Source organism: Crinia signifera, chromosome 3 (genome assembly GCF_055691185.1).
Source record: "Crinia signifera chromosome 3, ASM5569118v1, whole genome shotgun sequence".
NCBI classification, from domain to species: Eukaryota; Metazoa; Chordata; class Amphibia; order Anura; family Myobatrachidae; genus Crinia; species Crinia signifera.
In genome coordinates, this window is record NC_139219.1 from 41,297,206 (window position 1) to 41,585,563 (window position 288,358).

Consider the following 288,358-nt stretch of genomic DNA (forward strand, 5'->3'; position numbering starts at 1 on the left):
ATATTGTTAGGCTGCATTTAGGGTTAAGCTTAGGTCTTAAATGCATTACATTTCGACGTCCATATCAACTCTATGAATATTTATATTTTGTACCACTCCAGGTGAAATTTAGTTGGACATTGTGGCATGTTTTTTTACATTGCATACATTTCAATTTTAGAGGCTCAGACAAACAAATTTTTCCCTATGTCCTAGATGCATTTCTGAGTAGGTACAGATGTTGGATGGATAAACACCAGTATTCTTCAACATACAATTTGGACACTACAAATGGAAAGAATTTTGTTCATCCAAGTTTCTTTGCTTCTAGCAGGTCACTGTTTTGTCTTTTAAAACCACATCATGATAAATTCTTTTGTCTGGGTTATTTTTTGTTTTATTTTTACGTTGAGTGAATGAGGTGTAGAAGAAGTGAGTGTCATGAATGTTTTTATGTGTTTTTGACTGCGTTGTTATATTGTTGGATATAAGAAGACTTCTGAGTCAAACGTTTTGAAGCCAAGTGAGAAAAAAGTAAAAACTGTTTAGTACTACAATATAACAGAAAATAACAAAATCACCCACAACATAGCAATGGCAGATACATAAAGGGGCCGATTCTGGATCACAGGCAGTGATCCGAATTTGGCCCCTGCCGCATTGATCAGGGTATCAGAGAGCGGTAAACTGTATGGGGGAATACAATTAGGTGGGAGTTTGGTCCTTTGAGCCATATTAACAATGAACTCACATTGCTAATACATTAGCAATTCAATTTGAAACTAGCATTTCTTTATCAGAGTAAATTTGATCGCTTTTGTTGAAAAGTTAGACTATATTTTTTTTATGGTAAAAATTACAGGTTTTGATTTAGAACCCCTTGGAGACCCACCGCTTCCCCATCACCGCCAAGACTAATTAGGCAGTTGTATGTTTTTAATTAGAATAATTGGGCTAATAGTTACATGTCATTATCGTGGCTTAAATAAGGGCTTTAGATTACATTAAAGTAAGCTTTTTTGTTAGTTTATGCACCCCAAAGTATTTAGTGAAAAATAATTGCTTTTTAGACAGAAAACAAAAATATTGTAGGTGGCCTGAAATTGTCCCCAAATTACATTGTCTTAGTTCTGCTTATTATGTATTCTTCATTTATTCCAAAAATGTTTGCATTTTAAAATTCTTCACTTTTTTTTTTTTTTTTTTAAATGCCCAAATTATTAGCCATTTAATATCTTTTAATAGAATCCAGTAAATTTCTTATGGCCACTACCAGCCTTCTTTATGCTCCTGCTAATATATTTGTTGGTTTCTAGAAATGTCTCCCCACTTTTCAGACAAAATTTGCACAACCTCGCTGATAGTAGTGTGAATTGTTATTTCTAATCGAATTGCTCGTATCTCGGGTTTGTGCATGATGGTGAAGTGTTAGAGTTTAACAATGCGAGTTTGCCTTTTGTAAATGTGCACCTAATTGAATTCCCCTCTATGTAAGATGTTCAAATATATTTGTTGAAATGTCACAAAGCACATAGTTTCCTTGGTGCATTACAGCATGACATTCTACTGTTACTTGACCAATATGTCTTTAAAATCTTATACTTACAAGACTGCGGAATATATGTGCCAGTGGCATAACTACAATTTGTACGCCCCCCACCTAAAACTTCATCCCCCCTTGCCACTCACCGCTGTATCTGCCACTGCCCCCTGGTCCATTGCTGCTCCCTCCATTCCTGACCTGCCAGGGCCAGCAGATCCTCCTGTCTGCGGTCCCGGCGCTCCTTCTGTTAGAATGTCACTTGCAAAATGGCCACCGCCTTACAGTAGATCGTTATTTAGGATGCAAGAGGAGGTCACCGCCTCCTCTAGCATCCTTAATAACCATCTGCTGTGAGGGGGTGGCCATTTTGCAAGTGACATTCTAACAGGAGGAGTGCCGGGACTGCAGACATGAAGCACTGCTGGTCCCGGCGGGCTGGCATCAACTGATTCATCGGCGGCTGCGGCTGTAACAATATCTTCTGAAGACCTTGTGGTGCCCAAATCTGCCTAGCACCTCCAAGCCACCACGGGGTCTGCGGCGCTATAGTAACGCTAGTGTTGTGTGCACTATATAAGAACCTGTTAATAAGTAAATAAAACAATAAATAAATATTATGTGACAAAAGGCTTACTGTATGTTGGACTAAATGTACTAGACCTATTGATGTGAAAATATACTGGCGTGGACATTACATAATGGAGGCACAGTCCTCCAAAAAGTGTATTCAAAGCATGAGGTAGGCCTAAGATCTATAAATAAGAATATTTGGTATACCAAATTCTACTTTAAGTGGTGAAAAAGATATTATGTGATCCTAAACTTTTATTACCATTTTATCTTTCCACATTTTGGCCACATTTTGACCCCACAGCTGTGACCACTGTTTAGGATGGCCATGACGAACCCTATGCTGCCTCTGTTGGCCCCTGATAGTTGGCTGGCACCTGCTATAATCGCACGTTTGGAGAGGCAAATTACTCCCAACTCCTGTGCAACCAGGTCTTATGCAGGGACAAGGTACCAGTGATCTTCAAAGGCAATAGGTCAAAAGGTGAAACTGACTAACATGGGCCTGACTGGGAAAAACACTAACTAACAGCTCCAGGGAAATGAGTAAACAAAACATATAAGTATATATAACAATAACTCTTGGAAAGCTCACAGAAACTGACATAAACATAATGAGCCACAGCGGTAGCTCATGACAGTACCCCCCCTTGAAGTGGGGTCAACAGACCCCAATATCCAGATATCCAAAACAAGGATACATAAGAACCTGCAATATTGGTTGAAAGAAAACAGAAGCAAAAAACAGACAAATCAGACACAAGCTGTGACTCCAGCTTGTAACACCAGGCTCTTTGAGATGGTCCTGGTTCTAGAATTACAGGTGAAAAATGATAAGGGGTCCCCCTGTATTTCCAAAACTAGCACCAGGCTTTTGTATGGGTCTTGGTTATAAAAATATGGGACAAAAATAGTAGGGGTCCCCCAGATATTTGCAACCAGCATCAGGCGCCAAAGCCGTTCGAGCGGCTCAACTGTTACGGCAGAGCTTAGTAAATTTCCCTCAACTTGTTTGGTTCCATGATGGCTATTAAATTCTGGTGAACGCACACACCTATTTCTATGGATAATTAAGACATCACAATTTAGCATCCAAAAAAACCCAAACAAACAATAAAATAACACACAAAAAAAAACAGGTATAATTGAGACATAAAGTTTTGTATATTTGTTCATTACAAACAGAACATAACCATCTGTAAGTCAGTATACTGTAACTTCACCTCACTGATGCGAGTGTCATTTCTTTAACTTAAATCTTTCGAAGATGCATCTGACTGTGACATATATCATCATTAAGGAAATGGAAGATGACAGGTGTTGTGAAACTCAAATAGCTCTGTGGATTTATAGAAAATACATACATACATACTGTACATACATCCTCGCATACAAGTAGATCCTGTAGGTCATCTAATCTGTTAAAATAATAAACATTGTTATATATGAATTCAAATGTGCGTAAGTATGCATATAGGTATACAGAAATTATGGATTGTCTACATCAAATGTTCAGTAAAATAAATGACTCTTGAAATGATTATGCTTAGGTTAGCAAAGTACATAAGCAAGTTACATGAACATGGTTATTAACTATTAGCTGCCTGCACAATCAACTGGATCTAACCATTGTATATAGAACGTGCCTTCAGAGACTAACATTTGGTGTTTATTTTTTTATGCTTCCTTACAGCTGTTTTTCTTCATTTTCTTTTTCCTTCAGATTCAGATAAAAAAAATATTATAAATTAAGAAATATATATATATATATATAGAAAGAAAAAAGGAGGCCCACTATAGTGTAGTATTTAAAGTTTAAAAGTAGAAACTTTACTGAAGCGATTAAAAACTCACACAAGTACAGGTGTTATAAGATATATAACACATAAGCGCATATTACAGGTATATCACCGCAAGACAGCTCTCAAACAATTTCGCGCTGCACTCTCAGCCTGGATCCCGGACCAGCCGCGTCACTGCGTTGCCGCGTCACGACCTCCGTCCTCCAGCTCCGCCCAAACGCGTTTCGTCCTACGGGACTTCGTCAGTGGGTGTCCCGTAGGACGAAACGCGTTTGGGCGGAGCTGGAGGACGGAGGTCGTGACGCGGCAACGCAGTGACGCGGCTGGTCCGGGATCCAGGCTGAGAGTGCAGCGCGAAATTGTTTGAGAGCTGTCTTGCGGTGATATACCTGTAATATGCGCTTATGTGTTATATATCTTATAACACCTGTACTTGTGTGAGTTTTTAATCGCTTCAGTAAAGTTTCTACTTTTAAACTTTAAATACTACACTATGGTGCACCTCCTTTTTTCTTTCTATGCATTTTACAGATTGGGCTGAGTTGGAAGGGCCCTAATAGGAGTGCAGCACGGCCTGATTTTATATATATCCTGGACATTCTCCTGCAGACATCAGCGCTTGAAGGATAAACTGGTTTTTGGATATATATATATATAGCAACTAGATCCGGGTTTTTAAGACCAGAGAGGGCACTCACCACCACAGCAGGTAAAAATGCTATTTATTCATAGAAAATCACATCACATAGTCGACGTTTCAACCCCGGAGGGCCTTTTTCAAGACAGGTACAAAGTTTTCCAATGTGTTACCACCGGCAGCCAGACACATACTGAGGCTGCCAGAGTGTCCATATATACCATAAGCCAATCACAATTAATCATCAATTATACGTTTAGAGGGTTCCCAGGTTACATAGTTACATAGTAGGTAAGGCTGAAAAAAGACTTGCGTCCATCTAGTTCAACCTGGTATAGATATCCATTGCTGATTTGGTAGGTTCTGGTATTTTACAGACAAATTATATTTCTTATTTGTACCCATGGATGTTTTTCTCCAGTAAATGTTTGTCCAACTTTGCCTTGAACGCATTTAATGAGCCAGCCGTTACCACCTCTCTGGGAAGAGAGTTCCAGAGTTTGACTGTTCTGACCGTAAAGAAATTCTTTCTACTAGCTGAATGAAATCTTTTTTCTTCTAATCTATACTCATGCCCTCGCGTCCTAGATTCCTTTCTAGTAGAAAATAGGGTGTGTGACAGTTCCTTATATTGGCCCTTGATATACTTGTACATGTTGAGCATGTCCCCCCTTAAACGTCTCTTTTCTAATGTAAATAGTCCCAAATTGCTTAATCTCTCCCCGTAGCTTAAATTCTCCATTCCCCTAATAAGCTTTGTTGGACGCCTTTGGACTTTTTCTAATTCTATGATGTCCTTTTTATAGTGTGGGGCCCAGAACTGTACTCCGTACTCTAGGTGAGGTCTCACCAATGCTTTATATAGTGGCATAATTACCCTTGAGTCCCTAGTTTCCATTCCCCTCTTAATACATGCCAGAATTTTGTTGGCCTTTTTTGTAGCTACATTCAGGGGCGGATTGGGAATTAAAACCAGCCCGGGAAATATCTTGAAGCAGCCCTAATGGGGGGGGGCCCGCTAGCATTATGGGGGTGTGGCCTATTTCAACAAGGCCACGCCCCATTTTCGCCGCTGTGGGGGCATGGCTAGTTGCTCTCCGAGCTGCTGGCTATGTCCCCAGCCCCTCAGGCTGCAGAATAGGCGCATGGGAAGGGGAACGCAGGGTGGCGTAGAATGCTGGGAGGGGAGATACAGGGTGGCTGAGGACGAAGGGAGGGAGGATGTACGCAGGTTGGCATAGGACGCAGATTGTGAGGGGGCACGGTAGGAGGGGGAAAGCAGAGTGACAGAGGATGCAGGGAGGGGAGTCGCAAAGTGGTGGAGGATGCAGGAAGGGGAGACGCAGAGTAGCATTGGTTGCATGGTGGCAGAGGATACAGGGAGGGGGGACGCAGGGTGGCGTAGGATGTAGGGTGACAGAGGGGAGACACAGAGTGGCATAGGATGTGGGTTTGCGGAGGATTCAGGTAGGGAGGGGGAAGCAGGGTGGCGTATATGTATAAATCTATGTGTGTGTGTGTGTGTGTGTGTGTGTGTGTGTGTGTGTGTATGTATGTATGTATGTATGTATGTATGTATGTATATGTATATATATATGTATATATATATATGTATATATATATATATATATATATATATATATATACATACATACATACATACATACATACATACATACACACACTACTTCTCTGAGGCCAAGCATTATTATTTCTCCCATTGTCATGTTTAATTACCCTCCTCCTGGCCACCCTGACTGTCACCTGCTGTTTATGTTGTGCAGCTTTTGCTGGCCTGGCTGTCTGCTCCTGCCGCCACCACCGCCCATCGGATCCAGCCCAGCGGCGCAAAACAGTCCTGCGCGCTGCTGCTTCTGGGGTCAGTGGCAAATGCAGGATTTTTAAACGGGGGTTTCCAAATAATTGGTTGCGGACCAATGGAAAAAAAAATATTGAGCAGAATAAACGTCCAATATATACTTTGTTGTGTAACGATAAATAATATAAATAACATTTGGGCATATACTTATACAAGTAATGCCCACAGTAGTAACGACGCTTATACACATAACACCTGCAGTAGTAACGATACTTATACACATAATGCCCGCTGTAGTAACGACACTAAGTGTTTGCCAAAGCCCCCCAAATAAGTGGGTCCCGGGGACCCTTCACTTCTAAAAATTGGGGTCCTACCTGACCTTTTTTGGGTCCCAACGGAATAAAACCTTCTCTCCCCTTCTCCCCAGCATGGCACATGTGGGTCAGGGTGGGGGGGGGGGGGGGAGGTATCAATTGGCCCACTTGCTTAAAGATACAGATATACAGTACTAGCAACTATATAAATCCAAACATTGGGACAGTGCGTGCCGAAGGGACGCGCCAAAAATTTAAGGCATGTTTTTTTGGGGGAAGTGGTGTGGCCACATATTAGTACCAATTCACATTACACCACACACCGTAATGCCCAGTACACATTACAGCACACACCGTAATACCCAGTACACATTACAGCACACACCGTAATACCCAGTACACTTTACAGCACATACCGTTATGCCCAGTACACATTACAGCACACACCGTAATACCCAGTACACATTATAGCACACACTGTAATACCCAGTACACATTACAGCACACACCGTTATGCCCAGTACACATTACAGCACACACCGTAATGCCCAGTACACATTACAGCACACACCGTAATACCCAGTACACATTACAGCACACACCGTTATGCCCAGTACACATTATAGCACACACCGATATGCCCAGTATATATTATAGCACACACCGTAATGCCCAGTACACATTACAGCACACACCGTTATGCCCAGTACACATTACAGCACACACCGTAATACCCAGTACACATTACAGCACACCGATATGCCCAGTATATATTATAGCACACACTGTAATGCCCAGTACACATTACAGCACACACCGTTATGCCCAGTACACATAACAGCACACACCACCTTATAGCACACACCGTTATGTACACATCATGTAATAATGTACACATTATAGCACACACCACATTATAGCACACACCGTAATGCTCAGTACACATTATAGCACACACCACATTATAGCACACACCGTAATGCTCAGTACACATTATAGCACACACCACATTATAGCACACACCGATATGCCCAGTACACATTATAGCACACACCACATTATAGCACACACCGATATGCCCAGTACACATTACAGCACACACCGATATGCCCAGTACACATTATAGCACACACCGATATGCCCAGTACACATTATAGCACACACCATTATGCCCAGTACACATTATAGCGCACACTGTAATGCCCAGTACACATTATAGCACACACCGTAATGCCCAGTACACATTATAGCACACACCGTAATGCCCCGTACACATTATAGCACACGCCGTAATGCCCCGTACACATTATAGCACACGCCGTAATGCCCAATACACATTCTAGCACACACCGTTATGCCCAGCACACATTATAGCACACACCGTAATGCCCAGTACACATTATAGCACACACCACATTATAGCACACACCGTAATGCTCAGAACACATTATAGCACACACCGATATGCCCAGTATATATTATAGCACACACCGTAATGCCCAGTACAAATTATAGCACACACCACATTATAGCACACACCGATATGCCCAGTACACATTACAGCACACACCGATATGCCCAGTACACATTATAGCACACACCGATATGCCCAGTATATATTATAGCACACACCGTAATGCCCAGTACACATTACAGCACACACCGTAATACCCAGTACACATTACAGCACACACCGATATGCCCAGTATATATTATAGCACACACCATAATGCCCAGTACACATTATAGCACACACCCTAATGCCCAGTACACATTACAGCACACACCGTAATGCCCAGTACACATTATAGCACACACCATAATACGCAGTACACATTATAGCACACACCGATATGCCCAGTATATATTATAGCACACACCGATATGACCAGTATATATTATAGCACACACCGATATGCCCAGTATATCGCATCCCGTCCCCCGCCCTCAGCAGCAGAATCGACTTACACAGTGGGGGAGGCAGAAGGATGCACAGAGCCACAGACACGGTGACAGTGAACCTGCTCTCAAAACAAAAGGCAGGGCGCGCGGCTTTAGTGATTGGCTGCCGGGCGGCCACTGTGCAATGAGTGGGTCCCGGCGGCTGCTGCAGTGATTAGCTTACAGCGGCTCACAGGCGCAGCTAAGCGCGTCCTCGGGGACCCCTTCAGTTTGAAAAACGGAGTCCCCGGTGACCGGTTTATGGTAAAATATGCGCTATAGCGCGTATTTGCGAACCCTGACACTTATACACATAACGCCAGCAGTAGTAACGATACTTATACACATAATGCCCACAGTAGTAACGATACTTATACACATAATGCCCGCAGTAGTAATGACGCCTAAACATGTAACGCCCACAGTGTGGCTGGGTGGTGGGTGAAGGAACTTGTGCGGCAGGAGGGTTGAGTGGGTGGCCGGGTGAGTAAGGTGCTGTGTAGGTGACTGAGTGCATCATCGCCGCAGCCATGCCCCGGGTCAGCTGTACCCTTTGACCTTCCCTGTCGCCGGGCCTGAGTACATCCCCCACCCCCATAGGCAGACATGTCACGTAATCAGATCCCACTCCAGCACAGCCCCCCACAAATAGGCAGACTTGTCACATATTCACATGCCCCAGGCCCTCCAGCACCCCCCCCCCCCCCCCATAGGCAGACAAGTCACATACCCCTCCAGCACAGCCCCTATACACAGACATGTCACATGTACATCCCTCCAGCGCAGCACAGCTCATTCTCTCCCCCCACCCCATAGGCAGACATTTTAGACATATTCAGAATTCGAATAAGTCTGACATGTCTGCCTATGGGGGAAGGGGGGGTCTGAATGTCACATGTCTGCCTATGGGGGGAAGCTGAGCTGAGCTGGAGGGGGATCTAACTTACACAGTGAGTCTGTCTGCCCTAATGCAGACAGCAGACAGTCATAGACCCCCTTCCCCCTCATGTACAGGCATGTCACATATACAAATAATCCCCTCCAGCACAGTCTACACTGTAAAACTGGCACATGCTGTTCCCCATGTCCCTCACACACACACAGTGGCAGGACTCAGAGTGAGTCTCTCTCTCACCCCTTCCCCTCCCTCCTCCCCCAATTCCCTAAAAAGGTTTCCAACCAGTGTCCCTAGAGCCCACAGTGTGACTCACTCACATATTTCTGAAGGCTGCAGCCCGGCCGCACAGCGTTGTTGCTCCTCGTCTCTCAGGCTGACGTCATCAGTCTGAGAGGTCAGTCTGAGAGGTGCTCCCCCTGGCTTCCAGCGGCTGTATCTGCAGCTCATTGCAGCCGCAGCAGCAGCAGGGAGGAGGGAGGGAACGGACGTACACACGCAGCCATCTTCATTTAGGGCGCAGTGCCGCGGCCATCCAGCACAGAAACGCCGCGGCAGCCCCAGTTAGGTAGCATAGGCAGCCATTCTGCCAGAAAAGTTGCCGGCCCACCGGGAAACGGCCCGGTTTCCCGGTGGGCCAATCCGCCCCTGGCTACATTACAATGGGCACTACATCCTAGATTGCTGTCTATTTGGACTCCTAGATCCTTTTCAAGTATGGAATTACCCAGTTCCTCTCCGCTAAGGTTGTAACTTGCACACTGGTTGTGTCTCCCAAGGTGCATAACCTTACATTTATCTACATTGAACCTCATCTTCCATTTTTTTGCCCACTCATCTAGAATTGCAAGATCATTTTGAAGCATGGTGACATCTTCTGGTGATTTGATGACTTTGCTAAGTTTTGTATCGTCCGCAAAGATGGATACATTGCTGAGTAACCCTATCCCAATATCGTTAATAAAAATGTTAAACAAAATGGGCCCCAAAACCGAACCCTGGGGCACTCCACTTAGTACCGGTATCATATCTGATACGGCACCATTCACAACCACTCTTTGTTCTCTATTACATAGCCAATTCCCTACCCATCTGCAGATATTTTCACCCAATCCTAGGTTCTCCATTTTATTAATCAATCTCTTGTGTGGGACAATATCAAATGCTTTAGCGAAATCTAGGAAAATCACATCTACAGCATTTCCATTATCGAGGTTTTTGCTAACCTCTTCATAGAACCCTAGTAGATTAGTTTGGCATGAACGATTTTTCACGAACCCATGTTGGTTAGTACTGAGTAGACGGTGATGATCTAAATATTCCTGGATACCATCCCTTAAAAATCCTTCAAATAGTTTACCCACAATTGATGTTAAACTAACGGGTCTGTAATTAGCGGGATCTTCCTTTTTTCCTTTTTTGAATATTGGCACTACCTCTGCTATTCTCCAATCTTTTGGTACTATACCTGACGATAGTGACTTGCTAAAGATATAATGTAGGGGGGTAGCTAGTTCATCCCTTAATTCCATTAATACCCTCGGATGAATCCCATCTGGCCCTGGTGACTTATTTGTTTTGAGTTTGCTTAGCCTCAGTATTATTTCCTTCGGCGTGAAATCCACAATGAGATCTGGCTTATTTGTCCCGTTTGTGGTAAATGTTCGTTCCACAGTCTGCTCTCCCTTAGTAAATACTGATGAGAAGAACTCATTTAACAGTTTTGCTTTTCCCTTGTCCTCAGTAACACTTTTTCCACTAGTATCAGTTAGTGGGCCTATGTTTTCCTTAATTAAACGTTTACTATTTATGTATTTAAAAAACTTCTTTGGGTTGGTTTTGCTTTCAGTGGCTATGCACTCTTCATATAATATTTTAGCTGCTTTGATTACCCCTTTACAAGTTTTGTTTGATTCTTTGTATTTTGCGAACGCCTCCTCATTCAAGTTATTTTTATAGAATTTAAAGGCTCTGGTTTTATTGTTGATAGCTGACCTTACTTCTTTGTCCAACCATGGTGTTTTTTTTTTGTTGAATTTACCTTTAGTTACTTTAGGAATGTATTTAATAGTTAGTGAATCAAGCACCTTTTTTAGAGTATCCCACATTTCCTCTGCATTTTTTCCCTCCATAACCGTTTCCCACCCAATTCCTGTTAGGGCTTCCCTGAATAATTCAAAGTTCGCTTTTCTGAAGTTTAGTATTTTTGCAGATCCTTTTTGATGTAATTTACTGAAGTTGATTTCCAGTGAAACCATATTGTGATCACTATTCCCTAATTGTTCAATTACTTTTGTATTTGAAACTAAGTCTGTGTTATTTGTTAATACTAAGTCCAAGAGCGCCTCATCACGAGTTGGAGTTTCTACCGTTTGTGTAATAAACTGGTCTTTAAGTAAGCTTAAGAACCCATTGCTTCTTGCTGATTTACCTGTTTCGTTTTCCCAATCAATGTCGGGTAAATTAAAATCCCCCATAATTAATACCTGACCCTGATTTGATGCTTGTTTGATTTGGTTTAAAAGAAGAGACTCTTCCCTTTCATTTATATTTGGTGGTCTATAGCATACCCCTATTATAAATTTGTTTTTTGGTTTCTTATTATTGTCGGTTATCTCTGCCCACACTGTCTCCGAGTTGTCGTCTTCCAGGTCTGTGCTCATATTTTTCTCACATGATGTTAAGTTATTATTTACATATAGGCACACACCCCCGCCCCTTCTATTTTCCCTGTCTTTCCTGTAGAGTGTATATCCCTCCATGTTTAATGCCCAGTCATGCGACTCATTACACCATGTTTCTGTAATACCAATGATGTCGTAGTCATCCCTACTGATCACCGTTTCAAGTTCCCCGATTTTACTCACTAAGCTTCTTGCATTAGCCAGTAAGCATTTTAATTTATGTTTATTTTTAGATATGGCTCTAATATTGTGATTAGTTTCACCCCAGGACCCATTTGAATTCTTTACTAGCTTCCTCTTTCCCCTCTCCCCTTCAATAGACTCTCTACAGGCACAACCCACCTAGTTACCATACCAATACAGCAGAGAATCCCCGGAACCTCCCAGCTCAACCCTATCTAGCCTGTTGGAGACACATATACACATACAAAACATAATACAAAGACAACACATACCAACGCTTGCACTACATAAATATATAAATATATAATTAATCCAGATACTTGCAGTCTCGGACGCCGCCAGCGTGGTGATTCACAGCCTGACATCATGGCGATCTGGGTAATGTGTACCTCTGGATTAATTATATATTTATTTATTTATTTATTTATATATTTATTTATTTATATATTTATGTAGTGCAAGCGCTGGTATGTGAGAGGGGTGGCATGCGTCGGGGGTCCGTGCGGGCGGCGGGGGTTGCGAATAAGAAGCCTATAGGCTTCTATGGGGTATCGCCAGCTTCTGATAACAGGGTTTTTACCGCCTTTTTGCGTTAGAGCATCCCGCCCATATTCTAAATCAAATTGCAGATACAAAAGATTATGGAGATTGCAGTTATCTAACATGTAACCGGAGAGTATTGTTTGCTTAAGCACATCGACTAGCAGTGTCCCTTGAAACTATTGTATGATGTTTGCTTTAACAGTCAGAAAGGCCTCAAATCCTAGGTTTCTCTATTGTTGTGCCTGATTCTAGTCTGTTCGGTCTCTAGCGCATATGCGCATGTGCAGGGCTGCAGTACGGACACCTTTGGCGACTTGCACAGTCGCCAAAGGTGTCCGTACTGTTCTCGGACCAGACGGCGCAAATATAGGTCAGTCAAGACCATTGAATGATTTTGCCCCGTACGCTCCCTTGCGGCGGGGATGTTCAGACAGTGGCGGGGGATTTTGGGCATTCGCTTACCCGGCGGGAGGCATTAGTTGGCTTGCTATGCAGCAAATTTGCGCTGCTTAACGAGGCGACCAGAATCAGGACCGTTAAGTGGTTTCTTCAGAATTAAAGGTGAATGAAAACTCTTGCCTGCAATCTGTATTTAACTGACTTTGTAAAAAAAAAAAAAAAATTATATTAATCTTTGACACAGTTGGTATATTAATACAATAATACAGTAACAAATTAAATATGTTTAACATTTATTTGAATTGACTTGTCAAAAAAATATTCAATAATGTATTCCAGAACTTAGACAGTAGGATATTGCCCTAGTTGGATCGTATGGATCGTATGTATGCAATCCTTTTCAATGCAAATGTAGGAAGAGGTATATAACACCTCCTTCCTGCATTTGCGATGTCTAAAACTGCATCTACAACTGCAGCCTGAGTCTGACCCTACTCAGGATTGCAGTCACAGGGCCAAGTAAAACTGCATTGCAGAAGCAGTACTTGGTCACAACCGGGAAACAGGTTTGAGCAAGTACTGCTTCTCCACCCCAGTCCCTTCCAGTGAATGCCTCTGCCTTTCAATCAAACAGTGGCATTCAGATTACAGCGATGCCATCGCAGGACCCCTTGTGCACAAGCTCAGAACAGGTCCTGCATGCTCGCAGTTTCCCGATTAGAAGAAAAGTGCAGGTTGGATCGCATACACATTCCAACCTGAATGAGGGTCTATGTTCATCATATTTTTGTATTATAAGCAATACAACTATGGTAAATAAAATGTATATACTGTAAATGGGTGTGGTATGGCGGTCCGACAATCGGGATACCGACGGTCAATATTCCGACATCGGATTCCTGACTGCCGGTGCTCCGAAAGGGGGCGAGCGCAAAGAAGCCCCTTGCGGACTCGTTGTGCTCGCCACGCTGTGGGCTCAGTGGCTCACTACGCTCGCCACAGGTTCTATTCTCTCTCTATGGGGGTCGTGGACCCCCACAAAGGAGAATAGCCCCTGTTAGTCAGGATCCCGCATTTAAACAGTCGGGATTCCGATGTCGGAGTACTGACCATCGAAATCCCGACTGTCGGGCAGTCATCCGGTGTCCATTGTAAATATATATACAATTTTAGACAACTTATTTTATTGAATTTGAAACTCATTGGGAAGCACTGGCATATCAATAACCTCCGCTGCCCACACATTGGCGTTGGGGTCATTCTCACCAGGACTGACGGACATTTCAAATGTGGCACCATTCAGAGCTTGCAGACTAGCAGCTGCTGTTAGCGATTGGCTGATGGGCTGCAAGCTCTGAATGGTGCCACATTTGAAATGTCCATCAGTCCTGGTGAGAATGACCCCAACGCCAATGTGTGGGCAGCACTCTGCGCTCTCCACTCTCCTCCCCGTCATAGCGGCAGCAGCAACAGTAGTGGTGGATCCCGGGCTGGACTGGATGAGGAGCAGTACTGGATCAGAGACAGTGCAACGAAAATTTAATTGGAATTGGCATTAGAATCCTTGATATTCATTAAAATGTGAATGAATCAGTTGGCAAAAGATAAATATCAACTAAAAGATAAAATTTGAATCAATTAAGCACAAAAAATAACTATACAATAATCAGCTAAAATGTAAAACAATCTAATTTGTTAATGTTGAGCATGTAATACCATTCATCTGTTACATTTTTCATCTTTAAAAATGATCACAAATGTATTTTAATAACAGTATTAATATACCCTTACACCAGTCAGTATTCTCAAGATAACTAGAGTTGTGCATAAGCCCAATAATTATGCCTGTTGTAAGGATAGGGCTTTTGCAAGGATGCATTGAGTTGATGATGGTTACAGTATGAAATCAAGCATATGTCAATCAAGCATACTGTATGTCCAGTAGCAGACATTCAAACAGACAAATGCATGAATGTTGTTCTATTCACCAATTGCAGAAGCAATTATGTCTGACTTGCATTTAATTTCAGTTGCTGTGGGATGTTGGTTTCCGTAGGCGCTGTCTCTGTAGGTGCTGTTTCTGGAGTAATTGTTTTTGCCATTGCTGGTTTAAAGCTGCTACAATGATACTAGCCTATCCTGAACTGGGATGCAGTCACTTTCCCAGCGGTTGGGAATCCCGACCGCCAGAATCCTGACCGCCGAAATCCCGGCATTTTGTCCCTCTGTGGGTAGAGGGAGAATAAATTAGTGTGCCCGATGCATTGTGAGCGCAGCGAGCCTGCAGGTGGGGGGGGGGGGGTGATCCACGTCCCCCCCCCTTGTCGGGATTCCGGCGGTCGGGATTCCCGCGTTGGGATTTTGACCGCCGGGATTTTGACCGCCGGGATTCCGACCACCGGAATTCCATACCAATTCCACTGAACTAACCTTGCTATTTATTACTCACCCACTCTTATCCCCTTGTATGTTTGCTTTCACTTCCGCTGCTAACCTGCATTCTTTCTATTGTTACACCTGCTTCAACTGATACTTAAAAAGCCTGCCATATATCAGACCAACTTTGCTCCTACCTTCCAACTGCCCAAATTGTCTGTTCAAGTTGCTGCCCACACATCTAACCAACTGTTTTTCATCCAACCAACCAAATCTTCATCAGAAAGCCAAGTTCTGTCCATCTTGTGATGTAGCTTTAGGGTTATGCTGCTAATTGGTATTCGCCGATATCGAATTGGTCGTGGCGGCTGTCAAAACTTTCTGTGTACACACCATTATGGTAAGTCTGCAGGTAGGGAGGACTAGGGTGTACTGGGAGAGTCAGTCTTTTAACCGACAGCATCCTGTCCGCCCAATCATGCACAAGGATACCCTAATTACAATTACCTCAACCACACGAAAACTATTTTAGAAATTACTAATATTAATAGTAATGTGTCCAATTAAGCCTATGTATTATGTATATATATTCATTATTTTATTAAGGGGCAAATATAACGTAAATTGCATGACTGAACCTTGGGGTCAACAAAAGTGACCAAGATTGTTGTACAGTAATTTGACCTGGAGTAGTCGCTACACCAGGTGCTTCTTAGAAACATAAAAATAACTATAAAAATGAACTATAAAATATAGTTCACAGAATGATAGATAAATATAGTTCATAGAATGATAGATAAATTAGAACTTGTAAAATCCTGTTCCCAAGCTGCAGTTTCTTTCCTGCCATAAATAACAGATGATTGCCCAATTCTAAACCTTGGACCTGGCTGATAGTGATTGGATTTCCCCTTACAAAGATTTCTTTTAGAACACACAAGTTTATTTCTGCACCATAAACATGTTCAAACTCAAGATCTAGTGTTTACACATACGGATATCAAGTATGTCATCTGCTCTATTAAATGTTTGTATCTTGCGCAATTGCTGTATGCCTGCCCTGAGACGTGGAGCGAGGAGAAAATGCAAACAGCAAAATAGCTTTCTTTCTTTGTTCATGAATTCGACCCCCATCTACGTGTGTTATTATACATACATGCCTGTTACATATTTATATAAGACCAGTCCCATTTCTAAATGTTATCTCGGTTCTGTATGTACAATATATACCTTTGCTTGTTCAGGTGCTGGGAACTCTTTAGAATGAAAGAATTCATTCAGTTCCCTGTGTTTAGTTTTAAATGCTGAAAGTACAGGATTTACTGTGAGATTAAGTTAGACAAATAAAAAACAGGGTTCTTTTCGGAATCCATCACTTGTAAGATTAGTATAATGGGATTTTGATTCTTCATTCCCCCTTTTTTGACCCTGTAACAACATTATTTATTTTTACTTCGAGTGTCAATGCATGTTCAATATTTCGAAGGATCCAAATTCAAATAGTACAATCTTGGTAAAAATAACAGGCCGAAAAGTATTGCCTTGCCTTGATGTTAATGTTGAATTCATTATTTCCCCCCATGTTTGGTTTGGTGTGACACAACCATGTTAAGTGTATTATTGTACAGAGGAGACATCCCCAGTCTTTACCTCTGGCTGCAGTCATCGCTAGTCGAGACTAGTGTGCCCGCGGCCTCAGTGCACTGTGCACGCTCCACAATTCATAGGGTTGCATGGGTGCATATGGTTTCATAAGCAGGTCATATGTAGGGTACACACCAGAATGATTTGGCCTCAATTCCCTCAATTTCAATCCAATTCAAACCGATTCTATGTTGATTGTTGATTGTAGGTTTTGTATGTTTAGATCCGATTCAGATCTGATTCCGATACCTGCTGCCGGTAGGATCTGTAAATATCCATGCAACTGGATACAGATCCAGATCAGATTGGGATTGGATCGGATGCAGATCGTGTGCTCCAACAGATCGTGTGACCATCGTACGATCTGCTCATATTCTGCTAATGATCAGAATCATTCTGGTGTGTACCAGGCAATAGGCTTCCGGGATTCATTGCAATTGTGACTAGTACGCCTGTTTAGGGGATAGATAAGGGGAGACATATCTATAGGCTATTGTTGGTACAATTGTTATATAGTGCTAACTATTATGCTGTGTTATCAGGGCTGGCAACAGAAATCTTGGGGCCCGGAACACTGATATCTCGGGCCCCCCCCCAAACCCTGCATGCAGATTTTTATTACGTTGCATATTGAATGTATTATTTGTATTATTAGACATAAACAGATAATTAATATTTACACTGTAATATAATAGGGATGGGGAGATTGGAGGGCACAGCATTGTGTGTCGTTTGGTTTGGTGCGTTGCATGATGTCAATAAACTCATTAGAACGGGCAGTCAGGTGATTAGTCAGCCATGCTTACAGCCCCTGAGTCCCTCAAAGCCTTGGGGCCCCTCAACTGGTCGGGGCCCGGTACGAGTGTCCCCTTTGATCCCCCCTGTCGCCTGCCCTGTGTGTTATAGCATGAAGCATCTTTTCTATATAATAAGTTGAAGAGTCTGTGTTGCGTGTGTGTGTGTGTGTGCGTGTCCGTCGCATTGCGGACACACCGTGGCACTCAGAGACACCAAATTTGGCAACAAGATACCTCTGGACCCGGTGGTGTGCACCTCGAAGCCGTTTTGGGGAAATTTCACTTAGAATTTTAAAAAACACCAAGTTTTAATTTTCCTTCATTGATGATCTGGGGAAAAGATCGACGATCTGGGAAACCGTGGTCGAAGGAACAACTCCACACCTGATTTCATTGCTGTCTTTGAGTATGACAGACACATTCTAACATTATGGTGAAGGCTTTAAACAATTAGGAAATAATTGAGGATATACATAGACCACACATAACACACACACACGTACACATTGTACACACACACACAGTACACCACATACGCACACATAGCACACAACACACACATTTATACGTAGAGCACCTCACACACTTAAGCTGTGTACACACGGGGGAGATAGGGGCTGAAATCGCTGGAAACACACCGCATGCAGTACAATACAAATCCATACACACTACAACACACACCTAAAAACAGTACAACAAACACACAACTCCTGGCTTCAATCAATTCTATGGAGACGGACCACGATAAAATGGCCGCCCAATAAAGCAGACAGTTCTCTGAAACTGTTTGCGGTATGGGGGCGGCCATTTTATCGTGGTCCGTCTGCATAGAATTATTAATTGAAGCCAGGAGGGGAGCCGGGACGCGCAGACAGGTAAGCCTGCGGCGATGGGAGGGGGGGGGGTGGCACCGGCGGCCGGGGTGGGGAGGGGGGGAGGCGCCCCCCATTAACGGCGGGGGTGGGAAGGCCGGCGGGGTGGGGGGGAGGCGCCCCCCCATTAACGGCGGGGGGGCGCCCCAATCCAAGCTACGCCACTGAGAACACACACACTTAAACATTGCCAGGATATGCACAGCACACTACACACACATATATACGTAGCGCACCTCACAAACTTACACATTCGGCAGATATACACACAACACAACACACACACACATAACACACAACTCACAGTACAACACACACCAACATTCACTACAACACACACCCAAAAACAGTACAATACACAGAACACACACTTAAACATTGCACAGATACACACACATAACATACCTCTAACAGCACAACACACACCCACATTCACCACACACACCCAAATAACAGTACAACACACACAAAACACACATTTAAACTTTGCACAGATACACAAAGACACAACACACACATACTGTATATACATAGCACACCTCACACACTTATGCATTGGACAGATACATACAATATAACACAAAACCACATACATTACAACACACACACAAAAACAGTACAACACACACAAACACACAGAACACATAAAAAATAATTTGCCGTTTGGTACTTGTTTCCTAGCACGGCCACAATCGCATTGATCTTGTGCCCTTAATAGTGGTATGCGATGGCCCCCGACGCGATGGACCCGATTTCCCATTGAAATGCATTGGAAAGTTAAAAAATCGCGTCGGTCGCGTCGCATGCGGCTAAATAAGCATTAAATGGTCCCGACGCGATGCCCCCGATTTCCCATAGGGAACAATGTTAAATGGCTCAATTTACCCAAATCAACAGGGAACAATGTTAAATGGTGCAGAAACCCCCCCAAACACCCCTGAACAGTGAAATGGCCCCCCAAAATTAGTTAACGCCACCCCACGATCAACGTGAACCCGAAGCGTGGCGAGCGCAGCGAGCCCACGAGGGGCGGCGGTACGCGTCCTCCGACCTTTTCATACCCCCACTATCCACGTCGGCGTGGAGTTGAGAATAGAATAGTGTGGCAAGCGCAGCGAGCCACCGAGCCCGAAGCGTGGCGAGCGTCGCCACGGACACCTGTGAAGCCCGCGAGGGGACGCGTATAACTGTGAAGGTATCCGCGTCCCCTCGCGGGGCTCGCTGCGCTCGCCACGCTTCGGGCTCGGTGGCTCGCTGCGCTCGCCACACTATTCTATTCTCAACTCCACGCCGACGTGGATAGTGGGGGTATGAAAAGGTCGGAGGACGCGTACCGCCGCCCCTCGCGGGCTCGCTGCGCTCGCCATGCTTCGGGCTCGGTGGCTCGCTGCGCTCGCCACACTATTCTATTCTCAACTCCACGCCGACGTGGATAGTGGGGGTATGAAAAGGTCGGAGGGCGCGTACCGCCGCCCCTCGCGAGCTCGCTGCGCTCGCCACGCTTCGGGTTCACGTTGATCGTGGGGTGGCGTTAACTAATTTTGGGGAGCCATTTCACTGTTCTGGGGTGTTTTGGGGGGTTTCTGGACCATTTAACATTGTTCCCTGTTCATTTGGGTAAATTGAGCCATTTAACATTGTTCCCCATGGGAAATCGGGGGCATCGCGTCGGGACCATCGCATGCGATTTTTTAGCACGCATGCGATGCGACCGATGAGATTTTTTACCTGCGATGCCCCCGATTAGAATCGGTGTGGCCGTGCTAGGAAACAAGTACCTGCCGTTTATTTAACAGTCTGTACCGGCAAATAAAAACTGTACCTAATGTACCATTTCTACTTTGTTCCCTATATCCGTCTCTCCAGTCCTCCAGTTGCACTGAGAAATCTTTGTCCTGGCCAATGCACCCATTGATCAATACAAAGTGGGTACACTGCACTCACCCTGTTAGTCAGTTGGATATCAGGCACTGCTCTGCCTTAAGGGTTTCCCAGACTCTTTTGGTTCATAGATAATGTTTGGTCGATGGGCATGAGCGCTGCATGCATTTGTTTGAATGTTATGAGTGTAAGAAGTTGAAGAATAAGACTGAGATGAAGATTTGTCATGTTATAGTGTACAATTGACTCAATAAATCGTGAAAAAAATATGTGTACATAGAAGTACAATCAAGAAATGAAAGTAGGATTAAAAAATAAATTAAGATTCAAACTGATAATTGTTTGGATGGCGGTGGGTTGCGAAATAAATCTATAGGTGGAGGGGTATGGATATTGTGGGCATATTTAGTGTCTGGTATACCTACAGGGGGTACCCAGATGATGAGAAATTTTCACTACAGTGTCACCGTAGGGGGATTTCCAATTGGGGTTCAGGTGGTCTTTTAGGGACCCCTTTACAATTCCGTTTGTCTCTTCTCCTGGAGCCTATGGTCTCCATCAGTGATTGACTATCATTAAGGGAGACTGTAAGCTCAAGGAGAAGAGACCTACAGGATTGTAAAGGGTCCCTAAAAGACCACCTGGACCCCAATTGGGAATCCCCCTATGGTGACAATGTGACCGTGACACTGTAGTGAAAATCCCATCAATTGAGGGCCCCATGTAGGTGTAACAAACACCAATTATGCCCACAATATCCATACCCCCACCTATAGATTTGTTTCACAACCCACCCCATCCAAACAATTATCAGTTTGAATCAGAACTTATTTTTTAATCCTACTTTCATTTCTTGATTGTACTTCTATGTACACTTACATTTTTTTCACGATTTATTGAGTCAATTGTACACTTTGTAACATGGCAATTCTTTTTCTCAGTCTTATTCTTCAACTTCTTACACTCAAACCTTATCAATGCACCCATTGATGATTGTGATGGCTGGATCAGTGGATTGGCTCGGCGGGTGTAGGGAAGAATTTGGCCCATTGCACCCATTCCCAGTGGGGCATTACAGTGGTGCGGGTAGCGTGCGTCGCGTCATGACATCATGTGGCCAGGCCCGTGGACCTGCTCCCACACTCAGGGGCTGCCCCACTGTTTGGTAGAGATGCCCGGTGCATGTGCTTTACAGATCCCCAGACCTCAGAGACTGCTGCAGGTTCGGTGAGGGGAGTGGCAGTGGCAGGGAGCAGTGAATTTTTAATTAATTATGGCGGGGTAAGTAATGCCCACCCCGGTCCCTTTGCACTCAGCGCCTGTAATTACACACCCTAGAAACTGTACAATTTGAAAGTATAGAAATGGAGGTGTGGCCACGTCCCTTTCTGATTTTGTACCGATTTCTGACCCTCAGATGTTGGAGGATATGTCGTACAGTAGGTGCTAAATCTCAGAAGTGGATGTGGAATTCATCAACACATACAAGTTATCAACTCAGGAGCGTTGTGTTTCAAACAACAACACCACATCTGATTTCATTGCCGTCATTGAGTATCAATGCAAACACATTCTAACATTATGGGGGAATCTATAACAAATTACAATCTTAAGTCTTTGGCACAGCATATTGTAAGACGACATTTTTCAGCAATTTTGGAAATAAAGAAACCCCAAGGGTTTCCCGGGCAACGCCGGGCGGGTCAGCTAGTATATAATAAGTTGAAGAATGTGTGTGCGTGTCCGTTGCATTGCGGACACACCGTGGCACTCAGAGCCCCCACATTTGGCAAAAAGGTACCTCTATACTCGGTGGTATGCACCTCGAAGCCGTTTTTGGGAAATTTCACTTAAAAATTTAAAAAACACCAAGTTTTAATTTGCCTTCATTGATGATCTGGGGAAAATATTGACGATCTGGGAAACCGTTGTCGAAGGAATAACTCCACACCTGATTTCATTGCTGTCATTGAGTATGAATGACACATTCTAACATTATGGTGAAGGCTTTAAACAATTAGGAATAATTGAGGATATACATAGACCACACATCATTGTACACGCACACAAACACAGTACACCACATATGCGCACATAGCACACAAGACACACATATATACGTAGCGGACCTCACACACTTACACATTGGACAGATACACACAACAAAACACACACATAACACACCACATGCAGTACAACACAAACCCATATACATTACAACACCACCCAAATACAGTACAACAAACACACATACTTAAACATTGCCAGGATACGCACAGCACACTACACACACATATATATGTAGCGCACCTCACATTCGGCAGATACTGTACACATAACCCAACACACACACATAACACACCACTCACAGTACAACACACACCCACATTCACTACAACACGCACCCAAAAACAGTACAATACACAGAACACACAAACAAACATTGAACAGATACACACAGCACATTACACACACACACACACACACATTTATACGTAGCACACCTTACACACTTACACATTGGGCAGATCACACAACACACACATAACATACCTGTAACAGCACAACACACACCCACATTCACCACACACACACAAAAAACAGTACAACAAACAAAACACACACATAAGCTGTGTACACATGGGGGCGATAGGGGCTGAAATCGCTGGAAATATGGTAGCTGGCGACCATATTGCCAGTGATGGGAGTATGCCCCGGCGATAAATCGCCGGGTGCGCGCTCCCGTTTTCAGCCCCATTCTACTCGCAAGCTCCTGCGACCAGCTGATTACCTCTGCGACTCCCCCGGCAGAGGTTCCTTTTCATCAGCGACCATCTCCTCTCATCTGCTGCTAGATATCGCATCTGTGGCTGACTACCCACCCTAGCAAGACAATAGATGTCACATTCACTTTAGAGTGTGTTACTCCTTTAAGAACGTTGAAGACCTGATAAAGCAGTGACATCCGGAACAATGATTACACCTTCTGTGACTGGTACCATTTTTTAAAGAAGTCCAAGTGAGTTCCGTAGTTTTACCTGTCTATACAGTGTACACATACATAAATACATACACACATGCATACATATATTTATATAAGGTGGTGGGACACACACACACACACACACACACCAATATTTGTCTTGCCTCCAGGCAACTTGGGCAAACTTAAGCCACTGCCTCCAGACGTCATGCCCTCTTTCCCCTGTAATGCCAGCCCCATATTTAAATTATCCACCATTACTAGTGTCCCAGACGATGCTAGCTATATCATTCAGCGTTCATATAATTTGTAATATCGTCTAGTGTGTATGCACAATATCGTTCATCCAGTATACTAGAAATCTTAAGAATCGTTTGATGATATTGTTCATCTTCATATTGTCTAGTGTGTATGGGGCTGTAGATCCATTTTAAACTGCATTAAGGAGAGCTTTCAATAGGAGTAATAACACACATTTTAGAATCTCCAGTGCTGATCCTCTGAAAATGGGACAGTGTCGACTTTACTACAGTAGATATACTCAATACTTTCCATCATTTAGTGGGGCTGATGTATTAAGCCTGGTGAAGAGTTAAACTGGAGATTAAGTGGAAGAACACACCAGCCAATCAGCAGCGTTTGAAAATGGCAGTTGGGAGTTGATTGGCTGGTGTGTTATCTCCTTCCGCTTTATCTCCAGTTTAACGCTTCGCCAGACTTAATACATCTGCCCCAATGTCTCTGACTTTATTAAACCTGTTATTTACAGTTAGTGGAACTCACTAAAGATGACCAGGGCCGGATTATAATGGGGGCACAAGGAGTCAGTACCCCTGGCCCCCCTCTAGCTAGGGGCCCCCTGTGGTGGTTGTTTTTTTTTTTTTTTTTTGTAGCTAAAGGTTTTGTGCATGGGAGTGGGGTAGTGCTGCAGCTTCACCCATCTGCCAATGTGACAATGATTAATGGTGCTGAGCATCGGGAGCCAAGTGTGCAGTGCATTACTGGGAGTTGATTAAGTCCCATGACACTTTGCACCAGAGGGCATAGGCTGCGACGTTTGTGCTGAGCTCTGATTGGTGGAGCTCATTACATGCTTCTCAGGCCCATGGAGAACAGCAGCAGCCTAGATATGGGAGGGAGCACTGGGACTGTGAGGTCTCCTACAGAGTAAGGTGCAGAGGGACAAACATAGGCTTTTCATGTGGTAAGGATGTATGTATGTGTATGTGTACGTGTGCGTGTGTATGTATATATATATATATATATATATATATATATATATATATATATATATATATATAGAGTAGGGTTTCAGAGGGCGCTAATGTACCACATCAATTTCAATAAAAAATGGTATTTATTACAACCACATTTAAAATTTAACATAAAAAACACCTACTTGGGTGTAATGATTACACATAAACATAAAATATACAACTCTGGTGAGAAATTACAAATCGCAATTGAATCGATGGCACTGGTGGTATAGTCATTTCAGAATGGAAGTCCCAACACGTTTCGTCATGTTCATAACTTCATCAGGGGCAGTGGAACAATTGAAACAACTTTTTTTTTCTGAAATAGGTATCGAGTATCCAGAGTGAATTTCTAAAAATTAGCCAGAAAGATGATTGTTCAATACACACGATTGTTCAATAGAAGCCAATGGGCTTTATTTTCTCCAGTAATATGCGATACTAGGCTCAAATGTAAAAAGGCCCGCACAATAATGGAGTTCTATGGAGATGTGCACACAGCATGAATCCACCACAGTGAATATACAGAATATACAGTATATATCCCCTGCAGTTACCCATTGACCAAGTTTATACTGCCTTTACTCTGTGTATTGACAGTGTAATATTCCCCCATGCAGTTTGCGGCCAGTAATGACAAGAGCAAGGGGGCCCCCCTGTCTAAAGTGCCCCGGGCCCCCCGAAGGCTTAATCTGGCACGGAAGATGACAGCAGGCTTCACTAATAAATATAGCTCCATAGTGTGAGAACCATTGACCTAACTAGTTTACAGAATTCCTATTAATATTCTGAACTTTGGCTATAACTGCACTGAGTGTGCTTGATCAAGAATATCTGCAGGACCTGGCACTAAGCCATAGCACACACACATACTTTTATTTCTAACCATCGTTGAGTATTTCAATGTGTTGCACACTATTCCTGTAAACAAGTCTAATAGGCCAGGAGGCAAAATTCAGTTCTTACTTCAGTGTTATGAAATATTTTAGCCAACTGGAAAAGGTTTACCTGCAGTAATAACATGGACATGATAATGTAAAAGATCAGTATCATTCATCATACCATAATTGACACAGAAAGTTACTGTAGTTAATATCAGATTTTTGGAACAATACTCAATATACAATTAAAACATTATGTCAGGCACAAAGATGTTTGCCTTTAGCGAGTGCAAATGAAAAAATTCTCAGAATTTTGTTTAGGATATAAGCTGTGCTATTTCACTTCCGTTATATGGTAAATCCATACTTGCCTACTTTTGAAAACTAGTTTCAGGGAGATTATAGTTGGTAATAGAATTTTGCACAGCTTCCCATTGACGGGGCGTGTCATGCTCCTCCCAAAGGGTGTGTCTAGTTCCATATATGGAGAGATTGTGAAAAAAGATTGTGAACGTGACACCTAGAAGCGTGGGTGCGTACTGCTACATCTGTGAGGAATCTTGTAAAATGACTTATATCCAAATGTAGATGAGCCCCCGAGCAGTTATTAAGAGATACTATACTTGGTAAAATGCTGGAAAATGGTGCAGATGACTCAATTTAACTGTATATATCTCTCATTCCTTTTTTCACCAAACATTTAACAGTGTCATGTGTGCTAGGTGAAATGAGGGAGATTGCTAGACTAGTGAGGGAGATTGCTGTTATTTCAGGGAGTCTCCTGCAGAATGCAGAAGCATAGGTAACTATGGGTGAATCCTCATTAGAACTTATTTACAAAAGCAATGCATATGTATATAGCTTCCCTTCTGGACTTTTAACTTGGTGGGACTGCTATGCTATTACTGATGCCTGTCCTTGTGTTACCTCCTATATCCCTATAGATTATAAGCTTGCAGTAGGGCTCTCCTACCTCCAAGTCTGTCTGTTGTTACCCAGTTTGTTTTATCACTGTCTACTATTGTAAAGCGCAATGGAATCTGCTGCACTATATAAGAAATTGTAAATAAATAAATAAATACATACTATACTCTGTATTTAACTAACAAACAATGTTTATCCTAATAGAGCTTTTTGTTTACTGATATGTTAACCTTTTTTAAGGTGTGTACACACAGGGGCAATATTGGCTGAAATCGCTGGCAATATGGTCGCTGAGCAACCATATTGCCATTGATTTGGAGTGCTGCTGGCGATAAATCGCCAGCTGTGCGCTCCCGTGTGCACTCACTAATGGTCGCTGGTCGCAGGAACATGCCCCTAAAATTGGGACGCCGCTAAATCCAGCAAACAGTTTTGGACAGATAATACCAGATTATAAGAAGACAATCATTTGTAACTTGTGAAGTGAGATATTCCACTTCCCACACGAGACATTATCATTTAACTTTATTTCGCACCCAACCCCCCCCCCCCCCCTTTTTGTTTGTATCATTCCCCCACACTACTTGTTTGCATTGATTTAATATATATATATATATATATTTTGATTATTTTGTATTTTCCCCAACTGACACGTGGTAGAGTGCACACAAAACCATAATATCAGCTGGAGAGCATAAGTGTACAAGGAAATATTTGCCACTGTACACACCAGAAATACCAGTAAAGAAAACGTTCAATTATTAAGGAGTCATGTGCGTACTGTGACTTCAGTTTTGTGACATCACAAAAATGAGGCAGAGTGCAGCACTATAAACCATTATACTATAACCAAAAAGAAATGGGTTCGACAGATGGATGGTTGCGCCTGGGGCTGCTGCTGTGTGTAAATTCTGTGGGTCACTACACTCCCACCAACAAAGTACAATACCAAAAAATGAAAAAACACTTCAGCGCTGTCCCTAAAGGTTATTTTAATTGGAACTTGCTAGAAGATTTCCCGGTTTGACTGATGTCTTTAGACACTGTCTGGACAGAATGGGGCCTTCTACTGACCTCAGTGGGGGTCCCTATATGCACATAAAGGTATCTTTATGTGGTTCCAAGGACAGTCTCGCTTCCACTCCTCCTCTGACCTCACGCTTTTTTCGTAAGCCCAATATGGATGTTACTGACCTGATGAAAAGGCCCTATTTTCATATAAGGGTATCTTTAGAGCAGGGTCATAATCCTCAGGTATATCACTCAACACATTGGATTCAATCCCCAATAACACATCAACACGTCTGATAGACAGACACCTCTATATGAGGCCCTATGTGCACAAAGCGGTTTCTTTGGTCTTTTCCAGGTAAGGATATTCTTCACAACCAATATACTCCGTAAATTTTTTTATTCCATATGGTATACAGATAAAAACAGATGATAAAAATGTGTTGAAAAACAAACACAAATAATGTGAGACCAAAATATTCACTCTCTCCCTGCATCCGGAACAGGTTGAGGTGAAGTTGCCAGATGGTAAATAGCAAAAAAAAGGTCTCACCATTAGATGTGTCCCCTCCTTCACCAACGCGTTTCGGGCTCAAGCTTCAGCCCAAGCTTCAGCAGCTAGCTGCAACGATTCAGTGTGCTGATACCGTGACAACTTTACCTCCCACATCGTTCCATGGTCGCAGACCATCAAAAGATGTGGAAGGTGTACACATGCTCTGAGCAACCTTACATATGCATGCACGTTCAGGGGGGAAGTGGGTGGGCAGCTGACATCCGGTGATGTCAGTTGTCTGCCCCCCCCCCCCCCCGCATGTCCGTCAAGGTATTATTAGCATGGAACATGCAAGGTTGGGTGCGTGCACCCGGTGAACATCCTGTTAGCCATGGCCGCACGCACCAAGCACATGCACGTGCGCGGAAATTCACTTGTGCAAACACAAAACATCGGTCGCATGCAAATGCAGGCGGCCTGCCAAACGTACATGAATAAGGTCCTTTAGTAGAAGCTAATATATATGCATTGAATGATGTGTTTGTGAATTGCTCTGCACTATTCTTTTTAATCAGCGGCGTAACTATAGCACCGCAGCCCCCGCCACCGCGGGGGCGCTGTGCATGTGGGGGCGCCGGGGGCTGCGGTGCTATAGTTACACCCCCCCCAATCCCCCGCAGACTTACCTATCTCGCTGGTCCCGGCGGCTCCGTTCTTCTGCTGAGGACCACCACAAAATGGCCGCCCCCATATAGCACACTGTTCTCTGAAACGGTCTGCTGTATGGGGGCGGCCATTTTGCGGTGGTCCTCAGCAGAAGAAGAACGGAGCCCCCAGGACCAGCGCGATAGGTAAGGCTGCAGGGGATTGAATGGGCGGCGGGGGATTGGGGGTGCTTGGCGGGGCGGCGGCGGGGTGGCGCCCCCCCCCCTAATGGCGGGGGGGCGCCCAAAACTTAGTTACGCCACTGTTTTTTATGCTTGTTTACTTTTGAACACACTTAAAAATAGATGTCTGTGGTCCTTCGCAGTTGCAAGTCGCTGGTCAGACTCACTGTCTCTCATGGTGTGGAGGATACTGCACGTTATTAGTACTGACAGTTCAGGATCGCATGCTGTAAGCACGGCAGATGCAGCACAGCTGTACAGCAGCTGGAACTGATACAATGTGATCTTATTTTCTACAGTGACTAAAACTATTTCCATACTTGGGAAAGATGTACAGTATCAAAATCTTCCAGAGAAATAAATCATATTAGTTTGTTCTAGAATGTACTGTAGCACACAACAGGCCTGTTATTGCAGAAAACTGTCTATTTAATTGATTAACTGAACTTTTTAATGACACCAGACAAGGGGGTAAATTTACTAATGCTTCTAAAAATTAAAAGAGTTGATGTTGCCTGCAGCAACCAATCAGGTTCTGTTCATAGTTTCTAGCATGCAATGGAGAAATGATAAACAGAATGTTATTGGTTGCTATGGCAACATCAACTCTTTTTTAGAAGCGTTAGTAAATTTATCACTAAAGGCCCATACGCACTGGGCGACATTGTGCTGAAAGCCACTCAGTTTACTCACCTTAGCTGCTTTCAGAGATGAGTGGTGAACGCTGATGCACACTCCCGCATTGTCGTTGGCCCGGCAGCTCATCTGCTGCTATTACCAGCATATGAATGGCGGAGTTGATGGCACTACATAGCGTCCTGCTATTGAAAGTTGTCCACCCAGGGGAAAATCGGCAAAACGATCGTCTCTCACCATATACACTGCGCAAAACGCCTATTGGCCCTTATTCTGGTCGTCTCACTCCCCTGCGTGTTCGCATGGGGGAGCGATGTTGATAGACTGCACATGCATATAAGCATTGATGCGCATGTGCAGCGGCTTGGTGCGATTGGAAACTGCTTGTTTGCCATCCCGATCACACCTAGCAGTGCGGGCGGAGGGTGTGGGGTGGTGGAGACAAGCTGCGCATATGAGAACACCCAGCATTTCATGGACGTTCCCATGAGAACACTGGGCTGCCCACGCACTTCACGTACAGAGTGCCCGCAGATGAAAGACACCAGGGGGTGGCATTTAATCCATATGCAAAACTGCTAATTTCGCAGCTTTGCGCATGGACCAGAATAAGGTCCTTTGTGTATGGACCTTCAGAGTAATGTGATGTCCTTTCAAGGTTAGGTAGCCTCCCACTGTGGTCCTCAAAGTGTATCAGATTGCCGTCACTGTTAGCCTATATGCTGGATGGTAGCCTCCCTCTGTGGTCCTCACAGTGTATCAGATTGTGCATGTCTGGCATGCCGAGCCCCACCTGCGATAAGAAATGCCAGGCTGCAACTAATGTAAAGTCAATGGCTCTGGGTGCAAATACACACATGCATTCCCGCACATCATGGGGTATGAGAAAAACCTGCACCTTGTCCGAGCCATGATGAGCATGGCTACAGCTATAGATGGGGCCAAAAGTAGGCAATGTGGATCATATTGCTCCTTCTTCCTTACGGCCCCGTGATGATAGTGACTACTCCCCACATTCACCAGGAAGTGTGTCCAGATGCAGGAGATCCACCTACTGCTCCAGGGGTCCATAGGACTACTCCAAAAAGTGGTAGTGTCATGGTTCTTTGGGTAGTAGATAAGTATGGTATTGTGGGACTGTATGCCAGCTTCTTTGCTCAATCATAGCATGCAGACATAGGGCCCGATTCAGTCCTGCCCTGTAAGCTGCATGTCTTGGCAGCCTAGCGAGCAGGTTAACGCCACCCGACGAATGCATGAGCCCCTCCCCAGCGTCCGAGTCCAAGTGCAGGATCGCACATGTGATGGGCACTCGCAGCAGCCGTGTGACCCAGGAGTCACTCAGCAGCTGCATGTATGGGGATGATTTCAGTGCACCTTCCCCGAACAAGCAGGGTAATGCTTGTGTTTGCTGGGGCCCACCCAGTGTTTCGATGGGCGCGCCCATGTTTTTGTAGGCACTCCCATGAAACGCCGGGGGTCCACCCTGGAATGCCTCCTGTCTATAACTCCAGTTTCCAAGGGAAAAGTTGACCAAAGTGCTCGCAATGCACATGCGCAGGGGCCAGCTGAATCGTCCCCAAAATGTGGACACTTGTTTCCCCCTATTTTGCAATAAGGCTCAGAGATCCGGGCAGAGGCTTTGAATTTCCACACATATTTATTTTCTAATTTAACCATTTGCTTACATCTGCGAGTATCAAAGCCTGCGCACACAGATCGTAGGGCCAGATCCGGGGATAGTTTGCCTAATCTCCAATGTTTTCACATCTGCTCACTTGCAGCATCTCCGTCTGTGATAGTCAAAGTGAACCCTAAGATGCAACATGTCACCATTTGGGGGTCTGGGAAGGGGGTGTGGTACCCTGCTCCAGGGGGTACCCTTTGTATGCCCCTATGCCCACAGGAGATCTCCAAATTGCAGCCAATGCTGCCAGAACAGGTCCTTTCCCCTGTCAGCAGGGCTGTGAGGGGTTAACAGACTCAGCTAGTGTCCCAGCTCCCCTGCACGTATTACAGGGGCACTGTCACAGGGGTAAAAAAGGTGTTCCAGAAAAAGTGGGCATGTCAGCCTAGGGTCAGATTTAGACTTTTCTTTTTTATTTGGGGGGGGGGGGGGGGGGGCTTGGGGTGGATTAAAATTTCATCCTGCCTCACAGCACAAGGAATACAAACAGCAGGGGATAGTGATTACAGCCTCACAGTGGCCCTTATTCTGATCGGTGCGGCCGGATCCGAATATGCGGCCAGCACCGTGCGTCCTAAACCCCGCCTTCCATACGGATGGCCAACTCCGTCCGTACGCGGTAAGAAGCTGTACGAACGGACCGCATGTGTATTTCTCATGAATACACCTTCTCCATCTCAGGGAACCTCCCCCATCATTCGATGGTCGCAGACCATCGAATGCAGGACCGAGTGGCCAGGCAGCTCCCGCAACCTCAGACCACACGGACATTTTTCCGTGCAAAAGCAGGGATCTGGGCGGGCAGCTGACATCCGGCGATGTCATATGTCCGCCCCCTGCACGTGCGTCACGACTGCATTACCATACGTACGCCCAGCGTTTGCATGGGAACGCCTATGAAACGCGGGGTGTAAACATATGGTAATGAGCCCAAACAGCCCTTCACACCCCTCTCCACCCCCTGTTCGTAGTGTACACATTTCATGCGGAATGTGGCCGTGCGTCCCGCTCGCACATGCGCAGAGACGCCTCTGCACATGCGCAGACACAAAACATCGGCGGCACGAACGCATGCGGATATTACCGCACCAACCAGAATAAGGGCCAGTGTTAGGGATTAGGGGTGATCGCCCCTATTGCCCCTTCCTGGATCTGCCCATGTGTCAGCCACATTTTCTGGTCGACCTTTTTCACGTGTTGACCTTTTATACTTGTCAATCTTTTCCAGTGTCTGCCTTTTACTTGTCAGCCTAACGGCCTATCGAACTTCTGACCGAGTCAATATTTTCAGATTTGACATAATGGGGTAAACCATATCTGTCTAAATAATTAGGGTTGACCTGTTGTTTCATACCCAGTAAATATACCCTTATCTGGTGGGAACAAAAATCTGGTAGTATTTGGGTGAGACTCAACCATTCCCTCCCATACACTGAAAAACAGACAACAGGGCCGGCGCTACCCACTCAGCAGCTCCTGCAAAGCAGGGAGGCGCCATGCTGAAAAGGCGCTGTCTCCCTCCCTGCTCTGCTAAAGCTGCCTCAGCCCTCACTGTCTCTGCCTCCTGCACGCCGCCCGCAGCGCCTGTCTGACAGCGGGCAAGCGGCAGTATAAAGAGCTGCTCCCTGCACTGTGAGTGCACACAGCCTGCACGCCGCTCACAGCGCCTGTCTGACAGCGGGCGGCAGTATGGATAGGCTGAGCAGCTCCCTGCACCGCGCACACACTGTCCTCCTCCTGCGACCTGCCCCCTCTTCCTCACGGACACTTGCGCTGAGGCATGTAGCGCTGTCTGTACCGCGCACACACTGTCCTCCTCCTGCGACCTGCCCCCTCTTCCTCACGGACACTTGCGCTGAGGCATGTAGCGCTGTCTGTGAATGCCTGGATGACATGTCGGGGGAAATTTACTAATATGAAAAACCGAGTATTTCGTATTAGTATTTTCCCTACGGCTGCATACGACTGTTTCAGTCGTATGCAAAGTCGTGTTCCGGAGGGTCATTTACAAAGCAGTCAGATACGACTGCTTTGTAACCCACCGATGTTGTAGGAATTTGTATTAGCGGCCGTATATACGGCTGCTAATACGAATTATTTGTAGCAGTCTGCACGGATCAGTCAGATCCGTGCAGGCTGCAAGGTGTAAAAAAAAATAAAAAAATAAAAAAAAATGGAAAAAAAAACGGCGTGGGGTCCCCCCCACAGCCAAAACCAGCACCAGGCTGACGGAGCCTGGAGCCGGTAATTAAAAATCAGGGAACCCGACAAATAGGGGTTCCCCGATTTTTAACAACCAGCCCCAGGCTCCAGGTCCGGGGCTGGTTCCCAAAATACGGGGGACAAAATGACTAGGGGTCCCCCGTATTTCAAGAACCAGTCCCAGGCACAACCAGCCAGCAGGGTAATGTCACAGCCGGGGGACACTTATAATATAAGGTCCCGCGGCCAAAACATTAACCCTACCGACCAGTCAGCCTGGCCAGGGGCCCTGGGGGAGTGGGGACCCCCCCAATGAAGGGGTCCCCCCCCTCCAGGACTTACCTGACCAGGCTGAAGCCTGGTACTGTCCCCGATGCCCCTGGGCGGTGGGCATCGGGCTGATTATGGTGTAAAAAAAAGACTAATCTATTGTTTTTTACTGTGGCACTACAAGTGCCAGCAAGCCTCCCCAGCAAGCTGGGACTTGGAGAACCACAAGTCCCAGCCTGCTGGGCATTAAAGGGCCCGCTGGCACTTGTAGTTCCACAGTTAAAAAAATAGTACACAAAACACACTGACACACTTTTAAAATAAAACTTTAATACATACAAAGCCCACACATACTAATACTTACCTATCTTCTTTCCGTAGGTAGCCCTGATGTCCTGGTCCTGTGTCGTCGTCTTCTGGTCCTGTGTCGTCTTCTGGCTCCATGTCGACCGTCGCTGTCGCCGTTGCCGTCCGGATCCGACGAAATCCATTTGGGAAGCTGTGGAAGGAAACCATACTCACCTGTCCCAGCGTGACGTAGTCCAGGTAAGTGTCTTGGCAAAAAAACAAACCGGGGGACTTGCATTAAAAGTCTCCCCCCGGCTGTGGCATTACCCTGCTGGCTGGTTTTGCCTGGGGCTGGTTCTTAAAATACAGGGGAACCCTAGTCATTTTGTCCCCTGTATTTTGGGAACCAGCCCCAGAGCAGGAGCCTGGGGCTGGTTGTTAAAAATCGGGGAACCCCTATTTGTCGGGTTCCCTGATTTTTAATTACCGGCCCCGGCTCCTTCAGCCTGGTGCTGGTTTCGGCTGTGGGGGGGACCCCACGCCGGTTTTTTTTTTTTATTTATTTAATTTTTCTATTTTTTTACACTGAAGCCTGCACGGATCTGACTGATCCGTGCAGGCTTAAAGCAAATAGAACAGGAAAATGGTGTTCTATTTTCCTGTCGTATTTGCATGCCTGTTTTACACCACTAAGCAGCCGTATTATCAGTACGGCTGCTTAGTAAATCAGAAACCACCATTCTTTTGAATGGTGATTTCTGTCGTATCCTATCGATGGTGTAGACATTCGTATTTGTAAATACAAATACGAATGTTCCATCTTTAGGACTACGAATTGTTGTATTTTTGGGATTGTAAATCCCGAAAATACAAATTTGTAAAAAAAAGGTGTATTTCTCCCTACGAATACACCTTTTTTCTACGAATCCATTTTGGTAAATGTCCCCCGTCATGTCCGGATCTGCCCCCTACCCATTGCTCCCCTTGCATCTCCTCCTTCTCTCCCCTCCTTTCCCCCTCAGTCATGAGACGGGTGTAATGGTGTCCTCAGCATCCTGCCTACGCAGATAGAAGAGTAGGGACTGCACAAGAGTTAAACAGCAAAAGAACAATGAGTCTTTTATTATACATGTTTACATTTTTTAATAATTGTAGATTTTATATTAATTTAGACACATTTTTTAAATAATGGCCTGGGTTATGTGCCTAGAGGGTGGCCATACACACTGCAATAGCAGCGTGCGATGCGATGTGCGCTCCTGCAGGCATCGCACATTACAAAAAGTATGTGCTGCACATACTTTTTGTACTGCTTTCGGATCGCATCGCACACACATTGCATGCATGCTGTGTGATGCGATCTAGCCCATAATGTATGCGATTCTCGCAGTGTGTATGGGCACCTTTAGTGCCTGCAACATTTTGCGGACACAGTACTGAGATGGTGTATGCATACATGTACATGCACCCGAGATCCTCCATAGGATCGCATGTTGCATACGCTCCCACAATCGGGCTGCAGCTTGTTGCAATGGCAATGTGAAAGGGCGCAAAATGTATGGTTTGCAGGAGGGCGCCGGACACCCTAGCACCGGCCCTGACAGACAATGGTCATTCAGGCAAATTGGTTAAATCTATTTGATTCACAGATTTCTAAGCAAAAATATTTTTTGTCCATTTTCCAGCTTTTGGGTGCAAATGTTTCATTGTCATTTGCTGGAATACATTTAGCCTAGTGGTTCCCAAACTTTTTGGGATCACAGTACCCCGGAGTATCAGGTTTATTTTACGGCACCCCTGGGCCAAAGGTTTCTCATTGAGAAAGTCAGAAAAAATTTAAGTTACCATATATACTTGAGTATAAGCCTACTTTTTCAGAACATTTTTTATGCTGAAAACCCCCCCTCCCCCCTCGGCTTATACTCGAGTGAGGGTCCCACTTGAGTCAATAAGTTTCCTCAGTTTTTTTGTTGTAAAATTAGGTGCCTCGGCTTATATTCGGGTCGGGTAATAAAATTGTGTCTATAGCTCATCCTTAGGACCAGTTATGTGGTAATGAACAGGATTCACTTCTGTTTGTCGACAATTTGCCCATTATATTGGCCATAAATAATTTTATCCACCCATCCAGGGCACCCCTGTAAGTCCCCCAAGGCAACCCAGGGTGCCACGGCACACACAGGGCCTTATTCTAGTTCACTCTTAGAGGCAAATTCCTTCTCAAATGGGCAGAACCATGTGCACTGCAGGTGGGGCAGATGCAACATGTGTAGAGAGAATTAGATATGGGTGACTTATTTTGTTTCTGTGCAGGGAAAATACTGACTGCTTTATTTTTACACTGCAATATAGATCTCACTTTGAAGTAAATTCCCACCCAAATCTAACTCTCTCTGCACATGTTACATCTACCCCCTACAGTGCACATGGTTTTGCGAGTGAACCAGAATAAGGCCCGAAGTTTTGGAACCACTGCCAAAGACAATTACCATTGTAAAATGGCGGCTGCAGTAAGAGTGCATTATTACAGTGATCTTTTGCAGTCAGTCTAAAACTATAAAGCAGATTCCCATTTTAAGACCCAATGTTAATACTGTAGCTGAGCCCCAACTTGTTCATACAGTAAACATTTTTCAATGATCCCTAAACCAGCTGTATCGTACTCTGTTGTGCTCCATTGACTGCAGATCCATGAGTACACATCCGTAGCGATCTTTGTGTTGCGTCATGTTTTTTAAGCCTCCGCTATGTTATTCCAAACGAATACCTTCTTCTTCTAGACAGGGTCACTCAGCACAGGAAATTGGTATTTAATATTAATGGGCCATCTTCAGTCAACACAGATTTATCAGAAGGGCTAACATTTCAGAGACGGAGAGTCTGCTTAACAATGCAGCCAGTTTGAATTTACAATTAGTAATCTGTTCTAATGTACTCATCTAGTTCTCCATGGTAATCTGTGACGTGATAATAGCTAAGGCATTTGTCCACGGATGGAGAAAAATTGTTGAAGAATCTGTACAAGCTGGGACAATAGATAAACATGTGTTTTTTTTAGCTTAATGAGATAAATTCCATTAATTGTGTCCTCTGCTTTTTGTACAGTGCACATCATGTACAAATAGCCTACATTAAGCTTAGTGGAAGAAATAAGGGAAAACAAACTCTGTTGCGGCTAAAAAATAATCTATGGCTTTTTAACCCTTTCAATGGCAGACGGCGATGAGGATCAAATTTAATGTTTTGTTTCATGTTTCAAAATCCTTCATATTTTTGTTCTTTCATTTATTGAACTGTCGAAATAATTTTTGGGTTCAGTGTTAAATTTTCAGATGGCACATGTTACTTTAGGTTTTAGGAATTCAGTGCCTGATGTATGTGATGCCTTCTCGAGGAAGCCGCCGAGCGTTATCAGGTGGAGAAACATGTAATTGAGCCAGAGGGGTCGAAAAGGATGCCAACTTTATGCTGGTTATTACACTGTGAGCCGTCTGTGTGGTGAAACTTCAGGACCCCCTGCTGAAGCAACCAGTTACATTATAGGAAGCGACTAGTAGCTGGGAGTGGTAAGAGCGGTGGCGTAACAACAAATTATTGGCTATTTTTTCAAAATGTGCAACTTTTTTGCAGATTAATACAGCCATGGTATGGCACTTGCTATGGGCACCCTGCCTCCACACTTCACCACTGAATTTAAAGTCCTAGTCTTCTGCCCAGTGAACACCTCGCATCTTCACCTGGCTAGCAGATGGTGGCTGACTTGACTCTTGCCAGTTTGCTGTCTTGATTGTGGCTTTCTCTGTCTTCTAATGTGTTCCTCTGGTGACCAGAACTCTTCTCCTTGAGGATCCTTGTGCTCAGTTACATATATGGTGACCATTTTCATATAAATAAAGTGCAAGATTAGAAAACCTGGAAAGCAAAATATAACTTTTCAGATGATGCCCTGTTACTACATTGATAACCTACCATATCCTACCATATCCTTACTAAGACCTTTAAAAGTAATGGACTTATATAGAACACTGTCAGGATAAATAATTAACTATTGGATAACTGATATAGGCCCTTATTCAGATCGGATCGCAGTACAAATTTGTTCACAGAATGGGCAAAACCCTGTTGCCCTGCAGGTGGGGCAGATGTAACGTGCAGAGAGAGTTACATTTGGGTGGGGTGTGTTGAAACTGAAATCTAAGTTGCAGTGTAAAAATAATGCAGCCAGTATTTTCCCTGCACAGAAACAGAAATAACTCACACAAATCTAACTCTCTCTATACATGTTACATCTGCCCCACCTGCAGTGCACACAGTTTTGCCGATTTTCAGAACACATTTGTACTGTGATCAGATCTGAATAAGGGCCATAATGTTGAGTTTACTACGCAAGACAAATAAAATGTGACCACATTGTATGTATGGAAGTAAAAAATTCTATGCATCAGTCTGAATTGTTGTACAGGGTGTATGAAGGACAGTTAGGATCAGCAGCGCAGTCTTACTCCAGCCTACTCTTGGTTCAAATTATAAGCTGACAAATAGGTGTGTTTACATTTACACCCTAATGTAAGATAATGTCTAGGACAGGCGCAAGCAACTTGTGGCTCTCCAGCTATTTTTGCTACAATTTTAGCATTCCCTAATAGCAAAACTGTGGCAAGGCTTGCTGGGACTTGTAGTTTCACAACAGTCGCCTACGCCTGGTCTAGGAGTTTATATTACGCACTCCCATGAATCACTCTATAAAGAAAGCTTCATGGTCATCATCTCCAATATTACATCAAACTTAATTTCTTGGAAATACCTAATAAGCTAGTGAATGGGCAGAATCATTGCAATAAAGTTGGTTATATTTCTTTATTAGATTGAAAATGGTTTAATCAGAGTCACATAGAGATGTGCCCACATATATATTTGCTGCAGTCACGCCAAACAGCCTCCGTTGGCACACCAGGTCAAGTGAGACTCTGCTAACGTTGAGGGTCTCTTATGACAATATATCACGAATCCAGCTCACTCCTCAGATACAGCTATCTGGGACAGCTGCTCCTGGCGACGAGCAATACACAATTTCTCAGACACCACAAAGGAATTTTCTCTCTCTGTATAAATGTTAATATTTCACTTGTATTTACTGTACACATAGATGTGTGGCATGGGTCCAGAGGTTCATTAAGAATCATGAAGAATATGCTAGATTAAATTTCTTTAATTATAAAAATATATTTCCAAGGGTTGTTTACAAAAACACTTAACAGTAAATCATACAAGTTATAAAAGCAAATTAGTTTAAGAAATAAGAAATAAAATAAAAGGAATAGCATTCCAAATTCAGGACTTACAAACAAGGTCTACTTTTCTGTGTTGGAAGAGATCAGAGTATAAACTTCCCTTTAGGTAGGGATGGCCATCGATGCAGTCGCCATCAATGGCAAAACTGCAACCAGCCATTGATAGTCATAAACTATGTGATGGATAACCATCGATAGTTTTAGCTATAAATGGTTATCCATTATATTTGACTGAATGGCCTGTGGTCCAATCAGAATGTGGGGGCGGAGCATCTGGGTGTCGGTGGGTGGAGCTATGCTCTGTGTCCCGTCTCCTTGGAAAAAAAAAGATACATCACTTCTCCTGTGCCATTGATGTAGGGAAACCATCTGGAATTCCCTCAGAAGACCTGCCAAAAATTATACATGCATTTATATCACAAAAGAGAAAGAAAACCTGTGAACGTGGGAGGGTCTTAAAGGGATCCTCTCCTATTCACAGATCCTGGCACTGGTTTAGAAAAGCAATAGGTGTAGCTTAATCAGTGGCTTGTAAGATACAAGAAATTTGATAAACTCTAGATTAACAGCTGCAGCAAATGTAAATGAGACTGCTGGGGTCTCACTTGGGGAATTACAAAAGTGGAGTTTACACTTGCGCTGCTGGATCTATAATGTTAGCCTGTGAACCGTACTGAACAAAAGGACACCTGGACACACTTGAAATAATTATAATAAAGTTTTATAAAAAAAAAAGTCATAAAATTTACATTTACACAAATAAGTATATTAAAAAGCAGATGCAATCCAAATATAGTTTATTCTATATTGGTTTTAAATAGCATAATATAATGAACTTATATGTAGCAGGTACCACACTCCAATGGGGTCACGAACTGGAGGTATTAGGAGTAGATTCCTCCAAAAGCAGAATAAGCACAAATATAGCAGCCAGTCTGTTAATAGCAGGGGTTGGGTTGTTAGGTGGTTGGGGTATGCGGGGAACACAAGCCAGAGCAGGTAATTATGAGCAGGAAAATATGAGCAGGAGACAAGCTGCGTGAAGCCTGTTAGCGCATACAACGCCAAGATGGAATAGTCAGGAAACGCACTTAATCCTTGGTAATATGCTCACCCTCCTAGTGATGGATGTTGGAGGGACCAGGGAGCCCGGTGGTAGAACGTCTCGACCCGGTACACGTGGTGGTGCTGCGTCCGCAGACGGGTGCTCTGGTGTAATGGGGCTCAACCCGGAGTAGGAGGTGGTGTGACGTCCGCAAATGGGGGCTTCCAATAAGCTGTGGCTGATGACTTTAGCCGTAGGAGGGAGTCCAGACAGCATTGGCTGAAGACGCTGTAGATAACTGCTTGCGGCTCGGCTCAGTTTGTAAATTTTATGACTGTTTTTTTATATGTATAAAACTTTATTATAATTATTTCAAGTGTGTCCAGGTGTCCTTTTGTTCAGTACGGCTCACAGGCTAACATTATAGATCCAGCAGCGCAAGTGTAAACTCCACTTATGCATTTATATCATCACGACTAGACTAGTGCAATGCTCTCTACCTGGGTCTCCCAGCAAAATAATTGCACCGCTTGCAGCTGGTACAAAATGCAGCCACCAGACTATTAACTAACTAGCCCCACTCCTGCAACATAATTCCCATTCTCTACTCCCTTCACTGGCTACCTGTAAAATGGCGAATCATTTTCAAGATTGGCTTAATCACGTTCAAGGCCCTACATGACCAGGGCCCAAGGTTCCTGCAGCAGCTTCTGATTCCTTACTGTCCTACTCGATCACTACGATCCGTTGAAGAAGGACTGCTAACAGTACCCAGAATTTCTCTAAATTCATCTGGGGGTCGAGCTTTCCACTTTGTTGCTCCAACTCTATGGAACTCTCTTCCTCGCACAGTGCGAAAAGCCCCCACTGTAGAATCCTTTACAAATAGACTAAAGACGTACCTATTTACTCAAGCATTTTACTGATATCTACTGTTAAGCTTGTTTTGTATTTTGAGCTGTAAAGACAATGGTGAAGCACTTTGAGTCCTATTGGGAGAAAAGTGCTATATTATTATTATTATTATTATTATTATTAATGCTACAACTACCCTGAAGATTTGGTCATGAGACATAGTGATTCACCGTCCTATAGCATCCTATCCTATGGAGCTGGATGAGGAATTGGTGAGGGATTATATTCTCCAATTAGCAAATTCTATATTTACTTTAAATTAAGTGATACTTGTCCTATGAAGCCTGGTTCAACACTGATGCCTATGGGTTGGCTGAGGAGAATAGTCTTGGGATAAGTTAAAAAGTAATAGAGCCAGACAACTTGATTCAGCCATCTCTAGCTATGAGATCTGCTCCACAGTCTTATGGGCTTCACACATGGGGATATGTGTGCTGAGCGATCTGAGCAATGCTAGATCGCTCAGATCACTTAGCAAGATCGCTAGCACACATCGCTGCACATCGATGTGTGCTGAGCGATCTGTCAGTGCCACTGGTAATCGCTATCACTATGGCCCCTACACAAGTAGCGATGTCGGGGCATTTTCTAAGCGATCTAGATTAACAAAGTCAGATCGCTTACATGTGTAGGCCCCATATCAGAAACTTTATGACCATAAAGAGTAGCGGTGGCTTTTACCTCCATGGGGGAGGGGGGCTGCCTCTGGCCACAGCCGCTGTGGGGGGGGGGGGGGCACTGCGATGCAGGCACCCCCCCTGTCGTCGCTGCTGCCTCTCCTCCCGGTCTCCGCAGAGTGAGAGTGCCCAGCGCATGTGCTATGATGACAGGCACCAGGACTGGCGCATGCGCAGTGCAAACATCTGTACTGCGCATGTGGCCAGCTCCTATGGGCTGCTTCGGCAACAGCCCATAGAAGGGAATCATGGTCCTGGCTCCTGTATAATACAAATAACAGGCACCGGGACCAGTGCGTGTGCAGTACCGATGTAGGTACTGTGCATGCATAATCGTGGAATTTGCTAGGCAGCCCACAGAGAGGCGTTCCGGAGGGAGGGAACACCTCCCAATGGGACTGCCTCGGTGATTGGCAGGTCGGACTTCCAATAGGAAGTCACTGCCAGTCACAGTGAAGCCAGTGCAGGCTCACAGACTGCATCTGGCTTCACTACAGTGGCGGATTTTACCTGGGGGGGGGGGGGCTGCAGCCCTGCAGCCCATAGGTAAAAAACCAAAACTGATGAAGAGCAGTGGCGTAACTACTGTAAGGGGAGCAAGCGGCAGCGGGGTCTGTTTGGGCTCCAGCACCCACTCAACGCACTGACATGCTGCTGCCTGCCACTGCCCACTGGCTGAGGAGGCAAGTCAGCCGCAGCGCGGGTGCGGCCATGGCAGAGACGACAAATCCCCCCCCACTGATTCATTTGACCATACACAGAGCTGGCTATTGGCTACTGTGTACAGGATGGGTGGGCGGATGGGCGTGCTGGGGCAGCCTTGGATGCATCGGAGCCAAGGGAAGCAGCAGTGTCTGCTGGTCTCTCTTCCTCTCTGGGGACTCCACAAACTTTTTGGCAGGGGGGAGCAAAATTTATTGTTACGCCACTGATAAAGAGCATGTTGTTACTCAAAAATAATTATATACACATGATAGTGCCTCCTTTCCGACGGTCCAACATAAGTAAAATACTACAGTACAGATCAGAAACAGAGTGAGGAAAGTGTTAAGTAGTTTAAGTTAAAAAAAAATCACCCATTTCATTTACATTTTTTCAGTAATGAAAGGTACATTTTAACAAAGATCTAACTTTCAGCAATGAACTGGGACTTTTTTTTTCCAACCTCACTTATAACATCTGTGTCTGTGTGCTCATAAGTCCATTTATCACAGCCACATCTGGTCCAGCCAGCAAATGTTCACCTGACGTCTGTGCACACATTTTCTCTGGCTAATCCATCAAATTCATATCATTCAGTGGAAACGATAAATGCAACTAATTCATCGCTGTGTTTTATTTGAAGAAAAGGCCCATAATTACACACATTACCATGCACATGTTTTCATTTGGGTATTTAAATATCTAAAATAGACTGCAGTGAGTATTTGGGCATAGATGCGTAAGGGTAGAGAACTCTGAATTATGATTTTATCTGTCAAAATCTAGAATGGAGACTATTTGTGGGTGATAAGTAAAATAACATTTACTAGGGAAGTTCTCCATGAATGTGTAATGACGGCGTAGGTGCTCATACAGCCTGACGGTAACTGCAGAACAAATAATCAGTCATGTAGTGATAAGAATATATACTGTTAAAGAAAAGGCACAAATCAAATGTTGCTCTAGAACTAATCTTTTTTTGGAACACTTAACCCCTTGAGTGGTATGCCCAGAAATGTACTGCCGCAGTGGGCTGTCTCGGAAAAAAAAACGGGCATACCACAAATATGAAATAGGTGCGCGCCAGTGGTGTCCAGGTGTGCAGCACTGGCGCAGAACCTCTAGAGCCCCCCTCCCCAATCACCCCCCCAACCCTCCATCACCTGTGCTCCGGCAATCACACACGGGAGCTCTTCTAACACCGCCCCCCCCGGCCTGCCGCCATACTTTTAGTAACAGTGCCTGGTAGGTGTGTCCTGCCCCAGCAAAACCTACCTCTAAAGGGGTTAAATCAGTGCATTAAGCATTTCAAGGGCCATCTTCCCTGGAATAAGCGATTATCAATGCCCGCAGGATGCGCTGTCCATAGCCAGGTATAGCAGATGGCAGAAATTGCAAAGGCTCTGATGCCAAGAAAGGGGAAGCTTGTTACAGTAGTAGTATGGGCCTAATTCAGGTTGGCTCACAAAAGCAAAATGTCTCTCTAATGGGCAAAACTATGTGCACTGCAGGTGGAGTGCACGCGAAATGTCAGATCACGTATGTCAGACCTAGACTGGACATGTGATATCAACAAGAGCTCAGCATCATTCAGCTGCCACGCGATATTATGGGCCTGATTCAGGTTGGATTAGTCCCCAGCGTATTCGAGCCGGGGACCGATGAGCATGCGTATAGGTGTATATACACATGTGCAGGGCTGCTGTATGAACGCCTTCGAAAGTTGCCAAGGTGCACAGAGGGGGGCGGCCAATGGGCTGTCGCATGGGGACGTGCAGCATTTCCTGGGCGTGCCCATTAAAACAGTGGGTGAGCCCAAAAAACGCTTGCCGTGCCCATGTGATAGCAGGCGTGACGAAGCTTGCACAAGGCGAGTGGCTAATATCACATGATGTCAGCACCTAGCCCGTGTTCGGCCATCTCCGGCCCAGGTAAAAGTCAGAATGACTTTTATCAGTAAGCGGGTGAAAAACCCTTCGATGCTCGGCGACCCTCGAAGGATTTTTCGCCAGCATGGCCACATCCGTCAGTAAACACATCCATTCACATGCAAATGCCCCCATTCGCTCGGCGCAGGGATCGGGCGTCCGCTCACCCAACGGGCGGTGTTTATCCACTCGGTAAGCAGCAAATATACACTGCTTACTGAGCCAACCTGTATTACCCTCTATGTTTTATAATTAGCCAAGATGAGCAGCATTCGCAATTAGTACTTTTAAATAGAGCCCTCATTATTATGTCTACTGGTAAATTACTACATAAGTGGCTGATGATTTATAAATGGAATCCCTAGTATTGTGTTAAACAGGATTCTTAGAAACTTTCATTAAAAACATTAAGCCGAGCCTGACTCTTATTGGGGAGGTAATTAGATCATTGAGAGTGAAAGAGGATGCAGCAGGAAGTGATGCCTCATGACACGCATTAGGTAAGTTACCATTTCCCTGACGGCAGTCTGGTGCTTGCCATGCGTAGTAAACACATTGGGGATTATTTACTCAGATGGAAATTCTATTTAAGATGGGATGTTGTCCAACCAATCAGAATCTACTTCTTATTTATTTTGCACATTCTAGAAGATAAAATAAAGAATCAAAATGGCTGCCCATAGCTATATTCCATCTGAAATATAACTCCCATCTTAGTAAATAAACCACATTGTGATTCACTCCTGAGGTTGTTGCTTCAGCCAGCATCATGTCATCTGCAGAATGTATTTGCAGCAGTAATGTTATTTCAAGCATTTTAACTGTCAGAGTTTTACCTTTCACCATGAAGCTTTGGACCATTATTTAAAATATTTAATGGTGCGTTTCTTTTGACACTCTGGGTGAGATTTAATAGGATAAGAGATTCAGAAAGTGAGAGATTTGCTAAGAAATCTCCATTTTTTTTAAAGCAGCAATCATCTACACTGCAAAATCAGTTTGATTACCAAATCTCTCACTTTCTGAATCTCTCATCGCATTAAATCTCACCCTCTGGGTGGGATGCATCAAAGGTAACAATGTAGTTAAACCTCCAAAAAATGAAGTTTTAAAATGTTTGGCCTTACTTCTCATATGCACCAAGCTACAGAATGTTATAAACTCTGGACTTTTGGGGTTAAACATCCATTCGCAGGCTGTGGGGGACCACCCACATCATTCTATGGTCGCCAACCTTAGATTATGTGGACATTTGGCATGCAGCAGGTGGGCAGCTGATCTCCGGTGATGTCAGCTGCCCGTCCCCGGCACCCATGTCATGGGCCGATTTCCATGTGAACGCCCAGCATGACTATCCGCCGCTGCCCCCATGCACCATCACCATTTTGAAGATGGCCTTGCCTAACATACTGTAAGGGCTTCTCCTCGCAATGTGCACTGGGAGGAAGCCAGTCAAATCATTCTAAGTTTCACCTGCGGTGTGTTTTATCAAACTCCACTCACCAGACTATAACAATAGGTGCTGCAGAGGGTGTGGTGGAAATGGACCCAGATAAAAGAAGAGTCCTGTGTTTCTACTCACATTTTGTCTTTGGACTGGTGCTGCCCAGTGGTGTACAATGTATACAAACAAAATTACAGAACCACTAGCGCTCCTTCCTGTACACAGGAAGGAGCGCTAGTGGTTCTGTAATTTTGTTTGTATACTCTGTATTTTCTGGTGGTGGTTGTCAAAAACACTATCAGTAACCCAGCTGCACACCTTTTGTATTTGCGCTTGGATCCACAAATCCACCCTTTTCTAGTCAGTGGTGTACAATAACAGTACAGGGTGATTAGACTGGTAAATGAAACAGGGGTCCACAAGATGAAAGGGGCCCAAAAGCTCTGGTGTATGGATAGGCCCAAAGCCACGGACTAGATTTCTGGACTCCCAAATCATTAACTGCCTCAACCAAGTAGACTGTGCTGCCTGATGGGCCCACCTGATAGCCACTTACCTATGGAGGCTCCTCTGTCATTATGGTCCACCTGTGGAGGTTGGTGTTCCCACTTGTACCTCTGCAGCTTATGGTTAGTGATGTGTCTGTCTCCAGCTTTCTGTAAAGCATCCCCCTTTTTCTGTTCCTTCCCTGTTTGACTCTATTGACACCAACACAGCTGCACATGTAGATCTACGGGTTAATAGAAATAAAAAAGGAGGCCCACCTTAAGAGTTTGGGGCTTCCCCGTCTCTGGTTATGCCACTCTTGCTGCCTTGTTCTGCTTCTGTCTCAACTTCCTTTTTTTTGTAGCATATGCCCACTCTTACCTTTGACAAATACATACCCTTCCTTTGACAAATACATACCCCCTCCATTATTTCCTTGTCTCACATATCCCAGTGTAAAAATGAAGAAGCCGGTATTTACCCTGCACAAAAAAAAAACTCACCTAACTGCAACTGTCACTGCACGTTACATTTTCCCCAAGTGCAGTGCACATGGTTTTGCCCTTTTTTGAGAACAAATTTGTCCTGCAATCACATCTGAATTAGGTCTGAAGTCTATGCAGAGCAATGGTGGCTTCCAATTCCAATGACACAGATGTTCCGCATGATGCAGCACAGTGTAATGATCCTTTCTCCACCAGACAGCTGCTGGAATGCTTGATGTAGTAGGGGCCACAAGTTAATGGGCTCTTCCTCCCACCCTAAGAATTATATGAGCTAGAGCTGTGGATCCCTACATTAAATAAAGTAAAATAATACTGTTCATAGCCTGATATAAACGCACTCCAAAAATGTAATTGCATGATGTTGTGTGGAAAAGACTGTTATGATTTGTGCAACAATCGATTGTGTTATGTTTAGTGATTCCAGTAGAAATTCTACTTGCTTGTGTTGCAAGTCATATATCTAAACATTTATATACAATTACCCATTGAGAGGGTTATTATGATGACCAAGAAAGCGTTACACAGAGAAGCTTATTTATTAGAAATCAACAATGAAATCTCAAGGAAAGAAATCAAATTCTGCCACAAAATATTAGATTTCCTCCATATTGCTCACATTTATTCTATAACTTTTCCCTATGGAAAATCAAAGCGCAGTTTTAGTATGTGGTTACGGACAAAGTATATGCAGAATTTCTGTCATCGTGTATTTTTTTTTCTTTATGTGATGTGAATTCATTAGTCAGAAAGGCGCACTGATGGAATCCAGCACCCAAACTCCATTTTGGCAACGTTAAGTAGATTTGATACGCTTGTAAACTTTGAATATATATTTTTGTTCTGAAAGCATATGGAATTTCCATTTGCAGCTAACACACAAGTCAGAAAGTTCTGATTTAAAATAATATAATCTAAAATTGTATTTTCAAAATGAATTACCATATTTGATTGATATGCGTTAACATATGCTGCACTCTGATTGAATGGGCGCATTCACCTCAGCGTGACGGGAATTGACAATGGGAGGAGGTCAATATAGACATTTAATGAAGAGCAGAAACTTATTTCTGAGCCAAGAGAATTGATGCCATACTTCTTCCTGCTTCATAGCGCAAACCTTAGCGAGAGAAAATTGGATTTTTCTTTTAATGAAATGAGAGGTTGTAACAAGAGCTATACAAAGCATCCTGGATTGATAAATCTCATCTGGTTCTCATAAAATGCTCTACTCCACTTTCACTTTATGTTTTGCATGCAGGCCTGTAAAAGGAATTTACTTGACATTAGAACCATGTTATCAGTTTTATTATTTTTGTACTGTTGCACAAGCATCGGAGTAATCCACTCCTGGCTTGGGTAAACAAAGAGTGTGGAACTCATTGAACCATTGAAGCATTGGTATCTTAAACTAGAGGTGGTAAACAAAATTGTAGTTGTACTGATGTACCTTTGAATAATTCTAAAGAAATTGGGGTACTCTTTACATAGAAGGGCGCCCACGATTTTGATCGTGGGCATCGTTAGTAAAAAATCGCGATGCGACCGACGCGATGCCCGCGATTTCCCATAGGGAACAATGTTAAATGTCCCAATTGACCCGATTTTCCTGTTCAATGTCTCAATTGACCCGATTTTTCCATAGGAAACAATGTTAAATGGCCCACAAAGGCCAAATAGGCACCCTGAAGTGTGAAATGGCCCCCACAATTGTTAACGCCACCCCACGATCAACGTGAACCCGAAGCGTGGCGAGCGCAGCGAGCCCGCGTGGGGCGGCGGTACGCATCCTACCACCTTTTGACGTTGACGTTGATCGTGGGGTGGCGTTAACAATTGTGGGGGCCATTTCACACTTCAGGGTGCCTATTTGGCCTCTGTGGCCCATTTAACATTGTTTCCTATGAAAAAATCGGGTCAATTGAGACATTGAACAGGAAAATCGGGTCAATTGAGACATTGAACAGGAAAATCGGGTCAATTGAGACATTTAACATTGCAGGCATCGCGTCGGTCGCATCGCACCCGATTTTTTAGAGCATGTGATGCCTGCGATGGCCGCGATGGGCGCCCTTCTAGGTAAAGAGTACCGAAATTGGTCCTGATTCCAGGGCTGTCTTGACAGCATTGTAGGCCCAGGGGCAAAGCAATGTATCTGAGGCCACTCCACACTCATTCATGGGGAAAAATATAAACAAAAATAAATCATTACATGCCCCTCCTGTGACATCATGCCAACTCTCCACTTGCTTCCTTACAGTGAATGGCAGTCAGCATTCTGATTGGTGGATAGCTCCATCCACCAATCAGCATGCTGACAGCCATTCACTGTTTGGCTGCAGTTGGGAGGCAAATAAAGGATGCTGAACTCTGATTGGTGGATAGCTACAGCCAACCACTTATCAGCATGCTGACAGCCATTCACTGTCTGGGTGCAGGCTGATAAGCAGATAATAGAGAATGCTGCCTGATTGCTGCCACTTTTTCGTTCCTCATCTGCCCCTGATAAGAAGACATAGTAGTTTACTACCATATGGGCTATGCGGGGTACACACCTGACTAACCTGCAGAATGACTTACTGACCCACCGACACACTTATCAATAATCTGCTTGTCACATCTGGTAAGACATCACAATTATGTGGGCATTTAAATGTACTCAACAGTCAGTTGTGATGTCATTGTTGGTGGTTCATGCTGGACACTACCACAATGTCAGTGGTAGTGGGTACACAGATGTGCACAATCTGTCAGTCCACCAGATCAGACAACATATCGCATATAGTGTACCCATCTTAATTGGTCGATCCAATTCCCTTCAAAAGGAGCAAGTTTCCATGGAGTGTATATTCTGGAAATGGCAGCTAAACTCACATCCCTTGGGGTCCGTCTTAAAGTCCAACTTGCAGATGAAAAAACTGTTTTTGTTGGCGGTAGCCTAAGTGCGGCACATTGGCACACGTACACCTGCAAAAACATTACTGTGGTAATTGGATTGAACTAAGAATCTGCAGATTGGTTTGAATAAAGTCCAAGATCTATTTTACTATCATGTAAGTGCACATCTGGGATTTAGGCTCTTACTGTTAGGTACATTATAGTGAACAAATACATTATAAAACAGTCATTCACAATCACACATAGGGACCATTTACATATGGATGAAGATAAAAACAGCAGGCATTTAGGAACAATAACAAATAATTTTTAGTCATTGTGTAGAATTTAAATGTATTTGTAATGTGTGACTTTAAATGTAAAAAAAGGATTTCCATCTCAGACAGGTCCTTGTAAAAATACACTTTAACGTTTTATACATCCGCCAATGTGTTGTTAACATTTTCGAATCTTGACAACTAGCAAATTGAACGCACCTGTGAATGCTGCTTTTCTGGGAACTATATCTACCTGTATACTGTTACACTAGACTAGAACTTATTTAAAGATCACTGAGTAGTGAGGCTTAGCTATAGAATAAGTACAAACATGTGGGGAATGGTATAGCTGTACATTACTATAGCTTTGTGAAATTCCCTGTGCAAAAATTGGAAACAACTCCTGTACGGTTTCAAAGAATAGTATAAGGAAGCATATGACAAGACAGGGCAGCACATGGCATAATGACACAGTCTAGCACAGTACTGTATGAATGTTGACAACAGAATGTAGACATTCTAGCTTTTAGTGGTTTCTGTATTAACATGGCATTATGCTGACATTGCAAATGTTGACAGTCAAAATGTTGACTATGGTATTTTATAGTCACTGTAAACCTATCCCTAATCCTAATCTATCTCTACCTCTAGTGGAAGACTAACCATAACCTCCAACTGTAGCCTAGAGCTACTGTACATATATACTCTCTTTTGCAATCACACTTGAGAGAGTAGGCTTGAAAAGTAATACAATGGAGAGTGATAAACCACCAGCCAATCAGCTCATAACTGTCTAGTTCAGGGCCGGTGCCACCACTAGGTAGCTTTAGGCATTTGCCTAGGGTGCCGGCCACTAGAGAACGGTACTAAGCTGCCGAGGAGAGCAGGAAGAAAGCTGCAGCTGCTGCCAAGTACGGTACCAACCCAGCAGGGAGCAGGTGAGTCAGTGAGCCTTACGCCCCCACACCCTTTTGGAGCCCGCCCCCCCCAGCTATTCAGCGGAAATCCCCATGCTGGACAGCCGCAGAGAGACAATCTGCGGGTAGCGCCGGCACCCACCCCCCCTGGAGCGTGGTAGTCCACAGGTAGTGCCTGCTGCATCCCCCCTCCCCCTGTGAGCCAGGAGATCGGTGCCCGCACCCCTCCCCCGTGGAGGGGGTTGGAGCAGGTGAGCAGAGGGGAGAGGGGGAGCAGAGGGGGGGGGGGGGGGGGGGCAGGCTTGCACCGGGCTCTGGTCTAGTTAAAGGCTGGGTTTGAAAAATAACAGCTAGGAGCTAATTGGCTGGTGCAGTAGTTTATCACTTTCCACTTTACCACTTTTAAAGGCTTAGTACATCTCGCCCAGTAGTTTTTCTTACAATAAAAATTCGGATTAAAAATTCACATGCAGAATCATACATACACACAAGCCTGTATTATACTTTAAGTAGACTAGGGGCCCATTAATTATTTTTCTGAGGCACTGCTACCTGCACCCTGGGGCTCCAATGGTGAAAGACTCTTTGCACTCTAGACCGTAGCACAGACTGCTATCACAGGCTGCTAAATAAACTTCAAAGAGTGAGATTGGATTCTAATACAGTGAATGGAAAAGAACCTTTATTCCAAACCATAGCACCACTAATTGCCTAACTGGACCCCTAACTCAGCTCCAATCACTAACCCCCATAAACCAAACCTACAAGGACAGACTAGATGGCCCAAATGGTTGTTATCTGCTGTCAAATTCTGAGTTTTCTATATCTTTAGGTTTCCCAGACATTGGACCATCTTGTCTGAGACCAGTTTTCTGGAGTTAAAACATGATATTTGGTGTGTACATACTCTTATACAGTAGCATACTGTAACTCCCAAAAACCTGATTTTAGCAGAACAGTCCCATTTCTCAGACACATCCCACCCGAGGTCCAGAGTTTGTGTAGTGTGTGTATGTGCGTGGGAATTTGGGTGTGTATAATATCTATTTACAGGATAGATGGGCTGGGAGCACATCCATTAGCTCCTGGAGAGCTGGGCATGCCCCCACAATGATGAAAAATGCCATGAGGTATGTTATAGTATCTCAATAAGAGGTCATGAATCTTATAATCGGTTAGATAATTGTATAGGTGTGTATCCAGTGTAACCTAAGAGCATAATGCAACATTCTGGCTGCCAGTATTCACAATGCCAACCTTATGTCAGAGTCATCATTATTAATATTGACATTCCGTACATGTTGCCATCTTCAGTGTCGACATTCATGCCACGTAGACATTATGGTGTCGGAATTTTGAATGTTGAAATTCTCATTGTCGATACGACAACATCTTTTGGGGGCTATCACACAAATATTTTTTTATAAATACACCCTCAGGGAGAGTCGGCTAATATGATCTGGACACTGATGAGTACTGATGCCACTGTAATGAATACATTTAGATGACCAGTATTGACCTGGAAGTCATGACTGACTCTGCAGCAAATTAATGACACGTGGCTGTTGGTCTATAACTGTGGGTCCAGTTCCCATAGGAAAACATGATGGAGGATAGCAAAAGACTATGGCAAGTGACTGCTATTGTATAAAGTAGCTTTCCTGATTCTATAGTCAATGCAAAATATATGGTACAGACGGCATCCGGATGATAAGTCAACAATCCCAATGTAAACAGTCCATAGGTCAACACCATACAGATGGGGCCGGGCTCTTCTTTGCTGGCAAATCGCCAGAACATCACCGCTGGTGATCCGCCAGCAGCCCGGCTCGCCATCTGACTGAGATATGCGTGCGTCTCGCACGCACGCGCGTCTCAATCACCGTCGGCGGGGCGACGGGAATCCTGTCCGTCTCCGCTTCAGGGAGAAGGACAGGGTTAGGGGGGTGCGGGCAGAAGGCGGGGACCCCGGGTCACCGCCGACAAGCCGACGGTGACCCGGGGGAAGCGCTGGAAGTGGGACGCACGCGCCTCTCGTGCGCGCGTGTCCCCTTCTCGCTATACAGATGGAGGCTGGCAGGGGATGGTGGCTGGCGTCTTCATCACCATCCCCTGCAAAGATGAGCCATGCCCCATCTGTATGGTCAACTTCTTCATGCTTTACCATCCATGTGGATTCCTATTGGGAATAATAAAGTGTGTTGAGCACCTTGCTCGAGCATGGCGACTGAAGCGAGCCATGCGATTGGGCACGGTACACTAATTTGGCATCCATGTTATGAAATCTACAAATTGACACCCAAAAAAAGGAAATACCCATGCCAACTTTTTCATGTGTCTACAATTTCCGTGAAGACCTTTTGCTTGTGACAACTTTGTGTGTACAGATGGAGCCCCTGACATCCTTGGCGGGGGCTCGCCAGACCCTCCCCGCTGGCGAGCGCCGGCGGCAGGGGCTTCACTGAACTGGGACGCGCGTGTGTCTCACGTGCACGTGCTTCCCAGTCTCTCGGCGGGGACGCTTCGTCTCCCTGCCCGTCTCCGCTTCAGGGCAGGGTTAGGGGGGCGCTCGGGGCGGCGAGGGTGATGGTCGGTGACGGGGACCAGAGGAAGGCTCCGTTTCCCAGGGGGCGCGCAAGCTTCTCGTGCGCGCACTCCCTGGCGGGGCTGGCGTTTTAAACGCCAGCCCTGCAAAGATGAAGCCAGCCCCATCTGTAAGTCAACCTTGGGCCTGTTGACCTTTTAGGGACCACCTAGACACTGTCAACCTATTCATTGTTGATCCTGTATACCACACGCAACATAGATGACCCCTAGAAGGCCACAGGATTTACAGTGGCTGAGCTTGAACATTTAATGTGTACCACATCTTATGAATAGAGAGACCCTCTCTACAGGCTGTGCCGCTGAAGGGTGTACGGCCATCTAGAAGCAAGCTGAGCCTACCGACCAGCCTTGCCACTTTGCACCCACGGCGACGCTTCCCCTCCTAGTGCCCTTATACTGTATGTCATTACATGTAGTCACTACAACATACACAGCAGGACTATATATCCCAAACGTCTGCCTGTTGTTCTAGCGTACAAACTGATTTAACCATGGAAGTCCCTGCATACCCTTCTAAAGCTGTGTCTTTGTTCTAGGACAGGCTACATGCATTTACCGCATCGGTCACGCTGTGCAAAACTTGTTTTGCATGAAATTGTACAAATAAAAAATAACTTGAGCAAACATGTAAACCTTAAGGCTATGACATCTATTTAACATTGGCTTCCTTTATTGAAGACAGCAGGGGGCGGTGGTGTTGCACAATTTGTTGGTTCTTGACTCCTAATGATCGTACAGTTCCAGAAAAACATGGCCTTGTAGCAAATTAGAACACAGAACTAAATAACAAATATCTAATTCAGGAAAAGAAAAACAATACAAATCACCTAAAGTATCTTAAGACAACTTGTGAATCGAGAAAAGATTCCAGGAAAAACATCTGCCAGAGCGTAAAGGCAGAAATCAGTGATAAAATGTATTTTTCTCAGTAGAGTGCTGTTTGCGGATATCAGAGATTGTCGTGCACATGTAGAGCTTCACACAGAAACAGATCTGATAATAAAAACACACCAAAAAATGTTAAAACTAAGCAAATAGAACTGGGGGGGGATTTAGCAAAGCTTGAAGGGCGGGATGTATCAACGCTTACCGTCGCGCTGACATCCCGTTTTCGCTTCCGCCGACTGTTCGTGTGATGTATTAATAAAGTTTCGTTTTCTTGTGCTTGAAGAAACTCCGCCGGCTTCAACTATCGCGGAGTTTCCGGCACGCAAGCTGATTCCATTGTAGTCTATTGCAGCTGAAGCGCTGTGTTATGTATTAACACTCGCAGCGCTCAGCTTTTCTTGGACATAATTCGCCTTGTATTGCTGGCGAACTGCAGTTGTGACAGTTCAATTATTAAAGTATAATGTAATTCCAGTGTTGTATTTACCTTATTAAAACAGGTTGTGCTGTGGGATGTATTTTACTTGTTGTATGGGAGGCAAGATTGTTTCTTTTTTGGAAGGTGTGAGGCACAGTGTGCCTCACACCTCACTGCCTCCTCTGATGATCTGTGCCTCACACCTTCCAAAAAAGAACCAATCTTGCCTCCCATACAACAAGTAAAATACATCCCACAGCACAACCTGTTTAAGGTAAATACAACACTGGAATTACATTATACTTTAATAATTGAACTGTCACAACTGCAGTTCACCAGCAATACAAAGCTGAGCGCTGCGAGCCGGGGAAAGACACTCGGGAAACCCAGCCAGCAGCAGGACGCATCTGCGCATGCGCACCAAAAAAAAAACCTACAAAATCATTACGACGGAGGTCTGCATTACCGCGGACCGAGGAAGAGAAGAAAAAATTCATACATAATGCGGAAATCTCCGCAAAAATCACGCGAAAAGTGCACGAAAAAAAGGACTCCACTTCACTACAGAAATGCGAGTATTGATAAATCCCGCCCGAAAAGAGAGGTAAATTACCAACCAATCTGCTTTTAACTGTCTTTTTATAGGCTGTTTGAAAAATATATAGAGCACTTCTGAGAACAAGTCCACATACAGTACATACATCCCAACTGTCCCGATTAGAGTGAGACAGTCCTGTTAATTGTAGGCTGTCCCTCCCGCGAGTCACAGTGTCCTACATGCAAGGGGGGTGCTGGAGGGGGGGGGGGGGGCAGCCAAGGATCACCAATACTCAGAGGATAGATGCCGGTCAGGGACGGCTGCTTGGGTAGCGTTGCCTAAAACATGGGTCGAGGCTAGGGTTGCCACCTCATCCCTTTAAAACTGGAGACATATTAATTACACAAGTTCTGTGGCTGATTAAAAAAATACAGTTGGAATGAAGTCTGATGGCTGTTTAAAAAAAAAAAACAGTTGAAATTGAGTCTTGAAGTGAGCCAGCCACAGAACCTGTGTAATTAATATGTCTCCAGTTTTAAAGGGATGAGGTGGCAACCCTAGTCGAGGCGATAGGCCATGACTCCTATGACAGAGATCACTCTGACATGTGGGGCCCTGGAAAAAATATCACACTGACATGTGGGGCCTCAGAACAATGGCACACTGACATTTGACACCCCAGAAAAATTATGGAAGGAAATCATGATGGAAGGAAATCCAACATGTCTTTTAACTTATTTGAGTGAATTCTAAGTTCTGGTAGTGTTTTACTACCATCGCTATGTCCTTATGGTGATCTTGATTGGATCGAAACGTTGACCACTGACTGCTATGTGTTGTCACCTGTAAATAAACCTCAGATGGCTTTACTTTGCTAAATGTCCAGTGAGGGGTGTGGATCAGCTGGGCACCAGCAAGTTGTTAGACAGTCATTAGGTTGACACCATTAGGTCAACATGCATTTAGGTCAACATGCAGGAAGGTCGACATGAGTCTAGGTCGACATAAGTTAGGTCGACAGGGTCATTAGGTTGACATGGGTTAGGTCGACAGTCAAACGGTCAACATGGAGTTTTTCACTGTTTTTTTACCTGAATGTCGACACCGTCGACATGGACACAGGCTTAAAGTGCACCACGTCCCCTTGCATGGCTCGTTGCGCTCGCCATGCTTTGGGCTTGGTGCATGTTGACCTAATGGTGTCAACCTATTACTGTCTAACAACTTGCTGGTGAGTGACCCAATGACCGTATCCCCGGTGAGTCCCCACTTATACTAGTAAGCCCACTCAAAGCAAAATCTTTGAAAGCTAGTCTGCTACCTTCTGTGTTTGTGCATGTGTAAGAGATGTAGTTTCACTCTCTGCCAGATATATTACATCAGGCGTGTCCAAACGTAGGCCCCTTGTGAAACTACACATCCCAGCATGCCTTGCTATAGATTTAGCATTCCCTAATAGAAAAAACTGTGGCAAGGCATGATGGGACTTGTATTTTCACAACAGCTTGAGGGCCATAGTTTGGACCTGCCTGCATTACATACATACATACATACATACATACATACATACAAACAAACACACCATTTATTTTTCTGTGTAATTGAGGGTGTCAATACAATTGTACTAGCTTTATCTGAGTCCCTTGCTGAAAAGAGTAGGGATTTGTGTCTGTTTTCTCTCAAATAGACAAACAAAACATTATGATGACATCCACCAACCTGACACATGATAGAACAATTTACTTGATTAAACCAGGAGCCAGAATTCTCTAGAGTGGCTCCCAGCATGCACCATCTGAAGGCAGCAGACTACTCTCTGACCCTTTGGTAAGAGGATGGTGCTTAGAAAGAAGTACTTTAATAGAAGAAACTGTAAATAAATAGTAAGTTGTCTGTTAATAGTAGTAGTAATGCATGGTGATGTGCTCATATGTGTTAATAATACCATACTTGCCTACTTTTGATAACCGTTTTCAGGGAGATTATCAGAATCAGAATCACTTTATTGGCCATGTACTGTATACTCTCGTATAGTAGGATTTTTTTGTGGATACAGTGCAGCTTCAAGCATGGTACAAGAGAGATAACAGGACATACATACATTGCATCAGTTGCGAATACAAATGACAATTCACATGTTAAGATTTGCAAGGTTAGATAGAGGGATTCAGTATTGAATCCCGGCGGTCGGGATCCCGGCGTTCAGAATCCCGACGCCGGAATCCCGACAGCCGAAATGCCGACAAGGGGGGCACGTGGATCGCCCCCCCCCCCCCCCCCCTTGCGGGCTCGCTGCGCTCGCCACGCAGCGGGCCCGGTGCCTCGCTACGCTCGGCACACTAATTTATTCTCCCTCCAGGGGTGTCGTGGACACCCACGGAGGGAGAATGTGTCGGTATTTCGGCAGTCGGGATTCCGGCGTCGGGATTCTGAACGCCGGGATACCGACCGCCGGGATTTTAACTGCATCCCAGATAGAGCAGTTAGGTGTTTAGATTAGCAGTATTTTATTATTATAGGTGGTAGTAGAATTTAGCAAAGCGCTCCATTGAGGGGGCGTGTCATGCTCCACCCAAAGGGCGTGTCTAGTTCCATATATGGAGAGATTGTGAAAAGAGATTGTGAACATGGCACCTAGAAGCGTGGGTGCGTACTGCTACATCTGAGAGGAATCTTTCAAAATTACTTATATCCAAATATAGATGAGCCCCAAAGCAGTTAGTAAGAGCTACTGTACTTGGTAAAGTAATGGGAAATGGCGGCTGATTATGATTCAATGTAAATGTATCTATCTCTGATTCCTTTTTCCCATCAAAAAATGTAATAGTATAATAATGTGGGCTAGGTGAAATGAGGGAGATAGCTAGACTAATGAGGGAGAGAGGGAGATTGCTGTTATTTCAGGGAGTCTCCTGCAGAATGCAGGAGGGTAGTCAGCTATGGTTAATAATACACACAGAAGGATGTTCATTTGTACAGTATTAGATATGCCTATTAGATTGGCCATGTGATGTATTAAAAGGATCAGGATCCGTAGGCAGCGATTCATTAGTGAGTGTGCATCTATAGGTGTGCATGTCAAAAGATGAATAAAGTTACAGCTTAAATTGGTGGCCATACGCTGTTCAGCCTTAATCGTGGAGAATTCCTTTATAAGCACAGTCTCAAAATATTATATGTTACTATTTCCACACATTTTAAATAAAAAAAAACAAGCATTTATGGAAGTGAAGGCTGGGCCCGGGCCTCATGTAGGGTACACACCAGGACGACCCGCTCACGATGCACATCGTGAGCGGGTCGTCAGTGGCTCGTCCGACCCGCTCACGGTGATGCGGAGGGGCACGACCCGCTCACGATGTGCACCGTGAGCGGGTCCTATCCGATGGCGACCCGCACCCGGCTGTATGGTCGTCATTGAGATCCTACCTGCAGCAGGTAGGATCTCAATAACGACCGACCGACCCGCGGGACCGCGCATCGGATCAGTATCGGTCCACACCAGGACAGAAAAGGGCCCAATCAGCACACAATCTACATCCAATTGGTCGGAATTGGATCTAGATTGAGGGGATCGGGCCCTAGTCATCCTGGTGTGTACCCAGCATCACACTGGTCTTGGCCTGAAACTTATATCAAAGGCATTAAATCACCTTTAAAAAAAATAAATCGCGAAAAACCCATGTCGACCTTTTGACTGTCAACCTTGTCTATGTCAACCATAAGCGTGTGTCGACCTAAGGTATGCCGACTCTTTTTTAGGTGTTGACCTAGCCACTGTCTACCTAGACATTGGTCGACCTAGACATTGTCTATCCAAGGGCTGGGCAACATCGGCCCTCCAGATGTTGATGAACTACACATCCCAGCATGCCTTGCATCAGTTTCAGCATGGCCACATAGCAAAACTAATGCAAAGCATCCTGGGATGTGTAGTTCATCAGCATCTGGAGGGCCGGTGTTGCCCAGCCCTGGTCTATCCACTGACTGCATACCCTGCAGATCTGCTTTCAATCATACTCCTGTGAGCTTTGCTGCCATCTAGTGGTGGTTTCCAGTATTAGGACTACTGTATTAAAGAAAGGTTACAGAGTATAATCATAGCTATCTATTCTTGTGCAGTACATTATTTTGACAAATGATACATTTTGCCCCAAATGCAGTTTCTCAAGATGAGTGGATCACAACCATATGTAAGTTATTTATTAAAAAAATATTTATTAAGATTAGCATGAGGCAAATATAAATAAATAAAACTCACAGTACCGAGAAGCCAGCCTGTTTATCAATGCAAAAATGATCCCCACCCCTTAACCTAAGGCTAAGCCCCACCCCAGATATAACCCCCACCATAGCTGGACCTAAGCCCCACCTCCTGGTGACATTAGTAATGAGGAGCAGGGAGGAGGTGGCTGCAGAACCCCATATCAGGTAACAAGCCGCCGCTGATTAGGACACAGGCCCAAGATATGTGTGGATTTTATAATTATGGTGTAGATTTAGTAACACTTCTGAAAAGGGCCATGGAGATGTTTTACATTGCAACCAATCAGATTCTAGCTATAATTTAAAACAAGCAGATAGACACTCCTGCTCATACCTTTACCATAAACAATATAAGGAAATACACTAGACATTCTAGATGTACAGTATAATATTGTTTTTTATTTAAAAATAGGAAAAATCAATAATAAATATATGTACGTTTTTTTTTTAATTCATCAATGTTAAAATAAAAAGGGGGTGTGGCCTAATACCGGTATTCTCTATAAACAAACATACACAAACACACAAAAAACATGTAGTAGACCCTGATGCCCCTTTCCCACTGCAGCTAAAAAACGGTAAATTGCCGATTTTCAGCGCAATTTACCGTTTTAAGGCTGCAGTGGGAAAGTGCCAGAGTTGAAATACCGTTTAAAGTTAAATGGTATTTCAACCCGTTTTTAAAGCAGAGTCCTACACGTTAAAATAAGAGGCAGTGGGAATGCCTCTTAAACGTTATTTAGCCTCCAGGCAGTCCCAGTGCCTGATTAGAACTAGTAGTTCTCACTTTGTGCATGTGTAATGAGTGCACGTGCATAATAATGAGCCACTCATTACATATGCACATATGTAATGAGCGGCTCATTATTATGCATGTGCACTCATTACATATGCGCAAAGTGAGAACTACTAGTTCTCATCAGGTACTGGGACTGCCTGGACCCTGCATGGACCCCCGCTGCCTCCCCTCTGCCCTGCATCCCCGTGCAGGTAAGTACAAGGGGAGGGGAGGTGGGGGCACAGGGCAGGTACGGGGGGTTAGGCACTCTTTACACTGGGGGGGGGGTTAGGCACTCTACATTTTACACGGTTCACTGCAATGGGAATGGTATTTAACTGGTATTTAAAACGGTAATCTGCTGCAGTGGGAATGCAAATACCGTTTTAAATACCATTTAAGATTACCAGTACTTTAAACTGGTCTGCAGTGGGAAAGCAGCATGAGTAGGGTATTGTACACAACAATTCCTTAATACTATGTATAGGAACCAAAGAGCGCTAATATCCTGAGTGGTTGTCTTAAGAGCAGCTGCCGAGAGGGAGATGGTCAATCTCCTTATGGTAATGAACAAAAGCAAAGACAAAAAGGCAGCGCTTAAATAATAAAAATAGTTGAATCAATTAGAAAGAATATTATTTAATAATAAAACAATTATAGGCCAAATGACATACAATACTAAAATAATTAAATGATTAAAAACAGCATGTTCCAGAATGTAATGTATTTTGAATGACCCACAGTGGGGTTGGAATATAACCTGCACTGTCCACAATAGCTGCAGTCCCGATTGGTGATGAAGTCCACACGGCAAATTTATCCTGGGGTGCTGTATGAGGGAGTCCCTTACAGATGGATTTGATGGGTCTACAACCTCTCAGCAATTTGTACCCAATTAGACCAGGTGTGTTTTAGCCAAAAGACATCCAAGCTTGCGGGGACCAAGTGGTCAGAGAAATCAGCAGGTGGGTCCAACGTTTACTGGAGGGTCCAACAATATTGGTTCTGGAAGGCACCAACACGTTTTGCTGGACTCTGTGCCAGCTTTATCAAGGTGTTCTGTTGTAGGTCCTGGACTCGTATTTATACCCAGGGTTCCCTAAGGTTCATTACCATAATTCATTACCATAAACCATAATAGGTGAATCAAGATTGATTCACCTATTATACAAACAATAAATTCAAAATATCTACTCGGAGACCGACTATCCACCAATAGATAAAACTCATAGATGTGAAACAGTTCATTTATTCCTAATAGAAAACATAAATAATACTTGATGTGATCTTTGACCTCTTGTTATTGTTCAGGTCTAGACCTTATTAGATACATCCAGGGTCGTCTTAACAGCAGTGTAGGCCCCTGGGCAAAGCAATGCACTGGGGCCCTTACCCATTCTCCCCTCCTAGGGGTGGGGGTTGCTATCAGAAGCAGCTTTAATGTCCCACAGGGGTGCTCTATCTTCCATTCAACATGTAGGACCTGGAGCAGTAACTTCTGCTAATTACTCCTTTACTGCACAGGTGGTGGGAGGAGAACACGAACGTGTGGAAGGGGGCACTGAGCTGAATGAAGGGTCCCTTGTAAATGACTTCCAGGGAGGTAGGGTGTGTTTTATATGCAGGGGAGGGTTGGGTAATGGCGTGGGCTTAATATTCGTCATTTTCTGGTGAAAGGGCAGCTTGTTTGACTGCAGATATCGCCATTATCTGGAAATAGATTTCTTAGCCTTCAATAGTATAAAAACCTAGAGTCTCAACTTTCAGGAGGTGCTGGGAACTTGGGGATCAGAAATCAGGAGCCAGAGCAATCCATTGACAAAAATATAAAATTGTACACCAGACGTTTGGAGCTGGAGCAGGGACCGGCTGCTGGAAGGCTGATATCTCTGATTCTGGGCATGATAGAGACAAGTGTCCACAGAAAGGGGAGAGTCCCAGCTTTTGGAATATACTCTCAGAAAAACTCTCCCCTTTCTGTGGACACTTGTCTCTATCATGGATTGCTCTGGCTCCTGATTTCTGATCCCCAAGTTCCCAGCACCTCCTGAAAGGTCCTAGATGTTGAATGGAAGATAGCCGGGACCTGCAGTGCTCTGAATACAGCCGGGCAGCCCCCTGCTCTCTGTCCGGCTGTTAATGGCTGTCATTTCTGCCCTGCGGTGACTGTCCCCCAGTTACCGCGAGCATGTATTCCCCCTTGGCAATGAGCATGTAATCCCACATGGCAATGAGCATGGAACCCCTGGCAATGAGCATGGAACCCCTGGCAATGAACATGGAACCCCTGGCAATGAACATGTAGGTAAGCAACATTTATGTAGCATCATTTTTTATAGGCATTATGGTGTTTGGCATAATACGTAATGGAGATTATGGTGTGAGGCTTAACATGTAATGAGCATTATGGTGTCAATTTTTAATGTGCGCCTTTGGCGCGTAAAGCCCCTATTTATGAAGCATATTATGCATTATTGCTCAATCTGTTTGGTATAGTGCAGGCATGTCCAAACTATGGCCCTCCAACTGTGAAACTACAAGTCCCATCATGCATTGCCACAGTTTTGCAATTAGGGAATGCTAAAACTATGTCAAGGCATGCTGGGACGTGTAGTTTCACAACAGCTGGAGGGCCACTGTTTGGACATGCCTGGTATAGTGTGTATTTTGGCTCAATCCATGTGGCAAAATCTGAATTTTGCCTTCATCTGTGTGGCATAACGTGAATTTTGACTCCATCTGTGTGCCATAGTGTGAATTTTTGCTCAATCGGTGTGAATTTTGTCTCATTCCATGTGGCATAATGTGTAAGAAGCAAGTACAGTATAAGGGGTTACTATTGTGTTGCATGATTTGTATAAGGGGTATATGGTACCACATAAAAGGTGCTGACATACTGTCTACCAAGTTTTGTTTTTTTATTTATTTTTTTATGACTGGAGTGCCGTCTCATCCCTCAAGTATCTTAGGACATCGGCGTCCTGCGGGTGCACCTTTGGAGTGCACCCGCCAATATATCTCCCTGCATTTTTCTTATGCCAGCCCCCTGCATTTTCCAGGTATATATAATTAGTTGAAAATATTTACACTAATAGAGACACACCCATGAGCAGACCACACAAAGAGAACACTTGTCACGTCCCCCACATTATTAGATGCTGGCCGCAACCCCTATTATTGCGCATAATAGGCCCTTGATAATTTTCAGCTCCAGGCCCATTTAGACCTTAATCTGGCTCTGACTGGGCGCACCGCATTACGGACACAGCCCCGGGTTCTGGACAGCAAGTAGGCTGTCCACCGGCTCCGTGAGTGCTGCTGCTAAATGTGGGTCGGGTAAAGGGTAGCCCAAGAGCGGCACTTTAGAGGCAGTAGCTCAGGGGAAACAACTTCTCTACATAGTAAATTAGGCCATGCCCCTGCCTGCTCGTGTTTTGAAATGGTCCCGGCGGACCTGCTCTCACACAGCCAGGGCCGGCGCCACCACTAGGCAGCCTTAGGCATTTGCCTAGGGCGCCGGCCACTGCAGGGCAGCAGTTAGGAATAGGTCCCTGGGTATGGAGGTTAGCAGCAACTTTCACCCCCATCTCCCCCCGCTGGAGCGTCTCGCCCACTCCGGTTGAATGCCGCATTGCCGGGCACCACCTCCCCCCTCCCCAGTGTACCGGCGCCGGAGTACCCGGCTCCCCCCCAGTGTAGTTGCGCCGGAGTACCCGCCACCCCCCCCCCAGTGTAGTCGCGCCGGAGTACCCGCCACCCCCCCCCTAGTGTAGCGGCGCTGGAGTACAAGGCACCCCCCCCCCCCAGTGTAGCGACGCCGGAGTACCCAGCAACAACCCCCCCCAATGTAGCGACGGAGGGAGCGGGTGAGCGCCAGAACCCCCCCACCCCACCTGGGGTGCTCCAGTGCTTTCCACTGGCCCTGCACACAGCGGGGGTGGATTGTCCACCATTCTGCCCGGCTGTTACCACAAGCACACCTCGCCACAACCAGATTCTGCTTCCTCATCTCAAAAATCTGGTCGCCAAGACGCAGAATCTGGTCGCCGTGGTAACCTGGCCCCCCGGGGTTTGTCGAGCCCTGCCATAACCAATTATTATGGCATCCCATCTGTGATCATAGTATACTTGCTTGAAAGATTTTGCTAATTTTAATACCTTATTTCATTAAGATACTTATTTGTATCACTTATTTTCTGTCACTAATTTCACCAACATTGTGTCACTTATATATTAATTTAAGTTGGAGCCATTAAAAAGCAATTATTTTTTAGGATTGGTTGGTTTTTAAATAATTGCCTTTTGATGTGATAACATTACATTCATAAGTTCTACAAACAAGTATCTTAATGAAATAAGTTATTAAAATTAGCAAAATCTTTCAAGCATATATACTATGATCACAGATGGGATGCCATAATAATTGGTTATGGATCCTTCAATAGTCATTCGTAATGTCTCTTTTTACAGGTATAGCGCTTGCTTGCTTACTCGTGCCTCTAGTTGCTCCTGCTTCCCATCCGTGTGTCTCTAGGGCAGTGAACAGATTGGGTGAGGGCGCAACACTAATGAGGACAGGAGTTTGGCGCAAGTGAAGAAAGTATATAGCAGTGGTCAGGGAACTCGGTCCTCATTACCCCACACAGTGCATGTTTTGCTGGTAACCCAGCAGGTGCACAGGCAGGGGCTGGCTGGCAACTTTCAGCCCGGGGGGGGCAACATAAGCAAAAGGCCCACCCCCACCACCATTCTAACATAAACTAGATGCGCACTGTGACCATGGCGGCCGTACGAGGTTCTGGGGGAGCGGGTGCCATGTGCTGCTGTGGCTGGGCACAGTGGGTAGAGGAAGAGCTGGTTCCACCTTGTTACAACCCAATTTATCCCCTGTCACCAACACCTGCACTGGCCCTCTTACAGCACTCACTTTCCCCTTCACTGTCCACCACTTGTCACGCCCTCCCTTTCAAAGTCCACCTCACAGAAGTTCCCTTTCCTCAAATATCCACTTCCCTGGCCCCTTCTAACAAGCACTGCACAGCACCCCCACTGGAACCACACACACACACTCTGACCCCACACACACACACACACACACACACACACACACACACACACACACACACACACACACACACACACACACACTGACCTCCCAGGACTCACCTCTCCCTTCAATGCTCACAGTACCCCCAAATTTACTCTCCAACCAACCTTGACTTACCACATCCTCTGTGCCTGTCTTCAGCAGCTGGCTTTGAGCAGCAGTGTGGCCGGAGACCTGAGCGTGCAGGGGGCTGAGCGGGGGAGGTGAAGGTGAGCAGCTAAGCTGGGCTGGGGACTGGCTTTGGGGACCCTCAGATTGTGCAGGCACGGGATGGCTGTCCCCTTTTAAACCCCTCTGTTGCTGGCCTGGTTGATTGTGCGGAGTACCCGCCCCCCCAGTGTAGTCGCGCCGGAGTACCCGCCACCCCCCCTAGTGTAGTGGCGCTGGAGTACAAGGCACCCCCCCCAGTGTAGCGATGCCGGAGTACCCAGCAACCCCCCCCCCCAGTGTAGCGACGAAGGGAGCGGGTGAGCGCCGGAAACCCCCCCCTCCCCACCTGGGCGCTCCAGTGCCTTCCACTGGCCCTGCACACAGCGGGGGTGGATTGTCCACCACTCTGCCCGGCTGTTACCACAAGCACACCTCGCCACATCCACATTCTGCTTCCTCATCTCAAACATCTGGTCGCCAAGACACAGAATCTGGTCGCCGTGGCGACCTGGCCCCCGGGGTTTGTCGAGCCCTGCCATAACCAATTATTTTGGCATCCCATCTGTGATCATAGTATACTTGCTTGAAAGATTTTGCTAATTTTAATACCTTATTTCATTAAGATACTTATTTGTATCACTTATTTTCTGTCACTAATTTCACCAACATTGTGTCACTTATATATTAATTTCAGTTGGAGCCATTAAAAAGCAATTATTTTTTAGGATTGGTTGGTTTTTAAATAATTACCATTTGATGTGATAACATTACATTTATAAGTTCTGCCCTGATTTGGATTTGTTGTCAAAAAAGATAGGAACTATGTTTAGGTATTAATAGTGTCGCACAATACAATCAGGTTGTCTTTTTGTAGTTCCTTGGGAATAATTGTTCCGGAGGAATTATTTACCTGCAACACCACTCCCAGTGGAGTGAATACCTCTCAGGACAGGCTATAATATAAAACTATAGAATGACAGTTTATTGGATAACAATATTACAAAACAACGGTATATTACAAACGGTATATTACAAAAATAAAAAAGCAGAAAAACAGAGGGGAACATGTGATTATTGATCTGTAAGCATAAAATTAATGTGTATCAGTTTAGAGGCTCAGTGTTCTCAGAAAGAGGATTTCCAATAATCCTACGAGGCATTAATGGCTGCAACTGAAATTAATATATAAGTGACACAATGTTGGTGAAATTAGTGACAGAAAATAAGTGATACAAACAAGTATCTTAATCAAATAAGTTATTAAAATTAGCAAAATCTTTCAAGCATATATACTATGATCACAGATGGGATGCCATAATAATTGGTTATGGATCCTTCAATAGTCATTCGTAATGTCCCTTTTTACAGGTATAGCGCTTGCTTACTCGTGCCTCTAGTTGCTCCTGCTTCCCATCCGTGTGTCTCTAGGGCAGTGAACAGATTGGGTGAGGGCGCAACACTAATGAGGACAGGAGTTTGGCGCAAGTGAAGAAAGTATATAGCAGTGGTCAGGGAACTCGGTCCTCATTACCCCACTGTTAGGATCCGTAGAGTCCCCGCCAACCCTAACTCCGTTGCCTCCGGATAGAATTGACGGACGCGTGCAAGGGCTAAGGCTTCACCTATAATAGCCGCGTTCGACAGAGCCCGTTAGTCAGGCTCCGCCCCCGATGCCACCAGGTCTTACTTGTGACAACGCGCCCGTCAAGGCCAACGGAGGACAAGGGGAACTACTAACTGTAACCACAGGCGAGGACTCCCTAGACTAGGATATGATAGAACTTGCCAGCAAGGCACTGGGAGTAACAATACTCTAGAGATGGTATTAGCAGCAATAAACGATATATGCAAGTAACAATACTCAAATGATGGTATAATAACAATAACACGAGTACAGGAGTAACAATACTCAAAGGATGGTATGTAACACGAAATGGCATACAGGAGTAACAATACTCAAGGATGGTATTACAAATATAACAAGAATGACCAGGAACAAAATGAGATGAGGATAACCCCCCACTTATCTGAGAGAGGTGGAAACAGAACGGGAAGGGTTAATCCTCAGCAGCAACACTGGAACAGACACTGGAGTGCTGGAAGCAGGACAGGAGCCAAGACCACCAGAGACCAGGGAACCGGGAGCACTCTGACCAAGCAAGGAAGGACTATCACCGGCGTCAGAGAGTGGTGCCCGGGAGTTTAAATAGGGCGCCAAAAGGCATCCCCGGCAACTGCTGCCAATCAGCTGCAGACTGTCCCCTCCTCTCCGCGGCCGCCTGGTGTCCCCCGCCGCCTAGGCAACCGTTGCGGCAGAGGAGGAAGGAATTGAGAGGACACCGCTGAGCGCGCGTCAACGTCTGGCGGAAGTGCGGGACTGATGACGCGGCGGCGTCCCGGCTGCCTGGCAACAGCCGGGGCGCAGGGAGAAGGACTAGCCGGAGCAGTGCTACTTGCACCCGCATCCGGCGGAAGCGCAACGGGAATGACGCAAGGGCGTCCTGGCCACCTAGCAACAGCCGGGGCGCGTCGCCCACGGGTCCCCAGAGCCGCGCAGCCCGCGCTGCTCCTAACAGTACCCCCCCTTGAGGAGGGGTCACCGAACCCTCAGACCCGGGTTTGGACGGAAACCTCTTAAAGAATTCTGCCTTTAACCTGGGCGCGTGAAGAAACCTATCCGGTACCCACGACCTTTCTTCGTCCCCAAAGCCCTTCCAATGGACCAGAAACTTCAGTTGCCCCCGGACCACTTTGGAATCCAAGACACGTTCAACAATAAATTCCTTGTGTCCCTGAACAATGAGGGGCTTGCGACTTTGGAGGGGCAAGAGCGAGAATTACTTAAAACTGGTTTGAGAAGGGAACAATGAAAGACACTATTAATTCTTAAAGACCTGGGTAGCCGTAGCCTGAATGCCACCGGATTGATTTGTTCGGTAATCAAGAAGGGCCCGATAAACTTGGGTCCCAACTTGTGACATCTTTGACGGTTTGATATGTCGAGTTGACAGCCAGACTCTTTGCCCAACTTGGAAAGAACACGGTCTTCTGTGTCTGTCAAAAAATATCTTGGAACGTGCTGCGGATTGCCTAAGGGCAAAGATGCACCTTCTTCCAAGCCCTTTGAAGGAGAGCAACTGCAGAGGAAGAAGACCAAGAAGTATCCATGGGGACATCAAAAGAATTACACTTGGGATGAAATCCGAAATTGCACAAAAAAGGAGACTTCTTGGATGCCACATGATAGGCGTTGTTATAGGCGAACTCAGCCAAGGGTAACAGCTCCGCCCAATTGCTCTGGCATTTGGACACGAAACAACATAAATATTGTTCCAACGCCTGGTTTACTCTTTCGGTCTGCCCATTGGACTGTGGGTGATACCCAGAGGAGAGATTGAGTTGTATCCCCAACATAGAGCAAAACCGTCTCCAAAACGTAGCCACAAACTGTGTACCCCTATCAGAGACAATATTGTCAGGGAGGCCATGCAGCCGGAAGATGCGTGTCACAAACAACTGAGCTAATTCCTTGGCTGAGGGAAGCTTGCGCAAAGGGACAAAGTGTGCCATTTTACTGAAACGATCCACCGTGACCCAGATGGTGGTATAATGAGAAGAAGATGGAAGATCCACAATGAAGTCCATGGCCATATGAGACCATGGCCTTTTTGGAATGGACAACGGCAGAAGTTGATCCACAGGCGAGAGTCGCGAAGACTTATGTCTGGCACAAGTCTGACAAGAAGAAATAAAACGAGAGACATCCTGTTTCATGGCAGGCCACCAAACTGCACGGGACAAAGGGTCTTGGTTATGCCAGGATGTCCGGCGAGTCTACTAGAATGGAAGTCCTTGATGACCAATTCTCGCAGTTCCTTGGGAACAAAAAGACGACCCTGTGGGGAGTTCTGGGGAGCCAAGGATTGAGAGGCGATGACACGGGACGCCAAGTCCTGGGCTACAGCGGCATGGATGATGGAGGACGGGAGAATGGGGGTTTCACTGGAATTAGAAGCAAGACTGGTTACAAAACTCCGGGAAAGAGCGTCAGCCTTCACGTTTTTGGGACCGGGTCTGAAGGTGATGAAAAAACGAAACCTGGTAAAAAATAATGCCCATCGTGCCTGACGTGGGTTAAGTCTCTTGGCTGACTCGATATAGGCCAAATTTTTATGATCCGTGATCACTGTGATGACATGTTTGGCACCTTCCAACCAGTGGCGCCACTCTTCGAATGCCCATTTTATAGCCAGCAACTCCCGATTCCCTACATCATAATTCCTCTCGGCCGAGGAAAACTTGCGGGAGAAGTAGGCACAGGGGTGAATTTTCTGATCGAAACTATTCTTTTGAGAAAGAACAGCTCCGGCCCCAATATCCGAGGCATCCACTTCAACAATGAATGGGAAACTGGGATCCGGATGATGTAAAATGGGAGCAGAACAAAAGGCCTTTTTTAAAGATTCAAAGGATTCGATAGCCTGTGGGGACCAATGACCAGGATCGGCATCTTTGCGGGTAAGCTCAACGATGGGAGCAACAATCTGAGAAAAAGACCGAATAAATTTACGATAATAATTCGCAAAGCCCAGAAATCTTTGGACTGCTTTGAGGTTGGTCGGACGAGCCCAAGATAAGATAGCCTGAACTTTACATGGATCCATCGAAAAACCCTTGGGTGAGATGATGTACCCTAAAAAAGAGATCTGACAGACTTCAAATTCACACTTATCTAATTTGGCGTACAATTGGTTCTCTCAAAGTTTTTGGAGGACCATACAAACATGTCGGCGATGTTCGGAAAGACTCTTAGAGAAAATTAAAATGTCGTCCAGGTACACCACTGCGAAAGTTCCTAAGAACGGCCGAAGCACCTCGTTAATGAAATCCTGGAAGACCGCAGGCGCGTTGGCAAGTCCAAACGGCATCACCAGGTATTCATAGTGGCCGGGATGGGTATTAAACGCGGTCTTCCACTCATCACCCTGGCGAATTCTAATGAGGTTATATGCACCCCTTAAATCGATTTTAGAAAAGATGACTGCTTCACGAATCTGATCAAATAAGACTGAAATGAGAGGTAATGGATAAGAATTCTTGATAGTTATTTTGTTAAGAGCTCGAAAGTCAATACATGGGCGGAGTGACCCGTCCTTTTTTTCTACAAAGAAAAAACCTGCACCCACCGGTGACTTAGAGGGACGAATAAACCCTTTCTCGAGACTTTCTTTGATATAACTATCCATAGCCTGGGATTCAGGAACCGATAAGGCATAAAGCCTCCCTTTGGGCAGCCGGGAGTCAGGAATCAGGTCAATGGCACAGTCAAAAGCACGGTGAGGGGGCAAAGTGTCTGCTTCTTTTTTCGAGAATACATCAGCAAACTCCCTATAGGGAGGAGGCAAAGAAGAGACGACCGAGTGTATGGCCCGGAGAGGAAGCGTGAGACATTTGTCAGTACAAGATGAACCCCACCGCGTAATCTCCCCTGTCTCCCAGTCAATATTGGGATTATGTTTCTATAACCACGGTAAACCCAGTACAAGAGGAGCCCAAGGACAATAAAAAATGTAAAAAGAGATCTCTTCCGCATGAAGAGCTCCCACCGACAATTGAATACCAGGAGTGCATGAAGAGATGCTGCCGTTGGAGAGCGGGAGGCCGTCTAACCCACAGACCGACACGGTGTTAATTAAGGATACGGGCTTGAGCCCCAAAGCGTGAACCAGTCCAATGTCCATAAAGTTGCCGGCCGCCCCGCAATCCACAAAGGCAGAGACCTCTGATGATCTTTTATCACTAGAGACAATGACCTGTAATAAGATCGAGTTGAGGGAAGAAAAACTAGATAGGCCCAAATGAACTCCCCCGAATTCATCTAGGCCCGGTCTTTTACTGGTTTCAAAGGACAAGCTACTGCCCGATGACCCTGACCTCCACAGTAGAGGCATAAACCCCGGGTCCTCCTACGGTTCTTTTCTGCGGTGGATAAATGAGTAGCTCCAATCTGCATGGGTTCTTCATCTAAATTCTCCAGGGCAACCCCATGCGACTGTGTAGGCAGCACCCCTGAGTCCCTCTCTCTCTGGCGTTCGCGAAAACGCCGGTCTACCTTGATGGCCAATTGTATGACCTCATCAAGGGATGTGGGAGTGGGATAATGGACTAGGGCGTCCTTAAGACCCTCCGACAACCCTATTCTGAACTGGCTACGGAGAGCTGGGTCATTCCCCCCGGAATCAATAGCCCATCTCCGAAACTGGATGCAATATGCCTCCGCAGTTCCTTTACCTTGCCGAAGGGCCCGAAGATTAGCTTCAGCTGAGGCGGCCCGGTCTGGGTCATCATATAGCACCCCCATGGCGGAGAAAAAAGACTCTACTGACGTGAGGGCCAAGTCTCCTGAAGGGAGCCCAAAAGCCCAGGACTGAGGATCACCCTGGAGAAGGGAGACGATAATCCCCACCTTTTGAATCTCCGTACCTGAGGATATCGGCCGGAGTTTGAAAAACAATTTGCAAGCCTCCCTAAAATTAAAAAACTGGGAGCGATCCCCAGAAAAACGGTCAGGAAGGTTAATTTTTGGTTCAGGGTTTCTAGCAGGAGATAGGACCCTATGCGCCCGCTCCTCCTGTGTATTAACCCTGAGGGTAAGCTCCTGGAGCTTCTGGGTGAGTGTATGCATCTGCCCTGCAAGTGCGTGACCTGCGGCCTGTTGAGCAGGATCCATGATACAGAAGCGGATCCCCAAAAACAGGTACTGAGATGCCTCTTCTTTTTTAGGCCGGTGATAATGTTAGGATCCGTAAAGTCCCCGCCAACCCTAACTCCGTTGCCTCCGGATAGAGTTGACGGACGCGTGCTAGGGCTAAGGCTTCACCTATAATAGCCGCGTTCGACAGAGCCCGTTAGTCAGGCTCCGCCCCCGATGCCACCAGGTCTTACTTGTGACAACGCGCCCGTCAAGGCCAACGGAGGACAAGGGGAACTACTAACTGTAACCACAGGCGAGGACTCCCTAGACTAGGAGATGATAGAACTTGCCAGCAAGGCACTGGGAGTAACAATACTCTAGAGATGGTATTAGCAGCAATAAACGATATATGCAAGTAACAATACTCAAATGATGGTATAAGAACAATAACACGAGTACAGGAGTAACAATACTCAAAGGATGGTATGTAACACGAAATGGCATACAGGAGTAACAATACTCAAGGATGGTATTACAAATATAACAAGAATGACCAGGAACAAAATGAGATGAGGATAACCCCCCACTTATCTGAGAGAGGTGGAAACAGAACGGGAAGGGTTAATCCTCAGCAGCAACACTGGAACAGACACTGGAGTGCTGGAAGCAGGACAGGAGCCAAGACCACCAGAGACCAGGGAACCGGGAGCACTCTGACCAAGCAAGGAAGGACTATCACCGGCGTCAGAGAGTGGTGCCCGGGAGTTTAAATAGGGCGCCAAAAGGCATCCCCGGCAACTGCTGCCAATCAGCTGCAGACTGTCCCCTCCTCTCCGCGTCCGCCTGGCGTCCCCCGCCGCCTAGGCAACCGTTGCGGCAGAGAAGAAAGGAATTGAGAGGACACCGCTGAGCGCGCGTCAACGTCTGGCGGAAGTGCGGGACTGATGACGCGGCGGCGTCCCGGCTGCCTGGCAACAGCCGGGGCGCAGGGAGAAGGACTAGCCGGAGCAGTGCTACTTGCACCCGCATCCGGCGGAAGCGCAACGGGAATGACGCGAGGGCGTCCTGGCCACCTAGCAACAGCCGGGGCGCGTCGCCCACGGGTCCCCGGAGCCGCGCAGCCCGCGCTGCTCCTAACACCCACACAGTGCATGTTTTGCTGGTAACCCAGCAGGTGCACAGGCAGGGGCTGGCTGGCAACTTTCAGCCCGGGGGGGGGGACATAAGCAAAAGGCCCACCCCCACCACCATTCTAACATAAACTGGATGCGCACTGTGACCATGGCGGCCGTACGTGGTTCTGGGGGAGCGGGTGCAATGTGTTGCTGTGGCTGGGCACAGTGGGTAGAGGAAGAGCTGGTTCCACCTTGTTACAACCCAATTTATCCCCTGTCACCAACACCCACACTGGCCCCCTTACAGCACTCACTTTCCCCTTCACTGTCCACCACTTGTCACCCCCTCCCTTTCAAAGTCCACCTCACAGCAGATCCCTTTCCTCAAATATCCACTTCCCTGGCCCCTTCTAACAAGCACTGCAAAGCACCCCCACTGGAACCACACACACACTCTGACCCCCCCCCCACACACACACTGACCTCCCAGGACTCACCCCTCCCTTCAATGCTCACAGTACCCCCAAATTTACTCTCCAACCAACCCTGACTTACCACATCCTCTGTGCCTGTCTTCAGCAGCTGGCTATGAGCAGCAGTGTGGCCGGGGACCTGAGCGTGCAGGGGGCTGAGCGGGGGAGGTGAAGGTGAACAGCTAAGCTGGGCTGGGGACTGGCTTTGGGGCCCCTCAGATTGTGCAGGCACGGGATGGCTGTCCCCTTTTAACCCCCTCTGTTGCTGGCCTGGTTGATTGTGCGGGAGACGGGCAGTATAGCTCGGCTGTCGGGAGGCGCTGTGTGTCTGGCGGCCAGGTTGTACAGGAGATGGATAGTAGAGCTCGGCTGTCAGGAGGCGTGCGGGCTTTACCAGCATTACTACCTGACAGCCTCCTGACTAGCTGCTCCCGGAGGCTGTCTCAGGTATGGCACCGGCTATCTCCTCTCTAACACGCCTCCTGACAGCTCTACTGTCCGTCTCCTGCACGACCCGGCCGCCAGGCACACAGGCCCAGGACAGTGCAATATGTACCGGCCCGGGAGACATGTGGCACCCTGCCCCCCGGCTCAGCCCGCCTCTGTGCACAGGTGTACTAATTACTCACATACACATTTTATAAGATCCGCAGGTGGAGTTAATTATTTCACTTGTGATTCTGTGAGGAGACCAGTAAAACATGCACTGCGTGGGGTAATGAGGACCGAGTTCCCTGACCAATGGTATAAAGGAATCTGCTGTTGCTGGCCAGTCCCTGGAGTTGCCCCTGATAAAACTTGTAATATGAGTGTGTGGGGTATTCAATAAAGTAGGTTTCTCTCAGTTAGCCAAAAAAAAATGGATTTTAGTTTTCAGCCATGTTTTACAGATACAATTTCACTCTTTTCGTCGATAATGCATTGGTGAAAAATTACTAAAAAACTGTTGAAAACTGCTGGATCAGAGAACGTTTGAAGGCCTTGTAGAAATGCTTTGGAGGACGTTAGTGACCGTCGGCTGAGAGTCATGAAGTGGAAGGAGCAGGGCCTCCCAGCAGCAGTCAGTAATGATGAAGCTTTACTGTGGGAAGATTTTGTTTATTTCCTCTATGTATGAAACGTGTTTTGTTCTTTGTTCAAGCACAGTACTTTTGTTCTCTGATACCATTAAGAGTTGCGAATAAGAATGTTTTTTGGGACGGTTTAAAGGTGTAGTCAAGTACTCATTGTAATTGGAGAATTAGGGTAAGCTTGGTGCAGTCTTGTCCAATTACATTCACTACCTTCATATTCAGCCTACATATGCTCAGATTTCTGTAGTCTTTTATAACTGGAGAAAGAACCATTAACACGACCAACTGGGGAGTAGATCCTGAATTATCGGGTCACCAGGCATCAGATCAAGGGTTGCATTTAAGTACAATGACATAAGAAAGAAAAGTGACTCTACATCTGCACTTCATAATGTCACTCTTAATCATCACAGCTTCCATAGAGACTATAGAAAAACTGCACTCAATGCATTTCAAAAGGATCGGGCTGTTAGTCCATCAACCTTTCTGTGCAGGGAAACTTTCAAATAATAAAAAAAAAAAAATACATTGAATATGGGAAATGTTAACGGACAGACTCATTTTGTGCTATCGTTCTTGTATCTGTTGACTGCTCCTATTAATAAGGGGAAGCCTATGGATTAGAAGACATACACACTCATATACAAGAACGAGGCAAAACATCATTATCCCATTGTCGGATTCTCACGGGTTTTGGATCGGCGCCATCTTCACTCCAGCATAGGATAGAGTACAGGACGGACCTCTGTCTGTCTGTGGGTGGTGGCTTCAGGGTCTGCTTTCATAATCCAAGGTGCCCTGTCTGCTCTGCTCTATCAGTCCAGTTTGCCATATACCTGGGTGCTGACTGTCTGCTCTATAATTCTGCAGTAGGGTACACAACTCCCTCTCTCCCTGAAAGGTCTAGCAATCTCCCCAATTTTAACTAACACACCTTACACAGCATTTACATTTGTGGGAGAAAAAAATAAGAAATACGAGATACTGTATATACATTTAAATGGAATCATTAATACAATTTCCCTGCATTGGCTATTATAAGGCCCAATGTTCCCTATGGCTGAATGCATTTTAAATAAGGTTTCTCATGGTTACTTATTTGGAACCACTTGTAAAACACAATACATGGACAAGCCCTGACACGTATCAGTGTATTTTCTTTTACAAACAGAGTAGATCTTATGCCAACGGCAAGGTTCCAGATGTTGGACAACACAATTTCCTGAACCAAGGTCATACAAAGGAAAGGGACTACTGAAATGTGTTTCATACCAGTGGGTGAGAGATTGCCCCCAAAAAATTGCTGCTAATGTTACCAATCCAACCATTTGCCATTTTTATTGTTATTTTTTATTGCATTGTCATTATGATTTTTAAATAAATTGTTATATTTACATATCCCATGCTATACATTTTTATTGATATTTCACTCCTCAAATACCAGCGCTGTATTTCGTTTTTGTTCTTGATGCAGGTTTTGTGGGACTGACTTAGAAATCATACACATTCCAGCACCTATTACCCATAAGATCTTACTAACTGATTTGTGTAAAAGGGGTTTGGATGATCCGCACCATAAATTGATTATTGGTGTTATATATATTTTATTTTGTTTTTGGGTGGAAAAATGCTCGCCTACCAGGAATTTTTTAGAAATATAGTTCCTGGCCTGCTAGGGTGCAGCCCCCTGATTTATCATTTAAGTAATACAAACAAGGAGAAAGAAAAGAAATCAGTTTCAAATGGGGCGCGCTCCTAACCCAAAATGTCTCTCAATGGACTTTTTTTGTATAAAAACGTACCTAACATTAGGTGTATACTTTATTGATGTGTATTTTAACACGTTAGCCTATCCGGCCATCATTCATATTTCGGGTTTTCAACTGTATTAGTTGTATGGAACCTTTATACAAACTGTTCCCTTTACAAGGGATGAAACATAGCGAAAATATTAAAAACAAATAAAGATATAGAAAAACAAAGAAATAGAAATTTAAAAAGTGTCTCTGTGACCTCTTAGCAGCTTATATGAAATTAGCTTGTTGCTATTGTATAGATTCTGTGTTCATTGCAATTATAATAAAGATATTATTTCTTTCTCTCCTGTGTTTTGTACTTCTTATGACTGTTATTGTTTATTATGTATCAACCTTCAGTGTCATTCGAATAATGTCAAGTTGATGGGTTGGTATACATTGTATAGGTGTAGTTTTAACACAGTTATTGGTGGGATTATTCTGTCTTATAGTGTGTGTCACGTTCTCTCTCCAATGTATCCAGGATCACTTCTTCTGGATGCTCTAGTGTACCTGCTTTCCTCAGGTGTAATTAATCTCAGAACATGGTGTAGATAAGGGATGAATGCCTGCCGTTCAGCCCAATATCCCCCTTATCTAAATTGTCTGAGGGTCAAAGAACAGGGATTTTTACATATGCTCACATGTACACAATAAGGACATCAGTCCAGTTAAGTGGTACTAATGTATTCAATAAAGGGCATTCCTTTCCACTTGCCACTGTACCCTGATTATGCACTCTGAAATCACTTCAAGTGTTTATTTTTTTTAAAAAATATATATATAGTGCGAGGCTTTGGCTTGTAGGTCGGGTGGCCACACAGCTTAATTTGTGATATTGCTGTAGCTTGCCCTTTTGGAGTACACATTCATTGGTACCGTTTATTTCAATGCTTCAAAGATCTAGCATATATATGCCAATGGGGTTAGTATTCATGAGTACAGAGAGTATAGTTGGTAACTGGGTTGCGTTCCCATTCACTTTATGCATTGAATAGTAGTTTTTTCAGACACAGTGTTATGTTCCTGCATACACATCAGGCAATCATCCGATTGGACTGCAATTTATTCTGTGCAGATCCGCACAACACTTATATCCAGTCAGTGATTAATTTACTGATGCGTGCACAGAACTATTCAAATCCTCTTTGCTCTGTTCAAGCATATATTTATATTTCAGTGCTTCAAAGATCTGGCATATGTGTGCCGATGGAGTTAGCATTTATAAGCACAGAAAGTGTAGTTAATAATAGGGTTGCGTTCCCATTTGCTTTGTGTGTTGAATATTAGTAGTAGCTTTTTTCAAACACAGTGTTGTATTCCAGCGCACACATCAGGCAATCATCAGATTGGACTGTAATTTATTTTGCGCAATTCCGCATAAAATTCATATCCAGTCAGTGATTAATTTCTGATCAGTGTATGCACAAATTTATTCAAATCCTCTCCACCTCATATGGGCATATATTTAAGTCTGATTTTTGTTTTTTATTGTATTAATTGCGTACACATGTGGCAATCTGTTGATTTATCTCCTAAATTGGATCTGTTCATTCCATATTATTATCCCATTGCTTATACACAGAAAGATAATTGGATGAGAGTACATGTAACTTTATACATTTTTATTTAGTTTCACTGAGAGTTTTGTTATTATTTACTCTAGATATAGTGCTGGAAACTGCTGGAGATTGCGGGTGTTTGTATCACGTTGTTGGAGCGTGTTTGCTCCTGTCTATATTTCCTTCTGATCGTGCACTGCAAGATTTATAGCAAGTGCTCAGTATTAGATGTCATTAAATAGTATGATACAGATTTACTGTTTAAGCTGTATCCTTGCGTGCAGTCACACCGCGTCTTGTATCGGCGGTTGCCTGCCGCTATACGATACTGCAGTTACAGTTGTAAGTGTCTCCTGCGTTTATAGATTAGAGACTTAGTCTCTTTCACTAGCTATTGCCGCCACCGCAGTGACTAGTATGCTAGGAGATCCAGACTTATCAACACGGGATTTGTCTGCTTTAAACAAGCGTGCCGTTCAGATGCTCCCAGTCGCAGGGAGAATCTCCTCGGCTGGCAAGTTCTACCGCAGCAGTTTATAAAGCACAGGTACGACTAGCAGCTCCTAAACCAGAGAATAGATCTCTCTGGTTAGCGGGCGCTCATCGCGATAATGTTACATATACTGATAACGCTTAGTTAATTACACAGAATAATCAAAACACCAAACAAATATGCAATTTGAACACAGATAGTTTGCTACAAGGTCACAGAGTGAATGCAGATGCGCATTTCGCTCAGTTAGCTTTTTCGAGGCTGTCACCATCGGCACACATATGCCAGATCTTTGAAGCACTGAAATATAAATATATGCTTGAACAGAGCAAAGAGGATTTGAATAGTTCTGTGCACGCATCAGTAAATTAATCACTGACTGGATATAAGTGTTGTGCGGATCTGCACAGAATAAATTGCAGTCCAATCGGATGATTGCCTGATGTGTATGCAGGAACATAACACTGTGTCTGAAAAAACTACTATTCAATGCATAAAGTGAATGGGAACGCAACCCAGTTACCAACTATACTCTCTGTACTCATGAATACTAACCCCATTGGCATATATATGCTAGATCTTTGAAGCATTGAAATAAACGGTACCAATGAATGTGTACTCCAAAAGGGCAAGCTACAGCAATATCACAAATTAAGCTGTGTGGCCACCCGACCTACAAGCCAAAGCCTCGCACTATATATATATTTTTTTTAAAAAATAAACACTTGAAGTGATTTCAGAGTGCATAATCAGGGTACAGTGGCAAGTGGAAAGGAATGCCCTTTATTGAATACATTAGTACCACTTAACTGGACTGATGTCCTTATTGTGTACATGTGAGCATATGTAAAAATCCCTGTTCTTTGACCCTCAGACAATTTAGATAAGGGGGATATTGGGCTGAACGGCAGGCATTCATCCCTTATCTACACCATGTTCTGAGATTAATTACACCTGAGGAAAGCAGGTACACTAGAGCATCCAGAAGAAGTGATCCTGGATACATTGGAGAGAGAACGTGACACACACTATAAGACAGAATAATCCCACCAATAACTGTGTTAAAACTACACCTATACAATGTATACCAACCCATCAACTTGACATTATTCGAATGACACTGAAGGTTGATACATAATAAACAATAACAGTCATAAGAAGTACAAAACACAGGAGAGAAAGAAATAATATCTTTATTATAATTGCAATGAACACAGAATCTATACAATAGCAACAAGCTAATTTCATATAAGCTGCTAAGAGGTCACAGAGACACTTTTTAAATTTCTATTTCTTTGTTTTTCTATATCTTTATTTGTTTTTAATATTTTCGCTATGTTTCATCCCTTGTAAAGGGAACAGTTTGTATAAAGGTTCCATACAACTAATACAGTTGAAAACCCGAAATATGAATGATGGCCGGATAGGCTAACGTGTTAAAATACACATCAATAAAGTATACACCTAATGTTAGGTACGTTTTTATACAAAAAAAGTCCATTGAGAGACATTTTGGGTTAGGAGCGCGCCCCATTTGAAACTGATTTCTTTTCTTTCTCCTTGTTTGTATAACTGATTTGTGTCTCATCTACATTTGGAGGTAAGTCATTGTGGGGCAGATGTATTAAGCCTAAACAAGAGATAAATGCAAGGGCGATAAAGAGAGATAAACGTCCAGCCAATCACCTGCTAACTGCCATGTTACAGGCTGTGTTTGAAAAAAGTCAGAAAGTAGCTGATTGGCTGGAGGTTTATCTCTCTTTATCACCCTTGCATTTATCTCTTGTTGTGGCTTAATACCTCTGCCCCTTTATGACACACATCTCAGATGGAGCGGTGCATGTCCGCGCTTCTAGGTGACACCTTCCAGCCTGGCCAAGGGTCCCCCACTTCTGGTTCCTCCTTTACAATGTCCCTGAAATACTTTCTCACAAATAGGTAAGTATGGTTAAATTGCATTTGGAAGTAGTTGCAAAGGCATCTGCAAAGGCATCACAATTATTATCACATATAATATGCTCAATTAGAAGAAAATAAATATCACTTCGGCCAAAGGGCACCCTAAGACAGGAGGCAATGACACCCTAGGCCCCCCCGCTTAATCTGACTCTGGTCCATATATGGAACTAGACATGCCTTTTAAGTGGCGCATGACACGCCCCCTCAGTGGGGTGCCGTGTGAAATTCTAATACCAACTCTAATCTCCCTGAAACTAGTAGGCAAGTATGCTGTATATTAGTCCAGTAGTGCTGACTTGAGCAGCCATATATAATTTCATTAGTGCTGCCCTGTGCTGCTGTATATATTAGTCCAGTAGTGCTGACCTGTGCAGTCATATATAAGTCTAGTAGTGCTGCCCTGTGCAGCCATATATTTGTCCATTAGTGCTGCCCTGTGCAGCCATATATAAGTCCAGTAGTGTTGCCCTGTGCTGCTGTACATTAGTCCAGTAGTGCTGCCCTGTGCGGCCGTATATAAGTCCAGTAGTGCTGCCTTTGGCAGCCATATATATGTCCAGTAGTACTACGTTAACTAAGCAATTGACTGTCCAACAGTCCTTTGCGAGGAAGATGAAGTATGATAGCAGACACCCTATTGCAAGCAGATTATCGAGGCCATAACAACTATGCTGGTGTTTTATGTGCACTCAGTATCCGCCATCATTGCAGTGGGATTTAGACAGTTTATGGACATACTGTGTCCCTGGTAACAAATCCCATCTAGATTCCACTTGACTAGGTAAGTGATTCCCAGACTGTACAGGGACTCTAAGAAAGGTGTCCTTAGTGTCCACAAAAATGCCATTGTACCCACTGTTCACTTAACCACTGACATGTGGACAAGTGGAACAGGCAAACTAAGGACTACATGACTGTGACAGCCCACTGGGTAGATGTATTGCCTTATACAGCAACAACAGCAGCGGCACCGGCAGCAGAATCTCACAAATGGCAACTCATTCCTAGGCAGGCTACTCTGTGTATCACCAGTTTCCGTAAGAGGCACAACACTGAGAACCTCTTAGAGAAACTCAGGGACATCATCGCACAATGACTTACCCCATGAAAAAAATTAGATGGTTCATTAATAGCGTATGGCTATGCGACAGGATAGCGCATAGCAATATTTTCACAATTCATTTGTAGATTTGCACAGGGTGGATTTGCTTTCTGTTTGGGCGGTGGCTAACCACTCACAGTCATCTGCAACTTTCAGCGATCAGGTCTGAATCAGGCCAGTACTCTGGACAGAAGTGCTTAATGTTCAATGTACAAGCAAACAGCAAGCATTAAAAAATGGTGGTCTTATGGTAGTAACATGAAGGACTAAGTGGCCCAAGATGTTCTTATCTGCCATCAAAATCTGTTTCCAGGTTTCTATGACTTTGTTGTGACCTTCACACTTGGCATGGCATGTGCACCACTTGGAGCAACAAACCAGCAGAAGAAGAAGCAGAGTCACTTTAGGAGGACAGTTTGAATGCTGCATGAGAATGTACAGGTACAGTATGTGTGCGCTAGACATGTGCATTCGTTCCCAATGCAATGTGCTATGTGCTGTAAGGTTGTGTTTTATCCGGTACATAAATACAGTATGTACAGTCAGTATAAATAAACTGATGAATGATGCCGATTATATATATCCACAGCACTTGGCTCCTTTCTCTTCCACAAGCATGAAGCACATAATGATTTCCTTGTACAACACCAAGCAATGTGTTGGCTCCTTATGAATAGATGATTATGATGATGATGATAAGAATAATAGTAATAATCATAATAAAAGCCACGTGGACCCTTTGTACCTTACTTACCGTTCTCCAGGCAGCATCAAAGAGAAGTCATGTGGCCATACTGTAAATCGTGCAACAAGTGTTCCCACAGTGTTCCCCTGAACATGATCACTTTACTGTTGTACAGATTGTCCTTCTTGTATTGGCTGAGATGAAGACAGCTGCTGTTCTGTCATATGCTATGTACATTCTGGAGCTTAGGAAGCTGCAACTCTTCTGTCTATTACCCCTTTCACACCAGCCTGATTTCCTGGGAAATTTGCCAAGATTTCAACCCTGCTATGGAGCAGGGTTGTTCCTGGGTTCAACCCAGGGTCCTGGCCGGTGTGAAAGGGGTTACTAACCCGGGTTGGCGGTCCACAGTGCTGGTGGTCAGGCCGGGGATCCACACAAATTAAGAACCTTGCAGCAGAGAGCAAAATGTGACCAGTAAGTAAGGAGATAGAGGAGAAGGAGAGCAAGCATGTGGGGATGAGGTCTAACTGTACTCATGCAAGTGTCACTTATAAATAAAATACCTAATCTTCAGATTGCAAGATTTATTGAAGTAAACAAAGGTATGTCAAGATACAACAGACAGGTGGCGGATGAAGATGGCACAGCTCTCCGGCACTCTCACTGCCATTGGAGAGCTGCGTCATCTGTACCCACCATCTGATCTGTCATCTGCGTCCACCGCCTGTGTGGATCTCCGGCCTGCACCGATGACCAGCAACCCAGGGTGAGTACTGTTCACTGGCCGCCATCCCAACTCCTGCCCACCTCCTGTCTCCTCCCCGCCTCCTGCCCGCCTCCTCCCTGCCTCCTTCAGGAGACAGTCTATGTTATGGGCCTGCCCCTGCCACCTTATGCGCAAGTGCCACCACAATGTGAGCGCCACTATGGTGCTAAAGTCAGCAATGATTCAAGCATTGGGCGCCATTTCCAGCAGCTGTCACACACTGCACCAACTCCTGCTCATGCCCCCTGAGAGTCATCCGTCCTGAACTGGGCTAGCCTACAGTATGCCTCAGTTATGACCTGGACTAGCCTCAGTCAAGTCCTGTGTGAGTCATCTACTACCCTGCCTGATGGAGCTTAAGGAAACACGTGTACAATCCATAACTGTTGTATAAGTGGATTTTGCAATGCTTTATCTGTAGCGATCAACAATAAAAAAACATATACCTGTACTGTATTGCCATACTAACGTAAAAGTACCATTATAAAAGGCTCATTGTTGTTATATTGACATGCCAAACACATTTAAATGTAAGTATTAACTATACATCGCAATCGTGATTTTCGTGTTAACCATTTTTGGGGGGGCTAATAAGTTCCCAGACCCATGTGTTATATGTGACCCATGTAATGAAAAACATAAAATCAAATTATATATACAGATGGAGAGCCTGTGGTCTAACCGGGTGCTGGTGGTGGAATCGCCAACTAGGCGCCGGAAGGGGACGGGCGCGCACGAGATGCGTATATTGGACCCACTATACTTCCTTATATGTGCACCCTTATCCGGGTCAGTCAGTTTTGACAGCTCTAGCCTATGTATGGTCATTTTTTTAAAATATATTTCTTGTTAATGAATATTATGATGGATTATGTTTTTAATATTTGTTGAAAATAGGAAGGGGCAAACTGTCAGTGGGCGAAGTAATGAGCAGAAGGGAAGAGTCAGTATTAATTCTCAACCCCCCCCCCCAAAAAAAAAAGTAAGGTCTAGAACCGCCACTGAGTGGGTATTGGTGTCTACGGTGGGGTGGTAAACTTTAGCTGAAGTTTGCCTAGTGTGCCAAAAACCTTGCACTTGCCCTGCACGTGGCCATACACCATTGCCACATCACCTTCTTGAGCACACACTTGTGTCCCATCTGGCAGCTAGAAATGTTGGGAAGTATGCACTTATTAAAGTGGGTTTATTAATAAAAAAGACAAAAATGAGTGCAGATATGTTACCCCATTCTTGTAAGGGATATTCAACACTTAAAAAGGACAAACAAACAAATATACAATGAAAACAGCGCTATTGGGGTTGGAAAGGATAATTGTATAATTTCAAGTAATAAATCTTAACATATAACAATGTATACCAACTGCTAATAAAAAAACTAAATGAAATTAGACATACCATGCTTACATCCAGCATTTATGGTTAGTTTCACCTACATAAATGCAGAACCATACATTTTTGTTGTTTTAACTAACTTTAAATGTTGATTTTAAGCATGGTATATCTAATTTGATTTGATGTTTTTTTATTACATGAGTCCCACATAACACATGAGCCTGGGAACTTATCAGCCCCCCCAAAGAATGGCTTTAAAAGGATAACACGATAACCACCTTTGCGATATTAAGGAGCCCATACACGCTCCGTTTTAAAGCTCCGTTCTGTACTTTTAAAGTACACATCGTATCGGATCGCATCCCTAGTGCATGCAGTGTGCATGCACTGCGATCCGATACGATGTGTACCTAGTACAAAAAGTATGTGCAGCACATACTTTTTGTACCATACTATGTGATGCGCGGGAACGCGCATCGCATAGTACAGAACGGAGCCGGCGAAAACGGAGCGTGTTTTACTCCAGATGGAAACTTAACGAGGCTAATAGGATATGGCCTGCTTATAATGTACAGAAAGATTACATGGTATTTGGAAAAGTATTGAACCAGCATCATATCAATTTCACACCATCATGCAATGCAAAGTATTCAAATATCTACTGTAGAACAATTTACATATCTCTTATCACCTCTGTCATTTAAAAAAAAAAAACACAATGAATGGAAATGGACAAAGAGTTCCGCTTAAAGGCCCTGTTTCAAGACATTATCAGAGCGCTTCGCAGAAGTTTAGGGAACACTATGCTGCCATGTCATGCAGGACATCATTCATCTGGAATACTTTTATCCTTTGCATTACTTTAATTGTTATTGATTGATTTCACTTGCTACACATTGTTACCATGGCTGATCAAAGTGGGTCACTAAGTAATCTGCTAAATCAAATGTCACATTAGCAGATTCTTGTGGGCTATTATTCAGATTAAGCTCTCACGGTAAAAATCTGTCAAGAAATAAGTGACAGGTCAGAGAAGAAAGCTCTCTCCTACAAACAAGGCCTGAGATGTCATTAGTGTAAAAAGCTCTTGGCGTGACCGGTACACAGCGGCATATCTGTACTAGTCACTTTCTCTCCTAACCTTTACGTTCTAATAAACATGGGACTTATCGCCTTCATCTGACTCATATGGGGCTCAAAGATAATTCGAGGCATATGTTGATGAAATGTGAGATTTAATAGGATGAGAGATTCAGAAAGTGAGAGATTTGGGAAGAAATCTCCAGTTTTTTTAAAGCGGCAATCATTTACACTGCAAAATCTAACTGGTTTTGCAGTGTAAATGATTGCCGCTTTAAAAAAACTGGAGATTTCTTCCCAAATCTCCCACTTTCTGAATCTCTCATCCTATTAAATCTCACCCCTTGTCTTTTCTCTGTGCTGATGGGAGGGGTGTTGTCGGACTGGCCAACTGTTGGGATGCTGATGGTAAGTATACTGACATCGCAATACCAGCTGCCGGTACTCTGGCGGGGGGGGGGGTTGGGGGGGAGCGCAAAAAAGCCCCTTGCAGGCACACTGTGTTCGCCACACTGCAGGCTCAGTTGCTCGCTTTGCTCACCACAGGTTCTATCCTCCCTCTATGGGGGTCATGGACCACCACAAGGGAGGATAGCCTTTGTTGGTTGGGATCCCAACTGTCGGGTAGTTGAACAGTTGAGATTTCAATATTGGTATACTGACCTGATGGGGCTGACTAATAAGAGGCCTTGGCCAAATGTGTGTGGGGTCAGGGGCATGCCACAACTCACTATTTATCCAGAAGTTGGATGGTCCGGTATTAATCCAGGCCCTCTGAATAGACAGACCCATACTAAGATACCTCTTAATGGCCTGAATTCCCTACTGTGTATTACCTACTGTAGCTAGTAGAGGTAGCAGGGAGCCTTCAACAAGAAAACCTCTTCTTGTCTGGACCTAGTGCCACTGTGAGCTAACTGCACAGTAAACTCTTAATGCACATTCCATAGAGCTATATAGATGTCTCTCTTTATGGGAGAGGTATAAAAGAGGTATAAATCAACTTCAATGCAATATTGAAAGCTCAGAATGGAGGCTTGCCAGTGCAAAAACACCCGTTTAAGCACTGATTACAAGTGTATGCAGTAATTTATGCTAAAGCAAATAAAATTTTAATAACAATCTATTCAAATATGTCTATCTCTCAGGTCAGGAAGAGTTTGTGTTCCTGGACAGAAATCTAGAATTGGTGTAGAAAGCTAAGTGGTTTTAGACAGTTCCTGTGCATGGACTGGAACTTTGGTTATACTGTGGGAACTCAAACAAATTCTGGAAATTCACTGGAGAGCTTCAGAGCATGGACTTAGGTGCCAGACAGGCCGGAGGTGCTTGATGTAGAAACTGGTTAGCATTGGCAGGGCTTGACTTTGGGAATCGCCTGAGACCGCTAGGACATATTGCTGGGATATGTGCAAGACAAAGTTTGTCTGAAGTCTGTGGTTCTTTTAATAAGGTTGCCAGAGGCTGGTCTACTGTACATCCTATTACTCTTAAGCTAAACACTGGGCAAGAACCGGTGGAACTGGACTGAGACCAGTAAGGCTTGAGCTGGACACTAGCCTGGAACTGGTGGAATTGAACACCATTGGTGTGTGAGATAGACACCTGGATGGGACCAGTGGTTTTGAAGACTGGGCAAGAACAAGTATCCACAAAGGAGAGCTCAGTGAATGTATGCTGAATTGAACCTGCTTACCTATACTATATTGTGTATACCAGCTTTGTCTGTGTATATATATATATATATATATATATATATAGAGAGAGAGAGAGGTAGACGGCCTGGCACTCCCTCAGCTGGGATTCAGTACCTGGGTGCCTTCTGGAACAAACAGGTAGTCTCGTAGGAAGGAACAGACAGCGGCACTCCAAGGGTTTTCAACAGCGTGTATTAAAGCAAACCAACGTTTCGGGGTATCATTCACCCCTTTGTCAAGGTTATTGCACTTAAACCTTGACAAAGGGGTGAATGATACCCCGAAACGTTGGTTTGCTTTAATACACGCTGTTGAAAACCCTTGGAGTGCCGCTGTCTGTTCCTTCCTACGAGACTATATATATATATGTATATATATATATATATATATATATATATATATATATATATATAAAAGTGTGTGTGTATGTGTGTATTTCTAGAGACACCTCTTTGTGGCATTTGTTAATTTTTTGCCCCATAAAAAAGGATAATGCTCTAGTACAGTTGCTGAATTGCAGTAGTGCCATAGGTAATGTAATGCCCCATAGCAGTGCCATAGTTATTGTCTAATTCTTAGTAGTCCCCTATTTAATATTGTTCCATCAGGTAGCTTCCTATTTTTGTTATGAAGCATCATAGTTTCGTAGTTCACATTACTGTATTTCACATTGTACAGCTGCCAGTATACATTATGTAACACTGAACACAGTGTCCCAGGTTTGTATTATTCCACGCTATAGTACCTACACTGCATATTGAACCAATTACAGTGCCTCATTGATATTATGTTACATTATTCTCTCCAGTTCATGTTATCCCACATTACAATTAGCAGGTCCATAGGCATACCTAGATAAATTGCAGGCCCCTAAGTACCACCCCATGGTTAAAAACGCATGGAGCGCATAACTTTAATGAGAAAGGTGGGGCCCCCTCAGCTCTGGGCCCCATAGCAGCTGCACTCCCTGTACCAATTGTATCTTCACCATTGATATTGCATGGCACATATTGGCTTTACTTTATATTCCAATTATTATATACAGTAAGTACATGCATATGCTACTATTATTTCAGAAATGAAACCTTTATTAAAAATAAACTATGTTTTAGGAGAATATGTATAAAATGATTCAGTTGTTTACATCTCTTATAATTAGAGCAATAAGGGGGTAATGCAACAACTGAAGTAACATACTATACTTTAAAAACATAAGCGATCCACGTTTCAGAGGAAGGAAGAGGAAGGAAGAGGAAGGACAGTTGTGGAATAATAACTGAATGGCAGAATCCAAATCAGTTCCATTTATTGCTTGTGGATATTGCAAGCTTTTGCAAGAACGGACATTGAAAAGAAACATATAGTACTAGAAAAGTAATACTTCTTTTGAAATGAAAGCGCTCAACCAATTTTCCTTGTAAGTCAAATAAACAGAAGGTTCTGTTATGTCCAAAAAAACATTCAATTGGCCTTCAAGCTGAGGGTTCTCTTTACTAAAGCAATAGAACGGGGGCAAACAAAGTGCATGAAAACACTTCCATATTTATCAACGGAAAGGAATCCTATTAAAAGAAACCAGGAGCTTTTTTTGTTTTTTTCCTCTGATGTAGCTCTCCTGACCGTCCTCCTCTCCGTCTCTACAGACAGTAGACTTTTACAAATCACCAGTGAATATTCCATTTTCGCGCAGGGAATTATGTATCCGTATTCAAATGTAAAACTTGAAACAAACTTTGCAGAGGTTGTTGATGGATGTCTCAGAAGATCTTGTTGGTGTGGGAAGAGAGTTCCCAGAGCCTTAGAGAAGATGGTACATACAGATACTATATACAATAAAAATGGCTAAAGGTTATATACAGTATGTTAGAGTGAGCATCCAAGATAAAGTTTAGATTTTGTGCTCTAGATTATTTCTTAATCAGTTACTAAGTAGCTATTATGCAAACTGTTAACATTAGTGGTTGACTTCGAAATGTTCCCTCAAGGAAGGAGGTTATAGAGGATCCTAGTCATGTAAGAGATATTGGAAGGCATAGTCAAAAAATCACTGGTCTTAGCCGTGCCTCCCACTTTATCATGTCGTGGCTAGTTCGCCAAGCCTCCAGATCTGTGAGACTTGATTACTTGATTGTAGGCAAGCACCCCAGAATTAAGGGGTCCCAAATATATTTGGGGTGGGATGAATCAGATCTTTGAGATAGATTAAAAACCCTGTTATCAGGGTTTTTACCGCATTTCTGTATGCAGTAACCCCCCTCCTCAGTGTCAGCGCTGTGGAGGGAATCGCCAGCAAAAGCTGGCGATTTCCTGCAGAAGCCTATGGGCTTCTTACCGCAGCGCTGTGTGTCACGGATCCCTCCCAGCATGCCCCGAGGCCGGTGCTGTGCTCTGCGCATGCGGACTCTTGGTTCTCATACCCGGGTGTCCAGCGCCGGAGTTTCATCGCAAGGGACAGCTCTTATCACAAGAGCTGTCCCTTGAGTTAATGATCACATATGATAGAGCGGTAGCCAGCGGAGTGGGGCAATCCCGCCCACAGCCAGTAACATGGTATTTGTAAGCTGATTGGTTGGTACTTAATCGTTCTCCACCATATATATATATATATATATATATATATATATATATATATATACAGGTTGAGTATCCCGTATCCGAATATCCGTTATCCGAATTATTCCGAAATACGGACATTCCAGAAAGTGAAAAAAATTTTTTTTTTGCTAAAAACTCACTGGGGACATTTGTAACAGCATCACTGGGGACATGATATGTAACTGGCACTATATATGTGCAAGACAATGACAGCTTGGCATTCAAATTCAGTGCTGAGATAGTACACACATTTTGTTTCACGTTTTGAAACCTTGTTTTTTGAACAATTAAATTATATTTGTGTGTATTTTATGTGGTAATAAAATATATTTGTGTGTATATTATGTGTTTATACAGCATAAATGCAAGATACTTCAAAATACATCATTGAAATATTAAAATATTCCGAAATACAGAATAATCCGTTATCCAAAATCCTCCTGGTCCCGAGCATTTTGGATAAGGGATACTCAACCTGTACTAGCTGAACCCTGACGACAATCATATTGGTGGCGGGGAGCCTACAGGGTGCATACATACTTGCCAATGCTGTTTGGGTGTGAGTAATGGATAAGGGCGGGCATCAGGGGGAGCGAGGGCTATGCTGCAGCTGCATCGTTGACGATATTCAGTTTATACACTGGGATATATACTAAAAATATAGTATGGGGCTTAAGGCATCAGGCTTTCAGACTGTAGCAAGCTTTGACCAATGACCACTGAACATGATAATATGGAAATACTGTTACACCAAGGAGATATTTCAGTTCATGTCATCTGGACCTGACCACTTAAATTAAACTGTATATATTGTGATCTACATTCAAACATTAAAATGACAAATAATGACTAATAAGAGGTTAATACATGTATGAAGAAGAATTTTCATGGAAGACTTCAATTCCTGCAAGGTTCTCAGCATATCAGTGCGTATCACTGTTATACTTTAGGTACTATAAATAAAAGGGTTGATGGACTGTGGTAGCCAATGATTATGCATAGTGGGTATCCTTGGGGAAAAAAGGAGGGCTTTTTTAAAGATGATATACATACCAGAAAGTTCAGCATAAGGGATAGAGCGAGTCCCTTTATAAAAAGGATGCATGATCTGACTTGGCAAAATACAGTACAGGTTGAGTATCCCTTATCCAAAATGCTCGGGACCAGGAGAATTTTGGATAACGGATTATTCCGTATTTCAGAATATTTTTATGATGTATTTTGAAGTATCTTGCATTTATGCTGTATAAACACATTAACCACGACATGAAATACACACAAATTTTATTTTATTTGTGCATAACACAAGGTTTCAAGACATGAAACAAAATTTGGGTACTGTCTCAGGCACTGAATTTGAATACCAAGCAATCATTGTCTAGCACATATTTAGTGGCAGTTACATATCATGTCCTCAATAATGTTGTTACAGATGTCCCCAGTAAGTTTTTAGTAAAAAAAAAAATAATTTTCTTCACTTTCTGGAATGTATGGTTTTTGGAATAATTTGGATAACGGATATTTGGATAAGGGTACTCAACCTGTAGTAAGAAAGCTAAAATCAATCATTGTGGAATTCCCCTATTTCACTGCATTTTTGTATCCACCAGCTTTGTAAACAGCTCTGTTATAACAGCTTTTAAAATGTTACAGCCAGGGCCGGCTCTACCATTGGGCAACTTTAGGCAGCTGCCTAGGGCACCAGTATATGGGGATGGGGGGGGGGGGGGGGGGGCACCAAGTCTGCCTATCAGAAACTCAAGGATTTCTATGATAATGCAGGTGTCTTCTGTGGAACTTCTAAGACCTCAACCCATAATTTTCCTTGAGGCATACTTCCCTATGTTGCTGCCCACAGGCCCGGCGACAGGGGGGGTCAAAGGGTACAGCTGTGATGGGCCCCGAGTATCAGAGGGTCCCCAAGTTCAGCCCCCGCTTGGCCGCCGGGCCACTCATCCTCTGACTGTTAGCATGGCCGTGGTGCCGCTGAGACAATTGAGCCTGCAGTACATGGGGGCTGCCTGGGGACATTTGCCGGGACACGCAGCTCTTGGCTGCCGCGCAAACAGCCTGTGGACGGTCCGCCGGGACACGCAGCTTCCGGCCGCCGGCGCTTACACACACTGACATGAGCCGGTGCTGTCAGTGTATCTAAGCAGCGGCCGGAAGCTGCGTGTCCCTGCGGACCGTCCACAGGCTGTTTGCGCGGCAGCCAAGAGCTGCGTGTCCCGGATGTCCCCAGACCATTGTGGGTGCTCATTATAAACATCAGCATCTAAGGTGAGAAATCTTTATATGTGGGGTGCACTTTGGGTCTCTACTGCTGCTTCTCGGGGTCGTGTCTAGTGTTAGCTCAGGTCTGGATAGCAGTCTCTTGTCAATGCTTTGATTTAACATACTGCTCTTGAATTGGTCTCTAAGGACGTATGGCTTCAAACTGGCAGTAAATATCTGAATTTGGTCACACACGTGTGTGTGTGTGTATATATATATATATATATACACATACACTCCACAAAGGCCGCACATGGATAAGAAAGAAGGAAATCATGCAGTTGAAGTTCAAATGTTTTCGATGTAATTTACCACATCGTCATCATACCTTTATCATACCAGCACCAGTGAGAACACCGCCCCCGCATCATCCATACAGTGGATGCGCCCGCTGATGACGTCATCCTACCCTGTCGGTTACTATGGAACGCGTGTAACACCAAGCACCTTAACTCACGCCACTTGAAAGGTGATGCAACCCTGGTTAGCATCATCATCGTGCGGCGGTTGCCATGGTGCGTAACATCAATTGTCTAATGGGCATTAAGGTGTGTGGTATAATATGTAGTAGGCATCACGATTTGTGGCATAATGTGTATTAGTTGTCAATTCAGAAGTGAGACTATCTGCGCTGGGGGCAGCAATTATATGGGACTCCTTGCCACCAATATGCCCAACATTCCTTCCTGCTCCACACAACTACTAGTGCTTGAGGGGGTAAGGGCCCACAGAAATATCAGTGTATGGGGCCCCAAGATTTCTGTTGCCGGCCCTGGCTGCCCATCCTCCTTGTACTCTGTTTTGGGCGGCAAAGGGAGGACTCCAAGGAAAACAGGGGACCTGCCCACCTTCCCAGGGGGCTGGGAGGTCCACCTGCATTTTGGGAGCCTCCTTGCCATTAGGTGAGTATGCTATAAGGCAGGGCTGGGCAATTGCGGCCCTCCAGATGTTGAGGAACTACACATCCCAGCATGCCTTGCATCAGTTTCAGCATGGCCACATAGCAAAACCAATGCAGAGCATCCTGGGAAGTGTAGTTCCTCAACATCTGGAGGGCCGCAATTGCCCAGCCCTGCTATAAGGGGTTGGAAAGTGGGTATTGGTGGCAGTGTGGGGGGGGGGTATTGGTGGCAGTGTGTGTGTGTGGGGGGGGGGGGGGGGCACCACCAAGTCTGCCTATCAGAAAATCAAGGATTTCTATGAGGATCCTTGTACTTAATGCAGGTTGCTTCTGTGGAACTTCTAAGAGGGGGCAGTAAGTTGAAGTTTTGTCTAGGGTGCAGAGAAACCTTACACAGGCCCTGGTTACAGCTCATCACATGTGAGGCATACTGATGAAATTGCACAGCTTGTTATAGTTAGGACACATTTTGGAAATATGCTAGCAGTTCAATAAGTAAATCCCCATGCAATCAAGGTGATAGAGTAAAAGATATCGGGATCGGATGCGGCAAAACAGCAATACAGTATGTACTATTTGCTAGGGAATTTTGACTAAATAGTCAAAATCGAAAGTTCAAACTGCACTGTGTGTAAGAGGTGTATCTTATCTTTTTTTTGTTGGACAATGGGAAAAGTCCTACACTTTTTGTTAATCAGACTTCATGAATGGGTAGTGGTAGTGTACCCTAAGTAATTGTGGTTTTTTTTTTTCAAAGTGAGATCTATATTGCAGTGTAGAAATAAAGCAGTCAGTATTTTCCCTGCACAGAAACAAAATAATTTACCCAAATCTAATTCTCTCTGCACATGTTACATCTGCCCCCCTGCAGTGCACATGGTTTTGTCCATTTGACAAGGAATTTCCCTCTAAGAGTAAACCAGAATAAGGCCTATAATCCCGTATAACCTTGAGAAATGATTAGTAATGGCTGTTTTTTTACTCAAATTAAATTTTTCCTTCCCTAACTAGAAATTATGCAGCGCCGCAGTTTCTGCAGAGAGACGTCCTGAACATCTTTTCTGCTGAGTAGATCCACTTGCCAGGCAAGACAAACTCTGACTTGTTCCTTAAGCTACATGTGTTCCCAAGTAAATATTTACTCTGGCAGTTTCCCCATTTGTTTACCTGTCATTCACAGATAGCCATGACTTGGGGAAAGTCATTATTTTGAATAAAGATACTATTTATTTTTTTCCACACCCCTTGGTTACATGTCATTTGTCAACACGGTCATACGAGAAAACATATTTCTGATTTAATCTAGTTTTAAAAATAGGTATTTTCCTGCAAATGAATCACACTCACAATCATCTTCTATATTATGGTTCTAAACTGCTCAAGGCTGTCTAGTTAATTAAATCTGATTGAGATTAAGTTGTGCTAAATCACAGACTAAACAATGTATGTATTTATCCATCAGCCCTTTGTACATAACACAAATAGTTTAGATTATTATTTAAAAAAGATATGCTATATTTTACTTGAATTAAACACCAACCTCAGCAAAGAATCTGCAATATTTACATATAGTATAGTATAAAGGGAATGTATGGGTTTTGCTACACCAGGGACGTAGAGGAATTAGCATAACGTTGCAGACACAGCTGCAGGAAAAGACTCTATGATGGCTACAACCAGGTGCGTACCTAGATATTCATAGGCCCCATAGCAAAACTTTGTAAGGGCCCCCTATTTAGCAACTGATGATGATAAATATATATATATAAAACATTACTTAAACAGCAAAGATGGGGCCCCTGCCGCTCTGGGCCCCATAGCAGCTGCACCCCTTGCACCTATGGTAGTTACGCCCTTGGCTGCAACTGTGTTCATCTCAGAATCAGGCTCTATGAGGAGCGATCCCAGACCCCACCCCATGAGGGCTGCTTCCAGAAATTTCCTGTGCTGGTTTTCCATCCCCAACCACTAGGGTGACCAACTCATCCCTTTAATCCGGGACACATATTAATTACACAGGTTCTGTGGCTGGCTTTCACCTGGTTTTAAACTGCCACACCTCAAGATTCCATTTCACCTGGTTTTAAACTGCCACCGAACCTGTGTAATTAATATGTGTTCAGGATTAAAGGGATGAGTTGGTCACCCTACCAACCACCCCTCTTCAGTACTGTATATAAATTAATTTATTCATTTGTCTATCTAGTCTTATTTCCACATTTTGGGGTTATTAAATCTCTGACAATATTCCAACAGGCAACCAATATTTAATCTTTCCCGACAGTCGGAAAAAAACAGACCTGACATTGAATAGGTTGGATGTAAATTAGACCGATTTTTGTTGAAAACGGATGTTTTTTCCACCTGTCGGAAATATCAGCCGGGATTCAGTACCCCTATATATCCTTAACAGAGTCTTCCTCCTCTACCTCAGAATCCCTGTCTGGGAAGTTTATATAGGGCAAGATATACTAAGCCTTGAAAAGTGATAAAATGGAGAGTGATAAACCACCAACCAATCAGCTCCTGTCCTTTTTCAAACCCATCCTATGACATCGCATTTAGGAGCTGATTGGCTGGCACTTTTTCACTCTCCGTTTTATCATTTTTTAAGCTTAGAACATTTGGCCCTATGGGGCCAATCAGAGGGACATGTTTATTAATATTGTCCACCCCTTACACAATTCTTCAATACTCACCACTATGGTGTCAACCTTTTTTTTTTTCTGGTGTTTTGTGCATGCGTAATAGCAAAATCACCATAAAAATCGGTTGCCAGACGATTCCCTCTCTCTTTATACGGCTGTTGCTGGAATGTTATTTGTTTCCTTTAAATATGACCCACGACTGTGTGCAAGTGCTTACTTGGGGCAGCACAGATGGTGTAATGGTTAGCATTACTGCCTCACAGCACTGAGGTCATGGGTTCTATTCCCACCATGGCCCTAACTGTGCGGCATTTGTATATTCTCTCCGTGGGTTTCCTCCGGGTACTCCAGTATTCCAAAAATATACTGGTAGGTTAATTAGCACTAAATTAACCCTAGACTGAATGAGTGCGTATGTTATTGTGGTAGGGAATATAGATTGTAAGCTCCACTGGGACAGGGACTGATCTGAATGTTTAAATACTCTCTGTAAAGCACTGCGGAATATATGTGCGCTATATAAGAAACTGATAATAAATTAATTTGTTAAAGGTTGTCTCCCTTTTCTCCTGGAGTTTCCATTTATTTCTTTGGGATTTCATTTATAATTAAAATAGAGTATTCCCATAGACATTAATGAGTAACCTGAGATGTGCACTAATCCGGCTATTTGTCTAACGATCTGCTTATTTCATTTTTCCCAAACATCGCATCATAGAGGAATTGTACTTGGCAGCACACGGAGTCACAATGTACTTAGCCTAAACTTCCCATTAGAAGAACAATAAACACTCTTTCTGTTGTAGACATGTGCACAACAAGCACAATACACTGTACAGACAGATTTTTTGCAATTGTTTTCAGTGTTGGTGCAATTAAAATGTGATTGCTTAAATATGTTGTGCACCTTTACATTTATTGATATGTTTCATTGGATGTATTATTTAGTTTCTCCTCAGTTTTTTCTATTCCTTTATAAAGACCGGCAGAATGTTATACACTGCAGATGGCAGTGTCCATAGAAAGCATTGATACTGGTAGCTAAGGGTCTGCTACTGTCACTGTAGAATATGTGGATGTGTAACGGTCCATACACAATGGGCCCAGCGTGTATGGATAATGAAGATGGGAAATATCACTGGGCCGATAAATGCTCTGTGCATACACCCCAGTGGTGGTTTTTACCTATGGGCTGCTGGGCTGCTATAGAAAGCCGTCCACTCCACGGCTCCATTTGCTGGTAATACCATTAGATGAGTGAACGGGCCAGCGATGATGCGGGAGTGTGCAGCAGCGATCACAACTCATCCCTACCCCTTACACACTGGGCGGCTTTGGAGCTGAGACAGTTCAGACAAGTAAACTGATCATCTTTCAGCTCAAAGTCCCCCAATGTGTATGGGCCTTAAAACAATTTTGATCTGGCCCAATATTTGCAGCACTTCAGTACAAGGGAAAGTGCTTGTTGCTAATAGAAAATACTTTCCCCTTGCTTATTCCTCCTCTGTTTCACCCACTAATATAATGTATGCTACTATTTAAAATACTGATGAGTGCAAAAGGATATTGATACTCAGGCTCAGACTGGCCCCCAGGGAACCAATGGATTGTATGATGCAGAGCCGGCCCTAGGCATAGGCAAACTAGGCAAATGCCTAGGGCATTTGGAATGCCTAGGGGCACCAGCAGCTTCTGCTTATTAAAATGATATGCAGCATGCCTATATTCTGTGTGTGAGTGAGGCTGTATCTGCATATGAAATAGTGTATTCATGGAAATCACTGTAACATAGCATTCCGTATGCAGGTACAGCCACAGTCACACACAGAATATAGGCATGCCGCATATCATTTTAATCATTTAATTGTGTGTGCTGGTCATAACGATGCAAATAAGTAAATTTTCAGCAAAAAAAGGCACCCAATGTTAGCAAAACTGGCCAGGAGCTGCATGGCCTATTGAGACAAGATGTATGAGGAAACATCTGTGTCCAAGCAGAGGCAGAGGTCACAGTGTTAGCAGCTGTGCGAGTGCTGTATGCGGGTGGGTTGGTTGTGCAATAGTGTTCGGCATACGTGTAAGGGGCATTATTTGTGTCATGTATAAATGCATTAAAAATGTGTGACATATGTGTAACAGGAATTATGTGTGTCATGTGTATAAGGGCATTAATAATGTGCAACATATGTGTAACAGGAATTATGTGTGTCATGTGTATAAGGGCATTAATAATGTGCAACATATGTGTAATAGGCATTATGTGTGTCATGTGTATAAGGGCATTAATAATGTGCAACATATGTGTAAGGGGCATTATGTGTGTCATTATGTGTATGAAGGGCATTAATAAAGGTTGACATAATGTGTAAGGGTCATTATGTTTATAAGGACATTAATAATGTGTGTCAGGTTTAAGGGGCATTACTGTGTAGTATTATCAGGGGTGCTGAGAGAAAGGGGTAGGGGCTACAAATTACCCAGGCCAAAGTCTGATGGAGGGGCCCAGTGGGAGCCCCGGGTCCAGTGGGGACCACTGGCCCCCTCCCCTTAAGTGACAGCAGCAGCTGCAGCTCTTCTCCTCTGCCCAGCACACACTGCTTTGTGCTGGGTTGCAGTGTGGCCATGGAGGTGCTTAAAATACAATATCTTCTCAGGATTTTTTTCTAAGGGTATAATGTGAATAATGTGAGGAGTAATGTATATAAGGTAAAGTGGTACTACTATGTGATGTAACGTGAATAAGGGATACCATTGCATGATATAATGTGAATAAAGTTGCACTACTGTGCGGCATAATTTGAATTGGGGGTGCTATTGTGTGGCCATGCCCCTTCCCACCAAGAACACACCCCTGTTTGGGCTGCACACCCAATGTATGCACTGTTTCTATTTAAAATATTGCAGGTAGGAGCACCAAAATGATGACTGCTATGATGAGGGTTGATGGTGCTGGGAAAGGAGAGCAGGGTCAGAGGCGGAACTAGTGGCGGTGCTAGGGGGCACCAGCCAAAATCTTGCCTAGGGCATTATTTAGGCTAGGGCCGGCTCTGGTATGATGTATGGCCCTGCTAACTTTTTTTGTGGGGTGGGGCCTTACACAAACTTTGGTACTTGTGTAGTTTCACGGCGTGTTCTACGCTCGCCACAAACTATGTTAAAAAAAGTAACTTAACTCCATGCCAACATGGATAGTTCATACCTCCACTATCCATGTTGTCATGGGGTTGATTTTAAATAGCGTGGCGAGAGTAGCGAGCCACCGAGCGCGCAGCATGGGGGAGAGCAAAGCGAGCCCCGCACGAGGACTCAGACGCACGGCGCCATACTGGCGCCGTGAAGCTACACAAGTACCCAAACTTTTACTAAGTTAATGCTGTCGGACAGTCATCAGCTATTGACTAACCCGGCGGCTGCTGCAGCCTGGGAGGCTGATTATTGCTCAGTTCCCAGAGGAGCCATGCCAGCGGGTGGGCAGATGGACATCATGTCGCGTCATGAAATCACATACTGGACCTGCTGCTTCCATTATGTGGGCTCTTAACATCCCAGTCCGACACTGTTGTCACTACTTCTTTATTATTAATATTCTGCATTTTATTACCTTGAAATGAGAAAATATACAAATCTGCAGAAAGCATTGTTGTTGTTGTTGTTGTTGTTGTTGTTGTTGTTTAAAATGACATATTATTGAAAAATAAATTAAAGGATGCAATCTGTGCCAAGTCACTAATAGATTTCTTATTAACGATTTGCATGATAATTGTCTAGTGTGCACGCACTGTATCATTAGTGATTCACTCTCAGACGAGTTCTTAAGAACCCTTTATTCTGTGCATACAGCTTAAGCCTGACTATATTATCAACCCAGAATGTTCAGAGCTGTGTCTGGATGAAGTCACAGAATGATACGGTTACGGATATCATTACCGATATCATTGTACAGTATGTGCATGCACTAGATCGTTTGCCTGGGAGTTCAAGATAAATCGCTAACGATATACTTTACCTGTTCCACTGACTGATTTAGGAGACTCTAGAATCTTTTAGAACCTGTGACTGTTTATTAAGTTATACCATACTTTCCTTGAGGGATATCATTAGCGACATATCGCTCTCAAGCAAATGATTTAGTCTGTACATGCACACTCAATGATATTATTAATGATGATATCGGTAACCTTATCGTTCAGTGATGTCATCCTGACATGGCTCCAAACATGCTGTCCTTGCCAATAGTGAATGTGTACCATGGGATGCAGTCATGATCCTGACAAGTCAAGATCCTAACAATCGGAATACAGGTATAGTCTCCCGTATATGGAGATCTCTTATCAGAAATATTCCAAAAATGGTGTTTTTTTTAGAATAATTCAGATTTTTTTCCCCTACCCCTTTTTTCATACTTACCAAGTCCCCTGATTTCCACAGCGGCCTTCAGGAACTTCTTCAGCATCTTCAGCGGTCCCAGGAGTGCATTATGCGGGTGCGCCGGTGATGTCACCGGCGTGTCTGCAAACTCTCTCAATGCACCCCTGGTGACCGCTGAAGAAGTTCCTGAAGGCCGCTGTGGATGCCGTGGGACGGCGAGGACACCGTGGGCCATCGGGGGGACCAGGAAAGCATGCAAAAAAAAAGATGCAATAACCATAAAGATCCCTTATCTGAAATGCTTGTGGTCCCGAGCATTTCGGATAAGGGATATTCAACTTGTACTGTCAACAGAATCCTGACAGGTCCAGGAGGTAAGTTCTGGGGAAGGTTAGGGTTAGTTTGTGAGGGGTGGTGTAGATTGGGTTGGGCTGTTGAGTATTATGGTTAGGATTAGGCTGTGGTGGGTGGTGATTGGTTTTAGACTGCAGGAGTAGACGATGGGGTTTGAAAGAGGTGTAAGTTAGAGAAGGGGCATGCAAAAACACTTAGTAGAATCTGTCAGGAATTTCAGGATGCTGCTGTTGGCATCTGGAACAAAAAGATTGTGACTCAGGATAATGTACTGTAGTCCCCATTATTCACAATGGGGACTGAAGCCTGGAGCAGTTTACCAAGCTCTGATAAAGCTTAGTTTCTGTATGCAATGACATAAGCTTAACTATTCCGATCTTCAGATGACGTTAATTACGATAGCAGATATATCATTGTGGAGTTCAGGACCTCGCCCGTCTCACGCTTTTTATAGAAACTCATTCATGTCAATATTTGCAATGCTTTTGCATTTTATGTGAATTTCCAAGCTAATATTAGTCTGGGAAGACAATATCTCTTTATTATAGGGGTTTCTGGCCACCGTGCTGTAGAATGTGCACTTTGCTAGTGACAATCAGAGCGCGATCTGGAATACCTGCATTGTTATACATTGCAGATAGCACAGCCGGATGAAGAGTTTTAACCGACCACAGCAGACCTTAATGTCATTTTTTCCATATCTCTTAAACCTCATCTTTAATAGGAAACACAAAACGATCTCTGGACACTAAGATTTAATAATAGTTTCAGACACTAGTCATCTGGGTTTTTATGCATTACATTTTTCCCACATTTCATGTCTGAAGTGTGTATAATGTATTACAGTTCTAAAGAAATATCTGCAATTAACTAAAAAGTACATCAACAGATTACCGGCCAAAGAAAACGAACACACGCACGTGCACGCACACGCACACACACACTCACACAGACTTTACAATTATAAACAAGTTCAGACACAAAACTGAAGAAAAAGTACAACAAGCCATATTAAACAGGCAAAAGACAAGTCCTGTACGAGTGACATGCGCAGGGCCAGCAGCAGAAATCTTGGGGTCTAGAGCATACGTGTTTTCGGGGATACTATGCCTCCATTGGCTCCTCCCCCTTTTTTATCCAGTCTTAGCCCCCTGTTACTCCCCCTCATCTCTCCAGTTTTATTCCTGCCTGTGTCTCTCAGCCTTATCCTCCATATCTTTTCAGCCTCATCCTCACCTGTATTGTTCAAGCCTCATCCACATCTCTCCAGCCTCATCCTCATCTGCTCTAGCAGCATCCTGGATCTCCCAATCTCCAGCCATTTGCTCATTTGCCCTCCCTATCATCCTCCTTGCCCACCTTGTGTCTCTCAGCCTCATCCCTCACCATACCTCATTTGCCTCCTCATGTCTCTCTACCTAATTCCCATTCCATGTATCTCTAAATGTTATTCTCTTGCTGTCTCTATTAGCCTCACCCACTCTGTGCCTCTCCGGCTTATCCTCCTCCCTTTATCTTTCAGCCTCACCCACTCTGTGTCTCTCCGACTTATCCTTCTCCTTTTATCTTTCAGCCTCACCCACTCTGTGTCTCTCCGGCTCATCCTCCTCCCTTTATCTTTCAGCCTCACCCACTCTGTGTCTCTCCGGCTTATCCTCCTCCCTTTATCTTTCAGCCTCGCCCACTCTGTGTCTCTCCGGCTCATCCTCCTCCCTTTATCTTTCAGCCTCACCCACTCTGTGTCTCTCCGACTTATCCTTCTCCTTTTATCTTTCAGCCTCACCCACTCTGTGTCTCTCCGGCTTATCCTCCTCCCTTTATCTTTCAGCCTCGCCCACTCTGTGTCTCTCCAGCTTATTCTCCTCCCTTTATCTTTCTACCTCACCCACTCTGTGTCTCTCTGGCTTATCCTCCTCACTTTTTCTTTCAGCCTCGCCCACTCTGTGTCTTTCCGGCTTATCCTTCTCCCTTTATTTTTCAGCCTCACCCACTCTGTTTCTCTCCAGCTTATCCTCCTCCCTTTATCTTTCAGCCTCACCCACTCTGTGTCTCTCCAGCTTGTCCTCCTCCCTTTATCTTTCAGCCTCACCCACTCTGTGCCTCTCAAGCTTATCCTCCTTCTATGTCTTTCAGCCTCACCCCTTTTGAATCCGCCCTATGGGCAGGATGTACTAAGGAAAACATACAGTAAAAAAACACTTGTTTCCGGGTTTTTACCGCTATTTTTAAATGTACTAAAGCCCCTCCGTGTGGGGCTATAGCTGACATTACCCCATAGAAGTCTATGGCTCCTCTCTGCAGCGCTGCTGTGTAAGTGGTTTGACATGGATCCCTCCCAGCATGCCCTGCAGCTGCCAGCATCTCTGCGCATGCCTACCATGTTGCTTGATGCAAGTAGCTCCTTGGTGCCCTATTCAGACCAGTTTACTAGGCTGTGTATTCCCCCTGCCTAGCAAACAGGTCAGCACCGCCACTGCCCTGACAAACGTCCCCCACCCCGCCAAAGGGGACAGAAATAATTTCATGGTCTCCCTTTCAGTCTGAACTGATTTATTGCCACCGATGTTGTGTGATGTCAGCTGCCTGCTGCCGGCCCCTGCCTGCTCCCTTCCTTCCCCTACACATGCAAAAATCTCAGCGAGTGAGATACTCGCCGAAGGAGATCACACAGGGGGTCTGCACATGCAAAGATTTGGCAATGCACATGCGCAGACCCCCACCTTCGGAAATTGGGCTGAATTTGGCCCCGTCCGATGGGGTCTGAATCAGGCCCTATGTGCTGTGCAGAGAAGCCTTAGCCACATGCTGCAAAGTGAAGACAAAGCACAGGTTTTGGCAATGCCTTTAACAGGTGTAATTAATAAACACCCACGAGTACGAGCCGTAATACATGACATACATCCGTTTCGCTTCTGAAGAATTGTCACCAAATTGTAGAATGTTAATTAAAAAAAGAGCTGTTATAATCCCTCCTGTGACGGAATTCACTGTGAACCATAGAAAAAGGGATGAAATTAATTTCACGCATTTTGTATGAGTCAGAGCCAAAACCAACTTTTTCATCTGGACCTTTGAGTTTCATTTTCCTACAGTATTTTATGTAGAGCAGTAATTATTTACACAAAGCCCCCTAGCCAGCTACATGGAAGTATGGTGGTGTAGCACAGCGCCGCGTATGATGAATAGTGGATATACTGTCATTGATTCTTATATGATTGTAAACCAGATGGAGCAGAGATGACTTTTGTGTAACAATGGTGAGGCAGACCCTGGCTTGGGGGAGCCGGTTTGCGTGGAGCGCCAGGTCCAGGATGCTGCCGCGGCAAGTGGCAGGCGCGGGAGATACCGCCTGCCTGCTTAAGCAGTAAAGACTCTAGCCGTGCACCTTCTTCCCTCCTGAGTGTATAGGTGCTGGATTTGTGCATACTGATACACTTCTGCTACAGGTCTAAGCATTTCACTGACATCAAAAGTCAGTGGTTGGCCGGCTGAGTATCTCATCCTTCTCCATTCTTCACGTAGACATATAAATGTGTCCTCATACACCGTTATTAAAATTGCAGAAAATTGTCTGTCTTGGCATGGCTGGTCCAGGGCCACTAGGCCACGTTGAGCATGATTTTCACTCGTAGGGCCAAATGTACTAAGCTTGAAAAGTGATAAAATGGAAAGTGATAAATCACTACCCATTCAGCTCCTAGCTGCCATATCACAGGCTGTGTTTTTAACCCCTTCCCGACATTTGACGTACATTTACGTCATGGCCGGGATGTACTTCCCGACACATGGCATAAATGTACGTCATGGCTTTAAACTGTCACCGCGTCTATAGACGCGGTGACAGTTTAAACATGTCTGCTGTCCCTGACAGCAGACATGTCCCTGCATGCCCAGGGGGGGCTGCGATGCCGCCCCCCCGTCGGCGATCGCTGTGATTGGCTGTTCAGTGTGAACAGCCATTCACAGCGTTTTCCTGTGTACCGGCGAATAACGTTCGCCGGTGACACAGGGATCGGTGGTGATTGGTGCTGTAAAGTACAGCACCAATCACCACGGGGTGTAAGGGTGACATTGGTGTCACCCCACCTCACCCCACCTGCCCCCAAAGGCCGTGATTGGTTCGTCGGACCGACGAACCAATCACAGCCATGGAGGGTGATTTAAACTAACGGTGACTGCACTGCAGACGCCATTTCGGTCTGGAATTGAGTGCAGTGCGGTCACCGTGCCTATCTGCCGCGATATACTGACCTGATCCTTGCAAATACTTACCTGATCACTGCTTGTAGCGTTCCTGGATCTTGTTACTTCTTGTGAATTCCTGTGTTGTGCTGTGCTGTGTTGTGCTGCTGCAGTGTGATAGATTTATAGATAGAGAGATAGAGAGAGAGAGATAGAGAGAGATAGAGAGAGCTAGTGACAGAGAGTGCTATATTTTGTGCTGCTGCAGTGTGATAGAGTTATAGATAGAGAGATAGAGAGAGATAGAGAGAGATAGAGAGATAGTGACAGATTGTGCTATATATACTAAATTGTCTGGGATTTAGTGCACCCCTTCCTGGATAAAGGTTATCACCTCTATGTGGATAACTTTTACACTAGCATCCCCCTGTTTAAGGCCCTTGGTTCAAGAGGTACAGCAGCTTGCGGTACTGTGCGCAAGAACCAAAGAGGCCTCCCAAAAACGCACATTGCCCAAGTAATGAGAAGGGGTGAAAGCAGGGGAATATGCACCGAAAATATGTTGTTGGTCAAATATAAGGACAAGAGGGATGTCCTTATACTGACAACAATTCACGGAGACAGTACCACCTCCGTCCCTGTACGAGGTACCAGTACCCACACCTCAAAACCTAATTGTATCCTGGATTACAATAGGTACATGGGCGGAGTGGATCTTTCAGATCAGGTACTGAAGCCGTACAGTGCCCTGCGGAAAACAAAAATCTGGTACAAGAAGCTGGCCGTGTATATCATCCAGATGGCACTGTATAACGCTTACGTGCTATTCCGTTCTACCGGCCAGAGGGGGACATTTATGCACTTTCAAGAGGAAGTCATAAAGGGCCTAATATTTGGGAACCAGCAGGCAGAGGGCCCCAGTACTTCTAGTACTGGCCCCCGTATTGTACCAGGGCAGCATTTTCCTGATGAAATCCCCTCCACTGGAAAAAAGGGCAGGACACAAAAAAGGTGCAAAGTTTGCTATAAAAAGGGAATAAGAAAGCAAACTATTTTCCAGTGTGACACTTGCCCCGACAAACCCGGCCTATGTATAAAGGAGTGTTTTAAAATATACCACACATCTATGGATTATTAGGTTCATAATTTCACCGTGCTTCGGGGGTCTTGCTAATGCCACATAGCACCCACCATTCATTCCACCAGAATCTGAGCCGCAAAATCCAAAAATCACTCCATCCCTTCTGAGTCCTGCCATGCACCCAACTGGTATTTTTTGGTCACATGTGAGGCATTGCCGTACTCGGGAGTAATTGGGGCACATATTTTGGGGTGCTTTTTCTCCTTCATACCTTCTGAAAATGAAAAATTTTGAGCCAGAACTGCATTTTTGTGTAAAAAAATTTAATTTTTCATTTTCACTGCCCAGTTGTATCAAAATTGGTGAAACCCCTGGGGGTTTGAAATGTACACTATACCCCTAGATGAATTCCCTGAGGGGTTTAGTTTGCAAAATGGGGTCACTTGTGGGGGGTTCCACTGTATTGGTGCTTTGGGGGTCTTGCTAATGCGACATAGCACCCACCAACATTCCACCAGAATCTGTGCTGCAAAATCCAAATATCACTCCTTCCCTTCTGAGTCCTGCCACTTTTTGGTCACACATGAGGCATTGCCGTACTCGGGAGAAATTGGGGCACAGATTTTGGGGTGCTTTTTCTCCTTCATACCTTCTGAAAATGAAAAATTTTGAGCCAGAACTGCATTTTTGTGTAAAAAAATGTAATTTTTCATTTTCACTGCCCAGTTGTATCAAAATTGGTGAAACCCCTGGGGGTTTGAAATGTACACTATACCCCTAGATGAATTCCCTGAGGGGTGTAGTTTGCAAAATGGGGTCACTTGTGGGGGGCTTCCACTGTATTGGTGCTTTGGGGGTCTTGCTAATGCGACATAGCACCCACCAACATTCCACCAGAATCTGTGCTGCAAAATCCAAAAATCACTCCTTCCCTTCTGAGTCCTGCCATGCACCCAAATGGTATTTTTTGGTCACATGTGAGGCATTGCTGTACTCGGGAGAAATTGGGGCACAGATTTTGGGGTGCTTTTTCTCCTTCATACCTTCTGAAAATGAAAAATTTTGAGCCAGAACTGCATTTTTGTGTAAAAAATTAAATTTTTCATTTTCACTGCCCAGTTGTACCACAATTGGTGAAACCCCTGGGGGTTTGAAATGTACACTATACCCCTAGATGAATTCCCTGAGGGGTGTAGTTTGCAAAATGGGGTCACTTGTGGGGGGGTTCCTAAATTTTAGCATCTTATGGTGCCTAGAAACCTACATGGTGCCTAAAAAATAATCTCATAAAAAGGAGGCTCCAAAATCAAGTAGGTGCTCCTTCTATTATGAAGCCTGTGGTTTGGTCAACGTGCACACTAGGGCCACATATAGGATATTTATGAAAACAAAAGAATTGGGGGAATCAATTTTTAGTCACATTTCTCTAGTAAAATCTACTGTGTTCCTTAGAAAAATGTATTAAAATTGCAAATCTGCAAAAAAAATGAAATTTTGAAATTTCACCTACACTTTGTTTTAATTCCTGTGAAATACCTAAAGGGTTAACAAACTTCCAAAATGCTGTTTTGAATACTGTGAGGGGTGCAATTTTTGAAATGGCATCATTTATTGGGGTGTCTCACATACAAGTCCCTCAAAGTCACATCAGAACTGAACTGGTCCCTAAAAAAATCAGTGTTTGAAATTTTCTTGAAAATTTGAGAATTTGCTATTCATATTGTAAGCCTCCTAGTGTCCAAAAAAATTAAAAGGAAGTTGAAATAATGATGGAAACATAAAGTAGACATATGGTCTATGTTAGTTATTAACTATTTTGAGTGGTATGATTATTTGTCTCACAAGTAGAAAATTTAACATTTTGCAAATTGCTAAATTTTCCATTTTTTACGACATTTTGGTATTTTTCACAAAAAAACACAGACTGTATCGACCCAAATTTACCACTAATTTGAAGTACAATGTGTCACGAGAAAACAATTTCAAAATCACTGGGATAAGTAAAAGCAAAAAAAAGTTATCCCCACTTAAGTGATACATGTCAGATTTGAAAAAAAGGGCTCTGTCAGGAAGGCAAAAACTGGCTGTGTCAGGAAGGGGTTAAAATGACAGGTACTGTAGGAGCTGATTGGTTGGGGGTTTATCACTCTCTATTTTATCACTTTTCAAGGCTTGGTACATCTGACCCGTAGTGTGCATTTTATTTGCATAAATAAAACATCTGCAAATTAAAAAAAACTATTTTGCTACTGTAGATTTCATTGATCCCTTTTGTGCAAATGAGTCTGGATGCAGACAGTATGCAGCAACTGTGCATCTTTCTCATGCCAAGTTCCATTGTGCTTCATTTGTGACTTTGGACCTGATGTATAGTACAGTATGTTTGTAATAAAGCAAAAAAAGTAAGTAACTTTGTTGTTATACGTTTATATTTTTTTCTGTGCAGGGTAAATACTGGTAGCTATTGCGTGTAGCCCACAAATGTTAGACAGCTTTATTTTGACACTGCAATTTAGATTTCAGTTTTGAACACACCCCAACCAAATTATATGATATTTTCCTTACCTGCAATGCAGCACAGTTTTGCCCATTTGCTAGCTCTTTTGCTTTACTTACAGATGTAGCCACGCTCATCTTTCCTTCCTATGGCTATTGGATTTATACACTGTGATTTGATCGATACACCTGCGCTGTGACTTGTTGCAGGGTAGCTTATTACTGTATGTTGCAGCATGGCACAATGTGGTTTGATGTGGCATATGGAGTTGCCAGTAAGTATAATGCTTATGTTCACCAACTGTCACTTGTTAAAATCACAATTGTGCATGCATGAGAACTCCATTGAAATACAGTACAGTAATAAAGTTCATGAACTACTTTATTGCAGGGTTGCCGACTTTGAAATGCTCCTCTCCGGGAGAAGCCCGGAGAGGAGACTTTCATTACCCGTTCGGGGGGCGGGGCTTGACTGTGACGTCATTAAGCCCCGTCCTCATTTCGGAACATACCCGAAATTGCGGATCTCCTCGGAGGGGGCGGGGCTAAAATGACACGAGTGTGTCGTTTTAGCTCCGCCCCCTCCTCTGAGACCCCCGCGGATTGCGGAATTTAAATGCCGCAATCGGGGGGCTCAGTGGGGGTCCCCCTGATTCCGGGAGGGTTGCCCACCCTTCCGGGGGCCGATTTTCGGGAGACTCCCGGTAATTCCGGGAGGGTCGGCAACCCTGCTTTATTGTAAGCTAAATGCAGTATACATGTGTGGCAGCAGACATGCAGTGATAATCTGCTTTACAGATGAGCACTGGGCTACCGAATACAGATCAAGCACAGTAACTAGAAAACTAAATATACAGTACAGTACCGTCTACCTTCCATATGGATACAGGACTGCAGATTGCTTTATACAGTACTGTAAATTCACTAGGATCGCATCACTCACTCAATGGTGCTGAACTTTCACCTTTGTGGCTGCCCCAGAGAGGACAGCCAGAAAATACAACTTTTAGTGACAAGGCAGCGCTGCCTACTTTCTGGCTGCCCTCTCCGGGACAGGCCAAATGTAGGCATTGTTTAAGGGCGTGGGCAGTGTGATCATGTCACTGTGGCCACTCCCCCACAGTACAATGCTGGTATTACAGGAATTGGGCAGTGGTGGGCGTGGCTACAATAACTCCATTCCTGGGGGAGGGGTTTGCGGGAGACTGGCGGCAATGCGGTGGACTTGCCCCTCTTGCAGTGGGGCCTGGAGGTGGAGCCGATATTCGAGAGCCTCCCACCCATTCTAGAAGAGTAGGCAATCCTGTGCCAAATAATAAGGATACTTTAATTTATTTAGTTATCATAGAAGTTAACAGTGTAGTTGGAATATTGGCTGGGCTCGTTGGAAAGCCCTGATCCTCAGCTCCAATGTCTGAAATGACAGGGGGGGGGGGGGGGGGGGGGGCACGTGCTCGGGTTCCCCCTCCCCCTGAATCCGCCCATGAAAGGGAGGGCTGCATTTTTTAAAAAGGGGTCATATTTGATAATAAATATAGTTTGCAATTTTAAGGACATGTATGGCACACACAGTATTTTAGCAGTAAAACCATGTTCCCTGTGTGCCACAAGGGCCGGATTAAGGGGAATGGAGCTGGTGAGCCAAATGATTATGTTAATTATCACAGGGCTCACTGCAGTAGTTTTTTTTTTATTTTTATATTTGTAAATTCGGCCACATCACATTTCCCTAGTATGTGATTTGGTTACTAAAAAAAATTAGAATAAAAGGGTTTGGAAAAAAATTTTTTTCCACGAAAACTGCTTCTGCTTTAGTGCATTCAGGTGATACTAAAATAATGTGAAAACGGTTAAAAAAAAACCTTTTTACATTATTTTACTTTAAAAAAATATTATTCAATCTGCCCTAAAATATTACTTGGTGCAGTGCGGAGAGGATGGATTTAAGTCCAAAGGATCCACTTGTGTATGAAAATCTTACAAAGCAGCATTTTAACTGCTGGTGCTTATGCAGATGTTTTCCCAGCTCAAAATACCAAATTAGTCATTCAAAAAAATGAAATTAAACATTGTATAATAAGTCATTATAGTTTTAAACAGATTCTTATGGTGAATGCAAATTTTTTTAACTGCACATTGGCTTTGAAAAAAATATGTGGAATTTATAAGTCTTCAAATTTAATTGCTGCGCTTCTTTTCTTGTGTAATTCTAAGATATACTTCTGTCAACAATTAAGCATTCATGTGTTTGGTTAAAACGACACAGAATTCGGGTATGTGGACCAACAAGTGAAAAAATCTACGTAATGCCCTGAAACTGTGCATCTCTCACAGTATTTTTTTTTTTTTTTGGGGGGGGGGGGGGGGGGTCACAGCATTTGGTTTTACTTACTGTAGAGTCACATTAACAACCTAATGTGCATAATTACAACTTGACAACATTTTCAAAACTGTTCTATGGAATCTTTGTCACAGTACACATTTAGATGCATTGATATTGCACTCTTTAAGGGTAAGCCAAAGCAGCTAGCCACATCCCCTCTGTAGATTAGCCACACCCATAAACAAGGGCCCCTATCACTGCATTCCCCAGTTGGCCCTTCATGTCCCAGTCTGACACTATAAACACCTGAAAGATCTTGTAAAGATATGTCGTTTTCAGACAAATTGGAACAACAAATCTTCTAGATCATACAGTTAGTATGGCCGTTTGCGTGCCCCTGCATGTTGTGCACAATATTTGCTGTTTCGCTGTACTTCACGGGTGACCAAAAGTTATTGCGTAAAATTAGGGATTCCAATCCTGGGGCATTTTTTCAATCCCGGTATTTGGGAATGAACAATGCTCAATCCCGAGATTCTCAGGATCCCGGGATAGGCCTCGCTAATTTAAAAAAACACCCCTCCCCCCAAAGCAGGAACAGCAGAGCATCCGGGAGCGGTGAGAGAATTCAGGAATTGGTGGTGTGGCTAAGAGTAGAGAGCAGCGGTGCTCCTGCGTGGTTAGTGCAGTAGCGCACGCAGGGGAGGTTTCTGAGTACCCAGAAACCCCCCCATGAGTCTAAGGACCCTAAGCTCAAAGCTGAGGGTCCCCTCTTTCCATGGGTACAAGAATTTTAAAAATCGGCCCTTGGGAACCGGAGATATCTGACTTCAAATCAGTGGTTCCCATCCAAGCCTGTTAATTGCTCTTCTCAGTCAGATACAGATGGGGCAGGCCTCTTCTTTGCTGGCAGATCGCCAGAACGTCACCGCTGGCAATCCGCCAGCAGCCTGGCTCACCATCTGACTGAGACGCGTCTCACGCGCAAGCGCGTCTCAATCTCCGTCAGCGGGGCAATGGGAACCCTGTCCGTCTCCGATTCAGGGAGACGGACAGGGTTGGGGGGGTGCGGGCAGGCGGCGAGGACCCCGGGTCACCGCCGACAAGCCGGCGGTGACCCGGGGGAAGCGCTGGAAGCGCCGTCGGAAGGGGACGCGCGCGCCTCTCGTGCACGTCCGTCCCCTTCTCGCTATAGAGATGTCGCTGGCGGGCGATGGCGGCTGGTGTCACCATTGCCATCCCCTACAAAGATGGGACCTGCCCCATCTGTATTTCAGGTTCTGTCTGACTTAGAGTTTTTCTGAGGGTATATCCCAAAAGCTGGGACTCTCCCCCTTTAATGGACACTAGTAGCTTGTCTCTACTGTTCCCACAACAAGCAGCTAGTTACCACTCCAGCTACATACACCTGGTATGTAGTTTTATATACTCGTTGGCAGATTGCTCTGCCTCCTGAACTCTGATCCCCTAGTCCCCAGTACCATTTGGTAGGTGGGATTATCTAGTTTTTAATTCCATTAAAATCTATGAAATCTATTTCCGTAAACTGGAGATATCTGCAGTCAAGCAAGCTGTCCTCCCACCAGAAAATTATGAATAATAAGCCCATTCCACTATACACCCCATCTCTGCGTATTAAACATCCTCTACCACCCTGAAAGTTATGTATCAGGGCCCCTTCATTCAGCCCAATGCCCCCTTCTCCCACCTCATCTCCCACCATCTGTGCAGTAAAGGGGTAATTAGTGGAAATTACTGATCCAGGCTCTACATGCTGAGCGGTTGATATAATACCCCCTACCACCCGAGGGACGTCAAAGCTTCCCCCACCCCTACCGCTGGAGGATCGGTAGGGGCCCCAATACATTGCTATGTCCAGGGGTCTACACTGCTGTTGATGCCCCTGTATGTATATATATATATATGTATGTATATGTATGTATATATATATATATATATTTTATTATTATTATTATTTATATACATTTGGTCTATCTATAATACTTTAACTGACCCGGCATATACTGGATCACCTAAGGAAGGAAACCCCCTTCTGAAAATCCTGCGTTTGCCTCTGTGGTGGGCTGTGCAGGGTGACCTCTGACCGCATCACACTGTGCAGACCCGCACAGCCGGGATGGGAGCTCCCGGGCAGCATCTGAGCAAGTGCTAAGATGCTGCCTAGAATAAGACTACGCATGTTTTCACCAAAATTGTGGGTGTTTTCACCCAGTTTTTAGTCAGTTTTCAATGATGCAGTTTCGACCCCCCAAAAAGTGAAACTGCTTCAGCAAAAAAAGGACATAAAACAGATGAAAACACACCCCAATTGAGTACACCGGGATTGAAAAAATCCTGGTTTTTTTTTCAGCCAGTCGAAAAAAGGTACCAATTGAATACCCCCTAGAGGTACAGAATTAAGGCCTGTCTCACAAACTTACAGTGGATAGGCCAATATATTATTATTATTATTAAAATAAATGAAAAAGCAACTGTTTTCTAAAAAGAATGTATATTACGTTCTAATGCTGTTCCCAATTAAACCATACGCTGCCATTCATGCATTACTGATTAAACTTAAGGCTTTATTTGTTCTACAATAACTACCTTAATCATATAATGAATGTTTGCACGTAGTATATAATCTGCTCTCTTCTAAATATTACTCATTTATGGGAATAGTTACATTGATTAAATTCCAGTGCTATGCTAATAATCGGTGCTATGAAATAGGGGTACTGATTAAGTTGATTTAAAAAAGACGTTTGTTATTCCACGCCAGGTCTGAGCAAAGTACACTCTTAATTTGATATTATTATTATTTTCAGACTAAACCCTGTGTGTACTCTAAACACAGCAGTAACACATTCGTATAGGATTTTATCAATGGGCAGTCTAAGGGTTGTCTGCTTTTTATGCATAAGTGGTTTTTTGGAAGGCCAAGCTAGACATTGCATAATAATGCTTATTTTACCTAAAGTGAGTTCAGCCAACAGATGAGAGAAGGCATGCAGTTTAGGCGGAAACCCACATCTCAGCATACAAGAAAGACGGCATTATCTCCAGCCTGTTTACCCAAGCTGCTCCATCTCAGCACTTTCATGACCAGAGGACCTAGACTGAGCGCATTGAGGAAGCACAGGAAAAAGAGGGCAAAATATTGACCTTTGTAGAAATAGTATGTGTGTCTGCATGCTCGGTTAAGTCAGCTTGGCCTAAAAATATGCCCTGCTAGGAAAATAAATCTTAACTTCTTACTGTATGGACATCTAGACCCCAATGAACGAGCTGTTTTCAATGCCATATAAGCATGTATTGCTATATTATTCCGATGGGGCTGATTCATCAAACGTTCTGGAATATATAAATGTTTATCAGACTTTTACAAATGTTCTCAATGTCCTGCACCTTACAAGTCTATATACTGTATACAGGTTGAGTATCCCGTATCCAAAATGCTCGGGACCAGGAGAATTTTGGATAACGGATTATTCCGTATTTCGGAATATTTTAATATTTCAATGATGTATTTTGAAGTATCTTGCATTTATGCTGTATAAACACATAAAATACACACAAATATATTTTATCACCACATAAAATACACACAAACATATTTTAATTGTTCAAAAAACAAGGTTTCAAAACGTGAAACAAAATGTGTGTACTATCTCAGCACTGAATTTGAATGCCAAGCAATCATTGTCTTGCACATATATAGTGCCAGTTACATATCATGTCCCCAGTGATGTTGTTACATATGTCCCCAGTGAGTTTTTAGCAAAAAAAAATTTTTTTTTCACTTTCTGGAATGTCCGTATTTCGGAATAATTCGGATAACGGATATTCGGATACGGGATACTCGACCTGTATATACATAATTTCCCAGACTTGTGCTATCTTTATTTTGTTTGGGTGAGACATAAATATATATGATAAAACCACATGCCGCAAATTTGGGCAGCACCCCCCCCCCCTTAGGGTTAACAAACCCCTCTCCAACCCCTAGGGTTAACAACCCCCCCTCCCCCCTCACCATGCAGCCGGTACCTCCTGCCGCCGGCACTTCTGTCAGGTCCCGGCTCTCCCGGGTCCTGCATCATATAAAAAGGGACACTTAAAAAATGGCTGCCCCCATAATGCAGACAGTTTTTGAGGATGCTAGAGTAGGCGGCGGCTTCCTCTAGCAACCTTAAAAACAGTCTGCTGTATGGGGGCAGCCATTTTCTGATTGTCACTTTTTATTAGCTGCAGGAGCCGGGACCCGACAGAAGCGCCAGTGGCAGGAGGTATCGGCAGATGGCAACGGGTGACTATAGCCCCACAGACCCCTCCTGGCGCCCACACCTTCTCAGCGCCTGCCCGCCACCGCGGGGGCTGCGGGGCTATAGTTACGCCACTGTGTTCATCATATAAGATTGATAAAAAATAAATCACGTATACAAAGGGGCTAATTCAGTCCAAATTTGGCCGCTGTTACGATAGTGTGTCAGCGCAGTCAGCGAATGCTCATTTGTGGAGTCCGTCTGGGAGCACCTTTGGGAAATTTCACTGTTTCTAAGGCGCACGAAGCTTGAGTGACAGGGGGTGGGCGTGTCAGGGTGACTCCACGGCGTTTCATGGGCATGCCTGCAAAAACGTTTTCCTCGCTGCCATCGAGTCAGTCCTGGGCTACACGGTTGCTACGAGTTGCAGGGAGAGGAGGAAAAATCATTTGACGGTAAGTAAACATCAAATTATTTTTTATCTGAGTGGCCGCATATAAACAGATGTGTACCCGAATACATCCGTTTGCATCCCTGCAAATCCCCACTTAAGGTGATTTCAAGAGTAAAAACTGCAACAATGGCAATCCACTTGTCTGTCAATATAATCTCTAATGAGGACATTAACTGCAGAGGTAAAAGTTTGTGGTGCTCATCAGCAGGGCAGCCGAGAGGAATGCCGGGCCCCGGTAAAATTTTGGGGGTGTGGCCTAAGTGTGTGTGTTGTGGGCACCTCCCACACTTAGGCCACGCCCCCAAAATGTTTAGAGGAGGGTGAAAGAAAACTGTAATCTTAGACGCAACACACACCTACAGCATGTGCTGTGCTGACAGCAGGCTCAGCATGACCTCTCACGCTGTCAGTGAGACACTCATGCTGAGCCTGTTGTCAGCACAGCACATGCTGTAGAAGTGTTTGCTACTGTTGCTACCCGGGAGGGACGGAGGGGGAGGGGAGGGGTCGAACCAGGGCCCCTGCGGGGCCCCTTCAGCAAGCCTGGGCCCGGGTAATTAGTACCTGCTCCCCCCCTCTCTCGGCTCCCCTGCTCATCAGCAACAGTCCCGATTTTGCCATTTGTTAATTGAATTTTTGAAAATTAAATCAAGAAAATGTATACAAAGTTTTTCCTTTGCATAAAGTTTCATAAACGTAAAAGTCCCCTCTCCCTGTACATGCTGGCTCTATAGAGGCAAGATGTCGTCCTCATTCAATTCATTTTGATGAACATCATCTTCTCCACATTTTGCGGAAGCAACCTTCTACACTGCTCACTGACCAGGTTCCCCGCTGCACTACAAACTCTTTCAGAGTACACACTGGAGGGGGGAGAATTAAGGTAAAATAGAGCCAGTTTGACTTTGTACACAGGCTTCCAAACTGCCTTTTTTTCCTGCCAGTACAGGTAAGGACTGTCTGACATGTCTACTTGGATGCTGTCACCAAAGTAATCCTCCACCACAGTGATGTGTAGGTCCGGCATGATGGGAAGTTCTGGCATCGCAATCAGCAACACCCTTTGACTCTCCTTGGGGATTTGTGATACCGTGTCTTTAGAAGGCTGAGTTATTTGCTGTCTTTTTGTTGACAGCTTAGCTCTCTTTAAATTTCTAGGGGGGGTGGAGGAAGATGAGGAGGAGGACTGTGATTGTCATGTGAAGCTGGCCCACTAGTCAAGAACATAGGCCAGGGCCTTAGTCGTTTCCTGCCACTCCTTTTGGTAAATGGCATATTGGCAAGCCTACGTTTCTCCTCCAAGGATTTACAGTTATTTATTTTCTTAAACATACACAACTTTGCCTTTTTGGATTTCACAAGCCCTTGACGATGATATTGGGCATCAGCATTGGCAGACGGCATTGGCAGATGACGTTGATGGGATTTCATGTTCTATGTCTTGACTGGTGGCAGCAGCTTCAGCATTTGGAGGAAGTGATTCTTGTACTATTGGAGCCTCCATATTTTGGTCCTCCATTATCTTTCTGGAGTACAGTCACACAGCAGCAGACACAGAAAAATTGAAAATGATCATTATTAAGGAATTTAAGTCAGTAACCCTTATTGTCCCAAAAAATTAGATTGATTATTTTGCAGCACCGATTATTTTGCAGCACCTGTGTGCACACAGGTGAGAAAAGACTTGTGTAGTACCCTGTCACAGCTAACAGTCACACAGCAGCAGACACAGAAAAATGTAAAATAATTATTATTAAGGAATTGAAGTCAGTAACCCTTATTGTCCAAAAAAAAGGATTATTTTTTGCAGCACTGATTATTATTTATTTTGCAGCACCATCGTGCACACAGGTGAGGTTAAACTTGTGTAATGTACTACCTACCCTGCCCCTGTTCAGCCACACAGCAGATGAAACAGAAAAATGTAAAAGGATTATTAATTAAGTAAGTACCCTTAATTGTAAAAAAAAAAAGATTTATTATTTTGCAGCACCGATGTGCGGTGTGCACACAGGTGAGGTAAGTGAGACAAGTTGTACTACCCTGGCCTGTACCAGCTTAGTCACACAGCAGCAGATACAGAAAAAAAATATTTTAAAGGGATTATTAATTAATCTATGAGGCACAGATTACAGGTTAAATTTACTACAAAATATCACAAGCACAGACTCTGTTATACTAGTAGTGCCACAGACAGTTACAGCAGTGATGTAACTATTAATTATGCGCCCCCCTGCCGAAAATTTTGCTAGCCCCCCCCCAGTAGGGTTAACAAACCCCCCCCCATTGGGTTAACAACCCCCCCCCCCCTAGTGTTGCCGCCGCCTCCTCTAGCATCCTCAAGAACTGTCTTTCGTATGGGGGCAGCCATTTTCCGAATGTCACTTTTTTTTATAAGCAGCAGGAGCCGGGAGAGCCGGGACCCGCAAGACAGAATCGCCGGAAGAAGTGTACTAGTGCCACCTAGTAGTTCAAAGTTAAATTACTAGTTGGTGCCAGGGACTGGCGGACAGGTAAATCAATGAGGCACAGGCACAGACTACAGGGATACATAATATACAGCACAGACTCTATCAGTCACAGTGTACCACACTACACTAACACACTAACACAGTCCATACTTTAAATTTCACCTCAGGCAACACATCAGGGGGGAGGGGGCAAGGCTGACATAACTTGGCCCCGGCCCCAAATGACTTAAATGACGCAGAACGCCACGATCGCGACATTTAAGCCCCGCCCTCCCACCGCGGACCCGCGATTTATGGTAATTAAACCAGCGGGTAAGGGGGGAGCAGGGGCTATCACCAGAAAGTGGGAGACTTGCCCACCTTCCCGGGGGGTCGGGAGAAGGACCCGATTTTCGGGAGGCTCCCGGCCATTCCGGGAGGGTAGGCAAGCCTGCACAGTCTGACTCAGCAGTGTAGTAGTTAAAAGTTTAAACTACTACACCACGCAGGTTGTCACTTGTCAGTCACTATTCAATATCAGCAGTGAAGTAGTTAAAACTATGCACAATGCCAGAGTCTACTACACTGCCGGAGAGGAGGGGGCCCACATGCAGACTCTGATTGGACCCCTCCTCTCTGGAGGCTCCCAAAAAATAGTGTCCCCCTCCTGGCTCCCAAACCTCTATCCATGAGATAGTTAAATATAAGCCCTGAAGCCATTATGTTTAAATCCAGGCCTGAGCACAAATAGCATAGATACTGACACAGTATGATTTAATTAGGTTGAAATGAAATCTGTAGCCAGCTCAGCACTTCACATTTGCCTCAGAGTCAGCTGAAGAACATATGCATTTTACCCAAACCTCACTACTACAAGAAGTTCCTTTCACGTAATCAAGTTTTGGTCATAGACTATTTAACAGCTTGTACTCTCCGTCCCCTAAATATACACCAGGGTTGCCAACCCTCCCGGAATGGCCAAGAGGATCCCGAAAATCGGGTCCTTCTCCCGGCCCCCCGGAAAGGTGGGCAACCCTCCCGGATTCCGGTGGTTCCCTCCCCCCTCATGTACCTGGTGGCTCAAGCTTTAAATTGCCGCGATTCACGGCTTTTCGGCAGAAGGGGCGGGGCTAAATATGCAAAGTGTGCATGTTTCGCCCCGCCCCTCATCAGAGACCCGCATACTGTGGTATTTGCATTACTGGGGGCAGGGACAGGGATGTCGACAGTCTCCTCTCCGGGGTTCTCCCGGAGAGGAGATTGTAAAAGTCGGCAACCCTGATATACACATTTATGACTTGTACATAGCTACAAGTCCTACTATTTTCAGGTCATACACACCCTGATGGCAAAACTCCAAATTGTTACAAACAATCTGTTCAGTGATGGTTCATGTGTAATGTTTGTGAATTACTCAGGTTCTATAATCACCATTTGTAAGAAAGAAAACATTTTCATGAATTACATATTAAAAAGCGCTGCTTACAGGTAGCCTAAAAGCCAATTAGAACTAACTACAGTATGCCTTTACTTATAATAAAATGACTCAGCAATCACATGGCACTTTGGAGCTACAGTTGAAGTTTAAAGCAAACTCATTCAACATATGTCATGAAACCTCATGAAAGAATGTATGATTCACAGAGATTTCCTGTGTCTTTTTAAAATAGAGAGAGGAAAAAAAAAGAAAAAAGAAAAAACATTCTCTGAAATGAAAGAAAGATTGAACAGCATGCTTCCAGCACTGCGGAGTAAAGAAAATATTTTAATAAGGCCATTTGAGAAGGGCTTCATTTCCTGTCAGTACGAAAACATCCATATATCGTGCAGATGCTTTACAAACTCCATGCAGCGGCCTTTACTCATAGTATTTTTTTTTCTTCATTCCAAACACCATAAAGCTGAACAGACCAGAGACGTCCTCTGTAGATCTCTTTCAGAACATTCACACGTTTTTTCCATCTATTCTGCTATTCTGCTTTTACAAGAAGTGGCTTGTTTAAGTTTGGATATTCTTAAATTTGGTTTTGTTTTAGGTGGCGTAAAGTGGGTTAGGTATGATTGGTTGACTGTTATCATGGCGATAGAAGTCAGACTGTCAACATGCTCCGCATGTCTACAATACATGGATGATACAGATGTAGCCACACTCATTGTGGTTACATTGTGTGCCGAAGGTGCCTGTTTGGCGAATCCACGACTCAGGGCACCAGGCTTCTCCTGGCTGCCAGCCAAGACTTTGCTTAGGTGCCGCTACGCAATGTAGCCACAAGTGTGGTTACATCTGTATGTCAACATTATGAACTGTTCACAGACTGTGGGCCAGATGCACTAAACTTCAAAATGGAGAGTGATAAACAGCCAGCCAATCAGCTCGTACCTGCCATGTCACAGACTGTGATTGAAAAATGTCAGGCAGGAGCTGATTGGTTGGTTGTTTATCATAAGCTTTTGAAGCTTAGTGCATCTGAACCTATACCTGGAGGTTTAGCCATGTCTTAGCTCCTCGCAGCATCAGCAACTTTTTAGGGTTCCTGGTGGATAATGGGGCCTTACACATGGGGCAATTTCAGGGCATTTTCTAAGAAATCTCACTAAATCACTTAGAGAATGACCCTACATCGCATGGTGGGTATAGATCATAGCTATCGCTATCGTCCGGCGTGATAGTTTATAACCAGGCAGGGCCAGTGGTCTCACCGGAGAACACTGACCCTGACAGATCGCTCAGCACACAGAGCTGACACATAGCTGTGTGCTGAGCATCTTGCTGAGCGATATACCATCATTCAGGACGCTCAGCAAAATCTCCCTGTGTGTAGTCCACTTAGCTTTCATTGGCGTTGTCTCTACAGTGGTGTTATGGTGAGTATTAAACCATTAGAGCCAAAACCTAATCTCTAGCCCATAACCAATTGTCCAAACCAACCAACCCCCTTCCACAGCCTAACCTTAATATAGCCCTGCGGTCTAAGCCTGAACTCCCACTATCAACAGTATAGATGTCAACACTGCTAACATGTCAACATTCTGAGGACATCGATATGGTAGAAACAGGTGTCTGCGGCGTTAGGGAATGGCGTAGTGTGTACTGGACAGACCTCGTAATGAGTTCCTCATAGCCCAATTTTAAACACTGCTGATGGACTAATCACTAAAACCCGGACGCGGGTGATTGCATTGAATTCTTACGACTAGCGATGTATGCTTATCATTAAGATTTTATTTTATCTTTAGTTCTATTTATTTCAATTTTTTTATTGCTTTTTCTTTTTTTATTTTATTTTTTATTTTTTTCATATTTTTGTTTATTTTTCATATTTAATGTGTATTAATGTATTGTTTTCCATGTGTACTTAATACATTTTATTGACCTAAATAGAGCGCCCAGAAAATAGACAAATCAGTGTAAATAGTACATTCATTCTCCTTTCACACATCACATCAATTATCACCATTAATTATGGTGATAAACTATTTTCCCTTTTTTAAATCTATTTATCAAGAAGAAGTTATAGAGAGCAGCAGAGAATTGCATGGCTCCTGGATATTCTGCCAACAGTAAGCATAGAAAGGGTACAGTATCACAGGTTGTGGCTACCGCTGGCAGTAGTCGGCAGTAGCTGTCACTGATGTTAGCCTTGGATTAATGGCAAAACGCCCTATTAGCCGTCTCTACTGGACATAAGGCTTTTTGATGCTTGCTAAATAGACTCATTAAATGTTTTGCATCGTCCCTTACCAGTAATTTTCCTACTGCTAAAATGTAGTCAGCATAATTCCACGTTTAAGTGATCACAGGGCATACATCTGTAACATTACTTTTTTCCCCATTTTATGGCTGTGTAAGGATCTTCGATCTTGTCAGTTGAAAAATACATTTTGTAAGCAATGCACATCCATTCAATCTTGCTCTCCCTATGTTCTTATATTCATCTGTCAGTTTTGTGTGTTGGAGGTCCATGGCTGACTGAAATGTATATGTTGGCAAAAGCAAAAAGCAGCTTAATATACTGCCAGCAATCACATTTGGCACATCCTCTTCATTAAGTACACCTTTATGCAAGAAGACAAACACAAGAGTGGTTCAATAAGTAAAATAACAGGATATCTTGTGCAGAAATCAGATTACACTATGCACCTCAATATGGGGTGGGGGGCAGGACCTCAGCGTATCTGATGTGCATGGTAACCCACACTGTAACGGAAGCGCACTGTATCGGACTTGCACTGTATCGGACTTGCACTGTATCCAACTCGTACTGTAGCCCATACTGTATGCAACTTGCACTGTATCTGACCCACACTATATCCTGCACAGTATCCGACCCACACTATCTCCGACCAGCACTGTAACCCACACTGTATGCGAAGTGGACTGTATCCAATGAGCCCTGTATCCAACCTTCCCTGTATCTGACTCACACTATATTCTGCACTGTATCTGAGTCACACTGTATCCGACGTGCTTTGTAACCCACACTGTATCTGACCCACACTGTATCCTGCATCAATTGAACTTGTCCATCAGGCGCCCATTAGTATAGATGCTCAACGGGAGGTGCACAGAACAATTCAATTGCCCCCATACTACAGATGCAGAATTTGTCGTACTTGCTGGCGCATCACCAGCCACCTGTATCTGGTGCCTGTCGCCTGAGACGCACGTGGAAGAGCGTCCATTGCCGGGACGAGCATCCATTGCCGGGAGTGGGGTTTGGAAGCGTCTCCATTACACACACACCTCACCCCGTGGCATGGGATGGCGCTTACCGCACCAGGAGCCACTCATGCACATCTGTATCTGCATGAGTATGGTTACATGGTCATAATGATGCAACAGATCACATCAATATTTGTCATGCAGACAGTGATGAAATGTTATTGATATTTGCTAAATGTTATTCATAAATGTTAAATGATATTTTAGAGTGCGCACAATATAAGTTCACCAATAAGTAACCTTTACTTTCTAAAATATGAGACAGCAGTAAAATCAATGGTTTTATTAAATTGGATTTTTTTCAGCATTCAAACTATAGTATTGCACCGATATTGATGAGTTTTTCACAAAAGTTTTTTCACAGTTGTATACATCCAACAATCTTGTTCAGAATGTGAGACATGCAGAAAGACTAACCCTATACGTTTCATCCATTAGGACTTCATCAGGGGCAAAGTCAAATTTAAAATTGTTTCAATCTAAGGTTGGTATAGTCAGCCGTAGAAAAAGAGAGAGTTTCTATCATCTGGTTCACAGGTTAAAATGGAGACGGACTTAATAAATTCAACTATGCATAAAAACACCTCCACTGATAGAGCTCCCACAATGTGCCTCCACCCTCAGAACATGTTCTTAAAATTGACAAAAACACTGGAAATGAATATTATTGAGGCAAAAATGCTGTGTATACATTTTTTGAAAATAATGCAAATCCAACCCCAGTCACAGCAGTGTGCCAAATCCAAAGCCGCACGACGAATCAGATCCAAATGGATAACACAATGACAATTCAGAGCCAAATCCAAATCCGCCAAAAAACGTCTAATATATATTTGGATTAGAAAAACTATAATAAGATCTGGGGAAGAATGGGTTAATGGATCAGGTGGACCGCATTTGGGAGAATCAAATGGGGGTATTGTGTCATACCTTAAACTCCCTTTATTTGGTTCTATTTACCAGCTTGGAGGTCTAGAGGACTATAAAAACAGTGGATGTGGCCATTATCAAGGCTGTGGAACATAGGGGCCACACACAACTCCTAGATCAAGCGTGCATCACTAGCATTGGCTGAGTCAGGCAGAAAGCCGCTGTGGTACAGGGAACTCATATACGGTCAGTCCACACTCTGTATCATGCAGGCTATGGGGACAATGCTGTTATGACAGCTATCTGTGATAGATGATTTGCTGGAACTGGCAAACTGTTTATGCAGCTTCTGGGACAGCAGCCTGTTTTGCATTGCAGGCTTAGTCTGCCAGTGCTACAGTACGTTTCCATTTTGATATTTGCCCTAAAGATGTCTCGTATCATTTCCAAGTGTTTACATTATGATCTTTCTGTGTCTCATGAAACTTTGTCTGACTAATCACTGACTCATTCAATCTGTAGAGACTCTGCTAAGGCCTAATTTCTGTCTGCTTCCTGTTCAGACCATGCCAAATTATAGTGGGCCAGGCTGCCTTTCCAGTACTTGGATCCAAGCTTCATCTGTAATGAGCCCCAGCTTGTCACAGCCGTGTCCGCTCATTCCCTTGCTCAGTTATCAGAATAAATATGTGCGTTGCTAGCCATTGATTCCCTTTCTGGAACATGATTTATTTTTAAAGCTGCTCAATCATTTTGAATCAAGTTCAAATTCACACAAATGTCACCAGTTTGATGAGTACAAACATGTGTGCGATACAATCTGCCGTGATTTTGTTTTTGACTTTTGCACCGAGGGTTTATTATTAAGGTTTGCTGTTTCCGTTTTCACCTGGTCGTAGATACTCAGCTTTTTCTACACTTTTCTCTCTTGAAATACTGCTAAGCTCCTTAAGATTTTCATATCCTATCTATGCATATGGCACATATTGCATGTATACTCTCTCCACCCAATCCGCTCCCATCTGCCATATCACAGGCTGTTTTTGAAAAATGTCAGTAGGTGATTAGCTGGCAGTTTATTTTTTCTCCACTTTATCACTCTCCAAGGCTTAGTACATCAGCCCCTGTATCACAGTTCAAGTTTGTCCAGTAGATGTCATTGTGTTTCTCATCTACAATGAACTTACAGTAGGTGGTTATTCTAGTTGATTTGCTCGGATGCGTGTACGCATCCTTGCGAGTCAACCTAACCCCGTCTTGCGAATGGTTGCACGCCGGCCCACCATTTACAATGCACGTTCCTTCACGCTGGCTACGAATGGATCTTTTGCATAGACATCCATTCACAGCATGCAGTGGATCGCCCACATCATTCGATGGTTGCTGACCATCGAATGATGTGGAATGTCCACGCATATGTAAGAGTGGTCCGAAGCACCCTTACATACAGTTCGCGTGCACGTTCTGAAGGAAATGGGAGGGCAGCTGACATCCGGTGATGTAGCTGCCTGCCCCCTGTCTGCCACATCATGGGCTCATTAGCATGACAATGCCCATAAAATGCTGGGCATTCACATATGCTAGTGGGGCTGCCCGCTGCCCCACGCCCCTCTCCACCCAACACCCGCAGCGATCCATGTATTTGGAGCGGGTGCACACACCCTGACTATGCACATGTGCAGAAATGCGTAGTAACAAAACATTGGTCCCCGTGCGAGCAAACGGCAGTTGCGAACAAACCTGAATAAGGTCGTTATTGTAGTCCTCTCAGTAATAATCCCTAGAGAACCTCTTGACTCTTTTCTCTACTCTACTACTATTACATTACTTCAATGCCTCATTCTAAATGCATAGACTTAGATAAAATTATATTCTAGAAGTGAGACATTGGCTAACAGCGACCCACACAAATCATACTTGCTGACATTAAGGCTGACTCCTCAGTGAGGAGGCAGCCAGATTGGCCTTGCAGGGTGGGACTGCCTATGTAAAACGTGGGCAGGTGTGATGGCGTGAATGGGTGGGCATGTCCATGAAATCACATCATTGTGGAGCAAAGGGGGGCCATGATGACGTGATTTAGCACAAAACACATCATCTGCACCTTCTGATGGTGGTAGTGGTGGGAGGATACGTGTGGGTGTGGGGAGGGGGTTGCCTATTATCTGGTAGACTTGTCCACTCTTCTGTGGGCTGAAAGATCCACACAATTTCCGGAGCCTTTTTTGTTCGGTTTTGGATTCCTTTAAAATTGCTAATATTTGCTATTTTTTTTATAAAAATCAATGAAAACAGCTAAAAATCATGTAATTTTGACCTGTTGACATGCAATCCGAAATCCAAGTTATTTTTTTTTAAATCCAATTTCTGAACTGACAAAAGACCTGAGCTGGAACTCAAAGTGATCCCAGACTGTGACTCGATTTGACTAGGAACTCCTAAGTGGTTGTGTTCATATTTGAGGAAAAACAATTTAATTTTACATTGCAAACATCAAAAGGTACTTGTGAGTTATCTGGACGCCCGATTTTTTGATTGTATGCCTTAAGTTAAGGCATACAATCAGATGCGATGCGATGCGATATCGCATCGCATCGCATCGCATGCGACCATCGGATGCGATGACCCGATTTTTCCATAGGAATCAATGTTAAAATGATTCCTATGGAAAAAGGGGTCCTTTTCATACCCCTACTATCCAAGTGGGCATGGAGTTGGATATAAACCTGTGGCGAGCGTAGCGAGCCACCGAGCCCGAAGCGTGGCGAGCGAAGCGAGCCCCGCAAGGGGACGGTATTCCGTGTCCCCTCGCGGGGCTCGCTACGCTCGCCACGCTTCGGGCTCGGTGGCTCGCTACGCTCGCCACAGGTTTATATCCAACTCCATGCCCACTTGGATAGTAGGGGTATGAAAAGGACCCCTTTTTCCCATTGAATTCCATGTTAAAATGGACTCAGTCCATTTTAACATTGATTCCTATGGAAAAATCGGGTCATCGCATCGCATCGCATCGCATCGCATCCGATGGTCGCATGCGATGCGATGCGATGTGCCCGATCCGACCCGATTTTGAAATCGGGCGTCCGGATAACTCACATGTACCCATCAAAATATACTGTACTTTCAACCTTAAATTGAATGAATAGATGCTTCAGAAACAAGATGCTATAATCATCATCATCAATTGCCAAGCTTGTTTTTAATTAAATGCCTATACAGCCTGGGGGGGATGGGGGGGGGGGGGTTGTATTCAAGCCTACTAACATTCCCCAACCTTTAAATTACTACCATTTAAAAATGAATTGGTCAATAAACACATACATTTTGATGTCGGCAAACATGCAAAATGTATGTATATGTGGCGTGTGCCGCAATAGCTAAAAATCTAAAAATTATACTTTATTAAGTAATTCATTCAGCTCTTCATTCTGGAAAAATTGACACCTCATAATTATCCTATTTACAGTTATTTAGAACGCTACATAAAAAAAACTCCCAGGACTTGCATAATGCACAGTAATTAATCTGTGTCTACATTTGCTCACTCGCACATTAAATGATTTTCCAAGAAAAAAATTTGCAAGCGCAATATATGTGATAATTATGTGTCAAGACGCCTCTAAACTTACTGTATATCAACTCTAAATCAAAGCCGTAAGCTCCTACTTGGACCCCTGCTATTCCGTGTGTCAGCACTTACAATATTTTTTTTTCAATCATAAAAACAGCTAAAAATCACAAATAAAAATTTCTCCTACAGTAATTTTAACCTCAATAATAATAATTTCCACTCATTTGCAGTCTATTCTGAAAACCTGGAGAGAAGAAAGACAGAGTTTTTCACTGGTGAAATAATGAATAAAAATAGATACCTCTCTTCAGGAAGAAAGGTCTCTTTGTCCCTTGTACTTTCTACAAAATATTCTGAACACCTGACAGCTCACAATATTATTTTAAGGCCAAAAAGTTGCACTGAGGTAGCTGGATGACAAAGCTAAGCGATGCAAGTGGACGGCACAACCCGTGGCATACTGTATCTGGGAGTTCAATTGCAGTGGCAGACAGCATGGCACTTTTAAAAATGAGGCCAGAAAGAGCACATAATGCAAAGAAAAGAAGTGCAAGATGGAATTGTCCGTGGGCTCTCCCATCCATCCATATATCCATAAACAGGACATTCCACACTTTAACAAACCAATTATTTCAGCAACAGGGTCTGCCACACAACTGTGGCTGAAATGATTGGTTTGTTTGGGCCCCCACAAAAAAAGAAGCAATTAATCTGTCTCTCCTTGCACAAACTGGATCTAGAGGCAAGATGTCCTCCTCATCCTCCGATTCCTCACCCCCTTCAGTGTGTACATCCTCACAGAGTATAAATCTGTCCCTGTTGGAATCCACCAACACAGGTCCCTCTGTACTTTCTGGAGGCAATTGCAGTTCTTGCTGGAGGAATTTATAATTAAATTTGATGAACATTATCTTCTCCACATTTTGTGGAAACAAAATCCTACATCGATTGCTGACCAGGTTCCCGGCTGCACTAAAAACTCTTTTGGAGTACACACTGGAGGGGGACAACTTAGGTAATAAAAAGCCAGTTTGTGCAAATTCCCTCTTTTTCCTGCCAGGTTAGATATGGACTTTCTGGAATGCCTACTTGGATGCTGTCACCGTTATAATCCTCCACCATTCTTTCAAAAGTGACAGCATCCTATGCAGTGACAGGATGCAGTCAAAATCCTGACGGTCAAAATCCTGACGGTCAAAATCCCGAATGGGTCATAATACCGACAAGGACAAAATCCCGACAAGGACAAAATCCCGACATTTAAAATACAGACAAGGACAAAATCCTGACATTTAAAATCCCGACATACTGTATAGAATGTACAGGTGAAACTGTCAACATGACTTTGGGTCGACAGGTCGCGAGGTCGACATAGGTTTTTTCACAGTTTTTTGACCCGACATGTGCTGACATGCGTTATTTCATGCCCTACCATCCACTAGGGCATGGTGGTAGAGTAAAATAGTGTGCCGAGCGCAGCAAGGCACCGTGCCCGAAGCATCGCGAGCAAAGCGAGCGATGCGAGGGGCTGCGGTTCACCTCCAACTGTGTCCATGTCGGCTGTGTCGACATTTGGGTCAAAACCCAAAGTCATGTTGACAGTTTCACCTGCACATTCTAAATGTCGGTATTTTGACCATGTGGGATTTTAAATGTCTGGATTTTGTCCTTGTTGGTATTTTAAATGCCGGGATTTTATCCTTGTCGGGATTTTGTCCTTGTCGGTATTATGACCCATTAGGGATTTTGACCCTGTCGGGATATTGACCGTCGGGATTTCATACCGAATCCGCAGTGACAGTAGACATGTTCATAATTGTAGGCAGCTCCTTCAGTCCAAACTTGCTCCTGACTGCTGTGCAAGACCGCCAGTGGTTCTGCTGTGAAAATGCAGTTGTTTCCTTGCAGCCCCAGTTGCGGGAAAAAATAGGAGGATCTGTTGCAGTGTCACGTTCCGCTTGAGCTGACAATTTTCTCACCAGCAGGTCTTTGCACCTCTGCAGACTTGTGTCCACCAGAAAGAGAGATACAACTTAGGCTTTAAACCTAGGATCGAGCAGGGTGGCAAAAATGTAGTGTTCTGATTTCAACAGATTGACCACCCTTGAATCCTGGCTTCATCCACATGTCTCACATACTTAGCAGAATCACCCCATTTTAGCTCCTCCTTCAGTTTCTGTAGCTGCTTCTGCAAAAGCACGATGAGTGGAATGACCTGAGTCAAACTGGCAGTGTCTGAACTGACTTCACGTGTGGCAAGTTGAAAGGGTTGGGGAACCTTGCCCAACATGGAAATCATTCTCCACTGTGAGTGAGTCAGGTGCATTCCCCCTTCTTTGCCCATGTCATAGGCAAAGGAGGGGGAATGGCATTTACTGCTTCTTCATCTTCTAAAGCATATTCTCCATCCTCTAAAGCATATAGAGGATACAATTCCACCTTGTATTCTTGCTTCAGGTGATGGCAGGGCAGGTTCAAGATGGTTTGCTGGCATTCCAGCCTTCAACACGCAGTTGCTGAATGTCGAAAATGTCCCGAAATATTTCAATGCCCCTGTAGTTTTTCAAAAAATTCTGCATCACCAAGTTAATTGTGTGAGCAAAACATGTGATGTCCTGGAATTTTCCCAGATGTAATGCTCGCACAATATCGGTGCCTTTGTCAGATATCACAAATCCCCAGGAGAGTCTAAGCAGGTAAGCAATTGTGCAATGATGTCCCTAAGTTTTTCTCAGCGGTGTGCCTCTTATGGAAACCGGTAATACACAGTGTAGCCTGCCTATGAATGGGGTGCCGGACGGGGTCCTGACAGCATTTACCCGACGTCGGGATCCCGACTGTCAAAACACCAACAGCCGGGTTCCTGATGGCTGCCTCTATTTTCCCTCATGGGGGTCCATGACCCCCATAGATGGAGAATAGAATAGGTGGCTCGCGTAGCGAGTCACCGAGCCCGCAAGGGGCTTAGTTTCCCACATCTACAACTGTTACTGTCCAGGAAAAGAGCATTTTGTCCCTCCTGAATGGGTCATGTTGAGAGGTATGTATTATTGGTATACCATTAAACACTTGCTTTATTCTTTGAATAACTATTTTTTTAAATAGTGAAGGGTTGTAAATAGTTGTTAATTATTTGCAGTGATTTACTAGTCACATGTTATTGTCATATACTGTATTGTCTACAGAACTCAATATTCTTGTTAGAACTAGTCACCTTTCTTTTGTGTTTTCAGACTGCTAAATTGTCCCCACACTGATTGGTGGATGGAGCCAACAAAATATACAAATTATTTAAGTCGTATGTGAAAGTAAAAGTAGTATCATATACACATTTCTAGTTATTTTCTTTTCATCTATTTAATTCTTCACCTTCACATTTAACCTGCTTGCCACTTTTCCTAATATTTCTAGAAGGGGCATTGAAGGTAACAACTATAAATTAAACTATGCTGTCTGGGCAAGTGGACCACCCCCCCAAGTGCACCCATGGATATGATATTCCTTTCATGTCATTGTACCATACATAGGGCCGGATTCGACCTGCTTGCTAGGCTGCATATATACCAGGGGTCAGGAACCTTTTTGACTAAGAGAGCCATGAAAGCAAAATATTTGGAAATTTATTTCAGTGAGAGCCATATAATATATTTTAAAAGTGAATTCAACTAAATGTCAGTATAAAACGCCTCTGAATTTATTCTTTTAAATAATGTTGTTATATTACTCACCATTAATGCGAGCAGTATAACACACATAATGCCCCCAGCAGTATACCCCACATAATGCCCCCAGCAGTATACCACACATAATGCCCCCAGCAGTATAACACACACATAATGCCCCCAGCAGTATAATAGAAGTGCACAGAATGCCCCCAGCAGTATACCACACATAATGCCCCCAGCAGTATAACACACATAATGCCTCCAGCAGTATACCCCACATAATGCCCCCAGCAGTATACCACACATAATGCCCCCAGCAGTATACCACACATAATGCCCCCAGCAGGAACACAGATAATGCCCCCAGCAGTATAACACACATAATGCCTCCAGCAGTATACCCCACATAATGCCCCCAGCAGTATACCACACATAATGCCCCCAGCAGTATACCACACATAATGCCCCCAGCAGTATAACACACACATAATGCCCCCAGCAGTATACCACAGATAATGCCCCCAGCAGTATAACACACACATAATGCCCCCAGCAGTATAATAGAAGTGCACAGAATGCCCCCAGCAATATACCACACATAATGCCCCCAGCAGTATACCACACATGATGCCCCCAGCAGTATACCACACATAATGCCCCCAGCAGTATACCACACATAATGCCCCCAGCAGTATACCACACATAATGCCCCCAGCAGTATAATAGAAGTGCACAGAATGCCCCAGCACAAACTTACTGCTGTAAGTTACACTCTCCGTCAGTGTCCAAAAGCCTCCAGCACCCGTGTGGCGCGCAGTGATTCCCCACGTGTCAGCAGAGGTGGGAGCCTATCAGCGCGGCGGGCAGCCTGTCAGCACGGCGGGTGTGGGATGTAGCTGGAAGAGCCTACAGTACACACTGCGGCGTATCAGCTCTTCCACCCACATCCCCCCCCCCCGCCGCCGCGCTGACGGCTCAATCCATTCCCCCGATGTCAGCCGCGTATCCTCATAGAAAGGGGATAAAAAATCAGGCAGTCTGCGAGCCATATGCAATCATCAAAAGAGCCACACCTGGCTCGCGAGCCATTGGTTCCCGACCCCTGATATATACGCTGGTAAATGCCAAGGTCACGACCCCCCACCCTGCCAAGTGAATCCCCACACTACCATGCGAGCAGATGTGTACGCTTACACATCCTCTTCTATGCCGCCGCATGGAGGAAAAATCATTTGATGGTCACTGACCATCGATTTTCCCTCCCTTCGTAGATAAAAGTAAGTCTATACTTACTTTTATCCTGGACAGTGATGGCTGAAATGGGGCTGACGCTGACTGATGTCATATGACGTCTGGTGCCCACCCCAACCGGGAATGGACACCTCTGCATTCACAGGGGTATACCCAGCGTCTGCCCCATGCTCACCCCCTCTCTGCCCACTGCGAGTGTGAAATTCGTCAAAAGCGTTCGGGGCTTGCACATGCGTACAGGTGGAGCGCCTCTCAGCCAGTGCTGGAAATTGCCGGATTCCCAGTGCTGGCTCACACTGGCTAAGAGGTGCTGCATCTGATGAGGACGCGTGTGTGTCTCACACGCATGCGCATCCCCTTTGGTCGGCGGCGGGGAGCGGAAACCCTGCCCATCTGCGCTTCAGGGAAATGGGTAGGGTTAGGGGGGAGGGGGTGCAGGGAGCTTCGGGGGACCAGCGGGGAGCTGCGGGGAGGCGGCGGTCTCCATCAGAATGGGGCGCGCAAGCGTCTCGTGCGCTCGTGCCCCATTCCGGTGGATGGAAGAAAGCGGCGATTGGTGAAAGAATCGCCAGGAACAGCTCTAATGAGGGCTGCTACATCTGTATGTTTGCTCATGCACAAAGTCCCACCATGGGACCAGGGGGCAAAAATCGCCCCCATAGTGAAATTCAGTTAACCATACATATACTGTTTACAGAAATTATTTTTATATTATAAACCGGTCACCTTACTTTTGTGAACTAGAAGTAATTGTACTTCATTTCACATGTCGCGGGCCGCACCCCACCAGAGAATACATAATAATTACTGATTCAGTTTTTATTGGATCGTTTTACATATTGAGCTATGTAAAATACCATATGGCCATAAATGCAGCCACTGTTTCACCGAACATAATCCATTTGTAGTATTTTTCACTATGCATCTTGGACATCGAGCAGAAAAAAAAGAAAGAATTCTATGTTTACTTATGTTTTTCAGTCACCATAATCAGTCTAAATTATTGCTTGTATTGCCTTTCCAAATTTATATTAGAGCTGTGCCTCACGTCGCTTTTATAGTCTTGATTAAATGGAAAAAAATAAAGCCTTTGCCAAAAATGACTGTTAGGGAGCTGAGTGAGTCCAAGATACTTTGAAAGCTGTTTAGATAAGGCCATGAATGTGCTGTGTATTTCGGAGCTGAGATTGGTACAAAATGCATGTGTAATATTATGAAAGTACTATGTGTAGAGTTTACACGATGCTTAAAAAGCAAAAGACTTCTGTACAGGTTTCAAAATAATGAGGTGGGTAGAGAGTGATTGCGAGGATGTGGGTTTCCCCTTATGAGGCAACAGCTTGTGTTGGCAGATTCTTTTGGGTAAAACGAATGCGGTTCTTTTTTAATTTTAAATAGATTTACACTTTACTGTCTTTCTCTGAATATTGAATGTGGAGGCCTTGTTCTGTAAAATTCATGTGTGAATATTTAAGGGCGTTCTGCACACATGAAAATAAGTGTGCAGGATGCCAATTAGGCTGCTCCTACTCTCGTTGGGTTCAAGAATTTTTAGAAATTGGCAATCCATTCATAGCTTTAAGACACTTATCAAACCTTCTAAAGTGGACAAGTGCCATAGCAATCAATCAGCTTCTCTCTCCGACGGCCTCTCGCCCTCCGCTTCGTCTGCTGTGTGCTGAACTGCTGTCAGTGCAGGGAGGCTGCTGTCACAAAGGTCCTGATTCAGACCTGTTTGCTAGGCTGCATGTAAATCTCATCCTAGCGAACAGGTAAATGCGGCACGCTGCCCGGCCAAACTCCCGGCCCATCTCCCTGTCCCCGTCTCCGCTTGCATGCAAGGGGATGTGTATGGAACACATCCCCTCACATGCGGCCGAACGGGAGAGATTCTGCCATTCGGTAATAAAACTCAGTCTAGATTGACTTTTATTCCAGCTGTTATCCACTGAATCCGGGGCGGATGCTGATGTCACGTGACTAGGCGGCTGACATCATGTGACTAGGCGGCTGGCGTCATGTGACTAGGTGGCTGACACCATGTGATGTGTCATCTGCTCTGGCCCTGATCAGCCTGTTTCTATCACACCAGCCGATTAAGTACTGGGCTACGCACAGACTGCACACACTGGAAAAATCATTCCATGGAGGGAGGCTTGCATATAGATTTGTTGAGAATCACTGATCCAGCTAATTTCTGCAAGCCATGCTAAGCAATTAACAGGCTTGCATGGGGCAGGATTTCATAAACTCCACACAGTCATAGGCATTCATCCACACTTACACCACTTATCTATGAAATAATGACGCGTACAACTGAATTGGGCTTAAAGGGGACGGCTTATTTATTTTGAGCAGGGGCGTCCTATTTGAAACTAACTGAAATTTACGTCCCTGCTCTAACTAAGGTGGCGGGCAAAGAACGGCATGGCAATAAAACACATCAGCTGGTAAAATAAAAAAGTAATGAAAATAATAAACTCCGGATCCAAGGGCCTCCTGCCCTTTTTCCTAGGACCGGCCAACTGCCAGCGTCCTTGGCAACAGACAACTTTATATGCGGACTTTTCCCAAAGGGCCATCTGCCCTTAAGGCCAGGGGTTGACCTTCTGCCTCTGCCCCTGACCTCGCATATATCACTAAGGCAGAGCTCACCACTCTGCCCGAGCCAGAAAAATTGGGCCACCTGCCCTGACACACAAACTGTCCGCAAAAATTTTGCCTATCCGAAGTAAATGATTGTTAAGGACCAGATGTGGGCCCACCTGGATCGGTGATGCCCACATCTCGACACCAACCACCAGCTAAATGTAAATACCGCTACAATTTAAACTACCGTTCTTTCCGCCATATCAGTTTGTCTACAAACTGACCCGCCACCACCACACTTCAAAACTCCTCTCACGCTAACCATCTAAACTTCTCAGGACGTCCATCATATCCTTGAAGAAACAAATCCATTCCCATCAAGGAGAGATGCAGTCCATCAGACCGATACAGGGTCTCGTCCCTAAAGGAAATGGCCTCATGCCAGATGACCATCCCACCTTCCGCAATGATTGCCCTGCCGACCACGGAGTTAATCCGTCTCTGAACAAGCTCAATGGCCCCTGGACTAAAGCATCTCTCCAGATCCTCCTAGGGATAATCTACGACCAAAAGAATCTACGGAACGCCAATCCAGCATTAAATTCCTAATCCCAAAAGAATATTGAGACTGGAATTATGCGTGAGGTCGTTGCCCCCCAGGTAAAAGTGTATAATAAATAAAAATGGGGAAACTTTCCCGGGAATTCCCTTAATGGTGATTTTAGCATTCTATATTAAATTGAAGATGACTAATAGGAAGGTGATTCGGGTGACCTATTTTGAACCTAATTTTGAACCCATTAAATTATTGAAATTCTATTCTAAACTTATAATGAACAAATTTGGGAGGGGAGAGGGGGGTGGGTCGCCCGATTTGACTTGAGGCAAAAACACAAATCTTTCACCAGCTGGCAAAAGCCAAATTTAAGACTGGTGATAACACAAAAATTCCTCAAGGCCCCCCAAACGCTAAAGCGCGTTTGAGCGAGCAGCTACTCCTCAAATGGGCTCACTGGACGATGTCGGCCTGATGTAACGCCTAAACGCACCAGACCGCCATCTCCCAAGTGCTCGTATGTCGACCTGGGACCAACCCGCCGCAGCAGCTGCCGAGGCGGCGCCGATACGGAATGAGTGTCCCGAAGTCGGCCAGAGAAAGACCCAGATGCAAAATACAGCGCCTGAAGACCGACCAAACTGAAATTTGGTAAGGGGCGACCCCTCCATGTGCATTAACCAGGCACCGGGCTTTCATTATGTCAGTCTTGGAGCGCTGGATCCTGCACCATATACCTTCGTGGCGCAATTCGACGTGACGGAATATCATGGGAGATGCTGCCGTCCTGGTTGGGGACGCCAGTTCTCCCACTCCAAACGCCCCATGGAATCCCATGGTGAACGCCAGCTTAAAAACCGAGACTCGTAATCCGATGAGCACGTGATTCTAAATGATATTGAGATTTGACGCAATAGACCGGCGTCAATTGGCCATCTCCTGTCCGGAAAAACCGGACGAGTTCGGGCCCACCCTTTCAGCATCCCAGGAAGGACAAAAGACTTCGGAATGTCTCCTGTCCCCCAAGACGCGAAAAGAATGAAAATACCTGTCAAGTAGCACCCGACCAAACTTCGGGATTTTCCCTCCCAGTACAGGTTCCAATCAAGGCAATAATAAGCTTTTCAGTGCTCTCACCTTCGCCCCCGTGTTCAAGGACAAATTCATTCCAGCGCTCCCATTAGGCCAGATACACCCTGAATGTCCACGGTGCTAAGGACTGCAGGGCCAACTCTTCTCCCCTACAGTGCCACCTGCCATAAAAAAGATGGACACTGCTCACCATACTCCTGGGCGAAAGGCACAACTGCCTAAAACCTTGCATTCAAAAAGAGACAGTGCACCTGCTACCTCATTAAGCTCCCCGGCGTGCTTGGCTCACAACGTAATGTTGTTTGCCAAGCTTAGCATCACTATCCGAGCTAAAATGAGCAAAACCGGCAAGGATGTTGCCTTTTGGCGACTAATAGCGTGCACCACTCCTCGGTTGTCGCACCAAAAGACAATCTCCCTGTTACTCAATTCTCCGGCCCGAAATTCCACGGCTACCCCTATTGGAAATCTCTCCAACAACAGCATGTTCTTTAATTAAACTGCCTTGGACCCACTGCTCCGGCAGGCATCCGCGCACTGACACTCACCATAGAATGCTCCATCACCCGTGGAACCCGCGGCATCCGTGTATAATTTCAATGCGGCATTTGCAACGGCTGGTGCTTGCCATATGCAGATACCAATAAAATTGGCCAGAAACATTTCCCACACCTTCAAAACTCTCTTTATTTCTGAAGACATGCGAAGGAAATGATACGGCCTACGTAAGCCCGCAGCTGCTCTCTGAAGTTTAAGACAATAGATTTTACCCATGGGTATCACTCTACATGCAATAAAGATTGGGCCTGTCTAAACGTTAACTTGGCCGGCGCCATTGCATAAAGTATTTTGCCATGTAGACGATGCACCTTATCCAACAGGAGTCTCCATACACCGGCCTCGGAATGAATTTAGATCCCTAGATAAACCAGGCACGTAGTAGGGCCTTCGGTTTTTCTTTACTCTGCTACAGGAACTCCGAAATCCCCAAACAATTTAAGAGCGGATTCTAACAACCGTAAGCATAATTCAGAATCTGAAGGACCTACCAAACGAAAGTCGTCACTTCCCGCAAACCCCATTGCGAGAAAGATATAGAGCAACCCATGGGAAAACATTTAACTATATAAAAACCCCCTCCAATTTAAATCCCATGCATGTGAAGGCAGCCTTATTAAATGGCAGCAGTCTAAAAGCTGATTCAACATCCAACCTGCACATGAGGGTACTATTCCTTAAACTCCGAAAAATCATCAGAGCGTCTTCAAATAATAGGTAATTAACTGTGCATAACTCAACAGCGATGGCATCATGAACTGACGTCCCTCTAGGACATGAGAGTTGTTGAATCAGCCTAAACTTCCCCTGAACTTTCAGGTACCACCTCAACGGGGACAAAATCAGTCCCTCCACTGGCAGTGTGGCGAACGGGCCCGCCATGCGACCCAACCTACTTTGGCCTCTACCTTTTGTTTTATTGCAACAGGATGCCCCATGGCAGAACGTAAATTACCCCTAGACCCCTTGTTAATAGGGCCAGAAACAGGCAATTGAAAACCTACAGCAAACCCAGACTGCAGAAAATCTGCTGTCTCTCTATCCGGGTAACGTTCCAGCCATGGCAACATCCTGACCAACAATATTGGGGTTGGGGCTCTATCCAACGACAGATGCCGCTGGACCGCGGCTTTGCTTTACCGTGGACTGAGCCCCACCCCCGCCCCCAGTTGGTGGTTTCGTGCAATCCTTGATTGCATGCGATCCCCCGCCTCTGAAGCACAGGTGCCGAAAACGACACCGGTTTCCCAGATTACATTGGCCATTGTTAAACGCGAAACATTTTCCATGGCCATTAACTCCCCTATTATTGTTATTATTAGGCCTATTACCGTACTGCCGGAACCAACCTTTCCCTACGGAAGCCTAGAAGGGTGTAGCTGATTCAGTAACTTCGACGTAAAGTTCTACGTCTTTTATTTATTTATTTTTTTACCGAAATCAAACACCTCTCAGCCCTGTTGATTCCTTCTAAATTCCTGGTCATAGGTACGCCAGCCAGAAACCATGTACGTGGTGTATAGTTTATGAATCAGAAACTGGTATCTCGCCAGATTCATGTATTCATCAGGATGGCTCTCCAGATAACAGGCCGCAAAATAAGCATGCCCCTTATCCAGTTGTTGAAGGTACGAAAGGCCACCTCATTGGAGGAGCCCTTCTTCCTAGCCGCAATTAGAGCCTGCCTATCTTTGCTTGTTAAAGCAAAATATCCACATAACGGCTTTTTCAAATCCTATCCCGAGCCCTAGGCCCCAAATCCCGCTTCACGTCGGTGTTTGCGAAATGTACTGTATCGGATTCCACCGATACATTAGAGGAGCCCGAATTATGTGACCGATAAGTTCACGCCTCTTTACGGGAAGAATATACAAACTCCGAACGGTTAGAGCCATGGTGGGGATAGAACCCATGACCTCAGCTCTGTGAGGCAGTAATGCTAACCATTACACCAGCCGTACTGCTCCTTCTGCTTTGAATGGCGCACGCCCCCATCGGAAAATGACATATCTTCCGATGAAGTGGACGCCAGTGAGGAATCATAATCCCTACACCTGCCCCTTCTTTTCCTGAATTTGGAGGACTTAGCCCGTTTCCCTGAAGCTGACGATGTCGAACCCCCTGATCCGTCATTATTTGACCTATCAGCACTATCACCGGCCCAATCGGGATCGTTAGAAGACTCACCCGAACTCGAACCAGTGTTGCCCCCAATGGCTCCTTCACCTCCTTGACGGCTTAAAGGTGCTCTTTCCGTATTGCTCTGCGACGATCCCTGACCTGACGGTAAAGGGTTAGTAACATGCACAGGCAAATTGGAATACTATGTGATGCCGCTTCTACTGAATGCACAGGATGACCTGGATCTGTCCCATTTAATGCCAGCGCAATGACTCAGGCTATAATTTGGATAATGTAGCCACCGTGGTTGGCGATACTGAACCCACCTGGAGCAGTGATTACCAGGGGGGCCACAGCTGACACCACTGCAGCGCATACCCACGTCAATGCTGACAAATCAATGGTAACTAAATTACCGTTACCCCTTACTGCGTCTGCGTATGATAAACCAGCCCGAACCCTGGCCCGGGGTGTGACCACAACATTAGACTGGGCCCCGACCCTAGCAATCTCCTACTGTCCCTGGGCCTGCTTTTTGCATTATCCCCGCAAGACCTGCGATTGTTCATGTGAAGTGATTGTTCCTTTGTACGGCGCTGCGAAACCTTGTGGCGCCTTATAAATAAAATTATAATACTAATAATAATAAAAGCCGACGAATCCAAAGTGACAAAATTTTAATTTTGGCTATTCCCCCGTACCGCCTCAGCGTAGGATCTGCCCGTCCAAACTCCGGCCCGAGCCGTAGCCAAAACATTCGAATGGGCCCCATCCCTAGCCAACCTTCTCCAATCTCTGCACCTGCTTTCTGCGTTACCAATGACAGGACCCATGCAACGCATTAAAGGCCTAATTGGCTTTATGTGTGATATCTTGCTGTTCCGTGCTGCGCAATATTGGTGCTGCACCCATCACCTGACCACTGCGCGACACATGAACCTGGGTCTGTTGCCCACCACTGGGTGAAATATCGCCTGTTATGCTATTGTCACTGGACTGCGAATCCCCAGTGGAGTACCATTTGATTGGCCACTCCACCTCATTGTATTAACTATTAAGGCCCAGTAATTCTATCTGCTGCGTCACCAGTGGCGCTGCAGGCTAACTATTGCCAGCAGCACATCTTTTACCAGCCTGGTGTCACTGGCTGACTATAGCCTGAAGCACCCTTCCTGACACAAGATGGTGCCGCAGGCTGATCATCGCCTGCAGCACCACTTATTATAATAGCCGTTTACCTGCGGCGGCCTCTTCTAACATTAGCCGCCGCAGAATTGCCCCCAGTGCTCATTGGCACTGCACCCCCCAAATGATTTGTTTGCCGGGTAGTCATGGGCAAGACGATTCATTGGAATGAGTTGAGCCGCACGGCTCAGCTCAGTAAAGTGTGTTGAGACAGTGACTCGGCTCTCGAGTCACTACTCATATGGAATTGCAGGCACAGGGAGACAGTGCAGGGCTCACAGCACACTCAGGGACTTGCAGAGTCTCTGTCCCTCAGTGTGTGCTGTGTGCAGGCAGACAGGAAGTTAGTCAGTGGCTGGGCTCATGAGTAGTGTGGGATTGCAGGCACAGGGAGACAGTGCACGGCTCACAGCACACTCAGGGAGTAGCAGAGGCTCAGTCACTCAGTGTGTGCTGAGGAAGTTAGTCAGTGGCTGGCTAACCTCTGAAGTAATCACCTCAGCATGCGCCCCATATCTAGCGGGAGCCCCTCCTGACCGTTTGGGCCTAACAGCAGACATACATCACAACCCAAAATAAAATGAAAATGAGGAGATAAGAAGAGGATAGAAGGAATAGAGAAAAAGACTAAGAAATAAGAATGGAGAAGTAGAAAACAAGAAGAGAATAGATAAAAGCTAAATGCTTTAACTTTGAAAGTCTTAGTACTTAACAATCCAACGATTCCAGAAGAAAGAGGCAGAATTTTCTGGAAGCAGGATCATCTATCCATCAATCCACGCCTCTAACTTCAATCCAGCCTATCAATGATCTACATGCAAATCAGCCACCTGCCAATCAAGCAAGCCAAGCCCCCCAGCCCGACTTCAGTGTGCAAGCTAAGGATTCCTGCCATAGCCTGGTGAGTTTATGCTGCTTTCAGCCAGACAAGCTGTCTTCTACAGTCTTTCTGTAGGGGCAGAGTATACCTGTCCACAGTGCACTGCACTTTATCAGAGCAGCGATCAGGACTGAATAACCCCCACAGTTTGGGATTTGATTGGAAGTTGATACAATAGAATTATATATTATACAGTACTACCTTGTATAATATCTAATTATATTGCCAAAGTCTTTGAACTCTCGTTCTCTCCAGAAGTTTCTTAGTGCAGTACCTCTCCTCATCACCATGGGCACCCTTCAACAGTATCAATAGTCAATGGCTGCCTGTGCATGCACATAGTGGAACTTATTCAGGTCTGTTCACTCGCATGCAAATTCACATGTGAGCTAGATGTTTTCCAAATGCACGTGCGTCCAACATTGCGGGCGGTTGGAAGTGGGCCGGCAGGCCCGAGTAATCGCCCATGGGAATGCCCAGCATTTCATTGGCATTCCCATGGAATTTGTCTGGAAATTTCCCGGGTGACGTGGGCGCTGGGGGTGGGTACTGGATGTCAGCTGCCCGCCTATTTCCTCCTGAATGTGCACGCATCTGAGTGACCTGAGACTCACTTTTGGTATGTGTGCACGCACCACATATTTCAGTTGCCGGAGACTATCGAAAGATGTGGGAGTTTTCCCCCTGGTCTGCGAATGTATATTTATGTAAAACATTCATTCGCATGCCGGGCGAAGGAGCACGGTGTGCAAATGTGGGGCGGCCACCCTGGCATTCGCAGGGTGGCATCTGGTGGACTTGATAGGCTGTGTATACGCAGCCTTGCAAGTCAACCAGAATAAGGTCCAGTATTCCAATGTCTGGAAACTCGGAAAAACCTAAAAGGTGTCACTGAAGCTGGAAAGACAGTTTTGGCAAAGATGAGTGCTCTGCTTGCACCATCGATTGATGGCATAAGGGATTCTTCAGGCCTATTCCTGTTGGTTAACTTTAGGATTGCCTTCATAAACCCTTTTCAGCAAAGTGCTAGAGGGCTTCAAGCCTGATTCAGATTGGCTCGCTAAGCAGCATACATTTGCTGCTTAGCCAGTGGGTAAATGCCACCCGCTAGGTGAGCAAACGCCCTCCCGCCTTCGCTGAGCGAATGGCCATATTTGCTTGTAAATGAATGTGTGCGCTTATACATCCATTCACATACGGCCGTATGGGTGAAAAATCATTCGATGGTCACCGTTCGCAAATAAAATTCAGTCCGATATTTTATTTGCCACAGACATGGCTGAATTTAGAGCGGGTGCTGATGCCAGACCTGAGCCAGACCTGAGCAAGCTTCGATATGCCTGCATTCACATGGGAATGCCCAGGGTTTTTTGGGGGCACACCCACCATTTGTTGTGGGCATGCCCAGAAAACGCTGGACGCATGCGACAATCCACTATCCACCCCCTTCCCAACCCCTGTCTGTGAGTGTGATACTCGCTGCGAGTGTGATGCTCGCACCACGGGTCTGCACATGATTTTTCCGCCCATACAAATGCGCAGACCCGTAATATCGGTCCCCGGATCTTATTTAGAAAATAACGAGCCTACCTGAATCACCCACCTAGTTACTTCTTAATTATATTTAAAAAATCCTTCATACTGTAGAAAGCTTTACGCCATATCGTTCTCCAGCAATCAGTCGGCAGTGTCCTCTATAGAGAGAGTGTGTATAATCAGTGGCTGTTTGAGGAGGAAACAAGGGGATATGCCCAATATTAGTGAAGAAACTGAGGTGATTGTAGACTGCATTAATGTCTTTCGAGGCACCAGAAACTTGTATCCCTGCTAGCGGTTCTGGAGTAAGTTCTGTTGATTTATCAGGGCTCCATGTTATAATATACACTGGACTACAGCATACAGTAACATAAAAAAGGTCACGGAAAACATTACAACTACAGTACCAGTTGCAATTTCTTCCAGCAATATTGTGTCTTTATTCAACCCTAAGAATTATGATTCATAAATTATTAGTTCAAAGTCAAAACCAATTTTTCTTTTAATATCCGCGCTGCCTAAATTGTTGTTAAAAATGAGAGCAATTATCCATCATTATAGTCATTTGCTATTATCCTTTTATGTCAGTTGTGCATTATTTATTTTATTCCTTTGTAGCGGAGGCTATTTATCATATTTCTTGGTGATGAGCCACCAGCTAATATCTTTTGTTTCCTGGTCAGAAATGTATTAAATGGTTTTTAATATATGTTCATTCCGTGCTGACTGTGTTTTCCCATGGTGTTATATATTAAACTCTGTTCTAATTTGTAGCTCAGCATTAAATATTTGGGGGATCATGATGAGCAGAATTGTACCTCAGCACTAGATGCTCCCGCTTTGGCCCTTATTCTGGTTCACTCGCAAAAGTAAATTTCTTCTGAAATGGACAAAACCATGTACACTGAATGGGGAGTGGGGGGGGGTGGGGGGGCAAATGTAACATGTGCAGAGAGATTTAGTTTTGGGTGAGTTAATTTGTTTCTTTGCAGGGAAAATATTGACTTTGAAGTAAAACCCCACTCAAATTTAATTCTCTCTGCACAAATTACATCTGCCCCACCTGCAGTGCACATGGTTCTGTCCATTTGAGAAGGAATTTGTCTTTGCGAGTGAACCAGAATAAGGGCCTTTGTGTGTACATTTGTTTTGTTTTATTATTTATCTGAATACAGCGTTGTACATATGTTTCCTTCAGGTACAGCTCAACAGTGTGAGGGGTCTGTTTGTGCGCCCTCTTTGCAAGCCCCCCCTCCTATACACATATGCATGTTCATCGTAGTAAGAAATACAGCAAATGCACTGATCTCCAGATATTGGTGCAAGTGCCATTTTCCCTGTGATTTCTCATGGCATCTCTGCATTACCATTGGTGTAAAGCAGTTACAGCTCCAGTTCAAAATTTAAATAGAGGAGGCACAACAACTGCTGCTAACTGCCATTACAAACTGACTCACTGGCAGCTGATATGACTCCCCTATTTGAATTTTGGATAGGTTTGACCAACTCTATAAATCCAACTCAATATATTCTCTTCAATTTGAATCTAGTTCATGCTAAGGACATTCATAGACCAAACATTAATCAAGGTAAAGCAATATTAATCCCAAATATACTGTGCTGTACAGAGACAGTCTCCCTCTTTGGGGGTTGTTGAGCTCATTCAACCTAGATTTATCGGTTGGGAGAAACCTCTACAAATCTTTTGGGATTATAGTCCTCTGTTTATGTGTGATGATCAATCGAATAAGATTTAGAAGTCTCTTTATTTTCTTAAGTCTCTTGATTAGATTGATTGTGCACTGACCCCTAACCATAAACCATAGAAGTCTTAACTATTAGCTTTGATATACCCCTTTAACATTAACCTATTCTTTACTGACTTTTTCGTACTTTGTATGTTCATTGTAGTTTAAGCCTTTTAAAAATCTAATCAAAGTGATTAAGGCTATTTAACAACACAGGCACATTTAGCTGTCTTGGAAATATATTTTAAATGGAAGGTGAGTTAGATTGTATAAAGTAGGTGGTAGGTACAGTAATGTTACTTCCGTAATATACTGTATATATCAGTGATGGCTAACCTTGACACTCCAGCTGTTGTTGAACTACACATCCCAGCATGCCCTGCTACAGTTTTACTATTTGGCCATGCTAAAACTGATGCAGGGCATGCTGGGATGTGTAGTTGAACAACAGCTGGAGTGTCAAGGTTAGTCATCACTGGTATATATTAAAGGTTATGGGTCATTAATGTGTTCCTTTTTAACTTTATCTTATGTTGAATAACTTTGCTAGTAGCTACATTATATGAGCCACTGGATGATACTTTTGCTCTTTGCTTGCTTGAACCTATGGAGCTTGGGTGTGTACAGAGAGAGAACATTCCTTGAGGTCTAAGGGGGCTCTTCAGTTCCTGGCGATGGCTGCAAGTTTTTGGCATTTGGATATTTCCCTGTCACCTTTACAGACATTATAACAAATTTTCCTTCCTTCATGTAGTCCATGGAATTGCACAATAAAATGTGATTTCCTGAATTTAGATGTGGAAACCATAGCTTAGCAAAAAATGTTGGCGCTTAAACTTTTGAAATATAAACTAGTGTATCATCCTTCGTATAACATGCTAGTGTGGGGGGAAGAGAGGGGTTACCAATTTAAGGGTCATTATGATACTGTACGTGTAGTATGTTTTTTTTTCCTTCAACCACATGTCTGGCAAGGTCACATTGTTTCTACTACACCAGGCAGTGCATCATACAATCTGCCCTTCTTACTGCTGATTGGTCAGCACAACAGCTCTTCGCATCTGTTGACACACAGAGGAGCAGCCACCCGGGAAAGGTAAATGTTTCGCCTCAGACTCCTCTCCGAGTGGAGGCTGCTCAGGAGAGCAGCTACTGGGGCAATCAAAATTGCAATGATCACTGTGTTTGGAAGCCAAATACTTGACAAATATTTAAAAACATATTTTGCATAAGTTTGTAGGTTAATTTATTTCAACCTGGCAACTTCTGAGCATTTTTTCATAGGTCAGGACACCACATCCCACCAAAGCATCTGCAACCAACCATCACCTTTCTCTTATCAACTCCCCCTACTTCTATTCTCCTTTACCAACTTTAACATCTTTCTTACATGCATCTGGTGAGGAAGACATGGCCGTCATCACTTCTTTCACCTCAACAAATTAGCCTAGTCCCTCTTTTTCTGCCCATATACATCTTGCTCACCTCCTCAATCTCTTAACAAGCATTCACTCATCTCCCCTATTCTTATAAAATCTACTCATGATCCTAACACCCTCTCCAGTGACCAACCCATCTCTCCCTTTTGCCTCCAAACTCCTTGAGCATATTGCCTACAACTGCATTACTGCCCTTCTCCTCTGTTCCTTAAGTGAGCTGTCTTGGAGTAATCCTTGACTATCCCCTCTCACTCAAACCACACATTCGCCACCTCTCTAAGTTCTGCCTATTTATCTCAAAAATACTTTGAGGATCAGACTCTTTCTCACCCAGGATGCTTTTAAGACACTTATCAACTGACTGGTCATATTCAGACTGGACAGCTGTAATCTTCTCCTGCCTTTCTCCACTCCAAACTACCCTTAATGAGGCAGCCAAGCTAATCTTTCTCACCAATAGAGTGTACTAGGGGTGCGAGCAGCACCATGGTGTTAGCCATCCAGGGGGTGGCACCACAATGCTCAATCCTCTGCAATGACAGGTAGCTGGGGGCTGCACTGTGACATTCTTTTACAGCAGCCAGCTCCTGCCACTGAAAAGGAGCTGACACTGAAAGCAGAGCATCCGGGGTAGCCCAGTTTCTCCAGGAATGTTGATTGATGAACATTGGGCACCCCATGATGCCATGTCTCTTTCCTGCTAGAATATGCCCGCTTTTGGACATACACACCTTCAGTGTGAGGCAAAGCCTATTTATTACACCAGGTGTCACCAACCCTGGTGCTGAAAAAATGTCTTTCTACACACTTAAGGATCCAGCATATCTGTGCCATACTATCAAGAAGCTAGTGCATGTGAAGTACATTAACAACACAAAATATGGACCTTTCTCAAAATTTTGCCATGTCGTGCTCAAGCTTGAGGGCCTGATGTCGATAGGGGAATGGTTTTTGCCAACATTGAGGACCTGATTCCTAAATGTATGCAGACCTAATCATTCTGATTAGCAGATGACATGCATCTACAGTGCGCTGTGCTTGAGCCACAATGATGGCAGCCGCAGAGATTTATTTGTAAAATCAGGGAACATTTGGGGGTGTTTATGGGAAGTGGCTGCAGAGTGCAGACTTGTCATGACCGTTTTTGGGACGAATCCCATCTTGCTGCTACGTACCCCGTATACAGCTGCAATGGCTCATTTTACTTCCTGTTTCCATACTGCATAACCACAGGCTACTCAGAGCTTCAGCACATGATTGAACTTTGACCAATCCTCTGTCTTTCTACGCAGCCACTAGGACTCACAAAGCGGCCAGTAGGCACCCTAATACAAATCCTGGTGTTTGTGGAATTTGCCTATTTTTGCGCAGCAGTTTGTACACATTCTCAGCTGCTAATACATTAGTGCATCCCTGAATCGGGCCCTTAGTCAACTAGCTCAGTTGCTGGCCCACCGTATATATTTGCATTATTTTTAAATGACCTACTGTATACTACTGTATATATGTTGAAGCCTACCATTTAAAATAAAGAGATGTGACCATGCTATGTGATTTCTTTTTAAGTTGTACAGTACTTGTCTAGACAATGCAGTCTGTATTATTCCTGACATTAATTTGACTATGTTTAGAAATCTATCATCGGCTTAGACTGTTTGCGGACAATTATTTATGTAAAGCTAAAAATATTATAATCTTCGTCTTCCTGTTCTTTTACAGTATTTTGCTTTGCGCTAAACTAAAATGCAACAGTTTACTATATAACTAACGTCATGGCTTCCTCCTGGTCCTAATTAACTTTTTGATATCCATGTCTTCACTGAAACAACCATTTCTTCATATTGCCGCAGATGATATGGAATGGAACAAATTGTAAAATAAATCTACGAAATCTGTGGTTAAGTTGAGTAAGGTTCAGGGGCAGATTGGGATAGAAAATCAGCCCTAAAGGGGTAGGGTCTATTGAGGGTGGAGTCTATTGAGAGGGGGTGGGATTACTCCTCGCAGGGCCTATTTCTGAGTTGGACATAACTGCAGCCTTCCTTGCGTTTTTTCCCTGTGGTTGCATCTACACTTCTTTGTGCCTAAGTCAGATGCAGGCACAAAGAAGTGTATTAGATATGTGTTGGTCTTTCCTATGTGGGATAGAATGGACATGTTATTGGAGTGACACAGGTGTGTTGCTGAGTGTATGGCTGCGTAAAGAATCTCTGAATCGCTCACATTAGAAGTCATACTGACGGATGATCTGCACTTAGCATATGGCTTGGTGCAAGTTTTCGATAGTGCAACCGCAGTTTAGAAACAAAAGATCACCATGTTGTCTCAGCGGTAGCAGAGTCCAGCATCCCAGCACAGAAGATCCACAGACAGCCCTGGGACTGTCTCACAGCAAGCAGATCTCCTCTCCTTCAGGTGACTGAAGCACATAGGTGTTGTAGCCATGCACACCTCCGAGTTTGTCCTCTCCAGCGGCGGTGGCTCCTAGAATGTGGTGGCCCCTGCACACTCCCATGCCTATATGTGTACCTGCACGACCATCTGTCTGCCATCCAACAACCAACATGCCCATCTATCTGCCTGCATGGCCATCTGTCCACTTGCATGCCCATTGTCTGCCCACACACATACAGTATCTGTCTGCCCACACACATACAGTATCTGTCTGCCCACACACCATCTGCTGCAGCTGTTGCACTGCTGCTCCCTACTAGCTGTAGCAGCAGCAGCTTCCGATGTCCGTAACATTAGTGTGAGCCGGAGATCAGTGTGCAGGACTATGGAGCTGGACGAAGGGCTTTGGGTCCGGCCCAGCCAAGGGGGCTATAGGACCGGCCCACCAGCAAACTGCCCTGGCGTCCCGGTTGGCCAATCCCCCCTGGTAAGGTTAATATACAGGTTTGTATTTAAAGACTGAAATAGATAAATATTTTGCAGTGTAGGAAGAAAATAATTTGCATGTTCTTTAAGTCTCAGTGAAGCTACAAGATTTGCTAAAATATTTAATGGGCTGAAGCAGTGTTAAAACCAAGTCACTTCTAATCGCAATAACATAAATGTACTTTATTGCTGGCAATGCAGAGCAGACTGCAAACGGTGATGCATCCATCTCTATCTGGCATAATGTTCCTCCTTACTCCAGTAGACAACAGGAGCAATGATACTAAAAGAAGACAGGAGGTGTGATTGTCACCTCACTCCGCACACTTTCACCATCAGGTGACTGAGGTGTTGCAGGTGGTCCTGAAATGATGGCTGGTGACATTTCTCTGGAAAAGGGAAGATGGAAGTACTGTATCAGGCAACTGCAAATGTTAATACTGTATACAGACAGCACAAAAACAGCAAAGTTAATGGACAGGGAAAAACCATCAGCGGCACTGTTGCCTCAGGGGGTTATTCAAACCTGATCACTGCTCTGCTAAACTACAGAGCTCTGTAGTCAGGTATACCCTGCGCAGTTAAATCCTGCCCCATGTAAGCTTGCAGATTGTTTAGCACAGCGGGATCGGCAATTAGCTGCAAATCCATACACAAGCCACTCACCATAAAATAATTTTTCCAGTGTGTGCAGTCTGTGCGTAGCTCAGGTGGCTGAGATAGAAACAGGCTGTTTGGGGCCAGGGCTGACGTCACAAGACTTCCCTACAAACACCTAGCATGCCAGTGTTTTCCCCGACACTTCCAGAAAACGACGGTTACCACCCACAAATGCCGACTTCCTGTCAATCAACTTATGTAAGATCAAAAAAGTAGTAGGAATTTACTGCAGGATGGAATTATGAGCCGAAGCCTGGCTTCTGGAAATACCCTCACTCTGTCCTAGCACCCACATGCATGGCACAGACTCTGCCTACAAGGCAGGGGCAGAACTCTGGGAGGCAATGGAGTCATCTGCCGCCGGGCTCATGCTCTCAAGGGGGCACCTCTCCTTTAAAACAATTAATTAAAATCCATTGATATTGCTTCTGTGGCTGATTCCCCCTTCTAGCAGGACCATAGAGGTTACACTCTTTTTATTTTAAACATAACATACATAGACACATGTAAAATATATTAATATAAGGTGGTATGTGTGTGTTTGTGGGGAAGTGGGGCACTGATATTTATCTTGCCTCCAGGCAACTGGTATGAACTTACGCCACTGCTACAAGGGAAAACAAACAGTGGTACACAAATAGAACCCATCCAGACAGACAGTATTGATACTGACCAGGACCAAGATAATGATATGTTGTGCTCATTTTATATGAGTGTGCCTCTAAGTATGAAAGCAGTATTAAAAAGGGAGATCTTTGAGCTCCTTTTAACTAGAAAAGTGCAGTTTGGTTCTCCAGAAACCAAACCAAATCCCAGTCCGGATCACTTCGAGAGACTTGTTTTAAACTATGTCTGTGGTTCAGAATTTAGATTTTGAATCTAAATTTCTAGTTTAGGATTGCAAAAATCACTTGATTTTATTGAATTTTTATTAATCTCTATCGCTTTTTTACATTGCTTTTAAATCACACCAGAATCCAATTGTAACACTTGAGGGTGTTTTTGCACAAATCTCTACATAACCATGTAGAGTGCCCTGAGCCCTCCCTTTCACACTGCAACATATCTGGATTGGTCACAGGAATAACCCTGGTAATTGCCAGGGTTGTGAACTTGGCACATACTTTATAATTCAGACAGACTCATTCACACTGATACATAATCCACAAATTGGTAGTGCACTTTTAAGTTATCACAGTTGCATATTTGCAAATGTTTCGGTGTCTTGATGTTGGCATGGTTCAGATTGTGATATATATAACTTTATCTTAATTGGTCCTTTAACAAGAACTCTATACTGTAATTCAAATTTTTAGAAATACTCTGCTTGGTTGAGTGGTCAACAATTTACTTAGACTCTCTCGATCAACATACAGAACCCATTTTAGGATAGTTGGGTATTTTTTTTTTCTCATCAAGCAACTTTTTCGTTGAAGTTGATCCGCTGTATACAAGTTGAGTCTCTCATACCCAAACTTCCACAATACAGAATATTCTGAAATGCAGAATTTTTTCAGCAGGATTGAGATAGTAACACATTTGCTTTTTGATAATTCAGTATACATAAACTTTGTTTATTGCACACATTTATTTAAAGTATTGTATAATGACCTTCAGGCTAGGTGTATAAGGTGTATATGAAACATAAATGCATTCTGAGTTTAGACATTGGTCCAGTGGCGTAGCTACATATGTGGCAGACCCTGCGGTGGCTTGGGGGAGCGGCGCCAGCAGGGTCTGTGGTGGGCGCCGCTGGCTGAACTGACAGGTGACCCAGGCAGCAGTGAGCCCTAAGCTGGTCCCGCCCTGTACATATCTAATGAGCGGGACCAAATGCTGTGCATATTTAATGAGCTGGTCCCCGCCACGTGCATCTGTAATGCGCTGGAATTTTTTTGGGCAGGGGGGAGAAAAATTTATAGCTTTGCCACTGCATTGGTCCCATTCCCAAGTTATCTCATTATAATGTGCAAATATTTCCAAATACTTACAAATCTAAAAAACGTGGGCATTTTTTTATATGAGAGCCTTAATCTTAATTTGCAGATTTACAAAATAGAATTCACCTACTCTGCTAGTCCAATTAGAAAGAGAGCCATTTCCATTATTTTTGTCCCAGTCTACAGAATTGAACCTTATTTTAACGACAGTATATAATCCTTTTTTCCTCTGTTAAGACTATGCAAACCAGGGAACAATATTTGCAAAGACGTGGGGTGCATATCTTCTTAATCAGCATCATCTAATAAATATAACCCAGAGAGAAAAGGAAACTGCAGCGAATCGTATTGCTATTATTAGATTACAAGATTTATTTTCCTTAGGGGTCCTGCAAACAAAACATTCTTTTCCTTTCCATGACTTTCCATAACTTTGAAGTACTATACATGATTAATTTATAGGCAACAGCCATATGTGCTGTAGGAAGAATAACGCTGAGAAATCTGTTCAGTTTTAAAGAAACATGGATTGCATAATTTAAAAGTAAGAAGTTGACTGTTGTGGCATAGCGGCGTAGTCCAAGCAAACTCAGGCCTGACAGCTCAGCTGCCGATTGTGTGCGCTCAGCTTTTTAGAGGTTTTGTGGCTTTTTCTTTAGCAACTTTTTATTAGTGCATTAAATATTTGCAAATGCTATTTTACACACCAGAGGGCATAAAAAAGACGTGTTTCCTTTCAAATATTCTGCTGGAGCTATCTGCGCTGTGAACAGTAACATGTGCTGTACAGAAATGCAAATAAATCTTCTTGGACTTTTTTTTCTCCCTCTCCCCCAGTCTGTCTCCAGTTAGCAACAGCAGATACAATATTGCGCAATAGTGCATACTTAGAAACTAAATTTCCATTTATTTGGTTTTGTTGGATACAGTTGTTTGAAAAAAGCAATCAGCCTTTCGTCTTGCTTTCATCTAGATTGACGGCACATTCTGGTTGAAATTTTATTATTCAGAACTCCCCACCCTTTCTCTACCTATTAATTTGTTATGCTAGTTTATATTGTTGCTTATATGCAGCGATCAGCAATGCAGCCCACGCTCATTCGATGAACATTTTTATGTGCCTGTAAACAACCAATTTTCCACTGCTACTTCCAAATTCCTCATGTTCTTGCTCAGCATTTTCCAGGCAACTAATTTCCTCACACATGAAGATGGACACTGTTTCCAGCTATTTTCCAACTCTCTGTTCCGATTCCAACCCATTTCCTTCTTTACAATGGCCATTTCTTTACATGTAAAATGTAAAGCTCTTTTGAAGACCTGAGGTTCGTTGAGCTTCATGCTTTATGGAAACTCTCAAACTATGACTCTGTTCTGTTTTGCTCTTTTATGTCTTAGCACTGTTAGAATTAGTACAGTAAGGACTTGTTTGACAAATGCAAACACATGCAGACCTGGAGAGAGTTGGAGACACATCTGGGAAAGCCAGATCGTATGCCGTTGGACAGAGGCTGGATAACGATGGTAAGGCAGCATGGTGTAATGGTTAGCATTACTGCCTCACAGCACTGAGGTCATGGGTTCAATTCCCACCATGGCCCTGCGTGGAGTTTGCATAGTCTCCCAGTGCTTGCATGGGTTTACTCTGGGTACTCCAGTTTCCTCCCACAACTATTCACTGCGCTGCAGAATATGTGTGCCCTATATAAATAACTGGTAATAAATAAATAAATGAATCACATTGGTTGGAAGCCTCTTCATGCAATTTTTTTCTGATGCATCAAATAGATCTCCCATGATATAGGGCAGACATGTCCAAACTATGGCTCTCTAGCTGTTGTGAAACTACAAGTCCCGTCATGCCTTGCCACAGTTTTGCTATTAGAATATGCTAAAAGGATATGTAATTACACTACAGCTGGAAGGCCACAGTTCGGACATGCCTGATTTAGGGGATCTACTGTACCCAAAAGATCAAGGAGATACTCTCCTGGGCATGAAATGAAGATTCTAGAGGGATCCAATTATTCCCATAGCAAGGATCAGGGTTCTGAAACTAATACCATTCTTCAGCTGATCCCCTGACCTCTAAATATGAATGGTCACATTACAAAAAACATGCAGAAACTATATAACAGACCCAAAAGGATCATTAATGATTGCTAACAAAAATGCCTTTGTTGTATGCATACAGAAGGAAAAAGTTTATAGCAAAAACAAAATAGAAACAAAAATAGGCCCAAATTACAAGATTTAGCTGTTTTTATCCATTTTCAAGAGACCAAAAATAGAATAAAAATCTGAATTCAAACCAAAACAAGGGTGGTTTTGTAAAATGTAAAGCTCTTTTGAAGACCTGAAGTCCGATGAGCTTCACCCTCCAACCATAACACTTGAGGGTGGTTTTGTCAAAACCAAACATTAAAACACTGCAGGTGGTTTAGACAAATCAAAATCCAAAACCCTAGGGTCCGTGCTCATATCTAGTGAGAATATCTTCTCTTTTACTGTGCTTTGTTTCCGTGTACAGTATCTTGCCGTATACTTATTTTGCACCCTGATCTGCCCCAGCTCCAGTTTTTTATGATTCTGGAGTTTGTGCCAATTTCCTTCACCCAAGTCCCACACCTAAACCTGTACACAATAAGAAATACCAGGAACCAATACAGTGACATTCCTAATCCATATTGTGCCATCATTAATAGACCAAACATGGAAAAACTAGTTACCAGTCCGTAAAAAGGACGGAACAACAGATCGTTAATGTCAGAACCGGCAGCTGCGTGCACCCAAATGGAGCAATGTCTGAGTTGCTCTGTCAGGGGCCATCTAGTGGCTGCCGGTGTGAAAAACACTTGATTCCCCACCCTGCCTCTTATAGAGGTGAGGAGCACCTTTAGCCTTTTATTATGTAGGATTTTATGTATAGGATAAATAATTGTCACGTTGTACTTAAAGATTTAGATGGAAAATGTGTGAACACACAGATGCTACAAATGAATCTCCTATTGTGAAATCTGCTTGTATCTGGTATGAAGGAACATACTCTAGTACAAAAACAAACAAATCATGCACTCATTTGGTAGCTGCCAGCGTAGGAGATATTAGTAACATATGACAGCATTCAGATGTCTGTTTGCTTGGCATGCCAATGGCATGCTAAAAGAAAAATAATTGTTTGCAGAGCATTACACAGATAGTAACAGATCATTTCTGATAAACAACAAATTGTAAAAGAAAAGCAGCTTTTGCTTAAAAAAAATGGTTTAATAAAAATGTCACAAACATGCATACGATCCCTACAGCTGGGGGCATATAATCAGAGCACAGAAACCCATGTGCCACCTCCGTTCATACCCCCCATCCCCTTATAATTGACTTTTTTCCACAGTAGACTCATGGCAAGTGTACTGTGCATGCGCATACCTCCCAACTGTCCCATTACATCAGAACAGTCCCGCTAATTGGTGACTGTCCTGCTGTCCCTCCCACAGGTCTCAGAGTCCTGCAGCGGGTGGGGTACAGTTGGGGGAGCCAGTGATCACCGTTGCACTGTGGAGCAGGCGGTCATCACTAAATAGATGCCATGCACTTGCAGGCACCATCTATTCAGTGTGGGGAAGGAACCTGGGGCTGCCCAGATGGGCACACTCCAGAAATGACATAGCGCTCAACCAAACCTCCTCTTCCATAGGCTCCTCCCATCTTGCTGAAGCCCCACCCTTTTTTCCATCAGGCTTGTGCCTTCAGTGTAGCAGGTCCAGCTCTAGGGACCTGAAAAGTTGGGAGGTATGACATGCGCAGTCTGTAAGAAAATGGCACAGGCTTGTGCAGATCCCTGGAAACATAGCACATGCTATCATGGGGACGGATGGACACATTTATGAATTAAGCGACTAGGAGCAGATTATACCTTTTTAAAAGCATTAATAAATTTACCATGATCATAGGTGTGCACACATTGAGTGTTAGGGGTGCACAGGCACCCCCTAATGCTGTGCACACCCTTATGAACACATCCCTGCCACAAGCAATACCAGCAATACCTTTTACCAAAGACTTTTGCATTTTAGAACTATATTCCATTAAAAGAAGCGCCCATCATTCAATGATGTGTGTTTTGCATTATTAATTGTACTAGACCATTGTCATGTCACTACATACCTGCATCATCCATACATGTAGTATTTAGAAGATTAAAACTGAAATAGGCAGGAGATTATGGTTTGACAGAGAGACGTTTTATATTGTAGCGAGTGCCAATAGATGATGGTACAGATGTAGCCCTCTTCATCCTTGCCAGGCGCCCGCCAGATCCCCTTCTCTGGCGAGCGCCGGCAACAGGGACTGGGACGCACTTGCATCTCACACGCATGCGCGTCCCAGTCTGGAGACGGCGGAGCATCGAGTCCCTTCAGGGAGACGGGCAGGTTTAGGGGGGGGGGGTCGGGGCGGTGAGGGGGGCCAGCAGCGATGGCGGGGAAGGCAGCAGGGTCTTGCAGCAAGCTCCGTTGCCATTGGGCGCGCAAGTGTCTTGTGCGCGCGCGCTCCTGGTGGGAGCCGGCCGCTGGCTGGGGCTGGCGATAGAATCACCAGCACCTACAAGGATGAAGAGGGCTACATCTGTAGATACGACTGATTGGCGGTGTTAGACATGCCCAATAGGTGGCACTAGACACACCCCAATGACGGTGCACCCCATAATAAAATTTGCTGTGCACGCCTATGACCATGATATGTTTAATGTGTGCTTCATGAAATTTGCAGACTTCATACAAATGCACATATCTGAAAAAATTTGAGTTTTAAAAATGCCAATTTGTGGTAGTTTTGGTGAGGGGGTGCAATTTTTTAACACAATGAGACCTAGGAGAAATGCATGAAAAAAAGGGGAGACCTTACTGGACCCCCAAAAAGTGACAACTTTATAGTAATAGCAGAATCATATGAAATTATATAACATAAACAAACTTCATTTACTTAAAAAGATGCTTTGAGGGTAATTTGAGGTGACTAAAAAAATCTTTGAAAGCAATTTTTAGCTGAAATAAATACTTTAATTAAATTTTGAGTGCAATATCTATCAAAAAAGTTTATATTATTGTATTTTTAGCTCATTTTGTACTCCAACAATGATATGCAATTATTGGCCTAATTAAGAAAATTGAAACCTTATAAATGCCTCATCATTAATCATTACACCCCCCACACACACCCACACACACATACACATACACTCATGCACACACATACAGTACACGCACAAACACTACAGTGTCTTGGAAATTGATGAGACACACTACTGACTAATGATGCATTCCGAAGCTTGGAGGGGCGGAGGAAGTCCAAAATGTTCAAGGTGTTCTAAAGCAAGTATTGACATTTGCACCTTCAAATATATTCCCAACCTATTCAAACCCTCAGTGGGGTGCAAACAAAAAATTTGAATTACCTCTGAAAATGTAAGGCAAGTGTAGAATTAGATTGCAAATGCAATTCACAGTGACAATTTTTCTGGCATGAAAATGGCTCACACAAGTCATATCACACCTAACGGGATTGGCCCTTAAGGATATTATTGTTTTATGCCATTGTATTATTTAAACAAAATAAAAACACACTTAATAAAAAAGTTTTTAGCAAAAACATTACCAATTTTCTTTCCTTATAAGCCCGTCCCAGGCTCCCATTGGCTAGTGTCACAGGAGTTTGGGGGCAGGCTAATAGAAGATAAGCAAGCTGAGCACTGTGAGTAGTTTAACACAGCGGCACCGTTGATCCTTGGGTAAGGCTTGGGTAAGTCAGCACATATATTACATATGAAATTGCGTGAACGTCTATATGTGCTGAACAGCTTCCCCCCACTGTGTGGTTGGTGCTGCAGCCCACTGCAGCAACTGATACGGCCTGTAACCTGTATTTTGTTTTATAGCTTTATAGTTTAAAATGAATGTATTTTTTGTGCGATAACTTGAAGATATCTGTAATAAAGACAGTTCCGATACCACCTCATTCTCATATTGTAATTAATCTAATTAATAAATAAAGCTAAAATGAACAGTACTGTATGGTAGAAGAAATGATGAACATTTAAAAAAGATTAAGGGGTTGTTCCTAAAGTGCTACATTATGTTGGGAATTGTGGGCACTCACTTTGTGTACTTTCTAAAATACCCTGGGCCAGATGAACTAAGCTTGAAAAGTGATAAAATGGAAAGTGATAAATCCCAGCCAATCAGCTCATATCTGTCATGTCACAGTTGGGTTTGAAAAATGACTGCTTGGAGCTGATTGGTTAGTGATATATCTCTCTACATTTTAACACTTTTCAAGGCTTAACCCCTTCAATGGTGTTTTTTTCTTTTTAAGGCGCGCTCTCCACTGGGCGAGTTTTTTATGGGGAGCGCTCCCTAAAAAACCCCACCACACTCTCCCTGGGTCCGGGCAGCGCCGCTAAACTGTGAATAAGCTGCTGCCGGGCCCTGCTCCCCACCGCTCCGTCCCTGCTCCCGGCAGCTGGCTTGTCATAAGCCGGCGCCGGACATGACAATACAAAAGCCAGAGGGGAGGGGGAGGAGGAGGGAGGAGGAGGCGCCGCAGAGGGGAGGGAGCCGGGCAGCGCCGAAGCTTCCTGAGATCAGTGAGTGAGAACTGCCCAGCTCTAAACAGTGGCAATCCTGAGAATTTTCCGGGCTTGCCAGACTGGGCACTGAGGCACAGCCCGGAAAATTCTCGGGATTGCCACTGAAGGGGTTAATACTGTACATCTTGCCCACTAAGTGGGATATGAAACAAAGCTGAACTGGAGAGAGATAAAATACAGCAAAAACCCAATCAGCTTCTAACTGGTTTAAAGAAATGATAGGAGCTGATTTGTTGGCATTGGTTGCCATTGTATCTCTCTCCACTTCCTCTCTGTAAGCTTTGATACAATTCACCTAATAAAGGGCCTTACTTTGGTTCACTCTTTCTGACAAAATCCTTCTGAGATGGACAAAACCATGTGCACTTCAGGGGGGGCATATGTAAAATGTGCAGAGAGAATTAGATTTGGGTAAGTTATTTTGTTTCTGTGCAGGGTAAATACTGGCTGCTTTATTTTTACACTGCAATATAGATCTCACTTTGAAGTAAAACCCCACCCAAATCTAATTCTCTCTGCACAAGTTACATCTGCCCCACCTGCAGTGCACATGGTTTTGTCCATCTAAGAAGGATTTTGTCAGAAAGAGTGAACCAAAATAAGGCCCAAAGTTACCTTTCTATAAAATGTAAGGGTAGAAATCAAGTAGCACAACAATTTATCATAACTATTGTGATGTAAGTATGTATAATAAATTACTTAATGTTGTAATGTCAGAAAAAAGTTGCTTAAAATCCCCCCCCCCCCCCCCCCCCCCGACACAGCAGGAAGATATCTCCGAAATGCACAGCTTTCTTCTGTGTGGTTTACATGGAAACTTGACACCTATCCAAGAACATTTCAGAACATTGTTCTAAATCATGACTAAAACATGAACTTCAAAATATCAGAAATAAACCAGTTTGCTTAAATAATGCAAGTTAAAGCAAAACTCAAACCTATCCTCAGTCTACCTCTTAATGGCCAAATGACATTCAAATTTGGGAAAATGTTTAAATGTGTTTTTGCTTTTTTTCAAGTTAACATTTTTAAGTTATTAATCCTCCCCGGAAAACATTTTAACTAGAAAACGTTAAAGTTTAAGATTAATAAAAAGAGGCTTTGTTTCCATTACTTTTTTCAGTGAGACCAATTTTCCGTCATCCAAAATCTACAAACACGTGATCTAATAATGTGTTTGAGGTATGGTTCATAGTGACTCATTTATTTTTTGTAGTTGTAGGCACGATTAGACATTTCTCTGAAGACAGATTTAAATGTTTGACTCACATTGGCTGTTTATAATGCTTAAGGAGCAACACTGGGTGAGCAAGAAGAGTAATAAAAGTAGACGTTAATCTCCCAGTTGTACATTAAATGAGACAAACTTGAGAAATGTAGGATTTTACCAAGAGGTCATTTTCACGGCCATAATTCATATTCCCTCTGACACTCCAGGTTTATATTTTTATTGAATTAAAACATAGTACGGTAGAAAGAAATGCGACGGCAGAGAATGTTCTTGGCTGAGGCTTTAAAAAAATTGGCTAGAACAAGTCTATGTAACATGTTTATGAATATATTAGAGAATCGTTTATTTTTCTATCGAACTGCCAAGATTGTAGGGGAATTAATTTTCACTGCTTATTTAGAATGGATATGTTAATGATAATAATAATTATAATAATGGTCTTTTATGTTTTGCTTAGATTTATGATGTTAATGCCAGCTCCTGAGCTTTAATCGTGTTATTTTTTTCTATGCGTTACAGGTATTGCCACCTTTGCCTTGGATTACTGCAAAATAAACCCAACGTTCTGTAATGTGCAAATAGAAGGTCCTGTGTTGTACTGTAACATCTATAATCCACTGGTCTCTAAAAACATCACTTCAAAGAAGCCTATTTTTGGGCAGTATTACTAAAGGGCAGGTTAGTTGGCAAGTGAAACTTATGTAAATTGATTTGTGATTATATGGAATGCAAAATGAACCTTGCACAAAATAGGGCTGTTGGGATGCTGCTTGGTGGTCTATCTAAGGCTGTGTATAAACTACCCCTGTCTTAATGTACTTATCCAAGAACCACACCATCTGCGGGGCATCATGCAACCTATTATTAATGTCAAAGTATAATTTAGTAATAAAGCACTAGACACAGAGAATAAGAGAAGGAATATGGCAACTAATATGGCTGCTTGCGGAGGCGTCACTAGAGGGGTGAGGTGATTTGGATTGCATCTGGGTATCATCCATCGAGGTTAGTGACAGGAGCACTGTAACTTCTCCTGTCCCTGTGTAGGAGCCGGCACTGCAGCCAAAGCATTTTCAAGAGGCAGCCTACATCTCCTGGACCCATGCAGAAAAAATACTAGGGTGAATAGAAAGATAAAGGGCCAGATGTAATAGGATCAATACAGTGGCTGTGCGAGTTGCCAGCTGAACTCGGACCCTATTACTGTATATCCAGCCCAAAATGTAAAAAAGGAAGGGTCATGATAGGGTCATGATAGGGTATATAACTTTCAAGCTGGTGACGTTTAATCAAAAAATAAATTAGTTCAGCATTTTCTTTTTTTATTCTTTTTTTATCTTGAGAATTTTTTTTGTTGTCAATACAAAAACAAATCTAAGAAGTAGACTAATATAAATAAAAATATACAGCATTTATTTATAATAAGCATTTAAGGAAAGTATTCAATAATTAAACACAAACATTACTGTATATTAAGAAACAATAAAGGAGAGAGAGAGAGAGAGATTGATTCAAAGAAATAATCTCTGAAGGAGTTCACATACTAAAATATATACGGTAAATATACCATAAAGAGGAACAATAAATGACCATGTAAACCTAAAACCAAGCATGAGAATCAAGGAAAGAGGGACCTGACAAAGATAAAATTATCTAAAATATAGGTAAATGTGGAGAGATAGGAAAATAGATCAAGGGGGAATTGTAATAGGGTGCAATTTTTAGTAATGTGCGTTTTTTTGGTGAAAATCAGCCAAAATCACACATTTACGGAAAATTGCACATGTAGTATCATGCGATTTGTTGTAAAGAATGCACATTTTTCTGTGACCAAAAAAAAAAAGCACATTCAAAATCACAAAACAAATAGACCAGGTCCAGGCTTACGAATTTGGAAGAACCATGATCAGATCAATAAAATCTCTGCATGGTTCTGTCCAAAAAAGTGTCTAAAGGTTAAAATAAAAAAAAAGTGCATGAGGTCCCCCCCACCGAGCATAACCAGCCCCAGGCTCATTGAGCTGGTCCTGGTTTCCCAAATACAGGGGGGAAAAAGTGATTTATGAAACCAGCACCATACTCTTGGACCGGTCCTGGTTCCTGTATTTTGGAACCAGCTCAATGTTCTAACACCCAGCGGTATCATTCCACAGCTGTTGGGCACTTTTTATGAAAGGTTTCCCCTAGCCAAAACATGAACACCCTGGCTGGGGACCCACACAATAAAGGGGTCCCCCTCCCAGTCTTCACCCATCCAGGGCAGTCCCCTGCATTGACATTTGGTGAAACAATTATGATGAGTGTAGCTGTAGCATCTATTTAAAAATAAACGTTATTTTTCTAATATCTGTTCTATCAAAAAAATTATTTCAAAGTCTTACAAATCAACCAATAAATGAAACTAGAGCTACAGCAGCATAGTAGAAATCTCGAGTACACACAGTTTAGTAGTGTACTATGACCTTTAACATCAATCCGGATTTAAATTGCGCACTATAGAAGTTCAATGTTAAACATCCTTGGAGACAAACAACTAAATGTGTATGTGCCTGTTTAATATTTTAAAAGTTCTTTAACAGATGTTTTTCGTTTACTTTGGTTGAGGACCAAAAAATGTTAAGACAAGCCAAAACCACAAATTAATAAGATAAACCACAGGGTAGGTCAAATTGTTTAGGGACAGAAATAGTTCTCTTAAAGTTAGTATGTAACATTATTCTTCTTTTCTACCATACATTACATCTTTAGTTTATATTACTTTTAAGATGTCGGACATTAAATGCTATGCAAGCCATCTGCCATAATTGTTGTCCTTTTACGTAATTGACATAAAATGAGAGCTTTAGAAAAAATACTGTCTCTTAAATTGAATCACCATATGTATGTGATTAAATGCAAGATCCTAAGAAAAGGTATTACATAATATGTATCCTAATTGTTAAGCAGACTTATTGCACGAGAAGTGGGGCAGAATGAAGGAATTAGGTTTATCATTCTAAGCTGTAATAAAGGGATTTGCCTTTTGGTAAGCAGGATCATACATGATTGATGATATGTTGCTATGCCAACTTCATAGCTACAAATAACAGCAGAACTCTATCGCAAACAGCCTTAACACAGTATACAGTACATCTTCTTTTAGAACATTTCAAATTTTTATGCCAGTGGTTGAATCTGCAGACAATTTTTGATATAATACATTTAACGTAGAGCGCTTGGATTATTATATCAATGGGCAAATCCTTTGTAATTGCTTCAACAATGCAAGCATGCGCCAAGTACACTATGGGCATATTTACATAACTGTGACAAAATCTCGGTACTTGTGTACTATCACGGCGCCCATCACATCGCAGACTATATCGCATGCGATGCGATATCGCGTGATGTTCCACAATGTCATACAATTTTAAAACTGTATGGCATTGTATATAGCATACAATGCCATAAAATGCGATGGGATGCGATTATAACCTGTATAATCACCCTAATGGGTGCTTACAATGTTAAATGCACCCCCACGCCACCCCCTAAGTATAAACTTGAACCCGAAGCGTGGCAAGCGCTGCGAGCCCGCGAGGGGCGGTGGTACGCGTCCTACGACCTTTTCATACCCCCACTATCCACGTCGGCGTGGAGTTGGTTTAATATAGTGTGGCGAGCGCAGCGAGCCCCCGAGCCCGAATCGTGGCGAGGGGACGCGCAGAACTTCACAGGTATACGCGTCCCCACGCTTCGGGCTCGGTGGCTCGCTGCGCTCGCCACACTTTATAAAGTCAACTACACACCGACATGGATAGTGGGGGTATGAAAAGGTTGTAGGACGCGTACCGCCACCCCTCGCGGGCTCGCTGCGCTCGCCACACTTCGGGTTCAAGTTTATACTTGGGGGGTGGTGTGGAGGAGCATTTAACATTGGAAGCACCCATTAGGGTGCTTATACAAGTTATAATCGCATCCTATCGCATTTTATGGCATTGTATGCCATATACAATGCCATACAATTTTAAAATTGTATGACATTGTGGAACTAGACATTGTGCTAGTACACATGTACCAAAATCTCAGTGTACCCCATCCTCCTCTCACAAGCAGAAAAATGTGACAATAGTCACCCAAAAGCGCTGGATACTAAATGCACTCCACCAAAATAATCAGATTTATAACAATTTGTACAATAACCCAGGTAGAAGCAAAGTTATCTAATTGATTGGGCAATGCTGCAGCCCCAATTAAGAGGGTGTGTACCTCTAAATTGCAAACAATCGGAGTGTAACAGTCTAGGTGGCAACCAGCCACAGAGTCTGTTTAAGGGGCGCTGCTATGCTCAATCACACAAATACCAATATGACAATATAAATTTATATTTTATTTATAAAAGATACATAGAACAAATTTAAATACATGAAAGTGCACTTTTTACATGAAGATACACAAGACAGACAAGACTTACAACGAATAACACTTAAAAGTCATTTTTGAATTACTGAGGCTGTGAGGCTAGAAATGGCTCTTATAACACCTTTAACATAGGTATAGTGGAATAATGCCACCTTATAGTTACCAGTCCCGCTCTTGGTGGATAGTCCTTGGTTGCGTATTTGTAATCCAAATAAATGATGGTGAATATCAGGATAGCAGTTTCCCTTTCTTACCAGAGTTGCGCTCTGGATAATGCTTTTGTTGAAGGTACTCCTGCACCAATAGGACTCCAGCAAGCCACCATATAGACTCTTAGCCAGCGGACTTTTAGATCAGCAGTAATCTGGAGACAAAAAGCACAGTTCAAAACGCGTTTCTCCGCCTATGTAGACCACATTAGCGGCTTCCTCAGTTGAACTGTGTATACATATACAGGCGAGTTTTATAGCCGCAATTTTCGCGCTGCTCATTAGCGCCGTACTTCCTGATGTGCGCTCCAAGCCTCATTCTGAGCTGCACACATTTATAATCTCTCGCGGCCATCTTTGATTTGCGTTCCACGCCTCGTTTTGACTTCCCAAGCCATTTGTATGTAGAACGGCGGCCATTTTTATTCACGATCTATTTGAAAGTGACAAAACTTTTGTATTCCAAGCCTCATTTTGGATATCGTGTTACCCTATAATCAGCACTCATTCTGTGTGCCGCATTTATATACCAAAGATAGGTGTATTCCAAGCCTCTTTCTTTGTAAACCCTCGGAGCCAAGCCTCTCACAAGCCATAGATTTTCTAGAGTTTACTGCGCTTTGCCTATCTCCAGCAAAATGTTGTAGATGCCATTTTTGTGAAGAGTATGGACCCAGTAATTGATAATTTAGTATAAAGATACCCTAGAAACTTGATTATAGAGATGGGCACAAACTAATTCCAGTTGCTGGACACAGCAGACATTCCCGGCAAGCTTTCAATTGGTCCCAATTTTCACCACCATCTGCCTTTGCTGTGCTGACCCTTTGCAGGTCTGTACTGTACATCTGGTCCCCCAGATATGTCACTTCCTACCAGTCACCTTGTGCAGCTACTAATTCAGACCACTGTTGTAACCTAGAACACCTATGGACCTCCTCTCTTCATGTGCACAGCCTCCTCTAAACAGCCACCCAAATCTATAGGAGTTTCTGACTGCCAGGAACTGATCACACATCCAGAAACTTGTGGCCTACACCTGTCAACCAGGGTCTTATTCTCATGGCCTACTTTACTACTTCTCTGACTACAGTATCTCAGTCTCCCTGGACCAATCAGTGCTCCACCATCAATAGTGAAATAGATTATATGATCAATACCATGGGCTGGCTGTTACTCCTACTCACTTGGTATGATGTCATATGTTTTGGGGGCAGGGACAGCACAGCATGCTCCATTCCTGTTATGGAGCTGTGTTTCATATCCTCTACTGTAACGTTGTAGTGGGCCCAAGATGGCTGCTTTATTTGGTACATTCATGGGTCTGATGAACATCCATACAAGACATGATTCTGTATCTAATAAATTGAACTTTGTATTATATATTTTGTATTTGCACACTGCATTCTTTGTTTTATGCCCAAGATGGCTGTTTCTTATGCAATGTTCTTTTTTTAATGGACATCTTGAGATTTACTTTTTAAAGTTCAGACTAAACATGGAATTACCTCTTTTCTTGAAGGCATTTAAAGCTTGACCATTTAAAGTAAAATGTGTCCAACTGTACACAAGCTTCACAACATTTTATCATGAGTTACAAGTTAAAAAAATGAAAGAAATGATAGGTAGCTCTACTGCAGTAAGTAAGTAGTGCAATATGTCTGCATACCAAATGTAAGTTGAGGTCATATACTGTGCTTTCCATTTTCTCATTTCATATGTTCTTTTGTACAAGGGGCAAGTCACCAATCCAATTCAAGTATGTAGTAGAGTATGTTCAAATATATATTTCAAATCCCAAAAATGATTTTATTTTTTAAAGAATATATCAATTTACAAAAACTTTATATTTTTGTGATGTGGAACCTTCCCACTCTATTACTTCAATTCTTAATTTCCCAGTGCATTTTTCATTGTAGGTATAATCATGTGGAGAGATTCCAAAAGGCATAGAGCCTGCACATTTCGTAAAGCTTAGAAAACATACAGATTTAATCCGTAGGTGTTATATTAGAGAATTACAGAGGGTTCTATAGTCGCTACTACCAGCTATATAAAAATGGTTTAATTATAATTTATTTGGATCATTCAATTAACGGGAATTTTTACTAGCTAGTAACTCTCTTTGACTCCAAATTGTATTTCAGATATATACTAATATAGTAATAAATAAGGTATTCTATTACAGAAAGTAAAACATGTAATAAATGGTTTGAGAACGCTAAAATGTTCTCTATCAAAGCTCTTTTCCTGGTTTTTAGTTCAGATCATTAAAATTCCCTTCTCATCAATTCTTCAGGAAAAACTGCATTCAATAAATTGAACCAAGGTCTAACCACTTCTACAATTTTTCAGCAAAGCTGAAAAATTCTTCAAAGAAAAACCAATAAAGATTTATGTTTGAATATTCTATCTCTGCTCGTCCAGTTTTTCTCAAAATAACTCTGTAGCGCTATAAATTAAATATAGGTTGCTACAAGTTATGGTACAAGACACAATTACAACAGACATTTGCTGGGCCCCAAGGAAAGGAAGCAACCTTGAGGTGGGGTTAGGAATTCCATTTGTATCTGCATGTGATTTCGGGGATGTTCAATGTTTCTCTCTCTGGGTTTCCCCTATCCATATGTACCACTTCCATTGACATATATTTGATTGCAAATTGTGGTAAGCCAAGCTGGCAATAAGATTGGCAATGTTTTACCAAAGGAATTTGGAAAAACTATTGCATTCATTGGCATAACAATACCACAAGCGCGGTTTGAGGGACTGCAGATTCCAGACTGCAGAGTCTGGCCATCCACATGAAATCTGCTGAACCTACTGGACCTCTAGCATCTGTCAATGGAGCACAGCATTTACAGCGCTACCCAGAGTGCCAGCAAGATGTGAGCACTAAACCCCTGGCAACAAGCACGAAATGCCTGGCAGAAAGCATGTAACCCATGGTAACAAGCATCTAACCCATGGTAACAAGCATCTAACCCATGGAAACAAGCAATAAACTCCTGGTGAGGAACATGAAATCCTGGTGAGGAACATGAAATCCCTGGCAATGAGCATCTATCAGCAAGTCAAATAATTATAATTATAGTATGGGGGGCAGACACTTTTTTGGCAAAGGGGGTGCTTAGTGATGCCACTGGTGGGTCTGTGAGTATGGTAAGGTCGGATATGTAGATGACAAAATACTTGTAGTAATAGAACTGGTAATGGGGCCGGCAGCATGTCTTAAAACTATGGGTCATGATGAAATTGGCTTGAAATACAGTAGATCAACTTTGTAGCTAGTAGAGGTTTTGGATCTGTATGTATTAACATCAATAACATTCAAGGGGGCAGATGTATTAAGATTTAACAAGAGATAAATCCAAGGGAGATAAGGAGAGATAAACGTCCAGCCAATTACCTGCTAACTGCCATGTTACAGCCCGTGTTTGAAAAAAGTCAGTAAGGAGCTGATTGGCTGGACATTTATCTCTCCTTATCACCCTTGCATTTATCTCTTGTTAAGGCTTACTACATCTGCCCCATTTTTACTAATTTCCAGTCTATTTTGAACATCTTACAGCTCACAATTGTTTTTAGGCCAAAAGGTTGCACCGAGGTAGCTGGATGACTAAGCTAAGTGACACAAGTGGGTGGCACAAACACATGGCTCATCTAGGAGTAGCACTGCAGTGGCAGACATGATCTGCTTTACATATAATGCCAAAAAATGCTCCAAAGAGCACATAATGCAAAGAAAATAGGTGCAAGATAGAATCATCCTTGGGACTCCCACCCACCCTTATGTTGTATAAACAGGACATACACACTTTAACAAATTAGTCATTTCAGTGACAGGGACTGCCACTCTTGTGGCTGAAATGATTGATTTGTTTAGGCCCCCACAAAACAAGTTGCCAATGATCACTCCCTGGAAAAACTGGCTCTACATAGGTAAGATTCCTCACCCCCATCAATGTGTGGAATTATATGGCACACTTGGCAGCACCCCTGGAATTATACGGTAAAATTGGCCTCACCCCATGAATTAAATGGGACATTTGGCAGCACCTCATGACTTATACAGCACCCCATGAATTATTCAGTACAATTGGCAGCACTGTTCCAGTAAAAAAAGCCTTTTTTTTCTTTAATATACTCTTAAAGGAGCCCCCCTTAGTATTCCCCATAGTAGTTGTCCCCATAGTAGTCCCACATAGTAGTAGTCCCCCATAGTAGCAGAAACACGCATGAATTATATGGCACACTTGGCAGCAGCCCATGAATTATACTGCACAATTGGGAGCACCCCATGAATTATACGACACACTTGGCAGAACCTTATGTATTATACAGCACACTTGGCAGCACCCCATGATTATATGGCACACTTGGCAGCACCTCATGAATTTTACAGCACACTTGGCAGCACCCCATGAATTATAAGGCACACTTGACAGCTTGCTGAAAATTCATAAAAATGCACAAAACCCACTCAGAAGACCAATCGTAGCGGGCAGGGCTGCCAAGAGAAAACCTGGGCCCCGGTACAACCATTTCCCGGGGCCCCCCTGGAGGGCGTTTTTCTCAAGACTCTAGGGCGTTTTTCTCAATGCTCTATGTTCACAAAGAGTCAAATGCCCTACGTGGTGCTGAAACATCGGCCCACCTATGTTTGTATAGCAATAATACAATTTGTAAAAAATCCGGAGAGTGCCACCTAATTCCTGAGAGTATGGATGGTGTATGCTTTCAGCACATGCACACCACATACATAGGGGGTTATTCTGGTTGACTCGTAAGGCTGCAAATTCACAGCGTTGTGAGTCCACCAAACCTCACCCGGGTAGCAAACGTATTCTGGTTGCGAATCAACCAGATTAGGTTCCATAGTCTAGTCTCTGTCTTCCAAAGTCACATAGCAAAAATTTACACCGCAATGGCCATTTCAAATTATGCCACACACCGTAATGTCAATTACTATTACACCATAAGGCCTATTACACATTTTACGACACATTACACATTGTACCACACACCATTATGCCTGTTACACATACCAGAGACCGTAATGCCCCTTTCATAATTATGCCACATGCCATAATAATACCGATTACATATTCCACATGCCGTAATGCCTATTACACATTATACCACACACCGTAATGCAAATTACATATTATACCACACAAGTGCCACGTCCCTATATGCTCATTGCCAGGGATTATGTGATACCATCAAAGAGTTATAATTGATTTACAACATGCTGTTGTAATAATAAATATGCTTAAAATGCAATAATGTATGTGTTGGCTGTTACCCCTCACAAAGGGAAGTAATCTGAACCTCACAGAGAGAAAATTCACTTAATTCATTAGTCCCCCTCATGGAGGAGAGTTAAATTGAGCCTAAACGGTCTCAGACATTTGCCTTAACAGGCCTGAGACCATGGATTGGATAGTACCACCTCAATAGAAGGAGGTGGGCAGGACCGCAAGTGTATTTGCATCAACCTTTTTTGAAAAGTCAGAGCTGGGTGACTCAATTTACTGACGCCGAAATCCCAACTGTTCAACAGCTCCAACAGTCAGGATCCCGACCAACAGGGCAAGGGGGCTTTTTTCCACTCCACCCCTGTCGGAGTACTGGTCTGTATACTGACCATCATACCACACCAAATGAGGTAACCTGTGCCCCGCCCCAGCTGTCGTGGAGCTATAAATCACAGGGGGGGGTTGGTCCATGCTAGGATATGTAGTCCCACATGGTTCCTTATAATTATACCAAGGCAAACCTAGGGGACTGGGCAAGAAATAGAATTATCAAAAACTCCCCACAAAAAAACAATTGTCCAGTCCAGACTCTCACCTACTCACTGTAGCGCTGATATGTATGTTTACTCCCGAGTCCTAAGGGAGTACAGAAGCTTGGCTTTATTGTGGAGGCCGGACTGTCGGTGAGGGAGATGTGAGGAGGCCGGGTGGCATAGCTTAGCCACAAGTGTTTCCACCAGGACACTCGGGGGATGGGGGGGGGGGGGGAGCTGTGCGGAGTCGCGCTGGAGTGGGCCCCTGAGCACTGCTTGTTGTCGTGGCAGCAGAGTCTGGGAATCCGGGGGCATGGGGGATGGTAGCTGTGGGGAGTCTGGGTCGGGGAGCATGCCAGTGGGGGTTGTGGATGTGTAAGCACCGTGCAGGTCATACTGGCTGCAATGGACAGCAGGGGAACGGCTAGTCCCCCTGTTAAAAAGTGTGTTAAAAGTGTTCTGCACGCAGCCAGGCACCGCTGCTATACAGCTGACCTCAGGGGAGGATTAGAGACTAAAAGTGGCCCTGGAAAATTTCTGGCAGTGGCCTCATGTGGGCGGCAACAAATCAATTATGGCCGCTCTCATACATACACCCGGTCCCTGCAACTCTCATACATACATACACCCTGCCGCTCTCTTACATACATACACCCAGTCCCTGACGCTCTCATACATACATACATTCATACATACATGGTCCCTGCCGCTCTCATACATATGTACATGGTCCCTGCCGCTCATACATACACCCTGCCGCTCTCATACATACATACACCCGGTCCGCGCCACTCTCATACATTCATGGTCCCTGCCGCTCTCATACAGTACATACACCCTGCCGCTCTCATACAGTACATACACCCTGCCGCTCTCATACATACATACACCCGGTCCGTGCCACTCTCATACATTCATGGTCCCTGCCGACATACATACATACACCCTGTCGCTCTTATACATACATATACCCTGCCACTCTCATTCATACTTATACACTGCCGCTCTCATACAAACATACATACACCCTGCAGCTCTCATACATACATACATACACCCTGCAGCTCCATACATACATACATACATACACCCTGCAGCTCTCATACATACATACATACACCCTGCAGCTCCATACATACATACATACATACATACATACACCCTGCAGCTCTCATACATACATACATACATACACCCTGCAGCTCTCATACATACATACATACATACATACACCCTGCCGCTCTCACACATACATACACCCTGCCGCTCTCATACATACATACACCCTGCCACTGTCATATATACATACATATTGTGTAATGGACATTACAACGTGTGGTATATGTAATGGCCATTATGGCATGTGTACATGTAATGTAATGGACATTATGGTGTCTGCAAATTTTTGGTGCGTGCACTTTCCCTGTTATTAGTATATCTGGCTCCTACATTTTCATCCTGGCTCCTAGATTTTAAAGAAATTTGTCGAGCCCCGGGCTATAGTATATATATATGGTGCTAGAGCAGGGTTACCAGTGGTGCTGAGGACAGGGCTATAGTATATAGTATATATAATGGGGCACATTACTTTGACACTCCCCCCCCCCCATATATTACTGTGACTCTTTCCTCACAAACCTTAATGTGCCCCACTCCCCCCAAACCTTAATGTGCACTCTCCCCCCTCCCTCCCCCTAAACCTTAATGTGCCCCCCCCCACACTCTAAACCTTAGTGTGACACTCTCCCCCTCCCCCCCAAACCTTAATGTCACTCTCCCCCCTCCCCAATCCTTAATGTGGCACCCCCCACCCCCGATTATATTGAGCAGAACTTGCCTGGTCTCTGCTCTTATGGGTGGCTGCTGCAGCTCTTCTTCTTACTGCTGGGCTGAGGCTGGCTGAGCAGCAGGGCTCCTCCAGTGCACATCGTGTGCATCATGTGACTTCCTGTTTAGCTCAGGAAGCCAGGGACACACGGGGAGTGAGGGTCGGGACGCTGCCTGACTGTAGCTAGCTGCCTGACAGTGACAGGGGCAGCCAAGTGCATGAGAGAGGGGACGAGCAGGTGAGGGGATCCTGCTGCCAGCGCTGCTGCAGCCTGCGCACCCGTCCCGCACCCCCGCGCCTGCTGCCTCCCCCCCCCCCCCCCCATCGCTCCCTTTGCCACCCCTTGTATCTGTCCTCCTCTTCCTCCTTGTGTGCATTCAGTCAGTCTCCCGGCCGCTTAGCAGCGGCATTGCGTGACACAGTTGTCTGGACAGGAGTCGGGACACACGCTGCTGCAGCTGCAATCACAGACTCGCAAGAGGGTCAGCACAGCTCCGCAGCGGTGGAGGACTGCTGGCTGTGTCCCGAACTCCCGTCCTGATAACTGTCATGCCGTCGCCTCTATGGTAAGCTGACACCGCTCTCCGTCAGACTCGGCTACCCCGCCTGTGCCCCCACCGCAAAATAAAACAGGGTATGTGTGTGTCCGGGCCCCCCTGGCCGGCCGGGCCCAGGTAAACTGTACCCTCTCCCCCTGCCTCTCGGCGGCCCTGGTAGCGGGTACAACTTTGGTAACTTTAAATTTGTCGGAATTCATAGACCACATACTACAACCAGAAGTAGTCAAATTAAAAGCATACCTTAAAGATTCCATCAATGTTATCAATGTAATAGAAACTAAAAAATGGGAAAAAGGAGACATTTTAATAATAGCAGATGTAGGATCATGTTATTCCATAATTGATCATCAAAGAGGTATACAATCGGTAGAGTTTTTTTTTGGAGAAGGAAGGTATAGAATAATCCAGAAAGGCCTTTGTAAGAGATGCAATTTATTTTATTTTAACACATATTTTTTATGGTATAAAGGGCCTTATTCTGATCGGTGCGGCCCGATCAGAATATGCGGCCGCAACCATGCAGGCGAATCCCCGCCTTCCATACGGATCGCCACCTGCCGTCCGTACGCGGATATGTGGCGATCCGCATGAAATTGGACGGGGATACGCCTCCTCCGTCTTGGGAGCAGCCCCTGCATTCGATGGTCGCCGAACATCGAATGCAGGGCCGCACGCTCCACCAGGTCCCGCAACACAAGACCACACGGACACTTGTCCGTGTGAAATCATGTATGGGGGCGGGCAGCTGACATCCGGCGATGTCAGATGCCCGCCCCGTACCCACGCGTCACGGCCTCATTACCATGCATACGCCCCGCGTTTGCATGGGAACGCCCATGAAACGCGGGGAGTATGCATAGGGTAATGAGGCTAAGTAGCCCCTCACGCCCCTCTACGCCCCCTGTGCGGCGTATAAAGAATCCGTGCGGCGAAATCGCCTGCACATGCGCAGAGCGACCTCTGCACATGCGCAGACGATCAACATCGGCGGTCCGTCCGCATGCGGGAATATCCGCACCGATCAGAATAAGGCCCTAAGAGAGGTTTTATCATCAGGTCCAAGGTAACTATCATCGGTTTTGGTTACAAAATATACCTTCAGGACAACTGCAATGCATTCGAAGAAATTGTTCAGAGGTAGAAGTTTTTGAAATGCAAGCAGACACCGTGAAGAACCGTTTCATAGAAAAAGGGGACAACAAAGAAAATATTGATAAAACCATCACATTGCTTAGAAGCAAGGACAGGTCTGCATTACTGAAGTATAAAGATAAATAAAAAAATTCAAAGCCCAAACTAGCTTACTTAAGAACTTGAGAAAATTATTAAAAAAACTTTATTAACCAGCGATGCTCTTTTAAAAGAATATGTTCATGAAAGGCCTAAATTCATATATTGTAGAGCAGATTAACTAAACATTGCGTTTAGTAAAAAGTGCTAACTCCGGAAAAAAAATTGGGGTGGATCAATACCAAAGGATTTCACAAAAGTAGAAAAATTTGTGGCCACAGCAAATGGAGCAACTTTTTCCATTAACAAATGTATTACTTGCAACACAAAAAATTCTATCTATATGATTGAATGAAAATGCAGTCTACAATACGTAAGTAAAAAACCACATAGTAAGTAAAGTAAAAAAACACATGCAACATAAAAAATGGAATGATGAACCACCTGCTGTCTGAACATTTCAAAAACACCCATTCATACAATACCAAGGTCATTCATAAAGTACAGTAATAGGCATTAAAAAAGTGGTAGGAAATTGGGACAAAACGGTAGTAAAAACCGTTCTTGCACAGACCAAAATGAAATACATTTATAACATGCATACTTTGACCCATAAAGGGTTAAATGGGTATTTTGAAATAAAATGGTTTCTTTAGCCCATTTGAATATGTAAATCCACCAGTATTCTCCCCTATATCTTATAATATTGTTATGAGGGGTTTTACTGTAAAAATAATAATTTATTTTTTACGTTTTTAAAGGATTATCATAAATTTACATATGTCTGTGCATTCCAGTGCCGATAAGATGCGTTCTACCATGCAGAAATTGTAGCTGGCTAGGATTCTAAGATGGCGGTGCGCTTCACCGCCTATCGTGTGCATTCCACTTACCGGAATTCAATCTGACAGGGACCGGATGTCACTTCCAATTATCCCTGCTGAAAGATGCGCCTTTGGCATCACGTAATGGGGCCCAGGTGACGGAGATGACGAGCATACCCAGAAGTAGGGTGTTTTAGCATTTCACCTTATAAGAAGCCATGTACCTCAGCTGCACCACCCAGGAAAAAGTATATAGATAACCTGGAGCTATGCAATTGAGTATAAGTAAAGGTATATCCATCATTCAGGGTATGGGTTACTACATTATGTGTGTGTGTGTCCATATAAGGATTTCCGGTCCATAAGTATTTAATATATATATTCTGTGCCCATTGTTTTTATTTGTACTATTTGATATTTATTATGTTTTGCATTTATTATGGTTTTTATATACGCAGGATGACAGCAATTTTGATGGCCGTATTGCGGTATTGCATTTACACCTGGCATCAATTACATATGTTTGTTTATGAGACTTGAAATAAACTGTATTTTTGTGGATACCGTCATCACGCTTGAAGTTTCTAAAAAGATACCTTGATGAAGTTGCAGCTGTCTATTTACAAGTAGGCATACAAGTAAGCGTCTCAATGGTGTTTAAATATGATGGATGGTTAAAAGATACCTTTATGTGTGGAGCCATAGCCTACTTTATGTAAGCCTAAATGTAAGCCTACCCATTCGGTATTGATGCACAAGGTGACCCTATAACCAAGTTCGTCCAACTCAAAGAAGAAGGGAAAAGTTTTATTCACATTCCCAGTGGAACATTTCAGTATACAGCATGAACATACTACACTATATATATATATATATATATATATATATATATATATATATATATATATATATATATATATATATATATATGTCTTGTTTTCCTCTTTATTTGAGTGATCATACAGAGAAATATATGCAGAAAACAATTAACAGACAACTCTCAGTTTTCCCTGAAATACAACATTGTGGTAACATTTTGATGTTTTATTTTATGAATTTATTTCTCCATGACAATATGTTGATATATTTTAAGTGTTTTCAATGCATTTAATCCCTTTAATGGTAATATATATTTTATTCATAATATACTGTTTGGTTGCTCCTAATGTATTCATAGTTGACAGTACTGGTGAGTAAGGGGTTTGACCCCCATCCATTCAGCCATAGACCCAATTGGCACTCATCTTTAACATTTTTAGAGTTTCACACAATGGTAAATGTATCAGCACCTGAGAACACATAAGCCCCGTACACACGGGGGAGATATATTGCTCAGCCATATATTGCTCAGTTTCTCCTTTTCATCAGCGACCAGAGATGGTCGCTGATGAAAGGGAACCTCTGCCGGCAGTGCCGCAGTGGTAATCAGCTGGTCGCAGGAGCTTGCGATTAGGAAGGGGCTGAAAACGGGAGCGCACACCCGGCGACTTATCGCTGGGGCACACTCCCATCACTGGCAATATGGTCGCCAGCGACCATATTTCCAGCGATTTCAGTCCCTATCGCCCCCGTGTGTACACAGCTTTAGTGTATACAGTCTACCCTCATGGTGTGGTTGAGAGGCCCCTTCTCTCCTATAGACTAATATACAAATATAGTATATTGACTCGACCCTTATTACTTTAAAAAATGCATTGTTGACAACTACATTAATAACTTTGTTTTCCCACCTTCCACATAGAAATGTTTTCCCCGTATCATCCTCTCTCCTTTTCCAGCTCTGTCTTTTATCATTTCAAAAGCATCAGTATTGAGAAATAAGAGAAAAACAGCTGTCCACACATGGGATCTGGAATGCATTAATATTCATTTGCTATGTATCTGTTATCATGATTGATTGTGAATTGATGTTCTTACTATTATAAATAGCATTGCTATTGATACATATAAATATTATCATTACAAAAACATGTTTCTAACAATGGGGCAAATGTATTAAACCTGTAGAAGAGATAAACTGGAGATAAAGTGAAAGGAGATAAAGTGAAAGGAGATAAAGCACCAGCCAATCAACTCCCAACTGTCATTTTCAATCAAAGCTCATTGGCTGGTGCTTTATCTCCTTTCACTTTATCTCCACTTTATCTCCAGTTTATCTCTTCTCCAGGCTTAATACATCTGTCCCAATGTGTGTAAAGGCCCCCATACACTAGCCGATTTTGGTCAGATTTCAGCCAGATCAGTCGGATCTGGCCGAAATCGGACCAAAATCGGCTAGTTTTGATGTCCCCTCAGATCCGATGCGCGGGCCCGTGCGCATCGGATCTGCGTCGGGTGGTCGGACCTGCTGCACATCCGACCACCCGACTTGGGACCTAGTGGGGCGGCGAGGCGGTAGAGGGAGCAGGGGGGGCTGGGGACGCTGCGGGGGACACAGGCGGCATAGAGCCGGGCAGGGGGAGCCGGCGGGAGCTGTCAGTATTGAATAAAAAAAAAAAAGCCCATACAATTCATGGGCGGCCTGTGATTGGCTGAGCGCTCTCTCAGCCAGTCAGCAATTGGCTGAGAGAGCGCTCAGCCAATCACAGGCTGCCCATTCATTGTATAAGCTTTTTTGTTCTAGCACTGACAGCTCCCGCCGGCTCCCCCTGCCCGGCTCTATACCGCCTGTGTCCCCCGCAGCGTCCCCAGCAGCGGGGGACACAGACGCTGTCCCCGCAGCGTTACCAGCAGCGGGGGACACAGACGCTGTCCCTGCAGCGTTACCAGCAGCGGGGGACACAGACGCTGTCCCCGCAGCGTTACTGCACACAGATCTTAAGTCAACCGGTCAATGCCTCTACAGCATTAGCATCATAAAGGGTCTAGTTACTGTGACAAGGAATCACATGCACTGGATCAGATGAAGTATTGGTCTTTATTTTGTAGCAGGTGAACAGCATAATCAAGGAAGGTCACAGCAATGCAGCATACAGGTGTCACAGCATAGTACAAACTTTTCAGAATGCTCCAGTGGTCCCTACCGTAGCTGACACCCCGGCCTATCACTTGGGCAGCTATTCCACCATCAGGAGCAATGACCTCTTGTCCTGGAAACACTTTTATTAGGAAGCCACAGGTGCTTCTAATCAGCCCAAATTGATCACACCAGTTTTCTTGCTGCTGCTCTAAAACCTGGACTGGATCTTCCACATTACTTTCATGTGTAAAGATGCTGTCCCTGACACATTACCATATTGCCTCTAAAACAGACAAGTGGTCATGGTGGAACCAGGTTCTTTCTATCATTTTACAGATTGCAATAGAGAAAATGATAGCTAGAATCTAATTGGTTCTTATGGGCAACATCATGACTTGTCTGTTTTAAAAGCTTTAGTAAAGCCATCCCCAACATTCAGCATGGAGCAAATCTGCCAATGTGCATTCAAAGACACACTATCGGTCTGCCTATTACAGGCGCAGGATGACCATGACCACTGTTGTCAGTGACTCTGCGGACATCAACATGCCCACAACTCCCCCTGCCCCAACTCCATGCAATTTTTTTATGTACACATGAGGAAAAACATTGGAAGCTTGTGTCCAATGCTTTACCTCCATCTTGCTCAGAATCACCCCCTATATGTTCTTTGGCACTAGGCTATCCCCAGGTCTTAAACTAAAAGTACTTGATTACCATCAGATAAAAAGTTCACAATGGTGATACCAGGGTAAGATTAAGACCCCATGTAATATAGGAATCTATGTACTAAGCGTTGGAGAGAGATAAAGTGGATGGAGATAAAGCGGGCGATTCAGGTTGGCTCACAAAGAACATTTGGTTTGCTAATGGACAAATCCATGTGCACTGCAGGTGGAGCTGATGTAACATGTGCAGAGAGCGTTAGATTTGGGTGGGGTGTGTACATCAAATGGACATCTATTTTGCCATGTAAAAATAATGCAGCAAGTATTTACCCTGCACAGAAACAAAACAACTCAACCAAATCTAACTCTCTCTGCTTCACCTGCAGTGCAGCATGGTTTTGTTCATTAGCAAACCAAATGTGCTTTGCGAGCCAACCTAAATCATTTCCAATGTACCACCCATACAGCTTCTAACTGCCATGTTACAGGGTGGGATGGAGATGGATTATAGCACTCATATTGTGCTGCTATTACACAGGTACCGACAGGTGAAACAGCTCTTCCAAGCACACTGCAGTCTAAATACAAGGTTTAAATTGGGAATTGACCACCCATTCCACTTGCTGTTGCTCCTTGTGCAATAGCACCATTTATACACCCCTACTTAGAACCTTGAGGTGGCATTGTGGTTGCTTTCTATAGCAGGGACGGGTTAACAAGCAAAGTTCAAGAGTAAACAGTTCATGGGAACTGTAGCGTTAAACGCTATAACTGTACGTCATGACTTTAAACTGTCACCGCGTCTATAGACGATGCCCCCCCCATCGGCGATCGCTGCAATTGGCTGTTCAAATGTGAACAGCCAATTGCAGCGTTTTATGTGTTCTGTGTATAATTTTGTCTCTGCTGCCCCCTAGTGTCCAAAAAAATTAAAAGGAGGTTGAAATAATGATGGTAAAATAAAGTAGACATATGGTCTTTGTTAGTTATTAACTATTTTGAGTGGTATGATTATTTGTCTCACAAGCAGAAAATTTAACATTTTGCAAATTGCAAAATGTTCAATTTTTTTTACGACATTTTGGTATTTTTCACAAAAAAAAACAGACTGTATCGACTAAAATTTACCACTAACTTAAAGTACAATGTGTCACGAGAAAACAATCTCAAAATCACTGGGATAAGTAAAAGCAATAAAAAGTTATCCCCACATAAAGTGATACATGTCAGATTTGAAAAAAAGGGCTCTGTCAGGAAGGCAAAAACAGGCTGCGGCGGTAAGGGGTTAATGACATATGGTTTCAAGAATTCCGGATGACTGAAAGCACATTTTTAATAAGCAATAAGCAAATACAGCCTAACATGTCACAGTAATAAACAAAGGAAAGGTTTACTAAGCCTTTGAGTGTGATAAAGTGGAAAGAGATAAAGAACTAGCCACTGCTACTAAGTGCCATGTTAGGATCGGGCCACACATTGCATTTTCACAGGATTCCATTCAATTGGGCAGGTCTGACTGGATACAGGTATTTGGGTTCACACATTGCCGCACATTGCATTTTAGCTGGATGCCGTAGAACAGGATCTCTTGTGTCTGACCTGTGTCAACATGTTTAAAGTAGCAGGGGTTGCTGCACAGCTGCACTGTGTGAACACGTACTGTACATTCAAATGTAAGTGTTCTAGTTGAAATGCGGTCGTCCTGTTATCCTGTTTAACAGCAACATGATGCAGTTGGATCCGATGGATGCGGCACTGCTGCATATTTGAAGACAAGACAATAAAAAAATCAGGAGTTGTAGACAGCCGCATAGAAGACCATGTGCAAGCATCTTCCTTTGTTCATTTGTGTATAGGATGTATTACTTCTACTGGTGCTGTGGAATTTTTATACTTTATCAATGAGTTAAATGTTATCTACGGTATTTAAACTATATTTTTACTATATTCACTGACTCCAGAGCTACAAAAGGATCAGGATGCCAATGCCAGACAAATAGCCGGCATCCCGATCGGTAATATGCAGGCCGGGTTAGGGTTAGACCAGGAAAGGCAGGGAAGTGGGTTTAGGCACTAGTGGGGGAACTTATAGTTAGTCTGTGGGGGGGGGGGGGTTAAGCTTAAGCACTTAGGTGGGGAGGTTAGGGTTAGGCTAGGAGGCGACGGGGTAGGTCAGGCACTAGTGGGGTTACTTCTAGTTAGTCTGCGGGAGAGGGGTTAAGTTTAAGCATTTAGAAGGGGGTTATGCTGGGGGGCGAGGGGGTAGGTTTAGTACTAGCCGGGAGGGTTATGGTCAGGCTGCGGGGCAGGAAGGGTTAGACTGCTACAAAGGAGGATTATGGGGGGCAGGGAGAGAGTACATAAACTTACCTTAACACTGTTGGGAGTCCCTCCTTCAGGATGCTGCTGTTGGTATTCTGACCACTGGCATTCTGACCATCATTCATCCATACGTATTCCATTTAGCTTGTAAATTTTTATCAAGATTAATGTTCTATTTTTTATAAAAAAAATACATATATAATCAGACATGCAAAGAATTATACATCTTAATTGTATTAGTATTTTTTGCCAATATAATATTTCAATGATTTTTTTTTTTTATCTTATTCATTTCTTCTAATGGCTATTGTGTGTACAGTATATTGAGACAAAAATAAAAGCAGTCCTTATCAGAAGTGTATAGGACTAGGTAATCACAGCACAGGTGTGTTAATCATCAAGAAACGTTTAAATGTAGGAGGTGTCAGCCAGGAGAGATGTGGGAGAAGTTACAGACGATAAAAGAATGTGTGGATGGCTGGTGTTTACTACTCAACTTGATGATACATTTTCCAAAAATGTCCCCAAAATTGTTTTTTTTTTATTTGATTATCAAAGTATTGTAACATTGTAGTTATTTTTAACCCAATTCAATATTAATTTATTAACAAACATGCAGATATTAAGGGTTAACTAGCTGTTATGTACATCATTTGATTTTAATTCGTTTAGATTAGTTTAATACCTGGTCTTGACCTGATTTGTGATGTGTTCATTTTTTTTTTTTTTATTGTTGGGATTATGTGTATTTAAGAAATATTTTATATATATTTTTCAAATCAGCAGCTGTGCAGCCTTTTTTTTATATGGGTCATGTGGTAGGTGTAGGAACATTTTCATTTGCATGAGTCTTAAGGGGCATACACATGGAGCAATGTTGTGCTATTTTCTAAGCAATATGACTAGATTGCTTAGAAAATAAGCACAGATTTCTCTGTGTGTATGTCCTGAGAGATCAGTGGCATAACTACTGTAAGGCAGCCCCAGCTGCTGCTTGGGGGAGCAAGCAGCAGCTCTGTGTGGGCGCCGGCACCCGCTCGATGCACTGACATGCTGCTGCCTGCCGCTGTCCACTGACTGAGCACTGATTCAATTGACTGTACACAGAGCCGGCTATTGGCTACTGTGTACAGGATGGGCATGCTAGGGCGGCCAGGGATGCGTCGGTACCAAGGGAATCAGCAGTGTATGCTGGTCTCTCTTCTGCTTCAGCTTCTCAGTTATGAGTGTGATGTCACCACATCACACGCTGTGGAAACATGCTGGAGAGGAGCCTGGAGGGAAGGGGGGCGTCACAAACTTCTTGGCAGGGGGGAGCAAAATTTTTTTTTTTTTTTTTATATAATCTTTATTAAATTTCTGATACAAAAAAAAAAAAAATACATATACATACACAAGACAGCGAATCGAAACACAGAATCATATCACAATTCATATACATAAAACAACGACTACTGTAACAATACAAACACGTTAAGCCCTTCTACTTATCCTTTGGCGATACCATCGCCAACCAATCATTACTCAAGCCCCCCTGCTAGGTCTGAACCCTTTACCAGAAAAAGTTAGACTAAAGCATCTATGAGATGAATCCAATATATGACTCCTACCCCGTCAGTTAACAACATTTCCGTACTGGCTAGTGTAAGTTGAGAACAGGGCTATATCCGCAGCTTATCCTGTCGTGCCCCTAGTGGCCAAGTATTTGCTCTATTGCCTGGCTAGAGAAAAAAAAACAAAAAAAAAAAACAACTTATTTTTATTAGTAGAATGCACGTATACAACTTTCCCGTGTCCAACTCATCCGTGATCATGTATTCTATCCGAAATACTAAGAAAAAGAGGAGGCAATTTTCCCCCTTTTTCTCTCCCCCTTTCCCTCTTATCTAAGAAAGCAAAATTTATAGTTACGCCACTGTGAGAGATTAATTATCTCTTGCTAAGTCAGTGCATGCAGTCAAAATCTAGTCAAATTGCTTAGCAAGTGACTGGAAATCTCTCTGTGTGTACAGAATAAGAGATACTAATCACAATCTCTTATTCAGAACCACTACTCTGCCTTTTTTTGCTTAAGCAAAATTGCTTAGCAAAACTGCTTAGAAAAATCACTTCGCACAAATCTCTGCATGTGTATTTGCTCACCATGGAAGATCTGGACACCAGGAAATCGCCTGCTTACCCCAAAAATTGCTTAGCACACATCTCTATGTGTGTATGCCCCTTTAGGGGCTGATTTGTTTAACCTAAAGTTTAAATAAAATCATGTTTATTTGGACAAAAACAAATGAAGATCAGATCGGCCATATAACTGGGCCACAAACTGAACGATGTTAGGGTCTTGGCATAGTTGGTCTTCCCACCCTTCTTTCAATAGGTCTAGAATTCATCTGGGCTGTTTCCCAAAGAGGAGCTCAAAGGGACTAAACCCAGTAGAGATTTGAGGTACCTCTGACCACAAACATCAAGTAAGGTAGGATCAGATCCCAATCTCATTTTTCTTGAGACACTTCCCTCCCTATTATTTGCTGAAGGGTTTTATTAAATCTTTCTACCAGGCCATCTGTTTGCAGGTGGTACATTGAGTTGGTAATCCTGTCTACTTTTAGCAACTAGCATAAATCTTTCATGAGTCTAGAAACAAAAGGTGTATGTTGGTCCGTTAAGATCTCTTTCGGTTTTCCTAAGCGGGTATACATTTTTAGTAGCTCTCTGGCAATGGTGCCAACTTTTATATTGCACAGGGGTACCAGGGGTATCTGGGGGCATAATCAACTACCACCAATGTGTATTGGTGCCCTCAAGCAGATTTTTCCACTGGCCCTATCAGATCCATACCAATCAGCTCAAAAAAGCACTTAAATGATAGGGAGGGGTACCAGTGGAGCCCTAAACTCTGGCCATGGGGCCAGAGACTTAATGAAGCAATTGGTTTAAATTGTCTTATTTAAGATTGATACAGTTTGATCATTCCTATTTGTAATTAGGTTGTGGTAACATAGTTATTATTATGTAACATGATGATTCAGGTTTATGTCTTATAGCCAGGGCTATTTTTCAGCAGGCTCAGTTCCTGCTGGAGCCTGCTGAAAAATAGCCCTGCTTATAGCTGAGCGTAAAAGTACTATAATAATGCTTTGCATTTTATGTATCTAAACTAGTATTTTATATTATCATTATAACCATTAGTTTGTGACAGTGTGATGTATGTTTATCTTTATTGCAATGTGTCACTCATTTTTACGAATGCATATACATTTATTGTGTTGTATTTATTATCTCAGGTGAAGATGAGTCCTCACGCGAGACTTAAGGTGCCCATACACTAGTAAGATTTATCTGCAGATCTGGCTGGTTGGAACAAAAACATGGTTATGGATGAGTGACAGTTTATCAGTTTTCCAGCATGTCCAAGCAAATGGTCAACTGTCATATGCTCTCATCCATAACCATGTTTTTGTTCCAACCAGACAGATCTGCAGATAAATCTGCGTGTGTATGGTCCCCTTAACTTGATGTGAACACCTGGGATTGTGATTTTGCCGGACTTGCCGTGTTGGGGGCGTGAACGGCGTCCTACACTATGGTATATATTTGTTAGCTTGTAGTGATTTAGTTTGAGCCTGATGACGATGTGAAAACATTGAACGCTGCTGTGGTGATACATAAAGTTTATTCTTGGATTACAAATTGGACGGAGTGCTGCTCTTTTTTGTGGAGTATATGCTAGAAGCGAGCCGGCACCCGCCCCAGAAAGTTTGTTTATTGGAGTGCCGGACCTGCTGCACAATATATATATATATATATATATATATATATATATATATATATATATATATATATATATATATATATTCAACACATCCCTGTCAATAGCAGAGAACACCAGCACCAGTCCATATATAGATTTTAAAGCAGATTTATTAGTCCCAAATAGGACATCTCAATGCTCAAATGTATAGCATAGTGACATGACACCCAAACAGGCGAATACTCATCATTTAAGCAGTCATCCTAACGATCCTCGACGGCCGTTTCGGTGCCCAAAGCACCTTTGTCAAGAGGGGTCATCAACACAATATATATATATCCATATATATATATATATATATATCAATATCCAATGCGGATGACACACCTTTTGAGGTAGCGCACTGATGCATGCTATACTGTATAAATGTAAGTATATATGTACTCAATGACTATATAAATGTGCTGCTGTTCATATATGATTTATTGATTTTATTCCTGCACTGTGGATTTTTATGTTTCATTATTTATGATGCTTTAAGTATTCCCAGATGAGAACACACATGTGATTCACCAGCTGGTGATGTGTAACCCCCTGACGAAGTCCGTGTCTGTGACAAAACACGTTGGCCGTGGCTGCTGTGGTCTCGACGTGGTGACGTCCTTGCTGGTCTGTATCGACTGTGTGGGTCCCTGGCTGGTTGCTGTGTGTCCTGCGTCCCGCCGGCAACTGATCATTGCCCTGCGGTTGTGACATCTGCGCTTGTTCCTGCAGTACCGCCTGAGGTTCCATATGGCAAGTTTCCATTCAATTACCCAATGTATGTCAGCTTATTATCAGTAAATGTTGTATATATTTTCTGCTGATTGGTGTGCTTCATTTATTCTTCTCTTTACCCATATATATATATATATATATATATACTCCTTTTGAGGTAGCACACCGATGCATGCTATACTGTATAAATGTAAGTATATATGTACTCAACGACTATATAAATGTGCTGCTGTTCATACTATATATGATTTATTGATTTTATTTCTGCACTGTGGATTTTTATGTTTCATTATTAATGATGCTTTCAGCATTGCCAGATGACAACACACATGTGATCCAACAGCTGCTGATGTGTAACCAGACATGGTTATTATTCCTAATTTGCTGTGTACTGGGATGACTTTAACAGCATATGTTCCACTTGGGAAATGTTGTCTATGACAATGGTCTGTGCCCATGTTATCAGTACAGTACATACTGTGAGAAAATCATGTAACAGGTACACAGTAGTGTATTGTGTATATACTGTGTATAGAATTGTATACTGTAAGTTGCAGTATACTGTATGTGTAAAAAATGCAACTACACTAAAGGGACCAGGGAATATAGTAAGGCTCTGCTACAGCAATTGTGGGGTTGATCCCAGCAGCTGGAATATTGTAGCATTGTAGATTATTTTCTGATTGTTGTCTATAGGGTTTAATATACCACCAACTTTGGGTGACCCTGTGAGTTAGTGTATCAGGGAGTTTTGTGTCAGTGGACAAGGCTGTGTATAGTGCACCCCTACCCAGTAACTGCCTTATCCCCAGCTGATTGGGTCCCTCTGTTGTAGGGCTCTGTTGCCTGTAGGGTCAGGGAGCCCAAGGGAGAAATGAGGTCCCTAAACCCAGGAGACCCATAAAAAGAAGATCCACAACAGTAAGAAGGCAGAGCAGTGTTGGAGTGAGAGGAGTGCCTAGGAGGCTGATTAGAAGACCGATCCCTGATCGGGTAAGAAGTAGAACCTGGAAAGACTTGGATTTGGAGGGAGATCGAGGGCGAGATGTACTAAGCGTGAAAATTGAAAAATGGAGAGCGAGAAACCACCAGCCAATCAACTCCTAACTGTCAACTTTCAAACTCAGTCTGTATCATGGCAATTAGAGGATGATTGGCTAGTACCACTCTCAATTTTATCATTTTTAAATAGAAACATAGAAACATAGAATTTGACGGCAGATAAGAACCACTTGGCCCATCTAGTCTGCCCCTTTTTTTAAACATGTTACCTCAAACCATATTTGATCCTTATTTTTTTGTAAGGATATCAATATGCTTATCCCAAGCATGTTTAAATTGTACTACTGTATTTGCGTCTACCACCTCTGTTGGGAGGCTATTCCACTTATTTACTACTCTTTCTGTGAAAAAATTCTTCCTCGCATTTCCCCTGAATCTTCCTCCCTCTAGTTTCTGTGCATGTACTGTAATCGTGTTCTGTTGCTCCTCTTCCTGTGAAGAATGTCTCCCACCTGTACCTTGTTAAAGCCCTTGATATATTTGAAAGTTTCTATCATGTCCCCCCTTTCCCTTCTCTGCTCTAAAGTATACATATTAAGATCTTTTAGTCTTTCCTGGTACGTTTTGTGATGTAGGCCATGCACCATTTTAGTTGCTCTTCTTTGTACAGTCTCTAATGTATTTATATCCTTCTGGAGATATGGCCTCCAGAACTGAACACAATACTCTAGGTGAGGTCGTACCAATGACCTATACAGTGGCATTATTACTTCTTTCTTTCTACTGCTGATACCTCTCCCTATGCAACCAAGCATCTGACTTGCCTTCTTCATTGCTTTGTTACATTGCCTACCTGCTTTTAAGTCCCCTGAAATAGTGACACCTAGATCCCTCTCTTCCTCAGTAGTTTCCATTATAGTGCCATTTATACTATATTGAGTCTTTGGATTTCTGAGACCCAAGTGCATGATTTTGCATTTTTTGGCATTAAACTGTAGTTGCCATTCTCTTGACCATTTCTCTAATCTGCCTAGATCAACAATCATTTGTTTTACCCCTCCTGTTGTGTCTACCCTGTTGTATACCTTTGTGTCATCTGCAAAAAGGCACATTTTACCCTCAATTCCATTTGCAATATCACCAATAAAGATATTAAAAAGCACCGGTCCAAGTACAGATCCCTGGGGTACTCCACTTGTACTCATTTTTCAAGCTTAGTACATCAGCCCTCCTATGAGAGAGCTGACCTGGGGAGAGCTGACCAGGAGACCAAGGACCCAGAGAATACTGAGAAAGAGCATGCCTGCATTGTGCTACTGATTCCAAGTAAGAAGGATAAGGTAGAGCGGGGAACCAGAGGTCACCTGTTGAGCAGAAAGGACCACATCCAGACGGACTAGAGTATGACCCCTGCGGTGGAAGGACTCTGCATGGACACTGTAAATGCATGCTGTGCATCCTGGGAGATGAGGTCATGCCGAGGGGACTTACTTCCTGGTTAGTCTCACTTACTTTCACTTAGTGTCTGCCTCATGGTGAATAAAGACCTGTGTTACATCTATGCTGCAGGTGTGCTAGTGATTCTGCTACTAAACACATCTACAGACACGTGTGCCATGCTTTGCTTCCAAGGCAGCACTGAAGACCCAGGTGGAAGAGTGCCACATTGTGGGGTGACACACCAGTACTAAGGGTAGGGTGTAACCATCCGACAGTCGGGATTCTGGTGGTCGTTTCTCCAACATCAGAATTCCGACTATCAGGAGCCAACAGGGGCCAAGCACATTCAAGCCTCTTCTGGACTCGCTGCACTTGTCACCTATGTTATTCTACCTCTATGGGTGTTGTGGACCACCACAAGGGAAAATAGCTTATATAAGTTGGGATTCCAATTGTCGGGCTCCTGACAGTTGGGATTCCATTGTTGGAGAAACAATCGTCAGAATCACGACTGTCAGTGAGTCATCTGGCACCCAGTGCTCATGATTCCCCTCTTTTTCCTCTAAGTCTGCTGCAGTAGTACTCTGACACAGTATAAAGGCTCCCAAATACTACAGTGATTTGGGTCAATTCTTGACGTATCGGGACGAGAATTCAGCCAAATTGGATGCCTTTGATATCCCCTTGAGTACGATGCACGGTCCAGTGCACATTGGACCTGAGTTGGTCCACCCTCCCTGAGGCGCGCGGGGGGGGGGTCGCATGCAATGCATCACATGTGAAAGGACTGCATGCAATGTCACACACTCCAAGGATGTGCACAACATCCAGGTGTATTTGTGTGTGTAGCACAGGCAAATGCAGGGGGGGTGGTTCTGGTTTCCTGGAAACCCCCCTTCTCTTGACAAGTGCCTTCAATTATGACAACAATAGCACTGGTATATAATAAGATCAGTAGAGCTGCTACCACATAATGCAGTCTAAGGGACAGAGCAGAGTTGCTGCACATGCCAAGTGTACCAGCTTCTTCTACCTCATGTACTGTATGTGTGGATCTGAGCCCTCAAACATCACAATGGACAAGAGAGCAGCTGCCAGGAGGAAGAAATAGGAGCCTTACCATGAAGTGGGAGATTGTGAGCTTAGAACGTGGGTTACAGGTTCTATGTTTGTGTATTTATTATGGCATGTTTAACCTTTTCCTGACCACTTATCCTATTTAAATGTTTGAAACGGCCTGGACTATAGACCATCTGTACTGTTAAATATTAATATTCTATTTCACACAGTATCCACTGTATAAAAGACCAATTTTTAGGGCTCCCCCAGGCTTCCCAACTTACTCCAATGCACTGCAGAGTGGGAAATTTTGGATTACATTTGGAAACCCCCCTCTAAAAATCCTGCATTTGGATATGAGGACACAGCTTTGTCCCCACTGAAGAGGGTGCAAGTTTGTGTAGCGTCAGAAGAGTCACTCCAGCATGCCAGCTGCCAGGGCTTTGCCACAGGTGTGATCACTGATATAGTTATGTAATTTAGCGATTGGTTGTAAGAGAGACAGAGAGAGAGCAACATGCTTCCAAACACTCCAACCGTCGAGACAGAAATGTCTAAATCAGGGCATTTGGGAAATACACTTTAATATAAAACATAAATCGCCTTCCAGCACTGCTTTAAAAGTAATATACACCAGGTTATTCGCTGTGATATTCACATATTTTCCATTTAGTCAATTTTAAAAATGTGATTCAGATTTACCCTATTTGGGGACCATATCCACAATTCTCTTATAATACTGGAAATAAACAGTTTACTTAGTTATTGCTGAGAATGGATTATGTACCGTAATTGTTTTTCCATTTTCTTTAGGAATAGTGATAGTTTATTTAAACCTTGGTTTTCAGTTTCAGTTCAGAAAGTATACAATACAATTAAGATTTGCTGTAAATGGTGAAAGCAAAACCATCTGCATGGCAACATCATTTATTTATAAAATAGTCTATTATGAGCGGAGATAGACCAAATGCCACTAAATAATAGTATGTGCAGATATTTATCTTAGTGCACTAAAATGCTCTGTGTATATACAGAACTTTTCATTAACAAACACTTTGCGCCCAGAGAGGTGACTCATGCGTGGCAGGACCACAATAGACTCTCTATCGTAATAACCGTTATATGCACCAACCTCGTACTGCCTGCAATTTGGAGTCATTCTATAGATATTTTTTTTGGGGGTGGGATAAATACAGTGGCGGCTTGTACTTTTTATCAGGAGATGGCTGCTGTTGGCCGCAGCCGATGTGGGGGTGCCGTGATGCAGGTACCGCTGCTGCTGCCACCGCGCCTCCTGGTCCCTGGCACCGAGGCACCGGGACTGGCTTATGCGCAGTACAAACCTCTGTGGGCTGCTTCGGCAATAGTCCATAGAAAGGGAATCATGGTCCCAGCGCATGCGCAGTACCGATGTAGGTACTGCACATGTACAATTCCCAGATGTTAGTGGTTTTTGCTCGGCAGCCCGTAGAGAGGCGTCACAGACTGCATCTGGCTTCACTACAGTGGCAGATTTTACCTGGGGGGGGGGGCTGCGGCCCTGCAGCCCACAGGTAAAAACCGCCACTGGATAAATAGCATTTACATATGTAAGCACTTATTTTATATCAAATTCCTGAGGAATGGAGGTGGACTGAAGAATGTTGAATGTAAGACCTATGTGGGTCCTAACCAATTAGAAAGGGTTCTTTCCCTCTCTGACCATTCAGAGTGAAGCCTCTCTGTGTGTACACAATGGCAGCTTCAAAAGCTGCCAGTTGCATTCTGCCATGTCGTGTACCATACCACAGTATATCATTTTCTTATTTTGAAAAGCCAGGAGGTAGTTGCTACTTTGGGCCTGAACTCAGACCTGTTTGCTAGGCCAAGCGAACAGTTAAACGCGGCCCACCGGGTGAGCGAATGCCCGCAATCCCCTCCCTGAGCGAATGGCCGCAGTTTCATGCAAATGGATGTGTAACCCTATACATCCATTCACATGCAGCCCAAAGGGAGAAAAATCATTGGATGGTCCCTAATCATGGAATGATTTGTTACCCGTTCACAAATTAGTCAGTCAGGACTGTCTTTTATTTGCCACAGACATGGCTCAATTCGGGGTGGGCACTGACATCATGTGACGTCAGTAAGTGTTACAATATTTCTGAAAATGATTATGTAATCTTAGAAGCCTCTGCTCTAAGTTACATTAGAAGATAGCAGTATGTAGTGAGGGATATGTCTACACCACATACAGATGTAGCGCCCCTTGTCCTTGCCCGGCACCCGCCAGAATGCCTCCTCGGGTGAGCGCCGGCGGATAGGGACTCCATTAAACTGGGACATGCGTGTGTCTCACGCGCACACGCGTCCCAGTCTCTCGGCGGTTGGGCGCCGGGACCCTGCCCGTCTCCACTTCAGGGAGACGGGCAGGGTTAGGGCGGGTGTGGGGTGGTGGGAGGAAGCCTAGGAACGGGGTGGCGAGGCAGCCCTGGTGGGAGCTGACGGCTGGCCGGGGCTGGCGATAATTTCGTCAGCCCCTGCCTGAACAATGGGCGCTCCATATGTACTGTAATATGGAGACAATAAAAAAGAACTATATGTTGTTTCTCTATAATATAAGTATGGTAAGTAAGACATTGGTATCTCTTTTGAAATATAGGAAGAATTTTCTCACTTTTTTCAGGCAGGTGTTATGCAATTGATTACGCATTCAACAGCATGGATTGTACCTGATACCTGCCAATTTAGTTGGCCTTATCCCAATACTCATGGCTGGGTCATCAATGTCTTCAGATGTTTCCTGCACTGTTTCTGGTATTATGTTCCATTGGTCTGTGTCTGTGTACTTTTCTGCATATTCTTAGTCCTCAGTGCTTCTGCATTTCTAAGTTTATCTACATTTCTAAATGATTTTATTTCCCTCTGATGCTGTATCCATTCTCAATAAACATTTTTTGAACATATTATCACATTCTGGGGTAGATGTATGAAGCAGTGATAAGAGAGGAGAAGTGATAAAGTGCCTGGTACTTATCAGCAGCCAATCAGCTCCTGGCTGTTAAGTTACCGGTTGGGTTCAAAAAGGGACAGTCAGGTGCTGATTGGCTGGTAATAAAGTCCCAGGCACTTTACCACTTCTCCTCCCTTATCCTTGCTTCATACATTTACCCCTCTGTAACTGTTGTTTAACTGCACTTAGGGGGCTCATAACAAGGCAGTAGTCCCAATGATGATGTGCAAAACCATCAGGGCTGGATTAAGCTTTTGGAGGGCCCGGATCACTTTAGACAGGGGGGGTCCCTTGCACTTGTCATTACTGGCTGCAAACTGCATGGGAGAATATGACACTGTCAAAACACAGAGTAAAGGCAGTATAAATTTGGTCAATGGGTAACTGCCGGGGGGGGTTAATATTATATATATATATATATATATATATATATATATATATACACATGAAAAGCCTGTGTTTGTCCCTCTGTACCTTACTCTGTAGGACTGTAGGAGACCTCAAAGGCTCAGTTCTGCAAAAAATTAATGTAAAAGCTGTGTACACCCCTACACAATATTTTGAATGATGTGACCAGTTTCAATAATTCAGAACCTCAAACTTCTCAAATCCTCATGCGTGTGAGCCCTCTGATGATGTGCGCTCATGCCCCTCATCAGCCATTTACTCCATCATCTGTACATGCAGGACAATCAAGGACATTGTCGAATGCACCATGGCCCGCACCAGTGCTCCATCACTGCCAGCATTGGCAAGTGTGTATGCCCTTGCCGATGCTGGCTCCCGTAATCTCGCTAGGTACACTCACATGTCATCTAGTGTGTACCCAGCTCAATGATTCTAAAGCAGGCCCCGAGTGGATCAGAGTTAGAGATTGGATCCGCTTGCAAGGTCCGACCTCCGACATAGGAAAACTTCCAGCATCGGGAAATGGATCTCACCGAGAAGTTGCATAAGTGTATGGGGGGCTCTAGTGGAATGTGATATTCCTGAACCACTCGTCATGGTGAAAGTTCAATATTTGATATTAATTGTGAGTAGAATAGATATTGTGTGGGGCCATCGGGGGGTTGGGGGGGGGACTAGGGGTACAAGTGTCCTGGGCCGCTGTACCTGAAACACCGCCTGCCATTGACGCAGCCTCCTTCCCTTTTAAGCCGCTGGCCGGATGCTGCCCGCCAAGTAAAGTAGCTCCAGTGTGCTGGCCAGATCCACAAAAGGGAGGGAGGCTGTGGCTCCGGCAAGCGGGGAAGCGGCACAAAAGGGAAGGAGGTTGCGGCTCTGGTGGGCATCTGACAAGAAGAGCGCCCAGCGCTACTCGTAAGTGCAGATTCCAGGAGCACTGCCATGCAGTGCGCACCCCCATCCATGCTAAAGAGCATGTAACCCCTGGCAATGAGCATTTCACACACACCCCTGGCAACAAGCATTTCACATACTCCCCTTTCCCCCCATTGCAATGAGTATGAAACCCCTGGCAAGGAGCATGTCGCCCCCAGGCAACAAAATGTAACCCTTGGCATCGAGCAAGAAATCCCTGGCATCAAGCATGTAACTCCAATCAATGAGCATGTAGGTAAACCGCAGTTGTGTGGCATAATATGTATTATGCATTACTGTGTGTGGCATAATATGTATTATGGCGTGTTGTATAATATGTAATAGGCATTATGGTGTGTGACATAATGTGTAATGGGATCACAGCGTGTGGCATGATGTGTAATGGGCATCACTGTGTGTGGCATAATGTGTAATGGGCATCATGGTGTGAGGCATAATGTGTAATGGACATTATGGGATGAGGCATAATGTGTAATCGGCATCAGTTTCTGAGGCGTAACGTGTAGGGGGGCATCACAGTGTAAGGCATAATGGGCATCACAGTGTGAGGCGCAACGTGTAAAGGCATTACAGTTTGTGGCATAACGTGTTATGGGCATTATGGCATTTGGTATAATATGTAATGGCTGTGTGACGTGTAATAGGCATTACAGTGTAAAATTTTGGCGCGCACTGTTCCTATTGTACCTATTTTACAAAAATTTGTCAAGCCCTGTCATATTGTGTAAAGGGCATCACGGTGTGTGGCATTATGTGGAATGGGCATTACTGCATGTTGCATTATGTGTGATGGGCATTAGTGTGCGTAGCATTATGTGTGATGGGCATTACAGTGTGTGGCATTATGTGTATTGGGCCTTACAGTGTACATTTTTGCAGCACACTGTCCCTGTTTCTAGTATGTATGGAGGGGAATGATTCATTCTGAAGTGCATATACATAAATAAGTCACTTATTTAGTTTGCATTGATGACCAACAGGCAGTAATGGACACGCCCAGTATGCGGTGATGGACATGCCCAGTAGGCTGTGATTGACACGACCCTTCAATGATGCACCCCCTAAGAAAATGGTCTGCGCACGCCTATGCTTTCATGACTCTATTGAGTGCTGACTTGATCAAAATTGCTCACACCTATTTTTTTTATTGATGTATCTGGGAATCGGCCACCATGACAGCGAAAAGGAATGTTAGGACTGCATATTCTACTAAACAGGCCCCTTACAATTGAATAAAACAGCTGTGCCTTTATGGGCTTTTTATGTAAAATTGTTGTCTGTGTTTTATCATTAAACTTGCAATATTTCTGCATACAGTATTTTTTGACAACTGGTTCATTGAGTGAAAACATCGTACTGCAAAATAACGACAAATCAAATTTAAATAAATGTCCCAGGGAATATTCATCTCAGTATGCATTCCGAGGTGGAATTACACCCATTTTTCTGGCAGTTATGGCTTTAAGTGTTCCATATGGAATTCCCTCAATCATTTTTGTTTCATGCTGACTTCCCTGTAGTTCATGCCATCATTGTCCCAGTTCTATTTATAGACTATAACGGTTTATGGGAAATGTACAAGTAGAACGGCAAAACAAATGGGCTTGCAGATTGTATGGGTGTCACTTTGCACTTCTGCAAAGCAGCCTATTACATTGGGGCCGATTTGGGATCACTCGGTGCATCCAAATTCGGCCCTACCCCGATGGTTGGGGATTACGTAGGCGCATTCCTGCACATGGGCAAACCCCGGCAGCTAAAGGCTTCGGCGAGTTACACACTTGCTGCCCATTTTCTGCGGAGAGGAAGGGCAGGGGCAGACACCTGTCCGGAGTAGGGGAACACCCAGAAATTTATGGGCATCCCCATGAAAATACTGGTCGCTTCCCTTGGAATACAGATTGGCCGATGCTTGCCGCGACATTGCACAACCATAATTTAAGGTAAACATACAGATGGAGCCGCTGTCATTTAGTGGGGGTCTGGTGGTTGGATTGCCAACTGCCAGCCCCCGCCAGCCACCGGAAGGGACATCTCGTGGGCACGCGTCCCCTTCAATGGAGATCCCCATTGGTCCCCGCTGCCTCTCCATCGCTGTCCGCCTTTCCTCGCCACCTTCCTGCACCCCCCCTAACTCTTCCCATCTCCCTAAACCTCAAAAACTGGGATTCACGTGCGTGTGAGACGCTTGCGAATCCCAGTCAGATTGAGGGCCTCTCCACTGGCGATCGCCAGCGGGGACATTCTGGCAAGTCCCGGTGCTGGCTGAGAGGTGCTCCATCTGTACACATGGTCATCTGTGACATCTTTTCCCTCTAAAATTATGAGATTTAGCAAAAGTATCTATCTATCTATCTATCTATCTATCTATCTTTCTATCTATCTATTCTACCTTGCTCTAATTGTCTATGTATTTTTATTTTAAAAAGTTATAGCTTTTATTTTTTGGAGGACACTCAGAAATGTTCTAAGTCTAAAAACATCTGGACTTTCTGTTTCCGCTCTGGATAATATTTGTGCTTTTGGCAGGATTCTTAACGACTGCTGATTAACCCTTTGAGAGGGATTTTTCCCTTAAGTGTGAGGGAAAAGAACATGTTTTTAATCAACTTGCACACTCCCATGATTGATATTGGGTTCAAGCTTGAATCTTAATTGAACAAGTGGGAATTACATATGAACATTGCAAGACAAAGCACTTCCTTCTAAGGAAATCTAAAATAAAAATGAACATCTGATAGAGAGGACCAGACACGTTTTATCAGTTTTCAGTGCCTTTCTTAAAATAGTGCACTTTATATTTGAAAGTCTTTCAGAGTTGTGAAATGCATTTTTGCGTTGTCTGAGAAAAATTGAGCTTTAAAAATATGACACAAAAATATTTAATTATTTTTAAGTTTTGACTTGTCAGCCTTGAAAAGTCTTCTTTTCTGGAAAAAAAAAGAAAAAACGATTACAAGTTATAATATCATGTATTTACTTATCCATTAAATGTAGAATTTTTACTCTTTAACATCCTGCCCCAGTAAATTCAAATTAAATCTGAGGCCTTAAAAAAAGGTAGAGCCTGACAAAGATAATGTTTATGTTTGCTGGCCAGTGTTGCTGATGTCACCTGGCTAGTCAATTATAATTTACGAAGAGGGTACTCGCCAGAGTGTTTAAAGAGGAGGAGTGGTCTGGATTAAGCCTATTTTTTTTTAAATTGTCCAGTCTGTGCAGTTTATGTTGTGGTGATTTTGTATCTTATTGGTTTCCAGGTTTGAGGTGATCCATTACAGCAAACAGTGGCTAATAAAACACATTGGCATGAGCTCAGTTGGACAATATTTTTGGCGTCATAACAGTGGGGATGAGGCTGAGAGGCTCAGGGGAGGAGTGTGAGACACAGAAGGGATGAGATTACAACGGAGAGTCCAGTAATTATGACCGGAGTCTGGAGGGATGGCATTCCCTCTCTATACAATAACTGGGAAAAGTCAACTACTAGCTGGCTATTCCCGGACATTGTATAGTCCAAGAACACCACCCCTTCAGACTCCTGTCTTAATTACCGGACTGACCTGAGTAATCCTGGACAGGTGGTGGTAACCAAAGTGGTGAAACTTTGAGAGACAGGTAGGAAAGAGGATGAGAGTCACAGGGGCAATGAAGTTGAGAGACACAGGGGTGATTAGTCAGTGGATAGAGAAGGAGAGCTACTGTATAGGGGAGGCTGGAGCAGCACATAGCAAATGAAAATGGAGGGACATGTAAAACCCCATGTAATTGTGGTATTATGAGGTTACCCTCCAAATTCGGGCCCTGAATGAGAATTTTTAGTCACTCAATTACTAAAAGATATATGACAATACAATTTGGATTTTTCAGCAGCAGAAATGGTGGTGTGACTGTGTGATCACACCTAATTAGCAGGAAATCCTACAAAATGTAGGACTCCGAACAAATGGACCCTATCCAATTAGCTGCGCTAATTATTAAAGAGTTGCATATAAGTCTGAATTAATGCTCAACACAGTTTTCTCAAAATATTTTTTTAATAAAGTATAAATACCGGTAAGTATCTCACAATACAGTAAACATAATTTTTTTTTTAAATAATGAAAAAATAGAAACAAAAAATAAAAATAGAGAATTTATATATAATATATGTTTTTTATATATATGTTGCTTGTGTATGTTATAATAAGGTGGCCACCTATCATTCACATTTGCTTGTGGTTGATCAATTAATTGATTTGTTACGCGTATACAGTACTTGGAACATTTATTGCAGGCCAAGTATAAGCATGTAATCATGCAACATATAAATATGCACAAATATTAAAAATCTGCATAAAATAGACCCCAAAGTAATGTCCTCCACTTTGTATATATATAGAAGAATGTCCCAATTAGTGAGCCAGATCAAATATAGTCCATTTAAAATAATCTGTAGATAGAAACCTCCACTGTTATGCGCAATACTAACAGCTACCAATGGTAATACGTAATCAATGGCAATATTGATGCGGGGAGGCAGGAGTGCTTTGTACTATATACTGTACTACTGGCTGAACCTTTATTTCCAAAGATAAAATATTCTATTATTGCCCTGCCCCCCCCCCCCCCAATTCTTTCTGACCATGGTCTAGTTTCCATAGAATTAGACCATGGAAACTAAACCTATAAAACCCACTTGGAGATTCCCTTCCCATCTAACCCAATCTTAAGGCCTATGTGATAAGCTCTTACTGACTTGGAAGCAATATTGCTTTGATTCTTGTTGGCTCATTCAGGGAGGTCTCCGGATATAAAGTAAACAACACAATTGTAAATTTTTTATTATTAGGTAATGTAGACCAAACCTCTTTAAAACACCTTAATATTTTATTTACATTTACTAGTTCCCACTTTAATTACCTTGGTATTAAAATTAGTGCTAACTCATCTCAATTATATTCACTTAATTTTTTCGTGATAATTACACATATCAACTAAATTAGAGTCTTGGAAGGATTTCCCAATTTTCCTGCTAGGAAGACTTGCAATTATTCAATCTATTATCTTCCCAAAAATGTTTTATTGTATGCAAATGCTCCCAATAGCATTACAAAAATCGTATATTATTCGACTAGAATCTTTAGTTTCTAAATTTAATTTGGCAAAACAAACGTCCTAGGATTGCCAGAATTAAACTTCAAACCCCACAGTCAGAAGGAGGTTTTGGATCTTCCGATCTAAAAACGTATTCCTCGGCTTTATTTTTTATGTATGTGAGTGATTGGATCTTAAATAGATGTATTTATACAGATATTGCAATGGACCAAGCTGTTTTGAATTCATATGCTCCAGGAGCGTTGATTCAGACTAAAGATACTAATATCCTGATGGAAATCAAATGGCACATTTTATTTAAAGATACGTATAAAACTTGGATGTACATAAATAAAAGCTGTAACAGAAATCCATATATTTCCCAATTTATACCCCTTTGGGGAAATCCCTCTTTTACCCCTTCAATCTCTAACCCTTTATTCATCTTGTGAAAGGACAAGTGGAAGATTCCTCTAATAAGGTTTTTGACCCAGGTGGCTCTATTTTTACCTCTTTAGAACTCTCACAATGTTTCTCATTGCCTCAAACACATACAGTAGGTTTATCTATTTTTAAGTAAGACACTACCTGACCTCTATAAAAGGTCCAGGGAATACTAAACCCATGTTATTATTGCTGGTGTCATCTATAGGCCTATTTTGAAACTTTTTTAACAAAAAAATTTAGTGGGATGTGCTAAGGGAAAAATGTGGTAAAACTCCTGTTTTCAGGGGGTTTTACCGCATTGTCAAATGTACTAAGACCCAGGCCTCCCCGTCTTCGCCGGTCAGGGTATTTCCACCTTTTCGGCTGCAGGGGGGAGTTGGAGGCACCGGGGACAGCCGCTGAAACCAAGGATGTGACAGAGACCCCCAGCACACCACATCACCGGTATCTTGGGGGCCTTCATTACTGCATTGCGATGCTAGTCGCATATGTTAGTACATATGCGCTAGCATCACTGCGGCGGCGTGGCGAGGAGTGGCGATGTATTTTAATACATCCTGCCCATATAGTGAAATATCTATATATGCTACTTATGAAACAATGTTGTGCTGATCATGCAAGATGGCACTTATTTCTAATAAAATGAACAAAAGATATCCCGGTACTTATGTATTATCTGGGAGGCCGATTTTTTGATTGTATGCCTTAACTTAAGGCATACAATCAAATGCGATGCGATATCGCATCGCATACGACCATATCGCATGCGATGCGATGACCCGATTTTTCCATAGGATTCAATGTTAAAATGGACTGAGTCCATTTTAACATGGAATTCAATGGGAAAAAGGGGTCCTTTTCATACCCCTACTATCCAAGTGGGCATGGTGTTGGATATAAACCTGTGGCGAGCGTAGCGAGCCACCGAGCCCGAAGCGTGGCGAGCGAAGCGAGCCCCGCGAGGGGACGGTATTCTGTGTCCCCTCGCGCGGCTCGCTACGCTCGCCACGCTTCAGGCTCGGTGGCTCGCTACGCTCGCCACAGGTTTATATCCAACTCCATGCCCACTTGGATAGTAGGGGTATGAAAAGGACCCCTTCTCCCATTGAATTCCATGTTAAAATGGACTCAGTCCATTTTAACATTGAATACTATGGAAAAATCGGGTCCATCGCATCGCATGCGATATGGTCGGATGCGATGCAATGGACCCGATTTCAAAATCGGCAGCCCAGTTAGTACATAAGTACCGATATCCCAACTATAGTCAGCCTATATCACTCCTCATCGGTGTATATATATATATATTGTAAGACAGTGGCAGGGAAAGTCATAGACGGCAGGTACCTTTCCCCTAGAATCCTGTCTTATGGCATATAGACTGCAGGCTATTTCAATCTGTGTGGTAAGCTCCGGCTTACAAAGGGTGTTCTGTCCTGGGCTGGTAATCAGGAGAACACCTGATTCTTTAAAAAGGAGTCAGCCCTCTCCATAGAGCTCTCTCTCTCCCTGGGTGTTGGAGGCAGTAAGCTGCTGCTAGAGAGAGACAAGGCTGTAAGTACTGCACTACTTGATCTATATCTGCTGTGTGTGTCCAGTGTCACATAGTGTGGCCCTGGTATAGAGAGGGACGTTTATTCTGTTTAGTTAGAGCTCAGACGAGCAGGTTTTTATTTTCTGTTTTGCCTGAAGTGTAAAGGCTGTTTTTTAGTTTCTTGCTCTGAGTGCTGCAATAAAACTCAGGCAAGCCCTGTTTTGGACCCATGCCGTGATGTCACTGTCTAAGTCTGTGCCAAATCCTCACCTGTGCCTACCCGTTTGATGCTAAAACCCCACATATGGTGGAGAATGCGAGCAAGCATCTCACTTAAAGAGACATACATCGAACTATAGGACTTTTGCTACAGCAAGCTGGAAGTTGTTGCTAAAGGCAACCAGCCACAAGTGAGTGTCTGGAGTGTGCTGATACTTGTATGTCCTGGCTGAAGGCTGCTGTAACACTGCAACAGGAGACTGTTAAAATGGAGGACCTTTTAAAACACTTGGTGCAGGCAAATGAGCTGCAGCGGCAGGCCAACGCACATCAGCAAAAGGTGCATGAGGAGGCCATGCGTGCCCAGGCTGAAACCAATGTTTTGCTGCTTGAATCCAACAGACAAGCCTTAAAGGAACAGCAGCAAACTAATCTGCAATTACAAGAGCAAATACAGAATGTGGCTAAGAGTGTGGCGCAGAGTGTGCAAACACCCCAACCCTTGCTTCCAACCACACGGGCTGCAGTACAGAAGTCTCTGCAAAAGATGACTCTCACGGATGATGTAGAGGCCTATCTTGCAGTGTTTGAACGTGTAGCAGAGCGTGAACAGTTACCCGTGGATCAATGGGCAGGTGTGGTAGCACCTTTTCTAACTGGAGAACCACAAAAGGCGTATTTTGATCTGAGTGAGCAGGATGCTAAGGACTACGCGAAACTCAAGGGAGAGATCCTTGCTCGCTTAGGCGTAAACATGAGTGTGCGTGCCCGGAAGGTGCATAACTGGACTTTTTCTGAACAGTTACCTGCGCGGTCCCAAATGTATGACCTGGTCCACCTGGTAAGGAAATGGCTACAGCCAGAGGAGTCTACACCAGCGCAGATCGTGGAGAGAGTCGTGCTGGACAAGTATCGTTGTTCCTTACCTCCAAAGGTTCAGCGCTGGGTCGGTCAGGGCGACCCTAATGATGCCGAGGGGCTTGTCAACTTGGTTGAGAGGTACAGAGCTACTGAAAATGTAATCCAAGAAGTGCCTCCTGGACATTCCACCCTCAAGAACAGCAAATCGGCCGGATCATCTGGTAAGACTGTTCCGTTTACTAGAGGGATGAATAATGTTGTAAAGGGAGGTGGCCTAGATGGGGAACAAACAGTGGAGAGGCGTTCCCAAGGGACAGTAGGGTCCAAACCTGGGTCGCAAAAAGACTGGGGCCGCATACAGTGTTGGCGTTGTCATGGACCTGGGCATATTGCTGCCAATTGCCCCCTTACTTCTGAGCCAATGGAGTGTGATACAGCCAGGCGAAGCTCTTTATATGCACGTTCTGTTTTCTCTGCTGAGACTGTGTCAGAAACTGGACAGCAAATATGTCATGTAAAGGTGGATGGTTATCCCGGGAGGGCTCTACTGGACTCTGGGAGTTTAGTTACTCTCATCCATGCCAGCTTGGTAGACCCTGGGACACTCACAGGACGTTACATAGGGGTCTTGTGCATACATGGGGACACCAAGGAGTATCCCACAGCTTTAGTCCAGCTAAAGAGTACTTGTGGAACTGTGTCCCATGAAGTGGGCGTGGTAGAGACCCTGATGCATAGTGTGATCCTGGGAAGAGACTTCCCATTGTTCTGGGACTTGTGGAAACAGAATGTACACTGCACTAGAAATGCTGTTAATAATGAGAATGTGTGCCCTGTGATTAGTCCTGAGCCTTTTGATCAGGATACTGAGGTTCAAACGGTAGGGGTGACCACTATTGAATCTGACCGTTTTCCCCTAGCTGTTCTTGCAGGTGAAGCTGAGGAGCAGGAAGAAGCGTGTGACATGCCTGAACTAGAGATGTCACGTGATAATTTTGGGACTGCTCAACTTAGAGATCCCACCTTATTAAGAGCTAGGGAAAATCCTAAAGTCATAAATGGTGAGCCCCAATACCCCAATGCTGACAAAGAGTTCCCATATATGGCCATTAACCAGGATCTACTGTATCGGGTAGATAAAAAAGTGGGAAGTGTAAATTATAAAGTGTATCAACCAGGTAAACGGAAGCCAGAACAGTTGTACCATGTGAACTTAATTAAACCCTGGAAAGACAGAGAGACTCTGACAGCTGTAAGTGCCCCCTCTAGTGATAGCCCAGAGGTGCGGGTGTCAGAGACCCTGTCCAAATCCCAGAAGCAGGAAACTAAAGAGTTAGTACAAAGGAATTATGATGTGTTCTCAGAACTTCCAGGGCGCACCACAGCCATAAAACATGACATTGTCACCGAACCTGGAGCTCGGGTACGCTTAAAACCCTATAGAGTACCAGAAGCGCGTAGACAGGCCATATCTGGGGAGGTCCAGAAAATGTTAGACCTCGGGGTTATCGAGGAGTCTAAAAGTGAGTGGTCAAGCCAGATTTTGTTAATTCCAAAACCAGATGGCTCATTGCGCTTCTGTAATGACTTCCGGAAGCTGAACGAGGTATCAAAATTTGATGCCTACCCAATGCCAAGAGTTGATGAGCTAATTGAAAGACTTGGTCATGCTAGATATTTCTCTACCCTCGACTTAACTAAAGGTTACTGGCAAGTACCTCTTACCGATAGTGCCAAAGAGAAAACAGCGTTTGTCACCCCCGATGGTCTGTTTCAATATCTCTGTTTGCCTTTTGGGTTGCATGGGGCTCCAGCAACTTTTCAAAGGTTAATGGACATTGTTCTTAAACCCCATCGTCAGTATGCCTCGGCATATCTAGACGACATCATAATTTTTAGTGATGACTGGAAGAGTCATTTACCCAAAGTCCAGGCGGTGTTGAATTCCCTCAGAGAGGCGGGGTTGACAGCGAACCCAAAAAAGTGTACTTTAGGCCTCGAGGAGGCACGTTACCTGGGGTATGTTATCGGGAGAGGTATAATAAAGCCTCAAATAAATAAAGTGGAGGCTATCCAAGACTGGCCTCGTCCTTCGACAAAAAAACAAGTCAGGGCTTTTTTTGGGAATTCTGGGGTATTACCGTAGGTTCATTCCCCAGTTTGCAACCATGGCAGCGCCCCTAACCGATCTTACCAAAGGAGGTAGGGCAGTTATGGTCAGCTGGAACCCAGAGGCTGAAAGGGCATTCCAAGAATTAAAAGTGGCCCTTTGTAATCAACCAGTCCTGATCACTCCAGATTTTAAAAAAGAGTTTGTCGTACAGACTGATGCTTCTGATGTGGGACTAGGTGCTGTCCTCTCCCAAGAAGTTGGTGGAGAGGAACACCCGGTAACATATTTGAGCAAGAAGCTCACACCTGCGGAGAGAAACTACAGTATAGTCGAGCGGGAGTGCTTAGCAATCAAGTGGGCCCTTGAATCCCTAAAGTACTATCTCTTAGGACGCTCCTTTAGATTAATCACTGACCACTCCCCACTTACATGGATGTACCAAGCCAAAGAGAGAAATGCAAAGGTCATGAGATGGTTTCTCAATTTGCAAAATTTCAAATTTACAGTGGAACACAGAGCAGGAAGGCTTCAGGGTAATGCCGATGCCCTATCCCGAACATACTGCCAGTTGGCAGACAGTGTCCGACCCCACAGGTTCGAACAGAGGGGGAGGGTATGTAAGACAGTGGCAGGGAAAGTCATAGACGGCAGGTACCTTTCCCCTAGAATCCTGTCTTATGGCATATAGACTGCAGGCTATTTCAATCTGTGTGGTAAGCTCCGGCTTACAAAGGGTGTTCTGTCCTGGGCTGGTAATCAGGAGAACACCTGATTCTTTAAAAAGGAGTCAGCCCTCTCCATAGAGCTCTCTCTCTCTCTCCCTGGGTGTTGGAGGCAGTAAGCTGCTGCTAGAGAGAGACAAGGCTGTAAGTACTGCACTACTTGATCTATATCTGCTGTGTGTGTCCAGTGTCACATAGTGTGGCCCTGGTATAGAGAGGGACGTTTATTCTGTTTAGTTAGAGCTCAGACGAGCAGGTTTTTATTTTCTGTTTTGCCTGAAGTGTAAAGGCTGTTTTTTAGTTTCTTGCTCTGAGTGCTGCAATAAAACTCAGGCAAGCCCTGTTTTGGACCCATGCCGTGATGTCACTGTCTAAGTCTGTGCCAAATCCTCACCTGTGCCTACCCGTTTGATGCTAAAACCCCACAATATATATATATATATATATATATATATATATATATATATATATATATGTGTATTGGAGGAGACAGGTTATTGTTCTAAATGTGGTGTAACAAAAGCAAACTGTGCGCATTGTATGTGTGATTGTTTTAAAATAAAAAGGTTCTGGTATAAAACTATAGCTTTTATTTCTACTATATTCAGTGTTAACCTTTCCCTAGATCCTTTAGCACTTATGGGGCTCAACTTTCATATGTGGCCTATGGACAAAACCAAGAAATCTACACTTCCTCTTTTTATTTTAATTCTTACTCTGGTGAGAAAATGCATCTTGCTCCATTGGACAAAGAAAACAGCTCCACAATTATCAACAGACAAGCAAATCTTTTACAAATATTTCGATAGGGAATAACGCAAGACTGGACTTATCCTCTTGAGCGCAAAAATTCTACCAAAAAAATGGTCTCTGTTTATTGATACTCTTGATCTTTCCATCAAGACACATACAGTATTCTGTCAGCCTTTGAAAACTCTCAATCTACACATTGGGGCAGATGTATGAAGGGTCGATATGGGGGAGAAGGGTATCAGCGCACGTTATGTGCACTGATACCGCTTCTCCCCCATGTATGAAGCGGCCGGGATGCGGTAATGGACAGGGGCGCTATGCGCCCCTGTCCATATCGGCGCTGCTATCAAAATGATAGCAGGCCGAATGTATGAACGGTCAGCATCGCTGACCGTTCCGCACGAAGCCGGGTTTGGCTTCGCCAGCATCAGGCTGGCGAAGCCCTATCTAAACAGCAGGGACAGCGCTGTCCCTGCTGTTAGGTCTGGGCTGCGCTGGGGATCTCGCGTGAACAGCGAGATCCCGCGCATGCCCAGTGCTGCCGGCCGGGGGACAGGAGATAGCGCATCAGTATTAACTGATGCGCTATCTTCAGAAAGGGACATCGCCGAAGGGGGGAGTTAACGCTCCCCCGCTTCGGCAGACAAGATGTTAATACATCTTGTCGACGTCCCTTCCTGCTTCGCCTCGCTATTGAGACGAAGCAGGAAGTATCATAGCGGCGCGATAAGCGCTGCTATGATACATCTGCCCCATTGTCCCTTATTCTGGTTCACTTGCAATGGCAAATTCCCTCTCAAATGGACAAAACCATGTGCACTGCAGGTAGGGCAGATGTAACGTGTGCAGAGAGAATTAGATTTGGGTGGGGTTTGTACTTCAAAGTGAGATCTATATTGCAGCATAAAAATAAAGCAGCCAGTATTTTCCCTGCATATAAACAAAATAACTCACCCAAATGTAACTTTCTCTGTACATGTTACATCTGCCCCCCCCCCCCCCCCCCCCCCCCAGCAGTGAACATGGTTTTGTCCATTGGAGAAGGAATTTGCCTTTACGAGTGAACCAGAATAAGGGCCATTTCCCCTAATATACCTTGGACTTTAGGTAGATAGACATATTCCTATATTCTATACAATACAAAATTGTGTGGTGTGGTGCAACTCTCCCAAAAAATGTTCGATACACTTTTGCGGCAATGGCAAAAAGTTTTATTTCACATAAAGCAGAACAAAAAAATTCATATAAAACAATATACAACCGTATGTAACAAGCACTTCACTTCTGGGTGCACTTTATGCCAGTTGCAGATAAGAATGCATGAAGTATCTCACCATATGCGTGAACTGCGGTGGGCTATGTTGGTAGTCCAAATCTGTGGCACCACCGCAGTAAGTTTAAGATGATGGATGTCTCCAAAGAGTAAAGTGCAAATGCATCCATTTTCAGATTTGGACTACCAATATAGCCCACCCCAGTTCACGCATATGGTGAGATACTTCATGCATTCTTATCTGCACCTGACATAAAGTGCACCCAGAAGTGAAGTGCTTGTTACATACGGTTGTATATTGTTTTATATGAATTTGTTTGTTCTGCTTAAGCAGCCTAGCGAATTATGTTGCTTGTCAATCTAATTCTCTACGTAACCGGCCTAGAAATAACTTCACACAGACACACTTATCTAAAAATAATGACGCGACACCGATAGCTTAGTTTAAACGGTCATACTTATTTATTTAAGAAAAACTGGTATGACCCCTGATAAAGGGGATGGCAAAGACCAGGCACCTGAGACCAGAGACCGTTCAGGGGTGTTGCCCAGGGCAACGACCAGGTCGTTCCCAATCTCCTAAACACCCCTTACCAAAGGCACAGCCCGCCCTGCGTGGACATCCCCCCGCCTCTAAGGCCTGACGCGAACATATCCGCCTAAATGTTCGTCGCCCCACCGCGCTGAGTCGAGGCCCGTCCGCCCTCCTGGCAAGGAGAGGGGTAATACCACGCAGGGACCACCTGACACCCTTCTAGAATCCTGGTCGAGGGTGCTGTCCCGCCAATTAAAATAGAGCCAATTGGATCAAATTTGATAAGGCGAAAGCCTTTATGGAGAAGGGAAAGGGAGGGTGGGGATCAAAACTCAAAGAGGAAGTGCAACCCCTGCGACCTCAGTTATATACCCCTGACCTGGGGTGCTACCCCCTGGCCACCCATTGGTGGGGGCTTCCCGCCCTGCATTAACCCCTCCTTCTATGCCTAATCATTTTCAATAAACTTTATTACACAAGCCCAAATTCGCAGTCTCTTAACTACACTTGGGCTTATACAGCCCTCGTTCCACCTAAGCAGCCTAGCAAATTATGTTGCTTGTCAATCTAATTCTCTACGTAACCGGCCTAGAAATAACTTCACACAGACACACTTATCTAAAAATAATGACGCGACACCGATAGCTTAGTTTAAACGGTCATACTTATTTATTTAAGAAAAACTGGTATGACCCCTGATAAAGGGGATGGCAAAGACCAGGCACCTGAGACCAGAGACCGTTCAGGGGTGTTGCCCAGGGCAACGACCAGGTCGTTCCCAATCTCCTAAACACCCCTTAACAAAGGCACAGCCCGCCCTGCGTGGACATCCCCCTGCGTCTAAGGCCTGACGCGAACATATCCGCCTAAATGTTCGTCGCCCCACCGCGCTGAGTCGAGGCCCGTCCACCCTCCTGGCAAGGAGAGGGGTAATACCACGCAGGGACCACCTGACACCCTTCTAGAATCCTGGTCGAGGGTGCTGTCCCGCCACAGCAATGGTACCCTCTGCTGTCCTGGACACCTAGTACCAATGCCCCGCCATCCCCTATAAACTGAATAAGCCGAAAACTAAACTAACTGTTTAAAAATATCCCTTAGAAACACCGCCATGCCCTCCTCTGAGAGGTGCACCCCATCTGGCCTGTACATGCCTAGGTTCTCCCTCACAATCTCTGGGTGTCTCACTGCCACTCCCCCTTGCCTTACCACAAACCTGGTTAAGGCGTGGTTCAACTTCCTCCTAGCCCTCTCAATTGCCTCTGCGTTTTTAGCGCCTCTCCAACAAAAACGCCAAACCAGCCTCAAGCCGCTCCATCTATGCAACAAAGCCACCAGATCTTTCTCCATTTTAATCCTTAAGGCTATGCCTGTAGTTTTAGCCAAGTCATTTCCGCCCAGATGTATGACCAGTGTATCCGGCCTGCCAACTCCACTAGTTTTCTTCTCTAAAACCCAAGTAGGTCCTTCCACAACATACCTCTAACGCCTAACCACCGCACTGATTTTGCGTTCGCCAGCACGGGCGAGGTTCTAGCTAAAATGTGTCTTTCCGCCCAAAAAACATAGGAGTGACCTACAAACCAAACTACCCCTGTGGGGCCAAAGGTAGGGGGAGGGGCTGAAAAGGAAGCAAAAACCTATTCGTTAGTATCTCTACTTATGCTCTATAGTAACAATTAACGGGAATTTGACTAGGGTCCAAGTGGAGGTGAAAAACTCAAAAACCTCAAGAGGGCTTCTAAGTGTGGGGCCAGATTGAATTAAGCACCTCTTAGAGGAAAAATTTAAAAATTCACTCCACACCGACGATTGCGGAACGCTAATCGTTCCATAACCGTTTGTAAACATAATGTTTTTGGACCCGCGCAACAGGCGCATACTATACTTAACTATGTCTAACTTATACTTATACTATACACTTAAAGCATGTCAATTCTAACATATTTCTTAAAGCTATCGGATTTCCACCTGCCCACGGCCTTTATTGCGCTCTGTGGCAAGCCTGCCACTGCCGCTGAAGTAGCTGCGCCAATCCGGAACGAATGCGTTCCGAAGTCCTCAGGCCGAAGCCCTAACGCCGCTATTCCCTTCCTTATGACCGCAGCAAACTGAAATTTCGTTAGTGGAGACCCGTCCCCATGCGCCAAAAATTGTGCAGCCGCACAATGTCTTACTGCTACATAATCGCAAGCCAGCGTAACTGGGCAAATGCTCTTGTTAGGGTGTGGTTTTAGCGTGATCCAGGCGCCCTTGCCTTGCTGGTCTGTTTTAGACCTCCTCAGCCTGCATAGCACCTGCTCCCTGCCAACCACCACGTCCTCCCACAGAATGCCCGAGTTCACCCTTTTATTACGAGCTATTAGCTCGCTAACTCTAAAGGCGCCGTGGAAAGCCCAGGCGAAAGCGACCCTAAAAAGTGCTAGTTCCGAGCCATTATCTGCCACCGATACCAATACTTGCAAGAGCTCGCCCAACCTAACTTCGTCCACTGGGCGCCTAGCATCTGGTAGACCCGGCTGAACGCGCGACCAACCCTTCATTTCTTTACTAAGAATGAAAGACTTAGTCGGATCCGCAATGCCAAATAGCCGGCAGTGAAACGCTATTCCAGCCAATGTCGCCGCCATAGCCGACTTGGACCGGCCACTATTATAATGGTCCCATACAAAAGCCAAGAGGCAGTCATCTATGGACTTACCCCTAGACTCCGGCTGCTGCTGATATCTACACCAATCCTCCCAGGCTTTTCCATATGCCCTACGAGTAGCTGGCGCCAAAGACCGAAATGCCAATTCTGTCATGCCGGCTCTACTACCTGCCAGACAGATTTTGGACAACTTAGGCCGGTCTCCGCTGCTGCTGGCACAAGTTCACGGAATCTAGCGAACTGAAATCTCGACAAGGCGTCTGCGACCTCATTCTCTACGCCTGGTACGTGTTTAGCCCTGAAATTGATATTGTGTTTTAAGCAACTAAGGACCAGATGCCTCAGCAATCTCAATGCTTCCGGTGATGTCGCCCTTTGATTATTTACAGAGTGAACGACCCCTAAATTATCGCACCAGAAGACTATGTTTCTGTTTGCTAGCTGACCTGCCCATAGCTCCACTGCAACTATGATGGGGAAAAGTTCCAGAAGCAACATATTAACTGTGAACCCTTTGTCAATCCAGGATTGCGGCCACTTCCCACAACACCATTCCCCTTGAAAAAAGGCGCCAAAACCCGATGACCCCGCAGCGTCTGTGAACAGCTGAAGTTCCATGTTCGATGCTGCCTCAGCTTGCCACATGAGACTACGATTAAAACGAATCAAGAATTCGGACCATGTCCTTAAATCATCCTTGATTTCCTTCCCTAAACGGATTGTATGGTGCGGATCTTTAACCCCGGCTGTGGCCCTTTCTAGTTTCCTGCAAAAAACCCTGCCCATGGGTATTACCCTACAAGCAAATTTGAAAGAACCCAGCAAGGACTGGATGGTCCTTAGCTGAACCCGTTTTCTTGCTATGCAATCATCAATAAGGTCCTGCAGCCTGTGCACCTTGTCCGCTGGTAGCCTACAGCAACCCTCCCCGGTATCAATTTCAATACCCAGGTACGACAGGACCGTTACTGGTCCTTCCGTTTTATCGTGGGCTATGGGAACTCCTAAAGTCTTGAACACCCGCAACGCGACTCTCAGTGTCTCCCCACATGTTGCTCGACCTGCTGGACCTATCATAAGGAAGTCATCGAGATAGTGAGCTACCCCCTTGGAGTCAGCTTCCCTTTGAATGCACCACTGAAGAAATGTGCTAAACTTTTCAAAAAACGAGCAAGAAATCGAACAACCCATGGGGAGACATTTGTCTATGTAAAAAGCCCCTTCTAGCTTGAAACCCATAAACCTGAAAGACTCAGGGTGCAGTGGGAGTAACCTAAAGGCAGATTCTATGTCCAATTTGGCCATAAGTGCCCCTGGACCGAAACTCTTAACCAAACTCAAAACTTCATCAAACAACTGGTAACGCACGCTTGCCAACTCCTCGGGAATGGCATCGTTAACGGAATTGCCGGGCGGATAAGACAGGTGCTGTATCAGGCGGAATTTGCCTGGCGTCTTTTTGGGCACAACTCCTAGCGGCGATATACACAGACCTGGTATAGGCTCTACCTCGAAAGGTCCCTCCATCCTGCCCAACCTGACCTCAGTTATCACCTTAGTCTTAACAACATCCGGCAATTCCCTGGCTGACTTTAGGTTCCTATTTGTTGAAGTGTAAAAATTCGGGGGGATGGGTAGGCGAAAACCATGAGAGAAACCCTCTAACAAAAACTCAACATCTAACTTGTTGGGGTACTCTTTCAAATAACAAGCCAACTGCTGTACATCTATAGGGGATTCAGCTTTATTTGGAGCTAGAAGTGCCCTCTCCCGCGTCTCCTGATTTGCTGCCCCCTTTGCAGGATTTGGCCGGATGGCCTGCCCCGCATAATTTACATTCGTGCTTAAAACGGCACTTTGCACCCCTGTCACATTTGCCGTCATTGTAGGTGAAACATCGCCCTTTCCCCCCTGACTTCCCCGACGCCTTACCCCCTTGAAAGGACTTCTTCCCGGCGGCCTCCGTCATGGGCTGGCTTCTCCCTATGACCTCCCACCGAATCTCAACGTGTTTTGAACCCATAGGCATGATGGGGGAACCCTCGTGGCAAAGGCGAAATTTTTCATCGTATTCCCTCCACGCAGGACCTTTATAGTTTACAAATGTCTCGTTAATGAGGTGTAAGTACCTAATGACGTTTAAATACTCTGTAGGTCTGAGTGTCAGGTAACACGATGAGAATGCCAAGAAACCCCTCAGCCAATTGTGGAAACCCTTGAAGGCAGCTTCGCCGTTGGGCGAAGCTTTCTTAGCCTTTTCGAAATCTTTCTTCATTTCGGTTGTAATGGTAAACAGGTCGACGAATTTACCTTTTCGAATTTTCTCCCTGACTCCCTTCCTGAGTCCCCTAGCTACCGCCGTGTTAGAGCAGTGTGATGCGTCCCCTACAACTGCAGGTGCTGCTACCGGGCTAGAGTGCCTCTTACGCTTTTTTCCCCGCACTTCTTTCGCCACTTGCTTAGCAACTAGCTTCGCTAGCTTGCGCGGTCGCTTCGCAGCACCCGACTCATCGCTATCACCTGAAGAGGCCGAAGACACTGACTCACCAGAAGAAGATGCCTCCTCTTCACCATCTTCTTTTTGCGACGCATCTCCATCTCCATCCGCCACCGCCTCTTGCACGGAGCCTTCCTTCGTGCCAGATGTCTCTCCCTCTTTCCTGGACGCCTGGGCAGCTGATGCGGTCTCCCCCGGCGTCGACCGCGGTGTTGGTGCAGCTGCAGACCTCTCCCGAGACACCGTCTCCAACAAAGGCCCAGGTGTAGCTGGCCGGGGTTCAGTGGCTGAAATAGAGGGAGCGTCATTAATTGAACGACTGGACGAAGCCGCTGCGAGCTCGCCAACCTCAGCGCCTCCTTAGGCCGTTTGCAAGGCCGCTGCGGAAGAGCTAGATCTAGGCCTGTCTACCCCCGTTTCGCTTTGCCTGAGGTGAAGGCCGGGGCCTGTCGCAAAATGGTCCCTTGGCGGCGCCGCCCAGCCCCCATAGGGTTGCATTTGATAGCCAGGGAACCCATACACTCCCTGCTGGATAAAGGGGTTTTATGGCGGCATGCCGAAATTTAAGGAGTGGCCGGGCCCAGAACCCCAGTACGGGTACTGAGGCCCGCCGTAACTCCCAAATGTTTGAGACTGATTGGGCCACTGCCCCTGCCCCTGCTGACCTAGTATGAACTGCTGGGGGAGGTGATGGGTCGAGCCCCCCGGTGTGTGATTAAACTGTGGGCTTGGTGCATAGCTGTGCTGAGGTTGGGCCCCATACCCTGGTGCCCCAGGTGCAAAAATTCCCTGAGGTGGCTGACCCCTAGCACCCAGCATGTGGTTTTCATAAACTCGCTCCCCAGCCGGGGGGCGAGCTGCCCCAGGCCCATAGGGCCATCCTGCTTCAGGGGCCTGTCTGTGCCACAGACGAGACCCCCCTTCCATGGCCTGCCCGGGCGCAGGACCCCCAGTGATGACCATAATGGGGCTCGCCCTTCTGCCTGGGCGGCCCTCTCCCCCTTCCATCAGACCTTGCCTGCTACTGCCACCAGGGGAGCCTAAACCTGCGCCTCTAAGTTCCTCAGCCTCCACTCTCTGTGCCTGTGCCCCTGCAGTCTGCCTGGTCTCCCCAGCAGAGGGCGCTTCGGCTCCCCTATCGTGCGTTTGTACCTGGGAGCCAGCAGGGGGCGCTACCATCCCCCTGTCTCCCGACTGTGATCCAGAGACTGCGCAGGGAGCCACGCGGTCTCTGTCCCCCACTGACATCCCCACCCCTGGTGCCACAGACGCCAGGGGCTGTGCGGGGATTGCTAAAAGACTTCCCCCATCGTCCCCCGGCGCACCTATGTCAGATGTGCGTGCGAGGGGGGAACGCGCGCCGCCTGCCTCCCCGCCCCCCAGTGACGCGCCAGGAGGCCCAGCCAAACCGCACTGGCTGCGCGGCGTCCGCCAGCCAGCGCGGTGGTGGAGCATTCCTCTTGGGCCTGCTGGACATAATGCTAACTTCAATTAAGGTAAAAACACTCAATGGGGGAGGGGGGGTGCCTGCGCAGCGCTGCACTTATCTTCGTGTCACTGATCTCCCTGAAGATCAAAACTCAAAGAGGAAGTGCAACCCCTGCGACCTCAGTTATATACCCCTGACCTGGGGTGCTACCCCCTGGCCACCCATTGGTGGGGGCTTCCCGCCCTGCATTAACCCCTCCTTCTATGCCTAATCATTTTCAATAAACTTTATTACACAAGCCCAAATTCGCAGTCTCTTACCTACACTTGGGCTCATACAGCCCTCGTTCCACCTTATGTGAAATAAAACTTTTTGCCATTGCCGCAAAAGTGTATCGAACATTTTTTGGGAGAGTTGCGCCACACCACACAATTTTGTATTGTATCGAATGTCTAGTGGGGACGGTGTATCCCCTTTTTTGTGTGGTAGGCTGAACCCTCCCAATTTATTGCGCTCTCCCACCCACAAAATCCTTGTTTTAAAAGATATTCCTATATTCTGACAAATAACCTTTGTAGGTGACATGTTATGGGTAATTTATATGATTATCTTACCATTACTACTCCCCCCCCTGTCTATTGTCTATTTTTCATTTATTTGTTTGTTATAGTTTCTTTGCTTAAAGCAGGTACAAAATAATGTCAGTGTGCTATTATTGTTGTTGGATGACACGTTGATACTAAATGGATGGATGTGACATACCGTTTCCTATTTAATGTTGCATGCGATAGGAAAAACTTTTCAATAAAAAGTATGTGAAAAAAATAGTTCTCCCCAGTAGTCCCAACCACACCCACTAAACATTCACTATCTTGGTTACCACAGACATAGGCGAGAATGAGGCAGGAGACACACAAGGGATATAAGGCTAGAGACACAGAGGGGGATGTGCTGTATAGAAACAGGTAGGACCAAGGCTATAGACATAGGCAGGGATGAGGCTGGAAAAAAGGGAAGATGGTGCTGCTGAGACCTGGGGAGAGGGTATACGTTGAATGCTGACTGAATGGCCATGGGATTGCATCATAGATTGACTTTTCCAGAAAAAACTTGGTATAGGGATAGGCATATGGACAACAATTAGGCTGCTGGTCATCTCTGCCTTAGCTAACACATCAGTCCTGATTCAGAGGTGGACACAAAAGTGTGTCAGAAGCTGCATCTATTGGCGGTCTCCTTTCTGCAGCTTTCTGCAAATGCCACAACAAAATCCGGTACTTGTTTCCTAAAACGGCGCCCACGATTTCCATCATATGGGCTCCTAAAAATCTCATTGCATCCCCCTTGAATATAGTGGCATGCAATGCGATTCGATTTTTAGTGTGGTGAACGCAGCAAGCTACCGAGCCCGAAGCATGGCGAGTAAACGCGGAACACGAGCCTGAAGCATGGTGAGCGCAGCGAGCCCCGCGAGGGAACGCGGAATACGAGCCCGAAGCGTGGCGAGCACAGCGAGCCCCGCGAGGGGCCACGGATTACTTTACATGTATTCCGCGTCCGCTCGCCATGCTTCGGGCTCCACGCCGACGTGAATAGTGGGGGTATGAAAAGGTCGGAGGACGCGTCCCGCCGGCACTCACCACACTTCGGGATACCGTGGTTACTTGGGGGTTACATCTCATTGTAAGCACCCATCACATCTCATGGCATGGGTGCTTGTACAATTAAATATCGCATCGCATCCCATCCTATTTGCTGGCATGCGATGCTGTGCGATATTTAATTGTACAAGCATCGCATCGCACACCACTAAATAAGGTATACGATGCCATGCGATGGGCGCCGTGCTAGGAAACAAGTACCCAAAATCCTTTCCTTGTGTACATTAATGTGCCTGAATGATCAAGGACTGAGTTGGGCACTTTCGCTATGCCATCACATTACGTTATGCATGGATTGTTGCTAGACCACTTAGGGGTTGATTCAGTTGTGGAAGGTGCTATGGTTCTCATCTAGATTACATATGTTTGTACACATCCATCTGGGACTGCAAAGAAAAATATGAGATTTTGAGGTAAAATCTGGATGAATATTGACAGATTTTAGGGTGACAGGTCTCAAATCTTGCAGATGAAGGACCAACCTTCAGCTTCAAACTGTCATTCTGGGGTAAATGTAATAGGATGGGTGATTCAGAAAGTGAGAGATTTGGTAAGAAATCTCTAGTTTTTCTAAAGCAGCAATCATTTACACCATTTGATTTTGCAGTGTAAATGATTGACGCTTTAAAAAAAACTCTCTGAAACTTTCTGAATCTCTCATCCTATTAAATTCCACCCTTTAAGTCTGTTGTGCAAAAATAGCAGTTAGAAACTCATGGGTCTTATCTCTCTCCATTTTATAATTTTCCAAGGTTTGATACCTCTCCCCCTTGCTGTTCAGTTGCATTTCAACTCAATTGTAACAGCACATCATTGTCATCACCCACAAATGACTCAAACCGTTAGATTGTAAGCTCATTTGTACATTACTATCTTTGCCTTCTACTTTGTGTCATTGAAGTTATTAATAAAAGACCCCCTAAATGTATAGCACGACTTAATATATTGGTGTTTTGTAAATAAAGGGTAATAATAGTGGCAGGTCTTTGACTTTGCATAAATGAATAGGGTTATGCCCTCAGCTCAATGGAGTTGCCACCATCTGCTTCTTGTTTCCCGGTGACCTCCGTAAACGACTAGAATACCTCCTGAGTGCTCATATCATGCTCCGATATTTGTTTATAATGTGTAGTGACGGTATGTTTTCTATTTCATGCCAAAAATAAATATCAATGTTTGTAATTCTGCATAATGTAATATAATAAATAATAATTATATATATATATATATATATATATATATATATATATATATATAATCAGTATACTGACCATTCATTGTTATGCAAAACCTATTGATTATTTGAAAAAAAGGATCAGCTCTCATGTACTGTAAATCCGAGGAGCCCTGAGCGTGTACCGGTTCTCAATGTCATGAACAAAGGCTGCATTGGCTATCGATTTTAGCTTCCGTTCCGTTACACACTGATTCTTTTATGCTCATGTCCAGACAGTCCAGTTAATCGCTAAGCTTTGGAAAGATACTGTAGCGAGAGCTGTAAGTGCACAGCCAACATAAACCACCCACAAACAGATGTTCAGCAAGCTCTACTCAGGATGGATCAGGTTCAGTGGCTGAGCAAAGTGAACCTGAAAGAAGGGGCTGTATTCATTATTTTGATAAATTAACTTGATTGTTATATTGTTTTGCATGAATAGGTGGTTGCCGGGTAAACTGGAGGACTTGTATTTAGGATGCATTGACATGCAATGCAACCCTAAATATCTACTGAGTTAAAACAATTATACAATGGAGGTTACATAGGAGTTTTAGTCAGGTAACAGTAGTTTATTGTAAATATAGTAAAAAAATGAGTTAAATCTCCCTGGTTTCTATTTGTACTTTGCACTACACAGTGGCACAAGTTGGAGCCTTGGGGAAAGCCTGCTGCCTCAGACATAGGGCCAGATGTATCAAGCTTCAAAAAGTTATAAAGTGAAGAGTGATAAACAACCAACCAATCAGCTTCTACCATTCATTTTTCAAACCCAGCCTGTAACATGACAGGTAGGAGCTGATTGGCTGGATGTTTATCACTCTCCATGTATCACATTTAAAAGCTTGATACTGGCTCATACTAGTTATCTCCCCAGAGGTGTGGCATGCCCCATATGTGGTGCGGGCAAACCTCTAGGTAGATGACTAGTATGCCTGATGCAGCAGACAAAGTGGTGGATGGGACATGTTTGCAGAGATGCCCATCTGTTCTGGAGGTTGTGCAGACATAGGGGGTAATTCAGACCTGCTCACTAAGCTGCGTTTAATCAGAGCCTAGAATACAGGTGAAGTCTACCCCGCCAAGAACACATCCACTTGCAAGCGGCCGTAGGGGAGAGAAAGATTCAATGGTTGCCGACCATTGAATGATTTCTCTCCCATTCAGAAATAAATGGCAGTCTAAACTGACTTTTTTTCCAGGGGAACACCTGGCGTTTTCATGGGGACGCCCCCTGTCTGCCCCAGGCCCTCCCCTTTGTGTGTGAACACCTCGCCGAGGGCCAGGATGCATTGACATGCAATGCAACCCTAAATATCTACTGAGTTAAAACAATTATACAATGGAGGTTGCATAGGAGTTTTAGTCAGGTAACAGTAGTTTATTTAAAAAAAGGAAGATAGTAGCGCTAGACAATATTGAATAAAAAATTATCAGGGTTTATTACACACAATTAAAAATAGCATAAGAAATGAAAAAATACTATGCATATGCAATAGGCTAGGCACCTGGTACGCTAATAATGGTCCATTCCTAGTACACCGCCAAGTGATTTGTTCCAGTATAGTGTCCAGATTTGAAAAGTATTCAAAGTGGGTATAGTTACCGCAGGGAAGTGTCCAAATGGAAGATAATTAATCCTTAGTCAGGAAAGCAAAATTGCTGAAGTCTTCAGGTGGTTAGGTGGAATTCCCGAATATTGATGCGGAGATAAGTACAACCATCGGTCGGCTCTGGTGGCGGCTGGTCTGGGCCAAATGATAGCGAAGGAATTCCTTTGATAAAGCTGTACCTTGAGACAGCGAAACGCGTCAGAAGCAGGCATCTTGGCACCCCTTAAAGCTACCTTCGCTATCATTTGGCCCAGACCAGCCGCCACCAGAGCCGACCGATGGTTGTACTTATCTCCACATCACTATTCGGGAATTCCACCTAACCACCTGAAGACATCAGCAATTTTGCTTTCCTTACTAAGGATTAATTATCTTCCATTTGGACACTTCCCTGCGGTAACTATACCCACTTTGAATACTTTTCAACTCTGGACACTATACTGGAACAAATCACTTGGCGGTGTACTAGGAATGGACCATTATTAGCGTACCAGGTGCCTAGCCTATTGCATATGCATAGTATTTTTTCATTTCTTGTGCTATTTTTAATTGTGTGTAATAAACCCTGCTAATTTTTTATTCAATATTGTCTAGCGCTACTATCTTCCTTTTTGTATTTTTGTATTCCTTAAGGGGCTCTCACCCCCTTTTCTAGTAGCAGCTCCACAAACCATCCCACCACAGGCGCCTAATAGGTTGGTACCACAACCACTTTTTCCTAACAGTAGTTTATTGTAAATATAGTAAACAAATGAGTTAAATCTCCCTGGTGTCTATTTGTACTTTTCACTACACAGTGGCACAAGTTGGAGCCTTGGGGAAAGCCTGCTGCCTCAGACATAGGGCCAGATGTATCAAGCTTCAAAAAGTTAAAAAGTGAAGAGTGATAAACAACCAACCAATCAGCTTCTACCGTTCATTTTTCAAACCCAGCCTGTAACATGACAGGTAGGAGCTGGTTGGCTGGCTGTTTATTACTCTCCATTTTATCACTTTTTGAAGCTTGATACATCTGGCCCCGAGTGTGATACTTGCTGAAGGCATTCGCAAAGAGGATGTGCACATGAGTATCTTCACCCAAACACCTGCGCAGACCCGCAACATCGGTCACTGTCCCCAATTCGGCCCATACAATTAAACCAGAACCAGGCCCTACCGTTGCAATTTTTTGATTCATTACTCTCATGGAACATTTCAGAGACTCATGAATATTCATGGAGTCCACATTAGTTGTCCCTCCTGCAGCCCACTCTATTCTTAGTGAATGGGCTGAATGGGAAGCATAGTGCTGTGAGTTCCCCCTTTCATAGACCCACCAAGGTCCAGTTTAAGCCCCCTTAGGAACCCTTTGCAATCATATCTGCTGCAGATCTCTTTACATAAATTTTGATGGTATTACTATTTGCGGGTACCCACCGAAAATATTGTGTCTATAAAAACTAAAATATAATAAACTGCAAAATATGCAGGGGTTCAATAGGCTAACACTGTTGTGCTTGCTGGAAGCCACTAGAAGGCGCCTAACCAGGGCCGGCGCCACCACTAGGCAGCCGGCACCCCCCCTCCACCTCCGTGTAGCAGCCGCCCGAAAACCTTCCCTCCCCTGGCTACTGTGTAGCACAATAGCCGGCCACCGCACGCCCGGCACCCCCCCCCTTCTCCGAGGACCGGTTGAGCGCCGGGGCGCCCCCACGCCTGGGGCGCTCCGATGCCTTGCACCGGCCCTGCGCCTAACAAAGCAAATCAAGTATCGCTCCATTCCAGCACGCACAGTCACCAACTCTGACATCACTCTTATGCTGTTCCATCACTTTAAGGGTCTGGTAACTAGTGTTTATAATAAGTGTCACTGTCCAGAATAACTCATTCATGTTCGTTTTCTACCACTGTCCAAATTGGGGAGTATTCTGGCACTATGTATAATTCATTTTAACCTTAATGTTCATAGATTATAAATTCCACTGAATGCAGATAGAGTGCAAAGCATTATGGGGAAGATGTTTCAAAGCTTGGAGAGCAATATTGTGGAGAGAAATAAAGTATCATTATTGACAAATAGTCCCTTAAATGATAGTGTTGATGTAAACCAAACTTTTCTAGTCACAAATCAAACAGGAGTGCATGGAGTTAAAATGGCTGCCTGTTTATATATTCCTCAGATAGGCCAGCCCTCTATTTTAATTTTTCAAGATCTGTTTGATAATCTGGTGTGTTTTATTATGCATTCGATAATGCAATCCTGCTAATTTTTTAATCGAACGGTGCATTCGATAAATCGCATGATCGAATGCAAAATCAAATGCAAAAAAAGCATTTTTCATGCGATTTTTCGAATGGTGAGCTTCAAGGGAAATCAAACCCGAGATCGCATCAAATGCAAGTGTATGGGCAGCAAAAATTAAAAAAAAAAACTAGATAAAAAGTGAAAATAACCCAAAAAACATTGTAAATCCTGGGAGGTCGTGTTTTATGTGTCTGTTCTCTTACTGAAGACCTGGCCACATATAACTACATCACAGCTGAACATTTCTAAGGTCTTTTTATTTATTTTTTGTTCCTGATATTCAACAATTGTCAGTCAATTTTTCGCAAACTTCAAAAATTTAATAAGTCAATATACAGTATTTAATGAATTGCTTCACAAGTTTACTTGCTACCCTTCTGATGATCTTTATTTGTAAACGATATCCCATTATATTATAGTATATTCTGTAGTTATTATTGTAATTTTATGGTTCAGTTTCTTTTTATACAATCATCTATATATATATCTAGTGTCCATGAGTCTGCGAAACACTGCCACCTGCTGACAGAGAGTAAAACTATATCTCTTTCTAACACATGCACAAACACAGAAGGTAGCAGACTAGCTTTCGAAGCTTTTGCATCAAGCTGGCTTACTAGTTTCAAGTAAAAAATTATATAAAATTGTAATTATCTTATTTTACCAGTAGGTGGCAGCATCACTCCAAAATTCACGTCAAGATAATTTAATACGCTTCCGCCTTGAACGAATAGAATGTAAGCACATTTTTCAAGGGGTGTTGATATTTCTTACAGGAATAGAAACAGCAGGAAGAAACTTCACAGACATTTCAATAAGTTAAAACATAAAGCAAACAACACATATACAGTATGTGTGACAGATTCAAAGTCGGACATAAGAGGAATGTAACCTGTGGGTTTACTGTACGTCTGATTTCCAAATGTGACATCCTAGCATGTTTGCCTTGGTACTGAGCTGAGGGTTGAAGATTAACAACAACTGCATAACACACAGTACAGCAAACAGAAACCAGATATTGTACATATGATGACTGTTACTGTTTGTTATTGTCTATACTCTACCTTCTAATGGTTTCCCTTTTAAACCTCTCTAATGACAACAAAACCAGGACTGCCCTAAAAGACAGAGGTGTACCTAGATATTTGTGGGCCCCATAGCAAAAGTTTGAAAGGGCCCCCTATTTAGCATCTGATGGTGATAAATGTATGTAAAACATATTACTTAGACAGCAAATATGGGCCCCCTTCAGCTCTGGGCACCTTAGCAGCTGCACAACTTGCACCTTTGGTAATTACGCCATTGCTACAAGAATAATATGGCAATACTTGGCATGTAGGGATGGGCGTCAGAAACTAATGCTGCTTTCAGACCGCATAACTGTCTTTGACCCTGTTTTTGAAAACGTTTCCAAAAACGGGTCTGCCAGGTAAAACCCCTTTCACACCGCATCTCTTAAACGGTATATTACCGTTTAAGTGCCGTTTTTTTGACACTGGCAGACACAGTGTCACCCCCCCCCCCCCCCCGCCCATGTGTTTCAGAAACACCCCCCCCCCCCCCCCCCCCCCGTGCAGCCGGTACCTCCTGTGTTGCGGATCCCGGTTCCTGCTACTTATAAGAAAAGTGACTTTCGGAAAATGGCTGCCCCCATACGAAAGACAGTTTTTTTAAACAGGTTTACCTATGGGGCAGCCATTTTCCGAAAGTCACTTTCTTTTTTATAAGCAGCAGGAGCCAGGATCCGCAACGCAGGAGGTACTGGCTGCACGGGGGTTTCTTAAACACATTGGGAGGGGGGGGTGTGTGTCAGCCCTAGGAGGGGGATGTTAATCCGCGTGGGGGGGCACTAGGGGGTGAAGTGACTATGAATATTTAATGAGCGCTCATTAAATACTCACTGCGCTGGGTCCGCTCATTGGCTGGGTCCTAAATACCGTTTTAGACCTGATTTTGATGCCAAAATACCGGGTCTGAAATCGGTAGAACCCTCCATTTTAACTGTTTTACAGGTACTTGTTTATTATCACGACACCCATCGCATCGCATACCATAAGGCATGCGATGGTATGCGATGCGATGCAATATCGCGCGATATTGTACAATGGCATACAATTTTAAAATTGTATGTCATTGTATATGGCATACAATGCCATACAATGCGATGCGATTAAAAATTGTATAAGCACCCTAATGGGTGCTTACAATGTTAAATGCACCCCCACGCCACCCCCCCACTATAAACGTGAACCCGAAGCGTGGCGAGCGCAGCGAGCCCACGAGGGGCGGCGGTACGCGTCCTCTGACCTTTTCATACCCCGACTATCCATGTCGGCGTGGAGTTGAGAATAGAAAGTGTGGCGAGCGCAGCGAGCCACCGAGCCCGAAGCGTGGCGAGCGGACGCAGATACCTGAGAAGCCCGCGAGGGTACGGCGCTACCTGTGAAGGTATGCGCGTCCCCTCACGGGGCTCGCTGCGCTCGCCATGCTTCGGGCTCGGTGGCTCACTGCGCTCGCCACACTTTCTATTCTCAACTCCACGCCGACGTGGATAGTATGAAAAGGTCGGAGGACGCGTACCGCCGCCCCTCGCTGTCTCGCTGCGCTCGCCACGCTTCGGGTTCACGTTTATAGTGGGGGGGGGGGTGGTGTGGGGGTGCATTTAACATTGTAAGCACCCATTTGGGTGCTTAAAAGCACCCTTTAGGGTGCTTATACAATCTTTCATCGCATAGGGGCAAAAATCGCGTCGCATTGCATCGGGTGCATGGCATACGATGCAATTAAAACATTGCGCGACCTACATCGGGGGCGCCGTGATAATACACAAGTACCGTTTTACAAAAATGGCTTGTTTTAAACGGTAATGTGGTTCTGCACCTTTCAGACCGCACAGATTACTGTTTTAAAATGGTTAAAAATCGGAAAAATACCGTTTTTTGAGTGCGGTCTGAAAGGGGCATAATGATTGCATATTCCCCAATATGTTAAATGGCAGATGTGGGAATGCTATAAAGGTAGTGTAGCCTTGGAAAAGGGGGCATGGCTTTGTGGCGATGATGCTTGCCCGAGCCATTCCTGCCCCCCTGCCAACACAGTGGGACACTGTTGCCCATGAATGGGCCTGCGGGACTGGTTCCGGTTGATAGATCTACAGTGTCTAGATAGACATTGAATAGAGATTCAGGATTGAAAAATGCCAGGATTCTCGGGATCTGCTTCCCTAATCAAAAAAAGCTCTGGCCACCCCTCATATTTACTTACATGGCCAGGAGCAAGGCTGGCGGTGCGGCTGTTGGACAGGACCTGGGCGGGGGATCAGGCGGAGCAACCAGATCCGCACATCCGGAGATGGTAAAACCCATCAGCGTCAAACGCTGCCCGGCATTGTGCAGTCTAACTCTGAATTCCCCAAAAAAAGGACAACATGAAATAGGTAATCATGGTCAATAGGTTGACATGGTCAAAAGGTCGACATGAAAAAGACTGACACATGAAAAGGTCGACATGAGTTTTTGACAATATTTTTATTTTATGGGACTTTTTCATACTTTACTATCCGCAGGGACTACAATTGAGAACAATAAAGTGTGCCAAGCAAAGCAAGGACCAAAGCATGGTGCGCGAAGCGCACCATGCAAGGTTTCGCATTGGTGTCCATGTTGTCCAGTGTCGACATTTGACACAAAAATGTGAAAAAACTATTTTTCATGTGGACTGTTTCACGATGTTGATCGATTGCATGTCAACCTTTTAGTGTCTTATTGACTGTCTAGATGCTGTCTATCTGATAATGAATGAGTAACATTATGGGGGAAATTTACTAAAGGAAATTTGTAAAAAAAATAGGTGTATTTGTATCCAGAAATACACTTATTTTTGACATTTACTATCCCGAAAATACGGCAATTCGTCATCGTATTGATGTGCTATCAATACGAATACGAATTGTCGTATTTTCGGGATAGTAAATGTCAAAAATAAGTGTATTTCTGGATACAAATACACCTATTTTTTACAAATTTCCTTTAGTAAATTTCCCCATATATTGCTCATTCTGCTTGTTTTAGGACACACTGATCCTTTCTGATCGTCTTAGTTCCCTGATAATAGCACCGGCCCTAACTCTTCCTTCATACTTTATTAGCTGTATTTAAAACCTATCATTTTCCTTTATCTATAAATTGGCAGATAAATCTTGTGAGGGGCACTACTACAGTGTGGGCATAATATATGGGGGGCACTATCACTGTTCAGGCATATAGTGTAAAGGGCATTTTAACTTTGCCACAGCTGCCACCACCAATAGAATCCCACCCACCCCCCCACCCAGACACCACCACCATCACTGATAGCACTTTGCATTGCTTATCATAAGCGCCTGCATTGTTGTAAAGGTGGCAGTGCTTCCAATCCCACTGCAAAGTGAAGAATTTGGAACGGAGGGGGAGAGTTCTGCATTACTTTTTTGGATGACTTTCTCCACCTAATGAACACGCCACCACCCTCACATATTGGTCAGATAAGAATCAAAAATGTAACCCATTGAAACCCTGTGGTTTAGTCCCAATTCTGCACTCCTTGGTTGTTTAAGCCTTGTCATGCTGTAATTACTCACTCCTCTTTCTTTCTATTTTTTGTATATAATGTAAATGTAATTAAAAAATGATGGGGTTGACCTGATCAGGCAGGCAAAACAATGAAGAAGTGAACCAAGTGATAAGCTGCCCAGAGCAACCAATTAGCTTTGAGCAAACATGCATCTAGTACATGCTATAAATGATTCTGATTGGTTGCTTTGGGAAAACTCTTTACTGATCCATTTCTTCACTCTTTTCACTATTTAATACACCCCCTATGTTTAAAACAGGGATGGGGAACCTTCAGCCCTCCAACTGTTGTTAAACTACACATCACAGCATGCCCTGCTACAGCTTTGCTAATTTGCCCATAAAACGGTTGCATGGCATGCTGGGATGTGTAGTTCAACAACAGCTGGAGGGCCTGGTTTAAAACAACAAATTCAACATTATTAAGTAACATAACTTCTAATAATGATTCTGGAATGTAATTCCATGACTTAATGCAACATATCAAAATAAATAAAGACATACAATTATGTAAAAACACAGATGACTACCATACTGTACAGCAGGATTGCCGACCCTCCCGGATCCCGAAAATCGGGTCTTCCTCCCGGCCCCCCGATTGTGGCGTCTTCCCCATACCTTTGAATTTAAAACCGTCAATCCGCGGGTCTCAGAGTAGGGGGCGGAGCTAAACTTGCGTCATTTTAGCCACGCCCCCTCCACGGAGATCCGTGAATTGGGGTTTTACCATCCTGGGGGCGGGGCTTAATGATGTAAAGCTCAAGCCCCGCCCCCCAAACTGCAGCTGGAAGTCTCCTCTCCGGGCTTCTCCCGGAGAGGAGACAGAAAAAGTCGGCAACCCTGCTGTACAGATCAGGAACCAGTAGGTAACACAAAATGCTCCTATAATAAATTGGCATTGTTTCTTAGCATTGGTATGTGTATTGCACTTAATACATTTTCAAAGTAAGTCATGCTTGAGAAACAACATACATTAGTAAGAAACTATCATTCGCTCACGTATTCAAAGTCCACATGTGCACAGATACTGTATCTTTGCCGTGCCAAATGAACCCTAAGTGGTAATCCTGAGATTCTTATGTACTGGGATGGATCACTTACTGTCTCTGAATAGAATTTATTTAATACAGTCATATAGTCTGAGTCTACTCATATAATGTATCAAGTCTGGCCCCACATTAGTTTAACCAACCTGTTAGGGACCTCACATTCCTGTATACACACTTCATTTTATTTCTTCGACTCTCCTCATTTTATAGCATTTAAAAAGCATCACATTTTGAAAGTCACAAATACAGAAAGTGAGACTCATGGTGAGATTTAATAGGATGAGAGATTCAAAAAGTGAGAGATTTGGGAAAAAATCTCCATTTTTTTTTAAAGCGGCAATCATTTACACTGCAAAACCAGTTTGATTTTGAAGTGTAAATGATTGCCACTTTAAAAAAAACTGGAGATTTCTTCCCAAATCTCTCACTTTCTGAATCTCTCATCCTATTAAATCTCACCCAAAATCTTTCATGTAGAAGTTGCATGGCTAACTTAGTAATTTAGGGCCTTATTCTAGTTCACTCTTTCTGACAAAATCCTTCTTAGATGGACAAAACCATGTGCACTGCAGGTGGGGCAGATGTTACTTGTGCAGAGAAAATTAGATTTTGGTGGGGTTTTACTTCAAAGTGAGATCTATATTGCAGTGTATAACTAAAGCAGCCGGTTTTAAATCTAATTCTCTCTGCACATTTTACATCTGCCCCCCTGCAGTCCACAAATGTAAATGTCCACTGGTTACAGGGCCGTCTTAACATTTGCCAGGGCCCCTGGGCAAAATAATTCAGCAGGCCCCCTCTCTACCTCTCCTTACCTCGCCTACGTGCAGGCAGCGGCCGTCCGGGCAGCGGGGGCTGGGAACTTGTAGCGCCGCTATTTGCAGGGTGGCAGGCAGGAAGTGCTGCTGAATTTGAAAAGACTGGCCGGACACGGATTGGCTGATTTCTTTCAGCCAATCAGCTTCCGGACAGTCTTTCACTCACTCGAATCTTTCACTCCACCCACTCATAGTTTATTCATTTGGCATCTCACTATTACTGTACTGTACCTAATGCTAGTTTTATAGAATTGTTAAAGTGTTCATAAAGCAAATTGTTTAATTGATCTGAAAGAAGCAGGTCACACAGCCTTGTGTAGTTCATTTCATATTTTGATTTAAAAACATTTGGAGCATGAAAGAAAGCATTTGATGGATTCAGCCAACACCCCACGGATGTCTGAAGAAAGTAATATGCAATAACTCAGTTTATTATATATATATATTTTTTCTATCAGTATAAACACAGAATAAAGCTGATTATTTTAAGAAACCTTTTTTAAGTATGTTAACGACGTCACAACAAATTTACATGTCTGGTTTTCATTTTTCCTTCATTAATTTTTATTACGGGATATTATTGGTATTCCTGCTCGATAAAGGGGTTCTGTTAGATTTCACTTTAAACGTTGTCATTTAATCCCACCCCCATCCTGGTCAGAAATAAAGCAGTTATCTTGTTTCTGATGCCCCCAAAATTCACACCTTCCCATCTTTGTTCTTTGATACAGCCATATAAGCATAGCCATTCAGACAGTAAACAAGCCCAGCTTAGAGGGCAACTAACAGTTACAGTACCAGACCAGTGTTTCTTGTGTACTGTAGTAAGTAATAGAGTGACTGCTGCTATGGAACAGCTAGGACTCTGTTTTAGGTGATTTAGCTGCATGAATATAAACATAACATAGCATGCTGTAACTAGTCTCCCTATATACAGAAACAGGACCCTTCCTATACACACTACCACAGCTATCTATCTATCTATCTATCTATCTATCTATCTATCTATCTATCTATCTATCTATCTATCTATCTATCTATCCATCCATCTATCTATCTATCTAATCATATGTCCAGCCATATATCTAATGTCTATCTATCTATCTATCTATCTATCTATCTATCTATCTATCTATCTATCTATCTATCTATCTTTCTATCTATCTATCTAGCTATCTAGCTATATATTTATCTATCATATCCGTCTATTCATCCATTATATATGCAATTATATCTATCAATCCATTATATATCTAATGTCTATCTATCTATATATCTATATATCTGTCTGTCTATTTACTGTATCTATCACATCTATCCATCCAATATATATCTAATGTCTGTCTATCTATCTACCCGTTCATCCATCTATCCATGTATTTAATGTATATCTATCTATCTATCTATCTATCTATCTATCTATCTATCTATCTATCTATCTATCTAATGTCTATCTATCGATCTGTCTGTCTATCTATCTATAGTATCTATCTTATCTTTACATCCTTTATATATCTAATGTCTGTCTATCTATCTTCCCGTGTGATTAAGTTTAAGCATTCATTTCTAAAATCACATGGTAAAATGATCCTCTCAATAAAAATGACAATTGGGAAAGTTATCCGCATTAAATACACGTAATGTTCTTACTAACTATCAGGGCTGCAGAAATAATTCATGGCTGTAATGAAGGAGGGTGTGGCCTAATCATGGAGGTTTGGCCACACCCCCTTAAAAAATAAGTATAGGAACTACTTTTTCAGATCAAGGGAGAGGGCGTGATCAATGACAGCTACCGTTTGGTGTCACACACACACACTGAGCACCTCCAAGAAGCCCAGATCCAGGTACTGTAATTTGAATCCGCTCTCACCACCACCTTGGTGCCACTACTAACTATAGCTGTATTTTATTTAGGAAGGTCATCAGATCCATTGACTGGGAATCTGGAAATTCTACACCTTAACCATCCTAAAGGGGCCTACAGAAGGAGGGATGTTGCTGAGCGATCTGAGCAGTGTAGATTGCTCAGGATCACTCAGCAACATCTCCAGTGAGAACACAGGCACTGACTAGCGATGTACCTAGAGTTATCCAGCAAGCTGGGCCCAGTGGTAGTGACGCGCTGGGCCGCAAATCGCTATGGCCCCTACACATGGAGCAATGTAGGGGCGTTTTCTAAGTGATCTAGTGAAAATGCCATAAAATCGTGACATCTGTAGGCCCTTTAACAGTACAGCTGATGATCCCGTGTCCTATGTATGGTCCAGAGCTGCATTAAGGTGGAGTACAAGTTGGGTAACCCTTATCTGAATATCCAATATCCAAAATATTCTGAAAGCCATAGGTTTTCAGAATATTTTGGTTTTTTTTGCTTCCCCCCCACAACACCTTTTTTTAATACTTACCTTGTGCGCCTTGTCCATGGCAGCCATTGGACTCCCCTTCCGCGGCATCCCTGGTTCCAAGGATGCATTGCACCCACTCACCCGCGCAATACATCCTTGGGACCTGGGATGCCACTGACGAGGAATCTGAAGGTCGCCGCGAACACCAGGGGATACCGTGGATGCTGTGAGACCGTCGGGGCACTGCCAGGACCAGATGAGTATGAAAAAAAAAATATTCCGAAATACGCAATAATCATTCATCCAAAATGCTTGTGGACCTGAGCATTTTGGATAAGGGATACTCAACCTATATTTGCAATCAAAGTTCCAGCTATCACCTCATAAGAACTAGTACTATTAATTAGGCACTAACTGTCAAAGTGTTTCTTACTTTATTCTTTCATTGGCACAAAATATGTCCTATTGAAAGTATAGGGTGTGAATGCTTTCAGCTGTGAGATGGGGAAAACTCAAACTACAGTATTACAAAAATATGCCTGTTTGCTCTAGCAGGAATGTATTGCTTCCAAAAGGGCCTGTGTGCAGTGAGTCCACTCATCTGGGCTGTAGGATCCCCCATCCTAGCATATCATACTTGTACTGCCATGTCATATTTGTGAAGATGACAGTTGAACACAAGATACCAAAGACTATGCACTGGGTCATCTTTGATGTTGCTGGGATTTATGGCACTATGGATGAGGGGTCCTGCTTGCAGGCACCAGGAAGAATGTGGATCCCCCACCCTACCATATCTTATTTCAATCACGTAAGTCATAGTAAGGAAGTAGACAGATGCACAGAAGATACGGTAGCAAAGACTCTGCATTGAAGATGTCATTGGGATTATGGCACCATTAAAGAGGGGCATGTGCTTATAAGATCCAGGAAGAAAATGATGGGGGAGGGTGCTGATATATTCCTTTAATTTACCCTCTCCACCCTCTCATCTTCCATATTCAGGCTCAGCAAAATTTTTGTAAAACTAAGAGTAATGATATGCCTATGCCACCTCTGTGCCTATGCTACCCTCACTTGACATAACTCCACCTCTGGGCAAGGGACACCCTCTCTCACTGTAACTCACCTCTGGGCAAGGGTCACTCTTACTCAGCAAAACTAAACCACTGGCTCTGTGCCACTCTCACTGGGCATAACTCAATGTCTGGGCCTGTACCATTCTCATTCGGCATAACGCCTCCATTGGAAATCTGGCACCCTCTCTGAGGCTATGTAGCTGCTCCACAAATGTTTCTATTTTGTTCCAATAACATACAGATGGAGATGCTCTCATCTAGCCTGCCTATGGCGGTTGTCCAGCCAACCTGCCACGGCTTGCCTAGTCGCAAGGCAGAACAATAAGTATCACAGCTTAGCGTTTGGCGAATGGCGTTACCAGATGATTGCAATATTAGATGTCATTTTTTTAAAATCTCCACTGCACATGAGTGAGATGTGTAATGCAAAACTTTTGTGGAAGAATCCATATTGCATGTAGGTGAAGTGACTACTGAAAAGCTCTGTAGCCCAGGAACTACTTTGCTACTACTGTACATTACTGTAATGTTCAGTAAGTTAGATAGACACTTTTATTACCAAAATACAATTGCATGGACGTGCATCTCATTACACAATTTTATAACTGCCAATGGGGACAAGTGAGCAAATACTGAGTATACAATTAATACAGTACTTCACCAAGAATACGGCGCGCATGCGTGTGAGGCGTGCTTGCGCCCCATTCCCAGTAAACGGTGCTCAGAGTCAGGTAGGATGCCTCGTGAAAAATAGCCTACTATACAGTATGGTCAAACACCTGAATCAGCCATTTTGCACATCATAAATGGCCACTAAGACCTCTACTTTAAAACGCTAATTTTCAGTTGACTTTTTTTATACTGTAGCTTCATTGCATTTATCCTAACAATTGTATAGTCAGAACATGAATGAAAAGATTTTTGTTGGACTTATGTGCATAAGTGTATCTAGGTGTTTTGTGCAAAGATTGATAGAATGAGAACAATACGGTATTAATATTTCTGGAGTTACATAATGTAAACAGTTACTGTATCCACATTAAATTACCATGTTGGACATGTATATAGTGATATATTACAGATTATTGGCTGTTCAAATTATGACAGCTTCTATTCGGTAACTGGTTATACCCACAGCAACAAAGAACAACAAATGTCCTTCTTGCTTTTACCAAAATTTTACTAAATAATTGTTGAAGCAATGTGCGTGGACCCTTGTGTATTAGTTTTGGCTTTGCCAGAACCACCCTCAATGGTTTCATTTAGTTTTTTGGTTCTGACAAAACTACACACAAGTATTTTGGTTGGGATTCGGTTTTGGTTTTGGATTTCTTAAAATAACTAAAACCAGTAAAATCATGTCATTTGGACCTATATTTGCTCCTAAAGTATTATTATTCTAACACATTTATTATTATTATTATTATTATTATTATTATTATTATTATTATTATTATTATCATTTATTTATATGGTACCCAAGGGTTCATTAGTACTATCAATAACATTACTTTCCAGTCATGTCCAGTAAATTTTGACCATATTCTCTAGTTTACAATGGCACCTGAAATCTTGGGTGAGTGATTCACAGGCAATTCGAAATGCATGTTCAGACCAGATTGCTGAGCTGTGAGTACTTTGAGCCATGTGATCAGGTAAATGCCACAAGCACAAATGCGATTTGCCACCCATGTGCACGGCTGTGACATTGTTCACAGTCAGGAGAAAACCATTTGCAATTACTTACCATGGAATGGTTTCCCCCTCTGTTAGCAGCGTCGAGTAAGCCAGGACTTGTGTGGGGAGATGGTGGCCGCTGCTGATGTCAGTGGCCCTACCTTCCATAAGCGGGGGAACGCATGTGTTTTTGAGGGCACTCCCAGAAAATGCTGCTTTACCGCCCCCGAATGGCTTGGATATTAAAATGGAAAGGGTCAGTTATGGGAGATGAAACTGGAGAGACATGGGGTATGAGAGTCACCCTAGGAGATGAGGCTGAAGACACACAAGGGGATGAAGCTGGAGACATGAAGGGGAGGATGAGGAGGCATAGATGGGGGGTGGGGGGACACGTCTTTTGCTGGTCATGGTTCTGCCACTGATCGAAAGAATAAATCCGCACATTTAAAAAATAAATACAAAACTTGGTAGAATAAACTTTGCTCACATCCATCCAACCATCACTCCAGTCCACTCCCCCCCCCCATCTATGCCTCCTCATACTCCCCTTCATGTCTCACGCCAAATTATGTATTCAACTTTTTAGCAAGAGGCACCCGTGTTTCTGATTGGATAAACCTTTTTGGGTCAGTAATGGTGTCGCAATTCGGAAGTACAGTATAGGAGAGCTGGTTATCAATGTGTTGCTGAATTCCTTCATATCCTAGTTTTTTTTTCTCTTAAGGTTTTTAATTGAATTAACTTTATTTAACTACATTCTTATCAAACAGTGACATCTCTGTCAAACTTCAACAGAACTGACCTTCACTGCTTAGGAAGAGTTGACTGGCATCATAAAAAAAATGTTTGATTATTGTTAATAAATAATGTATTAAATTCCTATCTTGCTCTGCCAACATGTCAGAAATCTCTCAACCTTCAAAACATTAACATAATCATTTCTAGAACAGATCCATTGCCTTGTGTTTTATCTGAGCTTCACATTCTCTCTTATCTGGTCTCTGTCCAAGCTATGCTCATTAAAAATATATTAAAATATGAAATACAACCAAAGCGTGGGAATGGAGAGTACTGTACGCTGTGTATTATTTAAAAATAAAAATTACTTAATTAGCACTAATGATTTTAAATTAATTCCATATGTGTCTGTTGTTAAATTCAAAGGGTTGCAACAGTAATTCATGTCATTTGCATTCTGTGATCTTTATTCAGAAACACAATAGGCTGCACAGATCAGTTCAACTTTGAAACTGTGTGAAAGTGCATCCTGATTATTTACATTTTTAGCTATTGATTTCATCTCGATTTGGTATATGTAAAAGTTCAAGAAGAATTTTGGCAGCAACCTTTTTAAAAACAAATTCAGCGTGGTAACTTTTATCTGTTATCACAGCCATTCTCAGATAAAACTGTAGTTTACCAAACAAACACCTTGGCTAAATAGCACCTCTTATAGCTGACAGACACCTAGTGCTAAGAGGCAGCCAACAGCTAAAATAGAAGCCACCAGATGAAGTAGATGTTAAAGATGAGGAAGCAGCCACTAGATGTAGTGGAAGCCACTAGATGAAGTAGAAGTCTCTAGATGAGGTACAGTAGTGACAAATATATGAAAAATCAGCCACTAGATGAAGTTGAAGTGACTAGATGAGGTACAGTAGTGGCCAATAGATGAGAAAGCAGCCACTAGATGAAGTAGAAGCCACTAGATGAGGTACAGTAGTGACCAATAGATGAGAAAGCAGCCATTGGATAAAGTAGAAGTGACTAAATGAGGTACAGTAGTGGCCATTAGATGAGAAAGCAGCCACTAGATGGAGTAGAAGCCACTAGATGGAGTAGAAGCCACTAGATGGAGTACAGTAGTGGCCACTAGATGAGAAAGCAGCCACTAGATGAAGTAGAAGCCACTAGATGAGGTGGCTGCCCCTAGATGAAATAGAAGCCACTAGATGAGTCGGCTGCCCCTAGATGAAATAGAAGCCACTAGATGAGGTGGTTGCCCCTAGATGAAATAGAAGCCACTAGATGAGGAGGCAGTCACTAGATGAAGTATAAGCCATTAGATGAGGAAGCTGCCCCTAGATGAAGTAGAAGCTACTAGATGAGGAAACAGTCACTAGATGAAGTAGAAGCCACTAGATGAGGTGGCTGCCCCTAGATGAAGTAGAAGCCACTAGATAAGGCGGCTGCCCCTAGATGAAGTAGAAGCCACTAGATGAGGAAACAGCCACTAGATGAAGTAGAAGCCACTAGATGAGGTGGCTGCCCCTAGATGAAGTAGAAGCCACTAGATGAGGTGGCTGCCCCTAGATGAAGTAGAAGCCACTAGATGAGGTGGCTGCCCCTAGATGAAATAGAAGCCACTAGATGAGGAGGCAGTCACTAGATGAAGTAGAAGCCATTAGATGAGGTGGCTGCCACTAGATGAAGTAGAAGCCACTAGATGAGGAAACAGCCCCTAGATGAAGTAGAAGCCACTAGATGAGGCGGCTGCCCCTAGATGAACTAGAAGCCACTAGATGGGGAAGCAGTCACTAGATGAAATAGAAGCCACTAGATGAGGCGGCTGCCCCTAGATGAAGTAGAAGCCACTAGATGAGGTGGCTGCCCCTAGATGAACTAGAAGCCACTAGATGAGGAAGCAGTCACTAGATGAAATAGAATCCACTAGATGAAGTTGAAGCCATTAGATGAGGTGGCTGCCCCTAGATGAAGTAGAAGCCACTAGATGAGGCGGCTGCCCCTAGATGAAGTAAAAACCACTAGATGAGGAGGCAGTCACTAGATGAAGTAGAAGCCATTAGATGAGGTGGCTGCCACTAGATGAAGTAGAAGCCACTAGATGAGGAAACAGCCCCTAGATGAAGTAGAAGCCACTAGATGAGGAAACAGCCCCTAGATGAAGTAGAAGCCACTAGATGAGGCGGCTGCCCCTAGATGAACTAGAAGCCACTAGATGAGGAAGCAGTCACTAGATGAAATAGAAGCCACTAGATGAGGCGGCTGCCCCTAGATGAAGTAGAAGCCACTAGATGAGGTGGCTGCCCCTAGATGAACTAGAAGCCACTAGATGAGGAAGCAGTCACTAGATGAAATAGAATCCACTAGATGAAGTTGAAGCCATTAGATGAGGTGGCTGCCCCTAGATGAAGTAGAAGCCACTAGATGAGGCGGCTGCCCCTAGATGAAGTAGAAGCCACTAGATGAGGCGGCTGCCCCTAGATGAAGTAAAAACCACTAGATGAGGAAGCAGTCACTAGATGAAGTAGAAGCCATTAGATGAGGTGGTTGCCCCTAGAGAAAGTAGAAGCCACAATATGAGGCGGCTGCCCATAGATGAACTAGAAGCAACTAGATGAGGAAGCAGTCACTAGATGAAATAGAATCCACTAGATGAGGAACCAGTCATTAGATGAAGTGGAAGCCATTAGATGAGGTGGTTGCCCCTAGATGTTTTACCAATTACTAATGATAGGTAGTATCCACTAGAGGAGGTACAGTATAATCCACTATTGGGTAAATGTATGATTAGGCTAATTGAATATGTCAACTAGGGGGCATTGTACTAAGCCTTGGAGTGTGTTAAAAGTGGAAAGATATAAAGAAACAGCCAACCAGCTCCTAATTGTCATGTTACAGGCTGTGTTTGAAAAATGTCAGTTAAGCTGATTTATTGGAAGTTCTTCCCTTTATTTATTTATTAACAGTTTCTTATATAGCGCACACATATTCCGCAGCGCTTTACAGAGAATATTTGAACATTCACATCAGTCCCTGCCCCAGTGGAGCTTACAATCTATATTTCCTACCACATGTACACGCACAGACATTCTAGGGTTAAATTTTGTTGGGAGCCAATTAGCCTACCAGTATATTTTTGGATTGTGGAAGGAAACTGGAGTACCCGGAGGAAACCCACGCAAGTACGCAAGTACTGTGAGGCAGTAATGCTAACCATTACACCATCTATATTGCCCCTTTATCACTCGAATGCTTAGTACATCTTCCTCCTAGTCTTTACATAAATGCTGTTGGTAAATTGAAGCCGTTATGGATAATGGATGTTAATGTACAGTAGGTTAAAAATTAGTTTTTATTTATATTGTACATAATGGATACAATTGTTGTCCTGAAGATTAGTTGTGTGTTAGTTTACCGTTAAACGTTTTGAATGTTTACAGTGAGTGACAGGCTGGAAAATGGCCTTTTTCCATAGACTGACCTCTTTTAAAAACTATTTTTCACAGAGCTGACAGCCTATTTCACAGGCTCCACACTGCAGCTGACAGGACTACTTTCCTTAATGCGCAAAACCTGCATGGTCTATTTGTGTACGCTAAGGAGACGTCCTTTTCCCCGTGAGATTGCAAACTCCCACCTACGTTAGTCAATGGCACATTTTGTGATAATGACTGGTAAGAGTATTTTTCCTGTGTGAGAAACCAGTGAGTCCTGGTGTCAAACTGTCACTGTGAGTGGCAAGGTCTGTAACTCACATTCAGGAATGGCAGGCGTATTGTCTAACATGTATGACACCTCCTACGCATAATAATCGCATGTTAAGAGCTCTCTAGACTAACAACAGTGGCTTGCGTTCAGTCTGTCGCATTTGTTTATGGAAGATTAGTCAGAGTGTTTATAAAACAACCAGCCCAACTTGGGATAATGTAGTAATTATGCAAAATGCAGATAGTTTGCAGTGAACAGCTGTGTGGGGATAAAAACAGAATATTGTTTAATGGTTAAAGATAATAACATTTTAATGCAAAGCAAGACAACAAATTAATACTTTACAGTTATCTTCACAATTCATTGGTCTAATAAAGATAATCAAGGTCTAGTTTGTTACTCTGGATTGCTGGGCTCATGGTTGAAAACTGTTAGTAAATTTACTGGAAGTCAGTAAAATTAAGTGAAATTCACATCCGGCAATAAAGTAGACAGCAATAAAATGGTGGCACTTCTAAATAGCACATAGAAACTACAAACCAATAGTGTTATAAAATCTCCTTGATTTTCTTTTTCCTTTAGTTGTTTTGCTTTGACTTTTGATATAATGTAGCAGTGTGTCTATGAATATTATGTCTGCCAGTATACTATACAGTGGCGTAACTATAGTCCTGCAGACCAGGCGGCAGCGGGGAGGCGCTGAGTAAGTGAGGGCGCCGGGAGTCTGCGGGGCTATTGCTGCGCAGCACTGCCGCTGGGACCTGCCTTACCCCTCACCCCCCCTGCTCGCCGCTGTCGCTGCCGGGACCCGGAGATCTGCTTGTCTGCACCGGACCCTGGTGATGGTTTTAGAAACCTGGGGATCCCCTATGTTGTTTTACCCCTGAATTTCTAAAACCAGGACTGGTTCTTTGAGCTGGTTATGCTCAGGAGGGGGGGGCCCTATGCTGGGTTTTTCTTTTTTTTTACAAATCGCACATGTGCATTCATTCGCACATTTTCATTACTAAAATTCGCACTTTATCGCATTTTTCATGCCTCAATTCATATTCCATTAATAGTCGTTTTTTATTTTAAAAAAAATGGCGATTTAAAAAAAAATAGATTTGGTACTTGTTTCCTAGCACGGCCACAATCGTATGGATCGTGTACCTTTAAGTTAAGGTACACGATCAATACGATGGACCCGATTTCCTTTGAAATCAGGTCCATTTGGCCAGCTAGGACAAAATATCGGGGGCATCGCGTCGGTCGGGACCATTAACAATGGTCCCGACGCGACCGACGCGATGCCCCCGATTTCCCCATAGGCTTCAATGTTAAAAAATATTTTAACATTGAAATCGTGTCGGGAAAGGTAAAATATCGGGGGCATCGCGTCGGTCAGGACCATTAACAATGGTCCCGACGCGATGCCCCCGATTTTTCCATAGGCTTCAATGTTAAAATATTTTTTAACATTGAAATAGTGAAAAAATGTGAAAAATGTGAAATGGGCCAATATGACCCATTTCACATTATATATGTCCCCGTCGTCACCCCACGATAGACGCCAACCCGAAGCATGGCGAGCGCAGCGAGCCCGCGAGGGGCGGCGGTGCGCGTCCTCCGACCTTTTCATTCCCCTACTATCCACGTCGGCGTGGAGTTGAGAATAGAATAGTGTGGCGAGCGCAGCGAGCCACCGAGCCCGAAGCGTGGCGAGCGCAGCGAGCCCCGCGAGGGGACGCGTATAACTTCACAGGTATACGCGTCCCCTCGCGGGGCTCGCTGCGCTCGCCACGCTTCGGGCTAGGTGGCTTGCTGCGCTCGCCACACTATTCTATTCTCAACTCCACGCCGACGTGGATAGTAGGGGAATGAAAAGGTCGGAGGACGCGCACCGCCGCCCCTCGCGGGCTCGCTGCGCTCGCCACGCTTCGGGTTGGCGTCTATCATGGGGTGGGGTGTACGCCGTTAAATTTGGGGGGGTTGGGAATATTTTACATTGAATCCAATGTAAAATCAGGTCCCAGGGACCCGATTTACATTTCATTAAAAAAAAAAAATCTGGTCCAAAATCGGTCGGTCGCGTCGATCGCATCGCATGCGACCAAATCGCATGCGATGCAATCGACCCGATTTTTCCGACACAACCACCCCGATGTAAATCGGTGTGGCCGTGCTAGGAAACAAGTACCATAGATTTTTGTGGGATTTCAGAACCTTACTAAAAATCTCATCCTATTAAATGTCACAATACAGTACATCTCTTTCTCACACATGCACAGAAGGTAGCAGACTAGCTTTCGAAACATTTGCTTCGAGCGGGCTTAAGGTTTGATGGCTTTTTGTGTCTTCTAAGATTCTATATTCAGAATTTTACCTCAGTCGTAGTCAAATTAATGTGTCTTAAAAGCAGTGTGCATATTTTTCAATGTATATTTTCCTTCCACTGTGTGTTTTTTTCCCTGTCACTAAAAGGGCTAGTGTCCTCTCAGAATGATTGGGGTGTTGGTTAAAACACACCAGATTTTCAGTGCTCATTTTAGTGCCCTGCAGGGTAATAAGAGACTAATTAAAAGGCCAGTCTGTGGTAAACCCTTTTCATGCAGACTTCCGCATGTGCAAGCATGCAAGTAATAGTTTAGACTTAGGAGCTGGAATATAAACCACACACAAGCGTGTATTCTACTTCTGCTCACAATTTTCGTTTTGTGCCCCCGTCCAAATCACAGGTGGTCCGTTGGGTTGTTTACAGGGGAAAAAATCATTACGAGAAAAAAAGTTTTATAAACAAGTCCATGAATTAGAAATGAGTTAAAACACTACGACATTTAAGCCGGTCATATAGTTATAGGAAACGTTGTGAATATCAAAGTAAAAAAAAATTAAATATAAAAACATATGAAAACTGTCCCTTAAAAACAAATCAGAGAGGTTTCTAATTTTGATCTTTAAGAGAATGCCTGCAAACATACAAATTAAGGGCCAGATGCACTAAGCTTCAAAAGTGATAAAATGGAGAGTGATAAACAACCAGCCAATCAGCTCCTGCCTAACATTTTTCAAACATAGTCTGTAACATGGCAGGCAGGAGCTGATTGGCTGGCTGTTTATCACTCTCCATTTTATCACTTTTGGCCTAAATATTAATGTTCTTTGCTTTTTGGAATAGAATCGTCTGGATTCTCACCAGGGGCGCTTTAAGAGAGGAGGAGGCCCATGTGCAGCCCCCTCCACTCTGCCAGCTACCGGGTAGCATTATAGAGTCTCAGCATGGGACACGGCCACTAGGTCAACCCTATTCAGACCAACATGAATGGAGTCGACAGGGCTTTGGCCCACACCTGAAATAGATCAACATAACTGAGGTCGACAGGGTTGGAAGGTTGACAAAAGTTTTAGGTCGACAATGGTAAAGTTGACAGTCACAAGGTCGGCATGAGTTCTTCATGTTTTTTTGTTAGCCGACATGTGCCGACAGGCGGTATTTCATACCCTACCATCCACTACGGCATGGTGGGAGAATAGAATAGTGTGCCGAGCGCAGCAAGGCACCGAGTCCGAATCATGGTGATCACAGTGAGCCATGTGAATGGACGTGGTACACTTTGACGGTGTCTATGTCGACTATGTCCACATACGGGACAAGAAAACAGGAAAAACCTCATGTCAACCGTCGACTTTGCCATTGTTGACCTAATGATTCTGTTGACCTTCCAACCCTGTCCACATTAGCCATGTCGACCTATTTCAGGTGTCGACCTCAGCCCTGTCGGCTTTCAGTGGGCAACCCAATGCATGTCGACTTAAATTGGGTCAACCAGTGACCCATATCCATGAGCATTAGAGAACTCAGACTCTAATGCACAGATCTCTGGAAATATGGTTGCGATGGACATTTTTCTGGCAATTTCCACAACGCTGCTGCTATCTTTTTGGGAATCATCAGGGGTAAGTATTAATAAAAAATGACTGCATCATGTGTGGTGTGGGCCCCCTGGACTCAGGGGCCCATGTGCAACTCTCAACTTCACCCATTATAAATACACCACTGATTCTCCCATACTGTATGTAATAGGGTTTGTAGTAATTTGACAGTCTTTGTAAATCATAGAGATAATAGGGTCAGATGCATGTACAGCCCCCCCCCCCCCCAGTATGTGACCAGACATGTGCTGGCTCCTTGTCCAAAATTAACATTATCAATGCTATTTCTGGGCACAAGCAACAGGGTAGTACAATTAAATGAAGCAATATAAACAATTGCCTCTTTTACAACAAAAAAAATTAGAATATATTCATTAATACAAAAAAAAACATAGGGGGGGGGGGTAATTAGGGCCTTTTGAGATAATATTCATCCAATCAGGAATTTATGATCCCTCTCCAGTGATGATCTCTCTGTAGCATTACATCAGCTAATGGAGAAAAGCTTGTTTATTTGTGGAAGATCACAGCTCCCATTGATCATAATGGAGACGGAGGTATGCAGCATTAGTTTGCAAGAGATCTCTCCTGTGAACAAGATTTGTCACAGCTGCTATTCTTGCATGGTGTTACCACTGATAAATGGGCGAATCCTACTATTTGTCTTACTGGTAAGTGCCCCTTTGAGGGGTGTTCAATGCTCTGACGGCGATCTATGATGGCGAGCAGTGCCGATAGCTCGCTGTCAGAGTATTCGACTGCCTCCCCTTCACTAGCCGTTTCCAGCTCTCTAGTTCCTTTAGGCAAGTTGGAAACAGCGATTGTGCCCACTAAAATGGTGGGGCTCGCCACAAAATGCAGCGGACTTGCTGCATTTGCAGTGAACCTCCCCTTTTAAGGGGACAACGAGGATTTCTCCTTAACATTGAATACGGTGAGGGGGTTTTACGACAAGGATGATTTTTCCTAACGGAAAACAAGCCATCAATGCTGTAGAAAACCCTCTTGCCGTGGCACTGAATACCGCCCTGTGTGTTTAAATCGAAAGGATATGTCAATAAAGTAAAGGCAGTGTATTTATAATAGTGTTCCCTGCTTTGCAAGAGGTGGTACAGCCTTACTGCCCCTGAAAAGGGATTTGTTTTGTTCACCGGCTCTGAGGGCTTGGATTCTGTGCATCAAACTACTCTGCACCTTCTAAGATAAAGTGGATTTTTATGCATATTTCAAGCAATGTAATAAAAAGCTTCAAATATAGAAAACTATGGCATATAGGGACAGGTTTATGATACAATTAACGTAGACTGATTTCTGTTCATGCAAACAAATATTTTCCAAGGTAAATGATCAGGCGCTAGTGGGAGTTGTGTTCCCAAGCTGCTGATTCCTGGGAGTAGTCAGCTCCGTAAATACATACATTATAGATAGAGGTGTTTAAGAGTAGCGGTTCAACAAACTTACTATTGCACATGGGATCAGTTAGAATAAAAAAGAGCTGTCAGGAAGAGGTCAGGCACAGGGTAGTTGTGATATATCCTGGAGTTTGGGTCATTATCTTAATGCAATCTTTCGGTATCCTAAAGTGTACTATTCTGGGATATTATAAATGTATACAATATATACCTGATCCAGGAAACAAGTGCATCACCTTTGAAAAAGTTGTTGGAACAGAACAAAATGCATCAGTGCACACCATCTCATTTTCAACTGGTAAGGTGCCCGAAGGACTGGAGAATAGCAGAGGTAGTAGTAGTACCTTTGTTCAAAAAAGGAAAAAGAGACAACCCAGCAAATTATAGACCTGTGAGCTTAACATCAATAGTGGGTAAATGAGTCGAGGGAATATTAAGGGATGGTATCGAAAAACATTTAGAACGGCACAGTACAATCAGTAATAACCAACATGGGTTTGTAAAAAAAACACTTGTGCCAAACAAAACTAATAAGCTTTTACGAGGAAGTTAGCAGCAATTTAGACAGTGGAAAGTCTGTAGAGGTGGTCTTCCTGGATGTTGTTAAGGCTTTTGATACTGTATCACATAAGAGGTTGATTGGATGAACTGGGCCTTGGGGTAAAGATTTGTAGATGGGTAGGAAACTGGCTGCGGGACAGAGAACAGAGAGTGGTGGTGAATGGTGCAGTTTCGAATATGATACCTGTACTAGTGGAGTGTCACAGGGTTCAGTGCTAGGGCCTTTTTTATTTAATATATTCATTAATGATATTGGGGTGGGTATACTCAGCAATGTCTCAAATTTCCCTGATGACACAAAACTGAGCAGGGTAATTTGAACAGACTTGGATGTATGTACGCTTCAGAGCAATAAACTAAATGAGTGGGCAAAAAACTGGAAAATTAAGTTCAATGTGGATAAAAAAAAGGTTATGCATCTCGGAAGACATAACCAGTGTGCTAGTTATAACCTAAGCGGGGTGGCATTGGATAAATCAGAAATGGAAAAGGATCTAGGAGTTCAAATAGATAAAAAACTGGGGTGTAGTGCTCAGTATCATGTAGCAACTAAAAAGGTGAAAAGGGTACTAGCCTGTATAAGAAGAGGTATGGAGACTAGGGACGCAAATGTAATTTTGCCTCTTTATAAAGCATTGGTCACACCACAGATAGAATATGGAGTACAATTCTGGGCCCCACACTATAAAAAGGACATTATAGAACTGGAAAAAGTCCAAAGAAGAGCAACAAAGTTAATTAAAGAGTTGGAAAAATGGAATTATGAAGACAGATTGGAAAAATTGGGATTGTTTACACTAGAAAAGAGACGTTTAAGGGAAGACATGCTTAACATGTACAAATATATCAGGGGCCAATACAACGATTTGTCAGACAACCGTTTTGAGAAAAAGATTTCAAACCCTTAAAAGAAAAAAACTTTTTTAAGGTCAGGGCAGTAAAACTGTGGAACTCTCTTCCTGGAAAAGTGGTGTCGGCAGAGACAATAAATTCATTTAATAATGAGGTTGGCTGGGAGATTATGCCCACCGTGTATGGATAACGATGATGGGGAAAATCACTGGGCTGAAAAATGCTGCATACACACTGAGCGTTTTTGCCCCTCCCCATGATTTTCCCCAGGGTGGACGACTTTCCATAGCGGGACGCTATGGAAAGCTGTCCACTCCCTTGTACATCTGCTGGTAATAGCAGCAGATGAGCAGCGTCTGGCAGCGATGACACATCCGTTCACATGCGGCCGCACAGACGAGGAATCATTCAATGGTTACTTACCATCGAATGATTTATTCTCTTGTGGCCGGCACTCACAGCCACCGTGTGTCCCAGGAGTCACTCGGCGGCTGCTTGTATTTCGGCAAAATCGGGGCAGGCGCCAACATGATCTACCTGCATTCTATTGAGCCAGCCCAGAATTTCTATGGGCGCGCCCAGCATTTTTGTGAAATGCTGGGGGGTTAGGGTTACCACATCATCCCACATCATCCCTTTAAATCTGGACACATATTAATTACACAGGTTCTGTCGCTGGCTGACTTCAAGAGTTCATTTCAACTGGAATTAATCAGCCACAGAACCTGTGTAATTAATATGTGGTAGGGTGGTAACCCTAGCTGGAGGTCCACCCAGGAACTCCCCCTGCCTGTCACTCAAGCTGCGAGAAAGGGAAAACTTGTTGAAGACGCTTGCAGCCGCGCCCCGCACATGTGCATTAGCTACTATGCGTATGCGCAGTGGCCCACCATCGCTGGAGGGGCCGAATTCGGACCAGTGTGAACAATCTGAATCATCCCCAATGTCATTAGTAAAAGTGAAAAATTGCATTTATCCTATTCAAAAATTAGTAGAACACCTTTTTGCATTACTAGTTTTTTCCTTTAAAACTTTAATAGCAATTATTCTTCCTGCATCAGTTTATGGAAATGACATAGCCGCAAAAAAAAACGTTCTGATCAACATGACAATTTAATTCATTATGTGTGTGTGTATTTTTGTACTAAATATGTGATATGTATTGTTGCTAATTTGAAGTTTTGAAATAGCAATTTATTCATTCTTTATATTTGTTTATTTTAGATCCAAAAGGTTATTTCTTGTGTTTGTTGTTTTTTTCAGTTTTTTTTTTTTTTTAAATCAGTCATAAAATATTTGTGAATCATTTCAATGAAGGTAGAGTGGACAATGAAACCTACAGTATGAAAACTATTGGCCTAGAACAGACATTCCCAACCACGGTCCTCAAGGCACACCAACAGTGCAAGTTTTAGTGATATCCAAGCTTCAGCACAGATGGTTTAATCAGAATCCCTCAGATACTAATTAAGTCACCTGTGCTCAAGCCTGGATATCACTAAAACCTGCACTGTTGGTGTGCCTTGAGGACCATGGTTAGGAATGCCTGGCCTAGACTCTAACATTATCATGCAAACCATACCAAAGGAGAATATAATATATGTGTACTCCTATAAAATCCATTTACTAAAGGGAGAAAATACAAAAACTGGTGAAAATAGATATTATTACAAGAGATAGGGCCTCTCCTTCTTTAATCCTTTGAGTGCCAACGTTGCTGTGAGCGATCCTCAAAAATCCACTAAAAATTGCAGCATCGCTCACAGCGACTGTTCTTTTAGTATAAATAAATACAAATACAGCCAAGTCAATTAATTGAAGTTTAGTTAAATATTGCAACCCCCCCCCCCCCCCCAAAAAAAAAAAGAGCAGTCTCTGTGAGCAGCGCAGGTATTTTTAACGGATATTTTGAGGATCTCTCACAGCAACGTTGGCGCTCAAAGGGTTAATAAAAAGGTTTGCTCGGCAATCTTCACACCTATTTTGACTAATTCCCTTGGCACTCAAAGGGTTAATGAAACCATGTGAGGATGATGATGATGATACAACAACAACAGGTGTCAATACTTCTAGCGCTTCCAGGAATAAACTTAAGGCCCCCATACATTAGGCCGACTTGTCCTAGGGACAAGTCGGACCCAATTTACCTGCGAGCCGCCCGGCAGCTCCCCGGGAGGCTCACATACAATTTGGCACTTGATGTGCCATTTTTACATGGGATAAATCGCATGCGATTTATCCCATGTAAAAAAAAACCCGGGGAGCTGCAGGGCGGTGAGCAGTAGTGGGGACGGGCAGCGGTGGTGGGGGCGGCCAGCGGCGGTAGTGGGGGCGGGCAGCGGCGGCGGCGGTGGGGCGGTCAGCGGCAGCGGGCGGCGTTTGCGGTGAGCGCAGTGTACTTACAATCGTCCCAAAATCGCATAGTGTATGGGGCCTTTACACTATATATAGGCTTAAAAAGTCCTCAATAGTGTCCTCAATTATTGTAGAGGTAGTTCTTTAATTGGACCAGCCGAGGGCAACTCAACAGGAAGGGTCCATAATCTCCAATTAGTAACAGATAGTGAAGATTTTTAATTTCTGTGTGGTCTAAAAACAGAAAAGAAAATTGTGCAACACCATTTTTCAAAAGGGGATAACAATTTATTATGCACTCACAATTTCCAGGTAAAAACAAGGATATAGTCACCAGCCGGTGACAACGTAGGGGAGGTTACACCCAGACCTATTCTTCACCGATCATCAGGCTCCGGAAACCTTTCTCATCGGGATAACAGTGAATGGTGTAGATTCCAAAATCCTCCAGTCAGCATACAAGGGTGATTCTACCAGCCACGGGAACACCTGCTTAATGCATTTCGGACCTTCGGGTCCTTCATCAGAAGCATAATGTTTCCCATGGCTGTCATGGTTTAAATAGCAAAAAAGGGAGCCAAAAGAGCCTTACGCTCCAAGACGCCAATGCAGGAAGCGGAAGTGACTAGTGCTATACTCGGGAATGGAACGCACGTCTTTTGCGTTCCACCCGATATTGGTTTGTATTCCAAAGGGCCGTCACTTCCGGCGCCGTTGTGTGCAAACGCAGGTTGGACACGCATTTCCTGCGTTCCACCTGATGTTTGTTTGCGCTCCAATAGCCGGAACGTCACTTCTGGTCCATGCATATACGTATTGCACATCGCCCATTATCTACAATTATTTACATTTGTAACAGAAAATTCATATTTGAAAGAAATCCGAGACATCATTCTTTGTATTGGTATTAAGCCTATATATAGTGTAAGTTTATTCCTGGAAGCGCTAGAAGTATTGACACCTGTTGTTGTTGTATCCTATGTGTTTGGAAGGTTGGTGAACCCTCATTCGTCAATACTAGCTGCTCCCGGATATCAGCGCAAAGAAATACCAAACATTCCTTTTTGTAGGATGATGATGATGATAATAATATTGGATACCTGCCTGTTCCTGTTTGGCTCATGCAGCACCCTTTCTCCGTATACTGGAAAGTACCTTCACCCTTTTGTAATGTAGCCTAATGTTGCAAACTGGTTTGCACTAAACAAGCAGTGCCCAAATTATTTAATTCATGTTGCTTATTGCTTTTATTTTTTACCATTTTTTTTCCACGCTGTCTAAATTGTTTTTTAAAAATTAAATGAAAACAAACAAATTTGATCTCCTATTTAAAGAAAAAAAAAAAGAAAAGATCTTCAAATAAAGCTCGTTAACAAGAGCAAATAAAGATTTAAAGTACCTGGTTTCCATCCACACATCCATCCATCTGAATCCACTTCTAGACTCTATTGTTAATTTCCTCCAACTTCCAATGCCCAATTGCTAAACTTCACTGATTGGACCAGTTGAGCTGCTTTTGGTAATTTTGTTTATTGCTTAGAACAATGGAAGTGAAATACTAAGCCCAAAACTTGTTTGTGATACACCCAGCCTTTAGTAAACACTGTTAAATGCTATACTGATTTGCAAACAAGGTTTGGTTCTGCTCAGTCTCACTCTTGAAAAGAAAACTCCTATACAATGTTTTTACTTGCCTAGAGTGTCTTGTAAACAATATATTTCTGTAGAAACTAATTCCTTGAAGTGTTCAGAGAACATTAGCCATCTGTATTGAGTGTCCTGGTGTTTAAATGGATAGTAAATAATGCATTAAGTATTTTTGTTCCCTTTAAAAAAAATAAAAAAAAAATCAGTGTAGAGGCTATAATGTCCATATAATTACAATTCCGTTTCTATTAGAAGAATGTAAAGTTGTTACTTTTAAACTAGATTGCTAGATCCCAGGAGAATTTTTAAATGTATTTATATCCTGTAGATTGTGGAATTTTTTTTCAATAAAGTATAAGTTAATCCAAGTGTTTGCCCAATCAGGTTTTGGCACTTTTAAACCCTACAGATGCCAGCGTCGCTCACATATGTTATATAAATTCAAATAAAAACATTGAGTAAAAAAAATATATGTTTCCTGTATAAGGTAAACATTACAGGTCACTATGATGAATAAAAGTGTTTGCTTGGCAATTTAGACAAATTCACTTGGCACTCAAAGGGTTAAAGTAATTTTATCAGATTTTTTTGGTGATATTCTGCTTATACTGTATGCTCCATATAGAAAGAATGAAACTGAATCATTTATTTATCAGCAAATGGAAATAATTTTAGCAAGATGATATTCTGGTATGATCTAACTTTTTGCAGTTCAGTTTAGAATTTGATTGATGAACAATGATGGAAACTAAATTATGAACTGCAAAAAATGTGCTCTGCCAAAATGTGCGGCGGGGGGAGTTTAATTAATAGTTACGCCACTGGCGATTGGGACCTAGTTCAAAAAGCACGGGCTGCACAGACTTTATGTGCTGTGCGATGGGATGCCCGCAGGAGCACACATCGCATTGCACAGCACCATTGTACCATGTATGGGCACCTTCAGAATGCTCAGCAAATTTCCCCATGTGTAGGCCCCTTATGTTACAAACAGGTGTGGTGTGCTAATCTACTCAGTGGCGTAACTACTGTAAGGCAGCCCCAGCAGCCGCTCGGGGGAGCAAACAGCAGCAGGGTCTGTGTGGGCGCCAGCACCCGCTCGACGTACTGACATGCTGCTGCCTGCCGCTGCCCACTGACTGAGCACTGGAGGCGAGTCACCCGCAGCGTGGGTGGGGCCATGGCAGAGATGTCAAATTCCCCCACTGATTCAATTGACAGTACACAGAGCCAGCTATTGGCTACTATGTACAGGATGAGCAGGCAGATGGGCGTGCTAGGGCAGCCTAGGATGCGTCAGAGCCAAGGGAAGCAGCAGTGTATGCTGGTCTCTCTTCCGCTCTCCTGCTTCAGCTTCTCTGTTATGCTTGTGATGTCATCACGTCACACGCTGGGGAAACATGCTGGAGAGGAGCCTGGAGGGGGGGGGAGGGGGGAGTTGCATCATAAATAACAAGTGAGCTCTAGCTGTAGCACCTTTTTCTTGGCTTTTTTCCCATGAAATATAAATAAAAATTATTTTCAAACTGGAGTGGATGTAAAAGCAGCTTCTGCTGAGTAAAATAATGTGTGGCATGCCTATATTATGTATGTGACTGTCACTCTATCTGCATAAGAAATAGAATATTACAGTGTTTTCCTGGAATTCTCCATTTTCCAAAAAAGATGCATTTTAACAGAAAAGTCACACACCAAAAAAAACGCCTGGCATTACCGAGTCGTGACATGACTCTTTAAAACGAATAGAGGCTAAATGTACGTGGACACATCTGTGAACAATACTGAAGGAACACATTTTAATAAACTATCAAAACAGATCACAGTATATCTGTAAAGCCCCGTACACACAGGGGATATATATTGCTCAGTGACCAGCGATTAGAATGGGGCTGAAAACGAGAGCGTGCACCCGGCGATTTATCGCCGGGGCACACTCCCATCACTGGCAATATGGTCGCCAGCAACTCCCAGCAGGTCCCAGCGATTTCAGCCCCTATCGCCCCCGTGTGTACACAGCTTAACTCTACACCTATAGTATATCCCTTGTGGGGCTTACTGTATTAGTGTTTTTTCCACAGGTTTACAGCGAGTTCTAGTTTATTAACAAACTTTTATTTCCTATGGGAATTAGGGAGGGAATTCAACTTTCTAGAAGTGAATCATAATGTGCCTGTTTTGGTGGGAAAATAGAGTGGGGACAGGGCCAATAATTAAAAGCCTTCAAGGGCCCAATCTGCTCTTCTGGTTCCTGAGGAGTTATGGGCCCACTTCCTAATAGGCCAGGCCTATATGACTTAGGACTGTAGTAGGCCTATTGCCAAGTACATTTTATGGCGATGCTGGTGGGTAGACAGCATGTACTGCCAGTCCACCGTGTGCACCTCAAAGTCACTTATGGCACAACTAGAGCAAATTCTATCTGGTAAACAAGGGGCCTAATGGCAAATGTTGTAAGTGATTTGTTAATAAGGTATATTATCCAAATACCTGGTAAAGTGTATTCAAAATAGATACTAAACATAGGGTATTTGTGTAGTTTCCCAGCGGCAGTTACGTAGTTAGCATAGTGTCCCTGTCAGAATCAGCATAGTGTTCCCGCGGCCCCTGTCAGAATCAGTGTAGTGTTCCAGCGGCCAGCGTAGTTATCTTAGTCAGCGTCCCTGTCGTGTTCCCGGAGCCAGCGTAGTCAGTACGTTCGCGGCTAGCCGGAGCTTAAGTAGTTTTCTTGATGTGTATTTCATGTCCCCTCGCCGGGCTCGTTTTACGCGTGGCTCGCTGCACTCACCATGCTTCAGGCTCGTTTCTGGCATTCCCTGCGGGGCTCGCTACGCTTGCCACGCTTTGGATGCACTTGCGTCCGCACCCCCTTTGTGCATGAGATGCCGAACCCCTAACCCTGTCTCCTTGAAGCAGACATGGGCAGACATGCCATACCCTGCCGCAAGAATTACTGAGAGTGACTATGCTGTCTGACGGGGACACTATGCTGACTATGCAGGGCTGCCACGGGGACATTACGCTGACTACGCTAGGCAGCTGTTGGGCACTGACAACGTAGCTTAGCCTGCCACTGTGAAACTACACCAAGATAGTGCCCAACAGTACCTGCCTGTATTGTCTGAAGCAGCAGTGGCAGGTTTTAGCTGCCTTTAAATAATTCAAGTTCAACTTGACTGTCATTGTAGCTTGAACCTTCTCTTCGTCTTCAGTATGACATCTTCTAGCCTCCAGGCTTTTCTCCAGGCATCTTTTATGTCAATTCTTTCTTCCTTTGGCATTTACCATTGGTGACTGCCTTTCTTCATTCCACTGGTCCTCTTTCTTCTGTCTTCTCTCACTAGTCTGTGGTTTTCTGGCTGCCCCAACACACTGAGTTTGTCACAATCTGTAATTAGCAGTCCAGTCCCACATTTAGCTTTGATCAGCGTACTAGTGGTGCCAAATTTGATTTTCTGTGTGCAGATTGTCTAATGGGGCCTACATACAGGTCAACACTGCTGAGCAATCTCAGCAATGTAGATCGCTCAGCACACAGTGCTGCACAGTGAAGTGTCAGCGCTGTGTGCTGCTGAGAAATCTGTCAGGGCAAGTGTCCTCCGGTGAGGCACTCACTAGATTTAGCCTGTATGCAGGATCTTAATTGCCAAGCGATAGGGCCATGCAGGGCCACGCATCACTATCACGGAGCAATGGGCAGGCATTTTCTAAGTGAACTTGAGAGATTGCTTAGAAAATGCCCTGATATCTCCCCGTATGTAGGCCCCATTGGTTTGAATTTACAGATTCGGGCTCCCCAAAACTAGTACACTGAAGACAAAACTTCTCCAGGCATAACTGCATCAATCTTTATGTTCTATTATGTCATTAAGGCTGTATGTACTAAGCTTTGGAGAGCTTAGTACATACAGCTTTAGTGGTGCGAAGTACAGTATCCATTGAGTGATGGCGTGGAACTTTTCAATACCTGTTCTAAGGAATAAAGCAATTCTGTTCAGTTCTACATGTATTTGTGATCACCAATTCCTGCAATCCTCTGAAAATGCGTTATCATCTCTTACAAATTTGTCGTCTGTTGTTTGGTCTGGTATGCATTCATACACCTTTGGAACAATTTGGACGAAACCAATGCAAGGTGGCTTGATTGGTTCATGGCCACTAAAACCCCCAATCCCGAACCTGTAGGGGTCCCGGGGGACAAAAAATTGGTCCGGCCAATACACAAAGTGGGTCAGGGAAGCAAGATATGGCAAAGTTTCATTACATAGAGAGGATAGAGGACATGGGGTTTAAGAAAAATAATTTGGTCAGATTTGTGAGCCAACCACAGAGAGGTGTGTGCCAGACACAATATGGGCATGGGGAGCATGTTCAGGGCTTGACGGATTTAGTTGAGAACTTCAGAGAGGGATGGCAAATGGTCTGGGATGCCTATTGGAGTGGACAGGACCTCTTTCCAATGTCAATCTGGTTTACGCTGGGCAGACCTTTCAGACGGGGAGCACGTCCTGAAAATGAGCTATTTTTTACGGCCTCTTCATGTACTCGGTCCACCCCTTGTTCCATCGGCAGTATAATAAACTTATTTTTATCACTACAAATAGATTATTATACTATCACTGGGACAGAAAGTTAACCAGTGACGGCTCCTAGTATTGGGCTGAAGCCCCTCCAGTTGAAATCAGACAGTGTAAAGCTCTGGGAAAGTTGGGGTATAGATTGCGCTGTATTGATGGCAGAACAAGATTTATCAATAATAATAACAATTTATTAAATACATGTATCACACTAAAATAAGTGCATTTGCAATGAAATATTTAAAAGTAATTGGGAAGTTAAAAGTAAAAATGAAAAAATGGGTTTTTGAAAGGCTGCGTCCAGTTTTGAATGATATCACCTTATTCAGAAGTGGATGCGATGAACGGAGATTTGGACGGTGGAATTGTCCTCCAGACACTGGGACGTGGTGGCCCCTGGAATGCTTTCTCCAATCGAGGCTGAGGGGATTATGTTCCTCTTTTTTGGAATATCTGAAGCCGTGAGGGATCCACTAGATGACCATAGATGGGTACCTTAGATAGGTGGCTTTCCTTCAAAAGGTTGGTACCGTTTTGGAATGGATGGTAAGTGGTCAGTCCTGGTCTGGTACTCCGCTGGTGATTCAGGCAGATAAAACAATAGAAGAGATAAATAACCTTGGTGATGCGAAGGTGGTGGGGAGGAGGACTCTGAAGACATCAATGTATTTTAAGAATATTTGAGCCAATGTGAATAATAATTTTTATACTGTTATTTGTGTGTAGATCTTTATTAACAGCATAAGTTGGAGTATTTTAATCAATATTAAAGTGTGTATTTTGCTCTGTACCTGTGATTGGGTGCATATGAGTACAGTACATCATGTATTTATAGTAAATGCACACAAACACTGGCACAGAGAAAATAAAAAAAATAACCTGCAAATATATAATGACTGTTTGCAACGAGCAGTACCCGGAAAATTGCAGCCCCCCCTTAAGACTAAAGGCAGGAGCTGCCTCTGAAGTTAACCACTGGAAAAGACCAATTAAATGAAGAATGGTGGTCACGAGAAGAAAACGCCAATATGTGTGGAGACTATGGACCTTATTCTGGTTGCGGCGGCCAAACGTACGTACATTCCATATCAGCGTACATTTCCCATACGCGGACGTTGAGCGAAAGTCCACCCACAAAACATTCGCATACGGACGGTCACAAACACCGACAAAGGGGAGTGGCATACACTTGAGCATACGCCACCGTACACGGACGGATCACCGCTTAGACTCCGACAACTGGCGTACAACAGAGCGTATGCCACCGTTTACGGACGTCTCTCGTCCGTTTTCCCACCGACATCTTGCGGCTATCTGAGTGTATGCCACCGTGCACGGACGGGTCTCTATTGTTTTCAATGGAAAACTCAGCGTATGTCACCGATCGTGAGAGTGAGCGTACGTCCGTGCACGCTGGCATACCCTTCACAAACTGTATATGGACCTGCTAATCTGGCCTTTCAACTATGATTAAGCCAATTAAATGAAATTCTAATTGTTATTCAATTATTGTTTTCTATTACCTCAATTGTCTACCTTAATGAACAGCCTAATAAAAATACATTTTACCCCTCCTTACATGTATATTTACTATGTTCGAATGTTGCATTTTAATCACTATCTATGTGTCCCCACATTGGTTTTACTTTTAAATAAAGTTATGTTGGTGTTACAGTGAAAAAGTTGACACATGTCGACTTCTGTGAATTGAGTGTCCTGCTTTTTAAAGTATACAAAAACACTTATTGAATGGGTGTAGATGGTTATAAAATAACTACCTTGACATATATAAGCAGGTCTTATAATGAATCTTACCTACATGTAGAGAAGTGTAGAAAGATATGCTTCCAATGTGTTTGAGTGCTGTGTGTGGCTTGCAGGTAGTGGAATAATGGTTTGCAGCATTGCTTATTACATTCAGGTGTATGTGTTTGAGTAGTAATCAGCGTTAATTAGCAGACCCAGGCGTCTGCTCTCATGCGTTATCTGTAGGGGTGGTCTGGAGGTGGCGGCCGCCTGTTTTGTTTCCGAAATGCACGGTGCTTTCGCCGATCGAGCGGTAGTAGCAGCGTACATTTTTTGCGCACCCCCGTGTACGCCCATGTTTACGCCCAGTTTTCCTCATTATTTCGGCCGCTCCCCTCAACACGCCTCTATGCCGCCCACAATGACCGTACTCTTGCGGACAGGTTTTTTCGCACGTAAAGAACCGTCCGTGAGCGTTGTGCAGTCGTCGTGCCTGCGCAATGCGGAAGGTACGCATGCGCAGATCAAAAAAAAAAAACTCGGAACGTACGCTTACGGCCCAGCCGCACGAACCAGAATAAACCCCTAAGGGAGTTATTCTGGTTCAAAACTTCTGGCAAATTCCTTCTCAAATGGACAAAACCATGTGCACTGCAGGTGGGGCAGATATAACACGTGCAGAGAGAATTAGATTTGGGTGGGGTTTTACTTCAAAGCATACCTCCCAACTTTGGTAGATCTGCAGACGGGACGCTGCTGCTGCGCGCCGGAGGCGTGCCGAAATTTTCGGGGCGTGGCCTAATTTGGGGGCGTGGCCTATACTCACGGCTCCCCGTGAGACCACGCCCCCATTTTGCCGCTATGGGGGCATGACCCAGAGGCTCTGTGAGCCTCTAGCCATGCCCCCAGCCCCCTGGCTGCGGGAATAGACGCTGTGCGCATGCGCACAGCGTTTATTCCCCGCTGCTTAGCAGCTGACAGGGGGGACTCCCAACAGCCCCCCCACACCGCGGGACACTGCCGCCCGCAGGTGGGACAGCGGGACAGGCCCTGACAATCGGGACTGTTGGGAGGTATGTTCAAAGTGAGATCTATATTGCAGTGTAAAAATAAAGCAGTCAATATTTTCCCTGCACAGAAACAAAATAACTCACCCAAAACTTATTCTCTCTGTACATTTTACATCTGCCCCCCTGCAGTGCACATGGTTTTGTCCATTTGAGAAGGAATTAGCCAGAAGGAGTGAACCAGAATAACCCCCAAACTTTTAAGGTGTCAGGAGCAAGATTAAGCTGGGAGGTGTTGTGGTTACAGCAGTAGAGGTTCCAGAGAAGGTGCATGGTAAGATGCAGCTAACATTTGTCCAAATCCAGGAGCTTAAACTTAAACATGATTAAGATGTTGCCAGTAAAAACAGTTGAAAGGCTGTAGGTCTATTTTTTCCACTGTCTGTGGCATCTTGCAGATCAATGCCAGTAATATTGATAGTAATATATGCTACTAAAGAACAGAAATGCCAGAAATATTGATACCGCCAAATGTTGGATTTATAGCAAATCATATCACACGAAACATAACATTTACACAATTTGAAATACAACTTGGCTTCAAATTCCCAAACGATATTCCAGCACGAGCTTTGCAAACTGGCAGCAAAATCTAGATGTTTGCAAAATGTTTTTCTTGTCCGCAATTCTACGAAAATGTTTAAAAGTTTGTGTCCAGCTTGAAACTTCTATATTTAGAGTTCTATTAAAGTCAAATATTTTCTTGTGTGACAAAAAAAAATTCTCTTTAATAGACAGCACAAGCTGTGGAGCATTTACGACTAATCTCATCTCGACTTTTACAGATGTCATGTCAGCATCATACGTGCCTGTCTTCTGGAAGTGGTGGGTTATAACCTTGAAACCACTCCCCGTGGCACAGAAATCATGACCAGCCTCAAGAGTCTGAATTGGAGAAGTTAAGAAGACATAATACATAAAACAGATGTTCTTAAATGCATGCACATGAGCAATTTCAGCATACTGATTGCTGCTAATTGGTTCCACATTTTGACTTTCTTCCCAAGGCATCAAGTGTGACCATATGATTTGTTTAACTCATTCTTGGCCCAACGTCATGTCACTATAGTGTTATCAGTACCTAGTGCAAAATCTATTTATTATGGGGGGAAAAGAGTAAAGAGTAGACGATGATTTATACTGAAACCTCTATGTGTAACTATAGGTGCATCCACACTATACAAAATATTGCATGATATGCAAAACAACGACAATTGTTAACAATATTTTTGGGCCTATTGTCTAGTTTGTAAACAATGCATGTTCCCGCGGGCCATTAGTGATGTCATGTCATCTGTACATGTATGATGACAGAGAATATTGCTCCTGAGAGTCATGCTGCTAAATGCAGCATGTCCCCCCCTCCTTCCCCGCCATCGCTCATCATACGCATTGGCAAATGTGTATGCGCTTGCCACCCCCGCTCCTTCCCATAATGCACAATTCATAATGTGTACTCAGCTTAAGTTCATATACTGTATATTTCATACTTGTAGTACACAAATACTCCCCATCTTCATGATAGCTTTATTGATACTACATCTATATGCAATTAAATAATCTATCAATTAATTTACAACTTTTAAAGGACTATGATATATGTATTACAAACTTCTTGGTACATTTTATAATGTTGTTTGTGCTCAAGTCCAAGACTTATAGGAGCTATTGTGTGCAGTCAACAGAATGTGGAGCTATTGTCCACCTTCTCTAACACAATAATGGAATGTTCAACTTTAGAATCATACTTACTGTAATTTACGTATTTCATTTTTAACACAGTCTAATTGTCTATCAGGCATGAGGTTGAGAAGGCATAAGGGGGTATTCAATCTGGGATCACGGCTGTCGATCCCCGCCGTCAGCCGTGATCCTGGCCCGTTTGCGGTCAGATCGATGTATTCTGCGTCCGCTCGCCACGCTTCGGGCTCGGTGGATCGCTGCGCTCGCCACACTATATAAAATCAACTCCATGTGTAGTTGGATAGTGGGGGTATGAAATCACCCATGGCTGACTATACAATTAAAAATCGGGTCTTTACAATGAGAAATCACATAGCATTGCATTGCATCACATCAGCCTTAAGTAGTGGCATGCAATGAAAAAATCAGGCGCCCAGATAATACACAAGTACCAATATGTATAATGTATAATTCAAGGGCATGAAACCTGATCCATAGAGGAGGAAGTGAGCTTTTCAGTCTTTACAATGAAAAATCACATTGCATTATATTGCATTGCATGCCTTAAGTAGTGCGATGCGATGCAATACAATGAAAAAATCGTGGGGCCCAGATATTACACAAGTACCTACATATTTTACCTAATACCACACAGGACTTTGCAATATTTACTACAGTACTTTTATTATTAAGGTACATCGTTATGCATGCAAAGCCGGCGCCACCACTAGGCAGCTTTAGGAGGGCGGCACTTGGGAGCGCCCCTCATGGAGCCAGTTGAGAGGTAGTGCTGCAGCGGCGCCCACACCATCCCTACCCTCCATGGAGCCAGGTGAGTGCAGCAGCACCGCACCATCCCCACACCCTGCCCCTCGTGGAGCGATTCCCCCCCCCGTGCAGGTGAGCGGTAGCAGGCGGCGGGGCACCCCCCCCCCCGCCCCCCGCCTGGGGCACTGCCGTACCTGGCACCGGCCCTGTATGCATGCGCTAGCAGGATAATATATATATATATATAGAGAGAGAGAGAGAGAGAGTTACGGTAAAATGGGTAGAGAATGTCTACGTCGACAGTCACTAGGTCGACCACTAATGGTCGACCTAGTGACAAGGTTGAGATCTAAAAAAGATCGATGTACCATAAGTCAACATTGCTGAAGGTCGACATGCACATGGTGGACACTCAAAATGTTTGTCACAGTTTTGTCGTCTATGTCGACATATGTGTACCGTGTCCCCTCGTATGGCTCGCTATGCTCGCCATGCTTCCATGCAGTATTATATTCTCACTGTATGCCCACTTGGATAGTAAAGTATAAACCAAGTCATACTACACACAAAAACATTAAAAAACTTGTGTTGACATTTTGAGTGTTGACCATGTCTATGTCGACATTAAGCTTGTGTTGACCTTCTGGCAATGCCAACCTATGGTATGTCGACCATTGGCAGGTGTTGACCATTATTGTAACTTTCATTGATCTGTCACTGCCGTATACCAGTAACGTGGAAATGACTTCACTAAAAGCTGCCACCTGTTCCTTTAAATCAGCTAAGGAACTGGCAAGCTAAGTAATGTTCTTAACCTTTCTATAGTAGAGCAAAGGACATCAAAGAAAGAGGAAGAGATCAAATCTCAGGTAGGCATTTCTCCTAATGAGATCACTTCAGGGATTCAATGAGCGTTACTAACAGTAAAACAGGTGGTGTTTGACAGAGGTGAGCTAATGTGAAGTCTTGTTTGTGGACAGCTTGAAAGCAAGTACTTAATATAAAGTGGAGAAACAAAATTCTACCGGGGAGATGAATGTGATTAGAAGTCAAACTGATTTATTTCATAAATAATATAACAAATTGATCACGCGGATATAAACAAAGAAGAAAAGTGACTTTCGGAAAATGGCTGCCCCCATACGAAAGACAGTTTTTTTAAATGGGGTTTCCTATGGGGCAGCCATTTTCAAAAAGTTCCTTATTTTTTTCATACGCGAAGCCAGCCGTGGTACAGTACTGCGGCTGCCGATCAACTGCAACGTGAGGAGGTACCGACTTCACGGGGGGGGGTGTGTGTTCTTAAACACAATGCGGGGAGGGTTTAACGGGGTTGGGGGTGCGGAGGGGTTAACGGGATTGTATGTGTTAACCCGCGCGGGGGGGGGGGGGTGGCGGTCGCTGAAGACTGGCTTTGACCCTGTATTTGGAAGGTTTCCAAAAACGGGTCTGCCAGTGCAAAAAAAACGCACTTAAACGGTAATATACCGTTTAAGAGATGCGGTGTGAAAGGGGTTTTACCTGGCAGACCCGTTTTTGGAAACGTTTCCAAATACAGGGTCAAAACCAGTTTTGCGGTCTGAAAGCAGCATTACTGATCCCCCAATCCGGCTAGGCTGGCAAAACTCAGAGGTTTATTTTAAAGGGGCGATCATTTACAAGGTACAACCATGCCTTGTAATTGATTGCTCCTTTTAAAAAAAAATCTGAATTTGGCTGACAAATTCGGAGGCTGCCGGTCACTTAGGGGGGTCGGGCGACACTAGGGTGACCAACTCATCCCTTTAATCCGGGACACATATTAATTACACAGGTTCTGTGGCTGGCTTTCACCTGGTTTTAAACTGCCACACCTCAAGACTCCATTTCACCTGGTTTTAAACTGCCACAGAACCTGTGTAATTAATATGTGTCCCGGATTAAAGGGATGAGTTGGTCACCCTAGGCGACACACTTTGGTGGGCAGGGAAAGGCTCACGTGTCATTAAGACCAGCCCCCATCATGACAAACTGTTGTCATTAAGCCCAGCCCCCATGTTGTGCTACTTTTCCCAACCTTTGGTCAACGTGTATGTCAAAAGTATGAAAAAGTTCAGAAATAGACTAAATAAAACCTTATGTCAACCTTTTCATGTTTTCATGTGTCAACCATTGCATTGAAAAAATTTCACTTTGTTGACCTTGTGACTGTTGACATATCATCTGGATACCTGCCAGAATACTTAAATAGGTAGCAAAAATCAGATCCTGTCTATTATCTTCTAGAAGTTGTTAAATAAATAAGGGTACTTATGTACTAACTGGGCTGCCGATTTTGAAATCGGGTCCATCGCATCGCATCCGACCATATCGCATGCGATGCGATGCGATGGACCCGATTTTTCCATAGGATTCAATGTTAAAATGGACTAAGTCCATTTTAACATGGAAATCAATGGGAAAAGGGTCCTTTTCATACCCCTACTATCCAAGTGGGCATAGAGATGGATATAAACCTGTGGCGAGCGTAGCAAACCACCGAGCCCGCAGCGTGGCGAGCGTAGCGAGCCCCGCGAGGGGACACAGAATACCGTCCCCTCGCGGGGCTCGCTTCGCTCGCCACGATTCGCTCGCCACGCTTCGGGCTCGGTGGCTCGCTACGCTCGCCACAGGTTTATATCCAACTCCATGCCCACTTGGATAGTAGGAGTATGAAAAGGACCCCTTTTTCCCATTGAATTCCATGTTAAAATGGACTCAGTCCATTTTAACATTGAATCCTATGGAAAAAAACGGGTCATCGCATCGCATCGCATCTGATTGTATGCCTTAAGTTAAGGCATACAATCAAAAAATCGGAAGCCCAGATAATACATAAGTACCTAAATAAGAAGTCGATTCTGATTGGTTGCCCATAGCAACATCACATGTGCAATAGAACACCCATCTTATTAAATTTCCCCAAAATGATGGAAATGCGAGAGCAAGGCAAAGCATCAACGTGGCAGGGATGAATACCACACGCAAATAAACACTGTTGTGTATATGACATTTTGAACAGTGAACAGTCAGGAGCCTGAATGTGGCATCCTTAAGAACTTAAGGGTCCAAGACAAGTATCAAGGGCCTGTTTATGTCAGCAGGCCCATTCAGCATACCCGGGTGTTACTATCATTTTTGTAAACACTTCCTGGGCACTGTCACAGCAGACCCAGTACCACCATCATCAGATAAGCTTTCAATGACATTTCCAAGCCTACATTTATAGGACAAGGCTTAAAATCCCTAATAATGGTGAAAAAAATCAATTTTCATTGGCAATATGATTTTACTCCCTGTGATAAATTGTCTCCTATGATCATTTAAACAATTTGTTATGGAAACTCAGTTCCTGTTGATTTCTTCTTACTTAAATCACTGATTAAAAAGTGTTAATACACATACACTGCACCAGCCACAATTTAAGTGATTTGTTCAAAAGGGGTAGAGTAGCCTTGTAACACTGGATACTCCTTAATGGAGGCCCAGATTGCTTTGTTGTTCTAAACTATTATTTTAGAGAACACATGTCATAAAAGGCTGTCAGCTCCGAGTTTCCTGACCTGCAGTTTAATATTCATTGCCAATTCTTTGCCTGACCTTGAAGCTCTCTGCTGATATCTGATATACGGTTTTCAGACCATCTGCAGAACTGGCTCAAGCTGCAACAACTGAAAACAGACAACACATGATGCAATCTGCAAACACAAAAAGGCAAAGAAGTTGTACAAAAGGTATTGTCGACTTACAAAGTGCAAATGTGCCGGTAAACTGTAGTAACCAATCAGTCATGAGCTTAGCCTTATCTAGGGCAAGTTAGGCAATGAAAGCAATATCTGATTATTTGGTGTGAGTTACAGCATGGATGCATGTTGTTATTAAATAACACAGATAATTTCATTATCCAATGTACTGCAATGCTACCTTATTTATGCCTAGTACCTAACTTCCAAAGCATATAGGCTAGGCTTCAGTTTTGTACATGTGGCATGTGCTACCTATATACTTGGCTCTGGAGAGGTACATGCAGGGCCTCCAAGACAATGGGTTTACCATTTCTGCTGGAAGGGACATGTTAACACTGTCATGGAAGACTTTACTATAGGCCATGCCACCATGAAACATCAGCACATGTAGAGGGTTGGTGTGGTCCTGCATACATCACCCCGGCTCTCCTGTGTCCCTAGTCAGACACCTCTTGGTACATGAAATAAAAAATGAGGAAGGAGCAAGGAGCAGTGTGTTAGGAATGATAGCTTGATGGCATTGATGATAACGTTGGTCTTTTTTTTTTTTTTATTGAGTCTTTATTTAGCTTTTTCAAGATACAAATACACAAAATTAATAAAACCCGACATTAAATACATCACTTACATTTGATACATACATTACACATTGCATTCCATGAATTTCGGTTCTAGAGCCTTGACCCTTATGGATCATGGGAGGTAGAGAATGGGGGAAGGGGGACAAACCGGGTGACCGGGATATCATATGATGTCTTTTGGAAGGGGAAAAAGTGTTGTCTCTTTTGGTTTTTAATGAAAATATGTTTTTTTTTTTTTTTTGTTTTGTTATAATTACCCTTTTCTTTTCTCTATCCTTACTCCTCGTTTTACTTTCATTGGCATTTAACTGGGATTGTCCGTCTCCCCATTGATCCTTACATATTATCTATATATCCATATAGAAGATATATATCCCCTTATACCGTGGGAGTAGTGCGCAATAGAAGGGGGATATGAAATATATGTTCACCCTTCAGTAGGGGGATTTAGTTTCTCTATAGATCGCGTAGCGTCACTTTAGCCTGGGACATTTTCTCAAAAAGTATAAAACGTGAAATGAATATAGTGTACACCACATAGTTACTCAACATAAACTCTATATGTGCATTTATCTGTACAGTTTATGGCATACAGAAACTTCCTTTTAAACTAAAGAACGGTGTCCGTGACAGTGATAATATATATATCCTTCCCATCCCCCCTTTTTTTTTTTTTTTTTTTTTCGTCCCCTGTTCTTTTACCTTTTTCCCACCCCTGGTTTAATATTAACTTCTAATAATAATAACTTATACTCCTGTAAATTTAAACCATTTACATTGGTGCCATTGGTGCCAAATAGCGTGAAATTTAATAAGTTCCCCCTTCGAGGCATAATAGTATTTCTCGTGCTCATATATTGAGTTTACCAAATTTATCCATTCTATAAATACCGGGCCGGTTTTGGCCATCCAGTGCCGTGCAATTATCATTTTGGCCGAGGCCGCAAGATTTAATACCAGAGAGCGCTGCTCTCTTGTCAAGTGTTCTTCTTGACAAATCCCTAAAACCATTTTTTTAGCCGTGAGGGTATCCCTTGGTGTCCCTATATCTACCAAGACCTGACGAATCTTATCCCAAAATTGACCAACTGATTTACATGACCATATCATATGCCAAAAGGCAGCTCCCGACTCCTCGCACGATAACGTTGGTCTTAAGAGCCCATCTTCAGTTTTGAAAAGAGGTGGAGTCTGATAGGGAGAAGATTACATGGGTAGGGAGCAGCATGGACCAAATATTTAGGGCTTAGGGAGTAAGTGTGAGAGACTTGAACTAGGGACTGAAGAAGAGCCAATGTAGGGCAAGTAGAAAAGGGGAGGCAGACATAGTACATTTGGACAGTACAATGAGTCAGGCAGCAGCACTAAGGAGAGATTGGAGTGGAAAGATGTTGGCCAGTTAGGCGTTCTTTACAGTGGTGTCCAATCTGGAGAAGATCAGTGAACAGATCAGGTCTGGGAGGTGCTGCAGATATGGTGGAACATGATATTTCAACTGTCAATTGTAGATGTGACCTAGCTGGAAAAGTCAACGGCAGAGAGTGAGGATGGGAGGCATGGAAGAACGTCAGAGGAAGGAGATTAAAGTGGCAAAGAGATGATGGAGGTTTGACGACTCAGAGGAAATATTTTTTTAAATATGAGGTGTCTGGACTGTAGATTAGGTAATAAATTTGAAATGTAGGAAGTCCTCATAGGGGGACCAATTTCTGTCACTGTTGCTGGCAAGTTAGGAAGTTTTGTGATGGCTAGGAGATTCAGGCAATTGGAGATGAAGAGGTCAGGATTGGGGACCAGTTTATTACAAACCTGTCATTACAGAGGCACATGAGAAGGTGAAAGAGTTAGTGGGGTGAAGTTAATTTTGGGAATCAGAGGTAAAGTAACTTGTGAAAGTGCTGGAGAAAAACCAGCACAAACAGTCACAAGAGGATTTCCACCAGGAGTAACTGGTGTGTATATTTACACTTAGGGGTAGTGTAGCAATGGCTCAGAGACGTCACTTGGCAGTCTTAGTAATACATTCTAAAGTAATTTGTACACAACACATAAAGTAGTGTAATGTCATATACACAAGAGAGAATTGTATCTGGATAGTGTTATTGATAAAACCACATTCATCATATAAAGATTACTTCAAAACAAACATCTGTTGTTTTCCCCATTTACAAATCAAATGTGAATTTTCTTTCCTGCTGCAGTCTAACTTAAATTCTTAATTAACTGAATTGCAAATATAAAGCCCTTGTTTCAGCCATACACATATTTGAAAATAACTGAATGTGTACAATCAGTGGGAGGGATTAAGTCACAATCAGCCTATCAAAAATCAAAAGTGTAAGAGGATACAGTTATTAATTACCAGTTATTTGTATAACGCCCACACATATATTTTGCAGCACTTTACAGAGAATATTTGCCAATCCACATCAGTCCTGATGTTTTCGAGTTTACAATCTATAGGCCTGATTCAGACCTGGTCACTAAGCTTCATATGTTTGCAGCCTAGTGAACAGGTAATGCCGCCCAGCACCCATGACCTCAGTACTAACAAGCCATACACCAGTGTCGTAAGTTCGTACCAATTGCCCGGAGGTAAGCCCCCCAAAGCACACAGCCCCTTATTTAAATGTATGTACTGTATGTATGTTATGTGTATTATGTTTAAAATAAAGAGAGTGTGATGTCTCATGTCCTGCTAGGAGGGGGATTCAGCCAACAGAACCGATAGTGACAGCTTTCAAATAACTGATTCAATCTTGTAGATTTGCCCCATTGGGAGCAGGAGCCTGGTGGCAGATGACTCCATTGCCTCCCAGAGTTACGTCTCTGCATTACACCATCCATATTGCCCATAAACTGGCATATGGATGTACATGATAACATGCACATGCAAAGAAATAAAAATAGAAACAGTAGTACATCTTAATTTTAGATAAAGTCCTTCATCTCATTTAATTAATTCTCATAATTATACAGCACAGAAAGAAAGAAAGAAAGAAAGAAAGAAAAGTGCACCCCTGTGCCTACTCAGTATTTTGCAATTAATATAATTTATTTGCCCAATTTCTTCCATTTCTAATGGAAAATTATATTCATCTGCAAATATTGCAACTTTGCTCTAAGAAAAACTTTTTTTTGCAAAATATAGATGTACTTGCAAATGAAGGTCACCTCTGCCATTATTACACACTAATTCATGCAGGATGTTTGCAATGTACAGTATTTAGCCATGCTTGCCAACAATTATCATTTCCCCTGTGGGATTGGTGTTGGTGTTGTTTAGCCATGCTTTGCCATGCCTCCTTCTATACAATGCTGTCACAATCCCCCTATTCATTCAGTTACACAAGGAAGTGGGTGGGATACTTGAAGGGATCCTGTTCTTCCCAATACATGTTTACCTCCTGGATGTTCTGAGAGTGTGGGCAATTAAATATTGAACACAGTATTTACACGATTATAATTTTCGCATTTCAGAATGACCTACATAAAAAAAGAAAAAGGCCCCGTGGTAGATTGCCGTTTGTGGCACCTACCGAACATGGATTACATGTCTGTCTTGTTAGGGTATTGGATAATGTATGAAAGCCATAGTTCAATATATGATTTGTTTATTTGTCAGAAATAGCTAGCCTATGTGCAATTGGCCGGTGATAAGTAAAGTAGTATACATATTGATGGGCTCTTATGTCCAAATTGCGTGCAAATGTGAGATTGATCGAGGTATTGACGAGCACAGCAGGCGTTTTGAGTGGGCAAAGAGAGAGCCGGTGTTTGCATAAACGAAAGACGCTGACAAATGAGACGCGGAGAGCAGTGGCAGATATGTCGGCATCCTTGCATTTGGGTGGCAATTTCTTCTGTCGCAATGATCGCATACACTTACCACATAACAGGAAAATCCATATTTGCTCTGCACTCCATCTTGCCAAACACCGTAGTTAGTACGCAAATGTGATCGGTGGTGCACTTGTGCAGTTTACCCTTGTGCCAGAAGTGATCGCAGACACCACACACATGGCTAAAGGGATTGTCTAGAAATAGCTTGGTGAACTATTTGTCTGCGGCAGAGTAGCATGACGACGCTGCTGGTTGCTTTAGTAACAGCATTGTGACCAAGGTTGGTTCATGAGTGGTCTTGTCAGCTTCGTCTTGATTTTGCAAATACATATCCGACATCCTCATTTCTGTGGTCCTCCTGAAGGACCCAGCTGCGGAGAAGCGACACACGCGCCGCCATTTTGTTCTGCATGCTAGTATATTTGGAGCCCAATATCTTCAATCCTGGTGATTCGATTCTCTTAATTTTTTTCTTCTCTCTACACCTGCAGCTCTGCCGAAGTTAATGGTGGTTGTTGGTTTTGTGAAGGATTTCGACACAGACCCTTGCTCTTCTTTCGTGGCATGATGCTGTTTTACGAGTTCAAAGCGCAGTTGCTTCTAAAAGTTTCAGAGTAGATTAATAGTTGTTGCATTAAAGGGAGGGCCCTTTTAAGCCCTTTCAAATGAGCTATCACTCGCGTCCGTGTCACCTTTAATTTCGGAGCAATGGTGGGTGAAAAGAATCAAAGTGCTGCAAATTGTAACAAAGGGCCTTATTCGAGTTCACTCTTTCAGACAAAATCCTTCTTAGATGGACAAAACCATGTGCACTGCAGGGGGGCAGATGTAACTTGTGCAGATAGAAATAGATTTGGGTGGGGTTTTACTTCAAAGTGAGATCTATATTGCAGTGTACAAATAAAGCAGCCAGTATTTATCCTGCAAAGAATCACCAAAAAATCACCAAATCTATTTCTATCTGTATATGTTACATCTGCCCCCCTGCAGTGCACATGGTTTTGTCCATCTAAGAAGGATTTTGTCAGAAAGAGTGAACTAGAATAAGGCCAAAAATGTGTCTGAAACATGATGATGCATGCATGCTGCAATTCTGTTCTTCTGCCTCCCAGATAGGTGACCATGCATGCTGCAATTCTGTTCTTCTGCCTCCCAGATAGGTGACCATGCTTGCTGCAATTCTATTCTTCTGCCTCCCAGATAGAAGAACAGAATTGCAGCATACATGGTCACCTGCCTTCCAGATAGATGTCCATGCATGCTGCAATTCTGTTCTCCCAGATAGGTGTCCATACATGCTGCAATTCTGTTCTTCTGCCTCCCAGATAGGTGTCTATGCATGTGGCAATTCTGTTCTTCTGCCTCCCAATTCTGTTCTCCCAGATAGGTGTCCATGCATGCTGCAATTCTGTTCTTCTGACTCCCAGATAGGTGACCATGCATGCTGCAATTCTGTTCTTCTGACTCCCAGATAGGTGACCATGCATGCTGCAAATCTTTTCGTCTACCTCCCAGATAGGTGTCCATACATGCTGTAATTCTGTTCTTCTGCCTCCCAGATAGGTGTCCATGCATGCTGCAATTCTGTTCTTCTGCCTCCCAGATAGGTGACCATGCATGCTGCAATTCTGTTCTTCTGCCTCCCAGATAGGTGACCATGAATGCTGCAAATCTTTTCGTCTGCCTCCCAGATAGGTGACCATGCATGCTGCAATTCTGTTCTTCTGCCTCCCAGATAGGTGACCATGCATGCTGCAATTCTGTTCTTCTGCCTCCCAGATAGGTGACCATGCATGCTGCAATTCTGTTCTTCTGCCTCCCAGATAGGTGTCCATGCATGCTGCAATTCTGTTCTTCTGCCTCCCAGATAGGTGACCATGCATGCTGCAATTCTGTTCTTCTGCCTCCCAGATAGGTGACCATGCATGCTGCAATTCTGTTCTTCTGCCTCCCAGATAGGTGACCATGCATGCTGCAATTCTGTTCTTCTGCCTCCCAGATAGGTGTCCATGCATGCTGCAATTCTGTTCTTCTGCCTCCCAGATAGGTGTCCATGCATGCTGCAATTCTGTTCTTCTGCCTCCCAGATAGGTGTCCATGCATGCTGCAATTCTGTTCTTCTGCCTCCCAGATAGGTGACCATGCATGCTGCAAATCTTTTCGTCTGCCTCCCAGATAGGTGTCCATGCATGCTGCAATTCTGTTCTTCTTTTTGATCACTTACATATTAAATGTCATGTTAAAAATTGCAATTTAATGACCGCACACTGACACTGTGAGATCATCATCACACCTCACTAATAGGGCTCTACAGAATACAGCTGTTTGGCTCCAGCACTAAATCTCTGAAACTGTCCAATTTGGCCACAAATAATTATTTAGTTCAAATAAGAGTATTGATTTGTTCCTTGGATTGGCAGCCGAATTGGACCATATATCGACCTTTTACCTGTAGTAATATAAATTACTGTACAAATGACCATTTTTAACAGCCAAAGCCACTGATTACATGTTACAGTAGTGATTACCACATTTTGCCCATTTCTACATCAATCTCTATTATTAATTTATTATTATTATTGTTATTATTTTTAATATTATTGTTATTATAATTATTATTATTTTTGAACCAGTGGAAACTTGTGAATGGTTTCTTTTTCATTGCATATTCAGCTTCAGTTGCAGTTTTGCAATTACTCATAAAACTACAATTGCCAGTGCCAGTATGCAGGTACAGTAGCTGCCCAGCACAGGACAGATCCTCCCTGCATGCTGGGTCTCTCCCCGTGATGTGATTGCAAAAACTTAAAATTGATTGAAATATCTTTGTTGTATTTTTCTAATAATTTTCATAATGAAAACTCTGACATATACTGGAGTATGACAGATGAGGGTTTGCCTCCTCTGCCTACCCTGGCCGCACATCCCTGATGATGTCACAGCCACCAAGCACAAAGAGACAACTTAATGAGAAGAATATCTTTCCTATACCCATAGTTTTTAGTTAATACCCTACTTTTAAAGATTACTTTACATATTAAATTGTCACTTCAACTCCACACGTCAATTACAGTCTGTACCGTAGCGGTATGTCACAGGGGAGTTTGGATAGTCTGAAAATAGAATCAACTTCACTAATACCCTGGCAACATCCTAGTAATTGTACACTGACACTATTTCAAAATTAGTTTTCACCTGGTTTATTTTGGTTTATTTATTTTAATCAAGCTGTGAATCAAAACATGTTAAAACTAGAGGTGTATTGGTTTACCCAATATGTAAATTCAAACGAATTTCAGCAATTTTCAAAAGGTATGGTACATACTGGTCCTGGTAATATAGCGGTGCAGCTAATAGTGAGTCCGCTGCTTCCGGATTATATATATATATATATATATATATATATATATATATATATATATATATATACACACACACACACATTTGGCCTGGATAGCCATTCCAAACTATAGGGCACATTTGTTAAGTCTGGTGAAGTGATAGTGGAAGGAGACAATGCACCATTCATTCAGATCCTAACTGTCAGGTCAAGTCACAAGCTGGGTTTAACACCTTCAGTGGTGTTTTTTTTTAAGGGAGCGCTCCCCACTGGGCGAGTTTTTTTTAGGGAGCGCTCCCTAAAAGAAACCCACCGCTGCAACCCCAGGGCTGGGCAGCGCAGCGCCGTTGAACTGTCCATCAGCCGCTGCCCGGCCCTGCCGCCGCGGCTGTGTGCGGCGTTACCTTACAAGGTCATGCCACACACAGTCGGAGGAGGGAGGCAGGCCTGGGCAGCCACTGCAGCTGAGTACGGCGCTGATCTCAGCGCTCATCAGCACTGGCTGCTGCATTATCAACGACCACTTTATCACTTCACCAGGCTTAATAAATCTGCCCCTGAATCCCTTGGTTCTGAATTTGCATTGTAAACCCAAATTTTCTGTGTTGGATTGTAAATATTACATTTTATACTTATTTTATTGTTTTTTTTTATCACTGGTTATCGTTTTAAATCGATTTTAGCCTGAACCAAAATTCGAACCAAAACATTTGAGGGTGGTTTTACCAAAAGACAATGATGAATATCTGCACATGTTACATCTGCCCCACCTGCAGTGTACATGGTTTTGTCCATTTGAGAAAGATTGGCATTTGCTATAAACTCTAAATTAGGCCCAAAGATCTACACGCATGCAGGACAGATCCTACGCATGCACATATCTCATCCATGAATAGACTAAAGCTGGTTCCTTTTTTTTTTCTACGAATTGTTAAGTGGCTTTTCCACCCACCGAACGGTTTCTGCAAAGTTAGACATTTTTGTTTTGCCTAGTCAGTCAGCGACTGTTGAAAACCTGGATTAGCCATAATGCTAATTTAAGCATATTTATGCTCTAAAGAAGGTGAAAAGCTTTTCCTATGTCAGAATCTAGTTTATTGTCTGGGTCACATCCTAACAATACACATTGTCCCATTTTGGCAAGACTGAATACACAGAGGATGGTAAATAAAAGACTTATGAAGCTTATATCCTGTACACCTGCATTTATTCAGTGGAAACATTTAAATCGTGGAACCACACTCATGACTATGTCAGTAACTCCGATAACCTTTATTGTGGCGTTCAGCAGAATAATAGTCTATCTACCATTATTCCCATCATTTTCTTATGCACACAGTGACTATAATTACCTTTACCCCACTTGTAGGATTGCTATATTTATTTAGGATGTTTATTGTCTCAAAATTTGACTTTCCAAATTAACAACCCAATACCACTGAAGTGTCCAAGGAAAATACTGCATCCATTCCAGATGGTTCTTTTAAAGTTGGGTGGGAAATACATAGAACAAATCCAGTACATGTATAGCCAATAATCATAGGCATGCTTAGCTCATTACATTAGGGTGATCACCTTCCGGAAAAACATTTCTAGCTGTGCGTAGGGGTGTCTAGAACCAGTCATGGTGGGATTCTAGCATTAACTTAGTCATTACTCCACTTCTTATCATAATTAAACTATAGATGAGCGGGTTTGGTTCCTGGAGAACCAACACCCCTCCCCCCCCCCCTCCCCCTGAACTTAGCTGATTTGAGGCCGACTAGATCAACCACACCATTTCCTGATCCAGAACATGGCTGAACGTCATCATTTTGCTGTTGGATTCTCGAGAATTTTGGTTTCTTCATTCCAGCTGAGGATTTCAGACAGTGCCCATGCTGTCTGCTGCTGTTGCTGCAGAAGCTGGGAGGGAGGGGGGGGGGGCTGCTGATGGGGCAGAATTGAGGGCATTTCTGAGGGCTACTAAGGGGCTACTATAGGTGGACAACTGTCCTTCTAACTGTGGGGGGCAATTATGGTGGACTACTCAAGGCTGCTATGGGGGCTGGTGTGGGGGACTACTGGGGGGGGGGGGTATTTTAGAAAATAATAAATACAATTTATATTTTTTTAATGCAGAAGTGCTGTTAAGTGTGCCATATCAGTCCAGGGGTGCTGCTCAGTGTGCCATATCAGTTCAGGGGTACTGCCCAGTTCCATAACAGTCCAGGGGTGCTGTACAGTGTGCTGTATCAATCCAGGGTACTGCCCAGTGTGCCATATCAGTCCATGGGTGCTATCCAGTGTGGCGTATAAGTCCAGGGGTACTGCCCAGTGTGCCAAATCAGTACACGGGTGCTGCTCAGTGTGCCATATCAGTCCTGGGGTGCTGCTAAGTGTCCTGTTTCAGTCCAGGGTTGCTGCTAAGTGTCCTGTTTCAGTCCAGGGGTGCTGCTAAGTGTGCTGTATCAGCCCAGGAGTGCTGCTAAGTATTTGTACCGCCCACTTGTGTCGCTTATCACAGACATCCAGTTACCTTGGTGTAGCCTTTTGGCCTAAAAACAATGTTATAGAGGAATAATAAAAAAAAAATCTGTAATTTTAGTGTATTTACAACCCCCCCCCCCCAAAAAAAAAAAAGAAATAAAAATAAAACCACAGATCTAAAAACAAAGCCAAAACCTACAAGGGTGGTTTTGCTTAAACCAATCCAGATCCGAAACACGTAGAAGATACATATCCAAAACACAAAACCCCCAGAAAATAGCACACCCCTAAATTACACCCGAGCATTCATTTCTTAAAAAGAAAATAATTAGCTTATTTGTGTGAAGGGAGGGTCTGACTGGGATCGGCAAAACAACCCAACACTGAAAAAAATAGGGAATGTGCCCGCCATAGGGGTGCTTCGTGGGGAAGGGGCATGGCCACATAATAGTACCAATTCACATTACACCGCACAGTAGTTCCTATTATGCACACTGCGCAAGGTAGAACCCCTTAGGAACACTGCACCAGCTAAATATCCTTAGACACACTGTGCCAGGTAGAGCCCCTTGGAGACCCACTCCACCAGGATTACGCACACCATAATGCCTATTACACATTACGCTACACACCATAATGCCCATTCCTTTTTTCAAGGGCCCGATGGTGCTTTCAGTGGCCCTAGTTGTATTCAGAAAGCTTTTCGACGACATATCACAATGCATGAAAACAATAAAAATAGCAAGGACCCTTATGACAGCACCCCTAAGGGGTCGTCCGATTAAACCCATCTTCAAAATTAGATTGTCCATTAAGATGATAAGTTAATGTGCAATGTTTGAAGATGATTAGTTAAAGCATTCGAGAGTTATCATGGAACATCCACACACACACACACACACACACACACACACACACACACACACACACACACACACAAACATAATTCAATTGTACTTATGTAGATAGATATTATAGATGGTGGATTTTATTTATCCTCCAGTAAAATCTTCCACCCCCTCAGTGTCAGTAAAGCCAGATGCAGTCCTTGAGACTGCACTGGCTTCACTGTAACTGTCAGTGGCTTCCTATTGCCAGTCCTACCTGCGAGTGACTGGCAATGATTGCCCTTGCTATACTAACTATGGTTAGTTAAACCTATACTATACTAACTATGCTATACTAACTATGGTTATGCTATACTAACTAACTATGCTATACTAACTATGGTTAGTTGCCCTTGCTATACTAACTATGGTTAGTTCACTGTAACTGTCAGTGGCTTCCTATTGCCAGTCCTACCTGCGAGTGACTGGCAATGATTGCCCTTGCTATACTAACTATGGTTAGTTAAACCTCTGTGGTGGCAGACCTAACCCCCTCTGGGGGCTGACCACAACCATAAACGTGGGTTCCAATCACTGCATTTTCCTGGTGGTTCCTGCTTGACCAAGTCCAATACTGGACCACGCTCGCTATGATTTAGTTATTATTGCTGACATGCTGCATGCGCTATGGCGTACCACCATTCACAAGGCGGGATATGGTTGATTCGCAAGGATGCAAATTTGCATCTAAGCAAATCAACCAGAATAAACCCCTATAATAGACCACTGTGTAGGTGGCATCAACTGGCACTAGATACAACCTACTGGCAGGGTGGTAGTGGACACCACTTATTCTTAAGAGACTTAAATCAAGCAATATTCAGTGTTCAGAGAAATGAGGTTTGACTTACATGTGTAAATGTGAATATACTGTATATATATATTTTTTCTGTTTTTATACATGTACTAATTTTTTTTAAATTCAAGATTTTACTTTTTTTTATATGTGAATTTGCATTGTTTCCAGGAAGCGTGATGTTCTTATGGGAATCCAGCTGCTACAGATCTTTATTTTCAGAATATAGAGAATTGTTCTTTTCCCTGCAGTCTGAGTCTTTCAGTACAGTATAGTTAACAATGAAACATGGTAAGCTCGTGAAATGACCCAAGGTGAAAGGTGAAGATCGAATCTACTTTATTTTTTTCTCTTTTCTTTTTTTTTTTTTTCAATGCAGCTGCAATGAACATAGCCTTTAATTGATAGAATTCAGCTTTGTAACCTAAGACCATGGAGAAAGCATGTAATTCTGGGCTCAGTTTCAGTTGATAACTGTTCAGGCTCAGCTGATGGTCTGGGCAGTAGAATAAAGTCTTTGTGATAATCGAGTTTTCATCAGAACAGTTCCTTTTTATATAGCAAAGTCTGTAATCACGGCCTCTTAAGGGAAACTCGATAAAAGATAAAAGGCAAAAAATATTTTCATGTACATAGAGATAGAACATACAGTACTAACATGTGAAGTATTCATGGTATCACGCGACTGCCTCTCCGTGGGCTCTCTACGCTGTAGAGACAGCACTAACTATCTGTGAAAGGAAATAAAAAGGCAAGTATCGGAACTCTGGTGGGCATGGAAAGAGGAACAATGCAGAGTATGGTGGGCATGAGGAATGAGTGAAATGAATAGAAATGTTTGCGCAAATCAAGTGTTTCTGGTGATATTTAAGTTCAGTATTTGATTTATTATTGGTAAGCATGGGGGTACAACGGTTAGATCACCACCTCAAAGCAATAAGTAGGGATGCCAATCCTGAGCATTTGTTCAAATCCGGGATTGAAAAATGCTTGAACCTGGGATGTGTACGAGAGCAGCAGAGCGGACAGAAATGGCAGTGCCTCCTGGAGTGGCAGAGTGGCGGTGTGGGGGTGCAGCCGGTGGGCTGTGCAGCGTGAACTCTGACCATGTATTGTATATACAGTATATACATATATATATATATATAAGGCATGAGCGGCGGGTTCGAATCCTAGAGATCCGACCCCCCCCCGAATTTACATAATCCGAGGCCGGATTCGAGGAGTTCACCGGGTCCCGCCATCTTTCCGAGTCCAAAACTTCATCATCCCACGTCGGATTCTTGTGAGACCGGATCTCTATAAAAGTCCCAGCTCCGGTGCTATCTTCATTCAGTAAGTGGAAGTCAGACAGCACGAATGTGTCCGTGCTGTCTGCAGAGAGGAAAAAGCTGTGGGGGACAAAATAACACTATGGGGGGACAAACTAAGGGGGGGGGGGGCAAACTAATGGGGGAACAAATAGAGGCTGCATAAATTAATGGGGGCTATTCAAGGGGGACAACTATACATTGGGAATCTAAAGGTACAACTACTAAGGGGGAACTAATGGTGCAGGAACCTTTGTATATCTACTATGGGGGAACTACTGAGGGGGAAACTATACTAAGGTAGAAAATTATTGAGGGTACAACTATTAAGGGGGCATTACTAAGGCTACTACTAAGGGGGGCTGTTATATGGACTACTGTGGGGGACATCTAAGGGGCTTTTTTTTTTTACTACAGGGCTGCCCCGAATTAGTCCAGCTGTGCTGCCCAGTGCCCCGTATCAGTCCAGGGGAGCTGCCCTCATTTTTTAATTGAAATCAAAAAAGGTATTTTTTTTAACCTGCAAGGGGTGTTGTGGTCCATATCAGTCCAGGTATGCTGCCCAGTGTCCTGTATCAGTCCAGGGGTGCCCGCATGTGTGCCGTATAATTCCAGGAGTGCCCTGTGTCCCATATCTGTCCAGGATGCCCCCATATGTCCCGTATCAGACCAGGGGTGCCCGCATGTGTGCCGTATAATTCCAGGGGTGCCCCCATATGTGCCGTATAATTCCAGGGGTGCCCCCATGTGTCCCATATCAGACCAGGGTTGCCTGATTGTGTCCCATATCAGTCCAGGGGTGCCCGCATGTGTCCTGTATCAGTCCAGGGGTGCCGCCATCGGTGCCGTATAATTCTATGTGTGCTGTATCAGGTCAGGGGTGCCCGCCAGCGGCGTAACTATAGCACCGCAGCCCCCACCACCGTGGGGGGGGCGCTCTGCATGTGGGGGCGCCAGGGGCTGCGGTGCTATAGTTAAACCCCCCCTCAATCCCCCGCAGACTTACCTATCGCGCTGGTCCTGGCAGCTCCGTTCTTCTGCTGAGGACCACCACAAAATGGCCGCCCCCATATAGTGCACAGTTCTCTGAAACTGTCTGCTGTATGGGGGCGGCCATTTTCTGGTGGTCCTCAGCAGAAGAATGGAGCCGCCGGGACCAGCGCGATAGGTAAGGCTGTCACTGTGGGGGATTGAGGGGGGGTTTGCATGGGCGGCGGGGTAGGGGTGCTTGGCAGGGCGGCGACGGACGGGGGGCGCAGCGAGGGGGGGGGGCGCCCAAAACGTAGCTACGCCACTGGTGCCCGCATGTGTGACAAATAATTCCTGGGGTAAGCCAAGTGTGTCATATAATTCATGATTGCTGCCGTCTTCTTTATATCTCATGGGGTGCTGCTAAGTGTGCTGTATCAGTCCAGAGGTGATACTAAGTGTGTTGTATCAGTCCAGGGGTGCCTGCATGTGTGCCGTGTAATTCCATGGATGCCCCCATGTGTCCCATATTAGTGCAAAGGTGCAGGCATTTGTGCCGTATAATTCCAGGGGTGAGCCAAGTCTGCGTATAATTCATGGGGTGCTGCCAAGTGTGCTGTATTAGTCCAGGGGTGATGCTAACTGTTCCATAACAGTCCAGGGATGCTATTAAGTGTTCTGTATCAGTCCAGTGTTTGTTCTGCCCACTTGCGTCGCTTATCATAGTCACCCAGCTTCCTTGGTGCAACCTTTTGGCCTAAAAACAATATTGTGAAGTGTGAGGTGTTCAGAATAGACTGGAAATGAGTGGAAATGTTATTGAGGTAAATAATAGCATAGGAGCAAAAAAACAAACCCAAATTATGCGATTTTAGCGGTTTTTATGCTTTTTAAAAAAGAAATCAGAACCCAAAACCTTGAGGGGGTGTTTTGGCAAAACCTATTAGAACCCAAAACCTGAAGGTAATCAGAACCCAAAACCCAAAATGCGAAAAGTGGCTGATGCAGATCCAATATATATATACAAGGAATCACATAAACTGGAAATCTGGTAAACAGCATACCAGGTTAACAGCTTCGCAAACAAGGTTACAGCATCTCAGGGTTTTCCACAGACACAGTCAGGGTACGCTAACATAATATTACATTAGCGGCCTATAACCCAGCTGCTTTTAAGCAATGGGAGCAATGACCTCCTGCCCTGGACACACATAAAACAGGAATCCACAGGTGCTGCTAATCGGCCAAACCTTGATCACATCAGTTTAGCAAACCTGGACTGGATCTAATTTGTCTGTTGCTGCTGCTCTAAAACCTGGACTGGATCTTCCACATTACCCTGGATCCTCTACAGCGGCATCTCCGGTACCAGGGGTGCATTGCGTGAGTCCCAAGCATTTCAGATAAGGGATACTCAACCTGTATTTAATAAATATCATTGCATATTGCCAATGGCTTTATTAACATTTGCAATTCTGAGAATGAGATCTGCACAACATTGGGAAAGGAAGGGGTGGGGGTGTGGAAATTATCCTCGGAGAATGTTATTTGTAATGTAAAAACTGCAGAACAGCCATACTGTGTATGTACTGTATGTTACAGAAATTAAGGAAACTGACACCTGAGACTGATGTGTGTGAATGTCAGTGGCAGTCTATGAATTATGAGGTGTGAATTTGCTGAGCTTAGTGGTGACGGAAAGGCAGATAGCTCTAGATTCCTTCTCCACACATAGGTTCCTCCTAGTTGCTGATGGACCCACCATAAAGGATAGTGCGGGGTATAAACATAAAGCTTTCACTGGAGAACTCATGTATATATGAGAAAGCATCTACTTGTGTCCTCGTACCCCAAGACTCAATAAGCCATAAGGCGCTATCAGGGCCGGATTAAGTCCTCGGGGGGTCCGGGTCACTTTAGACAGGGGGGCCCTCTCCCTCTTGTCATTACTGGCCACAAACTGCACGGGAGAATATTACACTGTCAGAACACAGAGTAACGGCAGTATAAACTTACAGTCCATAGAGTCGCTAAAATAGCAGATAAAGCAAGTGACAGTATTAGCAGCAAAGCCGTGTATGTAGATAATACATATGTATAATGTCACTGACTAGTTCAAATAAACTAGGAGGCAAGTTCTAATGTAAGGACATGTTATAAAGCAAAGGTAGGAATAAACATGCATCTGTCCAGCAGCCATAAAACTATAAGTCCCAGTATACTGTACCCAGGGCTGCTGAGAGGAATGCTGGGGCCTGGTAACATTTTGGGGCGTGGCCTAATAACAGGAGGTGTAGCCAGCCCCGATTAGGCCCAAAAAATGTCAAGGTGGGTGAAAAACATTCCAAAGCCCCCACCTCAGCAGCAGCACATGCTGTAGGTGTGTGCTGCAGCTGCCTGGGAGGGACGGAGTGGGAAGGGGGGTGTCGGACCAGGGCCCCCACCAGGCTCCTCCAGCAAGCCTGGGCCCAGGTAATTAGTACCTGCTCCCCCCCCCCCTCTCAGCACCCCTGACTGTACCTTGTCAGGTGGATGTGCTGGTACTGGTAGTGCCACTGAAGAAGTACTGTACTTGTAATTGTTACATCTTGGGTCAATATTTTTTTTATTTGTGTTTACAGATGGAGACACATTTATCTGCACTCCTTTTACGATGCAGTGAACCACCCCGGTGCGCCGTTCACCGAGATTGGGACATGTATGTATGTGAAACGCTCTTACACCACATTGCTGCGAATGGGACACACGAGCATCTCACACAAACGCGCGTCGTATTCTTGAGTCTCCATCTGTATTAATACAGCTTTTCCACTGACATAAAAACCGAGTTTTATGTCAGTGAAAACGGGTACAAGGTAAAAAATCCTGGGTAAAGTGAAATGGAATTTTTACTTGGGAACAAAGCAGGGTTTTTTAGTGGGTAAAACAAGCCATGGAAATGGCTTTTACCTGGTATTTTTGATCCGGGCAGGGGAGGCTGGCCATTGTGCAGCCACCACCGACTGCCCATTGATGCCTGCTGGCCACCGATCCCCTGCTGTCCCTTGGCTGACACGGCCCACCCTCTGTTCCCTGCTGATACCCACTTCCAGTGGGTTGATGCTGCCCACCCTCTGGTCCCCCCTGCGGTCTGCCACATGCCCGCAGATGCCCCTTGGTCCCCCCAATGCTTACTGATGCCTGCCACTCCCTGCCCACTGCCCTGCTTTCTCAGGATTTCCCTTCAGTAGAAATGGTGTCTACATGGGAAAAACCGTAAACATAGTGCAGTGGAAACAAGGACCCCAGTATGGAGACCCGACAAAATCAACCATCCATTTTGGTGGGAAAGTGGTATTGAATAACTTCTCTATATTCCCGCTTACTGTATGTATGGGATACATATGACATTTTGTTGACCACAGCCTGACCCTAACCTACCCATACACATATTTAACCCTAGTTGGCCAGAGAGTGTTTGAAACATTGGGGGTGTTATTGTTTAGCTTTGCCTAGGGCGCCAAGAAAGTATGCACCGGCCCTGGTAAAAGCCAGTTTGAGGAGAAAAGGAAGGAGGATGATACAGTAGGCAAGAGAGGAGATAATGAGGGACATTTACTAAGACTACAAATACGAAAATTCGTATTCTTAATACACCTGAATACGAATGCATATGGCTGTTATAGACGTATGCAAATTCGTATTCCGGAGGAAAATTTACTAATCAGACGTATTTGACTGATTTGAATATTCCGATGGCATATGGATTCCTATTTTTAGCCAATACGAATTTGTATTGTATAAATCAGGAGCCGCTAGGCCGTAAGCCGGCCAAGAGAGGCATTCAGGAGGGGGAGCCACACAATGTCAACACAGACACCATGCGACTTCTTCTGACAGTCTGGCTTGGTCCAGGTGATTGGTTTACTTTTTTGCCAAGACCCTGGATCCTACATCGACCAAAGAGGACAAGATCTACGCCAGAGGACCCTTGTAAGTATAATTTGTTTCCACAGGTACCCCTTGGATTTCTTCAGGAACGGACGGATGAATGGACGGAGGACTACCTACAGGCTCAAGATAGGTAAGTATCAGTATGAAAGGGCTCTTTGTGAAATAAAGCATTATTTTCCCACACCGTTTTTTTAAATGATTTATTTATTTTTCTTTTTTTTTTACACTGAAGCCTGCACGGATTAGACTGATCCATGCAGGCTTCTGGCAAATACGCCAGGAAAAGTGTATTTTCCTGGCGTATTTGGCCGGCAATTAGCGGCCATATCCCGCTAATTAGCGCCCGTATTTTCAGGAGAGTAAATCCCGAAAATACGAATTTGTAAAAAATAGGTGTATTTCTGTATAGGAATACACCATTTTTTTACGAATAGACCTTAGTAAATTTCCCCCAATGAGTGTGGATGAGAGTTTACATGGAATCAGAAAGAAGGGGCAGATTACAGAATGTTATTTGTAATGTAAAAACTGCAGAACAGCCATACTGTGTATGTACTGTATGTTACAGAAATTAAGGAAACTGACACCTGAGACTGATGTGTGTGAATGTCAGTGGCAGTCTATGAATTATGAGGTGTGAATTTGCTGAGCTTAGTGGTGACGGAAAGGCAGATAGCTCTAGATTCCTTCTCCACACATAGGTTCCTCCTAGTTGCTGATGGACCCACCATAAAGGATAGTGCGGGGTATAAACATAAAGCTTTCACTGGAGAACTCATGTATATATGAGAAAGCATCTACTTGTGTCCTCGTACCCCAAGACTCAATAAGCCATAAGGCGCTATCAGGGCCGGATTAAGTCCTCGGGGGGTCCGGGTCACTTTAGACAGGGGGGCCCTCTCCCTCTTGTCATTACTGGCCACAAACTGCACGGGAGAATATTACACTGTCAGAACACAGAGTAACGGCAGTATAAACTTACAGTCCATAGAGTCGCTAAAATAGCAGATAAAGCAAGTGACAGTATTAGCAGCAAAGCCGTGTATGTAGATAATACATATGTATAATGTCACTGACTAGTTCAAAAAAACTAGGAGGCAAGTTCTAATGTAAGGACATGTTATAAAGCAAAGGTAGGAATAAACATGCATCTGTCCAGCAGCCATAAAACTATAAGTCCCAGTATACTGTACCCAGGGCTGCTGAGAGGAATGCTGGGGCCTGGTAACATTTTGGGGCGTGGCCTAATAACAGGAGGTGTAGCCAGCCCCGATTAGGCCCAAAAAATGTCAAGGTGGGTGAAAAACATTCCAAAGCCCCCACCTCAGCAGCAGCACATGCTGTAGGTGTGTGCTGCAGCTGCCTGGGAGGGACGGAGTGGGAAGGGGGGTGTCGGACCAGGGCCCCCACCAGGCTCCTCCAGCAAGCCTGGGCCCAGGTAATTAGTACCTGCTCCCCCCCCCCCTCTCAGCACCCCTGACTGTACCTTGTCAGGTGGATGTGCTGGTACTGGTAGTGCCACTGAAGAAGTACTGTACTTGTAATTGTTACATCTTGGGTCAATATTTTTTTTATTTGTGTTTACAGATGGAGACACATTTATCTGCACTCCTTTTACGATGCAGTGAACCACCCCGGTGCGCCGTTCACCGAGATTGGGACATGTATGTATGTGAAACGCTCTTACACCACATTGCTGCGAATGGGACACACGAGCATCTCACACAAACGCGCGTCGTATTCTTGAGTCTCCATCTGTATTAATACAGCTTTTCCACTGACATAAAAACCGAGTTTTATGTCAGTGAAAACGGGTACAAGGTAAAAAATCCTGGGTAAAGTGAAATGGAATTTTTACTTGGGAACAAAGCAGGGTTTTTTAGTGGGTAAAACAAGCCATGGAAATGGCTTTTACCTGGTATTTTTGATCCGGGCAGGGGAGGCTGGCCATTGTGCAGCCACCACCGACTGCCCATTGATGCCTGCTGGCCACCGATCCCCTGCTGTCCCTTGGCTGACACGGCCCACCCTCTGTTCCCTGCTGATACCCACTTCCAGTGGGTTGATGCTGCCCACCCTCTGGTCCCCCCTGCGGTCTGCCACATGCCCGCAGATGCCCCTTGGTCCCCCCAATGCTTACTGATGCCTGCCACTCCCTGCCCACTGCCCTGCTTTCTCAGGATTTCCCTTCAGTAGAAATGGTGTCTACATGGGAAAAACCGTAAACATAGTGCAGTGGAAACAAGGACCCCAGTATGGAGACCCGACAAAATCAACCATCCATTTTGGTGGGAAAGTGGTATTGAATAACTTCTCTATATTCCCGCTTACTGTATGTATGGGATACATATGACATTTTGTTGACCACAGCCTGACCCTAACCTACCCATACACATATTTAACCCTAGTTGGCCAGAGAGTGTTTGAAACATTGGGGGTGTTATTGTTTAGCTTTGCCTAGGGCGCCAAGAAAGTATGCACCGGCCCTGGTAAAAGCCAGTTTGAGGAGAAAAGGAAGGAGGATGATACAGTAGGCAAGAGAGGAGATAATGAGGGACATTTACTAAGACTACAAATACGAAAATTCGTATTCTTAATACACCTGAATACGAATGCATATGGCTGTTATAGACGTATGCAAATTCGTATTCCGGAGGAAAATTTACTAATCAGACGTATTTGACTGATTTGAATATTCCGATGGCATATGGATTCCTATTTTTAGCCAATACGAATTTGTATTGTATAAATCAGGAGCCGCTAGGCCGTAAGCCGGCCAAGAGAGGCATTCAGGAGGGGGAGCCACACAATGTCAACACAGACACCATGCGACTTCTTCTGACAGTCTGGCTTGGTCCAGGTGATTGGTTTACTTTTTTGCCAAGACCCTGGATCCTACATCGACCAAAGAGGACAAGATCTACGCCAGAGGACCCTTGTAAGTATAATTTGTTTCCACAGGTACCCCTTGGATTTCTTCAGGAACGGACGGATGAATGGACGGAGGACTACCTACAGGCTCAAGATAGGTAAGTATCAGTATGAAAGGGCTCTTTGTGAAATAAAGCATTATTTTCCCACACCGTTTTTTTAAATGATTTATTTATTTTTCTTTTTTTTTTACACTGAAGCCTGCACGGATTAGACTGATCCATGCAGGCTTCTGGCAAATACGCCAGGAAAAGTGTATTTTCCTGGCGTATTTGGCCGGCAATTAGCGGCCATATCCCGCTAATTAGCGCCCGTATTTTCAGGAGAGTAAATCCCGAAAATACGAATTTGTAAAAAATAGGTGTATTTCTGTATAGGAATACACCATTTTTTTACGAATAGACCTTAGTAAATTTCCCCCAATGAGTGTGGATGAGAGTTTACATGGAATCAGAAAGAAGGGGCAGATTACAGAGGTGGAACACTCTAATGCAGTGGTTCCCAAACATTTCTGAATCACGGCACCCTAGAGAATCAGAACTTTTATCACGGCAGCCTTAGGCCGAAAGTTTCTTATTGACACATTTTGAAAAATAATAAAATAAAGTAATTTGTGTTTATATGTCATTCCTAGGTTCAATTTTGTAGTAAGGAACAGGATTCGCTTCTGCTTGTCCACATAAATTATGATTGGACGCCATAGCACTGGTTTTGCTTATTACTTCTACCATAAAGAAATTTGAGTTGGTCCTGGACCACCAACCCAAGGCACCCCTGCAAGTGTCCTGAGGCACACCAGGGTGCCTAGGCACACAGTTTGGGAACCACTGCTTTAGTGCAATTAGGCTATATCTGTACTTGTCAGCAAAACTGTCTATGGCATTCCAGGGAGATGCTTTGATTATCTCCAACCCAAGAGGAGCAGAGGATGGAGCAGTACAGTAAGTTATGCATGTACTGTATGATATAAAATATACTGTCCGGTCATACTTGGTCTACTATGTATTGGGGGCACTACTATGTAGTATAATATGGTTATACTGTAGGTAATGGAGGTGATGGAGTGTGGAGAACTGATTTGGATATGGTTGTATGGAAAGAGATTGGGTTAGACGTTATACAGATGGAGCCGGCTTTATCTTTGCCCGGGCCTCACCAGAGACTCCTCTTTGGCGTGCACCGGCGGTAGACACTGGCACGCGTCCCAGTATCACGGCGGCTGGGCATCGTCTCCCTGCCCGTCCCTGCTTCAGGGAGATGCTGCCCAGTTCGGGGGGATGTCGGGGCGGCGAGGGGGACCAATGGCGGGGGAGGCAGCGGGGACCCCCACCAAGCTCCGTTGCCACAGGGCACGCGAGCGTCTTATGCGCGCGCGCCCCTGGCGGTAGCCGACCGCTGGCGGGGGATGGCTATAGAATCGCCATCCCCTGCAAGGATGGAGTTGGCTCCATCTGTATGTATGATATCGGGAAAAATCATGATGAATGATGAGATGGCCCTCAGCACAAATTGCAATGGGTACACACCTTAATGAAAACTGATGTTTATGCCAATGATGGAGATGTTACAGAAGAGGTAATTGAAAGTTGAGAGATGGCCTGTATGTGGGAAGGAGAGAGCAGTGATGATGAAGATACCAAGTCAGCAGAGAGGGGATAGAAGAGAGGGTAATGTCATCAACAGACAGAGGAGGAAAGTGGAGAGACTATTTAAGGTGTGTGTGTGTCTGTGTGTGTGTGTGTGGGGAGGAGGGGGGGTGATTCTTCACTCTTGGTCATATTAAGGTTATGGACGTGCTGGAACATCCAGGAAAAAGTGATATACAAACATGGAAACATAGAGTTTGATGAAAGATAAGACTCGTATGGCCCATCCAATCTGCCTTTCAGGGTTATAGTATTAGGGTTAGGTGTTAGAATATCCGGCTTATTTGGGGGATGAAATACTGTAGTTAGCTCTAGGGATAGGGAACAACTACTGCTAGAAATGCCGCTCATCAGACACCTGCATCGGGACTGATACACATCTAGAAGAAGATGCTAAAGCCACTGCAGCTACCAGGAGTAAGTACGTAAGACCCTGATTGACCATAAGGGACCAAGTCGACCTTTTAGCTGTCGACCTATTGACCATGTCAACCTATTGTCTGTCGATCTTTAAACCCTGTCGACCTATTGTCTGTTGACCTTTAAACCCTGTCGACCTTTTGACTGTCAACCTTTAGACCCTGTCAACCTTTTGACTGTCAACCAAAAGTGGTCCACTTTATGACTGTTGACCTAGAGTCATTCTATGATCAGTCCGGATACCAAGTGAATGCCCCTTTTAATAAAATCTCTGAGTTTGGCGGCCATTCCATTTGGCCGCATGCTTCTTAAGGATGAGAGATTGCTGTATTATATGGCTCACAGAAGAGACCCACGGTCAGTGCAATGTAACAATGTAAACACACTTTCCATATCTTAGTTATACTTTCATGTAAGATATAATATTGACATTGGCACATGCAGCTAACTCGCGTGCAATGTTCTATCAGGCTCATAGTGTTTATTGTTGTACTGAAGTAATGTAGTGATGAATATGACTGAAAATATATAAATACCTATACGGGAGCCAAAGTAACTTTGCACCTTGCTTCATTATGTGCCTCCCTTTACGTAACATAAAATATTATATAAATAAAGAAGCTTCATGTTTTATGGAGTTATGTCAAACAAACCTTTAGCCAAATAAAGTTGCACAAGTAATTTAATTAAACAACAGAGCTAAGAATGTAAGCAAACAGTAAAAATAGCTCCTGACAGAAAATGCTGTAATAACATTATAAACAAAGAAGTGTTACATAGGGAGCTGGCGGTATTATTTTGCAGCAGAACGTGGCTTTTCTTTTATCGAAAATAATATATTTGAAATAAATGAACGCAATTCAATTGTCTTAATAAAACATTGTGGAATGATATAAAAAAAATAAACTTTATCTGGTTTCCAATATTTTAGTATTGAGCAAGTTTTTCATTCACTGTATCAATTTATACTTAGTATAAGATGTCACACTGCAGTGGCGTTGTTACTGGAAGACTGCAGTGCGTTGTTACTTTAAGACTGCAGTGGCGTTGTTACTATAAGACTGCAGTGGCGTTGTTACTATAAGACTGCATTGGCGTTGTTACTATAAGACTGCATTGGCGTTGTTACTATAAGACTGCAGTGGCGTTGTTACTACAGTATAAGACTGCAGTGGCGTTGTTACTATAAGACTGCAGTGGCGTTGTTACTATAAGACTGCAGTGGCGTTGTTACTATAAGACTGCATTGGCGTTGTTACTATAAGACTGCAGTGGCGTTGTTACTATAAGACTGCAGTGGCGTTGTTACTACAGTATAAGACTGCAGTGGCGTTGTTACTATAAGACTGCAGTGGCGTTGTTACTGTAAGACTGCAGTGGCGTTGTTACTGTAAGACTGCAGTGGCGTTGTTACTGTAAGACTGCAGTGGCGTTGTTACTGTAAGACTGCAGTGGCGTTGTTACTGTAAGACTGCAGTGGCGTTGTTACTGTAAGACTGCAGTGGCGTTGTTACTGTAAGACTGCAGTGGCGTTGTTACTGTAAGACTGCAGTGGCGTTGTTACTGTAAGACTGCAGTGGCGTTGTTACTGTAAGACTGCAGTGGCGTTGTTACTGTAAGACTACAGTGGCGTTGTTACTGTAAGACTGCAGTGGCATTGTTACTATAAGACTGCAGTGGCATTGTTACTATAAGACTGCAGTGGCATTGTTACTATAAGACTGCAGTGGCGTTGTTACTACAGTATAAGACTGCAGTGGCGTTGTTACTGTAAGACTGCAGTGGCGTTGTTACTGTAAGACTGCAGTGGCGTTGTTACTATAAGACTGCAGTGGCGTTGTTACTGTAAGACTGCAGTGGCGTTGTTACTATAAGACTGCAGTGGCGTTGTTACTGTAAGACTACAGTGGCGTTGTTACTGTAAGACTGCAGTGGCATTGTTACTATAAGACTGCAGTGGCATTGTTACTATAAGACTGCAGTGGCATTGTTACTATAAGACTGCAGTGGCGATGTTACTATAAGACTGCAGTGGCGTTGTTAATATAAGACTGCAGTGGCGATGTTACTATAAGACTGCAGTGGCGTTGTTACTATAAGACTGCAGTGGCGTTGTTACTGTAAGACTGCAGTGGCATTGTTACTATAAGACTGCAGTGGAGTTGTATTTTCACAATGTCAGTTATATACTGTAGTTAAAGGGGATAATCCTATATTCATGCGTATGCAATTTATACACTTAGGCCGATTCTAGTTCACTCGCCAAGGCAAATTCCTTCTCAAAAAGACAAAACCATGTGCACTGCAGGTGGGGCGGATGTAACAAGTGCAGAGAGAGAATTAGATTTGGGTGGGGTTTTGCTTCAAAGTGAGATCTATATTGCTGTGTAAAAATAAAGCAGCCAGTATTTTCCCTGCACAGAAACAAAATAACTCACACAAATCTAATTATCTGATTCTGTTTGTCTCGCAATGCAGCCGTAGTTCGCTGCTTTGCAAGCCATGTAACGCCAATTACCGGGCTTGCCAATAGCTGCCCCCACCAAATGGCAAATATCCCTGCAGCACTGTGAATTTGCATAAACTTCCATTCCCAGGCTTGTGTGCGGGCCCAAAATCATTCAAAGGTCGCCAACCATCGAATAATTTCTGTAGCTCTCGCTAATCTGTCACTCTCTGGTGATTGGCGGTGGCTACCTGATCCGAGAACAGGGAGGGCAGCTGACATCCGCTGACGTCAGGGGGCAGGTGGCCAACCCTGTTCGCAAATGGACACCCAGCGTTTTCCTGGGCGCACACAGTGTTTTTATGGGTACGGAAACGCCCCCTGCATGGCCCCCCCTTTGCTAGCGCCTCGGAGACTATGCAAGTATCCGAAGGCGCCTGGAGAGAAGACCTGCACATGCACATATTCACTTATATGCACAGATCTTCAACATCGAACTCCCCGTATGAACATATGAGGGAGTTCGTAAATCAGAATCACCCTCTTACTGTATATGAGCTGACTAGACCATAAGATATGACGCATACTGTATGTAGGTTTTGCCTATGTTTACACTTAATAGTACAGACTTACTTTTTTTCCTCGGGAGTAGCCCAGAGAGGAGAGTTCATCAACAATTCTGGGGTGGGGATGGAGGAAAAGGTTATTAAGTTCCGCCCCTAGCACAGCAAAATCCGGAGTGGGGCTAAAATTACGTGAAATACATGTTTAATGTCATTTTACAGCTCCCCAAAGAGCAGCAGATAGCCAGTATTTAACCGGGGGTGGGAGGAGGATGCAAGGGGTCTGGGGGCTTGCGGAAGGCTTGCCCACATTTCCAGGCTGCCCGGTGGGTCACATTAGATTCGGGAGCCTCCAGGTCATTCTGAGAGGGTAGGCAAGTACTTATTAGTAGCGTCAGATCTTTATTTTCTATATGTGATAGGTATTTATAATTAAAACTTCAATACAACCTACATACCAAATATTTGGTGTGTTTTCATGCAATGTCCATAACAAATATAAATATATTTTCTGGTGCTTACGTTTGCATTTACATGTTAATTTATGCCAACAGCAGCCTCATTATGAGATCCCTAATTCTCTGGTATGCAGTCCCTGAGTCGACAAAGTCTAGGTCAACAGTCACTAAGTCGACCATTAATCATCGACAGGGATTAGGTCGCCACCTGGAAATGTTCGACATACCATAGGTCGGCATTGACAAGTTGATTCAAGCTTAAGGTCGACATTGGCGTGGGCACACGCTTCTCTACCTTAACTCCACCCGGTCGCTCCCTGAGGAAGCCGCCAAGTGGAGTGAAGGTGGAGAAAGGCTTCATGAGCTCCGGTATACGCTACCCTTTCATTGCACCTTGTTTGGACCCCAGAGGTGATTATACCAAACATCGGAGATCAGCTAACCTGCTTCCAGGGCCGGCGCCACCACTAGGCAAATCTAGGCATTTTCCTAGGGCGCCGGCCACTGGAGGGCGGTATTTCTCCCCTCCTTGCTGCCCGGGTACCTGTCCTGCGGCGTATATGTGCGTAAAAGCTGGCGGCGGCAGTGGGGGTCCCTGCAGTCAATAAGAAATAACGAGCACTATCCGCCGAGCTATGCGGAAGCGCTTCTGTTTTGGAAACACTGAGATTCAGCCAATCAGCGTGCGCCGTGCGGCCAGTGTTTCCAAAACAGAAGCGCTTCCACATAGCCCGGCGGATAGCGCTTGTTATTTCTTATTGACTGCAGGGACCCCCCACTGCCGCCGCCGCCAGCTTTACAGCGCCGCAGGACAGGTACCCGGGCGGCAGACACCGGGGCGCCCCCACCCCGACTTGCCTGGGGCGCTCTGGTGCCTTGCACTGGCCCTGCCTGCTTCTCTGCTATAACAGCATGGTAAAACATCAGCTGTGACCAATACCAGTCATTTAAAAAGAGCAGGATAAATTCTAGTAGCAAGGTCTGTGCTTATTGCAAAGCTATGACTGTCAGCAGGGGGAACCCAGCGAACTGTGCTTTGGACTAGCTACAAAGTTTCTAATTATAAGAAGGAACTAATATTACTACCAGTAGTATCAGCCTCACTAACTGGGTCCTCAATGGATACAATTGTTGTATGATTGCAACATTGATTTGTTTTCAGGACTCTCATCCTTTTTGTCTTCCTTTTACTTAATTTTTCTTTTTGATCTCCATGCCTCTTTAGATTATAATAATATATATAATCAGATTGCATTCCGTTAAGAGGTTACGGGGATACCTTTAAGACAATCAATGACTACTTTAGATCACCTATTTTTTCCACATTATAATAATATATGTGTTTTAATTGTTGGTATATGTGTCACTGTGTAATTTTTTGATGTGTCTTATTGGCAATGTCCATGCATTCATGAATTTATAATAAACCATAGTATGTTCCATTGTAGCTAGAGGGCTGCATGTTGAACCCACTGGACTATAGAAACCATTAAAGCTCACATAACATCTATAATTTGCAGCCACTGAGAACCAGCAACTATAAATAATAATAATAATAATAATAATAATAATAATAATAATAATAATAATCATAATAAATAACCAATCAGCTTATTCAGATTTGGACAGAGACACCTCCTGAAATTTAGGTCTACTAAATTCAGCCCTGTCCTTTATGAAATCTATAATTGGGCAAACCAAGGCTTTAAGTGGTCCACCTCCCCCCTCCCCCCTCAAAAAGCTGAACCAGTCAGTGCTAGGGTTTTCAACAC